The 245,066-nt window shown below is 37.9% G+C and overlaps 10 protein-coding genes, 1 long non-coding RNA gene and 1 other non-coding gene across 14 annotated transcripts; 5 read left to right on the top strand and 7 right to left on the bottom strand.

Moving 5' to 3' along the window:
* Positions 1-12,634: 12,634 nt before the first annotated feature.
* Positions 12,635-18,579, top strand: LOC134753489 (chitin deacetylase 7). Its single transcript, XM_063689367.1, has 6 exons — positions 12,635-12,824; positions 14,671-14,983; positions 16,508-16,775; positions 16,958-17,144; positions 18,049-18,189; positions 18,329-18,579. The coding sequence occupies exons 1-6, from the start codon at positions 12,663-12,665 to the stop codon at positions 18,401-18,403; spliced, it is 1,146 nt and encodes a 381-aa protein (XP_063545437.1). The 5' UTR covers positions 12,635-12,662; the 3' UTR covers positions 18,404-18,579.
* A 3,323-nt stretch (positions 18,580-21,902) lies between these two features.
* On the bottom strand, positions 21,903-94,740 carry LOC134754193 (protein Wnt-4-like). Its single transcript, XM_063690340.1, has 8 exons — positions 94,109-94,740; positions 30,603-30,741; positions 27,646-27,766; positions 27,277-27,434; positions 25,925-26,032; positions 24,432-24,578; positions 23,508-23,635; positions 21,903-22,239 (listed from the first exon to the last, which is right to left on the bottom strand). The coding sequence occupies exons 1-8, from the start codon at positions 94,171-94,173 to the stop codon at positions 22,038-22,040; spliced, it is 1,068 nt and encodes a 355-aa protein (XP_063546410.1). The 5' UTR covers positions 94,174-94,740; the 3' UTR covers positions 21,903-22,037.
* Positions 94,741-111,928: 17,188 nt separating this feature from the next.
* Positions 111,929-114,384, bottom strand: LOC134753496 (CDK-activating kinase assembly factor MAT1). Its single transcript, XM_063689381.1, has 5 exons — positions 114,133-114,384; positions 113,707-114,003; positions 113,343-113,581; positions 112,739-112,917; positions 111,929-112,105 (listed from the first exon to the last, which is right to left on the bottom strand). The coding sequence occupies exons 1-5, from the start codon at positions 114,254-114,256 to the stop codon at positions 112,006-112,008; spliced, it is 939 nt and encodes a 312-aa protein (XP_063545451.1). The 5' UTR covers positions 114,257-114,384; the 3' UTR covers positions 111,929-112,005.
* Positions 114,385-119,167: 4,783 nt separating this feature from the next.
* On the top strand, positions 119,168-121,146 carry LOC134753508 (uncharacterized). The gene is made up of 4 exons (XM_063689407.1): positions 119,168-119,605; positions 119,701-119,865; positions 120,328-120,446; positions 120,943-121,146. The coding sequence occupies exons 1-4, from the start codon at positions 119,297-119,299 to the stop codon at positions 121,076-121,078; spliced, it is 729 nt and encodes a 242-aa protein (XP_063545477.1). The 5' UTR covers positions 119,168-119,296; the 3' UTR covers positions 121,079-121,146.
* Positions 121,147-121,151: 5 nt separating this feature from the next.
* Positions 121,152-123,490, bottom strand: LOC134753501 (uncharacterized). The gene is made up of 6 exons (XM_063689395.1): positions 123,321-123,490; positions 122,878-123,218; positions 122,376-122,565; positions 121,879-122,153; positions 121,592-121,675; positions 121,152-121,516 (listed from the first exon to the last, which is right to left on the bottom strand). The coding sequence occupies exons 1-6, from the start codon at positions 123,419-123,421 to the stop codon at positions 121,443-121,445; spliced, it is 1,065 nt and encodes a 354-aa protein (XP_063545465.1). The 5' UTR covers positions 123,422-123,490; the 3' UTR covers positions 121,152-121,442.
* A 1,191-nt stretch (positions 123,491-124,681) lies between these two features.
* Positions 124,682-127,356, bottom strand: LOC134754323 (mediator of RNA polymerase II transcription subunit 20). The gene is made up of 4 exons (XM_063690590.1): positions 127,133-127,356; positions 126,859-127,001; positions 126,344-126,603; positions 124,682-125,922 (listed from the first exon to the last, which is right to left on the bottom strand). Exons 1-4 carry the CDS (start codon positions 127,144-127,146, stop codon positions 125,713-125,715), a joined length of 627 nt encoding a protein of 208 aa, XP_063546660.1. The 5' UTR covers positions 127,147-127,356; the 3' UTR covers positions 124,682-125,712.
* Positions 127,357-128,405: 1,049 nt separating this feature from the next.
* Positions 128,406-137,509, top strand: LOC134754155 (homocysteine-responsive endoplasmic reticulum-resident ubiquitin-like domain member 2 protein). 2 transcript variants are annotated; one of them, XR_010128876.1, is made up of 6 exons: positions 128,406-128,731; positions 131,066-131,499; positions 133,458-133,679; positions 135,249-135,450; positions 136,664-137,037; positions 137,072-137,509. XR_010128876.1 is itself a non-coding variant. In XM_063690267.1 (5 exons), exons 1-5 carry the CDS (start codon positions 128,597-128,599, stop codon positions 136,775-136,777), a joined length of 1,107 nt encoding a protein of 368 aa, XP_063546337.1. In that variant the 5' UTR covers positions 128,406-128,596; the 3' UTR covers positions 136,778-137,509. The 2 variants fall into 2 exon arrangements, 1 of the variants encoding a protein (XP_063546337.1); XM_063690267.1 differs by having other exon boundaries at positions 136,664-137,509.
* A 371-nt stretch (positions 137,510-137,880) lies between these two features.
* LOC134753525 (uncharacterized) lies at positions 137,881-141,389 on the top strand. The gene is made up of 2 exons (XR_010128827.1): positions 137,881-140,903; positions 141,112-141,389. It is a non-coding gene; the product is annotated as an uncharacterized LOC134753525 (long non-coding RNA).
* On the bottom strand, positions 141,209-145,225 carry LOC134753518 (uncharacterized). The gene is made up of 5 exons (XM_063689419.1): positions 144,874-145,225; positions 144,652-144,795; positions 144,384-144,520; positions 143,005-143,207; positions 141,209-142,257 (listed from the first exon to the last, which is right to left on the bottom strand). Exons 1-5 carry the CDS (start codon positions 145,013-145,015, stop codon positions 141,405-141,407), a joined length of 1,479 nt encoding a protein of 492 aa, XP_063545489.1. The 5' UTR covers positions 145,016-145,225; the 3' UTR covers positions 141,209-141,404.
* Positions 145,226-145,774: 549 nt separating this feature from the next.
* On the top strand, positions 145,775-186,982 carry LOC134748943 (protein lingerer-like). Its single transcript, XM_063683815.1, has 44 exons — positions 145,775-145,893; positions 151,191-151,351; positions 152,415-152,489; positions 153,186-153,308; positions 154,745-154,871; positions 155,260-155,376; positions 155,425-155,642; positions 155,678-156,073; positions 156,109-156,504; positions 156,553-156,669; positions 156,705-157,100; positions 157,149-157,265; positions 157,434-157,563; positions 158,303-158,439; positions 159,743-159,835; positions 160,134-160,307; positions 161,898-161,982; positions 162,380-162,471; positions 163,118-163,360; positions 163,795-163,908; positions 164,546-164,612; positions 165,296-165,387; positions 166,876-166,962; positions 167,523-167,624; positions 167,657-167,761; positions 168,855-168,953; positions 170,072-170,159; positions 170,567-170,727; positions 170,901-171,047; positions 171,221-171,367; positions 171,541-171,687; positions 171,861-172,007; positions 172,181-172,327; positions 172,501-172,647; positions 172,821-172,967; positions 173,141-173,287; positions 173,657-173,773; positions 174,520-174,600; positions 175,377-175,515; positions 176,734-176,837; positions 178,007-178,120; positions 181,137-181,172; positions 181,797-181,887; positions 186,557-186,982. Exons 2-43 carry the CDS (start codon positions 151,235-151,237, stop codon positions 181,878-181,880), a joined length of 5,919 nt encoding a protein of 1,972 aa, XP_063539885.1. The 5' UTR covers positions 145,775-145,893; positions 151,191-151,234; the 3' UTR covers positions 181,881-181,887; positions 186,557-186,982.
* Positions 186,983-188,107: 1,125 nt separating this feature from the next.
* On the bottom strand, positions 188,108-190,972 carry LOC134753528 (6-phosphogluconolactonase). Of its 2 annotated transcripts, XR_010128828.1 has the most exons (5): positions 190,751-190,972; positions 190,430-190,630; positions 189,943-190,223; positions 188,914-189,111; positions 188,108-188,851 (listed from the first exon to the last, which is right to left on the bottom strand). XR_010128828.1 is itself a non-coding variant. In XM_063689445.1 (4 exons), exons 1-4 carry the CDS (start codon positions 190,866-190,868, stop codon positions 189,013-189,015), a joined length of 699 nt encoding a protein of 232 aa, XP_063545515.1. In that variant the 5' UTR covers positions 190,869-190,972; the 3' UTR covers positions 188,108-189,012. The 2 variants fall into 2 exon arrangements, 1 of the variants encoding a protein (XP_063545515.1); XM_063689445.1 differs by having other exon boundaries at positions 188,108-189,111.
* Positions 190,973-191,492: 520 nt separating this feature from the next.
* Trnal-cag (transfer RNA leucine (anticodon CAG)) lies at positions 191,493-191,576 on the bottom strand. The gene has a single exon. It is a non-coding gene; the product is annotated as a tRNA-Leu (tRNA).
* Between the last annotated feature and the right edge of the window lie 53,490 nt (positions 191,577-245,066).

Consider the following 245,066-nt stretch of genomic DNA (forward strand, 5'->3'; position numbering starts at 1 on the left):
TTATCCATGACCATAATAACCATGTTGTTTTTATTTAATACGACATTGAATTTTGTCCAGATTTCACTACGCATAGGTACGTATTCATACAATATTATCCAACTGTTGTTTTTTTCATATTCTGACTTCTAGGCAAAGATCTACAAACCAATATTTACTTTGATTTTATTTCTAATTATAGGTGATTGCCGCTGTCTTAGAAAAAATATTGTGTGCAAACGGTTCATAATTAGGTCTTAAGATTCCCGGGCCTGTCCTTACAAAACTCAACTTCGTTTCGTTTTGTAACTTTGGTCCTTGAATTTTAAGAACCCTTATTATGTACCTGTTGCACAAAATACTATTACACTGGAGTAACTAAAGCGATTAGATCGATTAGGTTTGTGAATAGCTTGGTCCTGGTGTCGGTGTCTGGAAATCTCCCGAATATTTCAAGCTTCGAAAAATCGAGCATTTTACAGTATTCTGAGGCCAACATACCTATACCATATGTGAAATATTTTTAGCTCACAATACAATGGAAAATAGATATGTAACTGATATGTAAGGTATCTATCTACATTGTATTTGTAATAACATCCTGAACACCTCTCGTAAAAATACCTACCTAATTCGTGCGAAAGCGATTATAAACGCTACATTACCAACTATATAACTAAGCTAGTAAGTAAATATTCTTTATTGTGTGAGGTGCGAGGCATACGCTGACCGGCATGGTCTTAGGTACAATGCAGGAAAAAGTGAGGTCATGGTATTCAAGACACGGAAGTATAACCCGACCACTGTGCCTAGAATTGTGCTGGGAGGCGTACCCCTTAATGTCGTAAACAAATTTAAATATCTGGGTCATGTAATTAATAATGAACTAAGAGATGATTTAGACATAGAGAGAGAAAGGATGCCCTCCTTTCTCTCTGTCTATAAGAGGCAACATGCTTGCCCGCAGATTCGCACGGTGTAATAAGCAAGTAAAGCTGACGCTATTTAGAGCGTATTGTCAGACGTTTTACTCGTGCGGTCTGTGGGCAAGTTTTACACAAAGGGCCTACAACACGTTGCGAGTCCAGTACAATAATGTCCTTAGGATGCTGTTAAGGCTGCCGAGGCACTGTAGTGCGTCAGGCATGTTCGCCGAGGCGCGAACGGACGACTTCTATGCCATTAGACGGAAGAGAGTGGCCTCATTACTCCGACGTGTGCGCGGCAGCACTAACAGCATGCTAAGGGCGATAGCCGAGCGCCTTGACTGCCCGCTCATTAGGTACTGGACAGAAGTAGTCATTGGTAGGTCTAAGTAGATATAGGTTACTAACATAGTTTTAAGGCTAAAATGTTACTAACGAAATATGGATCGCTTTTGATCTGAAATAAATAATTTTTATTTTTTATTTTTTTATTTATTGTGCATCATAAAGAAAAAAACACACACAGGAAATGAAGGTAACAACAGGCGGCCTTCTCGCTAAAAAGCGTTGTCGGTGGTGGTAGCCGGATCTTTGCCGGAGATTCTTAGCATCCCTAACTCCGCCAGTGCCCTGACCGCTACCATATCCAGAGCACTGGGAGTCGCCGGAAACTCGGGGCCGTGGTTTGGTTGTGCTTATCATACTGGGGGGTAAATGCCATAATCGCCACGCTACCGCAATTTACCGTACTTAAGGGATGATGCTGCTGCTTATCCACCCGTGGACTTGGACGTAGTTTAAGGAAATACCCGAGTCCCTACATAACCTTTGGTTACTAAATACTAAATAGAGATTTTGTGAGGTACCTGCCTCAAATAAGAGCCGCCGTCTAACAAGGGCCACTCTTAAAAAATCACAAACCATCTCTAAAGAAAATCAGAACAATGACCGAGAAATCCCCGTTGGCTGGGTTCTCAAGTATTTTAGTGTCAGTTTCCAATCTTCATTTTCATCCTTCATGAAAAGTACATTTTCTCGAAATTCGTCAGTCGAAGGAAAATATGATAGAATCCTCACAGGGCTTGTGGTACCTATATTTGTGTCTAAGTTTCGCAAAATCATATTACTAGCTAGAAATTTCATCCGTTCAAAATTTGACCTTCATTCCTCTTTAATAAGGTTGAATTCGTAAATAGTAGCAATATGTTATTCCAGGGTGTGTCGTACCAGCTCGACGTAATTAAATCTTATCCTACATCAAGCCGCAGAAACGTGGTATGGCAGACGGGCAAATGTGGCATAGGTTGAAATTCAATCACGTCTCCATGATGAGGTATTTTTGGCACCTTCGGTTTTCTATCGTGAAAATCTAGGTAGATTCCTACGTAATCGTATAACTACTATTAACAATTATTTAGTAGATAGTGATTTCGACGAATTGCTATTAAAAAACCGTTAATGGATTACTTATATCAGTAAAAACCGAGATATAAAATTTTCCTTACAGATCACACGATAATTACTTACACGATTTTAATAGATTGCGTTGTAATGTAATTACGGTAGACCGAGGCAAATCGGATCGGATTATTAAAAAGATTTTTTAGTTAGATGCGATATGTCTCGGTTTACCCTAATATGGAATCAGAACACCTCTCAAACTATACCGCGCAATATTACAGAATTATATTAAATCATTCTCACGTTGCGTTCCACCCGGTATGCTACACAGTACATGCGGTGTAAAATACAGTACATACAGTAAGCCAATTCGCGAAACAAGTAAATCTGTGTTCCCCTAGGAAATTGCTTCATACAATGCTACGTTAGCTTAATAATATAAACTTCATAAATAAACAATATAAATACAAATTAATTATATAATATATATAAATATATTTTTGCATGTGCGGGGAAGGGGGGAGGGGGGGTCCCACTAGACTGTATCTATATAATTCTGTGTATATATACATATAATTATAGTTTCAGAAAAATGTTGCTTCAATTATAGCACGGCAGCGTCGAACTTCCCCCTAGTTACATAATAAAACCCCTTTAATTTGTATCAATGAGGGTTTAGAAACGAGCTGGTACTACATGTCTCATGATTGGTGCCGTTACCGTATTTAATTTTATTCGGAGGTTGGAAAGTGTATAAGTTGTCTACACTACATTTTGCTAAACCTATGCAGCTGTCACTGTTCGTTTGTTAACGAATTTTGCTACGTTCATTCCGACTTACCTTCAGCATACTAATATTATGTATGCGAAAGTAACTCTGCCTTTCTGTCTGTCTGTTACATCTTCACGCTTAAACCACCGAATCGATTATGATGAAATTTGCTATGGAGATAGTTTGGACACAGAATAAATAATAGTACTACCGTACAGAAAGGAAACTTCCTACAAAACCGAAGTTTGACAGCGGTTCAGGGACGAATCATGCTGTCCCTTTCTAATATATGGCACTATCCGTTTCGGCTATTTAGGGTTATCAACTTATCGATAGCTGAAAAGTCGATAAAATTCAACGTTCCAACTCTATTAACGTTTGATTTTTGCCATGTGCAATTCCGCCCTCTGACAATAAGTTTTAAACAAGCTTAATGAAAACTTACTTAAGCTTAAAAAAATTAAGCCAGTTAGAAACTTATAAAAATGAGTTTTACCATACCTTTCAATCCTTCCATACAACATATTTATCTGTGCCTTTATGTAAGTACCTAAAATGAATGTCAGACTGAGATAAGTCTGGAACGATTTTGATAATACACGCAGTGCAAGTGTTATTTTAAACGTCAAACTTTTATAAAATTATGACGTGTAAATATTTCATTTCATATTTCATTTATTGCTGCACTGTCATGATACATAAAATAAGGTGTTACAAATAAAGTTAGTAAATTCATGACACCCTGTTAGGGCACAACAACAATGTTTAACTTACTATCTAATACCTATTAAAACATTTCATTATAATATATCTACCGTAATTTGTGTAAAGAAATAAAATAAGATAATAATAATAATAATCATCGAATAATAACATTGTAAAAGTGATAAAAGATAAAAAATTAAATAACATTCCATACATTCAGATTTTGGCAATTGTAAAAGTAAAAGTAAAATAAAAAAATAAAATTAATCATAATTTGAATTCAATGTCACAATAAATAAATTAAAGTATTTTAAATTTTTATTATAAGTATTTGCGCTGTTTTACTTCGTCAGCTTTTCATCATTTAAAAATTCCTCAATTATAACTCTAAACTCCTCAAAATAACAATTGCACTGCGTGCGCTATCAAAATCGTTGCAGACTTACCTCGGTCTAACTAAGTATTGCGTCGAAATGGATCATTTATAATCTTTAGCGCGTTTTCGCAGAAGACTCGTAAGTCTCGTAACAGGCTTGATTTTATCATTAAAAACCACGTACAAGTACATGATTTAAATAATTGCCTTTATTGCTTTATCTAGGGTTTGTTAGGGCGACCTTGAATGCCGACTGGAATATTAAAAGATTATATTCGGATGGCGATGTCATATATAAAATATATTAAAAAGATTATTAAGTATATTAAAAGACCCTCTTCACTGCCAATTTCTTTAATAAATTGCGTTCCTGTCGTTACAGCTTGGCACGTTATTTTATCAAAAATATTGACAGTGACATCACCCACGTCAACTTTGCAGCAGTCGTCATTCGAATGTCATCTTTGCTTTCAAGTTAGGAACGCGCCTTAAGGGGCCCACTGACTATCAGTCCGCCGGACGATGACGGCCTGTCAGTTGTTCGGAACTTTACTGTCAAATTTTTGTCCTAACTGACAGGCCGATATCGTCCGGCAGACTGATAGTGACTGGGCCCCTTCACCATCTACGCCTTACCTGCTGTAAAAATGTTCTCCACGCAGTGTAGGTAATTAAATACTCAACATAATTGGCGTCCCCAGCGATTCTCCAGCAGTAAATGCGGCACGTGGGAGAGACCGGCGACGCCGAGATTGACCGTGAGATTGTAGCAACGGCCGGCCGCTCCTTGGGCTCCGTATCGTCCTTCAAAGACATACAGGGTGGTTTAGTTACTTACCATTACATTTCGCGACTTATCATCTAGCTGCGCCTCCTGTAACAACGTTCACCACTGAACGTGTAAGTAATTAAATACTTCACCTAAGTGGCTTCCCCAGTGATTCTCCAGCAGTAAATGCGGCACGTGGGAGAGACCGGCGACGCCGAGATTGACCGTAAGATTGTGGCAACCGCCGCTCCTGAAATAGACATGTAGATGATGTAGATGTAGTGTAGGGACGCCCGGCCGGAAGCAGGCGGGCTGTCGATCGCGTTTCGCGTTCATTCAGCCCAGTTCCCTGAAGTTGGAGCTGCAAGTTACTGTCCCGGCGGCATTCCCACACTATTCTCAAATCTTCTTATTTCTGAAATAGATATACCTACAAGCTAAGTTTCACGATGTGATCAGAAATATCAAGAAAAAAGATAACTTAAATATTAGGTACTTAATTGGTACTGTTCATCAATGTCGTAAGGACAAGATAGAACGTCCGTTTGTTGATATCGAGAGCCATCAAACCGTAACATACTATGTTACCATTGATATTCGCAAAACCTAAAAATACGGCCTGTTAGCCTACACAGTAGTAGACACACAAATAAATTAATTAATGTAATTACCGGGTCTAACGCGATAAAATTTCATTATTTTACCTTTTTTCACGTGCTCACGGTTATGGTCACGGAAGACTGACGTCCCAGCAAAATGTCAATTGAAATTAGTTTATATTACAACAAAAAATATTATAAAAATCGAAAATCAACAAATATTAAAAAAAAAAATGAAAATCGGTACAATTGATCTTAAGGCCATTGGAATCAATTTGACCAGTAGAACCAAAAAAAAATGGAGAGGAGTAATGACGCCATCTTTTTTTTGTAGGTATGCTTTTAACATAATTTGCAGCATTTTTGGGCGTACCGCTAGCACTATAGTAGGTTTTAAATGAAACCGCCATCACCGCTCTCTCAAAGAATGAATTATTAAATAAAAACCTGACAAGTGCGAGTCGGACTCGCCCACCGAGGGTTCCATACTTTTTAGTATTTCTTGTTATAGCGGCAACATAAATACACCATCTGTGAAAATTTCAACTCTCTAGCTATCACGGTTCATGAGATACAGCCTGGTGGCAGACAGACGGACAGACGGACAGCGGAGTCTTAGTAATAGGGTCCCGTTTTTACCCTTTGGGTACGGAACCCTAAAAATAAGAATATTTATTACAATATTTTTTTTACGAATCTTAAATGCTTGTGACAAAAATTCAAATATGACTAAAGGTCATCGCTCTAAACTCAAAGTACCCCAACAATCTTCATCCACGTTTGAAATTGCACGTTTCACAAAAACAGGGAATAATTTAAGGCGTGCGCACACAGCTTATCCTACCCTTGTCACGCGGCTGACGGCCGAGACAAAAACAGTGCTCGTGTGTACTCCGCCTTTTTGTATGCCCACCCTTTGCTTGTGTATAGGGCAGTGAGTATAAGCGCAAATGCTGTAGGTTAAAATGGTTATAATTTCTGCACCCTTGATATTTTTAGCCTTATACTGTCCAGCTGATACCTGTCAGCTCATAACGTAATATTTTTTACTTGAACCAATATTTAGATTATAACAGAAAAATCGTTTCCGTAAGGGGGCACAAAAGATAAAAAGCATGGGAGACTAATAAAACCGAGCAATACTTTGATAGGCTCAATTTTGGAGATTAGACATTTGAGCTGTAAATCGTTTCTTTGTTGTGACGCCCATATTTTATCATTGGACAGAGCATATTCGCCTACAGTAGTAACCCACCCTGCCTTTTCAGATCCCGTTTGTTCGGTGAAGCATTTTCGTTGTTCGCTATTTAGTACACGACTTTTTATTTATTTTCCTTTTAGAGCTTTTGTTTCAAAATTGTTTAGTTTTTTGAGATTTATGCTCTCATATGCTTGTTTTACATACCATATTTTTTAACATTTAATAATGAATTAATGTTACCTACTTATTTGTTTCCACACTTTCCACTCAAAACAAAACTCAAACCGGCCCGCGTGGGTCGGTCCGCCGGCGCCGTGTACCCGAACGGATCCGAGAACCGTGGCTCTCCGTTCCTGACGCACTACATGGACACGGATCTCGACGGGTTCCTGTAGTCCGGAGGCTTAGCACCGCCGGGGCTAAAAACACGGATACACGGGTTGGCGTGTAGCACGGATATCGGGAGCCCTATTTGGAACCAAAGGAATTCAAAACGCTACCCATGAGCTCTATCATCCGGCACATGAAGATGGCGGAATAGGCTCTTGAGTAGTTGACGGATCTTTCCTAAGGGGGTCATTGCACAAAGGATCCCTATAGGTCGAAGTGTATCCGCAAGGGCCCCCGAAAACCACAAGATAAAATAAGACAATTACATACATACTAAAGCTAGTCTAAGAGCAAGAATCGTATCCCTAGTTCCCATATGTTACCTGAAACCATACTGGTCAGGCCCTAAATATAGTATTCAGCTTTGGTCTTATTCTATTTTTTTATTTTTGTTTCTAAACTATTTATTTAATGTAGGTAATGTGCGCATGACATGTGCTTTAAACCCACTATTTTAGCGCCTTTCTATCGCCAACATAGTGTTTAATTTTAAGTTTATGAAATTTATATGTATGTTAGTCCATAAGGTATATGTAATATGGGCCTTGTTGCCTGAATTAAACTTTAAAATAAAATAAATAAATAAAGGTGACATTCGGGTGGCAACAACAGCTGTATTACTGTTGCGCCATTACTGCTGCGGCCATGACGCGGACGATGTCACTGTCAATTACTGTATTAAAATGAGTGACAGATTGAACGTTCTAATCGCGGCAACAAAGCGGCTACGAACGTTACCTACGTCTTGTGCTTTTTTAGGGTTCCGTACCCAAAGGGTAAAAACGGGACCCTATTACTAAGACGCCGCTGTCCGTCTGTCTGTCTGTCACTATGCAGGCTGTATCTCATGAACCGTGATTTTCACAGATGATGTATTTCTGTTGCCGCTATAACAACAAATATGTACTAAAAACAGAATAATATAAATATTTAAATGGGGCTTCCATACAACAAACGTGATTTTTTTGCTTTTTTTTTCGTAATGGTACGGAACCCTTCGTGCGCGAGTCCGACTCGCACTTGGCCGGTTTTTTCGCAATACGTACTATTTTCCCCGACACCCCTGAGAAAACCCTTATCAGAGCTTTAGGCCGGTTCGCCAATAAACTTAGGTGTGAATAGCAGTAAGTAATCTAATATGTAGGACATCGCGGTGCGAATAAAATGTAGAAAATATTAGGTCCGCACTTTCTGAGTCCTGTGACTGTCCCCAGTGTTACGCCGAAAACGGCACTAGATCTACGGATCTAACGGCAAAGAAAGTTCTATTTCATTATAAGAGAAGAAAACTGATTTCAGTGTTTTGAAAATGCTTCCCCCAAGGTGGTGAAAAAGGGGTTGAAAGTTTGTATTGAGATCAAATATTTTTGGAGTGCGGGATTTGAATCTTTGTAGTTTGTGGCATATTATTAGAATACAAGAAAAGTAATTTTAGAGATTTTTAAAATTCATCCCTTAAAAGGGTTAAAAAGGGGTTGAAAGTTTGTATAGGGTTCCAATTTAGGAATTTGAAACTTCGTAAAAAAGAAGACAATAATATTATCTTATCTTTTATCTTGAAAATCTCAGTCTGCTCTGCTGCCTAATAGCAAAAGATATTGACTGTGTTTTATATGTAGGTACATCATTTTCAAAGAATATATAGGAAACGAGTTAAAATGTGAAATCGAAGCTTTGGCGGCGCTAATCTATTTTATTAGCGCTGCTAAAGCTTCGATTTCACATTTTAACTCGTTTCCTATATATTCTTTGAGAATGATGTACCTACAATTAATAGTACTTTACTTAATTTATTAAAGTAGATTATTATGTACCTATAATAATCTACTTTAATTATTAATTATAGTAGATTACAATAAAATATAAAGAAATTAAACACATGGACATAATATACTAGTCAAAACTAGCTAATACTATAGCAATGAAATATTATATTTAACGCCATCTATTTTACACTTGCAGAACGACGGTACTAATATGACTGTATCCCGGAGTTTGGAGTTCCTGGAGGAAGACGAATAAACCCTTATACAGCCATCCAACGCTATTCGTTCGTTCTTTGGTTTATTGATAGATGGCAGTGGAGTGCATGACAAAGTACACATATCTACCATTTATCTACCTATAGTTGGTCAAGCAAATCTTGTCAGTAGAAAAAGGCGCGAAATTCTAATTTTCTATGGGACGATATCTCTTCGTGCCTACATTTTTTTAAATTTGCCGCCTTTTTCTACTGACAAGATATGCTTAACCAGCTACCTATAATTATATTTTATGCTAAAACTTACATTAATTAATTCACATAACTTATTGTTTTTTATGTGTTTATCATTCCTGACCTATAGGTATAAGTATTGTAGTAGAATATTGATATTAACTAGATAATCATTATAAAGATTTCTATCTTTGAAATTGATTTTACGATTAAGTATTATATTATCAAGCACAGATTGTTAACTAACAATCTACTTACATATAAATGCTATTTTAATTTCAACATAGTAGGCAACTATGAAAAAAAAGCTTACTTAATAAAACATAATGTTTTTTTCTTGTGTTCTAAAGATGAGTTTTTTGAAAATAATTTCAGTTAGTATTTATTTATTTTCAACATTACAAAATGGCACAGTTCTACTTCAATACCTATTTTAAGAGACTTATGGAACTGTACTGCAAATACGGTACATATTAATCATAAATTATACGTAATATCCATATATCCAACGGAAAATACCTATTTAACCCTTTAACTGCGCCTTTTCATCAAGTTGTTACAGTTTGTTTCGTTTTTGACACAAAATATCAAGGTTCCTTTTAGATACGATATACCCAACTGATTTTTTTTAGTACAATATACCACAAATGATACGCAATATCTTGATATCTAATCCCAAGAAAGCAATTTTTCAAATAATTTCTTTTGTTTTTTTTTATTTTGTTTTGCAATATTACAAAGTGAGTAAAGTGACACAGTTCTACTTCAATACCTATTTTACGAGACTTATGGAACTCTGTACTGCAGATACGGTACATATTAATCATAAAATGATAAGTTATATCCATATATCCAACGGTGAATACCTCTTTAACCCTTTAACTGCCTCTTGTTGTTTAGTTTTTTGGTAGAGAATTAGAGATAGTGACTGACTTAAAAAAGTGGCTGAAAGTTGAATAAAAGATGTTAGTCCTGTTGTATTTATCTTAATTTAATATTTTAAATATATTTTTCTTCTTTCGTTATATTTCTTCCTCTCCGTCTTTTATATATTGCTGCAAAATAAAAAACGGTAAGTTTAAATGAATTCACTCATCTACATAACAGGCGTAAATTGACAAAATAATAGCGCACCTCGTGTTTTGGCAATTGCCGTGGCAAATTTTGCAGGCTGGGGTGCAACGGAGGTTTTTTTTTTGTCATGAGCATCGGTTGGTTTCGCATCCAACTTTGCATCCACATCTCTAGCTCCTTAAGGCTGTTCCATTGGTTTGCCGCTATTACTGTCACATTTCGCAAGAAAGAACGGGAAAAATCATGTGCGCCAACGCCAAGTGTCAATTTAGATCGATTTTTATTTATTTTAAACGTTGCCTTACAATATCGAAATTCAAAAGCTGTCAAATTACTATTTAAGTTAAGATTGTTTTTAGGGTTCCGTACCCAAAGGGTAAAAACGGGACCCTATTACTAAGACTCCGCTGTCCGTCTGTCTGTCTGTCTGTCACCAGGCTGTATCTCTTGAACCGTGATAGCTAGACAGTTGAAATTTTCACAGATGATGTATTTCTGCTGCCGCTATAACAACAAATACTAAAACGTACGGAACCCTCGGTGCGCGAGTCCGACTCGCACTTGGCCGGTTTTTTCTTCTTTTTTTGTTTATAGTGTCACATAATAAATAACCGAGTAAACATAATTAATGTCTAATTACCAGGTCTAACGCGATTAAATTTCATTATTTTACCTTTTTTGCGACGTTTTAAGACGACTGTGTAAGATTGTCCCCTAATATTTATTTATATTATACATATACATATAAACACACTGCACTCTCGTCAAGATTTACATAAATCGCGAAAATTAGTAGCTATGAAGATCGCGTCCGGCACAAAAAATCAAAAACATATCAGAAAAAAATCACTTGAGTGGCCTTACCGCAGGACCTTTTTATTTATTTATAAGATTTATAATTTAGCCGACTAACCACTAAATAATGATCTACTTACTTATGAAAACATTTATTTACAATATATTATATCCTAACCAACAGGCACATTCTGTTCCTTTTTTTTTCTAAGTAGTCATATGAATTTCTTCTGTACGAATAATTACAGCTGTTTAAATTAAGGACAAACTGATATGCTACGGAGGTAGAATTCGCAAAATATAACAAAACCTGCGTCATTTCCGCTAAAACAACCATTGCACTAAACAATATTGACAAGGTATCAGCACAATCTTAGCGAAATCGCAGCTTTAATCACTTGTCATATCTTAATTAATAGACATGTTTGATAAATATGTGTAAGTATTTTCCGTAGGTACAATCGCTGATAATTTAGCCGCTATATGTACAGGATGATTTGTGGGTCGGGATCAAAAACCACTTTTTCTGACTGTAAATGATCCAAATTATCATATGGTATGGTATGGTATGGTATGGTATTTGATTAAAAGATAATTAGTTTCATATTTCTTCTTTTTCAAGTAAAATTAATCTTATATGCTAAGTAACCCTATGACTTTTGACATACCGTAAAATGGGGTGCATGCTGTATATAATAAGTGTTCCGGACGTTTGTATTTTAGTTTTTATTTTATTTTGGGTAGTTCCATTTCATAACTTTGACGATAAACAGGAAATCCCACCTCACCCCGTAGTCCCTCGTAATTGGGGTGAGATGGGATTTCATACAAAGGTGATTTTGGAAGATTGTTGGATCGATTTGTTTTAATTATGAGTACTTATTACTAAAGCTCCATTTTAAATTGGAATACTTACGTTATTTTTGTAGCAGTAGCCTTAAAATCCCATCTCGCCCCCCTTTCATCCCTTCTCTCCCCATTCATAACCCAACTCTCCCCGCGAACCCTACTCACCCCATTTTCAGTACGCTGTATGGAAAGCGACAAGACGTCACGGTGACCAAATCGTATGCAAAAATGATATCTCTCAATGACTGGATGCGATAAATTGTTGATATTTTGGGTACTCTCATCGAAAGAAGATTTTTTTCTAGAACTTTAATTGCGATGTCATTATTTACGTTACTGTGACTAGTCAAATACTATAAGTTACAAAACCTCGAATAAATATATTTTTTGCAACCCTCGTCATTACCGCTGAAACAGCCGCTACACTAACCAATATGAATACATAGATAATGGATATTATTGAGATATCAGCACAATCTAGCGGAATCACAGCATTAATCGTTGTTCATATCATAATTTTGATAAAAGTATTGTCATAAGGTGCACCAAGTGCTGATAATTTAGCTGCATTATATAAGTTTGAACACTAGTCATATAGTTAGTCAATCAAAATGAAGCAGCTGCTTCTTCTAGCGTTGTTGGCGGCTGCGTGGGCTGAAGAGGACGTGCTGCCTCTGGCCGAGCCTTGTAACCCCGAAGCTTGCCAGCCGCCCGCCTGCAGGTGTTCTGGCACAGATATTCCCGGTGGACTTAACGAGCGGGATACGCCACAAGTAAGTACAGTCAAAATAAGTACATAATTGCTCGACTACATTACCTTCAAATATATTTGCATTCCATTAGCTGACAAATAGATAGTAGGGATACGATATTTTTGGGCTAAATATGCGTCATCCTCAACCACTTTTCTCTCAGATCCAAGAATCTACAATGTTCCTCCTCCAATCATTTTGACCATTCACCTGTCCAATCAGCTGTCGAAGTTATAATAATAAGGTAACAATATTTGTTATAAAGTGTATATTCTAGAAGGCTCACATTATAAATAACGCTCAACGTTAAAAAAATTATTTGTTATTATTTGTATCTCCTTGGATTTCACGGGCCTATAAATCCCGGTCTTTTGATAGGCTTGCGTGGGGATATAGATCCAACGCGTAGAGCTTGGAGAGCTTTAATGTCATGTAGAACGCCTGCTTGAACCCGTTCACAGGCGCAACAATTTAATAGACACCCATGAACCCGTCGCAGCAGGCATTGTAGAAGTGAACAGTATACCGGTCTATGGATTGAAGTTTAGGTGGACAATGAGACTGGGCTATTGTAAAGAAGTCCGGACACCTGCTATAACAATGCTAACACACGCTATCGAGGCAGGTGGTGACTTGCCGCTGACTAGATAGGCCCCTGAAACTGCCGTCGTGAAGACGACCAGGAGCCACCGTTGTGAGCGACTCAGGGGTGACGAGAGGTGTGCGCCGCCTGTTAAGAGCCACTGTGCCAACTTGCGTCTTATATGCATCTCTCACTTCCACCCCTGGCTCTAACGACTCCTCTCTGGACAGCCAATGAAGGCAAGCCAGAGCCGAGAGTCCTGCCGACCGACGAAGACACGCCGGTGACGGATGCCCTGACCGACTCTCTGGAGCACTCGGGTCCGTGGGGTCGTTACTCCCCGACAGCTCGCCACAAGCTGCCCTGCCTATTCGTTATTATTATTATTATGAGCCCATATTGTCCCACTGTTGGGCAAAGGCCTCCCTCCTATTCTTCCACAAAGTCTCCGACGCCCGCCATCTCCGACGAGGTCTACCGTGACGCTGCCAATTTGTAAAAAAAAAAGCTAATGTAAATACAATTGATTCAATACTAAGTAAATAAATACAGATGAATCATGAATGTACATAAATATTGTGAGATGCGAAATTGTATGGATTAATTATGAACGAATTCATTGATAAAGTCGCCATGCACTTTTTCGGCTGATAGTACCTTTGGGCTTGAGCGCTGGTGGCCTAGCGGTCAGAGCGTGCGACTTGCAATCCGGAGGTCGCGGGTTCAAACCCCGGCTCGTACCAACGAGTTTCGGAACTTATGTACGAAATATCATTTGATATTTACCAGTCGCTTTTCGGTGAAGGAAAACATCGTGAGGAAACCGGACTAATCCCGACAAGGCCTAGTTTCCCCTCTGGGTTGGACGGTCAGATGGCAGTCGCTTTCGTAAAAACTAGTGCCTACGCCAATTCTTGGGATTAGTTGCCAAGCGGACCCCAGGCTCCCATGGAGCCGTGGCAAAATGCCGGGACAACGCGAGGAAGATGAGTACCTTTGGGCTTGAATATCTTTATAAATATAGACTTCGTTTTTCAAAACCGCTTCATCATTTTCATCATTTTGACCGTCGTGGCTGACAGATGGGACAGTGGCCTGATAAGACACTGGTCCTCTCTGCATTTATCTTTAGCACCTAAGATAGTTATTTAAGTTTATTTTTAAGTTAACCGTAGTTATAAGTTTTAATTAACAACTGACAAAAATATTATGGACCATGTTTGTCTGAAATAAATGAATTTTATTTTTATTTTATTTTTATTTATTTTTATTTTCATCTTTTAGTTTGTCCTGTTAACCTTTGATGACGGAGTGAACGTCGTCAACATCGAAACATATCGCGACCTCATTTTCGACCGTCACAACAGCAATGGCTGTCCCGTCGGTACTACCTTCTACATCAACCACGAATATACCGACTACTCTGTCGTGAACGAGCTGTATAACCATGGTCTTGAGATTGCACTCCACTCCATGAGCCACCAAACCCCTGACACCTATTGGAAGGAAGCTACCTACGATGTCATGAAGTTGGAATTTGCAGACCAAAAAGCTCAGATGTCTCATTTCGCCAATATTCCACTTGATTCGATTAAAGGTAAGCAGCTTAATTTTAATAATCTTTTTAAACAAAAACAAAAGAAATTATTTATAAAATATTTCAATTTTGGTCGTCCTAACAATTCCACCATTCCATCATCAATGCAGCCTCGAGCACGGCCTGGCCTTTCACTTTATGATTGGTAACTAAATGACAATTTTCAATTCATAATTACTTTTTACTTTTATTTAAGAGCCCGGTATCGATTTTAGTTGCAAAAATGTAAAATTGATAGATTGCGTCGGTGAAATTGTACACCTTTTGTTACGTAATAGAAATAACAAGTACTGGTTTCTATTAAAAACGTCTTCTCAGCTTGCCGTTTAATAGATAATTTTTTTGAATACAGACTCACTAAATTAGTAGGTAATGATGTTTTTCTGATGGACGTTTAGGTAACGCGCGTAAAGCACTGATTTTGTCGGTCTTATTTGTAAATTTTGTAAAGTTTGGACTGCTAAAAATGGTAATTTAGTATTACACATATCCTGCACTCCACTTTAAAAAATATATAATAATAATAAGAGACTACATTTTTGTTATTATGACTTTAAAGTAGTGTAAATGAAAGTTAGGTGAAATCAATTTTCTCCAGAAATAACTTTAAAACAAGTGACAATTTCTCTGAAAATCGACTTAATTTCAACGTAATTTTGATACATAAACAATCTACAACATTTGCTGTTCTTATACATCATTTTGTATAACCACCACCATATTTTTTTGATGAATTTTAAAAACTGGCCCTTCTCGTTATCGGTAACGCACGCTCGCGACCTCATTATTAAAAGGCAAGATGAGAAGACGTGTTAGCAGCGTTAGCACAATAACTAGTAGAAACCAATACTTGTGATTTAGATATTACGTAACAATTTCAACTACTAAATTTATCAATTTTAAATTTTTGCTCTAAATCCGTTACCGGGCTCTTAAGTATAGGTATACTAAAAAAATCCATACTAAATTGTTGCCATGTTTAAGCATTTTACGTCAAAACCTTAAAACGTTACGTAGGAAGTGGCACCTTCAATAATTTTCTACAATTTCTACTATACTCGGACTATACTTTTTTTCGTTTTTGCAGTCATATTTGTTTTCCTACAGAAAGCGTCGTATGTGTACTTGCGTAGGTCATAACTATCATACCTATACCTTATAACAGTTATAACTTACTACGCTCTCAGTCTTACCTTACACATAATTATATAATTTTATAAATTCAGTGTTCAATTCTTCAAAAACTGTTTTCTTGTTTATTGTCTAATTGTAAACTCGATTAGGACTCCTTGATAAGTGAATTGTAGCTTTATCGACTAAGGGTCGGTTGCACCAAACCGTCTGTCACCGTTAAAGCGTTCGCTAAATTTTATTGTATGGGAAGTTTCATTGATCTCTGCTGCGTGACGTTGATCAGTCTGTTAACTACGGATGGTGCAACTGGCCCTTATACTCGTAATTCTTATACGCGAACCTGACATTATGATTAATACATTGATACTAATATTGCTTCTCCGTTTCCAGGTATCCGCATCCCATTCCTGCAGATGAATGGCAATGCTTCCTTCCAAGTCATGGCCGACTACGGACTCGAGTACGATTGCTCTATGGCTACCGTCAACCAGATAAACCCTGGCCTGTGGCCGTACACCCTCGACTACGCCTCTACCCAGGATTGCGCTGTTCCCGAATGCCCCACTGCATCTATTCCTGGAGTATGGGTTCTGCCTATGGTCAGTTGGGTCGATTTGGACGGGTTCCCTTGCTCGATGGTTGATTCTTGCTTCAGTGTGTAAGTATTACTTGGTGATCTTTGACTATTTATTGATTGATTTGCACCCAACAAAAATCAATTATACCACATCCTAATAAGTAGTACCTAATTTGTTGCCGATGAGTGAATTTTTATAGCAAATTGCTATTATTCAGTAAAAATCTTGGAAATGATTGTAATTTAACATTTATCTCTAACAGGCCTGAGCTGACTGACGAAGAAGCCTGGTTCAAGTTCATAGTAGACAACTTCGAGAGGCACTACAAGGGCAACCGCTCGCCTTTTGGCTTCTACGTCCACCAGTGGTACCTCGCAAGTAACCCCGCCGTCTACAGGGCTTTAGAAAGATTCTTAGACACGGTCAACAACTTGCATGATTGTTTTGTGGTAAAGATCATTTGAGCGCTTTCACATTGCCCGATCTGATATCAGATGTAAAATCCGACAATGTAAAATGTAAGACTATTGTGTTTTTCTGTGGGGTCCCTTTGTTTAAAATAATTATTGAAAGTCATAATGTAATGATTGTCATATTATCATTAGTCATAATTCTGAAACCGTTAACTTTTCAGGATTTTTCTCGGGTTATCCTATAGATAGGTTAGGTTAGGTTTGTTTTAAGGCAATCCTGAAAAGTTACGCGTTTCTGAGAAAAACCAAATTATGACTAATGATAATATGACAATCATTACATTAAGACTTTCAATAATTATGTCAAACAATAGAGACCCGTTTTTCTGTATTTATTTATTCATTTAATAAATCATTATTACGAAAAACGATAGATAACGCAAAAAGGCGGACGTTTTTCTCATAAGCGCCTTCCGGCATCCGATATCGGAAGGGCGCTTGGCGCTTCCGATAATTTCAGCCATGTCGGACCACCCCGGCAGCTGTCGGACCAATAATATTTGTTTGTGTGCGTATAATGTATGCATAATGTTTGTTGTAGTGTACGTGACCACTAAAGCCGGCGCCTGCGCCCCCGCGGCCTGACTGCGCTGATGTAGGATCCTACATCCGATATCGGATCGCACAATGTGAAAGCGCTCTTACTTGTTAGAATAACCATTGCTCGTCCATTTGAATTTGTTCGATTACTGAATGTTTGTGATGTAGGGAAGCCAATATCCTCTCTCATATTGGAATTAGGTTGAGTGAGCCACTGTACCCGGCTATTTTTTCTGAGCCACTGTTCCCTCCTTGACCCTACTCGTATGTAACTCAGATTTGATTAGTTTAGACAACGAAATATCGTTTGTATATAATAATATCTTCCCGGTAATTCTAGGTAAACTCGGCTGAAATGATCGACTGGGTGAAGGATCCCGTACCACTTACTGAATACAGGAGCCGGCCCTGCCGGACATGGCAGTCCACCGCGTGCCCGCATCAGAGCTGTGGCCCTCTCACCTCCGACCACAACGAATGGGTGAGTAGCTTGCTTTCCATCTGAATGCACCAAGACGGATATTGGGATAATACCGAGCGCATCTTTTGAGATATAAATTCCCAAATAATTATGGCGGTTTTTGATTATGATTATTAATGGTTTTTGTTTTTGTTTTAAGGGTGCATACTGGATGCAGATCTGTAACGAGTGCCCAAATACGTACCCATGGTTGGGAAACCCTCTCGGTCAATAGTGAACTTGGAAGTTCTCTCGGAACAAGAAGAAGAGCAACAGCGTTAAAAAATAAAAGTTTACGAAACCACCTACAAGTAAAACTTTTGATCAAGCTCTGAAGTGATCAGTTATCCGGAAAATTATTTTTAAAGATTTTAAAAGTATTGAAATAAATAAGCACTGCTGCTCATTGAACCCTGTTATTTAATTTCTCTAACGTATATCTAAAGAACATATATGATATACTTATATATCGTCCACCAAGAAAGCATGAAACTTGGATTTGTTACATTGTTTTCGCATATTTTCCATGACGCTAATTTTCAAAATTTGGCATGTACAGTCAGCAGCAGAAGTTGCTAAGCGGGCGAGGTGTTCAAAATTACCTTGACACGCTCTTATTCTCTGAACAACAAAGTCGCTTCAAGATCATTTTGAACACCTGGCCCGCTTAACAACTTCTGCTTCTGACTGTACATAGCATGTGTAGGTAAGAAAACATAGAAATGGAAGCAACTTGTCAAGTCGATGCTGTTTGTCTGTTGGCAGCTTTGTTCAACATCAACCGTTTTGCTAATAGGTACCTAATAATGAACACTGCAAAATGGGACACAAAAGTGAGAAACAACCACTTAACAAGTCGTTTTCACTTTTATTGTTTTGAAAGAACCTACATAAGATATGCATGCCAAGTTTCATGTTTTCTTCCGGTTGGGACTGTACATTAAGCTTACGATTCGGTCTGTCTGTTATTTCGTTTGTTGAAATACGTAAGTAGATCTATTAAAACAAATACATGACATTATAAAGGCATTTGCTACTTCTGCACATATTTTTCTCTGCCTAGATGAAGGAAACCCGTTTTTGTAATCCTGAATTTCAGGCTAGCATAAAGATAAGATACCCTTTCTATCTATTTTAAAGCTTCTATGAATTATTTTTGTTAAAAATTTTGAGTTAGAAATAAATAGTAACATATATAAAATTTTTGACGACCGGTCTGGCCTAGTGGGTAGTGACCCTGCCTGTGAAGCCGATGGTCCTGGGTTCGAATCCCGGTAAGGGCATTTATTTGTGTGATGAGCACAGATATTTGTTCCTGAGTCATGGGTGTTTTCTATGTATTTAAGTATTTATATATTATATATATCGTTGTCTGAGTACCCATAACACAAGCCTCCTTGGGCTTACCGTGGGACTTACTCAATCTGTGTAAGAATGTCATATAATATTTATTTATTTATTTATTATAAAACCTACTAGGTATATCTTTAAAGAGATTCCCATTATCGAAAAGTAGAAGCAAAACCAAAAGCCCGATAAGGACTGTGATTTCTGTGCAGTAAACATAATTTAGGTATACACTGTATGATAACGACTAAAGATAACAATCTCAATTACTTCTAGGAAAGAAAGTTGTCAAAATTATTAAAGAAAAACAAAGACTTATTAGGTACGTTGTTTCTTGTTAAAGTGACATAATCGCAATTGAGATGCAACAGAAAGTCAAGATGATGAAAAATAAGTGTGTGTAAGTCTTTAAACGAGTAAAGATGACATTATTTCGTTCTTTAACTACATATTTAAATAACTGAAATGAAACCGCAGAAAACTTTTCTAATACATTTATTGTACGGCATTTACATCAAATAGTAACTATTCGCCTACCAATTGTGGGTATAATGTATACAAATGGTTACATCGAGTCTTTGCATTCATTGTTCTTTACCGCTAAACATTAAATTAAAATTACACATCTATGCCCCTTCATTGCACACTTACTACTAACGACAGATAATCACCTTTTAATTTGGAATCATCGAACTTTCCATATATTTGAATCAGGCATGAAACTGCTAAACATTTTCCTTATTTTTAAATTAATTAACTTTGATTTTTTTAAAGTTCAATGGCAAACAAATGTTTCGTGATATTAGATATGGTATTAAATTAAATAAATACCTATACCTGTGTATTGTTTAGCATTAGTTTGCTACTTATGAAGACAATAATGAGAAACAATGCCTAGTTTTTATATAAATTTGAAATTCTAAGAACAAATTAAATTATTAAGCTCGACACTGGAGGCTTCGGTCATTTTTTCCTTCGTATATGACATTTATTTCAGTTTATAAATTTGAAATTATGCCTTAGTTTCCAAACATAAATAAAATATTTCAGATCGGAGTTACTAGTTATATAATATCACGTATCATATATATAGTATGAGAGACAAACATACTTAAGACTATAAAGTACCTATTTACAAAATTGTGAAGTGAACAACATCAATGGATATTAAAATGAATTCGTAGGGAAACATGATAATTTATCGCTTATATTTACTGTAAAGACTGGTACAATAAAGCTTAATAAAGGTGTAATAAATTATTATCACTAACTTACACTCGCGTTATATGTACACAATAGTTACGAATTCCCTAGAAAGCGAAACAAAGTAACGCTACTAGAATAGGATTCAATGGCTCGATAAAATATTTCGATCATTTGAGGTAGAAAATAAAATTAAGTAATCATTACATTTTTCTAAAAGTACGATGACACTTAAACATATTATTTACAGTTTGATAAAATTAAAATAGTTATCAATATTATTGAAGTACTACTGGCTGGTCCTAAGTTACTACTATATTTTTAACAAAACATTATTTACAACTTTATACACCAATAACTTAAGTAAAATAAATTAAAAGTAATACTGTAAATAATTTTAAAGCTTAAGTTAAAAAATAAACAAATTTTATTCGCTTAAAATAAATCAGTCCATTCACAATAGGTATATGTATATCTTGAGAATCAAACTTTATTTAAGTACCTATACAAACAATGAAACATTCACCAGTTATCATATTTGGCTTGGCTCTATATTATTGATTGTATGATACTCATAAATGGCAAAATGCGGAAGATAAAACAGTCAGTCATACACCTATTTGGATTTGGATTGGACAATTAAATTGAAATTTTAGTTCACTGTTTTCCCATAAAACTCTTTCATTTACTATTACCGTTTCCAATTTTCAAGATATGTTTATAAAAAAGTTTAGGAATTATACCTACGAGTAACATATTTTAGACTCTCAGTTTATCAACCTGTCAGAGATATTGACTGGTAAATGTTTTCTTATCATTGTAATAAATAAAATACATTGAACCAAAGTCAGCTTTCATTACTTGAACCACCATGTGTAACGAAAACCTATGTAAGTTTGTGATCGTGCAATTTAAAGCCTCAATAACCTGGTCGGATATTAGAGCATTCTGAATATATTTTCCTGCAATACTTCTTCAATTGCAAGTTTTCATAAATTACATTGAAATCAAATGCAAGGTCAGTGAGTTTCAACAAAAACACACTGGATATCCTTGTATCACCTGCAGCACTACAAGAAATATATAGAAATTAAAAAATAACGACCTAACAGCGAACCACTTTGGTAACACAGTTGTCCTGTCACGACGATATTTTTTGTGAGATGCGTCAAACGTCAAATGTTAAACAGCAAACAAACGCACTGCGGCAGAATGAGATGAATGTAAGTAATGTTTGTATCACATGTTGCCTGTTGAAGCCTAGTGGCTAAATTTTCTTGTAGGACTGTAGTTGTAAACAAATGCGAAAACCGAGACGGTTAATTGCAGACATGATGATCGCGCTTGTAGCGGCAGAGCTCGCAGTGCACTCGGCAGCACCAGACGAAGCGGCAGCGGCACTTCTCCTCGTGGTCGCGGACGCGCGTCTGGTAGCCGCGCCCGCAGCACAGCAGGCGGCAGCCGTCCAGCCCGGCCGACGTGCGGTTGCACGAGCGCCCGCGCGTGCCGAGGATGCCGACCCTGAAATATACGGAACAAGTTTGTTCATATTTCTGGATCTTTCTCACATGAAGAAAAGTGATCATTTTATTGGTAGGTAGCTATTTTCGAAATACTTGCGATTTATTGATGTATGCGAATATTGGTAACGCTGAAGAGCGCTGGTAGAGAGGCTGTTTTAAGCTTGATGATAGAGGGCAATCTTTGATGAAAACGATAAGTATCGAAAGAAACAATCGAGATGATAAACCATCTCATATAACACAAAAGTCAGTTTGAAAACATTAAGAGAGGGCAAAATTGGTGACTACCTAAGTACTAAAGTTGCCTCCAGAATTAGGCGAACTAAGTTGACAAATCAATATGCACAAATAATACCACAGTTTCGCCAGTGGTGTTCATATCAATATTTTTAAAAAGTTTCAATTAGAGAATATCGCAAGAATTCACCGCTAGGGGCGCTAATGTTGCGCGGTCAGTTCAAACGTAAATTTAAGTATATTTTTTTATGTTATTTTACAAATGATTGTTGGTATTTAGCAAATTGTGCAATTTTATAGTAATAAAGAGATATTGTATGAATATTTTGTAATTAAATAAATGTTTTGGATTAAAATACAAAAAAGGTCAGCCCAGACTGGGGCAATTTTTCGCACAATCTGATTAATTTCTCAATTACATTGTGTGGTGTGGACGCAAAAATTAAATCGTCTCGGTGATCCTTATTGCTTCGATTGTAAAAACTAGTCCCCAAACTGGACAATTAAGTTGACAAATTTGGTCAGAATTTAAATAGACGTCAATCTCATCTACCGGCCACAAGTACAAAATTAAATCACCAATTTTAGGTTTATGGCGACAACCGAGCTCTCAAAATAAACAACTCGCCTCCAAAGCTGCATATTAACATAGAAATTTGGCATTTTCCTGTCCGCACCTCCTGATTAGATCGGTCACGTTACAATCTTACAATCGAATCAACCACTTTTCTTGTGACATTCATTAATCGAAATCGCCTGTGACCCCCTTATTATTATCACATGGGTAGTAATTGCAATATTTTACTTATCGATATCATTTTATCGACATATACCTACTCGTGACTATTTTTAATTTGTATCATTTTATCTGTCAATTTCATGTCAATTTAGTTCGCCTGATTCTGGAGGCAAGTTTAGTTCATCAAGAGAAGGATAGCTCTAAAAAAAAGTTTGCAAAAACAAGGGAAGAGTGTCGATTACTGTACCAACAAGAAATACTAGGAACTTAAGTTGTTGAACGAAACTCACTCATCATTAGGTTCGCAGTAGTCAGGAGAGTCTTCTAAATAAACCAGGTCGGTCTTGTTAGGTTTCTTCATGTCAGCATGAAGGGGTCGCAGTTTCCTTATGTTCTTTCCTCTTTTTCTTTCAACCACCTGGAAATCGTTAAATCCATTTTTTTATTACCGTCAAGTAGAAAATTGCCGGTTAGATATTACACATTTAACTCTAAATACTGATTTGTGTGAGAATCCGCCCGGGGCTGCCATGGTTCGCAGTAGTCAGGAGAGTCTTCTAAATGAACCAGGTTGGTCTTGTTAGGTCTTTTCATGTCAGCATGAAGGGGTCGCCGTTTGAAAATGGGTTTGGAAAATTTCGGCGCCCCCATGCCAAATGAGTCGGGCATAGCCCGATATATGCGGCGCTCTGCATGTATTTTATTGCTGTACTGAGGACGCCCACCCGAAAGCAATATACCTAAAGTGATTTCAAATAGGAATCACGACCTCAAAATCAAATAAATAAGTTCGAAACTAAAACCCAACTAAAAAATACAACGTAATATAATTTACCAACTTTTTTATATATTTACAGAGATTCAGAGGATAGCCATGGTCGTATGCCACTTTACATTAAAGGGCTTAAAGTTTATAATCGTTAGGCCTTAAATTAGCATACCGTGTGAAAACCAGTGCAACGAGCTGACTCAGAAAAAGGTCTGTGATACAGTAGATGAGAAGGAAGTACACATAAAAAAGTGGTGTGTTGCGAGACTTGCGAGTCATTAAAAATGTATCGTTTAATTATCAAAAGTCAAATGATTTAAATAGGTAAATATTTTACGAAAGATCTTAAAAGTGAAACCACACAAACAAACCAGTTCAGTCAATGAATTAAATTTTTTGACCCATTTCGTACCTTGTCAATGGACAAAGTACAAAATGACTGTACCTTAACATGTGACGCCCCTTCGTATCGAGTGGTGAGCGCGTCGCCGACGGCGCGAAGCTGCGGCAGGCGGCGCCAGCAAACACGCACCGAGCACGAGCCGGACATGCCGTGGCACTTGCACACGCGCTGCATGCGCCCTCGTACCGCCTGGAAACAGTACATTTTTGTCAAGTCTTTTTCTTTATAATTTCGAACTTTATAATCTGACACATCATATCCATAACCGTTTCATAACAAGATTATAAAGTTCGAATCGCCCTCACGGCATTTTTACTTTGAATAGTCAGTTTCCAGTATAGCTAAATCTAAAAATATAAATAAATGTAGTATTTTCTATAAAAAGGGACCTTATTGTCGATGGCGCTTACGCCATTATTAACGATGCTCCGATATAAATACAATGCCGCGCGACGCAGTGGCTGTGCGGCGTAAGCGCCATCGACAATAAGGTCCCTTTTCATAGAAAATGCCCCAAATATTAAACACAAAATAAATAAAAAAACAAACTAATGTATATCTCCTGAATCCTTATGAAAAACGGTCAAGTTGGTTTAGCTCGCGCACAGCGGGTTCCGTACAAACTCAATTATCTTATGCAATATAAACACAAAAGATTTTTGGCCTGAAGTATACAATAGTTATTTGTGCAACAGGAGGAAAGTTGGTTTTTCTTGCGAATGTTTATATTAAGTCCCGAGAAAGCGAAAGATTCTATAATTGAATCACGAGCGAAGCGAGTGATTCTAAGTTAGAATCTTGAGCGTAGCGAGGGACTCAAAAACACGAGATGTAAAATAACTTTGCTCTCGTGTTGCACATATAATTTTTCACCTCAGTAGTGAGAACATATTAAAGGCTAAAATGTATTTCGAACTACACGGAATAATACAGAGAAAAAAAAATTGTAATAGAAGTATGGAGTGGCAGTTCATGGCCTTCACTAAATTAAAAAGTTACTGTGTTTCACTCCCTGGAGTGAGGAAAGTCGCACTTTCCTCACTCCAGGGAGTGACGAAAGTAGGCTTGTTCGAGCTGCTGAGGTGAAAAAAATATTTTTGTACAGCGCCGTCTATCGAGTATCGGCAAATCGGCTAACTAATTTGCGCGAACTAATGTACCAATAGGTATATATGTCGCTTTTTCAGGGATATCCGGGATAGGGATTCCTTATCATGTGAACCGATTTCAAAAAATAGATGTACTTACAACCACGTCCCCTTCAATAATCTGGTTATAGCATGTATTACTGCTCTTTCAAATGACACCCCACTTGACCTAGTAACTAGACCTTGAAATTTTGCGTCCAAATTTCAAATCGATAGCGTATGTAGTTCTCGAGATATTTTGCGATGTTAGAGATGCGCACCATAAGTGTTCCTATTTACCGTTTTGGTACCTACAGAACCCTAAAAAGACAAGCTACTAATTCTATATTTTATCATCTTTATCTGCTATAAAGTTTTTTACTTTATGGTAAGTAAATGATTAAGTACCCGTCTTCCCGCTTCATTGTTATGCAGGTTCATCAGCCCCTCATCAGTGTTCTTGTCTTCTTTGGAGTCCACGAAGTCCCGGCTGTAAATCTCGCCATACCTTATATCCTGAAAATGAGAAAGGACAAAAATGAATACAAACATTTTGCAAAATAACACAGAATATAGATAAAAATCGCGATAAAGCTATTGATCTATAATAAGGTATTTATTGAATCATTAAATCAATGTGCGTATTAGATTAACCTGGATAGTATTCTGATAACATTTAATTGATTTTTTCCGTGAATTAAATGCAATTCGGATGTAAATACATAAGATAAGATAGAAAAATAATTTTATTGAAGTACTTAAGTATAAAGGTGACATTGCCAAGAATACCATTTGATTTAATTTATGCGCGAGATTATCAATTGTCGTTTATTTAATTTAATTTTTAACAAAGAGAACCGGTTTTACTACCCAGTTTTAAATGCCATCATTTTATGGCCTTCATCAGCAAGTTTATTTTGCGATACTTTTCGAGAATAAATGCACTTTTGGTGCTTTTAAAAATATTATAATTTTTCTGACGTGTTCAGATCCTGACTTGATGACAAAGGGGACTAACTAGAAAGGACCAAAAAACCGGAATGGATCAAATATTGCCTCCTTGTGTGTGTTCTACCGCCTGTACAATGGGCTGTGCTCCGAAGAATTGTTTGACATGATGCCAACGGCCGCTTTCTATCACCGCACCGCTCGCCATCGGCAGTTCGTTCATCCTCACACCCTAGCACCTAAATGGTCGCGTACTGTGCGGTTTAAGAGGAATTTCCTCCCGCGTATGCTTCGGCTGTGGAATGCGCTCCCTACCGAGGTTTTCCCGAGGGGCTACAGTATGGGGTTCTTCAAAAAAGGAGTGTACAGGTTTTTAAAGGGTCGGCAACGCGCATGTAATATCTCTGGTGTTGCAGGCGTCCATATGCTACGGTGACTGCTTACCATCAGGCGGGCCGTATGCTTGCTTGCCACCGTCGTGGTATTAAAAAAAATATAGTCTCCGAGTAATCAGTGAACATACTTACATAAAAATAATAAAAACAAGATTCCGACGAATTGAAAACCTCTTCCTTCGGTTATAAAGGAGAAACATCGGACTAATCCTAAGTAGTGTAATAACATCCGAAAAATTTGGCTAGGTATCTATTCCTAACATCTGCAGTGGCTCATCGAGAGGCCTAGTAATTTAGACGTGTGAATTTCTAATCGAATATCGCTGGTTCCAATCCTGGTTCGTATGCACGTGCGCGTAAGCTGCTGAACACTGCTTCACAAGACTTATTAAGTCAGCATCAGTACTCAACGCCTACCTCAGAGCATCCTCCCCACTGCCAGTGCCTTGGTGTACGCTTTCGCACCCTCGAGTCGCAGGAGCACTCGTTGAGCTCGCCTCGCGAGCAAGCGCGCGCCACGGCGTGCGCAAGCGCCGCTGAAGACAACGCGTGCACGAACGCCGCTTCACGCGATTCTGGAATCAAGTTACGAATTTTAGGTTATCACGATTCATCAAGAACAATATTTACTTGTTGAACCAGCAACACAAGGCGAATTTTCACTGTCAGACAATGGTCATCGTAGTAAAAAAGGGGCTCGGACGAAGGTAGACAAAAGTGAGGATGGTAGAAGTAAGTCAGAGGCCTAAGGTATCTCTTGAGCACACTTGGGCGTATAATACTTACTGTACTTGAGCACCCCTCCAAAGATGTCGGTGGAGTTCTGCACAGTGCTGCAGTTCCACCGGCTGTGTCGGAACTGGTGCTGGCACTCCTCAACCGCCTGCAGAGCGCCCGTTTGCAGCACCTGGAACAGGACAATAGGGTAGATGACAATTTTTTTATTGGTATCAGTCGATCAGGTTTGTTTTGAGGATCAAATGTGTGTATGGGACCCATTGTTTTAAAGCAATACAAAAGTCACAGGTGATGGTCAAAGTCTGGCATCGCCACTTTACTGAGCAAACGCTCTAACACAAATGGCAACACATCGTGACGTCACTTTGCTTAGAAGCCCCATTGCTTAAAAGCCGTTTCGATGCGCGACGAATGGAAAACAAGGAAATTGCGATTTTGTCGGTGAAATGTTGTGTTTATGTATATTGTTGCGGTACAATATTTTTTTTAGTAAAATGTCGAATCGAATGGTACCAATTTAAAAAAAAGTTTTATTTCGAAACTGAGGTCTTGTATTTTTTTATTATTCCCACATATTTTTTAAGTTTCCAAATTATTGTGATAAATTGCTCATTTTCGATTTATTTAACTAGATTTAGTTATAAAATTCAACATGTGTCAACTACCCTATTGTCATATACCATGTCATTAGGTACCATACAAATACAAATTTTATTTATTTCAGATAACCATTGATCCAATTTTGTTAGTAGGTAGGTACTATCATCTTTCTCCTTCGCGTTTTTGTTTTGTATTCACTTTTCTCTTAGAGTAAATCAAATGACGACTTCAGCAAGTTCAACACCGTTACTGTTGCAGCGTTTACGTCAATCTCTTTAATAAAATGTTGAGGAATTGAACGTTCTAATCGCGACGGTAATGCGACTACAACAGCAACGCGTTTCATCAAGGGATTGACAGGGACCTTTCTCAACAACAACACAGCAATAGTAACTGGTCACTGGTCAAGTGGTCACAGACCGAATGTAACCTTTACTTACTCGGTTTGGTAAATGTGCTGTATTGGTTGGTACCTTTTTCTCGTTTATGGTGTAATAAGTTTTTGGCAAAAAATTCAGTTTTGGTACTAGCTTTTATCGCTGACTGTATTTTTCTTTTCACAGACAACTAATACTCATCGAGACAATTCTAACAACCCCAAACAGAGTTCCCATGGCCATCTCCTGTCTCCTTCATCAGATCAGCTCCATGTCATCATAATATTGCATTGTCATCCGATTTAGAAATGTATGCAAAATTTCAGCTCAATCGAAATCGGAAAGTAGGTCAAATCTAGCTTCCAAGATTTGACCCACACTGACTAACTAACAGGGCAAGTTAATTAAAAGCTTTTAATAATATGGTAATCACGTAGCAGTATTAATGAATGTCGTACTGATTCCTCAGAGCCAAGTCAGGCTAGGGCCCAACATTCCCTAAAATAAATAGGTATACTCCAATGGTGTTATAATAAAACCAAATTACTTTTCCTCGTAAATTTATGAGCCGAGCCGTATTCAATACAACAATTCCACCTAGAAACGAGCTTTGCTTGTTCAATAACGTTGTTGCCTATTTTATGCCCGTGAGCATCCTATAACGTTAATACGCTATAAACGGAATTATCGTATCATTAACGTTAATTGCCTGCATCATATTGTGGAGTGGAATACACTTCACGATTCTCCGGTTTATGAAGTAATCGATGAAGTTCACGATCGGCACGAGACATTATATTATGTGTACTTAAGTAGGTATGTACATGTTTCATAAAAAGTTTACTTTTAAGGAATCTTCTTCGAAATTTATAAATAAGTATTTTTTTATATTTGCCTACTTTTGTTATAATTGCTATAAACACGTTATAAATGATGACGTCACCAACAAATTTTAAGATTCCCTATTTAAATAAATAAATAAATAAATATTATAGGGACATTCTTACACAAATTGGCTAAGTCCCACAGTAAGCTCAAGAAGGCTCGTGTTGTGGGTACTCAGACAACTATGTATATAATACTTATACAAACACTTAAATACATAGAAAACATCCATGACTCAGGAACAAATATCTGTTGTTCATCACACACATAAATGCCCTTACCGGGATTCGAACCCAGGACCATCGGGCTTCACAGGCAGGGTCACTACCCACTAGGCCAGACCGGTCGTCGTATTTATATGTATATGTACTGGCACTGGCTGTCTTATCCTGGATATAATTTTACACACAGATAACAGTAGTAGGTAAGTGAAATTTGAAAGTGCTATGAAGTGTGGTTTGCATTTATCGATTGGCCTAATATCAAATACCTATTAAAGTAAAGTTGTGTCTGCCAGCTGTAAATAACGATAACTGAATGCGCCTGCTGCTTTCAATAATTCATTGATTCATCTATTAAATATGTTCAGTATAAAGATATTTCTCTACTGGGTGGTCTCTACTTGGTCTCGAAATTAATATAAGGATGTGTTTTGGCATCGTATTTATGATTCTTGAATGACCCAATTAATCGCGTCCAGCCTAATAAAATATGTTCCTAATTTTTAGTACTACTTTATATATCACCTGACAACTGAAAAACGACAGAAAAAACTGTATGAATTTTTATGCATAAGAAAAATGTTAACATAATTAATGTCTTTAACGGGTCTAAAGCGATTTTATTATTTTACCTTTTTTCTGACATTTCAGCTAGGTTGCACAGCTGCAGCTGTGGTCACGGAAGACTGACGTCCCAGCAAAATGTCAATTGAGATATTGGTAAACATCACTAAACTACCCGACGTAAAGTTTTTAACTATAGTTTATAAATGTGACTGTACTTGTATTAATAATGCAAATGAGACTAGTCATACCTATCGACTGAAGCAACTATTAGTATAAGTTTAATTTTATTGTATTTTAATTGGACTTTTGTCTGAATTAGTGTTTTTTTTTAACCTTTATGTGTTATGTGTCTTACCTGAACCATCTTATCGGACAGTAAGCAGAGTTGTTTCTGCCGCTCGCCTAAGTAGTCTAGCCTCTGACAGTTATCTTTGTGCAACGTAATCGTCTCCAATGACGTGTTTCCTTGGACGGGGCTGGGCGCAGCTAAATTCCTGTAACAATAAAATGAATAAGTATTAATTTTATAACAATTTTACATGACTCTGCTCATTGCTGAAGTAAACAAGGCTGGATCCGTATAATAATGGAAGAAATATATTCGGCTGTTAAGGAATCCGGTGACGTCATGTTAGACGTTTGTCGAACGCAATGTACAATCTCTACGTTTTTTGTTGTGTACATACATACATTACTATGCATTTAAGGGTTAAGAAACGGCAGCAAAAGGAAATGGATTGATGTAGCTAACACTATTAGTCAGTGTTGCCAACTGAATGGAGGCGAAACACGCAACGTTCTTAATGGTATAATGTGACCAGAAAATTTTTTTTTTGCAATTTTACACTAGAATCATTAAAAGAAGTTTATAGTTAAAATATTTAATTTAAAAACTAGAAGAATATTAACATTTATTCAGTTACCTATCGTAATAGTCCATTAAACTGCATCACTATCACCCTAAACAAACATAACTTATAAATTTTAATTACATTATTTAAACACTAATTAATTGTCAAGCAATTGCCCGTAGCCTATTTATTTTCAATAAATCATCATACGTCATCAAGCCACTCCAGCCTCCACCCCATCACAACATGGATGACATAAGCAGGATTCCCTTCCCCATTCAAACAAGTTGAATGCGCTTGCTGCACGTGCAACACTCAAGGTCCTACCCCACATCCTCTCATGCTTGCAATTAAAACGAAAAACAGAGCAGAAACACAATATAAAACAACCACAAGCGCGAGCGGGAGGACACGTCTCATTTACCCAAGCACTTTTTATTTCCACTCGGAGGTCGTCGGCCAATCAACGGTCTCAGCCGAGCCCGCTTCGCATTGGCCGGTTTGAATAGAGAACATTTTTTCAAAAATGGAACAAAAGGGGGTAGGTAATAGCGAGTTTTGTTTCCTTCGAGTGCTATTTGAGTGGCAGCTCTCAGGCCGCGCGGACGACTCGCTAATAACCTTACTCCTTAGTAGATTCATTGTTTTGAGCGCTCTTAGGTTAAGCCTGCTTTTCTGTTATGTTTAACGTTGTTATTTATTACTCGTTCCCTTGTTTTTAAGAGGAAAATACCGGGCAGATTAGCGTTGTTTACTTCGCTGTAGCAATCATCCTACCCTAGCAGTCACTAGGAATTGAGTGAAGGGTTTGTTTAAAAGCAGAATGTGCTCAGTTTTAGGCAAAATTGTGCTTTATAACAACGAAGGTAAGTTTTATTTTAGGGTACATGATATATACGTAGCATCATCAAATTCATCAACAATAATGCAGGATTGTTTATAGCTACAATGAATTTGCTATACATGTATAATAGCAGCGGTAAATATAAGTAGGAACAACAATTAAAGGCCCACATATAACCTTTAACGTGTGCCAATTACATCTAACGTACCTAAACTGAAAACTGTATATTCAATTTATCTAAAGCCGAAGGTGTAGAATTGATTACTTAACTGTCTCGGCTCGTAATCAACTCGGCTTTGAGCTTTGAACTTCGTGGAAAAGCTCTTTAGCGGTAGAACAAATGGCTTTGAGATCTGAGTTTCTGAGAACGTTCACAGAAATAGAGGGCATAATACAATGTAACCTTAAAATGTTGTGTTGTTTCTATGAAGCGCACTTTTATACGATGAAGTGCGCCTAAATTGTTTTGTAGATAACTACTTACTGTGTAGGTTTTAAGACACTGGGCACATATCTAAACAGTACAATCGTTGTGAGAATACATCGAAGTCGATGTTCTAACATTATACTACCCATACTTTGGCAATTCGGGTACATGTCAGGCCATGCTCAGTGTAGGGGTTCCGTACCTTAGTTACCCTTCCGTCACAATAGACTAAACGGGAGCTAGTAGTATAGTAGTAGATTGTTAACCAAGGGATGAAATGGGCCCTTCACCCGAGTTAAAATCAGTTTACTTTTCATATCGAGGAATAAGCGAGGAAACCAAAGACAATGTAAATTTGCATAATTTGTAACAGGCCTATGACACAGATTTTTTCCTTAGGACTTACTTGCAATCGGAGACTGCATGTCTTCTGGAGATAAATAACAAAACAACCCATAGCGAAAAATATTTAGATTGCAACATTTATGAAAAACACTGCAAACTGCAGTAATTTTAAAGTAATTATGGCGAAACTATAAGGGTTCCTAGCTGACTACGGAACCCTAAAAACAAGTTTAAACGCATTTTTACTTTTTCAATTATTTTAAACTAAGCAAACAAATTTGGTACTAATTGCGTAACAACGTAAGACTCCCATAGAACCTATAGTATCAAATAGTGTCTTATAAGTAACAAATCATGTTGACTTTTTATAAAGAGTAGCTGATGTGGTTCGTGAGGAAAGTAGTCACTTACGAGGCGTTAGACTTTTTCATTTATCATGCTCCGAAAGTGGGTCATTGTTTATCTCTTTGATGCGGGCTGAAAGTATTTCAGCAAAGTAGGATTGAAAAGTGGTATTCCTCTGTCTCCTAGTCCCATGAGCATGAAGAGATGAAAACAAATGGAAAAATATTGTCCTACCAGGAAATTATTCTCATATTACTTATTAAATTGTTAAATTATTCTAATGGATCTATTTTGTCAAAAAATTATATATATATTTTTTGTTGTATCCACACTTATTTGTACTTAGAGATGCGGTTATACCAATAATATATCTAGGAGGCTTTGATTTCACATTATGTCATTGGAGATTTTAACATTAGTTAAGTTAAAATATATATACTTAGTGATGTGTTTATAATCGAGACTGAACCAAAATAGGTACTGAAAAAAAGTAAATGTTCTGAAAAAAATAATTTTCTTTTAACCGTATAACCACGTCTGTCTACTGACTGAAAACTGACTGATTATATTGTCAGTAAATACAAACAAGATGTTACAGTTTTGGGTTAATTAGCCTAAATACTGTTATCATGAGATGTCAACAGGAGAACAAACTGTTGACATGGGCGTCCGGTGTCGAAACTGCTGCGCACCTCTGCGATCTCCGTAGAATCCATGTACGAGTATAACGAAACTCATAAGATTGACCATGCTGCCCACCACGCATACACCACGCATAACATGCATAAGTTTAACTCGTCAATAAATTTTTTGGCCCGATTTTTATTTTGATGTCGTTTTTTTTAATACTACATCGGTGGCAAACAAGCGGCCCGCCTGATGTTAAGCAGCCTCCGTAGCCTATGAACGCCTGCAACTCCAAAAGGAGCTACATGCGCGTTGCCGACCCTGACACTCCGCACCTTCGTTGAGCACTAGGGTCTAGTGTTATTTGGCTGCGGTTCTCTGTAAGGTGGAGGTACTTCCCCAGTTGGACTCTGCTCTAGATCTGGAATGACATCCGCTGTCCTGTGCCCTACCACACAAAGCGAGATGTCATTCACAGTGCCCATACCTCTCCTTAGTTTAAGGACATACCCGGGTATTTTCGCCAGATTTCGATAAAGTTCGTGAATATAGATAGTTCCTTATTATGTACAATACATGTAAGCGCAATTTCACGTATTTAGTTACGAAAACGTATATAAATTTTGCAACCCAATTGAAAGTTACATAGGTAATTTTTTTTGGCCAAACAAGAGATTTCGTGTTTATTCCACTCAGAATGAGGAGCTCTTAAAGCTCATCCAAATTTATTAAAATCCACCCATTTACAGAAACTGGCAAAACTACTTTCTCTGATAAGCAATTGAATAATTGAGCTGTGAATGCACGTTTTTCCAACAAATAGGTACATCCTTATAAAATGTTTTAAAATATGACTCACGAACACCTAAACTTTCCCAGACCCATTTTCAAACCCACCACAACCATTTTCAACCACTAAACGATATAAACGACAAAGTGTAGTTAAAGCTAGGTGAACTGAAGTTTACTAGTTACTTTTTGAATTTCTGGCCACTTCTGTGGGAGCTTGTTTTAGATTTAGGTACATACTAGTATGCACTCCAGGGATGCATGCGCATTGCATCAGTCTGTTATGCATAAAACTAACTTGTAATGTTGTAATTTTGTAGCACAGTAATCAATAAGTACGTATTAGGTAAGATAAAACAATGATAAGAGCGCACCGCTAAAAAAATGTTACACAGTTTGGCGAAATTTTTGTAACTGTATGTATGTTTTCTTTATATAACAATAAATAAATAAAAAATATGACAGCTACGTTTTTTAGACCGATACACCGTATAGTCAAGTCAGGGTAGTCAGACCTATAATTGATTAACACCGCCGTGAAATATTAGCTCCAAGTAGGTATGACGTCATTATGTGAGTCATAAGTGCCCCTCAAGGCAGTTTATGGCAAATGAAACTTGCATTATTTACGGGCGATTGAAGAGTAGGTAACGTCGAATGCCCGAATATACTTCACTTCACTTCACAGGTTTTTCCGCAAACACGACTGTCATTTTCGTTTGCGATATTAAGTAAATAAAGATATGCAATGAGAACTTTTTGACAGATAAAGCCTAGTGCAATTAATTATGCCAGTTGAGTTATTTTGAAAGAAGTGCCCATAGCTAGTAATAAGGCGACTAGAAGCCGTAGCGACCTTGACCATAGATTTAGATTTATTTATTTCATAATATTAAATTGCAATATTAATTATCTAAGATAATCTATACTAATTTATAACATAGCATAAATCATAAATTAAACATATAGCCAGCGTAGGTACGCAAATTTAACATTCTTAAACATGTTTCAAAACTTTTAAATCTAAAAAAAGCCATTTAAGATAAATTAATAACCAAAGTTTTCCCGAGGAAGCAGTGATAACAGGTACTTACTTACCTATGATATTTAGGAGCGCCTACGCCTGTAGGTAACGAATTTGTGATTTGTGTCAGAGTGTCATATTCTTCTATATTGCTATTTATATTGTCGCTGAAAAATGCTGTAATAAAAGCTATCGTCTGATTACAATTTTGCGAGCAAATTTTACTACCCGTCCATGCTATTAAACGTGAAAGTGAAAACTGTCGTTACGTACTAACTAAATCTTTATTAACGCCGTTCGATATTGTCTTTTATGAAACAATAAAGTACGGCGAACATTTCACTCGCCATTTTATTCGTCAATTAACTGTTTATTGACGCAAATCTTTATTGACAGCTTAACTTGTCGCTCACTATAATTACACAGTAAAATCGTCGTTTTGAGTTATCTAGATAGAGTTATCATATTAAGACATTAAATAAAATACACCAAGATTGTAAACTCATCGTGTATACCAATCTTCAATATGTAAAAAAATACAAGTAGGTAGGTTGACCATTATTATTTGCGAGAATAACAGTCAGCCAAATAATCAAATTTTAATAAAATAACTTAAACACATACCTGACTTTCGATTTAAAATTCGATTTCAATTTAAACTAAGTATAGCACCGGCACATTATACGTCTGTCGTAATAACTAAAACACCTATCTTCATAACAAGACTTCCGTGAGACTCCGACATATTAAATAATAACAATTTTCCTAATAGCAATTTTCGACTGAAAATACGTGAGTGACTTGTTTTAATAAATTATTATATTATAATATAACACCTTTCGTCAACAGAAGCCTAGTGTGTCGACTTGCTATTTTGCCATGATTGTCATAAATTCAAGCTAATAATCCTATTTTAACAGTACATACGTAATAACATTAGCGTATATTTATCGCACGCAGAATTCCCAGTTTCACTGCATGTGTTGCTTTATTTATCGCACCAAAGTAAACAGCTAGTTTTGAGCTTGCGGCCGCATTTATGAGGTTAACTACCATCGTTGTCGTGACTATAATATTAAGGCTATTAACATAAACAGTATATATACAGGGTGATCAATTCAAATGGGTCAGTAGGGAGAAGTCAGTTCTTATTAATGACAATATTTTGCAAATTATTTAAATTGTGGGCATTTCAGTCTAATGTTACACACACGATTTCATAGCAAAATTTGTCCTTATACTTTCAGGATCAATTATACAAACAAATACTACACGCGATTTCATAAAAAATATTGACCAGGTTCGATTCCCGGTTATTTATGAGTTTAAAAAAAAGTTTGATTGCATTATTGTTAAATCTTAGAACAGATGGACAGATGGATCCTAGACAAGCCTAAGAACAGATTTTGCTAGCTCTCATGGTTTCTGATTTCTCTATACTGACCCATTTGGATTGATCGCCCTGTATATAGGTTCGTTTGTTTGTTGTACGTTTGTTTGATTCCACAGTCAGTAATTGAGAGCCTAAAATTTAAGAACTAAATTCCAATAAAAAAATATATATATTTAATAATATTTTATATATTTTTAACCTACTATGTATGTATATATATATATATATATATATATATACATATACCTTTGTCACTAAACACCTTTTTAAACATCTGTTTTTTTGTTAGTGTGATTCATCTTCTTCATTTCAGTACATTTTTTTCTGTAGTTAACGCGTAATTTACAATACATGTTGGATTGTATAGGTATACAAGGTAATTATTCTGTTGCCATTAAGGAAACGAACTGTGAATGCATTCTAGAACCCGTGATTATTATTAATGAATGATATAAAACTATGATCAATGACCAAAATAACCAGTTTTCTTACGGAAACGTCAATTTTCTAGACAACTTATCTTCGAAATGTTATGATTAAGAGATATTTTAAGCGTGTAATTATATGTGTCGGTTTTGATGAGAAAGCTACATGAGTAGGTACAACATTAAAATAAATAATCAACGCGGAATTTTAATTACTACTTTTACGTCTATTTTAATGCATTTCCGCTATTATATGTAGTAAGTAATTAACTAAGATTGACTTACTGGTTTTTTGTCACACTTATTGTGAACTTGAAACATAATGTTATGCATTTTATCTCTTTCATACAGACACACATTTTAGTGCAGCAGATAGGTAAAATTAATTTTAACTAAAACACTTAATGCAAGCTTGTTAAGCATGTCTCTGCTAGATAAATCAGCAAAGACCATGTATTGTTTATATTCATTTTTAACCAACTTCCAAATCTCAAAAGGAGGAAGTTATCAATTCGGTTGTGTTTTTTTAAATGTTTGTTACTCCATAACTCCGTAATTTATAGACCGATTTTTATTTTTATTTATTTTTATTGTAAGTATATACATACAGATTGGTCCCATTTTTGTAAAAACGCAGTTCTGATGATGGGATCCATGAGGAATCGAGGGAACTCCTCAAATGTTAAAGGCGTACATATAGTGATTTTAGTATTTTCATCAACAAATCAAGCATTTAGGTTTAAAAAGTGACATTTAATGAAGTAGAACTGCTCATGATGATCAGAATGGAACTCTTCAACGACGCATAGTTCATGTTTGGCGATGTGTCCTCTTCGTTATGTTTGTTAAGCAAGTTAAGTTTTTAAGACACATTTTTGTCAAGCTCTAGTTCTGATGATAGGATCCATGAGGAATCGATGGAACTCCTCAAATCTTAAAGGCATAAGTATAGAGATATTTGTATTTTCATCAGAAAATGAAGCATTTACATTAAAAACTGTCGCATTTGATTAAGTGGAACTGCTGATGATGATCAGAACGGAACTCTTCAACGACGCATAGTATACGTTTGGCGATTTCGATTTCGACTTAGACTGGGACCCGGACACGGACCCGGACTCGGACCCGGATTTGAACTCGTACCCGGAAAGTTATAACTGCGACCCTTACAGAAACGATATGCTACTAGATAAGTGGGTTAGGTTAGGTTTGAACTTCGGTCCTTACAGAACCGAACTGCTATCAGAGAAGTAGGTTAGATTACCTTGGAACTGCGACCCTTATATGTAGAAACGAAATGGATTAATTATACTATACCTGTTGATCAATTAAATACCAGCCAATAATTTATATGGTATTTCAAATTGTTTTGAGAGGTCGGTTTTTTCTATTAAAGATGATGAAGATGTTTAAAATATTCATGTTTAGTAGGAAAATTATCCACTAAAATAACACAGCAACCCCAAAAGCCTCTTTTTCTTACAAGACATTTCTCTCATAGGATTTAGGTATTAAAGCGGCTACTAATGGACTCGTCCGTCCAATTTTGTTCCGACCATCTGCATCTTGGGGATTAACTTGCTCTTTGTTTGCGCTTTGATATTTCTATTTTAATAGCTCTTGTTTGTTTTAGCGACCCGTCGTAAAAAAGAAATATACTCTAAGAAACTAGTTATACCACAATCAAAGCTAATAGTAAGTGATGATACTTACTTTACTATCATAATATACAAACGTAAAGTTTAATACCCTGTTACCCGCCCATTTTTGCTCGAATTTCTAGTTTAATAGCACACAGATTAGTTTTATATTTTATATTCTTACACAATCACATAGCAAAGCGCATTGTAATAGTTATTATGTTAAGTTGATATTTAAGTTTAAGTTTAGTTTATATTGTATTTTTAAGCCTTATCCTTTCACAAATTGTAGATTTTTTTCCTAAGGTGTGGCAATAAAGATTTTTTTTTTATTGTGTTAAAGTGTACCTAAATAAGATTTCTTAATGTTTAGTTATAGGTAGGTCACTTAAAGATAAAGTCAATAAGTTTTCATAAGCTTTCAACGTGGTAAAGGCACTCGTTATACTCGTTCTGTACCAACCAACTTGTATAGGTATAATAAAGCCACATTACAAGTTAATCACGGAAGTTCATTACCACAGGTAAACATTTATTGCAATTTGTTGTAAGAATTTTATACGAGTAAAGAAACATATTCGTCAAAGGAAAGAAGACATACCTACGGAAGACTTGTTTTGAGTAAAGGGCTTTTTACGCGAGTCTCAGGTTGGTGGCTATAATTCGCTCACCCCTCGCATCATATCGCGCGGATTGTAAAATGAAATGGATCGTAAAACAACCCCAGCCGTAACTTTACCCGGAGAACTTAATATGTCCGAGCTTTAGGTTTCTTTTGCAGACAGATTTTGTACTTAGCCCTATTTTTATAATTAGCTAGAGCATGATGAAACTATCGGGAACTTGAGATTATTATGTGACTTTATTTGAAAATACGATTTTTAACTCAAAATATTATTATTTTATTATTTTTATTAATAGTTACACTATTGTCTTAGGTTTACCTGTAAAAATAGTTGTAAGTGTGGAAAATAAATAAAAGTAAAAAATAAAATATTTACTTAATATTTAATGCTCTTTTATATTGATGACTTTCTTTGGCTATTGAAACTTAAATGATCAAGAATTTTGTAACAATCGAACCTATTCTAAATTTTTGCAATAAAATACAGGTACCAATTTGTAGTACGTTAATTTTTGGTGACAATATTTAACAAAAAAAAATATTTTTACGCAACAGCAACCGCAGACCAAAGTTAAGCTATTAAGTACCTACCTACATAAAACTTTCATCTCTCAGACCAATATTTCGTGTTACCTACCAGACGAAGGTGTAATTTGTGGCCCCCTCATTGAACCGTAGAAATGCAGCAAAAAAACCCACCTCTACCGGCGTGTCCAATTTGAGCTAGTGAAAAATGGACCTTTATTATCCTTACTAAATTATTGTAGGACTGCCCCTACTATGGTCAACGCATAGGTGTTCTAGAAAGTGAAATTGATTCATATTCAACTATGATACAAGTGAATTAAATTTCTTGAATCGAAACACAAGTGCATTCCTGGAAAAGAAAATCATGACGGCAGCTAGTTAAATAATAAATAACAATACCTGTAAGCGACAATGTGGTACCTTTGGTGTGGTAACGTCACATATAATATTTGCGTTGTGAAACCTTATCAATTTTATCATTCGACCCCGAAATAATACTTACAAATAATTACAAGCTTTTATACAGTTACAAACAAAGCTGGGGATCACTAGTATTAAAGAAAAGAATTGATAAGTAATTGAATTTATCGATATAGGAACTCCCTACCTGTCAATAAATGATGGCCTCTAGAATCGGAGGTCTCTGCGTTTGTTAATATTAATACGCGGGTGTAAACTCTTAAATTATTAATTAAAGAGATCTTTATTACCTACCAAATTAGCGACATATAACATGTAACTCAAAAACGAGAGAAAAGTTAATTACATTTTATAAAACGGGTGCAACAGTATATTTTTTATCGGCAATAATTGACCCTTGAAACCCGTGGTAAGGGTCGGGGGCAGACATCGTAACTTTACGATTTCAACTTTACTGCACCGTGCACCGTGTGGGGAAAAAATAAATTGGAAAGTGACGCCCTCTGATAGTGTAAGACGCATTTTATGACTGCCTAAGTCCTCGTGTAAAAAATTGAGCTTCTATACGTAGGTACGTACAGTTTGATACCCCACACGTCTATGTGCAATACCTCCCTCGATACTCGATTTTATACAAAAATAAAATATCTTATAACAACAACATAAGAAACATGAAGTATTGGCAACGAGGAAGGAGACATTTTGATAACGTCAGTACGCTGAAGTAGATGGCCTACACCGCTGCCTCCTGGCAATTTTGGGATCCCACCACCATACCCAACAACATACAAAAAAATTGGTAGCGGTTACAGACTGAACTATCGTTCGACCGTTTCCCATTAGGCATAAAACAAAATTCTATCTACAATCTACATACATAGGTACTTTCGAGGCTTTGACGCATTAGTCTGATACGCTGATTTTGATGCTGAGTGTACGAGCATTTATGAATTTATGGTGGATAGGTACCTATTATGAACTGAAATAATTTGATTTGTTCCCAAAGTTGTGTAGGTAGGTACCTATTGTTGAAATCCTCCATAAATTCAAAATAAGAAATTCAAATAAAATACTGAACACAGTGTGGTAGAGTTAGTTCTATATAGGTTGTAATGTTGTCTGCGACAAATAACATGTCAGAAATAATTATTTGCAGTTTGCAGTTCGTAAACATTTAAAAATAGGATAGGTTCTCATGTCCCATTAATAAATAATGTCCCATTTCTGTTAACGATTAAGGCACACAAGACAATTTAATTATTTCTTTCCCACATTGTCTAGATGGCAATCGAGTTTACAGATGGTGTACCTAAGTCGTGACAACTTGTATCAGACTCTAATGACCAACGTGGAACCAAAGTCCCATCATTTCAATCCCACGGGCCACCTGCCTTTCAACGGGCCCAAATATTAGTGTAAAAAACCAAATACCATCTAATGACGTGGGGAGATTGATGACAATTGTGGATGGTCACGCTCTCGAGTGGTTACGGATTTATGTGTTTTATATTGAACTAGCGACCCGCCCCGGCTTCGCACGGGTAGTGCAACTAATTTACACAGAACCTTTACAAATTATACATATAAACCTTCCTCTTGAATCACTATGAAGAGGTATATCTATTACAAAAAAAACCGCATCAAAATCCGTTGCCTAGTTTTAAAGATCTAAGAATACATTCTGGATCACATAAAGTATTAGATATCTAATGGAGGAGTTTAATAAACTGGCTTATTAAGCAACTTTGGGAACAAATCAAATTATTTTATTAAATATTTTGATTTGTGTTTTTTAAGTAGTCACACTACTGTATATATATTACTCGCATTACTCCTTTTTCTTTAATTATAAATATATGACATCTATTACAGTTTATGGCTTATTAAACTCAACTATACATTATACACTGAAGGACAAGTTTTCAAAGCTCGTATAAATAGTTGGTTAAGAAGTTCTTACGTCTATCAGATCACTGAAATCTAATCTACTCCATTGGACATGAGACACGACGATTCTGTCGCCGACTGTACGTCTCCATGTCACCCTATTGTAGCGCCTGACATTTGTGTAACCGCCATGTTGTTGTAAATAGGCAGACCTCCTGACTACTTACAATTCTTGATTGATCGACTTTTTTAAATATTTTAAACTTACGTTCATTACTAAGTAAAAGAGGTATAGGCTAGCTCGCGTATATTTGGATTGGAATTAACATATATAATATAGAGACGAATATTATAAATATTATTCATAGGGTAGATTGAAGGCAAGTAAACCACTTCTAAAGTAGGTAAGAGTAACAGCTTAAAAGCGTATAGGCTAAGGTTAACGTTAACATTTTTTTTTCTGTAAATATTAAATGTTCTTATCAGAAACCTCTTTTTTTATTTTGCGATTACTTTTATCCAGCAGGTATAATCCAAAATTAATATTTTGATTGCAGAGTAGGTAGGTATTTCATTCTTAATTTCTCTCACCTCTACCTACTGATGCACACCTAATTAATTAATTTCGTCACTTTCACATTTTTACACAATCCTCATACACATACATTTTCGCGGCTACTTGAAAAATAAACTATTAACTAACCTAACCGAAGTGACATTTACCTCACTGTCGCTGTTACCATTTACTGTTTTTATTACTACTTATTCCATATTCCGTAAACATTACTTATTACTAGTACTAAGCTGAAACCAGCCTAAAATTCAACGAAAATGGCAACCTGGAATTCCTAATGGCTTCATTTCAATTTGCGTAGGCGAATTGTAATTTTAATGCTACATTCAACAGCCAGCATTACGTGTTTCACCAAGTTTTACAACCAATTTAAAGCGGGCTCGTTTTAAAGCCCCCCATAAAAGTAATAGCGACTTATTAAAAGCTTAATTTTTATTGTGCTATCGATAGCATCCTGTAACGTCATTATCTTTACATAGTTAAGCTTTATCTTTAGTATAGTATAATATATAGTAGACGTAAGCTTCTTCTGATTTCTGGTATGTCTCCAGCTAATTAGAACAGGAACTTACAGACGTGTCGACTTTTTTGATTTTAAGTCTTTGTACAATGAAGAATACCTACGCGACTTAATGTCCACTTAATACCTTAGGTATTTTAATTAAGGTATATATATAGTAAATAGAATAACAGAACCCCACCCAAACAACAACGTGAGCCCACCACCCTTCTGACTGAAGCGACCATACGAAAACGGGGACGACTTTCGACCACGTTTCATAATTCTGTAAAACAAATTCTTACAAGTGACAAGGACTATTTTTTTAAGGTCGATTAACAACATGACAACGCTATGTTGTTATGTATGTCACCTTAGATATGTTATATGAATATTGAGATGCGTCAGTATTAAGACATTTCCGACATCTTAAATTCCATTCAATAGTTCAGTTTAAATGAACAAACAAAATTTAAAAAAGCTTGTGATTTTAAATTAACCAAATCTCAAATACATTGTCAAGATATGACGTAACTGAAAACGTTTAAGCCAATAAAAAGTAAAGTAATAAAAGACGAACTATTTAATCGAGCATACAATCAAATTGAGTTGAATGGATGCTAAACAAATTATGAAATCCGATACGTATAGAGCGATCCATCATATTTTTGACAGACGAGAAGTTCTGGCTACCTTTTGTGAGAGTTTTTGTTTGTTTAAGTACCGATATACCGTTCAACCGGTATTTTAAAGGTCTGATGATTTTAATAAAGCAATTTAATTGGTTAAATTGTTTTATATTGCTGTAAATTGAGTACCAATAATAGCGTTATTCATAAACGCGTTACTGGCCTGAATTAGCTATGAATCGTTTGTCCTTATCTGACATTTTGACATATGTATATGTAAGAAAGGGATAAAACATAATTTAACTAAATCAGACGGCCTAGCCAAAGTCACAATCGCTTGCGCTTTGCCATCGAATCGCTTTGTATCTCTCTTTCACTCTTTCATATTAGTGTGACAGGGACAGTTGCGTTTCGTTCCCTACGGAACGTTAGCGATTGGCATGTTATCTACGGGGCCGGGCCCGTAGTTTTATGAATAAGGGGGTAAATGTTTAATGAAAGCTAAGAAAATGAAGATGAAGTAGTATTAACCTATTGGACGCCAATGACGGATATATCGAATTAATCGGTCAAAGACCACAGAGCAACATAGACCTACGTGCATGTGCATAAAGTTCAATTTCAATCCGAGTGACAGGTTTTGTGTTTGACACGGCGTCGAAAAGGTTAAATAAATTAAGTCTATGAGTTATATGACTACCTAACCTGTAGTTATTCATTTCTCTACTAGCATGTTTTGTTTCATCGCGCGACGGGCCTAAATAGGCAAAATACTTGAACAATGAATTTATTGGATACAGCAAAAGAAACTTGTAATTTTCGCGGACGTCCCGTCATAAATATCAATTTGAGAGTGAGCAGGACAGCAAAATTACAGGTTTAGTGTTGCCACTAAAGTGATTTAGTGCTTTTCGGTGGGGCTAGGGCGACTCTCCATGGCACCTGATGAAATTGAAAGCGTTAAGACAGGGCTAGGTTGTTTTAAGTCAAGGACCAGCTTTAAGACATGGATATAATATATACTATGGGTATGAGTAAAATTTAGAAGTAAAAATAACCAGAGGTTTAGTGATGAGAGATGACTACAAATTTAAGCATTTGGTAAACGCGTGAATGTAGGTACCTATAGGCAGGTATGTAATATTATTTATTACAAGTATGTAGATTAGCTAATGTTCTCTTGGTATTATTGAATGATTATCATTAACTTATCACCCAAAAGCGCTGCTGGCACTGCTGGACAAAAGCTTCCATCAAGGATATAAACAACAACCGGCCTAGCCCGCTGCCCACTCCCTCACAACTAGCCCTCATCAAAAGTTCGCTGCGATTTGACCAGAGAAAATACTAACCTCAGTGAGATTTTGGTCCTCGGACAAACTTTGTGTAGTTTTGAACAGTGGATTTTATAGCATAACTAATAGCGTATTGAGCAGCATAAGCAGTGTGAACGCAGCACTACGCGCATATTAACAGAGGTATATCATTACATTATGCCATAGTCGCCGGTAAGGTTTATGCTTACGCCTCGGGATAAGTCGACGACGGCGGGTTAACTGGCTTATTGATTGCGATGTGTGAGGTGTAAACACTGCGTTTATCACTTCATATTAAAGATATACGCAAGTATATACACACACACTTTAAACTAAGGAAAACAACCCCCTTTCTACTCCGGCCTATAAGTAAAATGCCTATAGGAAAGACAGTGAGGTGATTCCATAACTAAGTATGAATCATAAATTTGGGTATGAAACATTACGACTGACATTGTCTTTGATTAAACAGCGACGATAGAAAGTGCATTATAGTCGATGTGCAATTTGATGTCCCTAAACTATTATGATATTTTCTTTTTGTTTGCACTTTTAATATTCTTAAAAACTTTTCACATGTAAAATTCTATACTTTTAGTAAGACTGTAGTATCCTCAACAGATAATGTTACCTTTGTTAAAATAAGATTTGTCACCCTCTAACACGAATCTGATGGACTACGAGTATTTGAAATAATATATGATGAAATTTAAAAAGAACATAATATCAGTTCTGTGTCAACACTTACATAAACAGGTAATTATTTACTTGGAAAGCAAGCTTTTTTTGGGCACTTGATATTTTCCAAAATGTTAAAGCTATGTTGCAAAACTCTCAAATAAATCAAAATGTATCGGAACCGGGGCGCTCAAAAACGGTTAAGGAAAACCGGATTTAGCCAAGTTGATGCCAAAAATGCACTAATTAACGTTTGCCTTTTGCACAATTTGTCAATTAAAGGTTAATTACCTGAGTTTGGGGTGAGATAAGAGATCTCAACGTAAGTGCCTAATTAAAGTTGAAAAATATTGTTAGTAATTTTATGTTTTACTTGCTTTAATATAAAATGCCTCGTGGTTATGATTATAGTTTCCAGATTCCGCACTCGCACTTGGTCCGTAAATATCGGGCTATTTAATTGTGCGATGACTTTGTCATGTGACAGTTTACAACACTTTCATAGTCTGAAAAACCTATTAAATATTAAGCCTAATGGCCTGGGTAGTTAATTAAACTCAGCCACTCAGCAAAAAAATTTGCTTATGTCTCAGCGTAATAACAAACATTATGAATCTTTTGCATGCTTTCACAAACCATTTCACAATCACAAACCATATACATAATACACATACGAATACCACTCTTACGTAATGCGCTTTAGCATCTTTTAATTCTCCTTAATTGACAAAAACAAACTTTTCACCCAAGGGATTTCAAAGTCGTGCTCGTCCATAACCTGTCCCTAAATGCAGCAAATAAATAGCTCTCTTAGCCAAAGGTATCAATTTGCTTTAAGTTAACGCGCATCGGAGTAATTTGCGTAACCTTTGCGTTTATTTAACTCCGTATCTGGCGTGCTTCCACGAACGTGAGAACTGTATGCAATCTGCTCGGCTAGTTACAAGACATCTACCAGTTTCGCTGCAGGCAAGCTAGTGTAATGAGACCTCCTCTTATGTATAGTTATTATAAATCTGAGGGCCATCATTGTGCAGGGGGTAAGCTAAGACACGTTGAAATGTTTTTTGAATAAATATTGCGCTTTAGATGTAGACACAGGACCTTTGCAGATAAAGCTCGAGAAAAAAGTATTTTTAGCTTTAAATGTTATTAAATGATTCTTTTAAATATGCAGGTAACAAAAAAATATAACCAGCAGTAGTATAATATGTAGGTAATCTTTGCATTATATTTATAAATATTACAAAACAATACAATACAAATACTCTTTATTGTACACCTCAAATATTCTTGAAAGTTCTAATTTATCTAATATTGAAGAAATTAAAATAAATTATCTTATGACTATCTAAGTATTTTGAAATGTGATCTTTACTCCTCTTCATTCACTACAATAAACATCAAGCAATATATCAGCAGCCAAGCGTACATGCCGTAAAATAATCTCCGTCACCAGGTTTCCAAACAAGCTTCGCAATGGGTCGCGATTTATCGCCGGGACCGACGTGATGCTAGTCACGAATAGAATTACAAACAAAATACGCATTATTAGTACATAATATTATTCGCTGTAATGTTAACTTCATTGTTTATTTTTTTTAAATTCTCCATCTTACATAGGTAATAGATACATACATACGACTGTAACAGTACGTGCGCTGCAACGGGGTAAGCGTAATTTGCGCCGTTTTCACTAAAAAGGTACCACATTGTCGCTTGCCCTAAGGACGCTCCGACAGGTTATTCGTATAAAGATACAAGCAAATTACGTAAGCGACAAAGTGGTACCTTTTGCTTGAAAACATCACATTTAGTAAGCATTCTTGTTACTGCAAAAATCTTACAATTATTACCCAAAATGGTTGACAACAAGGATTTTTCACTTTTCTACGTCGCCATCGAAAAATGAAAAACCTCTGTTTTCCCTTGCAAAGGCTGGCTCTGAACTGAAGTATGCTATAGGTAGGTACGAGTACATAGAAAGAGAACTATGTAGGTGTGTAATCAGTATTTTTATAATATCCCAGATACTAAAATTACAATTTTATTGTTTACTTGGTCTGTTTTTGTACTATAACGATTGTTACATTGAAGCGATTGTTCCTAACATACGGAGCTTAAGTACTTTTAAGAAGTCAGATAATTATATGAACCGATTAATGATGGCTTCATCGATCAACTCTTTAAAAATAAAAATGAAAAAACGAGTGCCACTTGCATTGTTTCAATACATGCAATCCTGATCTGAATACTAGTGCAGTATTAAGTAGTAGACGGACGGACGCCGTAGATGACTTTTTATATATAATTAGCCTCATTATAGTGATTATCTTCAGCAGATACTTTGTAATTCCTTCTACCCGTATGGCTAAACATGAACATACACAATGGCACTAACCGTTCCGTTATGCTAAGGCATTGTAAGTAAGTACATACACCACCGCGACAGCGAGAGGGGTTGATATTTAAAAAAATGCACAGCTGGTAATGTGGACTTAAGAGTAGGTCTCTACTCGTACGTACCTACATATGTCAATAAAAATGTTATGAACCATGATCGCATTACGCCGCGTTGTTGTAGCGTGCTCGCTTTTAACACTAAGTTTAAAACTAGGTTATATATTTTTATGTACGAAAATGGTGACGCGTTGACATATGACGTTATGACAATATGAAACGCAACTCTCATTGTGGCTTTAACTCTGACCCGGCAATACATTTAATGTAACGCGAATGTAGAGCGTGCAATATCGTACCTCCAGTCAGTAAGACATTGTACTATTCTACAAAAACTGCCTACCTATTACAGCATTATGCCGTTGAAACGAATCAATTTCAAATTTATCTTTCCCAGTCCGTGAATCTAACCGCACAAATTTTCGGACAAAAACTACCAGGTCGTTATGTAAACTACTTTGACAAAACCGCATTATTAACTGCTAATCGCCACCTAGCGGCAACAATAGCCGCCCTTAAAAGTTATGTTATACCTCACTTTGTCGGCACCCGCAGGTTTTGTTCAAGTTTTTTGTCTACATCATTTGTAGAAGTTGACCAGTGGGGTGAGATTTTGGGGACTTGATAGTTGAAATTCGGTAAGCAATGGCAATCAATTATGCGATAAGTAACAGTACTTTACTTACATAATTTTAGTGTTTGATTAAAACTTAAGTAGGTACTTAAGTATTTTGCAAACTTTTAAATCTATACGAGTTTGAGTTTACGTACTTTTAGGTAGGTAGATATTGAAGAATTTGTTATCAAAATTCTAATAATTGATGCCCTGTCGTTGTCAACACTGCGAATTTTACTTTAACCCTTTAACCAATATTTTTTTCAAAGTTTTACTAAAAAGTTTGCAAGCACGCACGATCTAGGTTATTTTTTTATATTAATTTTACGCGAGAAATCGAGAATTATTTATTCCTTATGTCGTCATTTCCAAGTCACAAGACGGCAATATATTTGCCATTGTCGGTCAATGAATGTCATAAAGTACCCATTGTAGTACTGCGACCGAAACTTTGTAGGCAATTTCAAATATTTTATAAAATAAGTTATTTTAATGATTAAAAGCATTAAGCATGTTTGAAATATGAGAATTATAATTATCAACAAAATCAAGCGTAACCGTAATCAATTTTATTCACAGATATTTTTGTTCAAAAGTATAGGCAATATCAATATATCTAAGATCTTGTTAAAGAATTGACATTTTACAAGACATGGAATAACTTTATCCGCTCTCCTTTTTTTCGTAGATTGGTTCGTGTTTTTCGATGCAATAACGATAAAATTTGGTTTTAATGTACTGTATGTGCTAAAAATGTTTACACGAATTTTACACACACGTTTATACTATATTCCAATAAGAACTCGCGGAACAAGTAAATATGAATCGGAAGTGCACAAATCACATACCTTTAATCCGAGGTTTGCTGAGAAGAAGGCTAGCTTTGGGCGGCTCTGGTGTCTAGGAATATCGTGCAGCTGTCTTACCGAATTACCCTCTACCTGGACCAGCCTACGAGCTTAGCTTTGTACTTTTCCACAACACACATGTGATTGGCACTGATTTTATATTGTTTTACACTTGGTTTAGGCTAAAGAGCGACTTTAAGGTAGTTTTCGACAACGGAGCACAGGACAACGTGAGTTCTCTCCGAAAGTAACGAGAACAAGTTATGGCTACCGGAAATGGACTATTAGTGTTGCCCTAAATATCACGGAAGTTGTAAGAAAATAGGGTTGCGATCCAAAACCGATACGAGAGTTAAACAGTACGAGTATATGCGGACTAAAACTTATATAATATAAATTTAAAATTTATATTCATGGTATGCATGGGCCAATAGTTACCTGAAAATAAATATTTTCATTCATATAAACTAACAACGCGTTCATTGAGATAAAAAACAAAATGTCTGAATTGTCTGACGGCAAATATCTTGCTGTTACCCACTAAAGGGTTAATCTTCCCACTCACCAAGTACCTAGGATAAAAATGTTATGCATAATCTTAATATATTTCCACGAAAAAAAAACACTTAAGTATCTATTTTAATGACGGAGTAAAATAATTGAAACTTGATTCCGAGTATCAAGATTGTGATATCGCGGCATTTCGTGTCACAATGAAGGGTTTTTTGTCCGGCCCACTGTGTCAAGTGAGAGCATAATGCCCGGCGGTGCTCCTCAGCAGGTACCTACCAAATATACGGCGGAACTGGAAAATCAAGTAAACTCATCCCGTCGTTGTATTTTTAATTGGAACAGTACCTTCATAGGCTTTGCTTAAAATAAAATTACATACTTAAAAAAACTAAAGATTAATGTTAAGTTTGGGGATTTCATCTTTAGCTTAGCTCTTCTTTAGGATATACACATCGCGACGTTTTTCTTTGCCGAGAAACTAACTGTACTTATCAAATGGTGTTACGTACACAATTAAAAAAAAATCAATGATCAGAATTCGAACCTAATTACAAATACTTGGCTTTGCAGTCCATAGAACAGAATAGAATAGAATAGATTTTATTGGTACTATTTACATCGTCATATTCAAAATTATTTATATCGCGCTTAACTGGTATAAAACTGGAATTTATCCTCTATACAGCCATAAGATTACCTTCTTAATACCGTGTTCACATCAAACCTGACTAGAAAGCATATTGATTGTACAAACTCAGTACTACTTATGACACCCATAAACGACTAATGTAGACCCATTCTTAGGGTCAAATAACTTACAAGAAAGCGAAAAAAGAGGTGCGAATGGAGACCACCATAAGGTCACTTAGCACGCTTGTGCAGTAATGTGCACCAATTGACACATGCCTTTATCAAAACGGGATTCTTTTTAATATTTCCTTTACTTGACGGGTCTTTGGAATGTTTCGAATTATGGCAGGTACGTGAGAAAGCTACTGGTTATTGTATTGGATAAAACGTTTTATTTTATTTGTTGACTTATTTGATCAGCACGGTGGGCTTAATGCAATAGCTACTTATATATTAATATCTTCTACAGGTCAATTGAACAAACATTTTTCATGATTATAGTAGTGGCTGCGAGTAATAGATACGTATCTACTAAGCCAAATAGTGCTCAAAATGACTATAAACCGCCCGGCCCATGATTGTAGGACCGCGACCTGACGCAGCCAAAACACGACATCCTGAAAAGGCCACCCCAACGTCGTAAATACAGACGTTAGTGGAAGACGAGAGTAGTCGTCCATACCCTACATACGTAACTACTAATGTCAGTTACGCCAGTAGCCTATAGCTTTACACACTATTTTAATGGCAAGAATCGGCTTAAAAATTCTTGTTATGGAAGCAGTGTCAATTCAACTCCGGGGAGAAACAAAGGTGGGTTGGGTTTACCTATTTTGGTTTCTTCGAGATGTTTTATTTCTTCGGTTGTGTTGTTTAATTATAAAAAAATTAAAAGTATAACTTTTGTAAACTAATTCGGTGTTCAAGAAAACTGAGAAAAAAGTGAGTGAAAAGAAGTGAGCTACAAGAATATAAATAGGCCTAAAATTGATAAATCATTCCATTTTACGTGCGCAAGTAGACGGACGTTAGTAAAGGTATTTATTAGCAAATGTGTCACAATACCTCACAACGTGATACACTGAGACAATGGGCTAGTCCCGTTACCGGGCATACGATCTGCGATCGCGATCGGTTTTGACACCAAGAATAAGATAGCGTTTATAAATACCAAACGATGTTTCTAGACTAGACTATTATGAGACATTTTTTTTTGTTTTCACGTGAAGGCAAACGGAAAGTTTATGATTTTAGTAAGTAGTCTATGTAGGCCAAAAGTATCTGCCACTCTCGAATACTTTTCCAAACAGTGATATATCTACTGACATTACGCGTTCAAAAGTATATTTGTAACAGTCACTGCAGGGGCCCACTGATTACCAGTCCGCCGGACGACATTGGCCTGTCAGTTGTTCGGAACTGTCAAATTTTTGTTCTAACTGACAAGCTGATATCGTCCGGTGGACTTATAATCATCGGGCCCCTTTATATACATTTACACATTGACACATATATCAGTATTCTTTTCGTTATTAGATAATGATGACGATTGTAGATAAATTTGGATGCATAGTCTGATCCGCTACTTGTGATGCTGACATTGCTGACTATACATAGACAAAAATTACCTATGTCCACATAGACAATAGTTATTTGTTTTACAAGGGGGGCCAAGGTTGTTGTTTAACCTCTCGTGCTAATATTGATACCCGAGCAAGCGAAAGATTCCAAAATGGAATCTTGAGCGTTGCGAGGGTTTCAAGGCACGAGGGTTAAACAAATTTTGCCACCGAGTGAAACACAAAATTTTTCACCACACCAACACAAGGAAAATACTACTTAATTGTAAAATATCAACCAAAATTAAAGCAAATCGATTCAAAATGAATGTTATTAAATATTTATCATTCAAAATCATCATTTAAAAGTCAATTTTACCAGCAAACATAAGAAAACTACTCAACATTTGCATTTGATTACTTTGCCTCACATGTGAATAAAATTTAACTTTCTTATCAGTTTTTAAACAATCAAGAGAGCCTTTACCAGCTGGTGTGGTGAAATAGCTATTTATGCAACAAGTGCGGAAAGCGTATGATTTCCGACGAGTGGAATTTTATTCACAAGCGAGCAAAGCGAGCGAGTGTATAAAGGAGTAAGAGTCGGAAATCATCTTTACGCACGTGTATCATACAATGTTTTACTATGCATTGTGCGAGTAAATAAAAAAACATATGATGGCAAATAAGTTTAATTATTAAAAAAGTGAAAACAAAAAACACTAGTGCGGAAAAGTGCTCTTTTCCGCACTAGTGCGAGAAAGTAGCACCATATGTACTGTAAAAAAAAATTGAAAACAAAAAGCACTAGTGCGGAAAAGTAGTACTTTCCGCATGATATGGCACCGTAGGAAACGCACTTTTCGAGCACATGCATTGTAAAGTAGTTTGTGCATATGGAGATGATTGTGAAATTCGTCAAAGTTAAGACAGCCACAAACTGTGGCCGTGGCACCGCTACACGAAACGTCAACATTTCTATGAAAATTTAACGTTTAGGGCCGATACAGACGGACTGCAACCCGACTGCAACTTGTATGGGAACTGCACGCCAACTGCAACGTAAGCGTGCAGTTCCTATACAAGTTGCAGTCGGGTTGCAGTCCGTCTGTACCGGTCCTTACGGTGGCGCTGGCACATTGTGGTCGCTGCAGATTTAACAAAGATGTACTTTGAACTTACGAGTAGATTGGTAGTTCCTCGGTATCTTATGAGGCAATCGAGTCGCGTTTAAGGCTGGCTGTGACATTTAATGTTTAATGAAATAAAATCATTAACCCAGATAACCCTAAAACTAAAAAATCTTACCCCTGGATTTTTTTATGATTTTTCGATATATAGATATCATCATCATCATCATCATGTCAGCCGATTGACGTCCACTGCTGGACATAGGCCTCCCCCAAGGCTCGCCACTCCGACCGATCCTGTGCCGCTCGCAACCACCGAATTCCCGCGACCTTCACCAGGTCGTCGCTCCATCTCGTTGGAGGCCTACCGGCAGTTCGTCTTCCGGTACGCGGACGCCACTCCAGAACTATATAGATATAGATAGTATCAATTTGCCACTACAAAAAACCAAAAAAATAAAGCGTTGTTATAACACCTGGTCGGGCTAAATGGGTTAACATATACTTGCTAGGCACTAAAAGATATTCTGAAAATCCTATTAATTCCTATCATTTAATTTTATCCTTTATGTACCTACCACATAAAATATAATGCATTCACTGAAGCTATCTGTGTATGCAAGAGCTTTGCCCGCCACATTAGTACGATCTTTGGTTAATCCGTCGAAGATCTCACCTCACCTTTAGCTAATTGAACCCTTGCTGTTCTGTTAACCCCAGTTTCATTAGTCATGGAATGTCTGTATCTTGATATTTAACAATGTACATTCTAGTATTCTTTATCGGTTTTTAGACTAGTACTATCATTTAATTTTATCCTTTATGTACCTACCACATAAAATATAATGCATACACTGAAGCTATCTGTGTATACAAGAGCTTTGCCCGCCACATTAGTACGATCTTTGGTTAATCCGTCGAAGATCTCACCTCACCTTTAGCTAATTGAACCCTTGCTGTTCTGTTAACCCCAGTTTCATTAGTCATGGAATGTCTGTATCTTGATATTTAACAATGTACATTCTAGTATTCTTTATCGGTTTTTTAGACTAGTACTATCATTTAATTTTATCCTTTATGTACCTACCACATAAAATATAATGCATACACTGAAGCTATCTGTGTATACAAGAGCTTTGCCCGCCACATTAGTACGATCTTTGGTTAATCCGTCGAAGATCTCACCTCACCTTTAGCTAATTGAACCCTTGCTGTTCTGTTAACCCCAGTTTCATTAGTCATGGAATGTCTGTATCTTGATATTTAACAATGTACATTCTAGTATTCTTTATCGGTTTTTTAGACTAGTACTATCATTTAATTTTATCCTTTATGTACCTACCACATAAAATATAATGCATTCACTGAAGCTATCTGTGTATGCAAGAGCTTTGCCCGCCACATTAGTACGATCTTTGGTTAATCCGTCGAAGATCTCACCTCACCTTTAGCTAATTGAACCCTTGCTGTTCTGTTAACCCCAGTTTCATTAGTCATGGAATGTCTGTATCTTGATATTTAACAATGTACATTCTAGTATTCTTTATCGGTTTTTTAGACTAGTACTATCATTTAATTTTATCCTTTATGTACCTACCACATAAAATATAATGCATACACTGAAGCTATCTGTATATACACGAGCTTTGCCCGCCACATTAGTACTATCTTTGGTTAATCCGTCGAAGATCTCACCTCACCTTTAGCTAATTGAACCCTTGCTGTTCTGTTAACCCTAGTTTCATTAGTCATGGAATGTCTGCGGCTATTATCTTGATATTTAACAATGTACATTCTAGTATTCTTTATCGGTTTTTTAGACTAGTACTATGATTTAGAAATCAACATACTTTTTCATTTCTTTCTTTTTAACCAACTTCATAATGTTTTTTTTTTAATTATTATTACCTCAAACCCAGTCATTTCTCAACAGAGCTGGAAAACTATTTATTTCATTGAACGTTTAGTTTGTCCCATTTTCATTAAAATCTAGTTCTGACGATGCGATTCATGAATATTGAAGGAACTCCTCAAGTCTTAGAGATAAACTGTCATCCGTCCGCTACTATATTCCTGTGTTTCGGTTATGGTCTCTCAAGTCTCAAGCATTTCTCTACCTATTCAATACATTTAATGATGACACAAAACAGTAAATAACATGAACAACCGCCACATGATTTCTACTCCGACGCGATGCATAAATTGAACGTAAAGACGCCATTTTCCAGTATTTGCATACATTATTATGAGTACTTAAACTGAAAGTGGACAATGAATTCCCACCTCACGCAATATTTTAAGTAATTATGTACGAGTAAATCTGTTTTTTATACGTATACCAAGCTAATAGAATTGTTAATTTGCTTACATTCATTTTGGTTAACGGTCGTTGGTAGTTCCCGCTATGCACTTTACATTTAAATCGCATTGTTTAGATCAAGTATCGGCTCCTACCGTACTAAAATGTATTAGTGTAAGACGAATTAAACTGCCTTAGTTAGACCAGATAAAACAGACAAAGTACATTTCAGCTGCAACTACACGAACAACTTTACTGTTCAGCAGCTGAGTCGCCATTATTTTTATCGGGTTCATATTATTTCAACACAAATCGCCAGGATGAATGATATTTAGATTTTTTTATCTACTCTGCCAAATGGTGAATCGGCGGAGATGATAATTTAAATTTATATGATATCAAAGAAAAATCACTCGTATTAGGTATGAATAACAAAGGTTTCCAATAGATACCCCTATCAAATATTTTATTACACCATTACACAACTTAACATACTATTCAGGGATGCTAACAATCATCTTTAACACTTACCAGCCCTTATTGAGCAGTTGGCAACAATTACTTACATCAAATATGACAATACGAACCAAGACCTATTCAAAAGCTTCAGTTCTTTCAATTACGAATTCAACTTTAACTCATTTCATTAGAGCTTAATTTTCGTAGTCGTCAACGATAAGCTATTCAGGTGTAATATCAATAACATAACAGTTTCGTATGATATCAGTGTAGATGGCCCATCAAATCAGCCCGACGTACCTGGCTCAAGGGTCATAGTCCCTTTAATACTGAGGTCGGAGGACGATGATGGTAATGCACAATTTCACGGGCCACCCTAGCCATATGGGCTGTGGTAAGAGAGAAAGCGAATCACAAAAACCACATCCTTTTTTCATCTTAGCCCAATGCTCCAATTCGTAACCCGTCAGCTCGTCTTTGTTTTCAGACCAAATCCAGGAAATGCTGTTTATAGGAGCATTAGCTGGATTTGGTCTGACTAGTACATTGCCAGTGCTTCCTTGTTTTGCTTTTTCTCTACTATTTTTCAGCAATTGTCTCCAAGAAATCAATAAACCATTTTAAGTAGGTACATGTAATTATGCTTTTTTCTTAATTTTGAGTACATCAATAAATTGCTCTGATATTTAGATTAAGGTAATATTTAAAACTTGACAATTTAAAAGTGCTTGTTGCTAGGCCTATTTGAATAAAGAATATATTGAATATTGTACTTTAAGAATCAAGATGTTAGTTTTAATCTGCGTAAAGAGCACAAAACCTTGAAACCTTGCTATAGCACCAACTATAAACATAGTGGTTTTAAATTCAATGGTCGCCCTTACTCTTTTGAAGATAATTATACTCATGTAACCTTCGGGGGTTACCTTCAACACCAACTATTCCGAATTCGTGTGTGACGAAACTCCTGTAACTTGTGCCGCGATCTGACATATGCGGCGTCACGAGCCGCCCGCTACCTCTCCCATAATTATGTGTTCCGAATGGCCCTAACAAAACTGCAGCCAACTCTAGCGTTCTTACTTGTAAAATTATGTGTTACGGACTCTGTAAGGCTGTATGACTATTTTGACGGGAATATTTTGCAGGCTCTACGTAATCTTCGGTGTACTATTAGTTATTCTGTGCTTCGGTACTTGGTACTTGGTGATGGCTTCAAATTGAACTACCTCTTCCTACAATATTTTTTTCTAGAAATATTTGTTTCCACATACATACAAATATGTCATAGGGTAAGCTGGTGTAGGAGGACGCACTTAAGGTTTAAAGTGTCATAAAAAATCACCAAATACATTTTACGAATCAGTTTTTGTTTTATTTGAGAGGGAATCTAATAATCTAATTAAATTTTAAGTTATAACCTTATAACCAGGTATTTCTATAAACTCTCGGAAACGAAACAAAGAATCAAAAAATTAGATTTGCAAAACATGCCATTTTTTACATAGTTATTTTATGTAAATAATTACTAGGGCATCGGTCCTCGTTAACAAGTAACTAAGCGTCTCGTCCTAATTTTGATGTATACGCTACTTAGCAGTAAACGTTTTTTTATACATTTAAAGAAAAAGTACTCAAGCCTAAACAAGGTCTGAGTTGCCCATGGATATACATATTGTCCTTGTAATTAATGAGATAAAGTAGTCATATGCCAAGCGTTTTTTTTTTTCACCTACATTTCGAAAACTGTAATCCATGGATGCTATGAGATTATTTAGTACAGAACGACTACTTGAATAAACTTATTGAAAGCTCTTCTAATTCACTTTGCCCCAGCCTTACTCGTACTTCATTAGAAAACCTGTAATCACCAGGTCATCAACAGAGAGCAATCATTCCAACAGAAATCTATTAGTTCTACTGTACAATCCCTCAGTTCTTCACTGTCAATTCCAGTCCTTATCCCTTTAGATATAAGGGGAACGGCAGGTGGACTTTTAAGGTTCGTTGTACGATGCTAGATTGCTGGCAGACTGTTGCGTTTCCGTGACTAATAATGTTGGTGTGTGATGGAAATACGAATGAATAATAATTACAGTGTAGGTTGAGGCTTAGATAAGCTGATCGGCATTTAAAGATCCTTCATAAAATAGAAAAGAAAATTTAGAAAATATCAAGGTGACACTCTCCAAAGATACCTATTTCGATGTGATATGTAATCTAAAGTTGAAAACATTTTATTATCATTGGCACATACTTCATGGCCGCTATCTTTTACTGTCACTAAACACCGTGAACGTATCAATTTAACTAAACTCTACTTTAGAACAGTGACACCCATTTTAAAATAATAAAAAGGTCAAAAAGTGTTATCAGCACTATTAATGACTTAGACAAAGATAGGAATAATATATTACAGCTTGATAAAATGTGCTTAAAGGTAGGCCTATATTTTGTCACCTTCAATTCCAATATTGGTCCGAACTTTAACATTTAAACTTATTATAAACCGTATGCAACACGGTTTAATGTTGTTTTTTAAACGGATGTTTATGTCGGAAATGTCTGTCGAACATTTGTCGTAAACATCAAACATTTCGAGTACAATTTGATGTGTTTGTAAAAGGTGTAGACGTTTTTAACAAACTACCATTTTAAAAAGACCCCGACTCACGTTAAATATTACCCGCAACATAGTTCAACATACTATGGTTGTTTTACTATTGTGTACTTTGTCATACAGACGGCTAATGTGTAAACAGATAAAAGGGTCATTTTAAAGGTGGGAATAAATCATAAGGATCTGGAATAGATCTAAGTAAGGCTTTTACTTTTAAAGTAGTAGTCATTCATCAATTTCGCTTTCCTGTTTGGAATGTGTATTTTTTTATTGAACTATTAACCATATAACAAGGGTTTAAGCTTGCTGCTCGTATGAGTCCGTTCTTGTTGCTTATGCTTAAGCCAAAAGTTCTAAAGTGTTGCACTTACCTGTAAAATGCAAGAAAAAAAATAATAAGTTAACTTAGAAGTCGATTACTAGTAACTAATGATTCTAATGAACGAAAAAGCAAAAGACTTAATTGGTGTAATAATCACGAGACATTTTTGATTAATACTATGTACTTGTGTGTGTATATTTAATAGAAGGTAGGTATTTATAGTTTTTTTTTGTTTCTCGTTCATTAGTTGCTAAGCAATGGAGTTTTAAGTTTTTTTCCTGCATTTTATAATTTTCGAAATAATCGCTACGAAAAGAAAAAATGTGGCGTCGTCCCCTTTTAACTTTTGAACCATGCGTCCAAAAATATGAAAAATATAATTGAAGTTTTTCGATTTTCTATAAATAGACGAATACTTACATAGGTACATCATCAGCTTTAAAATAATATGTAGTAACAGAATTCTCTTCCTCTCTCTAAGATGGCTATCTTTACCTTTTACATGTACCGCATGTACGTATTCACTTCTAACTTCAATGAGCTTTCGATTTACCCTTTTCTGTTCCTTCAATGCACTTTTGTAACAAACAAACCACCGACCTTTCGCTCTAAACTAAAGCTAACAAAACTGCCTAATGCGTTTTCGACAAGCTAACCGGCAATCTTGACACCACTTTGACGGACACAAACAAACAAAACCCAAAAAACGATCGGCATTGCAATAAGAATCGGCGCGTGCGCCGCGGGACTATCGACATCTGCATGTAGGTACGGTTGGCCAAAGAATGTCGTAGTAGACTTCAAATATGATAATCGAAAGCATTTCTTTTTATTGTTCATCCAAACTTAGCTCTGAAATCAGAATAACAAGAATATAGATGACATATTTATACTATATCCATTACAAGTAATCTATCATTCATATTATTTTTACTAGCCCAATATGCTGGAAGTAAGAATGTAAGCGAATACGACAAAATATATTTTAAACTTGAATATTAATCCTTTTATCATGACGCTGACAAACGTAAATGCAGGCTGTAACCTAGTTAATCTAGTTGACTCTCACTAACCCGGGGTTAACCGCTTAAGCCTGGAGTTACCATGGTTACCAGTACAATTTGACACTGGGTGCAAGTGGCCCTAAGTAAACGCACCCGAAGTATTTTGGTGGTAGAGCCTGAAAGATGAACCTGCAAAAACGCGGCAATTTCAATAAATCTTTAGCAAGCAACTCTTTGACTACAAGGATTGCATAATCTTGATACTTTTATCATTTCTATATTATTTTCAGTACTTAATATTTTCTCGGACTTACACTTTTGCTGGCCAAATTTAAAAATTGCCTAGTTTTTGCAGGTTCATCTTTCATTAGCCAGACTCAATCAAACTTAACATTGACTGAATTTCAAGGCATTATAATCTACTGTTATTTCCGTGATATGTAAGGTTTGAATCATAGTAATCGTATTTCAGGAAAATTATTATTAAAAATACACCAAGATGCATGGCGCAGCGTCCTTAAACCGTTGACAGCTATTTGCATGCCCACGCGCATCAGCGCGATCAAACGTTTGGCAAACACTTTTGTCTGTTTTATTTAGTTTTTGTCAAACATTGGCCAAACGCTTTATAGCGCAACTGGTTACATTAATTAATTTCATATTTTAACTACAATAAAAAAAAACTTATTTTGCCACGGTCGTAAGTTAACGTCACTTTGCAGACAATCTCGGCAGACAGCGCATCCGATGCATGAGTAAACAATGATTCAGAGTAAACCATTTACAGTGTCTTAAATTCCAAAGTCTCGGTTACTGAAATTCATATATTTTTAACTGACATTGGTACTTGCATATTTACTTTCATGAACTTTTAAACGAAGTCACAAATGCTTAATTTTGGATAGGTTATTTACATCATCAAAATTCGGGAGTGATTAATGTAATTTTCACCACACCAGCTGGTAAAGTCTCGCTTGATTGTTCAAAAACTGATAGGAAAGTTGCATTTTATTCATATGTAAGGCAAAGTAATCGAATGCAAATTTCGAGTTGTTTTCTTATGTTTGCTAGTAAGATTATTTTATTAATTCATAAAAACAAAGAAATAAATAAACATAATAAAACTTACTATTTTAGCAACTAGAGAACAAACTAATGAAATATTTTTTGATTTGTTTTTTTTAAGTAGTCACACTATGTATGTATAAATTATTAAGTATTTAAATTATTAGCCGTGGACATAGTCACTTTTTCTTTAGTGTATGTTATCTATTTCAGTTTACGTATAATTACTATTTAAGAACAAAAAAAAGAAAGATGGTAAGATTGACTTTTAATTGATGATATTTAATGATAAATATTTAATTACATTCACTTTGAATCGATTTGCTTTAATTTTGTTTGATATTTTACAGTTAGTATTTTCCTCGTGTTGGTGTGGTGAAAAATGTTGTGTTTCACTCGGTGGCAAAATTTGTTAACCCTCGTGCCTTGAAACCCTTGCTCGGGTATCAGTATTAACACGAAAGGTTAAACAACAACTTTGCCCCCTTGTAAAACAAATAACTATTTCCAACCCAAAATAAATATATATATATAATATTTATTCCAATATATGCAAAGTGTGAAAACAACGTCAACAACCAACTGATTTAAGAGAAGGTCTCCTCCTGATGTGACATTTTTTAGACATCTTGTACATGTAGTTATTATATGTACAGTCGCCATCAGATATATCGGAGCAGCCGAGGTGTTCACAATATCTGAACACGCACTCTAACGCCTTGACAATAGAGGCGTGTTCAGATATTTGTGAGCGCCTTGACCGCTCCGATATATCTGATGGAGACTGTACCATAATATATACGCATGCACAACCGCACAGTTAATGTGTGCTACGCTATTAATAGTCATAATTGCACGTCCGTCGCATACGCAAACTTTAAAAAGGCTTATGTTATTTCTGGCGTCTTGCGATGATAAGATGCTTTTGAAAGCAGATTCAGCAGAAGCTCGTTAAAGGTAGGAAACAGTATGTTCGTCTGTTGCTTTGATGTAGCATGGCGATAATAATTACTCTAAGTTACTCGGGTCATTGGCAAGTTGGTGAGAAGTCCCTTTGAAGAAATACTTTGAAATTTTAACACCTTAGCTGTTGAGCATTATTTTCAATAATGTAAATAGGGTGTGAGTAAACATTTATGTTTATAAACACAGTGAAATTATGTGAAGTGTTTTATTATTTTGTTTTTAAGTATTTTATTTTCACTTAGGGCCACCCCACACGGCCCACACTAACGTCTCCCGAGCGTGGGCGTCTAGCTAGAGCCAGCTCTATGGCTACTGCTCGACGCAACGTTGGCGCAACTGCGCAGCGACGCCTTTTTTCATAGCGCTGACTAGACGGCGACGCTCAAAAGACGCCAGTGATGCCTTTACGTGATATAACTGTTATTATGTTACAACTGCGCGGTCGAATGTAACAGGCATTCCAGAATCCCTTTCTTCATTCAGTATTACTCTTAGACTTACCGCCAGCAGTCATGGTTGACTGAACTTAATTTTTACCAATTCGCCATTCATACTACTCAACAATAGAAAAACTATGAAAAAATACAAACCGGCTAGCAATTGTTGGCAAAAGCGCTTTCTATATAAAAGGGATAACGCAATCCGACAAATCACTTCTAAAACCTCGTATTGCATCAGTTTGTTAACTAACATTAGCAACCCTGCTATATTGAGATATGGTTTAATTTTGAATGTATTAGTAAGAAGAGAGATGGGCTTGCGAAATATCTTTGTCGAATTCTATGAATGCATTGTGAGGATTACCTCCCATTCATAGGTAGTGAACAACACGAACAATGTCGGTTGAAGTAGACTGCGATTCTGCACTCGTGATAATCTTAATAACAAATATTTTTAAGTTTGCGAGTAATCATGATACCTACTTAGTTACTAGGTATTATTAGTGCACCACAGCAAATGCTGAGATCTTCCCTTTTGTCACACTATCTGGTTTTTTCTTGTTTAGTTTTAGAAAACCCTGTATTTTTTTTTTGCTTTATCTTCTAATACGTGTACGATTGTGAGTGACAATACATAATTATATATCATGTTCTATTCTATTCTACTTTCAACTGTAATGAACCCATGCTCTTCGTGTTTTGTTGAAATGTATAGACATAGACCAGGTACACACATTACAATATTTTATGGGAAGCGGCACACCTTAAAAACATAGATTCCTCTCGATTGACCATCACTGAGCCGAGGCAAGCTTAATTTGCCGTTCAAGTGTTAGGGAAAGTACCTACCTACGTTTGTATGGAGAAGCGGTCGTTCACTTTCCTCATAAACCATTTCTAAGACATAGCCAAGCCTATTGAACAACACAAAAGCGAATCCATATGCATTTCTATTCTAAAGGTGTGACAACCAAATGGCCTCCATAAAATTATTGAAAGATTAACCTCATTTGCGCACTACCTACGGTCTGGCTAAATCAGCTGAGACCTATATCTAAACGACCACCGGGACGTGAGAAACGGCTCACGTGTTATCTAAGAACAGACGGGAAGCAGGTACAGTTCACTTCCATTTATAACTCGGACAATTTTAATCGGAGTCTAGGACCTTAGATAAAAGAGTCGTATTTAGATTGCCCTATAATGGTGATTAGGTTGTCATTATTAATTTTGCGCCAGTGTCAATTAAATCTAAATTAGTCAGCTAAGATAACCAAGACCACAGACATAGCAATGCATATAGTGGTACCAACCTAGTACATGGTTTGGGCGACACTAAACATTATACAGGACGTCTCCTAAATAGCACGTCACAGTGACACTGTAGGTAGACCAACTCAATAAGAGGCACTAAACCAGCTTAACATTATCCCAGTAAAAGTTGCACGGCTTTCGAGCTAGGGCCAAATTAAAGTTTTTCATTAATTTTTAACTTTATTAACATTCTCAGTATTCAATGGGAAACCTTTTGCTAATAGTTTTTTTTATGTGAACGTACAGCATGATTAATAGTTAATTAACATGACAAAACTGTTATTTTACCAATAACTAATTAATACAAAATAACTTGAAAAAAAATGAGATAATCAAAACTTTTTTAATTACGAGTATGTTTTGTGAAGCAATAAAAGTGTTGTCACTCTTTAAAAAACATTATGGGCAATTTAGGCATCCTATCGTTGGTTTTCTACACGATCAATTTGAAACCCCGATTCACTATGCAATGAAATATCAAATGTAAAATAAAATTAGATATGTACAATTTATTACATTTTTAATACATTTTCAATATCAAAACTCAATACATTTTAGAAACGCAACGAAAACCGCCCCAATGAAAGCAAAACGGTTTTTATTAATTTTGTCGATGCTCCGTAAGAATAGGGACACAAAACAAAAACAGCAAAACTTCAAATCTCACCCTACATTTACCTCCGCGCGCGAACAACCCGTCTCGCTCGCGCAGTGGGCGTGGCTTTGTAAAGTATTTAATCATATTATGTGTATTATTATTATAATTATGGCCTGGCCTGTTGATGATTATCAAGGGTTCAAGCTTGTTTGAGACTGAGGAAGGTATGGCTTAAAATGTTGTTGAGATTGTAATTATAATGGAGTATTAAAGAAGTAGGAAGTAGTTAACTATGAGAAGAAAACAGCTGGCTATTTAATGGCAAGCTTAATTTTCAAGGATTTACTTTATTTTATAATAATTTTAAAACGTGAGTAGGTAAGTACCTCTATAAAACAAATCTAACTTTTATGAAATAATAAAAGCACTACAAAGTATGCATTTAGTCGGTACTTAAAATTTTCGATACCGTCAACCGGGGTGAATAAAGACAAAACTTAAAATGAAATACCTGACAATTTCCTAAAAAATACTTACACATATTGTATCATTCGATTGAAAATAATAGAAGGTTTTGTTTGGTACCGTTTATGTGGAATATGTGGGTAGTTATTAAAAACTTGTTAGGTAAAACACATTTTAAGTTTTGTCCCTATTCACCCCGATTGATGGTAGTACCTAAAGTACTTACTTACAATGATGGCCCCAGGTTTAATTTCGCGGGACTAATTCTGATGCCATGACCACATGACCACATGATGACTAGAGCCAGATACAAGTGCCGTCAATGTAATTATGAACCTACCTAGTAGAGTAGGTAAGTGCCTCAACTTAGGTACGGGTAGTTTTAGTTAAATGATTGTGAAGCCGAAGAAAAACAACAAAAACCCTACCTAAGGAAGAAATACATTCTCAAAAATTATTTGTCAACGTATATTTGGGCCACCCTGTAAATACCCATATAAAAGTGGATACTTACTTTAGGGCACATACTGTATCTATACTCGTAAAATAAGTAAGTAAATATTCTTTTTTTATATTATATTGAAACAAAATAACAAGGCACCTAAGTACATAATATTCATCAGTTGCAAGATAATATTCAAATATTTATATTATCAAAATATTAATAAACTACTCTTAATTATCACTAGGTCCTCCTTTAGTCAATGATCGGTTAAATATAACTCGTTAATTGAATTCTTTAATTAAACCTCCAGCGGGGGCGGCAACAATGACTGTTTAAGCATGTACCTACCGACTGCATCACAGCGGGATTGGAGTAAGAACAACCAATAAAATAAAATAAAAAAACCATTGTAAAAATATGCGTTCCCCGTTCCTCAAATTTCATCTTCCAAATCCTCATTATTTGTTGCCTTCCAAATCGGTCACCTCACAAGGTCGTCATATACCGCATAACCCAGATTAGTAAGTTATATCTGAGGTACCTATTCTCCAAATTCATTACTTACCACATTTTAAACTTTAAAAAAATTGACATCCCGCCTCGTCACGATTAAAGAGGATTCCGTGCCGACAGCGACTTCCTCAATAATTTCTTCTCCAGATTATGGTTGCCAACTGAATTATAGGTGTCCCAAGTTTTACTGGTATTTAGCCAAGCATCCCCAAGTCTTCCTGTCCCTGATACTTACTCCACATTAATCATCATATTTAAATTCGAATTATCCGAAACTCGTAAAATCTGGATTTTAGTAGGATTTTCAATCTTTCATATTTTGTACCCATTTCCATAGCGTCGCTTGCTGACGTTCCTGGCCGGAATGCGAGATGCGCCTCCAATGTCGAAAATGCCCGGCCGAGGTTCGCTCACTTTCCATTATAAACATGAGGTCCCTCGAAACTTGGCGTGCTGGGCTTACATGCTACATGCCCTAAGTTGGTTTTTGCTTCGAGTGGTTGAGTGTCAATTTTAAGTAGCGAGCAAATTAAATAAGCGAGCTGAAATAGATACCATACGCTAAAGAAAAAGTGACCAAGTCCACCGGTGGCCGAGGCGGGTATCGAACCCGCATCAGCAGCTTACGCAGCTAACGTCTTGACCACTAGACCACCCGGCCACAAACCGCCGCGGTTTTTTTTTCTTTAGTGTATGATATCTATTTCAGATTATAATTTACATATAAGTAGTGTGACTACTTAAAAAACACAAATCAAAATATTTCATAAAATAATTTGATTTGTTCCCAAGTTCCCAAGATTTTGTAAGTACCTCAATTGAAGGGACATTTCAGAAAAGTGTCGAGTAAGTACATAGATATGTGTCGGACGCTCGGACGTCGGTGCTTTTTTAACACTTTGGGTTAAAGCTAAGAAGCCGCCATTTTAATATCTTGCTTTTGGTACACTTTCTTATTAAAACAAAACCGCTTACCTTAAAACGTTTTTTAAATTTTTTTTTGTTTTTTTGACAGATTTTGATAAAAATTGGTAGGTATGAATGGCTGCTTATTCTGGTAGTATTTGTAGTAGGGGCAAAAAAAAGTATGTAAATTCCCATTGTACAACAGGTACAGAATAGGGAACTCTATTAATCTATCCAGCAAATTTTATCAAAATCGAAGAAAAATTAAAAAACGACTACAAAATAAAAATATGCCCTTTTTAGTTCAAATAATGTTGATTTTTTTTTCCAGTACTTAACTTTATCTCATGTAAACCTACACTACACATGGAGAATCACAAATATGCTCTTTGCTTAAAGAGTTACTTCACTTAGAATAATTTAATTGAAACCTAAATTGCACAAACTTTAACAAATTAAACTTTAGCGAATATCTTAATTACCATATACATAACTACATACCTATGTAGTTAATTTTCAACCCTAACATAAGCAGAATTGAAAACATTTTATTTTACATTTGATCGAGACTTAGTTACATACACGAGACATACATGGTATCGTGATAATCATGATTGTGGATATCTTTAGTTACAAAAGATATTTGTGAAGGCCGTTATAGGGCAAGAATTAACTCTTTTCTTTGTACCTATGCGTGTATCGCTCTGACACTTCGCTCCTTCTGTTCTGCCGACCGTCTGTACGTCGTGTCGTATGGAGTACGTGTACAAACAGAAGAGTTAAGGTACCGTTCGGATTCAGACTACACGACGCGACGTTACCTACTTACTGCAGCAGGAATGCTCGTGCATCCGAACTGTAGGTACCTTTAATGGAGACGAAAGGATTTGTCTTACCTTATACAGTTATAAACGGTCTTCTTCGTATTGACCTAAAATGCTTGGTTAACAACTTTTAACTGGCTGACGTAAGAATATGTATAATACTCAGTCGTAAGAATATGATAGTAATTACCTACACAAATCTAGCTAAAACCTCACTAAAAGGTTACGAAACTGACAAAACATTCTTGTCAATAGATCTTAATTATTAAACACCCAGTCTGATCTTTGTTAATCGCGGCGAGTTAAAATTAAACAGCCGGGTCTGAACCGACCGCACTGGATGAAACGTAAAATAAAGTATTTACCATCTATTTAACAAAGTTTGTGTTGCATTCGGTTAGGTAGTCAACTAAAAAATATTTTGTTTTATCCGAAGAGAGAAAAACGTTTTCTTTATTATTTAGTGTAGTATTGTAGTATATAATACCTACTTAACTAACTGTTTTCTGTTCTAAACAATGCAACAACAATTTTTTTGTTTTCATCTTTTTTTCTATTATTCGCCTTAAGTAAACCTACATATCAATGGTTTTGTTTTTGAATCCTATTTTTGATCGGTCCTTTACAAACTTATTTTTACATTTCTTATCACGCTGATGTAGATTGGCACGCCGTTCCAGTGTGTGAGAGAGGCAGGGCTCTGGTTTGTAAGCGGGACATATCATATAAGTATGGCATACGGATCCGAATCCAATGTGAAAACGGCCTAACCTCCACACAGACAGTCTAACCTCCTGACGACCGGCGCCATACTTTTTGTCAACTTGACAGAGTTAAATTTATATGCAGTCATCAGGAGGCTAAATCGGCAACATTTTCGCAAGCAGCGAGGTCGATGTGGACCCGACTGGTGGCGAGTTATTTAGACCATAATTAAACCTCTCAGCGGCTTAGCCTCGTTGCTCTTTTAATCGCGCTCAAATTGAAACGTTTTGTTCCGAGATTTCAATTACTAAGAGCTTAGGCGATATTTTGATTTATTTTCAGTATTTGGGCGATAAACGACATCTGCCACACGAGTAAAGCACTGGATGAGACTGGATGGACCTCTCGCGTGGAATAATGGATCATATGACAGTTCATTTATATATGAAGTGTCATGTAAAATAGTTGACTCATAATTTAAATATATTGACTGTACCTATCTTTACCATAGTAATCTATGGAGGGCATGAGTTTTTTACTTTTCCCGGGAATATGTCAAATTATATGTATACAGGTATCTACATATGTTTCCAATTAAAATTACACCGTTGTATTTGTAACCAAAATCACCCACATGGATGGGATGCAACGCAACTGATACTAAACTACAAACTAGAATGAAAAATTACCAGTTGCATTTCCACTTTCCACCTGACCCTGCTAACGCATCATAAAATACATCCATGTGCCCTTTTCCGAACAGGCGACAAAATCGTTCGACAACTGATGTCTACGGATCGACATTCGCGCTAAGTGCTTATGTTGGCGGCTGTCGCGGCGCGATAACACCAGACTTGCACTATTCTTAAACTAGGGTTGCCTCACATTTTTCACTTTTGGTATTCGTCATTTATTACAATAACAACCTTAAGTTACCTGGAGTTACCATGGTTACCAGTACAATTTGACACTGGGTTAACGGTTTAACGGTTAACGGTGGCGCAAGTAATATCGGAAAATCAGTTTGATTTGGAATAGGGTTGGCCGGCCGAAATATTTTACAGATGGCGCCAGCCTGCCAATCCCTAGAATTGTGTCAAATTCTAGTTATTTTTGGATTTTTTTGGCCTTTAAGCTAAATCTCGTAGAACAGTGACAGGTAAAACGTACACTGATATAAGAATGATATTAGAATCATGTTATTTAGTATATATTCTGTGACAGCAGTAAAGCCGCCAATACCGGCGTCGTAGTACAATTAGTGAAGTTCAATAGAAATAGCGAATAATGTAAACAAATATGGCAGATTTTGTTACCTTGATATTTTATAATTTATTTCTTACATCGAGACAGCCCTAGTTGAATCAGCGGCTGAGCTACGCGCGCCTTATTATTATTAAATATAAATATAACTTTGTGCATCGGAACTCATGTCAATTTTTAATATACTGACTCTTAAACGTTTAGAAACCAATGTTACGAAAATTTTAAAACTTTAAGGGAAAATTAAACATTATTGTATTCGCTACAAAACACTAGCTAAACCTGAAACTAGAAATATAATAGCATTCCTAACTGGTATTAGGTAAGCTTAGCGATTATCAAATCACAGTATAAACTAGAGTCAAAGTTTAATGGCTAAAACTTGCATTGAAACTAGTCGTGTATGGAAATTAGATGACTTTTACACGTAGGTAAACGACAGATAGAGACGTGTGCGCAATACGCACTAAAATTTGAATGCAAGCCGGCGCTATATGATAATTAAAAAAACCGGCCTAGTGCGAGTCGGACTCGCGCACGAAGGGTTCCATACCATTACGCAAAAAAAACCAGCCAAGTGCGAGTCGGACTCGCGCACCGAGGGTTCCGTACTTTTTAGTATTTGTTGTTATAGCGGCAACAGAAATACATCATCTGTGAAAATTTCAACTGTCTAGCTATCACGGTTCATGAGATACAGCCTGGTGACAGACAGACAGACGGACAGACACCGGAGTCTTAGTAATAGGGTTCCGTTTTTACCCTTTGGGTACGGAACCCTAAAAAAGAGGTATAAAAAAAGAATAAAATAAATATTTAAGTGGGGCCCCCATACAACAAACGTGATTTTTTTGCCGTTTTTGAGCGTAATGGTACGGAACCCTTCGTGCGCGAGTCTGACTCGCACTTGGCCGGTTTTTTAGCATTACCAAACATTTTAGTCAAGACTAAAAAAGGTATTACATTAAAAGTCAATGTAAATAATTGCTGTGAGCAATGCCTTACTTGTTAACATCTATAGCTGTCATATAAAATGCGAAATATATAACCCACCCACGATCGCGCCATGTAAAGGTATACGTATAAATTACAATCTGTGTTTATTTCTTACGTTTTAGACAAGATTGGGTATTAACGACAATCATTTTTCAAAAGATAGCTCTGACATCCTCTAAAATCTGCGTACTCGTATATCATCTTGCGTTTTCCCCATATATATTGCTGCGTAAACGGGGCGTTTTAAACGTATTTTACGCAGTAGTGTGGTCGGCCTTTTAACATACAAACACACATTTTACTGCGATGGTGGTATATAAAAGGAATAAGGTTGAGAGGAGTAAGCAGTGTGCACACCGCTCGATAACCAGTTAGACATAAGGCTCAAGTTTTAAGAGTATCGGCTCTTAACGACAGACCACTTACGGCTAAATGCACATATTTGCTTAACATAATACTAGAGGAGATGACACGTACAGTGGACTTCTTGATATTCTCATAAATCGGGTCATAATTTCCTCAACAAGTGACGAATATTATGCAAAATATTTATTTACATACATTTTACTATAAATTTTCATTAGTTACTACGGCTCCTTAGCATTATTTTTTACAAGATTTAAGAACGTAAATAAACTGCTTAAATTGCCACATTAAAATGACAGGTTAAAACAAGGAAAACGACGTATAGTATTGCCAAGGTATTTTTTTTTTCTAAAAATTTTTTTAAATTACTATGAACGGGTGCAAGAGTTGGATATTAACGATTTGCTAAAAAGTAAAAACGAAGTTTGCTGAAGGTCTGGTAGGTAGGTTAGAGAACTGCCTCGCATATTCGAGCGATAGAGATGCAGATAGCGAAATTTCGATTCATCAGTGTCAGCCATACTGTATCAATCTCCACTATGTCGTAACGGTGCACAGTTGGAAGCAAATGTCGACCAGTAGGCGAGACGAGCTTACGCGATTACGCCGACCACACTGTGTGCCGTGTGTGCCGACAGGTTTATTTACATTATTTCACTATAAACAAGGATATTTTTGTGTCAATGTGCTTTTTGTTAGTTCATTTATTTCATTTTTTCTGCGGTCATCGACAACTTTCATTTTATCTGTTGATTAAAGCTTTTACGATTTGTGCGAAAATCGTAAAAGCTTCATTTAACTGGACTGGATTTAATTTCAAATAAATAAAATTTACTTCCTAATTTCGACCGTGCCATAATAACCTCCTTTAGGAACCTAGTGGCCTTTAGGAATAGGGTATGAATAACTAAATAAGTCCTTAGTACCATGTAGAGAAATATGCTAGTACTAACTTTGTACTTCATTGCATTTCAATGTTACCTATTAACTATTCCTTCATGTAGTAACCAAAATGCATTTAAAATTAAAACAAAACACTACCATGTAAAGAAAGCCGACGCTCCGTCCATCTTCATTTTAATGTGCGCGCGCACACATCCATAACGTTTTCATAACCACACATAAAACCTGTAATGTTTCCATAATTACGCATAATCTTGCCGCGACGTAAAATCAAAAATATTTAACATCTTAATAGAGTTGCAATCCAGCCGGGCACAACCTTTTCTATAAGTCATAGTCTTAGAGTGGTCTTACGATTAATCGATTAAGGTAACATTCAATTTGCTTCCTAATGATAGAGTTTGCTTGGAAAGTTGCAAGTGAGGTGCGGTGCAAGTGAGGTCTATCCTGCAGATACCTTGCCTTCATGTTGGGTGTATTATAAAATGTATGATATGCGTTTAATAAAGAGGAAATTCATTAGTTAATGACATACAAATGTATGGTCAAAAATGTATAATTGAAATAAATCATATCGTTTATTTGATAAGTACAAAAGTACATGTCCAACAATTTACTTATATTGAATCAATACCTCACTAGCCGATTACGTATTTGTTTCGTACGGTTTCGAACTAATCTACCTAATTTTGAATGTTACGATTATTATTCCGCAATAATTTTCTTCCTTGCGCCACCCGCAGCGTGCCGCAGCCTCCGATAGGTGGGAGTTAAATTGAGTATTAAAATTCACAACAGTTCATCTTAATAGAGGATGTACAATAAATTGTTCTCCGATCGTATCGGTTTAATAACTTCTTTGGTAGCTTGAAAATCGATACAAAAACTTGATGGGTTCCTTTAATGTGCGCTTGGATCTTTGATAGTGAATGTTTTCGTTAATGTGTTTAGGATTTGTGACATAAATCACGTGATAAAGATCGTTGAGGTCCTTTAAATTGTAACCCCACATAACAATAAATTAATTTGTGTGAAAACATACCTACACTTACAATTTAGGTATGTTTTTTAAATTCATTTTGTATCGTAGACGTGATTCGTAATCAACAAGCCAATTACGATGCCAATCACCAATTACGGGCCAATTTGTTTTACAATAAGCTTACTTTAAACTACCAACCTACTTTAAACTACCTGGTGATGGAAACCAATCAGCATTTTTAATATAATTCCAAAATTTATAATCAAAACACATAAATCCTCTAAACTTATTGCCGAACATAAAAAAAGATATCAACCCAAAACTGTTGACAACCACTGACATCATTTAAAATTAATGACGGTCGTACATTTTACACGGCTACCAGAGTCAGAGGTGGTCTACCCTTTTACACGTTTTCGTTACAGGAGAAAAAAGAATGTTTAAGTATAGGTTCTTCGTAAACCGCGGGTTCTACAAAGTTAAGTATAATAGTTAAATTGTAATCCATAGAATAATTGTTTCTGCAGTTATAACTAAATTAAATGTATTATTTATGCAATAGCAACATCATATATCATATACATCTATATAGGTAGTTAAACCTTTGAAATGCAAGTTATTGTAGACTTTTAGTACTGTTTGACACACAAACCGCTATTTTATCTATACATAAACATTAAGTCTATGAAGCAATTATGAGGATATTAAATATTTGTAAGTGAAGTAACAAAAATTAGGAAACTTTTAAAAACAGACTTCCATAAATGCATCCTATCGTCCAGCGGACTATTAAATTTCAAAAGTTTCAACCGTGTGAAATATGCGCAATCTAACTGTGGAATTAAGGGCTGTATCCTTAATCCCTCGTAATGATATATTATACGAGTATCACGAGTGTTCGGGTCGGTTAAAAGGGTGATGTTATTTTTACAACCAGGACATGGTCCTGCTTTTCTTTTAAGGCAAATAAATCAAATTTCCTCTTTTGCCAGTTGAATATACATAGTAAATAAGTTTCACATATTAAACTAAAGTAAACAACCTATTATTTTTGCACCCAATTTTCTACTGTTTTCCAAAAATAATATGTTCACCAATTCATTTGTCAGTACCTACTTATTCTATGTATAAGTATAGTGTGTTTGTGTATACGAAGCCTATTTTAAATATATGTGCTTTCAACAATGCCTAAACTTTTTTGATCAGATCGTCCTAGTATATTTTTAGCAGATTGATTTAACAAAATAAACATGCGATTTTGCACCATGGCGGGCATCACATTGCTGTACTTAGCAAATCCGCCAAATGCATATTTGCATTTAATTACTCGTTTAATATGTATCTTATTGTATTGGACAAGGTATACTACTGGATAAGTTTTGAAATGCACATACGGTGGCTCTACTGAGCATCATGAATTTGGTTGCCGGTTGGGCCGCGATCACGCATCTCGCCATCTCGCCTACATCCCTATCTACACGCACACTCACGATACGTCTCAGTCTCTCAGTTTTAGTGTATTTGCTACCACTTACCGAGTCGAAGGCTAAAGCGAGCTCATCTATGGCCTTTGAGTCTAATACTACAAAAATAGTAGCTAGGGGTAGTTTACCCACAACGATCTGGTGACGAGCTGATCTCTAAGATTGCTTGTTTGTCTGTGAGTGTCTTTACTTTGAGGACTAAACGCCTCTCAAACGTCAGTTTCCGCCATGTGCCAATTATCTTTAAATCATATGAGGTACCAACGGTTTATCTGAAAACTTGGTTCGCTCGAAGTCTCGTAGGCAAAGGGAATGAACGGCCAGTTCAGCGGTGGTCTCATTGTTTAACATGGCCTTTACCTATACAGAACCAATCACTCCTGCGGTTAAGGTGAAACATTGTTTTATTTCACGTAGCCTTCGGTTGATGCGATTTAGTTTTAGTACGACGTCCGACTTATCGAATATACCTACTCGTAGAATCAAGTACCGTCAAACCACCCAACTATGGTGCATAATTTCAGTACGTCAATGATACCAATGTTCTTTTTGGTTTTGTCTGAGTTTATTTATTTATTTATGAGCTTATTTAGAAAATTAATTAGCTGGCTATTGAATACCGCAAAATCACAAATCAAATGAAATAATTTACAAAATCTAGTAACAATATGGTTAACTCATGTATAGATTTCTAATTAAAAATATGTTTAATAAAAGTAACAATAAATAAAGCCTTACAGTAAAAATTAAACTACAATTAACTAAACTAAAACTACTATAAAATCTAAATCTAAAATGGGCCCCCGTGGCATGGTGCCGAGGATGCTGGCAGCATTTCCTCCCTCCCTTTCCTCCTTCCTGGCTCCTTTCTTTGGGCGAGGAAGCTGCCAGCTCTCTTATCTATAATTATTTCTCTTATTTTATACATCGACATTTAAATAATAGTCACGAACGGAGATATTGGGGTTAATTTTGGTCCCTAGTTGGGAGCTTTTGGACTACCTATAGTTGAGTGGTTTTTAGTTAGGTGTAGAAAGAAGAGTAAAAGAGTAAACAAGCATCAGTAACTTTGTTATACGAAGATGCTCTCGCAGTCTTCTATTTAGAAGATAATAAATTAGATGGCGAGACAAAAGTATGAACGTACCTACAGTTCAAACATATTATAAAAACATCACATACGTATTTCAAACAACCTTTGAGTGGTAGAAACGTCATTTAAAACAACAAATAATATGAGTATGCCTAAAGCAAATCTAGCTAAAGCAAAGAAGGGCTATTATTTTAGCTACAACTAATTTCTTGTAAGTATCATTTTAACATCTTATTTAGAGTATAAACACTTACTTTGCGGTTTGACCGCAACAAATGGGGATGTTACTCATAACCGCATCCCATCACGGTTCATTTAAAAAGCGCCATGAAAACATATACCTACAGCGCTCCTATATATAAAGTTGCGGTTTCTAAATATCCATTCGTTTTAATATTTCAGAAATGAAATATGTACCCCTACGACTTATTATTAAAGCATTTCTTAATACAAACTCAAACCTTATATTAAACTGTGTTGCAGATAAATACTGATTCATGTAGGTAACTAAGAGCAAAGGCTAAAAAAGTAGGCCTTTGCAATAAAGTTTTAATCAAATCGTCTCCAAAATTTGTTTTGGTCGCCTCCAAACCGTTGCTTTTATGAGTTTTCGATAGCCATTGAAATCACAATTTGCAATTGAGAAGTATATGTTGCTTAAACATTATCGGGCCATCGACGATAAATGCAAGTGGACCCTGGGTCATGTCGGATGTTTTTGAAGCTCTCATTTGGATATTATGTCAACTCTGCAGGTTCATTTTATGTTGTAACTGTTAAAGCCTGCAATCAGTAAGTGTAGTAAGTAGGATCAGAAGTAGAACATGAAGTCCTAATAATAAGTACTTTTAGTATCAATACGCTACGCTAGAATAGTATCAACTTTTCGTAACTGTAAAGCTTCTAGCGTTTGCCAGTTGGTAGATGTTGTGCAACGAAAAGGCAAAAGCAAGCAAAAGGCGAAATGTCCCCTTACTCTCCAAATAATCTCTCTATAATATATATCAGTGTCTTAACCTGCTGCTAATCGTACCTACCTACTGTATAGTATGTAACATACCGGCGGTGTAAAATACAGGAAAAGCGTTCACGTCTGTCTAATTAAGAAAACGCTTGATTGCCCGAACTTTTATACTTTTGCTCGTACTCGTGTACGAGTATCTGTACTTACTGAGGTCCAATAATTGACCTTTTCAAGCTTACATATTTTAAGACAGCAGTGATGACTTGTCTACAAAAATAGGAGCCAATGACAGGGCCAATCATTGAGTAGTTTAACCTATTTATGATGTTGTCATTAGAAAAATATATGCTCATACGATGAACGGCAAAAGCAATCAGACACCACTACAATTCCCATTCCCACGTCTTTCTCGGAAACTGTGACTCTCATCGGACCCACATACCTACCTACTACCAACCGGGAACATTGACCTGCTGAACATAAAAGGAAATAAGTGTCTTTTAACGTAAAGAATGTAGGTCCTTTTAGGAACTCAGTAAAACATCGCTAATCAATATACATTTGATTTAAATATAAGGCCTTTTAAAAGTAAGCTGATTAAATGATCCAGATTCCTTGTATTTTATTCCTGACAAGCGTTTATCGGAAAGTCGTTCGAAGTATGCGATCTGGTTTTACCAGGAAATGAAATACAATTTAGGTAGTAATTATGTTTCTTCCTTCAACTAGGTTAAAAGTCAGAAGCATTCCACCCTACTGGACCCTGTCCTAAATTAGGTTGCATGCTCAAACAGCGTAACCATTTATTTCTAAAATCGACATTGTATTTCATTTAAATTTATGTAAAAGAGAAGCAAGCGTGAAAACAGTGGGGGTCGAAAGCGCATACAATTTTATGGCCCAATGGCGATAATGTTTATGAAATTAACGTGTTATTATATTTTAAAGCGGTAGCTAAATGAAACCAATTTTTGTGATATAGCAAATAAGTAGGTAGCTATCTATTTAGTAACTACCCACATCTCTACAGAAATAGTTAACTTCTGTTTCCGAAAGTTAAGGATAGGTACTGCATCCTGTATTGACCAAAACAAAACACTGTATAGTGTATAGTATAGCACAAAGGTTGAGGCACACCGGACAAAACCTTACACGAATACGGTAGGTTATTAAATCCTACTATTTACATTGCTAGTACAATATTTCTGTAATCAAAGATCTCGCTCCTAACCTCCCAATAGTTTTAGTTTAAGTTTATTTATCTCTCAATACAATGTTCACAGTTAATGTAAAAGAATACTTACATAAGCAATTATTTATCGTATAGTGATAGAGATAGAGGTCTTTATTTGCATCCAATGTACATTTTTATATAATATTGTCGTATACAAAGTGAAATTCAACAATTCAATTACAATTTAATATTATAGTTAAGGGGGTAGATATATACAATGATATATACATCTATTTATAACGAAATACTAGCCATGTCAACTTAATTAAATTTATAACTAAAACATCAACTCCCAAAACCTAGGGTTCATTTCGCCAGAATAAATGTTTTTTTTTTATATTTACAGTTAGACAAACTCAGTTCTTTGGCTAATATTTTCAGTCAAACGTCTTGTCGACTTCCCCTTTCAACAAATAAAAGGGTGTAGGTACTTTTCAAACTTCAGGAAAACACTGATTTCTGAAAACTTTATTACAGTTATGTTTAACTAAACGGGCTTTGTTTGCGTCACTTTAAACTCTCTTATTTTACTTTCTTACATTTCTGGTTTCATAGCAATGAATTAATTCGGTCATAAACTTTGCTTGGTTTACTTTCCTCATTGTCTATTGTCCGAACTTTACATAGAAGCTATTAGTTATTAGTTATCCCAGTTAGTTATTACTAACTGGGATAGTTTAATTATAATACAATAGAATGCCTAATAAAATTATTCTGTAATACATCTTTAACTTAGAATGATACTCATTTCTTACATTACACATTACATTACATTTACATGTTTTTAGCGATAAGACGGCCTGTTATTTGTCCAACCGACTGTCTTGCCGCTTTATAACTGTAGGTAAACTGTAAGTTCTTAGAAAAAAATGTTATTTATTGTATTTCGCACAATAGGTGGCGTAAGTATACATTCGTTTTAAATTGTTGTACTCTATAAAATATAAGACATTACTTCTCTTTATAAAACCGATTTTTCAAGATTATTCTGACATGCACTTAAAACCCGTCCACTCTCACACAACTCGTGTCAATTTTCTAAAACCCCTCCGTAGCGTCCCTAATGTCGCATCAAACAAAACTCAAACAACGTTCTATTTACATATAACCCTAGTACCTCATACGCCTGTGTCGCACCAAGGCACCGTAGGACACATGCTCTCGAACAGATTGCGTCCAATTCAATTTTCTAACACAATATTTCACACAAAACACACGGATAAAATCATTTATAAAGGCGTCACAAAACATTTACATTTTGCTTATATCAGGGTTGGCAGTCGACTTTTTTACAAGCTTATTATCTTGCAATGTTTCGCATTCGTTGTATTTAAATCTCTTTGTAACTGTGTTTTTCGTATTTGTTTTTCTATGTAAAATAAAGAATATACCTACAGACATACATACATACATACGGACATGTTTCTTTTAAGTTAAAAATTATGCAGTAAATAACATCTGTGATAGTGCCATGGTACCACCATGGTACAATCAAGCTGGTCTGATAATTTAGGCCGAAAATGTAATTTGAATTTAAATGCCTTTAATACTTTGCAATATTAGTTATACATAATAACAAACCTTGTCTAATCTAGGCATAAATTTAGTAATATTGTACATATAGAACACTTCCCTTTTAATTGCCAAAGCTATCCTTTCCATCTTGCTATCCTTGCTAAGATAATATTAAGCTAAGTGTACTCTACGCATACCTAATTAAAATAATACGAGTACAGCATGTTCACAACTCTAATCTTGTTTACCCAGTCACGTGGCAGAATACTAAAATAACAATGTTCATTGTGGCAGCCCTGTCGCCTAGGGCGAGTGCATATCGTTTGGCTAATTTGGTGATGTTATACAAGTCGCCTCACTCTTTAGCCTGCCTATTACGATATTGGACTGTCACAGTGATGGGCAAATTAATTTTTATCGATGTCGATGGTTTAAGAACTTCTTGTTGCAATTTTTTGCTGTTAGCTCTGAACAAATCCTTTTCAAGTTTTATAACTTTAAAATAAATATTACTAAGATACCGATCTCATGTTACGCACCAAGCTAAGAGAACTTATTTATTATTGGAGTGTTTAAGTTAGTAATAGATATTTAGTTTGAAAAGTGCAAACCTTCATTTCAAATAGTTATATTTATTATTTAAATATTATGCATTTTAAATGGTCGTTCTTACAATTTATTAAACTTTTTTCTGATATTGAGGCTAGGAACACTTTGAACCTACCAAACCGCTTTAAATTTAGAAAACCAATAAAGAGTCTGCTCAGTATCTTTCACGTAGATTATCGATCCCAACGTAAACAGTTCTGGGGAAAGAAATAAACTAGGACGGAAAAAGTACACAAGAGAAGCGTACATCATACTTTCACCATAGGAACTGTATAAATAACTTACGATATAAATACAGCTTTGATTAGGTTGTGTTTTATTTGCAAACTTATATTTTTATAGGAATTAAGCACTTTTAATGAAGCGAATCGCGAAAACCGAATACAGTAGTTAGTTAATCTACGGTAAGAATTAAAAATCGAATCCAAAATATTTTAATCTAATTTCGAAATTTGGAATTACATATATATGTTCATAATTTTTATAATTGATAAAATATTACCATCCGAAGTTGTGTTAAGCGAGAACCGCTTTTGCATTTTAAAATATCAATGATTCTGTAAATCGAATAACAATTTCTGGATATGATACGAGTATTTATCTCTATTTTCTTATTTTTAGAAGAACTCTGCAACATATAGTGTCCGTAAAGAACAGTGGAAGAATAGTGTTTATCGTAATGCCGATATGTGGAAGTTTCTAGACTGTCGACAACGACGGCCCATCACTAACCCCATATGAATATTTAATTTCACCCCTTTCGGCGTGTTTATTTATTGGCCGTATATTTCATGGCCGGGGGGCATTTGCATGTTACGCTGCGCCGCCGTATGATAGCGTGGGGCAGTGACGCTGACGAACCGAGTTACAGCTTAGACTACACTTGGATCTATAACACATTGGATTCAAGGTTTCAGATGAAGACAATACTGTACAATTGAAAAGTGAGAAAATTGACAAACAAGGTTTTTCAGGCAGTATACTTTAATCGCAAATTTCTTGTTCTAAGCGTTATAATGTAGTAGGTGCTTAATACTCTCCTCAAAGTAATAAGTAAACAATAATATTTTGCCTTGGTGAACAATACATCAATTATTTTCAATAAATAAGTTATCATCATGTGATCAAAAGGTAAAGGAAAGTGAAGAGTAGAATTGGTTAGCGAGGGTTCCCCTGACAAAACAGTCAATAATATAACTAAATTTGAATTCCTGTAAAATTAATTCAACATCTGTTAAATAAACTGCTATCAACAATGTCAAATTTGTTTGTCTTGTGCAGTGAAATGCATAACAGAATAAGTAGGGCTCACGACGAAAATACTTTTATTATTACTTATACTTGTTTTTATCACAAGTAAACAATACAACTTTTTGGATGAACTCTAAATGAATGAAGCCTCAACTAGACCCGACCCGATCAGCTATTTAATACGTATTACTAAAATTACCTGTCTCTTTCAAGCTAGCCACGCTAACGTAAAAAACGATAAGGACAACCATATACCGCAATAATGCTTAAATCTTGAGGAAATACTAAAGCATTAGTAAAGTAGTAAATACTTTGCCTTAGCCCCCTTGACATCCTATGAATGCATTATTTACTTGGGGTGATGTTGGCTCAAACATTGGCCAAGCACTCGAATACTAAAATGAACGCTTTGTCCGTATGTTGGGCCATTTTAGTTTTGTGACCAGACTCCACAATAGCTCATTGGCGCCGCTTTAACCCTTAAATGCATAATGATGTATATATGCATCGTATATTTGATGGTCCGTGGCTCAATATGCAGCTATCCAAAATATTATTCCCTCAATCTATACAACATGACACATCTATTTCAATTTATTAAAAAGTTATACAAAAAATCATGCATTTAAGGGTTAAGATGGATATGCTTTATGTCACAGTAATGTCAAAAATACAGTAGCATATTCTGTGATAGTTTTCAGTGAAAACAAAGCATGATTGATTCATTGACATGCTTCAATGTTTATTTTTACATGAATAATTGGCACCTACCGATAGTATGTAAAACATTCCTATAGTAGTGCAGTGTTGTGATAAAATAAAATTTATCGCAGTACGCACGTGCACGGTACGCAATATGATATCAATGAGGATATAATAAGATAGAGCGGTACTGTCATAGTAAATTTTGTAACCACTGTAAATTCACTGCCATCTATCGACATACTTTAAAACTAAAAATGAAGATTTATAAAAATAGGATAAAATGTATTTAAATATGGATAAATGATTTTTTTATTTACATTAATTATTTTTATATGATTTTGACCCATGTTCTTTCACTGGTATGCGGTAAAATTATAAATAACAAACGAAACAGTCAACGCCCTCTATACGAGAGTAGCCCAAAACTAGTGGCGCCATCTGATCGAGAATCAAATTTTCGTGATTATCGAGGCACGTTTTTTCCTTAGACTGTATCCATCTATTACGGAGTTATATCTATCTTTGATAATATGTATCTTTTTTAAATTCCTTTGCCAAAAACATATAATCAAGCTTTACACAAAACTTCGCTCTATTTTCTTTCCATAACAATTTTAAGCAACGAAAACTAGTACCAGACGTAGATATATGTTACTTGGTGGTGTTGGTTTTAATGTAATGATTGAATATATTTAGGTATAAGTTTTAATTTGTAAAATGGTTTCTATTTATTGTTAATTTGCCATGAAAAAAAATTGTTACTTGGATGATGTTAGTTCATGTAATATTTTATGTTGTAATTATCCGCCGAGATGTTTATCAAGCCCGTAGATATAATAAGCAATGTAGTTTACGATACCCGTCCCTTGGCTTGGATATTCGCAGACATTTGCATTAGAAATACGAGTATGCTCAGAAGACCACCGATTAGCCTAGCTGACAGTATTGCTGCCTGCGTAACTCCGCTATCGACAAATCGAAATTCTAAGATCCTATTATCTAAATTCTAAATTATAGTACGATTATCTTTGTCAGTATTAACAATGTGCAAGTTACAGAACTTAAAGTGCATTCTCAAAATTTCCGAAAATTTCTGGAAACTTTAATGAGAAAATTATCATGGTTTCCACTTAGAAAGTTCCCGTTCAGATTTGTGATTATGATTATTAGGCAATGTCCTTAACTGCTGGCGATTGTTTTTTTGCAAAAAAGGTAAATAAGGTATATAAGATATACCATAATTATAAATGCATATGTATATGGTAATGAAGATTATTTAGATTATAGACTTTAAAAAAAGGTAGGGGTCTAGTAAGGTAACCTGTTAGAGGTTATAGTGTTAAAGAAGTAGTAACTACTAACAGAAAACTGCACTGAGGATCGTAGTCTCTTTAGTCTCTTAGACTACGATCCTCAGTGCAGTTTTCTGTGATATAAAACAGAACAACGTTGCTGATAACTGATATCCTCGGACTTAAAGGTGGCTGTCGTTGTTTAGTCTAAACTGCTCTTCCCATCGCCTACCAAAGGTGCCCATCACGCTCGTTGCGTTTCCGCGTTAAACCGCAATGGACAACCTCTGCGCCAGGAACGACCCGGAGTGGGTCGGTGGGAACCTACTGGGTGGCCAAAAAGTACGTTGAGAAAAAATATTTTTTTTGGAACTAACACGTCTTTTAAATAGGTATGTAATTAGTACGTACCACGTACGTATCAATCATATTCGTGGTAACGCATCAAAAATATTCGTAAGGAAGCTGGAGCTGATTTGGCTTTTCTTTACGAGCCTTAGTACTCATCTCAAAGTTAGGCAAGCCGGTAGGAACCGAATTCTATGTACGCTCCGCCACTGATAAGTACGCTTAGGGAATAACAGACTTGCGGTACCTAGCAATAATTCTAAAGTTAAAACGATGTAAGAACCTATGGGTTTCTTATATAATTATCACATTTTTCCTTTGGGTAATGTGTAAATATCCAACTTCTGAGTAAAGTGATAACTCGACGCCGACGGTCCGTTTAGACTCAATGGCGCGTTATGGCCATCTGCGAACATTTGTCTTTGAACGTAATATACGACTGTTTACTATTTATAGATTTTGCCTTTATGTTGGAATGTAGTGCGTGTTAAATTAGCGTGAGGTTTTCGTTGAGGTTCATAAGGAGAGTCAAAGAGTTATCTTACATTCTGTGGATATCAATTAATTAGCAATTTAAAGAATTATGAGGGTTCCTCATAAAGTAAGTTCAAAATCCGTTTTTAATTTATTTTATTACTTGTTTGTTTATTTAATACATAGAAGGTATACGTAAATAGGGAGTCGATATTTATATTTGACGACATCATTTAAAAAGCTCTGACAAAATTAAGACAGTGCCATCCAGCGAGTTAAAATGCATCTAAACTCCGTTTTAACACATAGAAATAAAAAACGGGACTATAATCGGTTGGAAGCTGCGATGCTAGGATGCTACACTCAGTTACACGTATGTAAGAAACTTATGTATAACATCCTTTTACGTCAGAGCTCAGATGTTAAAATATCCAGCATAATGTAATTTTACTAAACCGAACAAATATTAAGATACTTAAGCAATTATCTAAGCAAAACACCGCCCTAACATTTGACATAAAATTCGCCACACGGTTTTCTGCGTGCAATAGTGCCTATCACGCTTACAGCCGTGGCATGTTGGTCCCCGATGGACAAGACGTCAAATTAAAAGGTGGTTAAATTAAATACTTATCATAATTTTGTAACATTTATTATAATTCGGACTTCGAAAAGCTTCGGAGAAAGTTTAGCAGAACTAAAAGTTGTAACTATGTATTATAATTGTACATGCAACACTGAGCTCTATTTTCAAAGGGCCAAAATCAAATTTCAAACTGCACATTACGGTAAGATTTGAGCATGAAAGTAAACTGAACTGAAGCGAACAATGACAATGGTCTGTCTCGTAACCTCCCAAACTAACAACCTCTTACAGAATTCACTTTATGAAATTGGTTGTAAATTTGTATGAAACGCTTCTGCGACCGTTTTGCTTTCCACCGTTGGCTTTGCGAAGGTTTGTAGATTAGCATATCAAGTAAACTAATAACTTAACTTCATACATACCTACAAAATATATACCTAATTATAATTAAATTCTAAGGTCTATAATAAATAATGCTTACGCTTAAAGATAATGGGAGTGTGCAGAAGGGAAGCCATTACGTATATGAACATTTCATGAGTGAGAAAGAGGCAAACTAAAAATGAAAAAACGTGACTACTTTTGAGCCTCATAGCGGCCGCCAGCGGCTGCGTGAATGTACTAAAACGTAACCATACAGGAATATAGAGAAGACCAGGGTGCGCATTAGCTTGGTTTTGGTTGCTTTGCTGATTCCTCCAACTTCCAATGATATTTGACAACATTCCGATTTTGATTATTGATATTTGACAGCTGACAGGCACCCTTGTACGTTGTAGATCTGTGTTAAATTCTAAGATCTTATATGTTTTACCAAGCTCGAAATTATAGAGAGAGAATGGAAAAAGATATAAAGTTTATTTAATTAATATTAAGTATTTTATCAGATCGTGATATCAAACCATCGAAATAAAACTGTAAGTACTCCCTTTAAAAGCGCCCATTACCAAACTTCAAATCCTAAATTACAAAGCGAAACATTTTGAAATTGAAATCTATTCATATGAAAAGCATGTGTTCTTATTAACTAAGATCAAAATAAAGTTAAATTCAATCAAGACTGCCTAGTTCCACAATTTTTTTTAGTTAACCTAAATTTCAAAGTAACGAATTGGTTGTAATTGTAATACAAACGGAGACCAAAACGAAAGAGAACAAGATATTTAGTCTTAGAAGAGTAAGATGTCGCTTAAGTGACATCTACGACAAACTAGAGATCGTCTTGTCGTACAAATTTTAAGTTTATGGTGAAACATACTTTGACATTGAAAAGTACTGTAGAGACGACTTGGTCTGACTTTATATCAGAGGGAGCGCCTATATAGATTAACAGAGCTTATTATTTATTTGTCTTTAGTAAAACCAATTCTATCGATGGTTATCTACTGGCTATTCAATTTGGGTGTTTAATTTATTCGCCACGGACAATGAAAGGTGTTAAACATAATTAGCATCCGAGTGAGTGATTACTTCCTCTGTGAATTAGGCGGTTGTTTTGTGAGCTAAGAACCGGTTAATGTCACACCAAATGCGTTTGTGTTGCGGTTTTACGGTGCAACGCTTTTAACAAGTGTTTTGTGTAAGTATCTAAAACTAAGAAAAAAGAAATCGTAGTAGGCCTTTTGTAACCTACAGCAAGTTCATCCATCATAACACAATCAGCATCAATAGTATTCAATAGTAGCGTATGAAACAACGCGTCAAAAGTATCTCCCACCCTCGAATACTCCTCCTCCTCCTCCTCTGAATTAAACGTTTTTTTATGTTTTTCTAAATGGAGATATATCTCGACAGTTAGCGTTCAAAAATATCTGCAACAGTTTAAATTGTTCTATATAGAGACATAACTCTTTTAGTTAAGCTATCAGAAAATGTCTGATACGCTACTTTTGACGCTGACTGTGACTAAGCTTCTTCGTGTTCTTCTTCTTCTAGAGTACGTGCGTAAAGAGAAGAGTCGTATAATGTATGGGGCCCAATACATTCCACGACTCTTCTCTTTCCGAAGACTCTATATGGATGTTTTTTTTATTGGAGGATTTTTGAAAGTACATAGATACATACTCTAGGCCGGTATTTCAAGTAATTTAAGCCACATGTGTGTTTTAAAATCAACCTACTGTTTGAAGCATCCTGTACTACTTCTAAGCAACACTAAAATCATTTTAAACTGCCATTAGTCATAAATGTTCCTGCCGACACTCACTTGATAAATGAATTCAATTAGCTGAAACCACTGAAAACAGAACTCCTAGAACTAATTCTGTCTGTATAAATACCTACACCACATTTATAAGATAGGGGGGCCAATTCTCATTCAACAATTTGTTACGGCTCTGATCTTGTTTTGATAAGACCTTGACGGTCGTCACTAGGCATTTGACGCTCACCAATAAGTGCTAGCGAGCGGACTGTAAACAGATAGAAGTACACAGGAGCAAATACCTAGGGAATCCGTGCACACTGAAGGAAGCAGTTAGCAACCTGAAGACCTTGCTAGGTTTCATGGACGAGCTGGGGTGGTTAAAATAGGCCTACCTCGTATTCAAGCAAAATAGGCACATTGGATGTCGACTTGCGGAAAATGCCCAGTAAAACTAACTAACTAACGAGATCTATTTAATAACACAACTTTCATTGCATACCTCATGCACCAATCAGCGTCAGCTATCGCCAAGGTCGTATCAAAACAAGACCAAAACCGTAACAAATTGTTAAATTAGAATTGGTCTCAGGATTACCTAGCCAACATTAATCAATCTATTTACTTATTTGTGTATTTACATAATCTACGATGTAGATTTAGTACATGGATTTGATATGAGTAAATGAATTTGAAGGTTTGAATTTCAGATTCATGTAAGCTTCCTAAATAATCCTATTGGAATTCCGAATTTAGTTTACTAAAATTCACGTTATTAATAAATTTTTGTAATATTGATATCTAAACTAAACGCAAGATAATTTACCGGTAACCAAGTAAGTATGTAGTTACTTACATAAGTTATAAATGACTAAAACATTTTTTACCACCACATATGCAAAATAAGAAAAGTTTCCATTAGCAATTTTGCATTAATTCTAAATAGTTAATGATGCGGCCAAGAAAGGAGATGTATAATTAAGTATGCAGCTAATGTCGCATAAAATCCCATACTTTATCATTCGTAGAAGTATCAAAACAGTAAACGACTTAAAAACAGTATACGTTAAAGAGCGGTAAGAAAAATTTACGACAGCTCGCGACGTAGCTACCTTAAAAATTCAGTACCTGCACAATTATAAGAGTAATTCGCCTTTCAGGCAATTTTTCGTCTTTGAATTCTTATTCCCAAGCAGAGACCAAATTCTCCTTCATATGTGGCACACACTTTAAGATTGATTGGAGTCGGACCTAGCTAAACTCTGCATGGTATTGGCAATGACGAAGTGTGGCGATTTCATCATCAATGTTAAATTTCTACGAAAATATGACGTTTATGTATAGTAACACCTCGCGATTTGTTGTTTTCAAGTCTTCGCAAAATTAGCTTAGACGGACTTTCTCTGTCAAAATATTTTTTTGTATTTGTATATGTAATAAAACAGTAGGTACGTCTATGATCCTAAGAGACCTAAGATCTTACGACCATAAACATCACGTGAAAACGAAAACATTTCCATAATTATACTGTTCATGGAGTTTCTACTGTGAATAAGGTGAAGGGACAAAATGTCGAGATAATTGCAATATGGTTTCGGATGCGTGGGAGTGCCGTAAGTACTACACGGCTTGAGAACTATGCTACATTTTTTATTGCACATTGTGTAATGTTTTTGTAGAAATGCAATTTAAATTGCATCCTTTTTGTTTAGTGGCTAATTATCTATAAACCTTTTTGGTGCTAATAGGCGTAGATGAATCTTTTATGGGTTACCTTTTATAAATTCTTGGTAATTTTAAGGCGGTTCCCTGAGCCAGAAGGCGAAAAATCTCCTTATATGATCCTGTTTTTCTAAGAGGCGTTGATATTCGTAGTAATAGTTCTTGACTATATTATCTTTAATATCATAGCTTCCGATACACGAATTATGACACTTCGCTCGATACAATTAATTCCCAAAGTAACCTCTAACTCGGACTTTTAATCCAACTTTACTCGGTTATTTATTATGTGGTACTATAAATAAAAAAAGAAGAAAAAACAATCTTAACTTAAATAATAATTTCATAGCTTTCGAATTTCGATATTGTAGGGTAACGTTTTTAAAATAAATAAAAATCGACAAAATTCGATCAAAATTGACACTTGGCGCGCATGATCTTTCCCGTTCTTTTTTGCGAAATGTGACAGAGACAGCGGCAAACCGATGGAACGGCCTTAACAGTATACCTACAACATTCAGTTAGTTATAATTAGGAATAATAAGTAAATAAAAACTACGCCCGATTTTTTTACTGCGTAAGATTAGGTGTATTTTTCCGTTGGGTATGGTTGCCTATTTGGTATCTACCTTTTTTACAATATGTGGGGTTTATTACCTACATTTTGTCAATGTAATGTCAGTTTTCAATGTGTTATAGTTATTTAGGCATAAGACTGTACGTTCATATTTACTAAAGGGGTTAACAAAGCAAAGTTATTTTGTGCCCGTAGGTACTTCTAGGCTGGGTTATAAATAAGTTTGACTGCCCGCTTACTGGCTGCTAAGAACGCAATGGACAAAAAACCTCGCTGAATAAATATAAATATTTACTGAATGCTACCTACATATAATGTATCTATTCACACTTATTTTAAATTTGGTAAATGCTAACAATCTCTGTAGCCTTACATGCTCAACCCAACACACACACACACACACACCAACTCACATACACACACACACACACACATACACACACACACACACACACATACACACACACACACACACTTTTTCTTTAATTTTTCTTTCTTTAAATTAGTTAATTTATTTAATTATTACTTCTATTAATGTCACCGAGTTTTTTACTTAACCTTTGGTTGTATATTGCGAATCCGGCTACCACGTGACAGGCATAGCCTAGTGTGGGGCCACAGGATAATATCTAATGTTATTAAGGTATTTTCTTTTAAATAAATATTCTTATTCTCTTAAATAAAATAAAAAACATATCGAGAATAAAACTATGAAAACGGATTATATCGCGTATATTGAATTTATAATACATCCCGACGTTTCGAACCCTTTACAGCGTTCGTGGTCAACGGATATAATCCGTTTTCATAGTTTTATTTCATGAGTAACTATGTATTTAAAACGCCTAGAAATATGGTGTATTTTCAGTTATTGAATACGCGCTCTGATTTTATAACTTGTTGGTTAAACCTAATTTATCTGCCAGTTGGCGTCAAAATTCCAGCCAAACCCGTACATAATTGGATCTATCTCGAATTTGCATCGAAATTGGTTTAGCCTTAGAGATCTGATAATCTGGTTTAAAGTTTAAACAGCGGTCTACGCAAGCCGAATAGAAAACTTACTTTTACAGTCAGAAAAACTATCAGATTACCATATTAGCTAAAAGCTTTGCTGACTGTACCTTTTAACGTTAAGGCACCTAGGACAGGTAAGGCCTTTTTTCATCCTATTAAGCATAAAATTTAAGTCATTTAGACCATTATCTATATATAACTATGTACTTATATACTAACATGACATGATATTTTAATCTTGACATAATTATTTATAATGTATTTTTAATTTACTGGACATAATGATTTATTGTAATTTTAATTCTAGACATAATTTGTTTTCATTATCAATTATGTGATGATAATAATTTATATTCTGATGTTTGACATGTAATATTTTAAGAATATTATGAATAAACGAGTATGAGTATGAGTATATAAACGTAAAAGTCCACTGACTGACTGACTGACTGACTCACTTAAATCAACGCTCAACCCAAACCGTTGAACCTAGAGAGCTGAATTTTTCACAATAGGTAGCTTTTATTACGTTAGTATCCACTAAGAAGGGGTTTTTCAAAATTCATACCCTAAGGTGGGGAAAAAGGGGTTGAAAGTTTGTATGGAGATCATAAACTTTTTTTGAGTGCGGGACTTGAAACTTCGTATAAAGGCATATTATTAAAATACAGGAAAAGTGATTTCAGCGTTTTTAAAAATTCATCCCCTAAATGGGTTAAAAAAGGGTTGAAAGTTTGAATCCATTACAAATACTTTGAAACTTCCTAGAAAGGCATAATAGCCGATTACAAAAAAAAGTAATATTGACGTGTTTGGAAATTCAACCCCTAAGGGGTTTAAAAAGGGGATGAAAGTTCGAAGTTCAAAGTTCATAATATAAATGTTTTTTAATTATAATAAAAAAAACAAGAAAACTCATTTCAGCGTTTTTAAAAATTCATCCCCCCAAGGTGGTGAAAAAGGGGTTGAAAGCTTGTATGGAGATCAAATATTTTTGTGAGTGTGGGAATTGAATCTTTGTATAAAGGCATATTATTAGAATACAAGAAAAGTAATTTCAGCCTTTTTAAATATTCATCCCCTAAAAGGGTTAAAAAGGGGTTGAAAGTGAATCTATTACAAATGCTTTGAAACTTCTTAGAAAGGCATTGTATAAGATTCCAAAAAAGTTATTTCAACGTTCTTAAAAATTCAACCCCTAAAAGGGTTAAAAAGGGGATGTAAGTTTATATGTGGTACAAATTTTCTTTAAACCTAGGAAATTGAAACTTGGTAAAAAGGGCATTATATTAAAATAGACGAAAACTAATTACTTACACCGTTTTTGAAAAGTTGGTATTAATAGTTTCGGGAGCAAATTTTTTTTTAAATAGTGGACTTGTAAGTCTTCTAAGAAGGTCGAGAGGAATTATATCGGGAACAATTTTTTTCAGTTAGGGTCTTGAAACTTCGTAGTTTGTGAAAGACAAATTTCATGCGTTGTATAATTTTTAACAAATGATTAACCGTCCCTACTGATATTTTTTGCTGCATAATGTTCTATATTATGCTCATGTAGAATATATAACCACCAACATACAAATCCACGCGTACGAAGTCGCGGGCAACAGCTAGTTAATACATAGTTAATCAAAAGGTTAACTTTAAAATGTTAAACAATAGGTTTAAACTAAGGTACTTACCTAAATAATTTGGGCTTGGACTGGAACTGGGTCTCTTTCAATCGAAAAGAACGCTTATTAAGGTTCCGTACCCAAAGGGTAAAAACGGGACCCTATTACTAAGACTCCTCTGTCCGCCTGTCCTTCTGTCCGTCTGTTCGTCTGTCCTTCGTCTGTCCGTCTGTCTGTTTGTCCGTCTGTCTGTCACCAGGCTGTATCTCATCAACCGTGATAGCTAGACAGTTGAAATTTTCACAGATGATGTATTTCTGTTGCCGCTATAACAACAAACACTAAAAAGTACGGAACCCTCGGTGGGCGAGTCCGACTCGCATTTGTCCGGTTTTTATTTAATAGATAACTGAATTTGGTATCCGTATTTATTTCAGATCCGCACTATTCCCAATATAAATACCTTACTAAACAATGCCGGTAGATAAAGCTACCTATTAAATGTTTAAAATAACTAGGTAGTTTACCAAATTTAAAATAAGTGTGAATAGATACATTATATGTAGGTAACATTCAGTAAATATTTATATTTAATGAAACTGTTTTAGAGAAATTTAATATTAAATAACAATTGAATGAAAAATAAACAATTTTTATCTAACATTTTACTTTATTTACATACATAATGCAAAATAACTTAAAAACCCATTTATGTCTTAATAACGTTAAACTGTCCTGTACGTCTTTTTATTATGAAGGGGAGACTTATTGCGATAACTCAAAAACGGCTGAACTGAACATGTTCGTTATAGTTTTCATTTAACTTTATAAAGTTTTATTTTTACAATTTTTTTCATAATTTTTGTACCCATGGTTCAAAAGTTAGAGGGGGTGGGGTGATTTATGTAGAGATGCCAAATTGCAGTTTTCTAGCACTAATGATCACGGAGCAAAGACTCGGACAGACAGACAGACAGACAGACTAGAAACTATAAGAGTTCCTAGTTAACTACGGAACCCTAAAAACATTCCTATGTGTTTATAACCCTTCCTCATTGAAACACTGTAATCCCTTGTGACAAATAGCCGGAAGACATAGAAATAACCAAAAGTATTCGGTTCCAAGACAAAACTTCGCAATTTAGGTAGATTGAAAATTCTGTGATTTGTTTGTTCTTGTATTGTAGCAACCTAATTGATTACAACAAATTTCGGTCTATGTATTAAAAAAAATTGGGACTAATCGTAATATTTAAAATCAGCAGATACGTCTGCGAGCGATAGGTAGGTACTATAAATTTTAAATAAATATTATAAATTTTTAAGTTTTAATTGTAAATCTTTAATAATAAGGTTTAGATATATGGAATCCGCTAAAGCTAACAGTGTGATTATTTTTAATTTTTTTATTATGTATTTTTTGTTTATAATCATCAAATTTGTATTAAAAAAAATTGTGATGATATGTTCACACTTTGTCACTTCACTGCAAATGCAATGCAGAGTTAGCTTGCTCTGACTCTAACTCGAAACCCAGTATTTTTTTATATTTTTTTCTCTTTAGTTTCAATGTATAATTGCCATTATCATCTTTATATTATATTCGATTGTTAAATACTAAGTTGAATTTATTAAAATTATTGTTATTTTACTTATTTTATTAGGTTTGGAAATTTAATAAAATAAATAATACAGAATAATAATTTTAAAAATCAAAATTATCAATTTACTTAATGCGTAACATTCCGGTTTACATAATTTCGTAATTAATTTCACCTTATTGCTCTTTTATAAAAAAAAATTTACTTGTCATCATACATAAATTACATAATCAATAAATACTACAACCACCAAATACTACTAAAAACAAATACTAACAATAAATACTATATCCATTATTGTTTTACCGCCATTCGATTTTCCACTTGCAAAAGGTAAGATAAGTATCCGTTTCTATAACTTTAAACTACGTTTATTTGTCAGATACGTATATGCAAATAATAATAATACCTCTAGTCTACGAAAAAAATGAAAACGCCTATTTTAAATTGTGAGCCGAAGAAGCCGTGAAGCAGTAAAATAAAGCGATTTATACCGTTTACAGCCAAGAGAGCGGCAATAAGAGTTTTTTACCTTTTTTATTCTAAGGCTACTTACCACCAGTTCGCCTGAGCCTGTGCTAATAATAGTTGAAAGCTCAGCACTTTCCAAAATAGCTCCATTGTGACAAACTACAATCCTCCTCAACAGTCAAACACTCACAAATCACCGCAAATGAACAAAACACTAATGAAAATTCAAAACATAACTGCAACAACACAACATAAAGCACAAAAACGATAACATAACAATGTAATCACTAAAACATTTCCAATCCTTGTAAAAAATAAAATAAAACTTTTAAAAACTTTCTGAAAAGTTCAAACCACTTTAAAATACAAAAGTAAACTTTCTTCGAAATCAGCGGCGATTAGAAAATAAAACCAGAAACAATGAGGGTTTGGTTTTCAAATTTCGAATTCGGAAATATTTTGGATAGTTGGCCAGTACGTGCGCGCCCGCGATCCGCGCGCATGGGAACACAAAACCAGACTGGCTTGCTCCAAGCGCTCGTAAGTATTCCATAGGATTCGCGTAAGGGGAAGGGTCGTATTGGAGGGCGAATGCATTGCTGCAAGCCCTTACCACGACAAACCACCGTGAAATGTCGTTGCAATCACGACTATAATGTCAAGGAATTATTTATATTCCCTCCTACACAATGGTAGGAGATAAAAAATAAATTTTATTTATGAACTCATCAATTGTAAGATTTGCGAGCTTGCGTCTGGTAAGGTAAATGCGCTAATATATGACGCGCTTGTTTACTGAATTGACTTTCTTGATCGAACGAATGGCCGTAAATGTGGTCTTTGGTGGTAACGTTGATTTAGTTTATTGCCAGTAAATATGTTGTTTATGTTAAGTCTACTCAGTATGATAGCTGAGATAAGTCTACAATGTAGAATAAGGTACAGAAGCTAGTACTACTGATACTTCAGATGCGGGTTGAGTCTTGAGTCTAAAAATACCTCTTCAAATGCTCACATTTGTATATTAATAATATGCGTTATTGCAATTACACAAGAAATCTTTTTTTTTTTATTTATAATAATTAAACCTAAGTTTCAAAAAACGTTCACTAACCGGTAATCAACGTCCATCACTATAGTTTAAAAAAATACTAATTAAAAAAACAATAAAGGGCTTGAAACCGCGGCAACAATGGGCATACCTGCGCCATTTTGTTCTGTGTTTACGATGCAGTAAAACTGTAATTGCAACGGATCAAACGCTCCGACGAGTTAAAGAAAAAAACGAGATGCCTTTAAAATTGAACCTTAAGTGCCGGTAATAAGGAAATGGTAACGGGCGTCTAATTTAAAGGTGCCGTTTTAGTCCAGTTATTTGCAAGTTTGAAACTAACTGTTGCCAATCTGCAGAATGCGTTGAATGTGATGGTTTCCTGTGCGCAGGATTTACTTAAATAAAAAGAGATGTTTTTTGGATGATCATGATCAAAACAATTTTTGTGGAAAGTATTTACCAAGGTATATTTTCAAATTTTTTTTTTCAATGTATTTACACTTCGAAAAAGTTAGAGTAGTGCGGCCACATTTTTTTCTTTACCTTCGAAACTATTATTTTCAAAAGTATTCACTTTATCAAAATACTTTTTTAATCGTCGTTAAACACGTCCATTTTTATAGATTTTCTTATTAGTTACATATGTATAATATACAGTGCCAACCATTTATTTAATGATAATTAATATCGAACGAACCATTATCATGAGCGTTTTACGTTTTGTTATCTGTCAAGCTACTTAAACACGCTCCATCCAAGGTCAAATTACTTTCCCCACTAGTGGATAAAACGCGTTTTTCCCCGCTTGTTTTGAAGGATAAAAGACAACTTTCCGAGCTAGTGAGGGGAAAAAATATATATTGATTCATCTACGAATAAATGGTAGCTTTGGATTAGAAAACAATATTTAATAATATAGTTTGTCAAAGGACTCTCTTATTTCAAACATAGACAGAGAGAATCATACTATCTTTATCTTACACTAGTACTAGCACCCAAAAGAAAAAGATGAGTATAGTTTTTTTTGTTCTTATTTACTGCCAATTTGGTTTGACCAACTATAACTGTAACCGTTTTTGTAAAGAGATTCTAATATTTAAAAAGTGGGCTTTGCTAGGCACTGGACCTCAGATACATGGGTCAAGTACCTTATTCTCTAACCAACTAACAAAGTTTTTACTTGTTACCACAATCAAACAAATTAACCAGGTCAGAAGTGTCGAATTAATCAAGGGGCTGATTCTGGTTTAACTATTTGATATAGTCTTCATTTCATTTTTATACCGCCTTGGGTGGTGTTATTATCGCGCATATATAAATGCCTTATTAGACGACTCCTGAATCTCCTTATTTCTTTTAGCCAACACCAAGCAGCTTGAGCAGCTAACTGTGACTGGTGCTCACAACCAAGGTCGTATCCTAATAAGATGAAAACTAAATCAACCTTTTAAAACAAAACCGGCATCTATGATTATTTTAAAGTTCAACAGACTGGCAAATAGCGGAATAGTGCCAATGCCAATTGGCGCGATCATCTCCAATCTAAAGAAAACTACATTTAAATTGATTTGCACCATTATTTCATTAAATGATTGTCGACTTGCTTTGCGTCATTGCGCTTTTGTTTGATAGTTACTTACTGAAAAATTTGATTGCCTTTCATATAGGTACTATTATATATTTTCTCTCGCTTGCCGCTTGATAGATAACGGTAGGAAACTGAGTAATAACGAGAAAATAATGACAACTTTTATGCAACGTATAGGTAAAAAAACCCATTAGTAAATCACTAAAGAGTTGAGCAAATGAGCTTTTCAGGTAGTTACATTTTTACAACAATAAACGAACAGAAGAAATTAAAATCCGGCTGTTTGATAAGATTTCAACGTAGCAAGTTGTTTAATGAAACTTATTATTACTAGTATATAGGTATAATATAACTAGTTGTTTTTTACTAACTTAAACTTTACCTACGTTACAACAATCTACATAAAGACAAATGATTCTGTACGAGTATATCAATAGTTTTAAATATGACTCACTGTACTGTACCCGACATTTAAAATTATGTTTTAATGTATAAAGGAATACATGAAATGAAATGATCCACACCTCAGTAATTAATCGGATCGGATACGTAAATAACGCACTAATTCAATCGCGTCCACAAAATTATTTATGTATATTTATGTATGAATACATATATTTTTTATGAAATAGGAGGCAAACGAGCAGACGGATCACCTGATGGTAAGCGATTACCGCCGCCCATGGACACCCGCAACACCAGAGTTGTAAGTGAGTTGCCGGCCTTTAAGATGGGAGTACGCTCTTTTCTTGAAGGTTTGAAGGTCGTATCGGTCCGGAAATACATGCATCTATAGGACAGTCTATACGAAATCTTTCGAAATATTATTACCTGATTGAAGTCCACGACAACCCTTCAGCGCGATTGGCACTGTTATTGCAAGTGAATTTATCGCATATAAGTTTGCAACAACAGTAGAACGTATGGAGAGGACAGAACGACGATATTGTCCCTATCGATGTCGGATACAAATGAGTAATCTATAAATGCCATAAAGAGTTTGTTAGGTTTGAGAATGTATAGACGCGGCAGAAGAAAATCTGAACTCATAATCATAACAACTCTGGATTTCCAATGACTTACCTGTTATGGCAGATTTGCTGCCATTTATGATTTCCGTAGTTTACATTCTTTCTAATCTTCTTAATAAATTGTGTCGTCAATGTTATTTTGACTTCAAGTAAATTGATGAAGTTTTTATTGTTTGTATAATTATTGTTATTACACATTTAGCAACAATTAATTGAAACTATTCAAACAAGCCTGAGCTCGATAAGGTTTCGTTTTTTAAGGGCATATCCTAACTCGATAGCGCTACAATATTGCAATGTCACCGAATTCATATAGGTTTGCCAAATTTTAAATTTAATTTAATATCAGGATCTCATTTCATAAAATCCGGAAGCCTGGTAAACTCCTCTTGTAAGAAAGATACTCATTCCCAACTTTCACAAGTGCATAAAAAGCTTATGATATGAAGCATATTATTTTTAACCAGCAAACTTTAAGTATATAAAAATTAAGAGTCAAATCTCCTATATTTTGTTTTCAGCTCTACCTTTCCCTTGCTCTACGCACGAAGTTAATACGATCCAGTTATTAGGAGAATAATAACTCGGCATATTCCGTACTCAGCCCGTTCCGGCGATATCATCTATGCTATTTTTATTTTATTCATAGAGCGCCATCTTTATTTCTTTGTTTACTCCTAAAGATCGTGTCAGTCCTCATACACATGTTGGATAAAATGGAGGTATTATGTTATTTTTCTTTACTACACGTGATGAAACCAAAATGCATAAAATACCCATGTTTTTAATACTATTATGGTGAAGAATAAGTTTATGTCCCACGTAAAAGTTGACACCATAGCTTAGGGAGTTGGGGGTGCCTGCATCTCTAGGTATGTCAATTTCGTGTTGACAACCCTTTATGATATACCAGTCGGCCCGTATTATAAAGGCGTGTAACCTTCTAATCTGTGTGTATTTTATTCTTTACAAAGATATATTCATTAGGAAGCGCATTGCTTTTATCCTAAAGGGACTACATAATATAGCTTCGTTTTCGCTTGTAAATTCTGCTATGTGATCTGTCAATTTTTAAGAAAAGAAAACAAAGTATAGTTTTCAGGGTTTCTTTTCAGTTTCCAAAACGCGAGTACATGTCGGAGATTACAAGCGCACCGATCACCGATGATAGGTTCTTCGCCGTCAACACAGTGCAATTTCGCAGCTCTTATAATCTTTACTCCCCTTTTCGTGTTAAACCTTGGAGGATATAACCAAACTTATTCTTCTTCTGCTACCATGCCCTAGCGGGCGTCGGTGGCCACCTTTGCAAAGTCTTTTCTACTCTTGGCCAGTCTTGTTAGCGTGGCCGCGTCCGTGATGTTTGTCCATTGTTTGATGTTATCGAGCCAGTTCATCCTCCTTCTTCCCCTTCCCCGTTTTCCTTCTATTTTTCCTTCTATTATAACTTTCAACAGATTATACTACACATTATACAACAGATTAACCAAACGGAGTAGCTATTAACATGTGTACCCCTCTGTCGAAACTCTATGACCAATGGTCATACACATTGTATGGACTAGCGTTTACCTGACATGGCTATTTTTACGTTACGTTAGGCCTATGGAACTCTTCGCGCGAGCTCAGATTTATACCTACGAATCGCCTCCCGTTCACGGTAGAAAAGCAAGCCAGTTGGTTGCCATACGTGCTCACGCACGCACGTCACCGCGCGCCGCACTTGCAATTTTTACGATATTTACAAGCTACGTAGGTACTTACTATTTAATTTCTTTCATTAAACATGTAGTGTTTTAAGTGTTTATTACGACAAATTTATACTTACAAAGTAAAACAGTTGTAAATGAATGACTAAAATACATAATTTAAGATTTAGATTTCATTTTATTTCACTCTGCTGTTAGAAATGATAAATACCTATAGGTATTTATCATTTCTAATGATTCCATGATAAATACCTATTGGTGTTTATCATTTCTAAGCGTCGGCAACCCCAGCGTTGTGCCGGTGCGCGCGGTGCGGGGAGCGGCCCGCCGAAGGTCACTACATTGTATTTTTGTGTAGGTATCAAAACGGTAGGTATTTGCGTTTTCTTTGAGAGATAAGTATCTGTTCGTAAGAACTATTATATAATCTGTGGTTACGTATACATTTGACGTGCCCCTCCCCCGCTAAAATCGTCAGACTGTTTTGTACATAAAATTACAGATAAGGCGTCTCCATTTGGTTATATCCTCCAAGGCTTAAACTGATTTCGATAATTTTATAATACCTATAGGGATCCGGAGAAGAACATAGGACAGTTAGTTACTTTTATCAGGTGAAACGAGGTAAAATGATACTAGGAAAAGTTCGTAGAATATTCATAGATACTTATGCATACGTATTTTAATATTATAATTACAAAATACATTTTCTAATATCCACGATCAATTGATCAGAATGATCAAAAATAAACTGTTGATATGATCCCATGTCACGCTTTCATTAAAAAAAACAGCATGAATACCCTAGTAGCGGGTTTAAGGCGAGGGCTTAAGCACAAGCATCTGTCCCTCCATGAAAAATTTAAGGGTCCCTACCTGAACCTACCCTCATTGTTTCCAAGCCCTTCCCAAACCAAAATCCTGTGTCCGCCACTAGGTACCTCTGATGGGCACTGAAATCCCTGAACACCACAATTCCATTCAACATTCCAGCATTCCTTCGAAACAGCCAAAATCCCGCGAATCTTTTTATTACGGCTGTAAATTGTCGGCGCTAATAGGCATACATAAACAAATTAATATGCAGTTAAAACGTACAATATATTCCGGTCAGTTTACACTGGGTTTTATAAAGACGGATGGTCTGGCCGTGGCCGGTGGCGAGTGATTTGAAAACACTCCGATGATTGAGCGCTGATACGAACCAGTATTTTGATAAATAAATAAAGTGTAAGGGACGGGCTTGAAAAAGTTATCGATAAACAAACTTACAGAAGTTTACAACATTGTTGTCTTAACACGGAATGATGTTGAATTGTCTACTGTTTTTAAGAGTAAGGGCCTTTGAGATTGGTAAGTATGCTTACTGTGTTATTATTACTGCCCGTTGAAGTAGCCTATTTTTTGTATGCTCAGGTTATATTTCAATTAAGACCAGCCATCCAAAAGGTTATTGTAAAGAGATTGAGACTACGTAAACTGATAATATTTATTATGATTTAAAGCATTTTAAGGCATTACACTCAATCATAGACAGGTATAGGTTTTTACAGAAAGTAACGAAAATGTGTTTAGTACTACCACCGGCGTACTTTTTATCGATACGACAGCACCCCTACCCGGGCTTACCCTCGAACATAAATAGGCACCTTGTTAAACGCCGCGTTTAAGTGGGCGCTGTTTTAGTTAGGCCAGCCTGTGCTGACGCACTGAGCTTGTTATCAGTTTAAAAAATAAAACACTAATGTACCTGTTTCCGCCAGCCGTGTTTAATTATCTTAAAATGACAATTTGTTGACAGTTACAGGTTCTAGCAGCTAACTGCTAAAAAGTTGATTCTGACATCTGACACGTTCCTTCAAGTCTCTTTTGGTTGGGCTTAATTAAAAAGATTATGACATATGTTTTTAACGTAATATATAATATACAAAAAATTACAGCTCTCTAGCATTGTCCAAGACGAAGCTACGAGGGTTCGAAAATACGGCGAAACGTGCCGAGAAAAGATATGCACTGCCTTTTGCCCTTTGTCTCGTCTTGGCGGGGGCACGGCCGTGCCCCCAGATTTAAATGTATATTTCTTAATAAATTAATGTGCTAAATTTCCAAAAAATTACTACTAACATTTAACGTGACAGCTACTCTGTACAAAAATGAACTGTCATAGGGACATTCGGCGCAAGAGATATAAATAAATCATATAAATAAAAATAACCTAAAGAAGCCTAATTTCTCCATTCTCATTTTAGCGCCTTCTCGATTGTATCCTATAAGAGCCCTGAGTCCGATTTAAGTACCTAGGTAAAAAATATTTTTTTCACCTCAGCAGCTCGAACAAGCCTACTTTCGTCACTCCCTGGAGTGAGGAAAGTGCGACTTTCCTCACTCCAGGGAGTGAAACAATGTAGCTTTTTAATTTAGTGAAGGCCATGAACTTCATACTTTTACGGTACGGTACGGTACGGTACGGTAGGGTACGGTACGGTACGGTACGGTACGGTACGGTACGGTCCGGTACGGTACGGTACGGTATGGTACGGTACGGTCCGGTCCGGGCCGGTCCGAGCCGGTCTCGTCTTGTCTCGTATCGTATCGTATCTTATCGTATCGTACATATTATAATACTTTTTTTTCTATTTATTCTGTGTAATTCGAAATACATTTGAACCTTTAATATGTTCTCACTACTGAGGTGAAAAATTATGTCTGCAACACGAGAGCAAAGTTATTTTACATCTCGTGTTTTTGAGTCCCTCGCTACGCTCAAGATTCTACCTTAGAATCACTCGCTTCGCTCGTGATTCAATTATAGAATCCTTCGCTTTCTCGGGACTCAAAATAAACACTCGCAAGAAAAACCAACTTTCCTCTCTTGTTGCACAAATAACTATTTAAAGCAGTTTTTTTTATACTATGTCGGTGGCAAACACGCCTGCAACTCCAGAGGAGCTACATGCGCGTTGCTGACCCTAACACTAACACTCCGCACCCTAGTTGAGCTCTCTGGCAACCTTAATCACCGACAGGAACACTATGAGTAAGGTCTAAGTGTTATTTGGCTGCGGTTTTCTGTAAAGTGGAGGTACTTCCCCATTTGGGCTTTACTCTAGATCTGGAATGACATCCGCTGTGCTGTGCTGCCCTGCCACACAAAGCGAGATGACATTCACAGTGCCCATATCTCTCTTTTGGACGTAGTTTAAGGACATACCCGGGTCCAAAATTCGTTATATAGGTACATATATATTTAATTGAAAAATGTTTTTCTTACCTGTACCATTTTGTATATAACGGCGTCCTAGGCTAGGCTCGGTAGAGTCGGACTAAAGCTAAATCTAAAATAAGTACGGAAGCTAAATCTGCATGGTATTTTCAATGACAAAGTGTGGTGATGACATCATTAATGTCAAATTTCTATGAAAATGTGACGTTTATAATGTGACACTGAAACACTGTGCAAAGTTATATACGTAGTCTAGTGACCCTGCCTATCCTATACCATTAATTTAGCGAAAATACACGTTTATGATACGCAACGGCAGAATTTAACATGAATATGCTTTGCAAATGGACTCGTTCTAAAATTGTCAATCAAAATTTCACCTTTCATCGCGCGCGCTTGGAACAATAACCGTTACAGCCGCCATGTTGCACCGGTGACGTTTAGCCGCCATCTTGGATCCAGTTGCGCCATTATTAAAACAAAGGACTCAATACAATAGCTGCGAATTTGATATGCAGGTTATTTGGCGAACCGTACGGGTTTGTTCCGTTTCGATATAGTTTATCGGAATTTTAGTCAACTCGCCCACTGGCTATGGCTGGTAATTTTGAAATTCTAGGTAGGTATCTACTTATTAAAAAAGTAAGCAAAATTTATTTAAGTGTCACTGTGTGGGGGTGTGGAATGGGTGTGGTGTGGAAGTATATTTGCTAGTATATAGAACCGAATTGTCGTGTAGTTAAGCCAAGTCCGCAGAACACCTTTGGACCAGACATCGCACGGTTATTGTGAAGATCCTTAAGGGGTACATTTGTTCGGTAGTTCCCGTGCCGTGTTTCGTGTTTCAATTAATAACTTATAATTTTAATAAACTTTTAGCCGATAAAAACTTCTCTCCTTCTCCAGCTCAGAACCGTCTGCGCATGCTAATTCCAAAAAGGGAGAATTAAAGTTGGTCCCATTTGTAGGTAAGTTAGGAAGCCCAAGAGGGGATTTTTGTAGTTACTCGTGCGCGTCAGATTAAGATATGAGTGATATCTTGCTACCCCGGGGAGTCTACCTTTACCACTTTTAGCCTTCTATGTTGAGCCTTTGGTTGGTTGGGGGTTCAACAAGTCGTTAAGCAGATTGTGGATTTGGTAATTTTAGTCCAAAATAGTACAATAATTTAAGCTGCTGTAATTTAAGCTTGTACGTACTACTGTTTTTTAATGTTTTTTTTTTGTATACTTACTGCGACAATAAATGACTTTTTATTATTTTTTTATTCTATAATTATGCTATTACTAAATCTGACAATTATTTGTACGCATTTCCCTAATCTGACGGTTACAGTTTCATATTAAATTATAGAAAAATTATAGCATTAACTTGGACTAAAACGACCAAATCCACAATCTACTTAACGATTTTTTAACCCTTCACCAACCCCCCGAAATTTAAAAAAATCTGTAGACGCCTGCTCGCTGGAAAACTTTTTATAACCTTTTTTTTCTTATCATCTAATCTTTCGATTCCAATAGGTCTCTACGACGTTCAAGTAACTACACATTTAGCATCGCCGGCTCCCCAGCTACAAGCTGAAACTTCCCTGCAACAATATGGCGACGGACATTACCTACCTGTTATCTGCGGACGCGACGCGGGAATCACAATATTATCCGAGCGCAGCGATACCGGCCCCGGACTTACAGTGTGTGGAAATGGCAGCCAACGTTTTGCTGTCTTCATATTGACAAATATTTTTTAAATCTTCATTAAAGAGCTTAATCGCTTAGCGATTATGTCGCTCCATATGATCAACATACAATCACACTCATTTACGATTACTAAGGCCTATACAGGGTGTTTGGCACATGGTTGGACAAACGAAAACAGCGAAGAGGGGCCATATGCTATTAGCCATATCGATCTGGCCTAGTGAAAAAAATTTTTTTTAATACAGTTGCTCAAAAAGTGCTACTTTACGTACTACGATAACGATTACGGATGCCTACGAAAGTACGAAAAGTCACGTGTGTTTCTATCGTCGATTGTCATCTTGGCTAGGCCTCTTGGACTGGTTATTCTGCTATTATCACGTTCTGCAATAAGCAATTTCTTGGGGCTATTTCTCAGTAAATCACCTTCCTGCGGGCCTGCCAGCCCGACTTACAGGTTAAATTTATACTGTATCAATACTGGAAAATTTTTATCCCTTCAGTTGGCATTTGGCACACATCATTTTGAGGTAAGTATTGGAATTTCAACTTTAAATTCATTAAAATTCAATTTCGCATTGCCCCTACGTTGATAGGTTGGGTAATTTTTTTAAAGATTATCTGTGAGGAAGTATAGTACAATTCGAATTCCATTTTTAGTCTCCCTCTGGCCTGCCTGAGGTACAACCCACTCTGCCCGCCCCGCGATTTTGGTTTTTACAGCGACGAAAATATATTCACTATAAATCCCGTCCAGCATCCTTACCTCTTGGTCGGATACAGCATGGTATCTGTGCGGTTAGCGCGCGGTAATAAGAAGTCAATATTAGCGCGCTAGTTGGGCGGATTTGTACACGCCAACCAACTATGGAGACCGCCCGTTGTTGTTTCCACGAAATAAAATAAGTAGAACGGCAAATAAAAGTGTGCCGTTCTCAAGCTCTTAGATCTTATAATGGTTAAACTTGTTGATATGGTAGGTTAATAATAATGTCATCACTAGTTCTGCCGGTGCTGGTCTCTCTTCGTTTAAAACATTAGGTATACGAATCGTTGTTTAAGAGTATAAATAAACAATAACTTAGTAGGTATTTCACATACATTTAGCCGTTTTTGCGTGATTAACTAGCAAACTTACAATCCATTTCCAACACCTAGTTAAATACACATGTCGGCAAAGACACGCGTTGCATGTAAGTTAAATATTCCAGTGTTGAGATTGAAAAATTCTACTTTCAGTTTTTAAAAGGTATTGTGAAAGCTGACATTAAAATATTCTGAAGTACCCCTCAATGTACTAGAAAAGGAAAGAAAAGATGAACCCAGATGATAGAAGCAATAAATATCTACGGATTTGCATATCTCCATTCCATCCACGTTGGTAACACTCGATCAATACCTATAGAAAAAGCAAATATCGACTATGAAGGTAAAGTAAACTTAACGTTATGCGTCTTTCCTGTAAACATCATAAAATAAACCAACGAGCCAAATTTCCTTACTTTATCCTTATAGACATTTTAAAACCTACTCAGTGGCGTAGCTAGGCGTGGGCGAAGTGGGCCTTCGCCCACGTCCTTGCGCCCGTATGGGCCTCGCGCGAGGCCCCTTTGGGCACATTGAAAGAAAAGGGCCTCGTAGATGCGACTTCGCCCATGGCTAGATTAGTACACGTTGTACGAGTACGATGAACGTTTTAGATAAATGTATACCTACAAATCGTTTAACTTTTCCACAGAAGACGCCAGTTTTAAAATATTAGAAAATACGTGAACCAAATAAAAGATAAGTAGTCGAAATGTGCTTATGGTGTTCAAAGTAAAATCCGGCGGTTTATGTGACCCACTGTCAATGCATACCGGTCTCAGTGCTAACAAAATAGATACCTAGCTCTCCAAAACATATCGCGCGTATAAACAATATTATACGTGAGTGAAACCATTAAGGTAAAATAAGCAAAAGCCGTCTCCATACAGCCAAGCTCACGGCAGCGCCCTCGGCACCCCGATAGCAGGGCGGGTTTACACAGGGCCAATTAGACTGGCCCCGCGGCGCCGAGCGTACATGCTAATTGTATCGAACATGTGAGACAAAGAGGAAAATACCCGACGGGTAATGGTAATGGAGGTAAGAAAATAAACGTAGTACTGAATTGCCGAGGAGTTTAAAACAAGGGGAGTCTGGTCTAACCTGTCTGTGTATACGGATGTCTGTCTGTGATGATTTTGGTAAGTACAAGGATGCGATAAAAGGTAGCGAAATGGCCAAGCCACATATTTTGACTTAGGTGTAGAGTTTGCGAAGTCAGGGCTTGTAGAGTTAGGGCGTTCAGAGTAAGAAGCTTGGCTCTACATAAGATCTGATACTTAAGTGAAAACTTTTTGACAGAGCGAGCCATCGCAGGGGGAGGGGTAAAAACGGGATCCTATTACTAAGACTTCGCTGTCTGTCTGTCTGTCCGTCTGTCACCACTTCACCAGGCTGTATCTCATGAACCGTAATAGCTAGACAGTTGAAATTTTCACAGATTTATTTCTGTTGCCGCTAAAACAACAAATACTTACTAAAAACAGATTAAAATGAATATTTAAGTGGGGCACCCATACAACAAACGTGATTATTTGGCATTATTTGCGTAATGGTACGGAACCCCCTCGTGCGCGAGTCCGACTCGCACTAGGCCGGTTTTTTCTCTAATGGTTTTAAATGTGACATGTTATTATTGTATTTGCATGGCTTAAGTCTATATTTGCAAATAAAGACCTACCTATCATACTTACTTACTTTACTCTGGTAAGAACTATAAACACCCCCTCCCTTGGTAAGAAAAAATAAGATATGTAGCCCCCCTAATCCCCTAAATCGTCTTACGTAATAAATGAATGGCGCCATACTGGAAACTTGGTTGCGGGAAAATATGCTAGTTTGTAAGCGCGATGAATTTTACGGCGCTTACGACGTTTTGGTCGCGTAGTACAGGTTTTGATTGCGACATTATCTTTGTTTGGAATGTGGTCTCTATAGTAATAATAACTCAATGTTTTCTAACGTTTCTAACAAGATTAGGGAGGTGACAATAAATGACACCAGAGTCCTTCAGTTCATCTTCAGTTATTGTTTAACTTCCGAATTGATACTAAACATTCTGACAACTTTACTAGGGAACAAATCTTAAATATCGATTTATACATTTTCTGACAATATAAATCATGTTGTAACTTAAGCTGGCTTAGTGTGTATACACTATATAGTACGCCTGCGCAGTTTTACCTGTACTGTAGGTAAGTAGGGTCAAGGAGGGAACAGTGGCTCGGTAGAAAAAGGCCGGGGACAGTGGTTCCGTCAACCTAATTTCAACACGAGAGGCGATATTTGGGCGACTGAGCCACTTTTTCCACCTTGACCCTACAGTTCAACTGCACAGGTAAAGCTAGTTAGAAAACTGCGCAGTCGAAGAGTCGAATACCAGTAGGTACATACGCTAAGTTTTACTGTGCAGTTGGCAAAACTGCGCAGGCATACCCTAGTGTGTATGTGTATGACCAGCTTTATAGTAGATTGTTAACCAAGGGATGAAAGGCACTCATTTCTGCCGAGGTATTTTGGGGCTCGAACGCAGTGAGAGCGCCAATAGTCCGAGGAAGAAATGATGCCTTTCACCCGAGTTAAACACTCTACTTTTCATTTCGAATACGAGGAAAGTAAAATGCATGTTTTTTTTTAAACATGACTAAGTATACATTTTTATAGTATTTCTGGAGGGTACTTTCAATTAACAATTCAGGCAAAAGTATCGTTATTTATGGAATGGAGAGTCAAATATCAGAATGGAAATTGTATAACAAACCCATTTAAACTCAAATTTCAATTGCTTATCTTAAAAAAAAAAAACGTACTTCGAACGTAAAATGCTCTAGTGCAGACACGTATCATTTTCTGCACACCTTTTAGAACAACAATGACCCGCTTTCAGAGCATGAGAAATGAAAAATATTATGTACACGTCGCGCGCTAGCATGAGACGTTGCTCGTGTCGAGGATCCTCAAAACGGATCAAAACATGACGAGCGGTTATAATTCCGTGAGAACATTTTAAAATTCGAATTTCACTGATAGAATCTGTCGATGGCGGATTATAAACAGGAATAGGAAGTAAATCACGGCTAAGTAAACCGGTATTACCTACTCGTATCTAATCCTCCAATAATTTAATCTATCCCTTCGGAATTGAGCAATACGCTTTCCTGTTCATTCAACAGAAATCACAAAAAGCGATAATGCATATTTTGTCCGCCTGTCCATGTCAGCCTATCAATTATTATGTACTACCTTCCAATAAGCTAAATTTTAAAAAGCTACCTTAAACTTTTAGAAATAAAGTTCTGTTTCGAAGAGTAATTAGTGGGGAGTTAGGATGAAATACGTATTGATATAGTGACATACCTACGAGCAAGGAGCAAATATTGGTCAAGCGATAAGGTGTAAAAGCGCCGCGTCATAAATACACAAACTAAATCCCTAAGGACCTTAAAAGAAAGCACTAAAGTGTAGTTTCGTTTGACATTGAATGCAGGTTCATTGCATTTAAGTACTACAAACATGGATGTTGACGTTGGAGTTATGTGCCGACAAAAGCCGGCTTAGGTTAAGCACGTGTCTTGGTTTCTATAACTTAATATTAACCAAATAAAAGTTTAGTGGTCAAAATTAACAGGTTGGTAGCACGGTAACGTTATGTCAATGGTAACGGCGAAGGTAGAAAAAACCGGCCAAGTGCGAGTCGGACTCGCGCACGAAGGGTTCCGTACATTGCGCAAAAAACGGCAAAAATAATCACGTTTGTTATATGGGAGCCCCACTTAAATGTTCATTTTATTCTGTTTTTAGTGTTTGTTGTTATAGCGGCAACAGAAATAAATCATCTGTGAAAATTTCAACTGTATAGCTAACACGGTGAGATACAGTCTGGTGACAGACAGACACACATCGGAGTCACTGTAATAGGGTCCCGTTTTTACATTTTGGGTACGGAACCCTAAAAAGTATGATAATTTATACATGTATCCTGATAAAAACACTCCTATGTCCTTCCTCGGACACTTAAACTATCTCCATACCAAAATTTATCTAAATCGGTTCAGCGTTCAGCGTGAGCGCGTTTAAAGAGTCTGCAGCAAGCTCGGCCGAATTTCACCTCCCCATGCAAACGGAGTTTCGCTCTCATTTGAAATTGCGTGTAGGATTGTAATGAAACTTTTCACATGCAATGACATGAGATATATCTAAGCCTGTAAGGGCCACTTGCACCATTCCAATAACCCGGGGTTAACCGGTTAAACCGTTAACCCAGTGTCAAATTGTACTGGTAACCATGGTAACTCCAGGTCTAACCAGTTAACCTCGGGTTAGTGGAATGGTGCAAGTGGGCCTAATTAGTTTATAAATAGCTCCAGCTTATAAAACAAACAAAATAGAGCAAAAACAAGTTTTGTATGAAAAACTTAAATTCGCTGTATTTTTTTACTATGGTATCTGAAGCTACATAAACCAATTACAGGCATAGTATACCTTATCCTATTGTAAGTACAAAGTTTCAGAGCAATCTAGTCGTTTTAAAATGAGAGTGTAACTACGTTTTTGTATGGAGAACCGAGCTTGCTGCAGACTCTTAAATAAGCGTGAAGAAGTAAGAGAGAGCTACAGTAGGTAGGGAATGTAGGGATTTGGCTCGTGGTATTGTGGGAAACGCCGGTGTGGGTTTAGTGGGTAGGCTCCTCCCCCTCTTTTCTCAATGGAAAGAGCTGGGAGGTGAGAGTCCCACATACCCCCCCAAACCCCCATAATGGGCCCACCTCAGGTCAGGGGAACGATGCGTAACCGTTCCCACTTCAAAAAAAAAAGCAGCGATTTGGGATTTATGCTGCAGCAATAATAAAATCAACGTTCAAATGCACTTAATTAGAGATGGGCCTTCGAGTATTCGGTAATTATTCGGTATATTTTTCAATGTTCGTATTCGGCCGAATAGTTCGGTTCGAACTGCCGAATATTTCACGAATATTAATATTAATTACTTTCATATGCATGTTGTATTTGCCTGTTATTGGCTGTACGAACTTGTTTTCAGAGTTTTAGGCAGTTTTAGCCCAACCGAATATTCGGCCCATCTCTATATTCAATATATTACCAAACAACAATAACAACAACACACAGTAATTAAATAGCTTAACTAAGTATTTACACTTCAATAAGCTAATTTAGTGTACACTTACAATAATTAATTTTTAACAAGCAGAAACGTCTGCGAACGATGCTATTAAGCTTAGAATAAATTTAAAAGTGGAAAAATTACTGCCTTACGTGAGACTTGAACTCACGGCCTCTGGATTGATACTCTACCGCTCTGCCAACTGAGCCACCAAGACCAAGACCTTCCCAGCAAATCTTCCCACTATATGGGTGTAGGGGACCCTAGCGACATCTATCGTAAGAGCGTTACACTTCTTAAACGGCCAACGGAGTTCCAAGTCGTCAAGTTACAAGTCGGAGGCCGTGAGTTCAAGTCTCACCCAAGGCAGTAATTTTTCCACTTTTAAACTTACAATAATAATGAAAAATATTGAGATGGGTAATTAGGTAATCACCTTGCAAAATTGTTATCCTTTTGAACGTCATCGTAAACCTTATCACAATGCACGAAGGTTGCTGTTGGACTGTAGCCGCGCCCGTCAGATGACGTCTTTGGCGGTAAAAGGGTTTTTGTTAGGATCGTAACATTGATATATTTTTACAACTCGTTAATCTCAAATAATTTAAACTTTAATGTTCCCTGTAATAAGATGAACAAGGGATTGGGCGCGTAATATTTACTTAAGGTAAGCTGTGACCGATGTTTCAAATTATAATTGGATTTTGTAAAAAACTTTTTTTATTAAACTTTTCGTAATCGAAATTAAACTCACTTTAAATCTCTTTCTGCAGGTAATTCAATTGAAAATAACTCAACAGCTGCTTTCAAGGGAATACAACAAAGGTCATATTTAAAATCTAGCTTACTCAATCAATACTTAATGCCCACACCCACAGAGTAGTTATGATTATTTCTACTTAGACAGTAGGAGTACTGTACAAAATACTGGTACTAGGTAGTAACAGTATTTTTTACAGAATTTAAACTGAATCCTGCTCAGTTTAAATAAATGTTTTCTCATGAACTAAAACTATGAAAATGGATTATATCGCGTATATTTAATTTTTAATACATCCCGACGTTTCGAACCCTTAACAGCGTTCGTGGTCAACGGGTGACTAAAGAAAAACTACAATGTGCAAAAATACCCACATACAAAAATAATGAACCATAATAAACTATAAACTTTAAGGCTGGCTGTATATGCAAAATGGGTTCATAAGGCTAGTTATACAATACAACTATTTTCAAGTAAAGATATACGCGATAAAGCTACGGCGGTTCTAACCCAACACCTCTGACCCCAAAAATATTTAATTCCCTCCTAAATTCAAAAACACCGCGATTTAATCCGTTTTCATAATTTTATTTCATAGAAGATAATATAAAATGTTTTCTCTTTTTTATATCTTTCAGTTTGTCCTCAGATGGAATGCAGCCGAAGATAGCTAGTCGAGTATGATGACAGCTTCGGTGGGGTCTCCGGGTCAGCTGGCATGGTAGAGGCCAGCCAGGGCGTCCTGAAGGGCGCGCAAACACGGCAGAGTCGATGAGTAACCACCAGCCTTCTCTGCTTCGTTCTCTGCTCTGTAAAAAAAACACATTTTACTTTGTGGTTGCAATAGGTTTTGAGCTGTACACCAGCATACTCCTCATCAACACCAGTGACACCCAGGAAATATATTACTTGTCTAAAAAGTCTTGAGTTCACATTTTTCAAAATATTTTTATGTTCATGTATTCATGTGTATTGTCTTTACATAGTGCCAATAACACTTAGAACTAGACAGCAGTGTAAAGCAAATGTGGGAAAAAAAGGCAAAATGAAACTGCAGTGTATTTGACTTAAACCTTTTCAAGGCCCATTTTCCAACCCACCCCTTTATTCACATATAGGCTCATTCAAAAAATTTATTATCCTAGAAAATAATTATTTTCAACTGTAACTTATATTAATACTGACATTTGTTGTGTTGGAGCCCCACTAAAATATTTATTTTATTATGTTTTAGTATTTGTTGTTATAGCGGCAGCATCACATCATATGTGAAAATTTCAACTGTTCATGGTTCATGAGATACAGCCTGGTGACAGACGGACGGACAGCGGAGTTTTAGCAATAGGGTAACGTTTTTACCCTTTGGGTACGAAACCCTAAATATGATTATTAAATCATAGCAATGTAATGCTTATGAAAAACTTAAATGCCCAACTACATACCTAACATGTTGCAAGTATCCACCAGTAACAATCTCCTGAATGGTTGGCGCATCCGGCCCACAGCCGTCTGGTATGACTGGAGCCTCGTACTTGTACAGAGGGCCCTCTTCGAAGGTTGGTAATGGTTGCTGGCCGCTGGCTCCTCTTGTGAACTTCACTCCAGAGGAGAAGTGAGATACCTAAAAATTTGTAGTATATTTACTATAGAGGCCGGGATATTAGTAATTAGTAACCAAGAACAACGTAAAAGTTTACAGTGCATGTAACATGTGGCTAAAGCCATGACAAGGTCTGTAATATTGTACAAAAATTTATTACAATATTAATATAATGCCGGGGCCACACTAACATTGATTATCACAATAACCCCAGTGTGGCCATATGCAAAACGTCGAATTAACACGTCTCCCGGCGTTTCCAGTTAGTGTGGCCCCAGCATCAGAAACACGATCTATTGACTTCCTAACATGACCTCCCGAGATCCAGAAGCATTTGCTTTGTTTTTGAATTTGGAACCTCAATAAAAGTTTAAAATAGATTATGGATTACGTACAGAGTCTTAGGAGGTTAAGCATTCCCACACACTTATGAACCAAATCCTCACCTTTGGCACAATAGGCACCACCTCAGCCTCCTGCTTATTGGCAATGACATTCTGAGCAAATGTGTTCAAGATGTCTTTGGCATCACCATCAGCAAACATTAACTCATCAATCAAAGCCTCCTTCTCCCGAATCTTGGCCTTTTTAGCCTCTTGTTCAAGACGGAGTATCTCTGATCGCTTGAGCTCTTCCATTTGTTTCTCAATTTCTAGGATTTCTTCAAGCTCTAATTCTTCCCGACCTGAAATAAGTAACAATTGCATTCTGATAATAGTGATAATTCGAAATTAATTTACATAAATAAATTGTAGCTCCTCTCCACTACACTGTTTATTAAATTTTGACTACAAAAGATTAAGAACTTACCAATCTTTGCTTTGTTCTTATTAATAAGTTCTTTGTTTTCCTTTTTATACTGCTCAATCCTCTTATTAGTACCAACTACATCTATATTATTAGTTAAATTAAATATAATCGTTTCTATCTCTTCCAAGTAATCATTGTATTCTCTTAGAGAAGCAAAATCTTCCTCTTTTTTGTTATAATCTTTCAATACTCGTTTTCTAATATCTATTTCTTTTTCAACCATGGAATCTTCAAATAATTGGACACGGAAGTTGCTTCGTCGTAGAGGCACGTTGCAATCGGGGCAGGAACCGGAGCCTTAAAACAAAATGAAAAAAAATTATACGTGCGCAAACGCTTTTAAGACTATCCAGAGAGAAACTTTAATAAATTGTGCCACAAGTATACATAAAATTGCTATTTATGAGTGAACTATTGATAAATTACCTTTTAAAAATAGTAGATCTACACAACTTTCGCATAAAGCATGGCCACAAACGTTTACCATCAATTTTAGCGATGGATTTCTATACTTAGTGGTTTTACAACGTGGACAAGCTTGGTCGTCCATAATGATGATCTCGTAAAGTTTATGAATTATATCACTTTTTTAAGTAAAAAACCGTACTCATACAATCAAACGAATTGCAATTCGGCGGCCCGAGAAAACAAAGCCAAAGCAAAAAGCAATTGCAAATATTGCAATTTTTATTATTTTTGACAGTTTTGACTTTGACAGATGCTATGGCGCGGCGCTTTTCTGTAGTGATGTGACCGATAGAAAATTTCTATTAGACATACAAAAGATGGACACAATCTAAAACCATAATTAGTTAGTTAGTTTTTATTGTATATAAGAATCAGGTTACATTGCAGGTCGAATATACAATTACACGTTCAGTTACACTGAGACTTTACCTTTTCAGGTGTACATACATTTGCAACACATATATTTACATATTTATCTAAATACTACACATACTTATGACTAACTTAAATAATCATTAACACAGTAAAAACATTTTTCTATAAGCCACATTTTTGTGTTTGACTTGAATAGTTTAAGATCCATGTCTTTAAAACGATCTGGTAACTTGTTATAAATTGTGATACACATAATACAGGCGTTTTTTGCAGTAAGTGACAAGTTTACTACATATGGCTTAGGCAATCTATGTTTGTATTTAGGTCTAGTTACGCGGGAACCCAATGTGTTATTATCCGTGAATAGGTATTTATATTTGTGGACAAAAACAGAAACTTCATAAATATAGAGACTGGGAAAAGTAAGAATGTTATGTTTTATAAAGTATGGACGGCATGAATCTCTAGGATGAACTGAAAATATATTATAGAATATATTATAGTTGGTCAAACCAAATTGGCAGTAAATAAGAACCAAAAAAACTATACTCATCCTTTTTTTTTTGGGTGCTGATACTAGTGTAAGACAAAGATAGTGTGATTCTCTCTGTCTATGTTTGAAATGAGACAGTCCTTTTACAAATTACAGTCTGGCAAAAAGAGTAGAAAGTAAAAAGTGGCAACACTGTAGTGTCGTCCCGTTTTTCTTAGATTGATTTGAAAGGGACGACACTACAGTGTTGCCACTTTTTAATTTCTGCTCTTTTTTGCCAGACTGTATAGTTGGTCAAACCAAATTGGCAGTAAATAAGAACCAAAAAAACTATACTCATCCTTTTTTGGGTGCTAGTACTAGTGTAAGTGTAAGACAAAGATATTATGATTCTCTCTGTCTATGTTTGAAATGAGACAGTCCTTTGACAAACTATACCTATATATAATAATATATCAAACGAGACACCTCTTAATAAAAAAATGTTTCAAGCTTTTTTGTTATTAAACCCCAGATACTAAAATGATAGCCCGATAGTTGGTTGAACAAATTGTCCCATTCACCAAGCGACAACGAAGGTCTCCGTTTAAGCTTGGACAACAATGTTTTAGTATGTCCGGATGTTCTCATTTTGTTTGCATTAGGCCGTTTCGAAAATAGAACCTCAGAATAATGACTAAAGCAAAGAAGCCGGGCAAAAATAAAAGCTTGGTAAAAGATATCGTATTCACAACACGTTATTACTTTTTGTCTATGAGTGAGTGAGACAACAATCCGCAAGTTCTTTCGTTTTTTTCAGTATTGTCATAAGATAAACTGAGGGAAATGTCAAATGGTCCTATGTGGTTCTATAATATAATCCAGCCAAATAAAATATATGTTCGTTATTTCACAGGTAGGTGTCAACTGTAACAACTTGACATGGTCGTATTATTTTAGTTGAAATATTTCGGGATGTTTCAGCGGTCATCTTGGTTTATTTTAATTATATTTTTGCTATTCCTGAAAGATTGTTGGAAAACGTGCTGAGTTTTTATTTGTAATGGTTTGAAGTTCCCTTTGTGATAATGTCTTGTGTGATCGAGGGCTGTAAATCGCATACAGGAAGAAAAGAAAATACGCACGAACCGATAACCTTTAATCGGTGAGTTTTGTTCAATTTTGAAGAAATTTATTTATAGGACCTGACCCTAAACATAGAAATCGATATGTTGTTTATGTAATTATTACTTGCATTCAAGTCTATATAGATTTTTGCATATATTTTCGAACTTTTCTGCTAAGTATGAAAGGTTATATTTTTGGCATAGTGATGTATCGACCTCAGATCAATAACCTATCGACATTTACAGCTTTCTTATAGTTTGGCCCAGGACTGTCTCATTTTAATTGATGAGTACAGTCAAGGGCATAAATATATATACATTCCCAAAGTCTCAAAAATATGTGTACGCTCAGACAATAAAATCGTGTTCACATATTTTTAAGCCATTTGTCTGGATCGATATTTTTGCCTTCGACTGTACCTATAGTTTTCTTTGTTCTTACTTACTGACAGATTGTGTTTGCCAGACTATAGTTTAATACTAAAAACCGGTCAAGTACCGGGTACAGGGACCGTACTTTTTAGTATTTGTTGTTATAGCGGCAACAGAAATACATCATCTGTGAAAATTTCAACTGTCTAGCTATCACGGTTCATGAGATACAGCCTGGTGACAGACAGACGGACAGCGAAGTATTAGTAGTAGGGTCCCGTTTTTACCCTTTGGGTACGGAACCCTAATAAAAAAGACATTAATGATCATTGATGAATGTTCCTTTTATTAATATTGTTGGTCACAAAACTCAACTTTTTATTTCAGATTTCCAAAGGACGAGGAATAGGGGATATTACTGCAATGTTCTGCCACCAGAGTGCAGCACTAGCTTTTTTTAGTGCACCGTAGAGTAACTTATTCATACTCTACCTTTAACAGGTTTTTGACAAGTTTTCAGGGGACCTACCGGAAAACTCGAATCCGAAATTTCGTTATCTAGCTGCCTCTTTATCGCTCGAATACGCAAGAGTGACAGAGATGTTAGATAACGAAAGTTCGATTTTCTTGTTTCGCGATAGACCCTCAGATTGTGATAGTGGCGCCACCTACGCCGAGTTTCGCGTAATATTCCCTATTATTAAATAAAAAAAAATATTACACGAACGTTTTTTTTTATTATTTCCTATTTGGTACAGTCAGCTGCAGAGAAAAGGTACCCCACGTCCATACTAATTTACAGAACTTTGTATGCAGGGGGGTGCCTTTTCTCTGCAGCTGACTGTACATGACTAGAAACTATACTTAGCCTTTTAGCATTAGAAAAAACGGTAAACCATTTCCACGTGTCTTTTTATTGACAAGTTTTTTTTATAAATACCTATATAACAATATTTTACTTATGAAAGCAAAAGTATGTAAATGATCGTATATTATATTTGTTGTGACTTATTTTCAAAGTGTTTTTCGATAAAACGACACGTTAAGATCGCTCGCCTTCTTTCTAATGATAGAAAAACGAGAGGTATAGTTAGACGGTTCTGAGTGGTAGACTGCAAATGAGATAAAAGCTATATTAGGTACATGCATTAATCCTCATATCAGGCGGCTCTTTGATTCCAAGGATTGCATAATTTTTATACTTTTTAATGATTTTTAGAATATGAAAATTATAAAAAGTGTAAAAGTTATGCAATCCTTGTATTCCACGCATTTCATTTCATTTCAACGAGCCGCCTGCTACAGATTTCTTGAAATTGCCGCGTTTTTTCAGGTTCAACTTTCATTAGCCAGACTATTATCAATTTGCCAATTTCGTGATTATTCTTTACACGGCACATAAACTTATGCATAATTTATCGATATAAAAAGTCGACACAGTTACATCCCTAGCAAATTATCAAACTTATGACACCGTACGTAAATGAGAAATAACAAGCATATATGCATCTCTTTTCGGCACATTATCTAATTCGTAAGGAAGTAAAGTACGGGTATACATATTTGCGAAGCATTTTTGCCTTACTTCTATGCTTTAGTCATTATTCTGAGAATAGAACAGAATTTTTTGTCGATTCTGTTATTGTTTTTTTCTTTCTTTTTTTATTGCGGAGCCATGGTAGAGCGCCTAAAAGAAGTAGCGGTTTCGATATCATTAATAACGATTTTAACTTAGAGATTCTTTTTTAGGCATGTATAGAGAGCAGGGTGCTTGCAAAAAATGCAGAAATTTTGAAACCCTGGTTTAGACGGCATTTAGATATATTAAATTCTTTCTCTAGATTATGTAGCCAAATTTCACCTACATAGCACATAGCTATGTTGTCCAAACGTGGAGGAGTCGGAAAACAGCCGCTTTCTAACAGGGACATCCCGGGTCGATCCCCGGGGTAAATATGCAGAAATACAACCAATCTCCTATATATTATATTATACTACTCTGAATACAACTTTTGTATTTTTTGCAATTTAGTATTTCGTTTGTTGAGGACATTTTTATCCGACTACGGCGAAGCAAATGAGGATGATTTTGACTGATGTATATGGGTATGTATGTATGTTTGTCAGTTCTGTTTAATCCTGATTATAGTAATTTGACAAAGTATTTAAATTACACCGTGCCTAATATAGAGCGTGGCACGACCATTTTCGAGAACAAAAGTACATATTGTTATTATATTTAGTAATTTAAATTATAATCGATCGATTGTATTTACGTTAGATAAAAGCTCAACACTAAAACTTTTTTAAATATACACTGCCAATTTGTGCACTAGAAATTAATGACGAACAGCCACAGGATTGTAAAAATCACATTTATAGTTGGTCAAGCAAATCTTGTCAGTAGAAAAAGGCGCGAAATTCAAATTTACTATGGGATGATAACCCTTCGCTCCTACATTTTTTAAATTTGCCGCCCTTTCCTACTGACAAGATTTGCTTGACCAACTATATAAGTTTTATTATTATATAAAATAATCAAATGTTTAGCTTTAATTGCTTTTAATAAAAGAGTATAATATTTGTATCAAAACAAAAACAGTAATTCCTTTGGACTGAGTTCCGTGAAATATCAGTCATTTAAGTCATTTTGACAGATCTAAGATCTAAAAGTTAAGTAATTTTTGTGTAAATACGTTAACTTTTATATTTTCATGTTTTGCTTCTTAAATACGCCTAAAAAAGTGCATTTTGTAGTTAAAAACGAATTAAAAATATGAATCTAGCTCTAAGGCAAGTCCTCACGAGGCAAACTTTTAGAATATGCGACAGACTTAGCTATAAATGTTTACCAAAACAACTCCCTATAACCTCAACAAGCCCTGTTATACAATTTCGAAACTATTGCGATAACAATGTACAAACGAGGAAATTGCCACAGCTGATGGACTTCCCTCCTGTAGTGTGGCCTTCTTTTATCAAATTCATCAAAAACTGGATGTTCGCGAATCTGATTATCAGACCGTATTTTGAACCAGAGTTCAGCCTTGCAGAATTCATAGAAGCCTCTAAACATGCAGTACAGGTACGTGCCATGCTGATTCTGGGTATAGTTGAAGTCTTATTTTCTATATTGTATGTTTTATGAGAATTTTATCAATTCATTAATCCAGTAGTCAGGTTGTTTCAGAGGCACTTCAAAAGAGTGACTTTAAGTCCTTGGAGGGCCTGGTGGACAAGGAGGCTATTGCAGCCTTAAAGACGGCTATCTCCGAACTGTCCGTCACACAACGGCAGTTGCTGTCTATTGACAAGGAAGACATCTTCTATGCTTTTCCATATCAGGTATATATATGTTTTATTATAGCCATTTATTTCCGATCCTTGGGTACAACAGTTATTAAATTGATAGTATCATTTATTTGTAAACTACTAAATGTCCCGCAGTTCAGTGTTCCTTTTGGCATAGGCCTCCTCCAACCTTCTCTACTGCACTCTGTCCTCCGCAACTCTGGACCAGTAAGACCCCAAAGGTTAAGTGGATATCACCTGCCCATTTTGTTTTTGGACGTCTTTGTTTTCTACTTCTGTCTCTTGGGTACCAAGGGTAACTTGTTTGCTCCATTTGTTTAATTTGCATCTCAGCATGTGTCCTGTGTATATGTACTTTACCATTAACTCTAATCATGAGATAGCACTTGTATTTGCTCATGCAAATGGATTATGACTAGTCATTTCATACCTAACATATTAATTGCTATTAGGAATTTCAGCAGTATTTGTATTAGAAGTCATTTGTTGTTTTAGGTTGGAGTTATGTTTGATGAGTCAGACAAGCGCTGGGTAGAAATCACAATGTGCTACCATGTGCTTCGGGGTCTTAAACAGATGCAGGAGAGTGGTGACTTGCCGCCAGTTTCATTAGGGTTAGTATATTAGTACTTATTGTCCCTAAAGTTTTCTGTGCACCAATGTGACCAATGTAATTAAATGTTGCATATAGCGTTTTTGTAAAACGGGCATTACATTTACTTAACCAAACAATTAAAAACTGTGACATATCAATGTCACGTCGTTTGAGATAGTACTTAATAGCAAATGTATGAACTTGTACTAAACACTAATCAATATGCAAACGGGCCCTAAGGCAAGTGTACACGCTCGTAGGGGCCTTATCAGAAAAAAAAATTGATTATCATTCATCTCTGAAATGGAATTAATGCCAGTGTCTTTGAGAAAGTTACTTGATTTAAGCTCAGGAATGCACCCTTGAAATTATCGGTACTACTATGTCACTTTCATTGCCAAGAAATCAAATCTCATATTTTTGTGCAAATGATTAACACAAGTCCATTTCAAACTTGTCTTATAAAATAAAGATGTTGCTTTTTTTAAAATTTTTGAACTATGTATTTCTTTCAGTATCCAGCCAGAATACCAAGACAAAATCTTCATCCTAAACTATAGATTCATCAGAGAATTCACGAAAGGTGTAGAAGATAGCTGGTGTGTTAACATAGTGAACCACTTCCAGCCCCAGTCTTTGATGAGAAAATAGTCACTTTACGTAATGTTCTCCTCAACTAAGTCATGTAAAAAAATTGGAATTAAATGCAGTCAAAGTTTGTTACAGCACTTTATTTGAATCATTTAAGGCACTTTAGTGTCTTCAATTCTCTTTATTATTATTTTTCAATTATATTATATTCTTCAATTATATATATATGATTTTTTTATTTTTGTTATTCAACAAATTACACAGTATGACAGTTAAAACCAATTCAGGTCAGGTTGTTTTCTCTTGTTTCTTCCATTTTTATGCAGGTTTTCCTTATCTTCTCCTCAGTTCTTGAGAATATCCTCATGTTCATATATTTTCTGATTTGTTGTTGCATAATTATATCAGAAACCAATTAATTTTTTCATAACAGTGTACAATGCTCTTCATAAACCTTGCAAAGTTCTTGAAGTTTATTGATTAATTCTGCATTATCACCTGTAAAGCAAATATACTTTATCATAAAAACATTTGTGGATGGACTATGTTTTTAATTTACTAAAGATAAGTTACCTGAAGCAGGATCATATAATGACCGTTTTACAACTCCACATTGAAGTTTAATAGGTCTTTGTTTCTTCATAGAAGTCTCAACATCTGAAATAATAAGATTAATTAATAAGTAATATAACCATTAGTATATTTGTTGCAACAGAGCACTTCGATAACAGTCCCCTCTCCCTAACACAGGATTTACCCCTTTTTAAGCAATTACGAATACAGTCAGTTGCAGAGACATAATAACTGTTTGTGTGCAGGGGCCTGATATCTGCCTTTGCAACTTGTCTTCTGACTCTTACCTTCATGAACTTTATCCAACAAGGCACTGACATCCAAACCATCTGCCAGTCTGTCACACAATGCATTAACATACTGGCTACCTTGTGGCACTATTTTCTCTGTGTCGCCTGGTTTCAATTCATATGTAACATTGTCTAAGCTTTGGGAGCATTCTATCTGTAGAACTTCATAAGCTGAATGAGCTGATTGAGTGGAGTAGGCAACAAGGGAGTTCTTATGGATGGTATATTCCTCGACATCTGATATGGCATTGAAGATTTCAGGGTTAGAATTCCTGAAAGATTTCTTTTATTAGAGCAGGAGGGTCAAGTTATTGAGAAGTGAGAACCAGTCAGTCATTAACCCTTTTCCAGGCCGCACCAATCTACAAGGTATTTCCGAACAAACCAAATTTATTCCAATCAATCCAGCTTAGATGATTCATTTGAAACTAAGTCACATTTTCCAAAAGTCCAATCTAATGATGAACCTTAAATTAAATGCCTGTGTTATTTACCTATTTAAACTAAGCCTGCACATATCCATGATCATGATGCTCAACTCCGGCTTACATTTGTTGACCTCTCGGAGCACAAAGTTCTCCGTCACACAGTGGCCCAACTGGATGTCTTCAGGGGGACAGTCCACACCAAGCATGCACTTTGTGTTGCAAAGTTCACAGCCATGGCCGGCATAGAAGACAAAGCCTGGAATATGAAGGCCAGAGTATAAACATGTAGATTTATATAATAATAATTAAATTGTTGGACAATGGACCTGAGGACCTGTAGTTGAAAATACAAAACAACAAGTTGGAAAAGATTTATTAAGATGCAAAAATGAGCCATAAAAGGAAGTGGATATATTAATTCATTCACTGCCTGTGGTTACTTGGTTTATAGTGCCTACAAACAGAGAACCCGCCAGCGGGATCCTGGCAATAAATGTCTTCATGAAAAAAAAAGTGTAAATAAAAGATTTATAAGAATATGTTTCTTACCCAACCACCAAATACTTACAATAACTATTCTCTGGTATCAAATGAAATAGTTCCGCCAGAACTCTTTTTAAATCTTTACTGATAGTATTTCTAATAGTTACTACAATAAAACCCATATCTTTAAAATGAGTAGCTAGCGAGTCACAATCTATAGATGGAGTAATTAACTTGGATAAATGCTGATATTTGTCATTGGCCATTAGAACGGCAACTTTAGCTTCCGGTTTGTAGTAAGTTTTGATGACTTTTCTGTTGAGTGCCGTTGTGAGGAGTTGTCTGTACTTTTGCAGGGAACAGCCATTTCTGTCTAGAGCTTTCAATATAACCTCACCAGGTGCAGCTGTTTGCGTAAAGCTTACCCTAAAAAAGATGTTAAATGCCTCCATGAGTTGATGAGATGTGTAAGTTACTCACAAATTAATTTTCCTTATACACAGATTGTAAATTTGAAAGTCAACTTACTCTACATTAGCTAAAGTTGCTATTACTTCACACTGCTCTGGTGTCAGTGCTCCGATTACTTTTGCATATTCCTTGTACGGAATTTGCTGTAATAACGACATAGTTTTTTTAAATTTTGTGCACTGAAATCAAAACAAAACTCAATTTATCAACTAAAACTTTAGTGACACTGACACTTGATCTGACAGTGATGTGCATTTTAAGACATCGCTTTTGCGTGCACATTGGTGAACATGGAGCATGAGTCGGGCATTGTTTAACTGTTAAGGGCTCTCCACACTCTTGCGCGAATCGCGGCGCGAAGCCGCGAACGCGAGTGTGGAGTCTAGTTCGCTAATCAGCGAAATCGACTCCACACTCGCGTTCGCGCCGCATCTGATCTGAGCAGGCTTTATATTTAAAGGATCCTTCAGACTATGTGCGTGAATCGCGGCGCGAGAACATGTCGTGACGTTGACGTAAGAGTCCACACTCGCAAACTTCACGGCGATTTCGCAGTTTGGTTCGCGCTAAGATGGCGGAAAAGCATCAGCTGATCGAGTTTAACTGCTACCAATCCACCAAGGTCGCGCTATATAATAAAAAAAAAAAAAAAAAAAAGCGGTGCAGCTCTAGTCTGTTACGACTTTTATTGTTTACACGCGCAAGTACACCACTTGCGCCGTATATGCAAAGCTCCCTCCACACTCGCGTTCGCGGCTTCGCGCCGCGTAGTCTGCAGCGAGCTCAAGAGAAACAACTTTTTAACGTATATGCTATGTCTATGTTTCTAGCAAACTAGTCTGTAAAACAAGTTTGTCAGTAGAAAAAGGCGCAAAATTAAAATTCTAGTGCCTATATTTTTTAAATGCCGCTTTATTCTACTGACGGAAATGGCTTGACAGACTATAATTTTAAGGATTTTAGGTACTTACTGTTCAAATAAGTCATAATTTTTAATACTTACTACATAATAGCAGATCAAGAATAAGTAACCATTTCCAGCCATATGCGCATGTAATCGATATATTATATCGATTACATGCGTGTCAATGGACTCTAAGATTTTTGAAATTTGAATCTTAGCAAATCAACTTAAGGTTCATTTTTCAGAAAAAGTAATTTTTGATAAGAAAAATCAGAATATTTCTTTTAGTTTTTTTTTTAATTCTGCTACAGATGTAGCATTACTATCGTATTTTTTCGGAAAGGTCTCGGAAACGTTCGTATTTATCATTCTACTCCAGTCACCTCGGTACTTTTTGTACTGAGACCGACTGAAATAGCATGACACGTTCGTACGTTTCCGTGAAAATACGATGGTAAAAGATTATGTCTACATAGACTGGTGCAATCTGGAAAAGAGAAAAAACCAAAAGAAAAACACATTATAAAAACTACTTTTTATTGATTGTATACTTATCTTATCAATCACTATTTTCGCATATTAGTCTAATCATGAGCAGTATGATCAATACTTAATTTAAAAAAAAACTCATTCTAGTACCTATGAATACAAAATTAGGTAAAGGTAGATCTTGTCTGGAAGAGAACGCTGTCTGCCTCTACCTCAAAAGGTTTGTTTTCCTCTAGGCGATGTATAATATATGCTTATTATATTATATTTTGATAAGTTCTCCTCTGATGATTACACACACAGACAATCATGTAAATATTAAAGACTACATTTTGAATGCCATCTGTTGGTGGTGAATAAACAATTCATATCATTTCTACTGTGGAGTATTATCATACTTTGGGGACACACATTCAGAGCTATCTTAAGTTGCCATTCTACAAGTTGGGGCGAATATGCAGGACGCAATTATATGTTGGAGCCAGATGCAACAACACCTCTTCCTCAAACCATAGAGTAACTTATACTAGAGCAGTACTGTCATAGTAAATTTTGTAACCCCAACCCCAGTAAATTCACTGCCATCTGTCAACACACTTTAAAACTAAAAATGAAGATTTATAAAAATACGATAAAATGTATTTAAATATGGATAAATGATTTTTTTTATTTGCATTAATTATTTTTATGATTTTGACGCATGTTCTTTCACTGATATGCGTTAAAATTGTTAAATAACAAACGAAACCGTCAGAGCCATCTATACGACAGTAGGCCAAAGCTAGTAGCCCCCTCTGAACGAGAATCAAATTTTCTTGATTTACGAGGCACGTTTTTTCCTTAGACTGTATCCATCTATTACGGAGTTATATCTATCTTTGCTCAAACACATACAGCTGTAAAATGACTGCTGTATTATGAGATAGCGACCGTTTTGCAAGATTGCGCTGGTTAAAATAGTACACATTAGGCTTTTTCAAACCAAACATCCTCTTCACATGCGAAAGATTGACTTGCTTAAAACAGCAAGTGCCAGTATTAAGAAAATCTACAGAACTAGGCATTTCGGAGGCCTGTGAGTTTCCTATACTGGCTAAAGTGTTCGAGGTACTGGTGAATAGTGTCAATGGGTGTGTATATCTCGTGCATGCGGCTTAGGAGGTGCTGCGGCGGGGTCACGGGCACTGAAGGGCCGAGCAGGCCCTGGAGGAATTCCCGTAAGAGGCCCCAGACGGCGTTCGCCATGACACAGGGCCTGTATTCAACCTGGAAGTTTTTTAAAATTATTAGTGACAAGACCTCAGGCCCCTCGTATGCTTAGACATGGATCCGTGCGTGTAAATTTAAATGTATTGTTTTAAAAGTCAAGGTCACTTTTTCAATATCAAATTGAACAGGCTGCATAGGAGGGGTTAATATCAAATATAGAATATAGCATTTTCTCTAAGTAGTTTAAAGTATGCAGAAATATACATTTCATGTAAATGAATTATTGCTCAACAGATGTTTGTTTGATTCTGTGCAAACAGCCAAGCACATTGACATATTTGTTAAATTTTGAATTATTTCATGTGTGACAGCATATATTAGAGTTGACAACAAACTTGCTTTGCAGACACAATAAGCAGTGTGAAACAATTATTAACCAGAAAGGGTTAAGCAAGTTTTTTTCAGATATTTGTTTTACCTCAATAAGGATCCCCTTAAAATTCTGATTCATCATAACAGATCCAAGTTTTACACAGAAATCTCCCAACTCAAACCTCGGTCCTTTGCTCTCAATCTTGGTCTGCTTTTTCGAAGTATAGTGTTGAGAGAGCTTCATCATTAGTAAATCGAACAGACCATCGGCAATAACATGGATGTTCTTTGTGCCACTCTCTAGGATGGAGAAGACAGAAGCGGGCTGTTCTGAGTTGTGGAGGATGTGGACTGTTTTTGTTGTGCCTGTTGATTAAAAAGAAAGATAATGTTATAAAACTATGAAAACGGATTATATCGCGTATATTAACCGAAGACAAAATTAAGAAAGATAATGTTGGACTGGTCAGTTCAAAATAAATGATAGCAGATAATTAAGAAGGTAGCAGAAGCAGACATCAGACATCTCTCGCACGGACGGACCTGATCTTCAGCAATTAAGAAAAAAGCGACAGAAAATAAGAAAAAGAATTATCCTACTAACAGTAATTTATGACTTACCCATTTGTGGATGAGACAGGTAGCTTTCACAGTCCACTAGGAACTGCCCTTGTTGCGTAGCTCCCAATGCCAGGAGGCGCCTTGTCAGGAGTTCTATTACAAACGTCCCCGTCTTATTCTCTGGCACCGGATACTGTTGTAATCTGTCAGATATCATCCAGGTCAGATAGAGTCATCTAAGTCAATAATTTAATTAAAACTGGAAAAATTATTTATTCAATCGATGTAATTTACTAATATAGTATAGATTGCAACAAAAGAACATATAACTTACACTGTTACACCCATGGTTATTGTAAATGTTGATAAAAATATGACCGGTTCAGGTTATATTAGTTCAGCTGGCATTTCAAAGCGAAACGATTAGTAATTAATAATATTGTGTATTGAAATCGCAACATTGACAACGGGACTAACACAACAACACATAAAATTTCTGCGAGTGATTTAGAAAACGAGCAAAAACAATAATATCTGACGATTAAAGATTCCACAGTGGAATTGGATAAATATTTTTTGACAGTCTTGACACTGACAGTACAGTCTCTATTTTCCATAGCTATTTTCATTTTTTGCAAACGTTCCATTATATGCATGACGGAATCACTTCATTATGTTTAAAGCTCTTGCTAGACGGTCGCCGACAAGCCCCTCGGACCGCGTGGCCTTGGTCTGGACAGACCGTGTACCGTGTAGACAGATGTTTCCAACAAAATTTCATACAAACATTACCAAGGTCAGACGGTCTGAAGGCTTGTCAGGGACCGTCTAGCACTCTATGAACATGTATTGTCAACAGTTGGTCAAGCAAATCTTGTCAGTAAATAAGAACAAAAAAAAACTATACTCATCCTTTTCTTTTGGGTGCTAGTACTAGTGTAAGACTAATATAGTATGATTTTCTCTGGCTATGTTTGAAATGAGGCAGTCCATTGACAAACTATATTTGCAAAATTTTGGCAACAAATTAATTGGCAATAGATTACTAAGGAAATAAATTATTCTTAGATAACTTTAGCGCATTACGACATGCGTGATGCGAAATAAAATATACCTAGATGGCCCTCCACACTCATGCGCGAATCACGGCGCGAAGCCGCGAACACGAGTGTGGTCTAGTTCGCTTATCAACGAAATCGACTCCACACTCAAGTTCGCGGCTTCGCGCCGCGTAGTCTGGAACGGGCTTAGGAATGTAAGAATAGCCTGTATTACCATACTGGGGAATATGAGTTATGGCAATACTGAAGCTCATTTGGCCTGTTCCCTTTGTCCAAATTTTTTAATCACCAAATTTGCCAACAAACCAATAAGAATCAGTCTTATGAAACTTAGGCATCGTGAGCCAATAACAGGACCAGAATCACCAAAACGGAAAACAACTTTCTGTTATCAACCGTGAGTCTACCGTCATTGCTGGACCAATGAAAAATCGACAGATATTTATAAGGTATGTATGACTATATAGGCAAATTGACAAGTGGATTGGAGGGCCCCGATATTACGGAGTATTTATTTACTAAAATTACCAAACCCATAAATTTGTTCATAATACTTCCTCCGTTCAAGTGGCTCGTAAGATATAGAAATTGACTATCCCGTTGCGTCGGCAGTATTTAAAATTTTGTGTGAAGTCTACATGTATAGCTCATTTTTTTGTGCAAGTATTATTTTTTGCTGTGATCAAATCACGCGAGGGTATATTATCTAACTAGCTGTCGTATTTGGATGGTTGAAAATGATCCCCGACAACGTAACGCTAATTGTTAAGGCCCCAAATCAGCAAATCGAGGACCAGAATATTGAGTGCCAATCTTCATGGACGGTGAAGCAACTGAAAGGCCACCTCTCGGAGGTCTACCCTAGTAAACCGGTAAGATTTACAATATTTTCGTCAGAAAATTTTATCGTTTCAATTTGGATCATAGTCGTGATAGTGTAGTCCTAGTTTGATTAGTCAATAATATAAGAATAGACTAATATAGACATGCTCATATGATAAAATCTCCTGTTTGCAGTTTAAATAGAAATTTTATAAGGATAATTATTGGTAAAAGAAAAACAACCTTATTCCTGCTAAATTGAAAGAAAACCCCTAATCTCATATCTCATTGATAAGATCATAGAACTATCACAAGATATAATTTGTGATGTAAAATACAGTGAAAATACAGATAGTAATTGGATTGACAAAATATGTCAAATTTATTGGATTGTGTATAAAAACACTTGTATACACAATCAATCTTTAAATGTAAGCAAATATGAATCATATTCGTACCTGTATAAGTACCAAGAAGTACATTATCATTTGATATGCCTGAATGATGATTAATTGATATTGTTGAATATATCTGTAATTATGTGCATGAAGGCCATGTTGTTGTATTATATAATTTCATTCATATTTCCTGCAATTTATGCAGTAAAATTACCTGTTACATATTGTTATTTTTAAATTTGACTTTTATTTATTTAAGTATTCTTTAGATTTACTATACTGCTGCAAGCCATAAACAAGATATGCAAGCTGCAATGAACAAGTATTAAAGCAGGGGTCTAATGCAAACAAAAAAAACCTACTGATTAAATGTATAATATCTGGGAGACCGAGCTTTGCTCGGAAAACGTATAAAAACTCAAAAATGCGCGTTTTCCCAGAGATAAGACCTAGTTAGATTGATAGCAAATTCAGCAAATATCATCAAAATCAAAATCATTGATCCATATAAAATAATAATACTTAAATACAATATGCCCATATAAGCAATGAAGATCATTATAATCCATTCAACATGTGACCTTGTAATTTCACATTGTAAATAAAGATCACAATTGATGTCATTGTGCCAAAATAGACTATCATGTGGATGTGGGAGTGTAGTAACATACTTACTGGTTAATATTTTTATATTTGGTAACAAAATTTGTTACTTCTATTTCGTTTTGATGTTTTATGATAAAACTTTCGATATTAATGCCTATTACTTCTACTTATTGATAATTAATTTTCTATCTTATCATGATCGGAAGTCGATGCTTAACAGAGGGCCTAGCCAAGATGACACTTGTTGAAGCCACATATTCACTGTAAACTTTTTAGAAACATGGTTTATAAACAATGTTTCGTAATGATAACCATACATTTTCTATTATTCATATTTTTTTTCTATTTGTTTGGCATTTGTCAATGTATGATTGTCGTCTTGATTAGGCCCAAAGCATGCCATTCAATAGTATGATGGTACTAATTACTAATAGACTCTACTTAATGAGGTAACACTGTTTCATTTCAATTGTGGTTACTCATAGAGTACGTCTGAATGTCTGCCAAATTAAACCAGTTTGACAGTACTGGCTTCCCTTGAATGCGTCTGACCCGAAAGAAGAAAGAGATAATTATTTTATTTGGAAAATAAGTAATTTTCTCACAATCTATGCCTATTTGCCCCATATCCTGCGTTCTATTTGTTATAAACGACGACTGGTTTGGCCTAGTGGGTAGTGACCCTGCCTGTGGCATTTATTTGTGTGATGAGCACAGATATTTGTTCCTAAGTCATGGGTGTTTTCTATGTATTTAAGTATTTATATATTATATATAGCGTTGCCTGAGTACCCATAACACAAGCCTCCTTAGGCTTACCGTGGGACTTAGTCAATCTGTGTAAGAATGTGCTATAATATTTATATTTATTTATTTATATTTATAAATGTTCTTCATGCATACACTAAAACCATTATTTCATACCTGGTAGCTTATCAGTAGCAATTATTTTCAAGTAGTTATTTGGGTCGCTGATAAGCATAGTTATTGTTTTAACAGCCAATCAAAATGCAGCATTTTGTTGTACTTGCTGGTTTTATGTAAATAACACAAAAGTAAATGGAATAAGTGTCTTGGATTGTATTACAAAAAAACAAGACATTCACATTACTAAGTCCTTACGGCTTAAGGACAATGGATTGAAGTCACACAAACCTGCCGTCAAAAACTCGCTCCCATAAAATTGAAGTTATTTCAGAATGTTGTTTTAAAATGAGAGTGTAACTTCGATTGTATGGTGACGGCTAGTTTCGTGTGACTCTTAATTCATTTTATTTAATTAAACCTTGTACATGCAATAATTTTTTCTTCAAGCTAACTTTTGGTGGCTTAGTTGGCTAGAGTTGCATTATATAACACCCCCTTTATTTTTCTTTTCAGGGTGCAGATGAACAAAAAATCATATACTCAGGCCAGTTGTTAGATGACAACACAGTGCTCAAAGATGTCCTACGAACATACGAAAGCCAGATAGCACACACTATGCACCTTGTGTGCACACCAAAAAGGAACATAGAACCTCCAGCACTAACTCTTGATGGACTTAGACAAAGAAATGTCGGTGACAGAGCAGAGCCTATCCAAGTATCAAGGCCAGAGACAAGACAGAATGACCAGAACCATACAGTGGAAATGCAGAACTATTTGAGTTCCTTTGTCAACAATTATGGTCGGGTACCACCTTACCCAAACAACTATAACAACTTTGGTGGAAGGTTTCTGCCGGTGAATCCTAATGATCACGCGTCATACGCAAATCATATGATGATGATGCAGCAAGCGTACTTGCAGTATATGCAGCAATATGCCAATATGTAAGTACTGTCATACTAGCCCATCGGCAAGAGATCTCAATTCTCTATAGGGTTAAGTTCACCTGTCAACCTGTATAGTCTATGCATGTTACGAAATAACAATATAGCCAAGTTAAGCAACATATTTTTATTTGTATCAACTAAGTAACATAGGTATAAAAAAAAACATAAGTTGTCATTAGAAAACCTCGAAATAGTTCATGTGGGGATTGAGAACGTGATAAGCCTTAAATCCTATTTACGCATTAGTCATCGATTATTTTCTTTTCGCGTAATAGGTAAACGCTATAGGTATAAAGCGGGTAAAATGTATCGTCTAGTGCAAAAAAGTAATGGTTACAAGTTACAATATGTTATACTTAACTTAAGTTTTGCACTCATTAAAGAAAACAACCTTATTATGGTCTAGTGTAGAGTTGTGCCGTTACCGGTAACATTCCCCATTTTGCATTCTCCATCCAGAAATTTCTCTATACAAAATGGGGAATGTTACCGGGAACGGCACAACTCTAGTCTAGTGGCATGCTTATGCATCACTGCAGTGACATCTGTAGTTTACTTTCCATGACTATAAAACTCCCGTGAGACTCGAACATATTAAATTATTTTAAAACGGTAGACGGTCCTCGTAAATTGGACCGAAACATGTCGAGCTATTCGACTTAATAATACGTGAGTGACCCGTTTTAAAATAATTGAATATACTTTCCATGACTCGGTCATTAGGCCGCTTCCCCATTTGTCGGCGCGGAATCGGTACGCAGTATTTTATACGTTACCGCGAGCTTACTGATGTCGACAAGATCGCCACACCTAAGCGGTATACTGTCAGTATGCTTTCGATAAAAAAAACTATAGAATCTTGCAGAAACGTGTGCGCTGTCGCGAGATAATGTCGTCGTCCGAGGAAGATACTTTAGCGTGTTATATGTATTTGCGATTGCGCAAAAAACGAAGAAAGCATTGGCACCCTACATTAGCAAAAATATTTATTGTACTTTTTGTTGCGGCACAACAACTCTCGCAAGATGATGCAAAATTTCAGGCGATGTACAAGATGTCAAAACAAACTTATCGTAAGCTACTTTTTCTGTCAGGTCCTTTCTCGAATACTCGGGTAATATATAATTATATAAAAGAGGCTATTTTTCGACCTCTGCCACTAACATTATGCACGTCGCTCTTTCCGCCGCCATCTTTCGCTTACAAAATTAACAAAATCGCACGCAGTGTGACTGTGCGGCATCCAAGCTTTTACTGGCTGACCGCGCTGCGAAGCAGTATAAGTATACCGCACGCTCACCGCCCCGCGCCCGCGCCAATTAGGAAGCGCCTATTCAAATGTAGGCACTCGGTAACGAATCGTTAAAAAAAAATACCGAGCGTACTTTACTGCACCGATTCCGCGCCGACAAATGGGGAAGCGGCCTTACTCTAAAGAGATAGAATCTTTCCTAGTTACTCTATTTGGCACATTAGAGTAATCCTTCGCAAAGGTTGACTGCTTTAAAAAAAGCATTATGACAACTATGTACACTTTTTCTAAAGATGCAATAAAGTTAATATAATCATAGAGTAACTTATACTAGAGCGGTACTGTCATAGTAAATTTTGTAACCCCAGTAAATTCACTGCCATCTGTCAACACACTTTAAAACTAAAAATGAAGATATATAAAAATACGATAAAATGTATTTAAATATGGATAAATGATTTTTTTTATTTGCATTAATTATTTTTATGATTTTGCCCCATGTTCTTTCACTGATATGCGTTTAAATTGTTAAATAACAAACGAAACCGTCAACGCCATCTATACGACAGTAAGTCAAAGCTAGTAGCGCCCTCTGAACGAGAATCAAATTTTCTTGATTTTCGAGGCACGTTTTTTCCTTAGACTGTATCCATCTATTACGGAGTTATATCTATCTTTGATATAATGAATCAATGACTCCCAGGTGGCAAGCAACCCACAACGCGGTCCCCGCAGCCCCGCCCGTACCGGAGATCCCCGCTGCGCCAGAGCCCGCGCCAGCGCCCGAGGACGACGAGGCGCCCCGCGACTGGCTCGACCATCTATACGCGGCATCGCGCATCGCTATACTGTTCTCGCTAGTGTACCTGTACGGGAGCCCGGCGAGGCTGCTCCTCGTGTTGCTGTTGGCCGTGGCTGGCTACTTGTGAGTATAAGACTGCGCTGTTTGTTAAGCGCTGGAATGACTTTACCACCTGTAGAGTAGATACGTGACGCGGTCTCGTACATCACCATTGCAACGATGGTATAGGTACTTCCCTTGTAGCCCTGACGGCCTCAAAGAACAATGTTGCACCTCTCAAACCGTTCGCGATACCCCGGTTGGAACTTTGCAGCGCCTTACTTAGTCAGGCCTCCTCCTCCTTCACTCGCACAAGGTCACGCGCTATATCCCTACCGCTCGGCGTATCGTCGACGATACAACCGACAGAGGGCCGCCGAGCGCCCGCCTGAGCGCTCGCACCGCACGTTTCCCGCGCCTACGCTTCGAAATGCCGAAACCACGTAATTATCGTGCAGTAGATGGGTGTAAAGGTCAAAAAACAAAGGAAAATTTGTTGTTTTTTTTTTTCATTTCCGAGAGTAGGTAAATCGTAAATTAAGGAGTTTTTTGAGTCAGGTATTATAAGTGTTGTTTTTAAATATTTGATTGACTAATAAAAAATATGGTTGATTCGCAACTCATAATTCATAATTTATTTATTGCATCCATGGTTTACATTTGGTGGTACATACATAGTGGGTTTCACATGGACCCTGGTAGGGCACAGCAATAGTCTTAAATCTAAAGTATGCTGGGTATTAGTATTAATGTAATCATTATATAAATTAGGTCTTATGACAATGGTTAAGAGATTGTAATTTAAAATTATATTGCAACAAATTGATTAATGTCTTGGAGATATTATTGACAATTAAATTTAACATTGAAAATGTAGGGTATATAATTAACATAAACATTCGTTTTATTACAATAATAGCATAAGTAACAGTACAACCCTAGCGCATTGTTACGATGACGCGTTGGCACGTGACTCGCACGGCGAGCAAGGCAGTCTCGACTCTTTGTGCGCGTACTTATGGTACATTTCTTCTCGTCCTGAGCAGTAGGTATTATTATTAAGATTTTGTAGGCTATTATAGCGTAGGTATTTTCGCTTTTGTATGGGAATGATGTATCTGTTACGTAGTAACACTAGTAACTTTTCATTAATCTGCGACTGAGTGATAATTCCGTTCTATCACTGAACGCGAAAGTTGATCATATTTACTTTTGGTCAGACATTATGATGTCCTCAAAGAACAATGTTGCACCTCTTAAACCGTTCGCGATACCTCAGTCGGAACTTTGCAGCGCCTTACTCTTACTGAGCGATAATTCCATTCAATCACTGAACGCGAACGTTGATCATATTTGCTTTTGGTCAGAATTTATGTTTGTGTGGGGCTGTCTCGTTAGCATATGTATGCGATCCAAGTTAACACTTGCGGACAAACGAGGACCAAGTTACTTTTTTTTAACATAAGTGGCTTAGTCTTTGGTAATTTGAGGTAACTATTATCAAACTTAAAAGTATCAGATCTAGTGAGTGTCACAAAAATAACAGCTGACCTCACGTAGATATACACATTGATATGATGAGCACTCCACGCTTATAGTAAGACCGTCGTATCATAAAGAAAAAATGGCAATGAATAATATTCTTTTTTGCAGGCACCAAATCGGCTTCTTCCGAGACCTCCACGTCAACCAGCCACCGAGACCGCAGCCGGCCCCGCGCCCGGCCAACGTTGGGCTCGACCAAGCTCAAGCCCCGGCCAACCAAGCCCCCGTTGACCAAGCACCCGTCAACCAAGCTCCAGTGAATGAACCAGCTGCCCCAGTCAACGCTGAAGCTGTTAACGCTGTCCCACAGGTAAAAATATACCCCATTATTCTTAAAACATAGCAAACATCTGTCAAATTTTGTATCTTAGCTTTCTCTGCTTCCTTGTTAAATTTTATTCCCCCATTTCTCGAACGGTATTTGTCTAATATTATTAGCGAGTTGCTATGGTAACCCATACGACTTGACAGTTCGTGGACTAATTAATATTAGTCTAATACCGTTCGAAAAATAGTGGGGTCTGCCTTCCTTCTCTTCTTCCACTTTGCCCTGTTTGATATGCTGGCTTCAGAGACATTGCAGCACTCAAAGATCTTCCTTGATTGAACCCATCCACGTCCCCTTCGGCCTTCACCTCGAGATTTTGAATTTCAGGGTGATATTCAGAACACGTTCAGGAAATTTCCTCTTTACATGTCCGTAGCTTCCGTAACCGTCTACTGTAGCTTATCGGCAACGTTACGTACTCCCTAGGCTTCCGCGAACGAACTCGTTGCATATTTTGTCGAGCCTCGTCACACGGCCTTCCCCTCTAACAAACACAAATTGGTACCAAAACGACGGACAAGGGCAAATGCTGCATAAAATTGCAAGACATCGCGTGTCATGAGCTCATGAGATAATATAGAATCGTGTCGGTATGATATTTTCCGCCTAATTAATACAGTGTGACTTAATCGTTTGAGCCTGATAATTGTAATTGTTGATTTTATTACTGCACATGTAACATACTAATGCACAGTAAAGCCACGTATTCACTATAAACAATTTTGTTTAGAAACAGTGTTGGTAAACAAAGTTTCTCGGAAAATGAAATGTGATGTTTACGTGGCTTAGGGTGGTATTTCACTTGTCCAGGATCTTTGTCCAATGTGCATTGCGTCTCACATTTTTTTAAGCAAAATGTAAGACGCAAATACACGTTGGACAAAGATCTTGCACGTGTGGAATACCACCTTTAAGCGTAGCCACTAGCTACACTCAACGTAAAAACAAACTTTATTACTATGAAAAGTAAACAATATTTTCTCTAAATATTTATCAGTACGGTTTTTACTCACTATTATTTTTAGTCGCTTTTGGCGACATGTTTCGGATTCTTTGGGAATCCATCCTCAGGCACGAGTGACTCAGAAACATGTCGCCAAAAGCGACTAAAAATAATAGTGAGTAAAAACCGTACTGATAAATATTTTTAAATATGTCTCACGATAGTTTAAGTGCGAATATTTTCTCTCTCCAGGTAAACCACGCCAGTGAAACCACCCCACCCGAAGACAACCAGCAGTCTCTGTTAGCGGCATCATGGATGATTTTCACCACGTTTTTCGCCTCCTTAATACCAGATACCAACTAGTGTTTCGTGAAACTAGTGTCAATATTTAGGATCGTCTGTAATTTATGGGTTACGTACGTTGAAATTGTAGTTTTTCGGCTGCCTTTATAAATTCTAAAATTTATGAAGGACGGAAAGCATTCGGTAGAAAAACTTGTTTAATCATTTCCCGAATTTATCATGTGATAAATATAACGTACGGGAATTTTGACAGATTGGATGATGTCGGCGCCATTTTTTTAAAGTAATCGGCTTATTAGATATCACTGATCTACAATGATGTTTACGCTTAAAGATAATTTAAGTGTGCAAAAGAGACGCCATCACGTATATGAACATTTCATAAGTGCGAAAGAGGCGAACTACAAATGGAAAAACGAGACCACATTTGAGCCTCATCAACGAAAAGCTTTATTTAGGATGACACTTAAACATCAATCCGAATTTGGTCGTACTTTTGATTTTTGTCAGGCAATTGAGGGAATCTTGTACACTGTAGATCTGTGTAAGATATTGCAAACTGCACTTACGGTGTGCCTTTGTCGATACAAGCCTCCTAGAAGGTGTTGTAGAGTCGAAGACATTAACTAAAATATATGTACCTATACATATAAGTACTAATAGACGAGTACAACTAACTAGTGAAATTATGAAATGAATTCATAAAATTTGCAAAATTATACTATTGAGTATTGAGACTACTTTCCAAAGTTATTTCACGGATGACTCCATAGCCTTTCAAGTGGCATATGTCATTTTTAGGGTTCCGTACCCAAAAACGGGACCCTATTACTAAGACTCCGCTGTCCGTCTGTCTGTCTGTCACCAGGCTGACAGTTGAAATTTTCACAGATGATGTATTTCTGTTGCCGCTATAACAACAAATACTAAAAAATACGGAACCCTCGGTGCGCGAGTCCGACTCGCACTTGGCCGGTTTTTGAGTTGTTAGCCGGGTCCACACAGAGCGAGCATACGCGCGAGGCATTTTCCTCGCGCACAAAACGGCCAGTGTAGACGTGCCTCGCGCGCGCCGCCACGGCCGAGGCACGTCTACCGTCACGTCTTGTCTTGGCCAAGGCGGCGCGCGCGGGGCACACTGGCCATTCTGTGTGCGAGGAAATTGCCTCGCGCCAAAGATAGATATAACTAGTCCGTAATAGATGGATACAGTCTAAGGAAAAAACGTGCCTCAAAAATCAATAAAATTTTATTCTCGATCAGATGGCGCCACTACCTTTGGCCTACTCTCGGATAGATGGCGTTGACGGTTTCGTTTGTTATTAAACAATTTTAACGCATATCAGTAAAAGAACATGGGTCAAAATGCGTTAAAATTATAAATAACAAACGAAACCGTCAACGCCCTCTATACGAGAGTAGGCCAAAACTAGTGGCGCCATCTGATTGAGAATCAAATTTTCGATATTTTCGAGGCACGTTTTTTCCTTAGACTGTATCCATCTATTACTGAGTTATATCTATCTTTGCTATGACAGTACCGCTCTATCCTATTATATCCTCTTTGCCTCGCGCGTATGCTCGCTCTGTGTGGACCCGGCTGTTGGAATTTCGATTTTATTTTAAGTAATTAAATTATATGACGAAAGTTCTCCAGGAGCCGGTTCCAGGGGTATAAATGTGCCGCTTGAAGTTTACCCTTTAAACGCCACGCCTATCGTGCGCGGCTCGTCATTGTGAACCTTGCCAGAATACACGAAGGTTGATATTGGGCTGTAGCCGTGCGCGTAAGTTGACATATTTGTTTGGCGGTCAAAGGGTTTAACCTTTTCGACGCAAAAGCTGTCATCCAGACGCCACGTCACCAGTGTCAAAAGTGAAATTGAACTTTATGCATATGCACGTAGGACGTAGGTCTATGTTGCTCTGTGGTCTATGACCAATTAATCGGTCTTGTATATATCGCGGTCATTGGCGTCCAAAAGGTTAAGGCCGGCTTGCATGCCGGAAAGAATAATAGATCGCAGAAGCGATTCAACCTCGCGACTTAGTCGCAATAATAAATTTCTATAGAAAGTAACATATGGGCCCTGTTTGAAGTTTAGTGTAAGTTCTGGTTGTTCAAATTCCTCGTACTGATATAAAACCAAATATTAAATGTGTATAATTTATCTTTTTCTAGTATTAGGTGGAGTTTTGCCACTGTGGATTTATAAATTTGTTTTAATTTTCTAGTAAATAGTTACAGAAAGCAGTTTTGTCCGTTTTGAACTTTAATTGCATTGAAATTGAGTTGAAGGGATAACAAATGCTTACTTTTTTAAATAACTGTTCTAAATCTAAGACAGATCATTTCTTGATATAAATATTTTATTCTCACTGTTTGGCAGCCCATGAAATTTGGAACTATTCACAAAAAAATCATTCAAACAAAATAATGACTTATGCAACATACGTACGTGTATATAGACTAGACTGTATGTTTAATAAAATATTTATAAACCACAATAATATAATAATCCACAGTGGGTAACTTGTTCGACGTAGGTTAAAAATGTATTTAATGTGATGAAAAAACATGAAATTAAAAAAAAAATAATTAGGGATTATATAGCTGGTCAAGCTAATCTTGTCAGTAGAAAAAGGCGGCAAATTTAAAAAATGTAGGCGCGAAAGGATATCGTCCCATAGAAAATTTGAATTTCGCGCCTTTTCCTACTGACAAGATTTGCTTGATCAACTATATTTATTAAATCTCGATAACGATTCATATAGCGTTTTTAAGCCTGTGGTTTTCGACCAGGAACACTTTTTGTTAGGAAAATTGGTGTTAATTACCTTTTGCACTATTCACATAGGTAGTCTCTTTTTACGTTGTCGCTATGCTAATAGGAAATAAGTTTTTGGCAAAAAAATATTTTTCTGTACAAGCTTTTATCGCTGACTGTACTTTTCTTTCCACAGGCAACTAATACTCATCGAGACAATTCTAACAACCCTTAACACGATTAGTTTGCGTTGTTTTATCATTATCAGAGTTCCCATGGCATGGCCACCACCTGTCTCCATCACCAGATCAGCTCCATGTCATCATAATATTGCATTGTCATCCGATTTACATTATGTATGCAAAATTTCAGCTTGATCGGAAATCGGGAAGTGAGTTAAATTTAGTTTCCAAGATTTGACTCACACTAACATACCTAACAGGGCAAGTTAAATAAAAGCTTGTTAAAAGTAATTAGGATTTCATTTAGAGAGGGATCAAACCCACAAGGATTCATCAAAAAATTTGAACATGTCTAAAACAAGATTACGATTTTAATGAATCTTCAATTTTGAAATCTTTTCGCTGAATATTCCCAATAAGTTCTAAATATTTCCAATTTGCGACTGAGTTGAAAGCGAACCATTAGCCCACGTGTTCACTATAAATAATTTTGTTTATAAAGAGTGTTGGTAAACAAAGTTTCTCAGAAATTGTTTGGTACGTATTACTTCATTACTACTAGTAAACGGTTGTGGTGTTTATGGGGAATACGTGTAGCTCTAGCATACCAGTATGACCATACAGTGACCAAGCAACATATTAGGAGCAAGTGAAGATATTTTTGGGCACCCTTTCCTGTTATGATAAGTGACGACGAAATATGCAGATATTATTGTCCTCACGTTAAACATAGGCATAGAAACGTTAATCTGAATTTAGTAATCATTGCATAGTTACTTTTCTTGCCCGGTAGTTTTCCAGTGTGTAAATAATGGATAGTTTTTATAGCAGATATATAATACTGGGTATAGCCACAATTTCTGTTACGAAGTCACATTCAGTGCCAGTTCGTGCTACGCGCTATGAGCGTAGCCGATAACATGATGGGAAAATGCGTATCATGCTACATACGCATACGAAAAGCGACTACGGACTGAAGCCCTGGCGGGTTGCTGGCAGTGAATGCGTTAACCATTGTCCATATCCCATATATTAATTAAACACTATTTTAATTAAATGGGAGGTCTGTCTAATTCACATTTCAACAAAACTTATGTCTAGATTGGGTAGAAAATTGCTGATTATTAGTTCGTGACTTTGCGGGTATGAAATGACGAGAATACGTAAGTTTCAACAATTGGTGAAAACATTCCCGAGTGAAGTATAGACACCAGTTAATTCTAAAGCCAGTTATTTGTTAACTCTTTGAACGTCAGACGGCGAAAGAATATGCCGTGCCCCGGACGCCAGGCGATCGCGATTATTTAAGCGAAATTTAACTTTACGGAGTCCCGCGTAAGTCCCTATTGCATTGGCGAAGCTGACGGCTGAAGCCGTCGTTGGCGCCCTTGGCAAGACTTTCCGATGACGTCCACAGCCGTCTGTGGCGGTCAAAGGCTGATAGAAAAGGATAAAATCAAAATTGTAAAATAAAATAATATGTAGTATTTAATTAAGGCTTTTTAGCAATATTCGGATTGTGAATTTTTGGATGCAAAATATGTTGGCATACTCAGCACTAAATTATACAAAGTTGTATTAACATGAATACAAAGATGAGCATTTTGTAATTAAGGTTTATGGATATTTATTTGATATTACAGCATGCATAGCGGATCGTTCGTACTGTGATATTCCATGGTTTGTTTAATTTTGAGCTAACAATAAATTTTTAAAACATAATGCTTTGATTTTTATTTAGAAATCATCAGTGAAATTGACATCCATTAACTCCTCTGTCAATGGATCACCATCTTTTTCCCCGTTTTCTGGTTCATTGATTATGTTTGGGGGTGTATCATTTTCTTTTACAATAATATTATCAGATACAACTTCTGTAATTTCAGAATTAGATTTATCTTTAGTGTTCATAGTATTGGATGAATTTATTTCACTCGCATCACTTTCTATCTCCTTATTGTTTTCATTAGAATCACAGTTATCAGTAGTAACATCTGCAGAAATTCCAATTTGATCAGATTTTAAAACTTCTTCAACTATATTCTGCTTATCACAATTATTTTCATCAGTATTTGCAACATCTTTTACAACTGGTGTATGGACATCAACTGCGATGGATTCATTTACTGCTAAAACGTTTTCATCATCAGAACTGTCACTGTCAATAACATTAGTCTCATCAGTATTTGCAACATCTTTTACAACTGGTGTATGGGCATCAACTGCGATGGATTCATTTACTGCTAAAACGTTTTCATCATCAGAACTGTCACTGTCAATAACATTAGTCCTATTATGTTTCTTTACCACAGGTTCAATGTCCATTTCATCATTGTTTTCTGTAACATCATTTTCTGTATTAACTTTTGATTTTTCTCCATTATTGACAGCAACATTACATGTATTTGGTTCCTCGGTTTTTTCTGGAATGGTTTCAGTAGAAAGGTTAGCATTCTGGTTAGAATTATTAGATTGATTGAGTCTAGCTAGTCGCCTTTCCTCGGCGAGTCTCCTGTTCCTCATCATTCGTTCCTTTTGTTCGTCGCTAATGGACGGTGATGATGTTACTTTAGGCAACATAAGGGGTGACCTGTAAATAATGAAATATTAGAGAATTATATTATGTGTAGTTAGCAGGACCGTCTTGTTACGTAATTTTACAAGGTTCAATCAGCTTTATCAAGTTGTCAGAAGTTGAGTTGTTAAAATATATCCTTCCAGAAATGTTTGCTATAGTTCACAAAGGAAATGGTTTGTCAAGTGGTTGGTTTTATTCAATATTAGTTTTATTAAAAGATGCTTGACCCAAAATGTTAAAGTGAGGAATATTTATTTTGTTTCTTCATGATGACGGTCATTTTCATGGTGACTTTCATTTTCGTTCATTTATAGCCCATACCCTTTATTGACCGAGCGTCAACAAAGCTCCATTTCAACTTGTGCAAAAATACTTTCGTATGTCCGGATGTTGTGAATATTTGTGAGCCGGCTGTATAGTTAAATAGAATTTTTCTGTTGTTTCGTTTTTAGAAAATTTCCAAAATGGCGGAAATTGGCATAAAGGACTTGGTCGTAAGCGCCATAGACCCAACTGGCGCTTACCACCATTGTGAGTTTGCTGTGATAATGACTCAATGAAGTAAGTATTTTTTATCCTAACATTTTTTATTAACACATTCGGTGCCAACGCGTGCTCGTCTACGAGCGTTGCCAATAACATGCAAAAACTCGTATATAAAAAACAGCGACTACGAATAAATAACCCGACTATTGGGTCACTGGCACTGAATGTGTTAAGCTTATCGCGAGGTCTACAGCTCACAGAGCGACTAGTTACCTATGGTCAGACATTGGAGTATGCATCTCCTTCCTAGCTGACCCTGGTGCAGGCGTGGAACGTGCCAGCTCTATCTGTTGCTGCAGTAAGCGGTCAAACTCATCTTCTTCTTGCGGTGGAGCTGCCTCATCTTCACTTGAATCCTGCTGCTGTACTGTCTCTTCGGAAAGGAACTGGTCCGTACGGATTTTGTGGAGGTGGACCTAAAAATTAGAATGATGGCATTGGTGCATCTAGAATGCCTAGATTATATTTAATATTATTTATTTTCATGTTTACATCTGTCAAATTATAGGTTAGTGACATACAGTTGTGGCTTTCCATGCTGGCTGGCTGGGTGACATTGCTGGTGGAAAGGTCCTTATGCACATGAAGCATAAGGACCCTTCTCTGATGGAAAGCCACAATTGTATGACACTTAATTAATTTGAGATTTGTTGTACCACTAGCTCTATATGGATCTACTGATTCAAAATAAATAAGTAAATTTAAATTGTAATTCAAATGTGGCTTTCCATACGAGAAGGGTCCTTATGCTTCATGTGCATTTTTTATTATTATTATTATTATAGCCTCTTTGTTTCCATACTCTTTTCCATTATTTAGTTTTTTTTTTTTTTTTTTATTTAAATTTGGTTAAAATATGTTTTTATGCTGTTGTTGTTTCTGTTATTTTTTCTTCTTTCTTGGGGTATGGATCCCGTTTGGGTAAAGGCCTCCTCCCATTTCTTCCATAAATATCTATGTTTGGCATTGCTTCATGTGCATAAGGACCCTTAAAGGACTAAGTACTTACTAAAGGTATAGTAAAAGCTTTTAGATTAACTTCTTATTTTATTGGAAAACAGGTAATGTATGTGCAGTGATGATAAGCAATTTTAGTTATATGGACCCTGATAAACCTAGTTTTGTTTTGAAGTAGCTTTAGGCCCACTTGCACCATTTCCGTTAACCGGTTAAACATGGAGTATTAGAGTATTAGTGGTTACCAGTACAATTTGACACTGGGTTAACCGTTTCACTGGTCAACCTGGGGTTAGTGGGATGGTGCAAGTGGCCCTTAATATAGAAATATAAAAAAAGTATGTGAAAAAGTTATAAGTAAAACACTAATTTCATGAAATATATTTTGTTGCTTTTTAGTGCCCTATCCTTGGTTGATCTCTACAAGGTTGTTGATCTTTGGCAAAAACAGAATTTATAGGTAAATAAAAATATTAGGGGTTGTATAAAATTCTATCTATTATATCTAGGAGAGCTAAATATTAGAAGGATAGTGGCACAGGATTTAACTATACCACTATGTAAAGAATGTGCCCACAGACCCATTAAAATTCTTCACCAATGGTTTTGCTATTAAATATTTGTAAATGACTTACCATGACTGGTCTCTTCTTCCCGAGAGTCTCAATCTTCTTGAGGCAGTCATCAAACTTGAACTTAGGGTACAGCCTGTAGGCCCAGTGCTCTAGTTTCTTGAGAATGAGGTCTAAATCTTCTCTCTCATTGCCTTTTCCTGTGAAATACAAGAAAATTTATTGCCAGAATTGCTTTCCTAGAGTAACTTACAACAACACTTAAGCAGACATCAAAAGTTTTTTGTGTACATGTATAAAATGGGACACTGTATTACATTTAGGTACATACCTTTAAATTTGAAATCTTTGAAATGTTCAGGTAATATCTGTATTCCCCTTGGGCCAGTAAGCCTTGCGGGGTTCAGAACAAAACGGGGATTCTTCACAACCTTTTTAGCTTTGGCTGTATGATCTACTACTCTCTTGTCTTCCTCTGTAAGAAAAAATAATAACAAAATATAAAAAATAACACACACACACACACACACAATAAAAAAAAAATATTACTAACCAGCCTCATCTTCCTTTTCGCTATTTTCATTACTGTCTGGAGACTGTGGTCTGTCATCCAGCTCGTCACCTTCGATCACCCGCTCAAGCTCTTGAGCTTCACCTGCCTCGTCCTCCAAGAACACATCCTCTAGCAGGGACATTATTTATATATACATGTACTTCAATACACTTTTTTACACATAACCTCTATGTCATTAAATTAACGAAGTCTTGAAAAACTATGTCACAGTTTATGATTCCTTTGAAGCAAAATATCATCGCACTTCCCTTTATTTTTTTATTTCACGGTTTCATTATTTTCATTTCTTATTTCATTGTAACTTGACATTGACCTACAGTGGCTCCAGTGGTGACAGTTTCACTGTTTCAGATTTAGGCGGGAAAAGTTTTTTTCTTATATCTCACTTTACGCAGTAAAAAATAAAACAACATTTTATATCACTCAGTTAAGATTTTTTAGAGCAATTTAATTTGCAACTTTGACTGTAAAATAATTAAGAATTCCATTATTTTACAAAGTAAATTAGAACCAGGGCGAGGGCTACACATATAACGATTAGCGTGTGTTACTAGACTGCAAGTGAAAAGGAACGTCCCACGTTCAAGGAAATTAGCGTGGACAGATAAATTAGGCATGTAAAACTTCCGCTTTATTTAAGTAATAAAAAAAAGGTTTTCAAATATTCAGGGAATTTGTAAAAAAATATGTAAAAAAATGAATTATTAATATAATTATATATTTCAAAATTTCACAGCGTAAAACTATTGTAATTTAAGTAATATCATACCGGTAATATACATATTTCGCTTTTATAGTGTATATATAAACATATTCGAATATTATTTGAACACCTATATTATGCTTTGAATTATAATATCGATTGTCTTCGATTATTACATAATCACAAGTTTTTTTGGCATTAAAAACTGGCCATTCTTCAAACCGTTACGTTAAACGTGAACATGGAACACCACTAGCAAGTCACGTGACCAGCTTGCGTTTGAGAGCGCATCACAGGTATGGAAATCAGGAAATTTTATTAAAAAATAAGTTGATTTTCGGATATTGCTTTAGAATTAAGGTAAACATAAAAGTTGAGATTTAATTGTGTGTTGATGTGCGTAAAACAATGTGTAAAAAAGGTGTTGTGTACGTAATTCCATCATAAAGGAGACTGTCTGTCATTTTGATACCAAGAAAGCTGCTTCAAGAATGGCGTCCCCCACATGTGCCGCTGGTATTTGGTTTCGCGCTGAACGGGATAGGATTCGATGACGCGTGTTCCTTGAATCGTGGAAAAGTGCTGCTTTCGCAATTCTGCGTGTTTCCGTAGGAAGCCGACGCGCATCCTCGTTTTTCGTGTATCGCCCTTGCGCTCCACTTGCAATGAATCATTGTCCCGATTTCTGCTTAAAGTTGAATATTTTTGTATTTCGTCGCTAGTGCTGATTCGGAAGTAGATGTTGTTGTTTGAATGAGTTTATTGCAGTGTTGTGATGGGTAAAAGTTGTAGTTTGTAGTAAATTTACACAAGTGTTTTGTTTATCAATTTGCCGCTCCTACACTGCCACGGACGGTAAGTGATGATGTCTTTGTGCTGATATAGTGCCTACGCATTTTGTTGATGGTCAAAGTTTATGGTAAATTGTTGGTGGATATGTGTATTTTGGCACTTCTGTGCAGTTAAAACTTGTTAACAAAGCTTTTAACAAAAGGATTAGGTTATGTGGGAGGGCATTCACTTTTTGGAGATACATGTCCTTGAAATTTGAATAGGGTTTTTTTTTTCTGATCAGAACAGAAGTGATACTTAATGGACTGCTTGGAATCATATTTTATTTAGCACAAGTTATTAATTACCAGTGAAAGTAATGTTTATTTGTATCTTGATAAAAACTATTGCATATTGAGAACATTCACAACATAACACTCCTTGGTTGATAATCCTAATTTATTCAGATACAAATGAAATGTAACAGCAATTACATCATCAGAAATGAAGTAAATAAAAAAATTACTTGCACCTATTGCTTAGAATTATTTCGGTTAGATAGTTGTGGGTTGAATATGCCTAGTGTACACCAGTGTAACTGTTAATGCCAATGTATTGTGCTATTTTACCCTGTTTTTGACATTGTATCTATAAAAGGTGCCCTAGTGTAGATTATAATTCTTGCCCATAGACCTTTTGGTTACTAAATATAACTTGAAGCCCTCACATTACAGTAGAATCCACTTATAATGACATCAAAGGGAAGTGACAAATACGTCATACTAAGTGATCATATGAAGCATAATTAATTAACTTCTTATTTTTGTTATTCTTTCCAAATTAATCTCAAATTCTTTTGTGAGATATGAGTTTTATTAACCTTACCAATTATTCAACTTATCACTGAGAATCAAAACTAAAGCAACTTACACGGCACACACACCCCAAATGTCCTCGCAGGGAAGATGTGGGGATGGCCATGAAAACCAGTGAAGTGTCAGTATAACCGGACATAATTTCATGAAAATAGGATTTATAGTTTATAGGTCAGTAAGCGATTTGTCACTATAAGTGAAGTCATCTTATCCGACTTTGTCACAAATAATTTTATATGAAAACCAAACTTCGCACAATAATTACGTCATAGTAGCGGTTGGTCAGTATAAGCGCAATGAAACAAATTTCACTGTACTTGTAATAATAAATTTGCCTCTCCATGGACCTGTGTTATAATTATAATATTAGAATTTTTCACAAATTGAACTGATTGTGATTAAGTTTGAAGATTGTGTCAGTTCACCACAATTAAATACAATTTTATTAATTTGCCTTATAGAAAACCTATTTGTAATACCTACATTTAAGCAATTATGGAATTATTGATATAATGTACCTACTTATTTATAAGCATCTGTGATTGCCACACCCGACATGGGTAGCATGTATTGAAATAATTGTTACTGGAAGACCTGATATGTATTGCCAAGACCCTGACCAAGTGTGGACATGTAAGCAATTATAATTAAATAAATAAAAATACTGCAGACACTTATAAAAATATAGTATGTAGGTACTTTGATTCCCTAAATGAAAAATCTTATGGTTTCGTTTGTTTCTAAAGTTCTCTTCTCCGCTCCTCTGTCGGTCTGTCTGTCCGTCCGTCTGTCACCAGGCTGTATCTCATGAACCGTGATAGCTAGACATTTGAAATTTTCACAGATGATGTATTTCTGTTGACGCTATAACAACAAATACTAAAACTAGAATAAAATAAATGAAGTGTCTCATACAATAAACGTGATTTTTCTGCCGTTTTTTGCATAATGGTACGGAACCCTTCATGCGCGAGTCCGACTCGCACTTGTAATATAGGTAGCTATTACTCACTCTTGCAAGAGTTGCAACACTCAGCATAATAGTGAGTTGCAGGTTTATGGTAACTAATCCAACACAGGTATTTTAGCAAATATAATATAGTTGGTCAAGCCAAAGTGTCAGTAAATAAGAACAAAAAAAACTACACTCCTTTTCTTTTGGGTGCTGGTACTAGTGTAAGACAAAGATAGTATGATTCTCTCTGTCTATGTTTGAAATGAGAGAGTCCTTTGACAAACTATAGATCCAAGTGAGTTAAGCTTCACCTGCTTTTGACACTGACCTTTGATGGGTGAATCATTAGCCTGTCGAAGTCGCTTACAAATTATTGATCGAAATCCTGTGTATAAAGCTTTATACAAAAGACAAAAGAAGTCATTGTACCACTAGGCAAATAGTTGCAAATGCAGACATGAAACTGATTTTAAGATTTTCTCAATGGCAATTCGTAGTTTACGACTGCCGTAAACACGCGTCGCAGTGGATAGTTATCGTTATCACACGCTTTTTATACTAAACTTAGTAGTATGCTATTTTTAACTGACAACTACAGGTGGCTTCCTATTTTTAACTTTATTATTGCGTGTAGGTGCGGTTTAAAATAAACACACAGTAACTTTTAACTAAAAATGTTATGTTATTCCTCATAGTTAAAGGAAAGATGCTAAGCACGAAGATTGACCCGCCTGTTCCTATCTCTATCGCACGAGCATAATTTTAATGCTGTCCCACCAATGATTCCGGCGGTCGATGACACTGTGCGAGCGGGACAGCCATATAATTATGCACGTGCGATGGATATAGGAACAGCCGGGTCAATGTACGAAATTATTCTTGCTTAGCGTCCTTACTTTAGAATAGTGAATGAAGTGAATCTGAACTCGATATACTTCAACCACACTATGCTTCTCGCGCTGCCGCGATGTCGCCCGCTACGGCCAGACACTGCCCTACTCGCGCGATTATTCGCGCTTCATATTACCGGTCCTTTGCGACTCGCGCCAAAAAAACCGACAAAATATGGAGCGGTGGGGGTGGGCATGACGAGTACTGCGGCCACACTACGTCTCTCACGTATCTGCCTATTTCCCTCGCTACTTTCCATGCCACACGTCGAGTATGTGGCCGGGGTAATATATGGTTTGGCGCACTACGTAATAAGAGCCGTGAAAGCGTGTTTACAGTCAAGGGCATAAATATATATACATTCCCGAAGTTACAAAAATATGTGTAAAGTCGTGTTCACATATTTTTGAGCCATTTGTCTGGAATTCTGGATCGATATTTTTGCCTTCGACTGTACTTGTGTACCTAGTATTTAAAACACATTTCATATTCGCGAATCGATTAGCCATTGTTCACATTACTCATACGGACTGTATGTTCTCGCCCTTAGTCACCCTTGTCAATAAAAAGTCGAGTCTAGTGTGCACGGAGCATAACACGTCAATAACCTTATCACCAGTAAAACGCGTTTGCGATTTCACGGCCAACGATCTTAGCATCCAACTCATCCAAGGCTTTAAAGTCAGGATAATTTAGGACTAAGTTATAATTATGTTTGCAATTTCGTTTTATTTCGATTGTGAGATACCTAGTGTCCATTTTACACAATAGGGCTATTAAAATATCTGGTCATGTAAATAATTTAGGCATTCAACGTTCAATTGGTCTTAATTAATAAGATAAAGGTTTTTAATTTAAGCAATTCTTGTTGAACTTGTAATTTTATAAAAGTTCAGAATACCAAGAATAAGTTTTTTTTTTTTAATTAGTACAGTCAGCGTCGACAGTAGCGGATGGGACTGCGCATCGAAAGTTAGATAGGTACTTTTGGCTTTACCATACCGAACCAGATACTTTTGAACTCAATCTCTAGAGATATATCGCTACGACGTTTACGATTGCGGAAAACTGTATGTAAACGCGCCTGTACAGTGTACACCATGGCCCTGTGTAGGCCAGTCCAAGGGACGCATTTATGCGTTAGAGGGAGCAAGTGATATCGCTATCTTATCCCACCGCATAGCTGCGTCCCTTAGATTGGCCTACGCTGGGCCATGGTGTACAGGAGCCTTTAGAGGATGGCAGATACTTTTGGCGTTTGGTTCTATCCTCTACTGTGACTAATATTTGACTAGTATTTGACTGTATTTAAAATAAATTATTTTACACCACGCAATTAATAAAGCACCAGAAGATTAATAGAGAAACGTAGACAGCAGTTATTTTTAGACACAATTTCTATTTTAAAACCCGTATAAAACTATAAAGAGTAGGTATTTTGATCGTGACGTCACATGTTAGTGTTTCATATAAATTCCATAGTAGCAAATCGTTTTAGCAGTTCGAAAAAAAAAAATGATTTGACTAGTAGTCAAATACCCTGTTGCTACTCTATATGCTCAGTGTCTGACCGAAGTTTCCGGCAGGGACCGGATTCCGGTATTTTTTGTATGGGAACAAAACCGGTATTTTTTCGTTCTTTGTTAATTATTTCATTTCTAATTGGGCGATCTAATAACACGAAGTTGTTACCTAAAACACAACTGAGTCCTACATTTATGGAGTATAAAATAATTCGAAATATATGGTTATTTCGAAGTTTTTGCAAAAAACCGGTTCCGATCCCTGGTTTCCGGTTTCGGCAGGTTTCGGCATAAAAATCATGCTACGACCGGAAGTTTCCGTTTCGGCTCAAAAACTGCTAAAACTTTCGGCCGCGCCGAAAACTGTATTGCCCGGTGGAAGTGTTGGTTTGGGTTTCGGTGTAAAAATCATGCTTCGGTCTGTGCTTCGGTTTCGGTTAGACACTACTATAAGCTAACTGTACAATCAAGGAGAAAAGTTAATGGGTAATAAAAAGGCTCTGTGTATTTACGGGTAAGTATAAAGTGCATTTGATATTTGTGTAAAATACTAATCGTATTTTGTTTTATTGTTACAGCTGCTTGTAAATAGAGGCTGTAAATATAATTATAGCAGATAAAGATGAGTTTGGGAGCACGCGCCACCAAGGGTGGTGCGAAGGGGAAGGACAAAGCCCAGGACAAGGCCAAGGGCGTCGACAAACCACCGGCCAAGGAGAAGGTCAAACAACAGCTACAGGTTAGTGGGGGCAGGGTCAGATTGCAAGTTAGCGGGGTCAAGGTCAAATTGTAAGTAATTAGGGTGTAGGTCAAGAGGATCTTATAAAGTTTCACACCCAGGGAAGAGTAAAGAGTTTTGTCAGTAAAACGTCGCAAAATTCAAATGCAGTGATCAAATCTACGCGCCTACTTTTGAAAAATTGTCAGACTATATGAAATGTTTTGTAGTGTGCCCAATGATGAGAAATCATAACGGAGGGGGGCCGTCGCGGGATCAGCACGGTCGACTTTTCGCCAAACTTGTCCGCCGGTCGGCGCGTGTCCGAGCTACTCCGCGGCGGGGTTGCCCTGTGACCATAGATTATGAGAGCTGAGGGCTATTTATAAGGCATAAGGGTGTCAGAAATTATGCAAAGTTAGTGGGGTCAGGGTCATATAAGTCATATTGCAAGTTAGCGGGGTCAAGGTCAAACTGTACGTAACTAAGGCCTAGGTCAGTGGCATCTTATGAAGTGAACACCAAGGAGAAAAATAAACACAAAGCCCAAGATTAGTAAGGACGTCGAATAATAATAACATCACCAGCTGAGAAGTTCAAACAACAGGGATTAGTAATTATAGCTTAATAAAACGTACGGAAAACTCTATAAACGGTTTGTTGATATAGGTCAGGCCCAGCGTAAATTAAGACTTTACTTCATTTCATACCTCGTCGGTCTTAACGACAATCAATAGCTTATGAATGGACATGGAACCTTATCATACCTCTACCTATTTCTCTTATCCATACTAATATTATAAATGCGAAAGTCTGTCTGTCTGTCTGTCTGTGTGTTACCTCTTCACGCTTAAACTGCTGAACCGATTTAGTTGAAATTTGGTATACAGATTACTAATTCCACGCAGACGAAGTCGCGGGCAAAAGCTAGTTGCCAATAAAGAGAAAGCTGGCCTCAGTGCGACAGGCGCTTAATTAAACCATTAACAATGATTGCGTGCATTTACACTCTTTGCCTATTTCACTAAAGACCTTTTTCCCTTGAAGCCCGTCTTCAAATATCAACTTATTGTTTATGTTCCAGGCAACCACAGAACAGATGCGTATGGCAAACATTATCGACCGCAAAAGCGACGACTCCACGGACGTCCGAAGAATGGTGAGATCACTTTCACACGCTATCTTCCCTTTTAGATCGAATCATTCGAAACTCGATTGGTATTGTGGGAAATACCCAACAATAGAAGGCAAATTCCTGTCATGCTTTGATAAAATCTCCTATTTAGTTAGCAATTTTTGGTACTTCGAATAATGAAAACAAAGCCACATGATTAATATTAGTTATTTGCCCAATAGTGAAATGACTGTATTGCCGCAGGATACGTCAAATTTGATGTTACCTTTGCTTACAACATGCAGTCTGTCGACATTGCAGCATTGATGCCAGGAAATGTCAATTTTGATGTTGATGTCCTGGATAATTGATATTTCTTGCGACCAGTCTGCAGCAATGCTGCGCTGCAAAAGCTGTTGCCATTGGAATTTATCTTTAGCTACTAGTATTTAACTGAGTTGTTGACTGATATAGTTTGACCATACCCTAGCTCAAGAGTCGCCAAATTTATGAAGAGAAGAGACAACCACAGGAGAAATGACGTTTTTAGAAATGTCAAACGCCACAAAAGTGATTTGACTGGTCTAAGTTCTCTAAGTATTAATTGTGTGGGCTCTTGAAGAACCGCAATGGCGGATATAAAGAGCCGCACGCGGCTCGCGAATTGCGGTTTGCCAACCCCTGCCCTAGGTAATATTTAAACCGTTTATTTGTATCAATAACTATTGTTAACGTCCACAGGTGCTAGAACTGATGGAGATGACATGTCGCACTGAGGAGGAGGTGTGTTCGGCGCTGCACGACTCTGACAACGACATGGTCGCCGCCTGTAACCTGCTGCTGGAGGAGAGTCAGCGAATACAGGTTAGAAGAACATACACAGGACAATACGATGAAAGAAATAAGATACTTAAAAAGAGAAAATAATAAGAACAGCAAAAACAAAAAAAAAAACAAAGGTAGAATTATTTACACATTAAAAACAGAAAAATTACACACGGGTCCAGCAATGTGTACAGTAGGGAAAAGGCCCTGTCTCAGCAACAGCATATTGTTGCAATTTGCAAATGGGGCAAATTCCAACGCTGTTATTCTGCCAAGGCCTTTATTAGTAATATATATAAATATATATATATATATATAAACAAAAAACATAATAAATGAATAGTTATTGGGTAATTAATGTTACAATATTTGGATGTTTTAAAGGTCATAAAAAAAAATAAAAAAAATGACTAACGTGCAGCGGGTCCGGATTTAATTTGAATGTCAAAGCAGTTTCACGCAGTTTCCGTTTCAAACCGAATTTGGAACCACAGTTTCACTTTACAGTTTCAGTTACACTTTTTTTCTGTGGATATTATTCCCACAGTCAGACTATCAATCAGTTATTGCCAGAATACGAATATCGTGGAAGCCTGCGTGTTAAAGCCGTGTTACATGACACGTTTTACTTATCGCGGACGCGCATATGGACAGATCACGCGATATACCTGAGTCAGTGAGACAGATATGGAACGTACGCAAATTTAAATTTATTACTTAAGAAATGTCTTGGATTGTGCCCAATGATGAGAACTCGTAACGGAGGGGGCCGTCGCGGAGTCAGCACGGTCGACTTGTCGTCAAACTTGTCCGCCGGTCGGCGCGTGTCCGTGCTTCTTCGTGGCGGGGTTGCCCTGTGACCATAGATTATGAGAGCTGAGGGCTTACTACACACTGGGCGTAAAACATCAGCGCGTTGCCATCGTTTTGAAAATTATCATGTTTTTACCCTCGTTTACTTTATGACTAGCGACCCGCCCCGGCTTCGCACAGGTAGTTCAACTAATTTACACAAAACCTTAACAAATTATACATATAAACCATCCTCTTAATCACTCGTATCTATTAAAAAAACCGCATCAAAATCCGTTGCGTAGTTTTAAAGATCTAAGCATACATAGGGACAGACGGACGGACAGACAGCGAAAAGTGACTATGTTTTATACTATGTAGTGATTATGATTCAAATTGTAACTTAAATTTGAACTACTTAGCGGTGTCTTATTGGAAATTTGACGTACTTCCGTAATTCAAATGACAAGCAATAATATGCTAACATGGAGCTGATCTGATAATACAGTCAGGAGGAAACCTAATCAAATCTTTGACAGATAAACGTAAACACATTTAGTTTGGCATTTGAAAGGTCTCGAGGAATACTTCATAGACAGGAAGGAGTAAGTGTTTCAAAAACAGTTTTTTTTATATCTGGTCACATTTTTATGTAATGTTTTTGAATGTTTGGTGTTTTCTAGGGCGAATGGCAGACAAGCGAAAAGAAGAAGAAAAAGCCACCAGCCGCCGCCGGAAACGGCGAGCCCGAGCCCCCTCGCGAGCGAGAGGCGCGAGAGCCGAGGGAACGATCTGGCCCGCCGCGTCCACGTGAGTGCATTTTTTTAATAATCCATCTGTATTGTGATCTTGTTTCATATGTAACAACCACACTATTACAAATAAACAAGTAAGAAACCTATCCCATGGTTCAGGTGTAATTAAACCTTAAGTCTAAATTGGGTAGACTAGAACTGTACCTGTAATCTGACGAGGGCCCAGTTTTCTGGTTACGACGATGCCGGTTGTAGAATCGCATATCATACACAGCCATACAAGTGAAAATACGGGTACGAGGAGACGATAGCTCGAGTGGGGGATGGGCTGTCACTGACGCAAATCGGAATTAATATCTTCATTAACTCGGCTCCTGTGTCCCTATCCCTACAGGTCACGCACGTTCTGTATACAAGTTTGTTTGCATCGTATATGTTAGCAGGTCGCGGACAAGCGGAGGCGCGCGGGCGGGGCCGCGGCGCAGCGCGGGGGCGCGCGCGCGGCGCCCGGCGCGGGCCGCCCGGCCGACCGCGGCCGCGCGCCGACCTGGGCGAGCACGGTCAGTACCTACTACTACACACTTCCTCACCTTAGAGCCCGGTAGCAGGTCGCGGACAAGCGGAGGCGCGCGCGCGGCGCCCGGCGCGGGCCGCCCGGCCGACCGCGGCCGCGCGCCGACCTGGGCGAGCACGGTCAGTACCTACTACTACACACTTCCTCACCTTAGAGCCCGGTAGCAGGTCGCGGACAAGCGGAGGCGCGCGCGCGGCGCCCGGCGCGGGCCGCCCGGCCGACCGCGGCCGCGCGCCGACCTGGGCGAGCACGGTCAGTACCTACTACTACACACTTCCTCACCTTAGAGCCCGGTAGCAGGTCGCGGACAAGCGGAGGCGCGCGCGCGGCGCCCGGCGCGGGCCGCCCGGCCGACCGCGGCCGCGCGCCGACCTGGGCGAGCACGGTCAGTACCTACTACTACACACTTCCTCACCTTAGAGCCCGGTAGCAGGTCGCGGACAAGCGGAGGCGCGCGGGCGGGGCCGCGGCGCGGCGCGGGGGCGCGCGCGCGGCGCCCGGCGCGGGCCGCCCGGCCGACCGCGGCCGCGCGCCGACCTGGGCGAGCACGGTCAGTACCTACTACTACACACTTCCTCACCTTAGAGCCCGGTAGCAGGTCGCGGACAAGCGGAGGCGCGCGCGCGGCGCCCGGCGCGGGCCGCCCGGCCGACCGCGGCCGCGCGCCGACCTGGGCGAGCACGGTCAGTACCTACTACTACACACTTCCTCACCTTAGAGCCCGGTAGCAGGTCGCGGACAAGCGGAGGCGCGCGCGCGGCGCCCGGCGCGGGCCGCCCGGCCGACCGCGGCCGCGCGCCGACCTGGGCGAGCACGGTCAGTACCTACTACTACACACTTCCTCACCTTAGAGCCCGGTAGCAGGTCGCGGACAAGCGGAGGCGCGCGGGCGGGGCCGCGGCGCGGCGCGGGGGCGCGCGCGCGGCGCCCGGCGCGGGCCGCCCGGCCGACCGCGGCCGCGCGCCGACCTGGGCGAGCACGGTCAGTACCTACTACTACACACTTCCTCACCTTAGAGCCCGGTAGCAGGTCGCGGACAAGCGGAGGCGCGCGCGCGGCGCCCGGCGCGGGCCGCCCGGCCGACCGCGGCCGCGCGCCGACCTGGGCGAGCACGGTCAGTACCTACTACTACACACTTCCTCACCTTAGAGCCCGGTAGCAGGTCGCGGACAAGCGGAGGCGCGCGGGCGGGGCCGCGGCGCAGCGCGGGGGCGCGCGCGCGGCGCCCGGCGCGGGCCGCCCGGCCGACCGCGGCCGCGCGCCGACCTGGGCGAGCACGGTCAGTACCTACTACTACACACTTCCTCACCTTAGAGCCCGGTAGCAGGTCGCGGACAAGCGGAGGCGCGCGCGCGGCGCCCGGCGCGGGCCGCCCGGCCGACCGCGGCCGCGCGCCGACCTGGGCGAGCACGGTCAGTACCTACTACTACACACTTCCTCACCTTAGAGCCCGGTAGCAGGTCGCGGACAAGCGGAGGCGCGCGGGCGGGGCCGCGGCGCGGCGCGGGGGCGCGCGCGCGGCGCCCGGCGCGGGCCGCCCGGCCGACCGCGGCCGCGCGCCGACCTGGGCGAGCACGGTCAGTACCTACTACTACACACTTCCTCACCTTAGAGCCCGGTAGCAGGTCGCGGACAAGCGGAGGCGCGCGCGCGGCGCCCGGCGCGGGCCGCCCGGCCGACCGCGGCCGCGCGCCGACCTGGGCGAGCACGGTCAGTACCTACTACTACACACTTCCTCACCTTAGAGCCCGGTAGCAGGTCGCGGACAAGCGGAGGCGCGCGGGCGGGGCCGCGGCGCAGCGCGGGGGCGCGCGCGCGGCGCCCGGCGCGGGCCGCCCGGCCGACCGCGGCCGCGCGCCGACCTGGGCGAGCACGGTCAGTACCTACTACTACACACTTCCTCACCTTAGAGCCCGGTAGCAGGTCGCGGACAAGCGGAGGCGCGCGCGCGGCGCCCGGCGCGGGCCGCCCGGCCGACCGCGGCCGCGCGCCGACCTGGGCGAGCACGGTCAGTACCTACTACTACACACTTCCTCACCTTAGAGCCCGGTAGCAGGTCGCGGACAAGCGGAGGTGCGCGGGCGGGGCCGCGGCGCAGCGCGGGGGCGCGCGCGCGGCGCCCGGCGCGGGCCGCCCGGCCGACCGCGGCCGCGCGCCGACCTGGGCGAGCACGGTCAGTACCTACTACTACACACTTCCTCACCTTAGAGCCCGGTAGCAGGTCGCGGACAAGCGGAGGCGCGCGGGCGGGGCAGTATTGTGGGTTACGGAATACTTAAGGCGGTTCCCTGAGCCAGAAGGCGAAAAATCTCCTTATATGATCCTGTTTTTCTAAGAGGCGTTGATATTTGTAGACGTGGAAAAAATATATGTAGTTCTTGACTATATTATCTTTAATATCATAGCTTCCGATACACGAATTATGACACTTCGCTCGATACAATTAATTCCCAAAGTAACCTCTAACTCGGACTTTTAATCCAACTTTACTCGGTTATTTATTATGTGATACTATAAATAAAAAAAGAAGAAAAAACAATCTTAACTTCAATAATAATTTCATAGCTTTCGAATTTCGATATTGTAGGGTAACGTTTTTAAAATAAATAAAAATCGTCCAAATTCGATCAAAATTGACACTTTGCGCGCATGATTTTTCCCGTTCTTTCTTGCGAAATGTGACAGAGACAGCGGCAAACCGACAGAACGGCCTTAACGTACCGTCAGCTTCAAAATTCACTATGTCGTTTACACACGTTGATGTAATTCTGAATAACACTGCTGTCAATTAATCGAAACTTCAGTATGAATTCTGCAAAACAGCAATCGCGTAGTAAAATATGGTAGTTTAAAAGCTGACATCACGTACATGCCCCCAATGCCACCCCTAATAACGGATGACTTACTTGCAGGCAACAACATAGCAGACTCATTCCCCAGCGCGGAAGACTGGGACAACGAGGAGTGGTCAGGATCTCTGTCGGACACCAAGGTGTTCACGCCCAGCACCGCGCCCGGCGGCGAGGACGCGCCCGCCCAAGTCACCACGGTAACTTTAAATTTTTAAACTCGCTCCTTAAGGCGTTTATCACACTGGTTGCAATCCGCAGGTCGCTCTGATATTTGAGCGAGACAACGCTAAGCGCTCGCACGTCGGAGCGATGTGCGAATCGCATTCAGTCAGATAACCGCCTAATACGAAGGCTATTTTCGTAATAAGTTGAGTTCCAGATTTACCAGAGTATGTACCTCTATTGCCCCCTTCGCGTATTGCACGCACATGTAGACCATGTAGTTAACCCTTTGAATGTCACGCCTCTCGTGCGCGGCGCTTCATCGTGAACGTTGTCTGAATGCACGAACGTTCTTTCATATTAAAATGTAGCAATTGGAATGTTGGCGTGTGTTGGAAGATACTTGCATAAACTTTGGACAAATCTTCCAACACACGTAACAGTATACTTGTGCAAGTCTAAACTTGCGTAAATAAATCGCTTCGTGTGTGGCTACCATTAAGAATATGTTGTCAAAGTGATATATGCCTTTTAAAGCGAGGTTTAGGGTCAGTTGCACCAAACTGTTTCATAGCAAACCGCCGCGGCGCGCCGGGTGACGTTGATCAGTCTGTCAAGTGCGGATGGTGCAACTGGCACTTAGACTAGCAAGAACTTGCCGACTACTAAAGTAAACTGTATTCAAAAGTTTGATCAGATACCGCAATGTAACGTAAATTGCATGCAAGTTCTTGCTAGTCTAAACCTCGCTTAAGATTTGTATTGTTTGCATAGATGGCACCATCATAGCTTGCCTCTTTCACTATGAGATTTGGCTTAAAGGGCTGGCATCCATGGCATAAATTCCATTAAAAAAACAAAAATCTTTATTCCATGTAAGCTTTTCTCGCAAGAACTATTCTAGACATACCTTTTTCAGACGAGTCCCCAGTTTCTATAATAAATATTTGTTCGATATTGATCCTTTTAATAATTCCTTGTCTAGTCTAAAAACGCTAGTAAGACGTAAACTCTTTTAGTAACTGTTAGTTAGTTATGTATTCTTAAACTAAATACTACGTTTTTCTTACCTACCTTTCTATTTTATTAATATTGTTTTTATGAACCTCCAAGTCTGTTTGTATCGCATCTCAATTCGTACATTGTGTACAACATATGTAACATGGATATTGTGACTGTTTGTGTTCTAAATAAATAAAAAATAAAAAAATTGACACAATTCTAGGAATTGACAGGGCAAGCTATGCTGGTGCCATCTGCTAAATACTTCGACCGGCCAACCCCATTGGCGAAGATGTAGTAAAAAATATGTGTATGTCAACGGCGTACAATTTGCAGCAGGAGGAGTGTTGGGACACGCCCGCGGCGAACGGCGCCGAGCACATTCCCAGCTACAGCTACAGTCGCCTGCCCGAGCCCAGGGCGCCCATTGTAAGTCTACTTACAAATACTCCTATTAGCGCCACTCGCACCATCCGACTAACCCGGGGTTAAACGGTTAAACCTGGAGTTACCATGGTTACCAGTACAATGTGACACTGGGTTAACGGTTTAACCGCTTTACCCCGGGTTAGTGGGATGGTGCAAGTGGCCTTATTAGTTTATATGTGACTGCTACATAATGAAAGGCATTAGACTGTGGGTTTATGAAACGAATGAAATGAGTTTCATAAAAGGATCACACGAGTGTTTTAATATGTAATATAATCTAATCCAAAGTGTTGATTAGTTGCAGCCTACGATCAGCCCGGCGACGCTCGCGGCGCCGCCCAGCGCCTCGCCCGCGCCCGCGCCCGCGCTCGCACCCGCGCTCGCACCCGCACCCGCGCTCGCACCCGCGCCCGCACCCGCGCTCGCACCCGCGCACGCGCAGCCCGCCGAGCCGCAGCCGCCCCGACACCAGGTCAGCACTCAGCGCGACACGCATACATTCATATTATTATTTTTACTTTATTTTTTTGGAGACCCAACAGCTGTGACATATGGCGCTATTCATTTATTACGTAAGGAGATTTAGGGGGAGGGGGGCCGACCATGTCTTATTAGGGTTCCGTACCCAAAGGGTAAAAACGGGACCCTATTACTAAGACTCCGCTGTCCGTCTGGCCGTCTGTCCGTCTGTCTGTCACCAGGCTGTATCTCATGAACCATGATAGCTAATAGACAGTTGAAATTTTCACAGATAATGTATTTCTGTTGCCGCTATAACAACAAATACTAAAAAGTACGGAACCCTCGGTGCGCGAGTCCGACTCGCACTTGGCCGGTTTTTTTTTTTCTTACAGGGAGGTGGGAGAGTCTTGATAGTTCTTACGTAAGATCACAAAAATGCGAAGATTAAGATTATGCTTTGAAAAATCACGTGCATCCGTGCTGTTATAAAAAAACTTTAAAATGAAATAATAGTTGATTATTACTCCAAATAATATTATTTTTATACCTCTGCAGGCACAAAATAAACATTCTAAAATATTTCCTTGAAAATAAAAATTAAAACAAACTCAATATGTATTATTTTTTCCTTCAGATGCTTACGTAATAAATGAATGGCACCTATACAGACAGACACACCTACAATACAAGAATACATCTGACACTGGCAGCCAGCGCTGGCTTGATATTGGCCTCGTATAACCAGTTTTTCAAGACAAGCCAGCGCTTGTCTATTCGCGCCAGTGCTGGCTTGGCTTGTCTGAAGAGTGGCGCCGGCGTCACTGGCTTAGTCTAAACCTGTAGACGCGGTTCTGCGGCAGCGGGGTGACGAGCGGCCGTTCAAACCACTGGATCGAGTTTAATATTTTTCATTTCTCATGCTCTGAAAGAGGGTAATTGTTGTTCTAAAAGGTGTGCAGAAAATTATACGTTTCTGCACTAGAGCATTTTACGTTCCAAGTACGATTTTTTTAATTTTTTACAGTAAACAATTGAAAATTGGGTTTAAAAGGATGTTATACAATTTCCATTCTGATATTTGACTCCCCGTTCCATAAAAAACGATACTTTTGCCTAAATTGTTAATTGAAAGTACTTACCCTCAAGAAATACTATAAAAAATTATACTGTCATGTTTATAAAAAAAACATGCGTTTTCCCTTTCCTCGTATTCGAAATGAAAAGTAGAGTGTTTAACTCGGGTGAAAGGCATCATTTCACCCTCGGAATATTGGCGCTCGAACGCAGTGAGAGCTCTAAACTACCTCGCCAGAAGTGAGTGCCTTTTATCCCCTTGGTTAACGATCTACTATGAACGCTCGGTCGACGCCCCGGTGCCCCCAGGCGTACAGACCGCGTGTGTATCGTATTTTGTTAAATATCCTACTTGTCCATATTCTGTGCTTTTTAGATCCGCCTTTCTACAAACTAGCACATTATAAAGACAACACCAATAAATAAACCTATGAAATATATCACCTTATCATTTATAAAGGTAAACATAATTTATTCAAAAACACGTATTGTATTGTATTCATCAAATTCCATTATTTGTCAACAGCCAATGGGTATGTCGGGGTCGCTCTCCGCGGCGCAGTCCCAGTACCTGTCGCAACTCACTCAGCAATCGCAACGGCATGATAACAGTATGTATTCATTACAAATTAAAACTTAGTTGTTTCATATTCAAAATCAACCATACCGAAGACTGCATAAGATCGTTTTTGGCGTGCACTTTCATGGTATGCGGTATTACTCTGTACAAAATTTTGATAATTGTTTTTTTTTTAAATTATGTATCTTGTAAATAGAAATAAGTCTTTTTCGCGTATACTATATTAACCGAAGTGACGTCAGTTGCTCGACATATGCCTACCGTAATGATCTCCGCTGGATACTTGGTCATTAGTCCGTTGACGTTGACGACCTTATCAAATATACACAAGCTGGAAGATTTTTCGTATTAATGCTAACTTCTATCTAGGGTTAAAAAAAATACCATGATGTTGTTCACATGTTTAATTAAATATATCATTGTTTCAGGTGTATATTCGTCAAATTATGGTGTATACGGTTCTTCTGACATGACTAGTCAAAGAAAACCACAGCGAGCGAGGGTGCCTCCTCCTTCCAAGGTATTTAAGCGTAACCGACTGCTAAATGTTGACGCCCGTTGAGTTCTTGTATTTTCGACTTTAATACATTTCATGGATATAGGTAGTTCATATAAACTGGCTGCTATATAACATTATAAGCTCATTCGTACACTGGAATTTCAATTATTAACTACCGGCGCGACAATGGTATGCCTAGTGGTCTCAGTTAAGGTGCAGTAGCTTCAACCAGCGGAGTTTTTGAAAAATTGTAGCTCTTTTTTATATTATAATATGGTTGGCAAAAATATGAATAGCAATCTTGAAGCCTTTCTCTAGTTACTTCATCGATTCGAATTCTGATTTTTTGGCTTTCGCTTGTTCACTTGCTTCCAAAAATGCGCAATTTTATTTTTGATCGAATTCGTGGATGACATTTTTTTTGTTATAACTTACTAATAATAACAATTCAAAAACATGATATCCGTGATTCCAGCGCAGCCGTCTCGCTCGCGTTTATGCTTAGCGAGAGGGCGAGAAGAACCTGAACCCGCGGGGCCTTAAATAAAAACATACGTGTTGCATATAAAAACCTACGAAACTAGGAAAGGTCCTGATAGAAAACTTGCTCTTTAGTCAAATTGCGATGTTATGTTTGAAGTGAGGCGCCTGTTTGTTGTTTGCGCAGATCCCGTCGTCAGCGGTGGAGATGCCGGGCGGCGAGGGCGGCGCCATGTTCCTGGACGTGCAGTTCGGCGCGCTGGAGCCCGACCTCACCGAGCCCGCGCCCGCGCCGCAGCCCGCCGTCGCCCAACCCCAGTCCCAACCCCAACCCCAGTCCCACCCCCAGTCCCACCCCCAACCCCAACCCCAACCCACCGTCGCCGCGCCCCAGCACCAGCCCGCTCAACCGCCCAAGCCGCTTCCTACGGTGAGCGTCATGCTACAAACATTCACAGTCGACAGTTCGCCTTCGGGACGTCTTCCTATCGATAAGCACCGCAACAACAAAAATAAGACTGCACTATGAAACTTACTTACGACAACTAGCACATTGTCATTATTGTGAGCCTGTCGTGTTTCACTGCCGGCCAAAGACCTCTCCTTCCCCCTCTTAATTTTGAGTGTTTGCCTTACCTTTTTCAAAGGAACCTAGCACATGATTGGCGCGACAGTATCTCGCCGCGAGATAGACTACCCATCCCTCTTTAATTAATAAAGTTAGAAAAAGATGGGTAGTCTACCTCGCGGCGTAATACTGTCGCGCCAATCATGTACCTACTTGGCTCTTTTTGCTATCTTCAAGGCAGGGTGTTCTGTCCATTTGGAATAGTCGTGATTCTAAACGGAATTGATTGTTTCCAGGCGGTGACGGCGGCGCCCGAGCCGGCGCCGGCGCCCGCGCACGCGCACACGCACGCGCACGTGCACGAGCCCGCCCCCGAGCCCAGCGCCACGTACGCCAACACCAACAGTATGGTGAGACGACCTTCTACTATGCCTTTCTATAACTTAAGGTCTACGTGGTTATAGTACTTAGAAAAAAGTTTCATGTATTTTGCAGTGTGCTGTGATTACTATATTTGGCGTCAATATCATCCATGGCCGCTCGTAGTGTTAGAAAGATGCAATTTGTTAAATTCAGATTTTTTTTATTTCCAATATGATAATAAAATTATGAATGAGCTTTAAAATTACATGTCAACACTTAAAATCTAAAACAAAAACGTATGTATGCACATAAAAGACAAAAAAAATAATACAAATCGCACCCTCTGTCACGTAGGCGCCGCTCCAAGTCTTTAACCAACTTTTTTGCCTCCGACACCACGGCCCAGCCTTTTCCACCGCGAGTACCGCGACTACACCGCGATTTGTTAAATAAATCGGTAATCAGTGCGCCTTCAGTGAACTCCTTTAAAAACAGACTCGACAAACATTTTACGAATGGACAAAACACAGGACATTGATATGCACGTATCAGCTATTTTAAGCTGCCTGTGCATTCGTATATAATAATAATAATAATAAATATCGTACCTCAATTTACCTCCTCTAGATGTAAAGTATTGTAAAGTGATCTAACTTATTGTTAAAGTTGTATGAATTTTCGCAGTTACCGGAGAGTTTAGCGCCAGAACCAGTCCCCGCACCGGTAGAACCTGCCCCGCCACAGCCTAACAGTAAGTCCTTTATATTTTCATTTCTTTCGTTACGCTTACTACTCACCTGTGTTGAAAATAAGTTTCGATTTCGAGGCGACAAAGAAGACTAATCCACAAATTGCTATTCCTGCTGAGGCAAATATAGTGTTTTTCTCCAAACATGCGAGGAGCTAAAATAATCATTATTATTTATTTAATTAATAATATTTATTTGTTAAAAGTTAAAGGCACAACTTATTCTGCCTTTCAGTACCGTTCAATATAATTGTGCAATGGAGCCTGTATGAGCACGCATGAGATCCTTAAAAAAAGTTATATAGGTAGTCTTTGATTTTATTAAACAGTATTCGCACGATCATACACGACGGTCTTGTAAGAACGAGATATGTAAGGTCGTTTATCTCCCTCTATCCTATAGATTGAAATACATAAGTAATAGCTGACCGGTTCATGTAGACGCGGCCTGCGGTTATAATAATTGGCTGTTTGCATTTTTCTTAGTTGATTCATATTTTTAAAAACAAAAAACAATACACTAATAACTTCCCATCCGCTGAAACAGGGCAATAAAGGTTTGATTTTTTTTATTTGAATTTGACCATAAAGAAGAACTTCCTGTACAATTTTTGCTACAATAAGGTGAACATTTCCGAGCATATTGGAGAAAAGTAAGTTTGTAATTAGTTGTTTGTCTGTGCCAGGTTTAGAGAAGCAGCTAACGGCAGCGATGAAGCAGCTGGCCGTGTCCGCGGGCGACGCGCCGCAGGCCGCGCCGCAGCTGCACCGACACAAGGTATATACATGTATACACATACACAACTACCCTCTTACAGTTATAGTTTGTCAAAGGACTGTCTCATTTCAAACATAGACAGAGATAATCATACTATTTTTGTCTTACACTAGTACTAGTACCCAAAAGAAAAGGATGAATATAGTTTGTTTTTGTTCTTATTTACTGACAATTTAGTTTGACCAACTATGTATGTGGCTTTCCATCAGATAATCCTTATGTTTCTATCAGAATTTCTGTTGGAATTTCAAACAAAAAAACCTTATTGCACTTGAAGCATGATAAGGACCCTTCTGTATGGAAAGCCACATATTCATTTGATGGAAATAAAAATAGACTATTTGATAACGGAAATAAAAAAAATGCATAATACAGTTATCATCGATAGAAATCGGAAAAAAAATATTGTAACATTTGTAACACGTACCGTACACTTGTGCCGAAAAAAATTACTGTAATCTTCAAATGAAAAAAAAAACCGGTCAAGTGTGATTCGGACTCGCGTACGATGGTTTCCGTACCATTATTCTTTTTACATTTCACTTTAATTTGCTTATTTTGTGTCTGTGGTGAGGCGTTTCCGGGTAATTCGGAATACGTCAGATACTCTTAATTTGATGGAATTAATGGGGATTTTCGGAATGACCCGAATTATAATCTTAGAAAGATTAAGAGGCCGGTGTCGATTTTAGTCGCAAAAATGTAAAATTGATAGATTTAGTCGGTGAAATTGTACACCTTTTGTTACCTAATTGAAATAACAAGTACTGGTTTCTATTAGCACGTCTTCTTATCTTACCTTTTATCAGATCAATTTTGTGAAAACAGACTCACTAAATTAGTAATGTTTGCTTTTCTGATGGACGTTTAGGTAAACGCGTGTAAAGTACTGATTTTGTCGCTCTTATTTGTAAATTTCGTAAAGTTTGGACGGCTAAACATGGTAATTTTGTATTACACATATCCTGTACTTGACGTTTATCAGACTACATTTTTATTATTATGACTTTGAAGTAGTGTAAATGAAAGTTAGACGAAATCAATTTTCTCCAGAAATTACTTCAAAACAAGTGACAATTTCTCTGAAAATCGACTTAATTTCAACGTAATTTTAATACTTACACAATCTACAACATTTGCTGAAACTATTCTTATACATCAATTTGTATAATTTACCACCATAAATTTTTGATGAATTTTTAAAAACAGCCCCTTCTTTTCATATATTACCAGTGACGCACGCTCGCGACCTCATTATTAAAAGGCAAGATGAGAAGACGTGCTAATAGAAACCAATACTTGTTATTTAGATATTACGTAACAAAACGTGTATAATTTCAACGACTAAATCTATAAATTTTAAATTTTTGCTCCAAAATCGACTACGGCCTCTTAAGCATCAGCCGTATTTATTACAAAAGTGAAATATGAACACAACCAATATGTTGAGTTTGACTAATGATCGCTAACCCGAACGTTTGTATTTAGGCTATGGGCCAGCAGAACGTGTACGCACACCACGCCGCGGCGGCGCACCACCCACCCGTATACGGAGCCAACGTCTACGCGCCACAGGTAACATTAGCATTTACACATTTTACATTTTCGAACACACCTCTGTTAAATCTGTGTTGGTTATCAATAATGCCTTATTAACCCTTAAATGCATGATTAAATTAATTAATGTAATATAATTAATTCATTAATTAAGCGTATTATAATTAATTATGCATCATTATTGCTTTGTATACATTTGGCAACAATATGCATTTAAGGGTTAACAGCCGAGAATGTGAATAAATGCCATTCGAATAAATAAAATAAACGTCCCTGCTCTAAATCGACGCAGTTTGGCGAAAAAGATGGATCTTTCAGAAATATTCTTTTTGACAGAAAATTAAATTTTATTGATAGATGCGTTAGGGGCCTTGGTCCTCTTCCCTAAATAACGTCAGAATGTGCATACCCCAAAACCACCATTATTGCTTCTTCATTCCTTCTAGTCGATTTTTAATTTAGGATGTCCTGAACTTATCCCTCGTCGCCCATCGCAAGAAAAGCTAATTTTGACATTCAAATGAATACATTGACAGAGGACGAACGAACCAATATGTACCTTCTATTTTGTACAGCAGGCAAGCTCAACAAACGCGTCGCTAACGACCGGCATGTCGGCGCCGGCGTACGGCTCCGCGGCCGCGCTCACGCAGTACCAGCCGATGATCAACTCCTACCAGGTGAATATACAGGCTTTGACTGTACAATACAGCAGGCAAGCTCAACAAACGCGTCGCTAACGACCGGCATGTCGGCGCCGGCGTACGGCTCCGCGGCCGCGCTCACGCAGTACCAGCCGATGATCAACTCCTACCAGGTGAATATACAGGCTTTGACTATACAATACAGCAGGCAAGCTCAACTAACGGTGCTTAAACATTCTGTGGGTAAATTTGTGTCGTAACTGCCTAATACCCCGCCTAATACTACCTAACTTATGCCCCGCCCTGTAATAAACGTATTACGTGTAGAAGTTTGTGGAGACACTCGAGCGAGCGTTCATTCATGTAAAACAAATGTAGACTTATGCGAGCGGCGTGAATGTTCGCCGGACAGAGCAATTCGACTCTTGTTGCTGCCCGCCCCACCGAACGCTCCTCTGGTCACTTGCCACTCAGGCGGTACTCTAGCGTGATAAATACGCGATCTTTACTCGACAAAATAAAATGAAATTCGCTGGAACGCTGGAGCTAATTAACCCTTAAATACATGATTTTTTGTTATTGGTTGGAAAAAATGTTTTAAAATAAAAACTTAAGCTTTTATCTGTTAAATCTGTGAGCTGTCCAATGCTTTGTATACATTTTGCAACAATAAAGTTTTAAGGGTTAAAACTTTAACCTGACCCTCGGTTGCACCACTGTTTTGTTAAATCTTTGCTGAATTTTTATATATGGAAAGTCTCATAGTTCACTGCTGATTGATTAATCTGTTGTGGTTGGTGCAACTTGCCCTTAGTCGTATCAAAGATAGATATAACTCCGTAATAGATGGATACAGTCTAAGGAAAAAACGTGCCTCGAAAATCAAGAAAATTTGATTCTCGTTCAGAGGGCGCTACTAGCTTTGGCTTACTGTCGTATAGATGGCGTTGACGGTTTCGTTTGTTATTTAACAATTTAAACGCATATCAGTGAAAGAACATGGGTCAAAATCATAAAAATAATTAATGCAAATAAAAAAAATCATTTATCCATATTTAAATACATTTTATCGTATTTTTATAAATCTTCATTTTTAGTTTTAAAGTGTGTCGACAGATGGCAGTGAATTTACTGGGATTACAAAATTTACTATGACAGTACCTCTCTAGTATAAGTTACTCTATGGTCGTATATATTTGGTGTTGTTTATATTTTGATTACTGTCCAATCAAACCTTTTAAATAACTAACAGACATTTTGTGTCAGCAGACGTCATCGTCAGCGGGAGTGTACGCGGGCAGTGCGCTATACACGTACCAGCCCAGTCAACAGGCCAAACTACCCACTAAGGACAACACGCCACAGGTGCGCTATTACTATTTTAATCTCGTGTTCTTTGCATGCTCGTGTTATGTGATAAACCACGTGATCAAGTCATCTACCACTTACCTTAGGCGGTTGGCACAGAAGTTGCTCGGTGCTTTTTTAGTAGTATAGTCAAGGTAGGAAGGAGATAAGTTTTGGGACTAAAACTAGTATTACTTACTTAACATAATACAAGGGAAAAGGGAAAAGTGTGGACTGAGCGAAGATGTAGTGACAAAAATTGAGAAAGGTATTTTGAGATGGCTTGGACACGTGGAAAGAATGAGTGAAAGAAGGCTAACAAAGAGAGTGTATAAGGGAGAGGTAGAAACGGGAGTTGGAAGGGGCAGACCTCGGCGGACTTTCTCTGATCAGATCGGGGAAATCCTGAAGAAAGGCCAGGTCAAGAGCACCCTAAACCGGCGATCGTGTATGAGGAATGTTATGAAAGTGAAGGAAGCGAAAGAGGTATGTCAGGATCGTAGCAAGTGGAAATCCGTGTTCTCTGCCTACCCCTCCGGGAAATAGGCGTGATTATATGTATGTATGTATGTGTGTATATACATAATACAAATTTGCTTCATGCAGCCAAGCCTTAATCCAGTCCGTAGGTGACCAGAATAACTTTTGACCAACCGCCTCAGTAGACCTATAATGTAGTCATAAACATCTGACGTGACATGACGTGACGTGAAGAGTCTAAGGGGAAAAAACAATGACAGTGAATTTTACGACATTATTTATGACTTAACAGATCATTGACTTTTTACATCCAAGTCATATCGTTTTGCCATTGGACACTTCAGAAGATGGATTTAAAGTTTTGGTAGATCTATTGTTAACCCTTTGAACGCCAAGAACCCCTAAAGGTGTTCCTAGTCGTGCCCACAGCCCCATAGACAACTATAGGTGTTATGGCGGACGCTGTTAAAGTAACGTTCACACTTTCAAGTTTACATTAGCGTTCAAAAGGTTAAGGAGGCATAATGGCCCTTTTCGTCATATTATGTGTATTTGCGTCTCACATTTTGCTTAATGAGAGAGTGAGACGCAATGACATTGGATCAAGAAATAGGAGCAGGTGGAATACCACCCTAATTTAAATTTGTTATTTTCAGTATGACAACTCGGTAGCATCTAATAGTAATAGTTTAACAAGCACGTCAACGACACAGAACTCAACCGCCAAAGTAGCCACAACCACAGGTAACTAAATAGTTGATTAATCTATACTGTAATCTTACAAGAAACTGTATTCAAATAACCTCCTACACTTGGCACAGATCGCTTTTTAGTGATTAGACCGCCTGTTGTTACCTAGTTATAAAAGTGTATAATTTTTTTCTGAGTATTTTTTGCTCAATAAAGACTACTTACAACTTAGTCTAAATGATCACATCGATTGGTGTAAGTTATAAGAAAATGTTAGTTAACACTAAAACAAATCGCAACTTTGTTGTTTGTTTGCGTGTTTAAATATAATTATGCTATACACGGTGGCTAAAAAAAAAGCATTCCCGTTGCCAAAAAAAATTTGGCTGTTTCATACAATTTGGCTGGTCCATTTTCTATGGGAGGGAAATTTTTTTTTATCCATTTGGTATGTATTGCAGTAAGCGCAGGCGCGAACGCGGGTGCCAACGCGGCGAACGCGGGCGTCACGGGTGCCGGTGCTAACGCGGGCTACGGCGCCGCGCTGTACGGCGGCGTGCAGCCCACCGGCTACCACTACGACGAGGCGCAGCTCATCACCAGGACGATGCCGCACCACATGGTATGTAGTGTAGACATGGACTACGAGTGCTACGAACGCGGGCGTCACGGGTGCCGGTGCTAACGCGGGCTACGGCGCCGCGCTGTACGGCGGCGTGCAGCCCACCGGCTACCACTACGACGAGGCGCAGCTCATCACCAGGACGATGCCGCACCACATGGTATGTAGTGTAGACATGGACTACGAGTGCTACGAACGCGGGCGTCACGGGTGCCGGTGCTAACGCGGGCTACGGCGCCGCGCTGTACGGCGGCGTGCAGCCCACCGGCTACCACTACGACGAGGCGCAGCTCATCACCAGGACGATGCCGCACCACATGGTATGTAGTGTAGACATGGACTACGAGTGCTACGAACGCGGGCGTCACGGGTGCCGGTGCTAACGCGGGCTACGGCGCCGCGCTGTACGGCGGCGTGCAGCCCACCGGCTACCACTACGACGAGGCGCAGCTCATCACCAGGACGATGCCGCACCACATGGTATGTAGTGTAGACATGGACTACGAGTGCTACGAACGCGGGCGTCACGGGTGCCGGTGCTAACGCGGGCTACGGCGCCGCGCTGTACGGCGGCGTGCAGCCCACCGGCTACCACTACGACGAGGCGCAGCTCATCACCAGGACGATGCCGCACCACATGGTATGTAGTGTAGACATGGACTACGAGTGCTACGAACGCGGGCGTCACGGGTGCCGGTGCTAACGCGGGCTACGGCGCCGCGCTGTACGGCGGCGTGCAGCCCACCGGCTACCACTACGACGAGGCGCAGCTCATCACCAGGACGATGCCGCACCACATGGTATGTAGTGTAGACATGGACTACGAGTGCTACGAACGCGGGCGTCACGGGTGCCGGTGCTAACGCGGGCTACGGCGCCGCGCTGTACGGCGGCGTGCAGCCCACCGGCTACCACTACGACGAGGCGCAGCTCATCACCAGGACGATGCCGCACCACATGGTATGTAGTGTAGACATGGACTACGAGTGCTACGAACGCGGGCGTCACGGGTGCCGGTGCTAACGCGGGCTACGGCGCCGCGCTGTACGGCGGCGTGCAGCCCACCGGCTACCACTACGACGAGGCGCAGCTCGTCACCAGGACGATGCCGCACCACATGGTATGTAGTGTAGACATGGACTACGAGTGCTACGAACGCGGGCGTCACGGGTGCCGGTGCTAACGCGGGCTACGGCGCCGCGCTGTACGGCGGCGTGCAGCCCACCGGCTACCACTACGACGAGGCGCAGCTCATCACCAGGACGATGCCGCACCACATGGTATGTAGTGTAGACATGGACTACGAGTGCTACGAACGCGGGCGTCACGGGTGCCGGTGCTAACGCGGGCTACGGCGCCGCGCTGTACGGCGGCGTGCAGCCCACCGGCTACCACTACGACGAGGCGCAGCTCATCACCAGGACGATGCCGCACCACATGGTATGTAGTGTAGACATGGACTACGAGTGCTACGAACGCGGGCGTCACGGGTGCCGGTGCTAACGCGGGCTACGGCGCCGCGCTGTACGGCGGCGTGCAGCCCACCGGCTACCACTACGACGAGGCGCAGCTCATCACCAGGACGATGCCGCACCACATGGTATGTAGTGTAGACATGGACTACGAGTGCTACGAACGCGGGCGTCACGGGTGCCGGTGCTAACGCGGGCTACGGCGCCGCGCTGTACGGCGGCGTGCAGCCCACCGGCTACCACTACGACGAGGCGCAGCTCATCACCAGGACGATGCCGCACCACATGGTATGTAGTGTAGACATGGACTACGAGTGCTACGAACGCGGGCGTCACGGGTGCCGGTGCTAACGCGGGCTACGGCGCCGCGCTGTACGGCGGCGTGCAGCCCACCGGCTACCACTACGACGAGGCGCAGCTCATCGCCAGGACGATGCCGCACCACATGGTATGTAGTGTAGACATGGACTACGAGTGCTACGAACGCGGGCGTCACGGGTGCCGGTGCTAACGCGGGCTACGGCGCCGCGCTGTACGGCGGCGTGCAGCCCACCGGCTACCACTACGACGAGGCGCAGCTCATCACCAGGACGATGCCGCACCACATGGTATGTAGTGTAGACATGGACTACGAGTGCTACGAACGCGGGCGTCACGGGTGCCGGTGCTAACGCGGGCTACGGCGCCGCGCTGTACGGCGGCGTGCAGCCCACCGGCTACCACTACGACGAGGCGCAGCTCATCACCAGGACGATGCCGCACCACATGGTATGTAGTGTAGACATGGACTACGAGTGCTACGAACGCGGGCGTCACGGGTGCCGGTGCTAACGCGGGCTACGGCGCCGCGCTGTACGGCGGCGTGCAGCCCACCGGCTACCACTACGACGAGGCGCAGCTCATCACCAGGACGATGCCGCACCACATGGTATGTAGTGTAGACATGGACTACGAGTGCTACGAACGCGGGCGTCACGGGTGCCGGTGCTAACGCGGGCTACGGCGCCGCGCTGTACGGCGGCGTGCAGTCCACCGGCTACCACTACGACGAGGCGCAGCTCATCACCAGGACGATGCCGCACCACATGGTATGTATAGGTAGTTGGGACATGGACTACGAGTGCTACGAACGCGGGCGTCACGGGTGCCGGTGCTAACGCGGGCTACGGCGCTGCACAGTCTGGCTCGCACACGATGGGTTCCGTACTATTACGCAAAAAACGGCAAAAAAATCACGTTCGTTGTATGGGAGCCCCACTTAAATATTTATTTCATTCTGTCTAGCTATACGGTTCATGAGATACAGCCCGGTGACAGACGGATAGACATTCAGACAGTCGGACAGAGAAGTCTTAGTAATCCTGTTTTTACCCTTTGGCCACGGAACCCTAAAAAAACACTTATTGTAAAAGTATCAATTGTATTTTGTGTAGTTGTTAACCTATGTTTGTTTGCAGGGCGGATACTACGAGGTGGGGTACGGCGTCGGCGGTGCTCGGGAGGGCACGTTCGGACTTGGACCTACAGACAGGTTCACGCGGACCGACGCTGCCTCGCCGCAACAAGTCAGCCAGGTACACGCAGGCATATATAGTTGGTCAAACCAAATTTTCAGTAAATAAGAACAAAAATAAATAGGTGCTAGTACTAGTGTAAGACAGAGACAGTATGATTCTCTCTGTCTATGTTTGAAATGAGACAGTCCTTTGACAAACTATAGTATAGGCGTAAGGCATAGACTATTCGAGCTTATAGAAAAACTCGATAAAGTTTTAGGCGTATAGTATTTGTTGTAAAAATGTTAGTCTTGTTCTTTTCTAGAAAACTCTCGTGTTCTTGCTTAAGTCTAAAACATACACGGCACTCGAGGAGGCATTGAGACAGGGACACACTTATCCCACGTACGCAACGTATGCAATGCATTATGACAATCTCAACCCTGAAATTTGTATGCTTAGAAACATACTTGTCATGCGTTGCGTTGCGTGTGACAAGTATGTTTCTAAGCATACAAATTTCAGGGTTCAGATGATATAATAAGATAAGATAAGATAAAATTTTCGAGTTGTCAGAGTATGGTAAGTACTTAGTGTTTGTAACGTGGTATTAAATCATAATCTGGCAGTCTGGGCATAGTATAAACAGGGCAAAGTATGATATCTTCATAGAAACGTACCGCGCGCGACTTGTATGAAGATAACTTACTTTGCCCTGTTTATACTATGGTCTGGGCTATCAAAATGGCTGCCAACTTAGCTTGGCCTAACTCTAATAATGTTGTACAATGACACCACGATCTAACGTTATTTTCGTCCACCAGGTCCCCGCAGCGTTACCGCCTGGCTATGCGTACTTCTACCAACCTCCCCCCACGACGTACCAATATGGAGTCTACCCCACGGTAAGTCTATATTAAAAATAGTTGTGCGTAACGAGATTTATTTATTTTTTTAATTAATAAAAAATGTAAGATTTTACCACTTTGAAGGAGACCGCGGTGAATTTTGTCATCACTTCCTTCTTAGTTTACACGCCTTAAGGGGCCCACTGATTATCAGTCCGCCGGACGATACCGGCCTATCAGTTGTCCGGAACTGTCAAATTTTTGTTTTAACTGACAGGCTGATATCGTCCGGCGGACTAATAATCAGTGGGCCCCTTTAGGCAGGCGCATACCGACATCTACACTAGGAGTATTTTGCTTCTTAACGACACCAAAGCACCAAGTATTAATTATTGTTATTGAATTTTTATACCAGTCGAAATTGGTTAATTTAGTATTAAAAAGACATGCGGCACCGACCTTAAGTGATGGGAAAAGGCAAGCGAATGATGCTGAATTGGTAATTCAGTGAAGATTAATGGGCACTAACTGTAATCTTTTTACAGTCTGGCAAAAAAGAGTAGATATTAAAAAGTTTCAACACTGTAGCGTCGTCCCTTTCAAATCAATCTAAGAAAAACGAGACTAATTTCTACTCTTTTTTGCCAGACTGTAATGCTATGAGCATGAAGGAAAGACTTCTGGTAAATCAATCTGTAGGTAAAATAAATCGCTCTAAGAACAAATTAAATTATTTTATATGAAAATATTTTGTGTTTTTTCAAGTAGACACACTACTATTTATTTGAGTTTAAAATAAATCGCTGTTATAATTATAATGAGTGGTGTTGCAGTACGGCGGCGGGTCTAACGTCGGTGGCGTCGGCGGCGTCGGCGGCGTGGGGTCCGTGTCCGGGGCCGTGACCGGCGCCGGCAAGGTGTCCAGCTACTCGCAGCAGCAGCCGCCGTACGACCAGGACTCTTACAAACCTGGTATGTAAACTAACATATTTTTCTCAAAAATGGACGGCAAAGTCGACGTTGCCGGTTAAAAATTAGGTCGCGAAGTGCGTAGTTTATGGTCAGTCAAAAAATTAAAAAGTTAAAAACATTGCAGTCTCGATTTCGGGACTGCAATGTTGTATACAAATTCCATTATTTGTCGAGTTCCAAACTTTTTAAAAGATGAAGTGGCCATATCAAATGAAGGCATAGGTCCATTAAACAGCCAAACAGATGATCAGTACTTATTATTATAATGTTGGTACTGCGAATATTTAGCTGTCTGAAATAGGTTGGCGTATTTTCGGCAGAAAAATGCACTTCTTTTTACAATTTAAAAAAATAAAAAGGCGGCAAAGCAAATCTTATCAATTGTTTTTACTTTTTTCTGTGAAAATATATACGTAAGAACGTTGCTTCTGTAAAATATTTCTATTATATTTGTATTTATTGCGCCATTTTTGAGAAAAGCACTATATATGACTCGGCAGGAAGGCTACTTGCTGGCTTCGGATTCAATTAAAACGAATCCTCAGCCAGCAAGTAGCTACTTCCGAGCCTCGACAATAATGTAATATTTTCAAACGATATTCTCTATTTTTAAGTGACAGCTCTTAACATGTTCTCTCTGTACGCCGCTGGCGGTCCATGTATCTTCCATTTAGACGAGGGCCTAACGACTCCCCGCATTTCGAAATCAACAGTACACACATTAATGCTGCGAATCGTTGGAGGGAAGAGAAACTTACTGAGGACCAAGGAGAATAGACGAGGCAAAATTATAGGTCACTTGATAAGACACCACACTTTATAACTATACTAGTAGGCAAGCTCGAAGTTAGAAGAGAAGAGGAAAAACACGAGCAAGCTATACACATCTAAAAGGAAAAGCAAATGTCGTGTCTTACGGGGACCTAAAAAACTTGGCCGAGGACCGCGAAAACTGTCGCAAACTCCACCGACAAGAGCCATGCTCTTTAATTATAATGATGACACAATTTAGCCCTTCGAACTCAAAAGCCGCTCAAACGTTTTAATTTTTCATATATTTCGTATGAAGTTGCTTGACGTGATTCGCGACGGTGAAGCGGAGATAATTTTTCTTTTGACGCGATGTGAGTTGCTCTAAGCTCTCATCGAACATTACTTCGATTTGATAGGACCTTAATGGCGGTCAATAGTAAATCTTAATAGATGTGATATTTGCAGGAGGCGGCTACAACGCGAGCGCGAACAAGGCGGCCGCGGGCGCGCCGCCCGAGCTGGCGTCCGCCATGTACGCCAAGCCTCACGTCGCGCTCAACAAGGTCAATGTGAGTACGAGTACGAGCACGAGTACAACAACATCAACATCAACATCCCTGCCCTGACAATCATATACAAGTAGTTATAGACATGAAACCGAGCGACCAGGGGTAAGAGAAAGACATATTCATCTATTGATAGTTTCATGTATGGCAGCATAATCCTTTTTCTCTTTCACTGTTATAAATTTCGGTATTTCGCCATCGCCTTCTTGCTATGATGCCATAACCCTACCACGAAAAAATGCCCGGTCGGTGCTAAAGACAAAGCATGGCACTATTTTCTCTTTCCTCTTATAGGAATCGCAATAAGACTATCTTTCTCTGTCAAACAGTGTCAGGCCCTTGCTGACAATATTAACCTTTACGACGCCGTGTCAAACACAAAAGCTGTCACTCGGACGTCACGTCACCGAAGTGTCAAAACTGAAATTGAACTTTATCCATATGCACATGGAGAATACATATGCACGTAGGACGTAGGTCTATGTTGCTCTGTGGTCTGTGACAGATTAATCCGTCTTTGGCCTACGGCGCGGATATATCCGACATTGGCGTCGAAAATGTTAATGCGCGGTGTTTTTTTACAGCACATGGCCACTGTCTGTAATTTGCATGATGACAGCAACAAAGACTCGTGGAAATAATTGTTTCATTTCAGTATAAACATTAGGATTATTTATATATTCAATAAAATAATAGAGCAAAATTCACCAATCGGCCATTTTGACTGAAACACCAATCAGAAGCGAGCCAAACCGTGACGTCATCATTCCATGACATATTTCTTTGAGCAGCATAGACAACCTCATTGACCGTAATCCGTACGTCCTCAGTATCCTCACCAAAGAGTCTGCATGTTCAATTTTTTTTTTATTTCTCCATTAAAAATGTATTTGTTATCCCTAGGTTTTGTTGCTAGACACATGAATTGTTAGATGTTAATTAGACAAACTGATGGATTATTTCCGTGTTCACTTACGTATCATAAGAAATTGATTATATCATTGGCTATGTGCGAAGTTGGTGGTGGGGAAAATACAGGCGACGCCAACGCACGACGTGGTGAAAATATGAACTTTCGTGGGACATGTCTGCTGCACATCCACTAGGGCGGCGCCACAGTCATGGACGAAACAAATTGGCACGTTGTAACAATAGTGTATAATGTGTTGCAGAGTTACGACAAGGCGGCGTTCCACAGCGGCACGCCGCCGCCCTTCGGCGCCGGCTCGCACCTCTACATCCCCGCGCCGCACAACGCGCACCATCCCCACCACCACCAGCACCAGGTACGACGCCACCCCCCACCCCCCACAACACACAAAACACACACAACGCCTGTAGCGCCAATATACTGCCAGACCGAAAAACTTATTACAACTATTCATTTTATGATAATTACACCCCGTTTTCAATATTGCAGTTAATTGAAAATTATGGTTGGCAAAACTATCTAACGTAGGGATCCCTCACTTCACCATTGGTGATCAACTTCGCCAAATAAAATAATAATTTTACCAAGAAATATATCAATTGAATTCACAATATAGTTGCTTAAAAATTATTGAAAGTAAAATGAAATCTAAAATTACCTAATTTCGCCTCCCGTCCGCAACTTAGCTTAATATTTTTTTATAATTGAAAAAACTATACTAAACCCTTTTCTAACCCCTACATGTTGAATTACTAACCGCCAATGATACAATTTATAGTGTAATTATGATTTAATACTAGTTTAGGCGAATTTAAGGTACGTAGTTTTACAAACCCTTATTTTCAATGAACTGCCATTGATAACTGGGTACGATGATAACTTACTGCCTTGACGACTGTACCCGTGTGCATCACTATTTCATTTGTGCCCCATCAGTACTGACACGCTTTAAAAAACGCTCAACCCATCTCTTTCCTATATCGAGAAAATTAGATGTACCTACATAAGTTACATAACACCTGAGTTGTTAAGTAACATGGACACGCCTGATTTGATACAATTTAACAAATGCGCCATGAGTCCTATACCTTGACTAGCATAAGTTTGATTGATTGAAAAGTTGAATAGCGTAGGAAGTTCTATTTTTTAATGTAGAAGCTGTTTGCACCAAAAAAAAAACAAAAGCTTGTATTTTCGAGATATAATAAACAATTTTTTATTTTATAAAAGTAGTTAAAGGCGTTATTTTCTTGATATCAAATTATATTGGTACAAACAGCTTGTAGTTATAGCATGCTTTCCGATATTATGATACGAAATATATATATATTTTTATGGAAGAACCACGAAAATAATTCGACTGTATCCTCTTGTTGGCTTCTAAATGTACATCAACGGTCGGTTAATTGTTTCAGCGAACTGCCGAAATTTTCCTTTTTATTTGACATTATAAACACCTTACTTAATTTAAATAAGGTTTATGTAAACAGTTAACTTTTTCTTTGATAGTTATCGTATGGCTCAGAGCTTTATTGTGTAACAACATGACATAAAAGTGCCATGCATGTCATTAATAAATGAGTGCATTAATAAATTATATATTTAGCTTAATTGTATTATACCTAAAATTTTGATTACACGAGTCTTATATGAACAATTTTTCTTGATTTCATTGGTTAATTGTGTGACAACACACACAACACACACAACGCCTGTAGCGCCAATATACTGCCAGACCGAAAAACTTATTACAACTATTCATTTTATGATAATTACACCCCGTTTTCAATATTGCAGTTAATTGAAAATTATGGTTGGCAAAACTATCTAACGTAGGGATCCCTCACTTCACCATTGGTGATCAACTTCGCCAAATAAAATAATAATTTTACCAAGAAATATATCAATTGAATTCACAATATAGTTGCTTAAAAATTATTGAAAGTAAAATGAAATCTAAAATTACCTAATTTCGCCTCCCGTCCGCAACTTAGCTTAATATTTTTTTATAATTGAAAAAACTATACTAAACCCTTTTCTAACCCCTACATGTTGAATTACTAACCGCCAATGATACAATTTATAGTGTAATTATGATTTAATACTAGTTTAGGCGAATTTAAGGTACGTAGTTTTACAAACCCTTATTTTCAATGAACTGCCATTGATAACTGGGTACGATGATAACTTACTGCCTTGACGACTGTACCCGTGTGCATCACTATTTCATTTGTGCCCCATCAGTACTGACACGCTTTAAAAAACGCTCAACCCATCTCTTTCCTATATCGAGAAAATTAGATGTACCTACATAAGTTACATAACACCTGAGTTGTTAAGTAACATGGACACGCCTGATTTGATACAATTTAACAAATGCGCCATGAGTCCTATACCTTGACTAGCATAAGTTTGATTGATTGAAAAGTTGAATAGCGTAGGAAGTTCTATTTTTTAATGTAGAAGCTGTTTGCACCAAAAAAAAAACAAAAGCTTGTATTTTCGAGATATAATAAACAATTTTTTATTTTATAAAAGTAGTTAAAGGCGTTATTTTCTTGATATCAAATTATATTGGTACAAACAGCTTGTAGTTATAGCATGCTTTCCGATATTATGATACGAAATATATATATATTTTTATGGAAGAACCACGAAAATAATTCGACTGTATCCTCTTGTTGGCTTCTAAATGTACATCAACGGTCGGTTAATTGTTTCAGCGAACTGCCGAAATTTTCCTTTTTATTTGACATTATAAACACCTTACTTAATTTAAATAAGGTTTATGTAAACAGTTAACTTTTTCTTTGATAGTTATCGTATGGCTCAGAGCTTTATTGTGTAACAACATGACATAAAAGTGCCATGCATGTAATTAATAAATGAGTGCATTAATAAATTATATATTTAGCTTAATTGTATTATACCTAAAATTTTGATTACACGAGTCTTATATGAACAATTTTTCTTGATTTCATTGGTTAATTGTGTAGTATAAAATAAACTACCATCATATGTGCCATTTTCAACCAAATGGGTACTTATTGTCGGTTGTCAATAAGGCGCTATTTCGATATAGGCTTAATTTGAAATCAACCTTATCGACAACCGACATCGTGATAACTTTTGGTTTAAAACGTCACATTAGGCTATTTAAATTCTCGAATTAGGCAATTTGGAATTCCATCATAAATAAGTTCTTCTATGTATAATTTAGCATGGCATGAATATAAAGCATTACCAATTTTACAGTAGATGAATATGTTTATTTTACGTAGCTAAAATTATTTTTGTGGTTCGCCCAAATGCATGTGTTAGAATATATTTTGAAATTTTGAAATATATTTTAGTTTTTATTTCGTTTGTAGATGGATGTACGGGTGAACAGTAGTCATAATAGGCGGGTAAGTTACACATATATATGTTTATGTACACTGCTATGTATACGCACCGTGCCGCTGCTAGCCCGCCTTCTGCATGCAATTTAATACATATATATGTTTACATATACTAATATTTTATGTAAATTATTGTATTTGTTTTGCTTTTTAAACACTAACGATACTGTTAGATTAAGATTGTGTATGTATTAGTGTATATTAATGCTCAATTATAACATTATCAGAAATCCAGATAGGTCACAAGATGATTACATTAAATAAAAATTAACATGACTGTGAGGGCGTTTGCATCAGTTTAAATATTCTTCTTATTCTTTCGCTAGTTTGAGTTATCGCATATTATACCAGTCTACCATAACTAGCAGCAGCTCCGCTATTTACATCAGAGTTGACCAGATAATTTGAGATATTTCCTAGTCGTTCAGTGTCCTTGACAAATGTCAAGCTATTAAATTCACAAGGCCTAACAACAGTGTGATTTTTATGGTCGGTTTCATAAGCATTGCATACATGTTTGTAGCAATGATCTAACTAAAATAAACACAGTTTGTAAAATGAGGTCACATTCGCTTATAATTGTTTCGGGTATAGTTTGTGCGTCGTCGGTAAAATGTAAATGTGTTTCAGGAGAGCGGAGCGGCGCGTGCGGCAGCGGCCAAGCCGGCCGCCAGCAAGCCCAGCTACTCGCAGTCCTACTGGGCGCCCAACTAGCTGCACGGTACGTACACCACACACAAGCCCAGCTACTCGCAGTCCTACTGGGCGCCCAACTAGCTGCACGGTACGTACACCACACACAAGCCCAGCTACTCGCAGTCCTACTGGGCGCCCAACTAGCTGCACGGTACGTACACCACACACAAGCCCAGCTACTCGCAGTCCTACTGGGCGCCCAACTAGCTGCACGGTACGTACACCACACACAAGCCCAGCTACTCGCAGTCCTACTGGGCGCCCAACTAGCTGCACGGTACGTACACCACACACAAGCCCAGCTACTCGCAGTCCTACTGGGCGCCCAACTAGCTGCACGGTACGTACACCACACACAAGCCCAGCTACTCGCAGTCCTACTGGGCGCCCAACTAGCTGCACGGTACGTACACCACACACAAGCCCAGCTACTCGCAGTCCTACTGGGCGCCCAACTAGCTGCACGGTACGTACACCACACACAAGCCCAGCTACTCGCAGTCCTACTGGGCGCCCAACTAGCTGCACGGTACGTACACCACACACAAGCCCAGCTACTCGCAGTCCTACTGGGCGCCCAACTAGCTGCACGGTACGTACACCACACACAAGCCCAGCTACTCGCAGTCCTACTGGGCGCCCAACTAGCTGCACGGTACGTACACCACACACAAGCCCAGCTACTCGCAGTCCTACTGGGCGCCCAACTAGCTGCACGGTACGTACACCACACACAAGCCCAGCTACTCGCAGTCCTACTGGGCGCCCAACTAGCTGCACGGTACGTACACCACACACAAGCCCAGCTACTCGCAGTCCTACTGGGCGCCCAACTAGCTGCACGGTACGTACACCACACACAAGCCCAGCTACTCGCAGTCCTACTGGGCGCCCAACTAGCTGCACGGTACGTACACCACACACAAGCCCAGCTACTCGCAGTCCTACTGGGCGCCCAACTAGCTGCACGGTACGTACACCACACACAAGCCCAGCTACTCGCAGTCCTACTGGGCGCCCAACTAGCTGCACGGTACGTACACCACACACAAGCCCAGCTACTCGCAGTCCTACTGGGCGCCCAACTAGCTGCACGGTACGTACACCACACACAAGCCCAGCTACTCGCAGTCCTACTGGGCGCCCAACTAGCTGCACGGTACGTACACCACACACAAGCCCAGCTACTCGCAGTCCTACTGGGCGCCCAACTAGCTGCACGGTACGTACACCACACACAAGCCCAGCTACTCGCAGTCCTACTGGGCGCCCAACTAGCTGCACGGTACGTACACCACACACAAGCCCAGCTACTCGCAGTCCTACTGGGCGCCCAACTAGCTGCACGGTACGTACACCACACACAAGCCCAGCTACTCGCAGTCCTACTGGGCGCCCAACTAGCTGCACGGTACGTACACCACACACAAGCCCAGCTACTCGCAGTCCTACTGGGCGCCCAACTAGCTGCACGGTACGTACACCACACACAAGCCCAGCTACTCGCAGTCCTACTGGGCGCCCAACTAGCTGCACGGTACGTACACCACACACAAGCCCAGCTACTCGCAGTCCTACTGGGCGCCCAACTAGCTGCACGGTACGTACACCACACACAAGCCCAGCTACTCGCAGTCCTACTGGGCGCCCAACTAGCTGCACGGTACGTACACCACACACAAGCCCAGCTACTCGCAGTCCTACTGGGCGCCCAACTAGCTGCACGGTACGTACACCACACACAAGCCCAGCTACTCGCAGTCCTACTGGGCGCCCAACTAGCTGCACGGTACGTACACCACACACAAGCCCAGCTACTCGCAGTCCTACTGGGCGCCCAACTAGCTGCACGGTACGTACACCACACACAAGCCCAGCTACTCGCAGTCCTACTGGGCGCCCAACTAGCTGCACGGTACGTACACCACACACAAGCCCAGCTACTCGCAGTCCTACTGGGCGCCCAACTAGCTGCACGGTACGTACACCACACACAAGCCCAGCTACTCGCAGTCCTACTGGGCGCCCAACTAGCTGCACGGTACGTACACCACACACAAGCCCAGCTACTCGCAGTCCTACTGGGCGCCCAACTAGCTGCACGGTACGTACACCACACACAAGCCCAGCTACTCGCAGTCCTACTGGGCGCCCAACTAGCTGCACGGTACGTACACCACACACAAGCCCAGCTACTCGCAGTCCTACTGGGCGCCCAACTAGCTGCACGGTACGTACACCACACACAAGCCCAGCTACTCGCAGTCCTACTGGGCGCCCAACTAGCTGCACGGTACGTACACCACACACAAGCCCAGCTACTCGCAGTCCTACTGGGCGCCCAACTAGCTGCACGGTACGTACACCACACACAAGTCCAGCTACTCGCAGTCCTACTGGGCGCCCAACTAGCTGCACGGTACGTACACCACACACAAGCCCAGCTACTCGCAGTCCTACTGGGCGCCCAACTAGCTGCACGGTACGTACACCACACACAAGCCCAGCTACTCGCAGTCCTACTGGGCGCCCAACTAGCTGCACGGTCCGTACACCACACACAAGCCCAGCTACTCGCAGTCCTACTGGGCGCCCAACTAGCTGCACGGTACGTACACCACACACAAGCCCAGCTACTCGCAGTCCTACTGGGCGCCCAACTGCTGCACGGTACGTACACCACACACAAGCCCAGCTACTCGCAGTCCTACTGGGCGCCCAACTAGCTGCACGGTACGTACACCACACACAAGCCCAGCTACTCGCAGTCCTACTGGGCGCCCAACTAGCTGCACGGTACGTACACCACACACAAGCCCAGCTACTCGCAGTCCTACTGGGCGCCCAACTAGCTGCACGGTACGTACACCACACACAAGCCCAGCTACTCGCAGTCCTACTGGGCGCCCAACTAGCTGCACGGTACGTACACCACACACAAGCCCAGCTACTCGCAGTCCTACTGGGCGCCCAACTAGCTGCACGGTACGTACACCACACACAAGTCCAGCTACTCGCAGTCCTACTGGGCGCCCAACTAGCTGCACGGTACGTACACCACACACAAGTCCAGCTACTCGCAGTCCTACTGGGCGCCCAACTAGCTGCACGGTACGTACACCACACACAAGTCCAGCTACTCGCAGTCCTACTGGGCGCCCAACTGCTGCACGGTACGTACACCACACACAAGCCCAGCTACTCGCAGTCCTACTGGGCGCCCAACTAGCTGCACGGTACGTACACCACACACAAGCCCAGCTACTCGCAGTCCTACTGGGCGCCCAACTAGCTGCACGGTACGTACACCACACACAAGTCCAGCTACTCGCAGTCCTACTGGGCGCCCAACTGCTGCACGGTACGTACACCACACACAAGCCCAGCTACTCGCAGTCCTACTGGGCGCCCAACTAGCTGCACGGTACGTACACCACACAGTGGTCACAGTGGACGACAAGTTTAGTCCTGTAGCTCAGAATAAGTAATAGTATTATACAGAACGGCCAATGCACGCACCGCCCCGCCCCGACTCGAATGACCTTGCCCCGCGACAGCAGATTGACGGCCGTTTGCCGACCGCTCAGTACTATTTTTAAGCAACTTACACAATGACGCATGCCGCGTGTACAGACGTGCCGTTCACGCATAGAAACGCAAGTGATTTTTGATGTATAGCGTGTCCGAGTGTCCGCCCTGTGCCTGTAGTGCCCTGCAAGGGTGACAAGAGTGCGCGCGACTTTTGTTGTTCTAATGGAGTATTCCATGAGCTGTCCCGTAGTCCCAATAAAAACGCATATTATTTCGTATGTTACCTACATTTTTTCAACGTTTCAAGTCGATAATTTTTTACATCCATTGTGGCAGAAAAAAACTCCTATGCCTGCAAATCTTCAGAAAACACGTATTTGTACGGGATAGGGAACGGTAGAAAATTTCGTGGATTGCTCCTATGTGCCACAAGGAGGCGGTAATTGACTATTGTACGACCAAAATCGACGTGTTTGTAGTAAATTATTTTAAAACGGGTCACTCGCGTATTATTAAGTCGAATAGCTCGACATGTTTCGATCCAATTTACGAGGACCGACCGACCGACCCGACCGTGACCGAGGATGTGACTGGCCCGTTTTAAAATAATTTAATATGTTTGAGTCTCACGGGAGTTTTATAGTGTTTGTAGTCTTAAATTATAAAGCCGACCGTTTCTCTTGCATTGCGATCTGCGATAACGTGTTCCAGCTTTCTCAGTTTTTTTTGCCGTACCGGCACGTGGCCGTACCGGCAGGGGGCCGGCGGCCTGCGTAGTACAACGTTTGACATGCATACTCTTAGGCACCGCGTAGAGCACGCAACACAAGCTATGCAGACCGCCATGACTCACGAGAAATCAAATCATAAATCTGATGGATCTTTACGCCAGTGTCGCTTACTCGTTTTATAGTTCTAAAAATGAGAGATCTATTAAGCCAATTTGTTGCCTTAAAAATGTATATTGTAAAATTCGATACTTGGCTTCCCATCATTGCTCAGAGCTACTAGGTGGTCTACCGCTTGCATCGAAATTTGAACCATCTATCTGCGTCCTTGTCACTCGGATAATGCTAATGCAATAGAGATAGACTTCAATTTTCGCGGTAGCTGCCCTGATTCTTGTGCGATTGTTATAGTAAATATGTGTGTTATTGTTTCAGCCCTAGCGACCGTGTCCCCGGGCACCTGTAAATAGTCGCCACGTCGTGGGCGCTCCTCCAAACAAAACTGATTAATGTAAAATACGCAAGGAATTTGAATGACCTATGTTAATATTTGGTTCACACCGGCGCCGGCCGCAGGTCATCGCTCGATAGGATATTGTTTAAATTTAACTGTAGAACTATGTATATCTTATCTTTGTAATATGTATATGTATGTAAGCGTTTGGTACGCTATGCGCGCCGAATCTTTTTGTATTTAGTTGACAGAGTTTTTGTAATTACATATTATAGTTGAATAAACGTTCAGCGATCTATAAAGTAACGTAACTACCGTAGTCGAGGTCTTTTTTATGTGAAAGAATGCAATGTGTTGATCTCGCGGGCATTTGAAAGTATGAGGGAATTACACGTATTGGAACTTGAGCTGTGGTTTTACTGAACTTAAGAGGCAACTGCGACGTGCTGGATTATTTTTCAGGATTAGAAGGAAATCGCCGAAGTAAGGTAAAATTAATTCTAATGCTAATAAAAACAAGTATGAGAGGCCTTTTTTTTACAAAGTCTAAACTACAGTTCGCGCATGGAGAAGAAGCGAACGAACAACGATGTACAGTCGAAGGCAAAAATAGTAGTCTAAGAGCGTACACATATTTTTGAAACTGGGAATGTATATATATTTATGCACTTGACTGTACATACTAGACCACGTTCCTGGTTATCGGCCACAGCCACCCGTCTCCTTAGTCCCCGGATCCACAATTTTAGTTAGCGAAGTGTGCCCCCGGAAGGAACAAATCCAGGTTTGAATTTAGGCCCTGGCCCCCATTAGTGCGTTGCGTCGCAGCGTCAACGCTGCGAATTGTACATATATTTTGATATGCCACATTAATGAGTTGCGACGACGCGACGCAAAGGCCACGCAGCGTACCAGCGGGGCCCCTCTTATGAGTACGCCCGACACGTAACTGACGTAACGTTAAAATCTGGGGAATAATGCGAATTGATATTTTTGTAAAACGAGCAATAGAAATTGGGAAATCTAGTGGTATTGACCACGTGTTTTCAATTCTATTTGTAGAATTTAAATTCCTAGTAGTGTATTGAAGGGACGGAAGTACTAGATATATTGAAGGGACCCAAACTAAATCGTGCGCTCGAAATTTAAAAATCGGCCTCCCTAGAGCGTGACCTATGACTAATCCAATCCCTTCTGAGGAATGTCCCTGATGTGGGATTATAGGACATCATCATAACTATAGTCCTGCTTTAACCTTTTCGCCGCCATTGACTTGATATAAAGTCAGTACATTTTGTGCCCCACACAGCCAGCAGAAGGTTGACTGGTAGAGAATGTCTTGTAGGATCAAGTCCGCCTTTTGTACGTTTGTATTTTCTTTTGTGCAATAAAGATTAAATAAATATGTTATATGGGTTGTCTACGTAAATTTTTGACATGGCGTTAATGACACTATTACTTCATTGACGTGGCGGCGAAAAGGTTAAGATGTTCAGCAATGAATTTTATTTTAATTAAGAAAACACAGGACAAACTGTTACCATTTCTATTTGAAAAACAATATTTAACAGGAATGTATAAAGCCCTAAAAATATGACAACGGTATAAAAAGTTCACAAACACCCTTCCACCACAAGTATTTAGTTTAACTACAATATTAAAAGATCAAAGGCAGAACACTGTAAACATAGTTGCTATCATAAGGTGGATAAGACGAGTAAATAAACAATTCAATTCAATTGAAACGTCTTAGGCTGCTTATTGTATTTACACACGATACTCAACGAAGATTAGTTTGCTGTATAGCTTTTTTTATTGAGAGAAATATATAGTCAGTCTATAAATTGTTTAACACTTGTTCATAAGATTTTTCTTGATTTTTCAGTTTCGGGCTATAAAATATTATCACATTATTTATCTCATCACAAACTCATCATTGTATCAAAATAAGAATGAGGTATTGCAATAAAAGCATATTAGAACAAAGTATGGTCAATAAATTTGATTTCTGTGCTTTTACGTACTTTGCTACAGTGACAATACTATGAGGAGAGAACCCTGTCGGCTTTCATATTGATCACTAGACATTATATAAAACAAAGTCCCCCGCCGCGTCTGTATGTTCGCGATAAATTCAAAAACTAAACGGATTTTCATGCAGTTTTCACCTATCAATACAATGATTCCTGAGGAAGGTTTGGGTGTATAATTTGTTAAGGTTTTGTGTAACCCGTGCGAAGCCAGGGCGGCGGGTCGCTAGTTGTGACTATGGCAAGGTACAAAGTGGTACAGAAAACTAATTTCTTTATGGCGGGTCGCTAGTTGTGACTATGGCAAGGTACAAAGTGGTACAGAAAACTAATTTCTTTATTTTGTAACCTAATGTCAATCTTATTGCAATGTCATCAAGCCTAGTATTGGTCAGCAACATTCATATTCATATGTGTGCGGCGGCGGCGTTGTCGACGATCCAGTACAGGGCGCCTTGCGGCTTCACGCGAGCTGAAGGCAGGTCTTCCTTATCCTTTAGGATACGCTGAAACACAACAATAAGTCAATAAATAAAGGTAACTACAAGGAAAATAATCATTGGTAAATAATTTGCGGCGTGCAACTTTAGCGGGTTCGAACACTGGCTGGTGTCAAAGGAAATTAAGAATATATCATATTTGATGAATATAAATGAATTTTTCAAGGAGGAGGAGGCCTGGATCCCTGCTCCGGATAATTCTTGGTGCAGAGGTTATTCATCGCGATTCAGCGCGGTAATGCGGCAAGCGTTTTGGGCACCTTTGCACCTGGGATGACGCCGGGTGGGATTTTTAAAATGAAATGAAATACATTTATTTGCTAGAATGCATGTCAAAAAAGGTACAAAAAGGGTAAATACAGTTCCAAATACATTCCGCCACATAATGGCATGCAAAATTACATTCTTAATTTAATTCTAGGAGCAGTTAAATATTAATTCAGTCAAGGTGTGCGTCAATTATAGTATTAAATTTAACAAATGTCAAAGAAAGAGAGAGAATTGACTGACTTCCGACTGCTTTGTTTTTGATTTGTGTATTTTTTTTTTAATATTATTTTTTTTGTTAAGTAATTTAATTTGTAGGAATGTAAGTAATTTTAAGCCTTTGGGTGCAAAGATCAGGTGGTATAGTTGTTAGTCACTTCTGGCTTCATCATGATTTAACTGGGAATATGATGAGAAAATGACAAAAAATATGGAGGAAGTTGTTTTCTAAATACAAAATATTTATTAATTAAGTTGTATCCTCCTATAGATTCTATATATTTGTACACAAGCAGTGATCACAAACAAAATAGACATGCTGATTAATAAAAACCTTAAAGGAATTCTTACCTTCACCATGGCTGCCTTCCCTGCCCCACTAATAGCAAAAATACAATTCCTTGCCGAGTTTATCACAGGGAAAGTCAATGTGATCCTTGCTGGAGGTGGTTTTGGAGAGTCTGTGATGGCTGCCACCTTCAAGCTGGTTTCTTCCAGTAGTGGATGACCCGGAAACAGGGAACAAGTGTGGCCATCGGGCCCCATGCCCAAGAGGAGCAAGTCAAATTTGAATTCTTCACTGTTAAAGGCTGATTTTAGTTTTTCTGTGTAGTCTTTTGCGGCTTCTTCGGCTGAAATATTAAACATTTACTTATATCTCTCTTGGTACACCCAGTTGCAAATACAGCTTGGTACAGCAGCTGCTTTATAAATGGAATTCATTTATAGTGGCCATGCAATAGCTCTCTGTACAGTTAAATGAGTCATTAAACTCATTAATATGAAAAAGCCCGAAAAATTTAAGCTTTACTTTTGCCACAATATCACAAAAACCTACCAGAGACACCCTGTTTCAACACAACAAATTGCTCCTCTTTTAATTCAGTCTTAGGTAAAAGTTCGGTCTTGTAAACTCCGAAAGTGGAGTCCTCGTTATCTTCTGGTACTACCCGCTCGTCGCAGAACGCCAGGGTCCATTTCGACCACACTGTGTTGACCTTCGGTAGTCCTTCACAGAGGAATTTTAGCACCGAACCACCTGCATAAAAATGAAGTACATTTAGCTAAACCTTAAACTTTAAACAACTGATTTAAACTTTCTATCCCACTTTCCAATTACAAATCCTTCTTTGGTATTAAAAGTTCACTAATTACTTACCTGATAACCCAATGTAAAACTTCCCTCGATTGTAAATAGCGTCGTTCGATATTTTCTCCACATACATACTTAGCTTACTGATCACCTCACTCTCATTTGCTACTTTTATGATCGTCATGATTTGTTATTTTGTGGAAAACAAGAAACTCGTGTGAACCGGGCAAATAATCTATCTATTAACTTGACCAAACTTGACGAACTTGTTGAAAGTGACATTTCGTAGGTTAATAGGTTAAGGTCATTGACATATTGTGTCAAATTTGATAAGAGTGTGGCCACACAAGAGGTAGGCAACACGTAACCAATCCGCTTCGCCGCTACGCTCCCATACAATCGAAGTTAAGCTCTCATAAAACGACAAGCTTAAATTACTTGAAACTTGGCATGAACATTTATGTTACATCTGCACATTATGCACATGTCTGGTATTTGTTTTGTTTTCGTTGCTAAAAATTGTTATAGGTACAGTCAGCATCAAAAGTAGCGGATGAAACAAACAACGTGTCAAAGTTACCTACCATTCTCTGATATCCTAACAAAGAGATCTCTGAATGTAGAACAATTTAGACTGTAGCAAATACTTTTGAGCTCGAACTGTAGATAATATATGTATCTTTATTTGGAAAAGAATTCCCGGGTGGCAGATACTTTTAAAGCGTTGTTTCATCAGCTAATATTGATACTGACTGTACAATGTACAAATACATACATACTAACAAAAAACGTTACCATGCAAAAAATCTGTCAGAAGTGGGATTCGAACCCACGCCCACAGAAGTGGACTGCGACCTGAACGCAGCGCCTTAGACCGCTCGGCCATCCTGACATTGAAAAGTTAGTTGAATTTATGAATCCAGTATTATAATGTCACTGTTACATTTAGTAATAGAACATTATATGGAATGTTTTTTTTTTTTTTTTTTTTTATAAAACTAAGTAGGTACGAATGTATTATCATAGTTAAGATCAATTCGCCTTATTTGTTCGATGTATTAAATTTATGCTATATTTTTTGACCATAAAGATACATTGCCTTTAAATATACCTAAAAGTTGCTTGAAAGGTAATAAATTGTTTTTGTGTTGTTGCGGAATGATAATTTTCTCTTTTTATTTTCACGCCATCTATTGCTTAATAAAAGTATCTCAAAGATGAAACAACAACACTAACTGCTACTCGACAATAGATGGCGGACACCGCCAGAACACATAAGTTTTACAACGTCTTGACTAGATGTCGCTACGTATCGTTTGTTTGTCTGCAAATAGGCGAGGCGGCGAAAAGTGAAAGTGGCAGCGACCGCTTAGTTGCGGTTGTTGACCGTCAAAATGTTCGCGGTCCGTGATGTAACAATAGTAACGGATAACAGCTTCCACCGTCGGCGCACAACTATAGCGGTAAGAAAGTCGCGTGCTAGAATAGTAGCGATTAGAATAAAGCATAGAGTAACTTATACTAGAGCGGTACTGTCATAGTAAATTTTGTAACCCCAGTAAATTCACTGCCATCTGTCGACACACTTTAAAACTAAAAATGAATATTTATAAAAATACGATAGAATGTATTTAAATATAGATAAATGATTTTTTTTATTTGCATTAATTATTTTTATGATTTTGACCCATGTTCTTTCACTGATATGCGTTAAAATTGTTAAATAACAAACGAAACCGTCAACGCCATCTATACGACTGTAGGCCAAAACTAGTAGCGCCCTCTGAACGAGAATCAAATTTTCTTGATTTTCGAGGCACGTTTTTTCCTTAGACTGTATCCATCTATTACGGAGTTATATCTATCTTTGAATAAAGGTAGACTTCCGAGCAAAGCGGCTCCGGGCGGCGTCACTAACGCAGACACTGACGCGGCGACAACAGAGCGATAGTATGTAATGGAAATGTACGAGCTTAGAGTAAATATAATTTGTCAAAGGACTGTCTCATTTCAAACATAGACAGAGAGAATCATATTATCTTTGTCTTACACTTATCTTACTGTCTTATAGTTTTTTTGTTCTTATTTACTGACAATTTAGTTTAACCAGCTAATAAGAATAACTTACTTCCGAGCGCAGCGTGACTGTCGCAGCGTCAGTGACGCCGCGTCAGTATCGCTCAGGGATAGCGGCCGCGCGATGTTTCCGCTTTCCGCAAACACTGTGCAAGTTCGCGCAGTCGCTACTCGCACGTAGTTTATTGATGTTTTTGGCGCAATTTCTTCATGTACAATTGATAAAATAAAATAAAACTGTATTTTATTAAACTGAAAAATGCCCCTGAATTTTCATTGTTCTCGTTTGAATGTTTTTTTTTATCAAGATGCTATAAGTGCCTTCAACTTTTGAAAATTGAGTTGGGTAGGCTTCGCTTCATACTTATAGTAGGTACTTACCAAATTTCAACAGCGGTTTACTAGTAAGCGTGAAGAGGTAGCAGACAGACAGAGACACATTTATAATATTAGTATGGATTCCAAACCTAAAACGACGTTAGCGCCATCTGCGCTTAGCTTTGCGCGTGTATCCACATTTGACATTCTTAGCATTCTTATTAGTATAACTTGGTATAACGATAGATGATGCGTGATGATGCTCACGACGGTGGTAAACAAGCATACCTACGTTCCGACTGATGATAAACATCGTAAACCACATCGTAAACAGTTTGTGTATGATATGAAAGACCACATTTTCAAATGCGATTGTCATTTATCACGAATGAAAACATTTATGTACAAAAGGCGGACTTAATACTCTTAAGTACCTTGTCTATCACTTATTCAATCTTAAGGGAAAGCAGAGAAGTTGTGGGCGTTGCTACTAATAGGTCGAGAACAAACATAGGAAGTTAACAGTGGTGTGCCTCTGGCCCGAGAGGGGCCGTAATTTGATCGAGAGGCCGTGATCACGGTCCCCTATTGCCCCCATTCGCCTCAACAATGAGGGCTATCGTTTTTTTGCTCACCAGTTGGCGCCTCTGTTGATGGTGGTCCAAAAGACTAAAGAACAGCTGTCAGTCATTGAAGTGACAAGTGACATTTGACATTTCGAACTATGGAAAAGACCACCATCTACACTAGCGCCCCTAGCGGCGAATTCATACGCGTTAGCCCTCATAGTTTGCCTCGGGCTTCTGATGATATAGTTACCTTACTTTTTTTTTTGACGGAGTGGGAATGCACTCACGCACGGTGTGTGGAACTCGCCGCTCCGTTTCCCTCTCTTGGCGAGAGGGGGGGGGGGGAGAGAATTTGGCCCTACCCACCATCTACCCACTAAACCCACTCCGGCGTTTCACCCTCTGCCACATTCCACCACGACGGCGCCCTCCGATAGTTAGTTACCCTGCTAGTTACCCTACCTAAACCACTCGTAAAATGCCAGAAATTAAACAGTTTAACCTAAGTGTAATTGAATCTTAATAATAAGTATATTATAATGCCACAATTCAATCAAGGAAAAACACGACCGGTATATCCGATTCGATCCATAAGGCCAAATATCTAGAGATTGGAAACATTACGATTTGGCGATTAACCTTCCCTGTACCCTCGGGCAGGATGTAGTATGACGTAACTATAATATACATAATATATTATAATCATATTTTATAGGTACTCGTCGATTCCTGCGGAGTGCGGACTGAGGTCGGCCACTTGGGGCCGCTGGCGGCGAGGCAATTGAGACTCGCAGCGTACTACGTACGTTGGCGAACAACACGCGAACGCGAAGCGAAGCGAGGCGCGGGCCCGCGGGGTGAATCCATCCTTTGATACCTATAGAAGTGTCCTACGTGGGCGATCTCGTTGCGGACGCGAACGCCGTGGGCCCGCCGCGCCGCTTCGCGTTCGCGAGTTGTTCGCTTACGTAAGACGCTGCCTGAAGTGGCGTTTCTAAAGATTCGGTAACGCACATGTCACACCCCTGGAGTTGCAGGCGTACCTACGGTAACCGCTTACTATTATGCGGGCCGTCAGCTTGTTTGCCACCGACTATTGTTAGAAAAAAAAAGTACGTTTATAAATTATGAATTATGGTCAAGATTTATTTTATAACACGTCGGTGGCAAACAATCATACGTAATATCACCGTAGCTTATGGACGCCTGCAATACCAGAAAACCGGCATGCGCGCAGAATGAAAACGTGTCGCTTTGTATAGATTATTTTATACATGTATTGTGACTCTTTTTTATTTGCTCTTGAGTGGAGTTGTCATTTTTTGGAATCACGCGTTCACGGATTGCAAAGACAGATCATCAGGTGATTGCCATCACCGTGGTATACTCATAAATAAAAAACCGTCCAAGTGCGAGTCGGACTCGCCCACCGAGGGTTCCGTACTTTTTAGAATTTGTTGTTATAGCGCCGCAACAGAAATAAATCATCTGTGAATTTTTTTACTGTCTAGCTATCACGGTTCATGAGATACAGCCTGGTGACAGACAGACGGACAGCGGAGTCTTAGTAATAGGGTCCCGTTTTTACCCCTTGGGTACGGAACCCTAAAAAGTAACCTCCTTCTTTTCGAAGTTGGATAAAAGGCCTCATGCCTCACGCTGCACATATGTTCATGTGTTCTTAAGAGACGTTGCACTTGACCGAGATTCGATACCGCTTTCTGTTCCATACCACGGATTACATAATGTGGGAACAGATACACCACTCTCATGAACAATGAACAAGTGATGAGAATGCTCATTGTTGTTCTTATTTTATGACCCTTTCCAAAACCCTTATTATTATCAAAGATAGATATAACTCCGTAATAGATGGATACTGTCTAAGGAAAAAACGTGCCTCGAAATTTAAGAAAATTTGATTCTCGTTCAGAGGGCGCTACTAGTTTTGGCCTACAGTCGTATAGATGGCGTTGACGGTTTCGTTTGTTATTTAACAATTTTAACGCATATCAGTGAAAGAACATGGGTCAAAATCATAAAAATAATTAATGCAAATAAAAAAATCATTTATCTATATTTAAATACATTCTATCGTATTTTTATAAATCTTCATTTTTAGTTTTAAAGTGTGTCGACAGATGGCAGTGAATTTACTGGGGTTACAAAATTTACTATGACAGTACCGCTCTAGTATAAGTTACTCTATGTTATTATGTTAGATCGTTAAGTAACTACTAAAATGGGTATTGTCTTTAAATAAGTAAAGTATGTAGGTAAGATACCTAAGAATAGTAAGAATTGCCGCCACTGACGCGTCTTGTAAAAGATCTCTGACAAGTGACAACGATCTCTGATAAATTTCGACTGACATACGTATATTCACGTACATTTGGAAATGTTGATTGCCCAACTTTAATATCGAATCAAATGCGCTAAAACAATGCGCTTACGCGAAAACGTTCGGATTGTTCGCAGTCGACTGCGCGGAAATAGAAATAGGTCACGCCAAACATCTTTACCCCGTTTTTAGGGTTCCGTACTATGCTTAAGACTCCGCTGTCCGTCTGTCTGTCTGTCACCAGGCTGTATCTCATGAACCGTGATATCTAGTTACCTTAAAAGTAGTGGTAATTAACTTTTTCTTCCAAAATGCTAGGGTTCTTATGATATTTAATACTGCGATACAATAATATGTAAACGAAACTATAATTCAGTGCATAAGTTACTCAGATTTAATTATGGAGGGAAAAAGTTACCACTACTTTTGAGGTTACGAAATTTCTAACCTGAAAAAAAAGGATATAGTTCAGTTGTTAGACGTTGACGTCATCTGGAACGCTTTGCTTTTGAGTGGTGTACCTACATAACTATATAGTCTGCGTCAATACACTCGCACAACCCATGCACTTTGTCATATGTGTGTGTGATTGATAATGTATGTGTATCACACGGACCACCGCCTACGTTGTTTAAAGGCCAGTCCTCTTTTCTAAACGACTATTTGTAAATAATGTTTATTTACCGAATATGCATAGGTAAATTCGTTATATATTGAGAATATCGCCCTCAGATAACATTTATAACATGACATATGATTGCAGTACCTACAAATTACACAGTGGCGTAGTGTGAACCAGGGACCGGCCCGCTATCCCTTATCGGGGTTTTATAAGGGTATTGCATAAGGCTTAACTCACCATACCCTTTGCCAGACGAAACCCTTTGTTTTGCTTTTAAAAACCCTTATATAAAGCTACCACATTTGAGTAATCGGTAGCCCAAATACCCTTACAAAACCCTTATCATCCGCTCACCAACACCTTGCATATTGCTTATAAGGGTTAGCCTTATAAAGGGCTTCACTTTTAGTATATAAGCGTGCTAATTTAAGTCGTCTACCTTGTTCATAAAGCACACATTACTTCGAATCCGTGCGATCGTCGGCGGCGACGGCGGCGTTCTTTGACTAGGCACGTATTTTCTTTCCTTTTCATACACTACCGTAGATATATACTAATCCTGTCTCTTTCACGCAAAGGGAAACCTTTATAAAAAGCGCTTAAAGATAAGGGTAACCTTAAGGATAAGGATAGGGATAAGGGCTAGCCTTATTTTTGGTTAGCTTTTCGGTAAGGGTTAGTCAAAGGTAGGGGTATGAATGGGCTTGCAGTTCAAAAGGGAAAGTCTTTCAATGTGTTAGCCGTGTTTAAGTGTCGCCCATTGAAAGGGTTTTATCGCGGAAAGGGTTGTCCGGTCCCTGGTGTGAACCCCGCGAACCAATCTAGCCGTGGGCGAAAACCATATATGCGAGGCCTTTTTCAATGTGTTTTCCCAAGGTAATAAAAAGGTTGGCAATGTGAGGCCTCCCTAAGTGCGAGGCCGTGGGCGAAGGCCCCATTCGCCCACGCCTAGCTACGCCACTGAAATTACATACATGTATATTTACAAAGTATAACCAACATTGAAATTATTAACAGAATTGAATTTTCATCAGACCATAGACTAGTGCGAGCAACATGGGTACTCAAACAGCCGAAAAAAAGCCTGCAGACAGATTTTGAAAAAAATGATTTCTTGAAATGCCTCGAAGAAGAAAGACAACCACTTATGACTTTGGCACCAGACGAATTAACACAATTTATCATGATAAGCTAACTAATTGCATCCAGACAAGTTTGAAGCATTCACAGAAGAATAGCCACAACACACAGAAAAGTATATTATCGGACACCACAAAGCAACTAATAGCGAAGCGAACGGAACTCCAAAATATAAGACCCAAAATAAAAGAAATAAAATCAAAGTTAAGTGACATCTACAAAAAAGTAAGTAAAAGTATAAAAGAAGACTATAAAAAGCACAGAGAGTCCAAAATTGAAAATCACCTCTACGCTGACGGAAGTGTGAAAAAAGCCTACAAAGAACTCAGAACACATAAAAACTGGATCCCCGAGTTGCAAATTTCAGATAACAATACTGCACAATCTCGAAATCAGATACTTGAAACTGCTACAACATATTACAGGAAGTTATACAGTAGTCAAGAGCAAGAACCACCAAAAGCAGACCTACCAAGAATAAGTGAAGTCCCAGTAATAGATGAAATAGTTATAATTTTGGTTATAATGAAACATATTAAAAACTTAAAAACTGGAAAAAGTCCTGGGCCGGATAACATTACAAATGAAATATTAAAAACCGCTGCTCCCTTATTAGTGACACCCTTAGCACATTTATTTAATCTCATCCTTAAATCAGGAACAGCACCCAAACAATGGACGCAGTCAAACATAATACTTTTGTATAAAAAAGGAAACCCAATGGACATAGGAAATTACAGGCCCATCAGTCTAATGTCATGCACATACAAAATATTTTCTTCAATAATACTATCCAGAATAAGCGAAGCAATTGACAGGCGCCAACCATGTAAACAAGCTGGATTTAGGAGTACCCACTCGACCATGGACCATATACACACTCTGGAACAGGTTATAGAAAAATATCAAGAATACCGAAGACCGTTGTACACAGCATTCATTGATTACGCTAAAGCGTTCGACACAATATCACATTCCTCTATATGGGACGCTCTGAACCAGTGCAAAGTAGATCCTACATACATAAGAATAATAAGACACATTTATGAAAATTGCACCAGTAGTTCAATTAGACAAACTAGGACCAGATATACCAATTGACAGAGGCGTTAGGCAAGGCCACCCGTTGTCTCCAAAATTATTTTTAGTGGTACTTGAATCAGTAATCGATAGTCTAAACTGGAACAATATAGGAATATACATCAATTGTAAATATATGTGTTGTCTCCCTGTCACGCTTACGTACAACTTTACAAGCGCAACAGAGAGGCAACACGTCGAATGTGGTTCGCGGTAGGCCCTCATTCCTCTTCTTCTTAATAAACTGCTGCAACAATCATGACATGATGATATTTATAAGAACCTATACAGGGTGGATTTTTTAAATGGGGAGCCGAGGGCAGGTACAGTCACCTACGTTACTCTTCGATGGCCGCAAACATATGTGATACGCTCTTATGGCTCTACAAAAAGATTGTGAGAGATATTTTTGCGGCCTTCTTTGTGTGACATATTATTGCTGGTGACTGTACCAGATCCAGAGTGCTGCATAGCCAATATGGTCTTTTTAGGGTTCCGTACCCAAAGGGTAAAAACTGTCCGTCTGTCTGTCTGTCACCAGGCTGTATCTCATGAACCGTGATAGCTAGACAGTTGAAATTTTCACAGATGATGTATTTCTGTTGCCGCTATAACAAAAAATACTAAAAACAGAATAATATAAATATTTAAATGGGGCTCCCATACAACAAACGTGATTTTTTTTGCTGTTTTTTCCGTAATGGTACGGAACCCTTCGTGCGCGAGTCCGACTCGCACTTGGTCGTTTTTTTTGTATAATTAGACATTTAGACTGGATATCTCTAACAAAGTATCTAATATTTTATTGATTCCATATTTGTAATTGTTTTTTGTAAATTTTGGTTTTGTATTGCTTGTAAAAATTGACATGTAAAAGTGCCCCTATGGCCTATTTGCTGAATAAATGTTTGATGTTTGATGTTAAAGGCGTAAAATTACATATACTTATTCCGTGACCATAGAGATTTTTCCATGCAAAAAGACAGGACCATTGACAATATCTGTATTTATAATAGAGATTCAGGCTCTAAATTTCTGACAGAAATCAACTACCTAATGTATAATGTGTATAAGAAGGCCAGCTTTAAGTCGTCCCTACAAATTGTCTGACTCGCGGCCACCAGCAAGGTGATGGCTGTATGACTTATGGCTCTCATGACTGGCCTCAACTCACAAGATTCTATCTCCTTAGAAACATCTACAGATTTACGCCGCTTTATCTATGGTGTCACGGCCCAAAGCTGATCTAGCTACGGGACGTGATTCATGAAGCTAGCTTGTCGCCTGTGGCAATCATCGTTTGACTAAATAAATACTCGACTAACCTATCTACATCTACTTACCTATGAGTACCAAGTATAACAGTAGGTAAATATGTATATTAGCTATATAAGAAACGAATTAAACAATAACATCCTATAGGTGCATATCTATAGGTATTTAAATACAAGAATCCATCAAATAATATTAAGATACGATAGATTCTAGTCCGTACCTACATTTGTAACATTGTTGGCCTGAAAGTAGCCTAAATTTGGCTGCATATTTAAAGCATTCTTTATTGATGTAAGGAAAGAAAAAAGAAATCCAACTATATATAATGAATTTTAATTAGCTATTATACTACTCTAGTGTCATCTTAGAGGAAATCTGTTACATTCAGAATTATTAATTATATATCGACCCAAAAAAGTCATAAATATGTAATACATACAATGATTGGCTGAAAGGAGTGAATATCACGATGATACTATAAATAAAAATTAAACACATACAACCTGCGACCTTGACCCACTGCGTCGCGGGCAAGTCGCGGGACTCGTGGAACGATCCCACAGATACAATATAAAAAAAAACATAACCATAAATAAGGAAGGGACCGACCATCGACCTCCAAAACTTGTTCATACCCGCAATGATTAATTTGGCAAAATAACAAACCATATAAATGCATAAATTGGTGTCATAAATATTATTTCAATGCCAAGTTTCATTATAATATTAGCCCGATAGTCCGATAGCTCATGTTTAGTGTAATAACAGGATGTTTGGTGATTTTAGGGTAATCTTCTTAATATGGCGGATACAGTTACATACCGGTGTAATGAATATCATGTGAATAGTAGTGTCAAAGAGGATATAATAGGATAGAGCGGTACTAAAATTTTGTAACCAATGGATACAGTCTAAGGAAAAAACGTGCCTCGAAAATCAAGAAAATTTGATTCTCGGTCAGAGGGCGCTACTAGCTTTGGCCTACTGTCGTATAGATGGCGTTGACGGTTTCGTTTGTTATTTAACAATTTTAACGCATATCAGTGAAAGAACATGGGTCAAAATCATAAAAATAATTAATGCAAATAATAAAAATCATTTATCCATATTTAAATACATTTTATCGTATTTTTATAAATCTTCATTTTTAGTTTTAAAGTGTGTCGACAGATGGCAGTGAATTTACTGGGGTTACAAAATTTCCTATGACAGTACCGCTCTAGTATAAGCTACTCTATGCCACAGTAAATTCACTGCCATCTATCGACACACTTTAAAACTAAAAATGAAGATTTATTAAAATACGATAAAATGTATTTAAATATGGATAAATGTTTTTTTTTATTAGCATTAATTATTACGGAGTTATATCTATCTTTGGTAGTGTCCAATCAACCTATTAACTTATTGGGTTTATCGTTTTTATTTATTGAGTATGAATGAAGTTTTCTTAACAATTTATTTTACAAAGTTTTTTTGAAAATGTGTGTGTAACTCGCTCTGGCCATTAGGTTTTTTCTTCACTTTGATTAGGTATTAACACCGGCCAAGTGCGAGTCGGACTCGCGCACGAAGGGTTCCGTACCATTACGCAAAAACGACAAAAAAATCACGTTTGTTGTATGGGAGCCCTATTCGGTGGCCAGACATCGACCGACTGACTGATTTACACATTTCAGAACGATTTTGAAATTCAAAATTGAAGAAACAAGATCAAAGGTTGGGTTTCACCACGCACAATCAATAACGAACTGATCGAACGATCTAAATGCAGTGTGTAAATCCAATACGGGCAATAAATTAAACCAGATATAGAATTTATCCGTCTAATCATTAATTAAGAAGTTTTTTAAGTTACACTTAATTATGACCCCGTAATTTTGTTTTTTTTTTTTTTTCAATTTACCGAGCAGCAATGTACTGCAAACATTAAGACACACGATGACATGACATTACGAGATAGATACAAGCTTTTTAATAGTAATTGCCAACAAGCATTGACATGACAGTTACTTTAAAAAGCTCGTATCCCGTAACGTGTGTTGTATAAAGACATTGCGGGCCGAATTATTTTGTATGGTTACGGTTAAAAATTTCATTGTATTTCTAACCAAAATCTATCTCAATATACTTCCTAGGTCCTATGCTAACCACCGTTTAAATATTCGCCCGTATTGAATTTAGGGTACACACTGTATATCGGCGGCAGCTGTCATCCAATAGAGTTGTTACTACGTTACATACTTACAAGATGATACAAGCAAATTGCGAACTACGAACACGTTGCATACGGTTTGGTGCAACGACTGTTACAACATGAATAAAATTTAAAAACAGATCGATTTTCCTCGTATACCCAAAAACAGTTTCTCCGAAATAAAAAATCCTACGTAGCGAATTGGCAAATTATTACAAAGGTAAACCACCTGTGCATATTTAATATAAGGTACTTAAATCAAGTCCACTTGTTGAAGTGCCTAGAAAAACTGCCTCAAGCTGATTGTTCCCCCAATGTCATCGGACTCACACGAGCTTTCTGCATATGTAGGTGAATGTCACCGGCGAGCTTACGGATCACGATCGATTTAGATGCGATACTCGATTTTTCTTCATTCATTTTTCTGTAAGGGCTTTTTTTAAGTTACCATTTAACTCGTCCGAACTATTTAGTTATGAAAATGACACATGACAATAATGTTATTATCAATGGAATAAATCCTATCCGTCTGTTTAATTGGGGACTGGAAAATCGGCTCTTAGAGAAACGTTTTAAACAGCGAATGTTTACGAATTTACCTACAGCACTAGGAGCGACATTCGAGTTTCAAAAATCTGGTCTTCATTTGACATTACCTACTCTAATGTCTGATAATATTTGGGTCCATCTTAGCTCACTCGATCTGCGCCGACTTGAGAGCGACAAAGTGCTGAAACGCCAATATATCTCATAGTTTCATATAAATTTGGTATTTATAATGGTGGCACTTCACACTCTGTTAATTCTCGCTTATTATTTTTTATTATTTGTTTATTTAATAAAATACAGAGTATTCATACAATAATCATAGCCCCGCAAAACTCAATAATGAGTTTGACTGTGGGGTCATCAGTCTCTAGTTACATATGTACTTAACTTAATTTTATAGTAGTGCAATTACTACAAAATATTGAGGTAGTGTATTTTTAACATAGATTTAAATTTAGACTTCTTATTTTCACATCTTATGGCTTCGGGCAAACTATTAAGCAAATATGGAATTCTTTTCCTAAGGGTTCTATCCCCGTAGTAGTTATTAATTCTAGGAACGCATAGTTTGCCTGAAGTCACAGCCTTTGTGATGTAAGTGTGATTAACTGGTGTTAATGCATCCTCTGAGTTAAGCTCCTGCCGGCCATGGTTATTGATCGCAAGTAGGTATTTATGTTTTAAACTGACAGGTAAGATGTTGCAAATTTTGAATAGAAGTCTGTAGTTACCTTTACATTTGTCAAATCATGGCCAGTGTTTTTTATAAAGCGTTTCTTTGGCATGAGAACATACTAATTAGTAGCGTAGCGTTACGCGCAGGGCCGGATCTAGGGTAGAGCGAGTGGAGCGGCCGCTCTAGGCGCCGGATGGCAAGGGGGGCGCCAAAATGGCAAATGAGAAAAAAAAAGTTTTATAAGACGCGAGTGTGACGGGCCCATAATACGGTTCGTTTTGCTTTTGGGTAAAAAGCTTCAACGAAGGGCGCCAAAACCCGATTTCGCTCTACCCTGATCAAGGACTCGGGCCGGCACTGGTTACGCGATGTCCTACGTGGGCGATGAAGACACGAACCCGAAGCGGCGCGGGCGCGGTGTGGTGCGGAAGGAAACCTTTGATTCCTATAGAAGTGTCCTATCTGGGCGATCGTGCTGCGCGCGCCAAAGAAACTAATATTATATACTACAGGTACTATCAGCGTTGACGCGGGCGATGTCGTTGTTAATTTCCTTGATAAATTGCGATGCTGTTATTGCCGCATTGCTGTTGCGATTAGAACGTTTAATCCAATAATTAATTTATCAAGGAAATTGACAGTGACATCTTCCATGTCCCTCTGCTGTAATGATATACCAGCATCGCTGCATCAGAAACGCTGCGGATGTTACAAACCGAATGTCACCTTTATGAATTGCGGGAATCAAATTGGGATGGTTGCTTTATATTCTTGATGATGTATACTGTTATTGTTATATTGTTTTAACGTATCTACGCATGAGTGGTGCCAAGGCATGGCGGGAGAAGCTCAGTCACGATCTTACCTTAGATCACATCGGAAAAGGCGTGAGGTTTAAGGTTAATAGAAGGTACCGACCCAGAAAGGTTCCGCTGCGCCTTTTAAGGCCTCCATAGAGGTGTATAACCAAAAAAGTACACCACTGAGAAGTCAGACCAAGCTTACTTTGCATAGACTTAATAAGCAATGACAGAGTGTGGCTGTGTCGCCAAAACCGTCAAATAAGCCTTCTAAGTGACCATGGAGACTATATAAAGGAGCAAAATCTCCATGTATGAAAAGTGTCCATAAAAAAACAGTAATTAGTCGGCGCCTCCATACACCGAAATAATACCAAAAACAACCTACGTAGTAATTTGGTCGCGTTATTTGTTGCCTTCTATGGTACATGTCATACTCATGTCCCAGAGCCTACCTAGCGCCACCTATTTACAGCAGCAATAGTTCTGTCATAACAGATTGTCGTCCTTTCTATACCGTCCATATATAGAAGTGACGTTTAAGCTTAATATTAATTAATGTTAATGGAATTTCAGACTTGGCTCTTCTAAGTAGGTATATTACTTTCATGTTACCGAATTATACTTAAAAAGGGGTTAAATTATGGTAAACCCAATGTACATTTAAGAACAAGCATAATGTTAGAAATACTTGGAAATACTTTGACCCGACAGTTTTTACGTGAAGAAACCTTATTTTTCAAAGTTCGATGTAGCCTGTGTCAACTGCTTCACAACAGAGAATCGATATTGTGTTAAGTGTTAAATTCTATAAAATTGTAGCATTATCTTAAGTACCTAACATAAAATAAAGAAAATTTGATTTATAGTTTTCACGAAGTAGTAATTTCTAAGCCACATTTTATTCCCAGACTCCTCTGCACCTATTTCGTATTAAAAGACAAGTTGAGCTGACTTATTTACCTCAGTCGATTGCCAAAGAGAGAAATGATCAGTCATTAATGTAATATCACACATGGCTAGCCTGTTTCATGCGTTACAGTATAGGTAATATAGACGGCCCAAAACGAACCACAGTGTAAGTACAGCTTCTCTAAGCAGTACCTAATCCAACTGCATAATCACAAATTTAATACGGAGCAACGCGATTTTTCTAATAATTTGTGTACCTACTAGTTCTGCTTCTACTTCAAGCGAATTCACGCGATATTGTACAAATCTTGTAGATCTTTTCTGCTTTCTCAATTCTTTTGAAGTCTGATTCTATTCGAACAGGTATTATTTACGTTTGTAGAGCAGAATTACTGTGATCTTGCATTGTGTTGAACGTCGGTCTGCAGTTGTAGCTGCTTTAGTGATGTTCTGCTATGATGAGATTCAATAGCAATACCTACCTACATCCAGTAGGTAGTAAATAAAAGAGTGCTGGTTATTCACTAAGTGGGATCAACACATAGGTACGGATCTGGCACTCAGAGACCATACTGTGACTAATCCCAGGTACCCAGTTGTACAACTGCTTTACTAGCGACATTATGTGCTGTGACTAGGTCCAATAGCAATAAACATAGTCGGCTGCTAGTCCAGTAGGTAGGGTCAGCACATACGGATCTCGCACGCAACGGCCGCGCCCCGCTATGTCGACACACATTCCGTGGAGCGACAGCAGCGCCAGCAATAAATTGAACTTAAAAGATTTATTAAAAAAAATCTTTTAAGCTTTGGTTTTAAGACACTTTGGTGTTAGAAGCGTCTGGATTTTTATTATTTAATTTACTCTTCCCAGCCTATTTGTTTACGTCCCAGTGCTGGCAACCAGGCTTCCTCTTATTTTATACTAACTTTTGCCCACGACTTCGTCTCCGTGGTATTAGTTCCAGAAGTTAGAGTAAGTATAGCGCCTGGACAAAATCTAATGGCAATAATTTTGAGCACAGTATGTTTAATTGCTTACACCAATTAACAGGCAATTCATGAATTTTCTCATTTCCACCAGGCCTCCTTCACTCGCTCAAGGCCACGCGCTATATGCCTACCGCTCGGCGTATCGTCGACGATACAACCGACAGAGGGCCGCCGAACGCCCGCCTGAGCGCTCGCACCGCACGTTTCCCGCGCCACGCTTCGAAATGCCGAAACCACGTAATTATTGTGCAGTAGATGGGTGTAAAAGTCAAAAAACAAAGGAAAATTTGTCGTTTTTTCATTTCCGAGAGACGAAGAAAGGTGAGTAGTGTTTTAAATCTATCTTTATGAATTTTGTCACCATTTATTTCTTTGAACATAAGTAGGTAAATCGTAAATTAAGGAGTTTTTTGAGTCAGGTTGTTTTTATATTTGATTGACTAATAAAAAATATGGTTGATTCGCAACATTCGTTTTATTACAACAATAACATAATTAACAGTACAACCCTAGCGCATTCTTACGATGACGCGTTGGCACGTGACTCGCACGGCGAGCAAGGCAGTCTCGACTCTTTGTGCACGTACTTATGATACATTTCTTCTCGTCCTGAGCAGCAGGTATTATTATTAAGATTTTGTAGGCTATTATAGCGTAGGTATTTTCGCTTTAGTATGGGAATGATGTATCTGTTACGTAGTAACTATTTATTAATCTGTGTTTCCACCCCCCTTTTCAGCCTCTTTAGGGATTACTTCCGACATAAATAAAATTTATCCTATGTCCTTCCCCGGGACTCAAACTATCTCTATGCCAACCTTAAACTAAATCCGTTCAGCGGTCTAAGCGTTAAGAGGTAACACAGACAGACAGAAAGACAGATAGACAGACACACTTTCGCATTTATGAAATTACTAGCTTTTGCCCGCGACTTCGTCTGCGTGGAATTAGTAACTTGGGTACCTTAATTTTTAAACAAATCTGCTTTTTAATCCAACCCTTTTTTCACCCCTAAATTAGTCCACTATAAATTTCCACCCCGTTTTTACACCCTTAAGGGATGATTTTGAAGATAAAAAATATTCTATATCCTTCCCCACAGCACAAACTATCCCCGTACGTCATCATCTAAATCGGTTCAGCGATTATTGATTCCCCATACAAATTTTCACCCCCCTTTTCACGCCCTTGAGGGATGAGTCCTGGGACAAAAAGTATCCTATGTCCTTCCCTGGGACTCAACCCACCTGTATACCAAATTTCAACTAAATCGGTTCAGCGGTTTAATCGTGAAGAGGTAACAGACAGACGGACAGACACACTTTCGCATTTATAATATTAGTATGCTTGATTGCCACCGACGTGGTATAAAAAAAAAATATGGATGGAATTCAACTAATTCGGTTTAGCGGTTTAAGCGTGAAGAGGTAACAGACAGACAGACAGACAGACTTTCGCATTTATAATATTAGTATAGATTATATAAAAGTATGGATTAGTATGGATGAGAGCTTGGGTCATGGGCGCCACGTTGTCAAACATTTTATTACAAGCATTTATTTATGGAATTACCAAGCCAAAATTTAATTAAGCTTAGAATAAATTTAAAAGCCTTGGGTGAGACTTGAACTCACGGCCTCTGGATTTATTCTAAGCTTAATAGCATCGATCGCAGACGTTTCTGCTTGTTAAAAATTAATTCAAAATTTAATTGTACTGATTTTAGAACTGAAATTGTACATAAAATATTAATGTCAAAGATAATGTCTAAATGAATGTTCATGTGTATGTAAATATATTTAATCTAATTTGTTTACAACAAGGTATTGACAAACTATATGAATATCTACATGGATATATTCTGTGATGTCCCCTATACATGTGTCCTATGTGTTATTTATTTTAAACATCGCGAAGAAACCTTCACACCACACGTGCAAAGGAATTTGAAGCTGTTTGTAATTCGTTAAAGTATCGGAACATGAAAGACCAACCCAAAAACCATTAAGGACAATGATAATTAACTTATTATATTTATTCTATCGCAGAAATACCGAAGTTTGTCAAAGAAAACGGCACGGCCTGCGCTGCTGACGGTGCCATTGCTAAATAGTCAGATTGATACCTCCGATAACTAGACATGTGGACTGCCGAGTCACTGACCGGCTCGAGGTTGGACAAGCATTCATCTAACATAACTATTTTAATAACGACGAATAACTAAGATAATACACTGATAAAATCAATAAATGCCATACCCAAAGAAAGCATACACCAGAGAATTTGGGACGGGTACCGCCGTGTGGGTGGTCTATTGGTTAGGCTCAGGACATTAGCCGCGTAAGCTGAAGACGCGGGTTCGATTCCCGCCTCGACCACCGGTGGACTTGGTCACTTTTTCTTTAGTGTATGATATCTATTTCAGTTTATAATTTATACAATATGTTGGAAGGCTGGAGGCTCATATTGGGTCGCTGAAATACGTGGAACCTCGATAACTCGAACCTCGATAAGGCGAAATCCTCGTTACCATCAAATAAAATGCCATTCCCTTCCCCTCAAAGCCCAAAACCTCCATAACTCGAAAAATTTAACCTCATTAAGACGAACTAACCAACAATTACCTTCACGAATATCTAGTATGTACAATTTTACCTCTATAACTCGAAGGTTAAAATTTGACCTATAAAAATCTAATAGGAACCTCACTTCGATGCCCTCTATAAGACGAAACCTCGTTAACACGAAGTTTTTGGCATTTCCCTTGAGATTCGTGTTACCGAGGTTCCACTGTATTAATGCCACAACAGACCAAGAGGTCCTTTAGGATGTAACCGGGAAAGTGCTAGGATAAGTATAAGGAAGGTTGGTATATACTAAACAGCTAAGTTTTGAAATACTCTATTTCCAACAAACAATTAACAGGAGGCTTATTCTGATCGTAATAACAGACTATGAATTTGATATGGATTTCAACAGTGACATTTTTTAAAGGAAACCTGGTCAAAAGTCTCTTGTTCTCCGAGATCGACTGTCGCCGGTGTGCATCAAATCAAAGTTTTTTGGTCCGTTTAGAAAACTGGCTTTTTGTCCCGGTCTTTGTCCACCCAAGAAAATTGCTACTGCCCAAGCCATGCTGCGAGCAAAGACTAAGTATTGAATAATCGTGTCAATTCGTGTGTTTAACTGATATGTTAAGTGACTCGTGATGTTATTTATGTGTTCGTTAATTGCCTTGAGGCACCTCTGATGTATCGTGCTGGTTACTGATTCTTTAGATATAAGTAGCTTAAGTACTCTACTAATCTAATGTGTAATTAATTTTGACTGTGAAAATTACATCTATATAGATAGAGACATACATTTCACTCTTTATTGCACGTCTCAATAAAAGATAAAGTACTATCAGAAAAATACTGTTAAAAGTATTAGAACAAATTAAATTATTTAAAAAAATAATTGTTTAATCATACTTGTAGCGGCTAACAACAGGTGGACTTAACACTAAAGAGCGGTCTCTTCCAGACGAGCTTTGGGTAACGGAATTATAAAATACTTACATTACCGGAATTAAGTTAGTAGTCATAACACTCATAACATAAATACTTAACAGTTTTCAGTTAGATAATCGAATACTAACCGAATTTTCTTTCACACCTTGTACACCCCGCTGCAAAATGCATGGCTTCTTTATGAATAAATTCCATTCATAATGTGTCTATGCCATGCACTTTTGCAGCTCGCTGTTCATCGCTCACAAGTCGTTAGTGTAGGTTCTATATATAATACTTTATGTTTTGCTACGTTTAATTCGCAAATTTAAACTAGGCACCCGTGGCCGTGTCCTAAGTGTCAGGGACGTTATTCCACAATGATGCGTTTGATAACAATTTAATAATTTAATAATGTTTGGATGACATCCAACGATATGCGAGCAGGACTATTAATACAATTCGTGGGTTCTTCACTCGCAAAAGAAAGTACACCTTATCGCAACGTGATAAGGTACACAATCGGCATACTAATCACCACTTATGTGTGCTTTGTTGTGTTAATATTAATAAAAGCGGATGTTTATATGATAAAACGAGAATAGTGCGGAAATCAAGGCCAGGACCAGTGGGGATATAATTGCATTGGAAATGCACATTTTTTTATGATTGACTCGGAAATATAAGATAGTTGCGTGTCTAGATAACTACCTACAGAACTTAGTAATAGATATTAATTGCATTGAGTTATTGGAAGGGAAAAGGTGAAATGCATTGGTACTATTACAATAACCTACAATGCATACATATCAATGACGGGTAAATTATGTATGTTTTTTTTAAAACTACGTCGGTGGCAAACAAGCATACGGCCCACCTGATGTTAAGCAGCCTCCGTAGCCTATGTACGCCTGCAACTCCAGAGGAGTTACATGCGCGTTGCCGACCTTAACACTCCGCACCCTCGTTGAACTCTGGTAACCTTACTCACCGGCAGGAACACAACACTATGAGTAGGGTTTAGTGTTATTTGGCTGCGGTTTTCTGTAAGGTGGAGAGGTACTTCCCCAGTTGAGCCCAAGTTGGGCTCTAGATCTGGAATGACATCCGCTGTCCTGTGCCGTACCACACAAAGCGAGATGTCATTTACAGTGACCATACCTCTCCTTCGGATGTAGTTTAAGGACATACCCGGGTCCAATATACATATATTTATATTTAAATAACACTTACTCCCTAAAAATATGCAGGTACGTTATGCACACCTAATGTGTAACATAATTCTTAAGCGGATACAAACTTTCAATCCCTTTATAGCCCCCTTACGGGATGAATTTTCAACTATTCATGTACGTAATAATTTTATTATACATTGACAATTTGATAGGTACCTACTAATTACTAACACCAACACAGAGGTAAGTACTGATTTCTTAAAAGATGTTAGATGTTAAAAAATGAGGGAGTGCTGCAACTCCCCGTTTTCCCCCTAGTTCTCAATGAGAGGGCCCTGGCCCGCTCGGCGCGCCGCCAGGTTCAAGATTAGTCTAAGTGCGTTAGTATGCACAATATGCGCAATGTCTTAGTTATTCATAAAATGTTCTGTTATTAATCTAAGTATGGACTTGGGCGAGTTTTTTAATGGGTCGTTTCATATGACCTTTAGCAAAGAGTTATTTATCACGGGATAACTTTGTTGGTGACAGAAAGGCCAAATTAGGTTAAGAAACGCGAATTGCTCATAATTTTATTCTTTTCAGTGGACGTACGTAAACAGAGAAAAACGAAAATTGATCGTAATCTGCCTCTCTGTCACTCTTCCATATTCGAGCGATGGAAAGGCAGATAACGAAATTTCGTTTTCATATTTCTTGAGAGGCAACAACATTTCAAACTAAATGTCTGTCATATCGGAAACAGATCGAATAACTAAAATTCGAATACGCCTGTGAGTAGAAAACTGAATAACAATACTACGGGCTACGGCGTAGCACTTTTATCACGATTGCGCACTGAAAGTGTTTACGTATATTATACCTATATGTATACATATATGAACTTCTATGTTAGCACAATGTAGGTAATCATGTTAGCCTGAAATCGCGTATGTAAGTAATAACTATAAGAGCATAGAGGTATGCTACCTACATATTTTTAAGAGGCTTCTAGAGATAGCATTTTTAATTTTACCGAATATTGTTTGACTTGTCTTAGGTTCACCATTTTAGTGGTTGTATTTATGTGCTTTTATTTAATTCTGAACGGAAATCTGTCTTCTGCTTTCCTAAATGTTTAAAGGTAAACAAATTTATATTTATATTTAAGGACTCAGGAGTTCAGTTATTATGTTCCTCTATCAACCTAACTTTCTAAATTGTAAAAGTACGAGTATGTATAGATATCATCGGTCTACCTCGTATGTGGGTAATTAATATAAGTTAGTATAAAGGCTAGAATAAACTTTTGTATAGCATTATGTATAGTAGGTAGGGGAGGTAGGGGACCATTGGGCAGTCGGGAGGTTCGGGCACCACCTCATAACTCGAGACGTGTTGTTGATACTTAATTTTGTATAATGTAGTAATTTAGCTTAGTAACTGGCAACACCACTCAGGCAAATATCATCTATCATTTTGTTTAGTTGTCAGCATCACATGCCGTTGACCGTTTTGCACGTGCAAATGTAACTATTTTGATGTGATTTCTAACGATAAAACAACGTCATCTGCGAAAAGATGAAAGTTTCTTTATTTATATCTAGTTATATGTTTTCGAAAGCTAACACTAACGTATTAATTAAGGTAAAATATTAGGCTACAAAAAAACTATTTTTAATCAATTAGTAAAGTGAGAAGATGGGGACCATTGGACACCCACTTTAAATACCCTATGATCTTATATTTAATGTGTACATTTTGTTTGTTGGCCCGTATTATGTGGAACCTTAATCCATTACAATTCACAACACCGCAAGTTTGTACAAAAATAAAAACATTCAAGTTCTCCATCAGGAAGTTGTTGTAATAAAGTTTGAACCTATTATCATTCATGCACTATGCAGTCGCACCCATTATGGCTTATGGTTTAAACCAGTGGACTGTTTCTCAATTTTATAGCAAGTTTTTATAGTTTTATTATTTACTATTGAAGTAATTTACCATGGTGCCCTAACCACCTAACCCATGGGGAGGTTTAGGCACATTTGACAGGCTTTAGAAAATCCCTTACAATGTTGAGACTGATTATAATTGTATAATTGTTCTGGGGTATAATTGTAGCTAAATATGTGTGCTAATGATATACGAAACAAAAAGTAGATTTTGTTAAAAAATAACCATTTTTTTACGACTTAACTAAAAAAGTTCCCAATGCTCCCCTACCTCCCCTACTAATGGTACAATGGTAAACAATGACTATAATATAGACCTACTTACATATATATATAAACACCCACCCGTTTTGCTCTTGATTATATTAAATTATTCGCACCGTAGATCGTAAGTATGTGACAAGCTCTGAGCAAGTAAGTGCCTATTTCTAGACTTGTTTTGCGTAGAAAACCTTCGCCACTAGCTGTCTTTAAAATAAAAACGTCATAAGGGATTACAATTTTGTATGCAAATACGCCATTTTGATGCAATTTTATTTTATTAGAGCTCCGACCTTTTGCCGTACATTAAAGTCGTTACAATTAATGTTATGTCACCCACATGGTAGCGTCAGCAGTGTCAGCAGCCTTGTGATGTGGTGGCATTCTCGGGTGTAACAACTTTTTCTGCCGTTTCTGCTGGCCGTACGAGCGAAGGCGAGCGACCGCGCCCTGGCTTCAGGCTCGCTAGGTTCGGGCGCGTGTGATCGGTGAAAGATATCGATAAAATGTCAACATTGAGCGTCGAATGCCTTTGTCCAGATCCTGTCGGATTTCGGCGATAATCGTGTAAAAAATACTCTAGTATTCGCCGTTCTAGAGAGGGTGGCGGCACTTAGGTAAGTATAGCAGTTAGTTAAAAAAACCCTGACACTCGCCAAGTCCTCGCCCGCATTCCTGTCAAAGGACCAAAAATCCTCACATTTTAATGTCATGGGAAATCTCTAACCTAGGGTACGGGTATGTCAACCCTAGTCGCGAGGTACTTCACTAGTTCACTAGCCCGTAATAGTATTTCATAGTGTCACTACACTATAGGTGACAATCGGTTGTTGCAACGTGTGTGTCTGTTGCGCCACGGGGCGCGGCTGCGATATGTTAATACTCTCGTATGTAAATGCTCGCCCTAAATTACATATAACTTTTAAGTACACCTTTGTGTTACTAAATGCAATATCTATTAGATATACATTGGAAGGATTCTGTAAAAATGGGAATCTCTGCATGAAAGGCATGCGTTAAATTTAAATTAAAGTCAGGTCCCACAGAAAACCAGCGCCACTGTTTGCCGCGGCATTATGCTGAGGGGATCCTATTTAGCGTCCAAATGTTTTTTTTATGTCTGCATGCCTTTCTTTTTTATATACTATGATGTGGCGTTAAATAAATATATTATCTTTCTTTCTTTTGAGCTTATATTGTACATAATATCAATCTATTCAACAAATTTTATCGAACTGACGAGAAAAACGACAATAAAATATAAATCGGCCCTCTTGGCTTAACTACGTTCTCGCTGAAGTAGGTAGGTACCTATTCAGGATAATACGGTTTATCAGGCTTTAACTGAAGAAATAATCCTATTATGTAACCGTCTCCGTCTGAAGAAAACTTATACTTACACACCAGTGTCAAGGCGTCAACTATTTATATGTATATGCGGAAGTTAGTCTGGCGTTCAGTTCAGTAACGCAGCGTCTTACGTAAGCGAACAACACGCGAAGCGAAGCGGCGCGACGCGGCGGGCCCACGGCGTTCGCGTTCGCAACGAGATCGCCCACGTAGGACACTTCTATATAGGTATCAAAGGATTGATTCACCCCGCGCCGCATCGCTTCGCTTCGCGTTCGCCTGTTGTTCGCCTACGTAGTACGCTGCGTTACGTAGCAATGTGCAAGTTGCAGAACATTCTCAAAAACATTTTCATGTAAAATGTTGCCAAGACGAAACCATAAGGTTCGCACTGTCAAAAAGTTATCATATCTCTTGTAGAGCCAAGCTTCTAACTCTGAAAGCCCTAACTTCACAAACTCTACACCTAGCTTAGTCAAAATAATGTGGCTTGGCCATTTCGTTACTACAAGAGTTATTGTATAATAAAAAATAATGAATATTGAATCAACTTTTCACCTTACTTCCTTGTAACGGTAGGGAAACGGCCAATCCACATATTTTGGCTAAGGTGTAGAGTTGTAGAGTTTGTGAAGTTAGAGCTTTCAGAGTTAGAAGCTTGGCTCTACAAGAGATCTGATAACTCTTTGACAGTGCGAACCTTATGGTTTCATGAAAATGTTTTTGGTGGGATCCTATTTTCATGAAATTATGTCTGGTTATACTGACACATTCACTGGTTTTCATGGGTTTCACTTCGCAATTTAAAAAAAATCTCTTCAGCAGTATTTACGTGTGGTGTGGTAAGTAGTAACAAAGATAGATATAACTTCGTAATAGATGGATACAGTCTAAGGAAAAAACGTGAATCACGAAAATTTCATCCTCGATCAGATGTCTCTACTACCTTTGGCCTACTCTCGTATAGAGGGCACTGACGGTTTCGTTTGTTATTTAACAATTATAACGCATATCAGTGAAAGAACATGGGCCAAAATAACAAAAATAATGAATGCAAATAAAAAAAATCATTTATCCATATTTAAATACATTTTATCGTATTTTTATAAATCTTCATTTTTAGTTTTAAAGTGTGTCGATAGATGGCAGTGAATTCACTGTGCTTACAAAATTTACTAAGTACCGCTCTATAATATTACATATATCCTCCTTGGTAGTAACAATGTATAATGTGTATATTTTTTGATCTATCTCGCATAGATTGGAAAAACCTTAAAATTAGTATAACATTGGATGTGTCTGAAAAGCCTATAATAAGTAATAAGTACGTTTTAAAAAGTAAACAAAGCCTACGAGTATCAATCACTCATTTTACTCGAACCTCGGCAAACAAGATTAAGTACAGTCAGTTGCGTAAGGAACGTGGCGCGAGTGCTGACCAGGAAGCCGTTTATTGGATTAACCGTTACCAGGCAATGGAAACAGAAGAAATGTAACTGGATTAAAGAGAATGCACGTAAATCATTATACATTGTGTCACGGAATAGGTAATAGTATTATCATACAGAACGGCCACGCACCGCCCCGCCCCGATTCGAATTACCTCGCCCCGCGACAGCAGATTGACGACCTTTTGACGGTCGCTCAGTACTGTTAAGCAACTTACTCACACAATGACGCATGCCGTGTGTACAGACGTGCCGTTCACACATAGAAACGCAAGTGATTTTTAGGATTCCGTACCCAAAGGGTAAAAACGGGACCCTACCACTGTCCGTCTGTCCGTCTATCCGTCTGTCCGTCTGTCTGTCTGTCCAGCTGTCTATCACTAGGCTGTATCTCATGAACCGTGATAGCTAGACAGTTGAAATTTTTACAGATGATGTATTTATGTTGCCGCTATAATAACAATAAATACTAAAGAGTACGGAACCCTCGGTGGGCGAGTCCGACTCGCATTTGTCCGGTTTTTTTAATGTATAGCAGCGTGCCCGCCCTGTGGTTGTGTGTTTCGTTGCGATATATTGCTTGTGGAATTGCTATTACTTACATATGTATTGTACGCAGTTGGACGAAGTGTGGTTGAGCACCTGAAAACTTTCTATTCAAAGTTTACAATAGGGATGATGACACATGTTGAATTTTATAACAAAATCTAGTAACATAGATAGCAAATGAGTAGGTAAGGAACAATAATGTAGCTATATTAAAATAATATATGGAAATAATACAAAAATACTGGACTTGAGTTTCAAAATTTAATTAATTTTTCAACTTCCATAAAGGAAAAAAGTAAGGGTACCATTCGATTCCTTACATTTTATCCAAAAAATATTGTACAGCAACTGTATAAACGCAATATTTCACCGACAAAAACGCAATTTTCTTATTTTGTCCATACATGCATTCACCTGACGTCACGTTCACTTTATTAGAAGCGTTATGCGAGTGAAGTACGACTGTCGGGCTTTATTTATCATTTCTGACTTTTGTATTGCTTTAATGAAATGGGTCCCATATAGACATTTGATCCTTAAAATAAACCTGATCGATTGATACCATTATATATTTGATCTCATTTAATTAACTTCACACACAGTGCACTCCTGTATTCTCCGTCTGCTTTACCTAGTTATTGGTGCAAGCGAGATGCACTAGTTGCTGGCGCTGTTGCTCCCATTAGGAAAGGCAGCGGACGGTCTTTTAGCAAGGCAATCATGCCTCATCCTATTACTTCCAATCAAAAAGTGCTAAAATAAGTTTTTTATGTTGCAATTACTATAAAAATAAATATTACTTACCTAAATGAGAAAATAAATCTATATATAAAAGAACTTTTCACACGACAATTAACCTTGAATTAAAAGAAATGCAATCTGGCTTCCGTTCCGTGTCATTGGCCTTCTCGAGAGGAAGACAGCTCATTGTCTTCCTTTCTCACAAAAGCGTGTAAAAGTCAATGCTGCCAACTAAAGCGAGCTAACATACGAGTATGACCCACACATGACAACGCACCGAAACCGTGTCAAGGCCGCCAACTGATTTTTAAATTTCGAATGATCTCTGTATCGTTACAGGTAATACCTTGTCGAAGTTAGCAACGCTATTAATCTCGTTTGTTTTTAAATGAGCAGTAATTTCGAAAAGGTTTTGGAATACGCGTGGAATTAAATAATCATGTATTGAACCTTTATAATTGAGTTTTTTTTACGATGGCGACAGGGTTAACTGGTTGGCGGGAAAACAGGACACCGGAAACCGGTAATGTCATTCCGTCCTGTTGTTTTCAATGAAGAAATTTAATGTGGTTTTTAACTCAATGTTATCGCGTACAAGTTACCTGCAATAATATGTTACTTCGAAGGCCGCAAAAATATATGACACGTGGTTCTACAAATAAGATCGTGGCAGATTATTTCGCAGCCTTCGTTGTGTAACAGAATATTGCAGGTGACTATACCTATGAAGATAGCTTCCAGGACTTACACACGATTACGTTTGTGATTGCATGGATAAGCTAAGACATAAAATACAGATTTGATTTTTGAGTTAAAATCGCAGTTATAATCTAACCAATTTTTCTGAGAAATGTCGCAGTTCTAACCTAACCTCTCCTATCCTTAGGGCCTGTTTATACATTGATATTAGTGTTTAGTTCGGGTTCTTAGATTTGCTACTTGCATTTAATATACTACCTACATTAGGTAGATTACTTGGATGTAGGTACTTGGCTGCCCTGCATGCAAATGTGTGTGCTAAGCTAATAGGTTTGCTGACTGTATACGTAGAAAGTTTTACCGTTATATCCAGAATCACATTATATTTTAGTTGAGCAATTTAATGGTAGATTCTTACCCATGGGATGAAAGGCACCCATTTCTGACGGTGATGAGATATTTTGGCGCTAGAACGAAGAGAGAGCGTCAATAGTTCGAGTCAGAATAGGTACGCGTCTTTCACCCGAGTTTATACACTTTTAATTTTGAATACGAGGAAAGTATAATATAATATAATGTATATGTGTATTTTAAAAATATGACTTAAGTATATCTTTGTACAGGGTCATTGTCCAGCTCTATAGTTTTTTCGTCCACTTGACGTGAATATAAACCAACATTGCTGCACAAGTTTGGACTTATTGCAATCCTTTATCTAAACAATATATCTATCTACATAAAAATTATATTTCGTAAGTAGCAAATTAAAAATGAAATATATTATTTGCTAATCCGTCAAGTGGACGAAAAATAGAGCATGCACGGAAGTATAAGTTAAGTAAAGTCTAAGGAAAAAACGTGCCTCGGAAATCAAGAAAAATCTCGAATAGATGGCGACAAAGTCATATGGCGTTTAAAGAAAACCTTTATCCATTATATACATATATGTATACTTACACATTTATTTATATCTTTATACATTTTAATTTTTAGTTTTAATCGTGTGTCGAAAGATGGCAGTAAATTTACTGTGACTACAAAATTTACTATGACAATAACCCTCCTATACACTCTATTTTCTTTGCTCCGCATTCTCTTTCGTGAAGGGATCGTTATTTATGGAATCAGGAGTTAAATATCAGAATGGAAATTATAATTACAACAAATTTACATACTTAGGACAGAATTTACATTGATCTATCGATAAACAAAATAAATCGGACTTTTAAGCATGTTTTAAATAATTACTTGCCCTGTTCCATTAAACTTGTTCTAAAAACCCTTTTCGCGTTAAGGAAATAGGAAGTTTTTCCAACATTTTTTATATCCTAAGAACAAATTAAATTATTTTCTATGAAAATATTTTAATTTGTGGTTTTTCAAGTAGACACACTACTATTTAAACGCTATTTAAGCGCGGGGTACGCTGGTTCGATTCCAGCTCTGGACACTGGAGGCTTTGGTCATTTTTTCCTTCGTATATGATATTTATTTCAGTTTATTTTTTATATCCATTTAATACCATAAAAATCCAGTTATGCGGTAGTCGTTAAAGTTTTGTTTTTGTGTAAAACCAAAGATATATGTAACTCAGTATAAGATAAGTTAAACCTAAGAAAAAACGTGCCTCGGTAAATTAAGAAAAAAATTTGCTCGAATGGCGCCATGGCTATACCTGTGGCCTATACTAGTGTAGATGGCGTTGGCGACACCGTTTGATGTTTAACAATTTTAACACATTATCAGTGAAAGAATACGGATTTCTAAACAAATATACATATATAAATATATATTTATGTGTATATATATATGTATATTTATATATATATATGAGAGATGGTAGTAAATTTACTGTTACTACAAAATTTACTATGACAATAACTCTCTATTTATACACTATTCTCTTTGGTAAAACTAATGGTATTTGGTAAACAGCCTACAAAAACACAAAAAGTCTGCAGTTTCGTATTCATAAGGTCGTAAGACTAACATGTTTAGATTAGACATTAGCATTCAGCAGGGGGTCATCAAAACAAGAGGTTTTTGCGACTCGGATTGTTTATTATATTTATTCTTAGGTTTCCGTTAATTATGAGGTGTCAAGTTATTTTATTATGTAATGGATGTGTATGGTTTACAATGAAGTCATTATATTATCTATTCACACAAAAAGGCCACTCAATAACGGTCCAGCATGTCTGCTCATAATAGGTAATGCACTAATGCATCCCAGGTAGCAAAATGACGTCAGCTACATCATAGTGACGGCATTATTGCGTCATAATGACGTCGCTGACGTCATTATGACGTATAAATGCTACTGGGGATATTGTCATCTGGTCGCTCGTTTTCACATTTTTAGATGCTTTTATGATTTTCTAATGTTTCTAACTCTTACTTATTATTCAAAATTAAGGCTACGTTTCCACCAGAGATGTGCGAAGATGCGTTGCGAGGAGTGTGTTGGTTAAGAACCAATATATAAAATTGCCGTCTCGTCTAGAGCTGCGCGAGCGAGGATAGGTAGGTAAATAAAGTGACTCTATTGTTTCTTAACAAACACATCCCTAGCTATAGTATGAATCTTCTCAAATGATTTTTACGCCTAAGACCCTAATCTGTAAAACAAAAGCCATTGTTTCTTTTGTGGGAGCAGTCGACCATTGTATTTGAGCGCGTGCCATTGTGTCTGAGCGCGTGGCATGCGCTCAGACACAACGGCCGACCGCTCACACATACAATGGCTTTTGTTTAACAGATTAGGCTCTTAGGCGTAAAATGATTTGAGAAGATTCATACAATACGCATCCTCGCACATCTCTGGATCGAAACTATACGTATCGAAATTGTAACTATACGTAGTATGGAAAGCGAGCAATCAACGTGCAGTCGTGCAGTTATCAAAGTTGCAGCTGGGATGCAGTCTATTTGCCGTTGAAACTTTGGCTACTAATTATGTTATTACCTGCACCTACGAGTAGAATGACACTTGCTGTTTCTGACATTCCCTTATTTAATTACAATCATAGTAATATAGACCCTATTGAGATGTAATATGACATGAAAGTGCTTGTCATCAGCTTCTAACAAAGGACCTTATAGTTTTGTGTTTGAGTGTGTTATGTATTTAGATCACAGAAAACGGATATACAGGACGACCTCTGAAGCCTTGGTATTTGAATCAAATGTATAGTATCACTACCAAAATTTTATTTACGTGTGGTAATAAAAATGTACACCATTAAGGTGCTGTTTTATGTCATGTACCGTAAGGTCGGGGTACTTTAGTGCTTACAAGGTTAATACTTTGCCCACCCGTGAAAACCTATTTATTGAATTAATAAATTCTTAAAAACGACACTAAACGCTTACACAAAAACAGATTAATCACGTAATATCGTTTTTTACAATTCATCAGTTAAATTAAATAGGTTTTCATGGGTGTGCAAAGTAACCTTGGAGGGCTAAAGTACCCCGACCTTACGGTATCCATAAGCGCTAACATATACGCCTGTCGAAATTTTTTGAATCACTTTCATGGCTATTTGTCCATATTCTTTGCTGTGCACAACAGCCATAACAGCGTAACACTTTAAAATCTTTCGTTTTGTACACATATTTAGTGAATGTAACGCGATATAATTTCATTATTTTTATCTTAAATCTGAAACGAATTCAATTGTTTCCACTCAAACTCGCATTTCAAACTAAGATGGTCGGTTTTTAACCGACTTCAATTTCATAGAAGGAGGAGGTTCTGTATTCGGTTGTGGCTATTTTTTTTAATCATCTGTCATCATGCCTGTCACGTTCTAACAAGTATGTAAGTGGGAAAGTGACGCATAACATGACAAGTGATAAAAATGCGACCGTGATACCGCCGCTGGTCTGCCAATGATTGTTACGGCTGTTATGGGCAGAATTTTTCGCTATTGTAAACATTTCTGGGTTTTGAATTTCTTTTTACTTCTTTTAAATAAATAAATAAATAAATATTATAGGGACATTCATACACAAATTGGCTAAGTCCCACGGTAAGCTCAAGAAGGCTTGTGTTGTGGGTACTCAGACAACGATATATATAATACTTATACAAATACTTAAATACATAGAAAACGTCCATGACTCAGGAACAAAATCTGTGTTCATCACACAAATAAATGCCCTTACCGGGATTCGAACCCAGGACCATCGGCTTCACAGGCAGGGTCACTACCCACTAGGCCAGACTGGTCGTCTTTTGGAACTATCTGCATTATAATGGACACCCTGTAACACGTTACGTGACGTTACTACATTATCATACAATGCTCATGAGGTCATAAGAAACAGACGAGCTTTAATTTTTTACGCCTATTTATTAGAGCAGTCTTAAAGGAGGAAAACAACTTTAATTGCCTCATTAAGCCTTGTCTAGTATTTTTAGACCAGTAGGTAATTTGAAGAGGCCAAAGACTGAAGCTTCTTTCCGGGTTGAAAAGTGGTTTACATTTAAATAATGATAAATTAATAACTGCAAAAAAAAAGTAGAGTGAAGGACATACAACTGCTAGCACATATTCGGTGGAAAGATTAATAGTAATATTAAATTAATACACATAGTTAAAGAGAAATTGAATAGATACTTCGATCAAGTAGGGAGCAATCCAGCTGGATGCAGCATACATTCGGTCTTTTGGATCTAACAATGTACCTACGCTCAATCCAGCAATGCGTTTTTTTTTGTTTTCTGGATCTAACACTGTACGCCGAATCCAGCACTGCGGATTCGTAATTAATTAATTTTCCATCTAATTAATGACGCAAAGAACTATGTTACCATGCCTACACCTTGGTAGATAAATTGTTGAATTTGCAGACGAGTCCGCACATATTAAAAGCTTAACACCTTCATCATCAACACTTACCTTATTTCGAATAAAACCTATTTTAAGATTCTTAACACGAGCAACCATGACAGTTCCACCAAGGTTACGACTAAGAAGTCCACTCCTTTCCTTTGTACCTAAATCACTGATGTCAATGTTTGTGTAGTGTGACAAACACTATGCCAGAGCTTACAACACACGCTTTCAGCTTTAATCCACTCTACTATTCTAAAAGGACGTATTTCTATGCTAGTTTAATCAGTAACATAACAGCCCTAGTTAACATTGAGGAGTTAACAAATGATTGTCCTAATTCACGAGTGTCGTCTTTGCATCACATTGTAATTTATTACATCCAAGAACTACGCATCAAAAGTAATGTTGCCGGAGCCCTGAGCTCTATTTTCAAACCAACCGCAATATTATTTTAATTTAGAGAGATAATATTTGATCTACTTTTTTTTTACACTGCAATAATATGGAAAATATTTTCTTTTAGTTCGTCTTTAAATAACTTTTGACCAGTGATAAGTACCTAAAGGATCGATTGTTATGACATAACGCGGAAAAAAGTCACTTTTTAATATTTAATATTCCCAGGTAGCAAAATGACGTAAAATGACGTCAGCGACGTCATAATGACGGCATTATTACGTCATTACGACGTCGCTGACGTCATTTGACGTCATTTTGCTACCTGGGTTATTATAGGACAATTATTACAGAGGTCGACCTAGTCCCACGGTAAGCTCAATATGGCTTGTGTTGTGGGTAACTGGTTACTAGACGACTATATATACAAACTATTGATCTAAATAAATTGGTTTTTGCTAGATAATCCACTCAATTCCATCCATTTCATTCTGCTGTTAACTTGTGTATTATTTTCTATTCATTCGATTTTGCTTCTTATTAAAGGAGTTATTGTCAATCTGCCCTCAGAATAATGACTAAAGCAAAGAAGCCGGGCAAAAATAAAAGCTTGGTAAAAGATATCGTATTCACAACACGTTATTACTTTTTGTCTATGAGTGAGTGAGACAACAATCCGCAAGTTCTTTCGTTTTTTTCAGTATTGTCATAAGATAAACTGAGGGAAATGTCAAATGGTCCTATGTGGTTCTATAATATAATCCAGCCAAATAAAATATATGTTCGTTATTTCACAGGTAGGTGACAACTGTAACAACTTGACATAGTCGTATTATTTTAGTTGAAATATTTCGGGATGTTTCAGCGGTCATCTTGGTTTATTTTAATTATATTGTTGCTATTCCTGAAAGATTGTTGGAAAACGTGCTGAGTTTTTATTTGTAATGGTTTGAAGTTCCCTTTGTGATAATGTCTTGTGTGATCGAGGGCTGTAAATCGCATACAGGAAGAAAAGAAAATACGCACGAACCGATAACCTTTAATCGGTGAGTTTTGTTCAATTTTGAAGAAATTAATTTATAGGACCTGACCCTAAACATAGAAATCGATATGTTGTTTATGTAATTATTACTTGCATTCAAGTCTATATGAATTTTTGCATATATTTTCTAACTTTTCTGCTAAGTATGAAAGGTTATATTTTTGGCATAGTGATGTATCGACCTCAGATCAATAACCTATCGACATTTACAGCTTTCTTATAGTTTGGCCCAGGACTGTCTCATTTTAATTGATGAGTACAGTCAAGGGCATAAATATATATACATTCCCAAAGTCTCAAAAATATGTGTACGCTCAGACAATAAAATCGTGTTCACATATTTTTAAGCCATTTGTCTGGATCGATATTTTTGCCTTCGACTGTACCTATAGTTTTCTTTGTTCTTACTTATTGACAGATTGTGTTTGCCAGACTATAGTTTAATACTAAAAACCGGTCAAGTGCGGGTCGGACGCGCGCACCAAGGGGACCGTACTTTTTAGTATTTGTTGTTATAGCGGCAACAGAAATACATCATCTGTAAAAATTTCAACTGTCTAGCTATCACGGTTCATGAGATACAGCCTGGTGACAGACAGACGGACAGCGAAGTATTAGTAATAGGGTCCCGTTTTTACCCTTTGGGTACGGAACCCTAATAAAAAAGACATTAATGATCATTGATGAATGTTCCTTTTATTAATATTGTTGGTCACAAAACTCAACTTTTTGTTTCAGATTTCCAAAGGACGAGGAATAGGGAATATTACTGCAATGTTCTGCCACCAGAGTGCAGCACTAGCTTTTTTAGTGCATCGTAGAGTAACTTATTCATACTGTACCTTTAACAGGTTTTTGACAAGTTTTCAGGGGACCTACCGGAAAACTCGAATCCGAAATTTCGTTAACTAGCTGCCTCTTTATCGCTCGAATACGCAAGAGTGACAGAGATGTTAGATAACGAAAGTTCGATTTTCTTGTTTCGCGATAGACCCTCAGATTGTGATAGTGGCGCCACCTACGCCGAGTTTCGCGTAATATTCCCTATTATTAAATAAAAAAAATATATTACACGAACGTTTTTTTTTTCATTTCCTATTTGGTACAGTCAGCTGCAGAGAAAAGGTACCCTACGTCCATACTAATTTACAGAACTTTGTATGCAGGGGGGTGCCTTTTCTCTGCAGCTGACTGTACATGACTAGAAACTATACTTAGTCTTTTAGCATTAGAAAAAACGGTAAACCATTTCCACGTGTCTTTTTATTGACAAGTTTTTTTATAAATATAGCAATATTTTACTTATGAAAGCAAAAGTATGTACCTATAAATGATCGTATATTATATTTGTTGTGACTTATTTTCAAAGTGTTTTTCGATAAAACGACACGTTAAGATCGCTCGCCTTCTTTCTAATGATAAAAAAACGAGAGGTATAGTTAGACGGTTCTGAGTGGTAGACTGCAAATGAGATAAAAGCTATATAAGGTACATGCATTAATCCTCATATCAGGCGGCTCTTTGATTCCAAGGATTGCATAATTTTTATACTTTTTAATGATTTTTAGAATATGAAAATGATAAAAAGTATAAAAGTTATGCAATCCTTGTATTCCACGCATTTCATTTCATTTCATTTCAACGAGCCGCCTGCTACAGATTTCTTGATATTGCCGCGTTTTTTCAGGTTCAAATTTCATTAGCCAGACTATTATCAATTTGCCAATTTCGTGATTATTCTTTTACACGGCACATAAACTTATGCATCATTTATCGATATAAAAAGTCGACACAGTTACATCCCTAGCAAATTATCAAACTTATGACACCGTACGTAAATGAGAAATAACAAGCATATATGCATCTCTTTTCGGCACATTATCTAATTCGTAAGGAAGTAAAGTACGGGTATACATATTTGCGAAGCATTTTTGCCCGACTTCTATGCTTTAGTCATTATTCTGAGAATCTGCCTTACTAAACTTTAAGAAAGAAAGTATCTCAATGGAATACAATAGTTATTTGTGCAACAAGAGAGGAAAGCTGGTTTTTCTTGCGAGTGTTTATTTTGAGTCCCGAGAAAGCAAAAGATTCTAAGGTAGAATCTTGAGCGTAGCGAGGGACTAAAAAACACGAGATGTAAAATAACTTTGCTCTCGTGTTGCACACATAATTTTTCACCTCAGTAGTGAGAACATATTAAAGGTTAAAATGTATTTCGAATTACACAGAATAAACAGAAAAAAAAGTATTATAATATGCACGATACGATAAGATTCGATAAGATACCGACCGTACCGTACCGGACCGGACCGGACCGGACCGGACCGGACCGTACCGTACCGTACCGTACCGTACCGCACCGTACCGCACCGTACCGCACCGTACCGCACCGCACCGCACCGCACCGCACCGCACCGCACCGCACCGTACCGTACCGTACCGTACCGCACCGTACCGTACCGCACCGCACCGCACCGCACCGCACCGCACCGCACCGTACCGTACCGTAGTATGAAGTTCATGGCCTTCACTTAATTAAAAACCTACATTGTTTCACCAACAAAAGACGACGAAAGTAGGCTTGTTCGAGCTGCTGAGGTGAAAAAGTGTATATAGAGTCCATTCGTAAAGGCAAGAGTCGTGGAATGTATTGCCCCCCCCCCCCCCCCCCCCCAATACATTCCACAACTCCTTCCGCACAGACTCTATCAAACGAAGTAGGTAAATTTTGTATATTTAAATACTTCAAATGTGACATGATCAGTTACGGAAAACTAGATGAAACGTGTTATTTCTCTGTCTTTTTACAATGGAACGCTTTTCCAGTTTCAGTTCCTTAAAGCAGGCCTGTGGCATAGCCTGAGGTTAATAAAAAACGAAAAATGGCACGTTTAAAAAACATTAGGGGTCACTGACCTGTCCCAATAAATGTAGGTAGTGTGCGAGAAGTATGTTGGTGAGTGTGAATGCGGTGGTGTGTGTAATGGGCTAATGGGGTAATTTGACGCCATCTAAAAATTTACCCTCTGATACAGACTTAATATTATTAATGGGTTTAATCGGATTTAATAAATCAGGTACCTACGTGGTAGATTAAAATTAAGTAGTATATAAATAGGTAGGTATAAATTTTATATTGCCATTACAAATAATACGAACGAATTAATAACCTGATTTCGTCAAGTGATTTAAATATTGACCTTACTTAATACAATACTGTTTGATCAAACCAAATGAGATGATTCAATTATAATTAATTTAATTTAACAAATAAACAGTGGCGTCCCACGCGATCATGAATAATTCAACTAAAATATTCGTAGTGATCTCGTATGATAAATATGCTAAACTGATAATATAAAAAAACATTTAATTCGGACGATAATACAATCCATATTTTGTTAGTTACAAATATACTTAAATTACTATGTTAGTACCTAAACTGAGATAATGTATCATTGTTTTTTTGCTATAAGCGATGGCACCTATGTTTTTAACAACAAAGTTTGTGGATTAGGTAATACTAGCGACCCGCCCCGGCTTCGCACGGGTGGTTCAACAAATTTACACAAAACCTTTACAAATTATACATATAAACCTTCCTCTTGAATCACTCTATCTATGAAAAAAACGCATCAAAATCCGTTGCCTAGTTTTAAAGATCTAAGCATAGGGACAGACATACATACAGAGCGGAAAGGGATATCTAGTACTTCTTACCTTACTATGATCTGAGTTTCTAGCAATAACGGTCACTGAGCTAAACCGCGGATGGAAAGACGGACAGACAGACACAGGAGGGAAGCGATACTATAACGGTTCCTAGTTGATTACGGGTGTTTAAAAAGATCGCGAAAAATTGAGAACCTCCCCTTTTTGAAGTCGGTTAAAAAAATTGCCCTTTCTACTATTTCTATACGACGCTGGAAATTAAATGTCAGACGATCACGTGTGGGAAGTCTTTCGCGGTAGTTTAATTTCCTTCTTTTCCTTTTAAGTACCTATTTGTAATGCAGCTGCAAAAAATTACACCACTATGACCAATGACTGTTAGTCACATGCGCGTGGGTGTGTCAATAATCGAATATACTGGTTTACTGGTCTAAAAGCTAAACCTGGCAAAAGCATGATGGCAGATGCTGATAAAAAACAATACCTACACATTCTAATATTTAATCAAGTAGGTATATAACCCTCCACTGTAACTTGGTCTTCAACTCTTGAGTATTTCTGTCTTTAAATTCGTATTACATTTAACACATTTAGTTCCTCGCGCTACGTAGCTGATAAGTTTAATTTTAGCAGTCAAATACACTATCAGCATATACATAGATGAATTTGATGATTTTTGACCCCCCCCCCCCCCTCCTTGTCACACCTGCGGTGTCAGCATGGTTGCATTTTTATCACCTGTCACTACGCCTGTCACTTTCGCACTTACATACTTGTTAGAACGTGACAGGCATGGTGACAGGCGATAAAAATGCTACCGTGCTAAGCCCGAGGTCACATTTGGCAACCCCCTCCCTCCTAGTGTGACGTCACATATTTGGCAATTTTATTCTTGACGAAATCAGCAATTCGAATGAAGTATTATTATTTTAATAAAAAACATATATTTAATAAAAACAATATTATAAATATGACACAAAACCGATTAGGAATTTTAATATCACGAGTAAAAACGATTTATCATTGCAACAACCTATTATTTAAGTAACTGTACAGCAAATACAAAAAAAATTAGGACAATGTTCCATTTATACAGGTGAAGTTAAAGTGACGTCACAAAGTTTGTGACCCCCCCCACCCTTGTCACATTTTCTTGACCTCCTCCCTCCCCCTAAACATGTCATGTAATTAATTGATGAGCCCATACATACAGTCTCTTTTTCGTTGTCTCCAGTCTTGAGCTTTTTGTTTTAATTCGCTTCAGCGTTTTCGCTTCTGAAACATTAGTCCACATTTGCCACATTTAGTCTACCTACCTTTTGCTTCGCTTAGGTAGAGGCATCGTACCGCAGATGTCGAAAATCCGTCTGTCTCCATCCCTGTCACTTCAATAATGAAAGTGTGAAAGATACGTTTAGAATTAGAAGCTCGCTGTAAGCTTCTAGGGTCCCTTTGGAGTCCAGCTTCACTTTCGGCGCTTTATTACAAGTACAACAATAACATAGTAACATAACTAGTTAATTTATTATTAAACAAATATAAGATTAAATTAGTAGATAATCCAAATATTCAATGCTCTTAGTAGCGATATAGTTTTAAGCTAAATTGAACTTTAAGTAATGGAGATAAGAGAGGTTTTGCGGGATGTGCAGTTTTGTTGTCAGACTGTGAAAGGCCTATTGTCGCGAGACATTGAGGAAGGTCAGTAGAGTAGTGTAGGGATAGTAAATAAGTTTACAAACTTTACAATTATAAAATACTCAACTTTATTTTAAGACAATTAATGGATATTTTTGGTGGTGGCGACATTGCCCGTATGCAGTGCGAGTCCGTCCCATTTTGTTCCTTTTTAACCGACTTCAATTTCATAGAAGGAGGAGGTTCTGTATTCGGTTGTGGCTATTTTTAAATATGTACTTTTATATTTCGCTTGATTCCAGCGGTCAATCGGGACCATCGGCTTAGTTCGTAACATTTTTCCAAATCCCACGTTTTTTTAAAATTCTGTGGACATCAATGTACAAATACAATTCTTTAGATTGATTTTTTTGTTTCAGCCGCATAGTATTCGGTGACCAGAGTGACCATTTTAAATGCCTGTTTTCAAGTTTTACATAACCATAAATTAGCCCTAAATTTTAATACTCGTATTTGCGTACTACATTCGGAAATACGAACAGAGTATTAATTTGCAGACGCTACGAACACCGGTAGCATTCCTGTGAGGTCAGCGCAGTAGTGGCCTGGCGCCTCACATAACATCTGTAATGTGTAGGTAACCTAGTGTCGCCTCAACACTCGTGTACAATTCGCGCGATTACTTCCTAAAAATACACGAAAATTATTTTTTTGCAGACTACGAACACCAGTAGCATTTCCGTGAGGTCAGCGCAGCAGCACGATGCCTGACATAACATCTGTAATCCAATGCAATCTCCAGACTGGCCTCAATTCGCGCGATTACTTCCTAAAAAATACAAGAAAATTATTTTTTTGCAGACTACGAACACTGGTGGCACTTCCGGGAGGTCTGCGCAGCAGCACGACGCCTAATACAACATCTGTAATCTAATGCCACCTCCACACTCGCTTCAATTCGCGCGATTACTTTCTAAAAATACACAAAAATTATTTTTTTGCAGACTACGAACACCGGTAGCTTTTCCGTGAGGTCCGCGCAGCAGCACCACAGAATAAGTAATAGTATGCAGCACGCACGACGCCCGACATAACATCTGTAATCTACATAAAGGATGACTCACGTTAGACCGGGCCGTGACCGGGCCGGAGCTTCCGGCGCTTCGTTTTCTATGGAAAGCATCACGTGATCACCTGTCATGTCTTAGAAAAGTAAGCGCCGGAAGCTCCGGCCCGGTCACGGCCCGGTCTAACGTCAGTCATCCTTAATGCTACCTTCTCACTCCCCTCAATTCGTGCGACTACTTCCGAAAATACACTGAAAGTATTATTTTGCAGACGCTACGAACACCGGTAGCATTTCACTGAGGTCAGCGCAGCAGGCCTGATGCCTGACATAATATCTGTAATCTAATGCCGCCACCGCACTCGCGCACAATTAGCGCGACTCTTAGGTCCTAAAAATAAAAACTAAATTATTATTAAATTTATTATAAATTATTATTAAATTATTATATGTCAAACGGTACGAACAGGCACCTAGCATTTCACTGAGATCAACGCAGCGCGGCCCGATGATGCCTGATCTGAATTTGCGCGAAAATAGCAAAGACATATGTAACTCGGGCTAACTCCGTATAATAAGAATTACCCTTGTAATTTCACACAAAATTTTAAGGACAGTAGACCTTATTAACCTTAAATACGATAAGGCTACTGCTAAAGTCAAATAAATTCTGTCAAAATACAGAACATAGATTTGAGATGGAAAAAAAACCATTGAACTCGCAACACTGTTACCGTTACCGTAACCGACAACCGAATACTCAAAATTCAAAAGTAAAAACTAAAAAAAAAAAAACTAAAAAAAAGTCAAAATTCAAAACTGTTCAAGATTTCAGTTCTTGCGGCACGGCAGTTAGATATTAAGTTATTGTTATTTTTTACGTGTTATCGTTTGTAAATATATTTTTTAGAGGCAGTATGTGTCTTGTAAATCATGTGACATGAACTCGATTCCGGCAGAATATGAGTGCTTTGCACAAAAGAGCGAAGCTTACAGAGTCGGACCACGTTAACTTTGCACAAACTTGGCAGTAAGAATGCATAATAACTAACTAACTTAACTTAACTTGTAATTAACTTTCATGGCGCATTAGTTTTACACTGTAATGTCATGTAAATGTGTTTTCAATAAATAAATAAATAATAGGTACATATCCTTATACGCTCCATAAGTATTTAACGTATAGCACTTGGCATGAAAGCGTAAGTAGCCCGATTCCAGCTGAGTTGGAACCCTTTTGTATTTGTTGCAACGCGCACAGCGTTCTGCAATTTTTTTTTGTGATCAATGTATTATGTTATTTTTATAATAATGTATTAGTATTAGTGTATGTTAGTTTGTCCTGTTTGTATATAACGTATATTTAAATTGTGTGTATTCGCTGCAACAATAAAGACTGTAAGCCAATATTTTGACGCATATTTAATTATTTAACATTTAATAATTCGATTTTTATTCAATTTATGTATTAATGATATTATTTTAATTAAGTACATATATTATGATTAGTACTAGAAATGTAAAAATACACCTAGATTTAAGAATGTTGCAGTGCCCTACCAGGGTGTCATGTACCTACAAATGTATTTATTGTAACACCTGTATTATGATCAACATGATAGCAATAAAGATATGAAATGAAAACCATATATATAAATAAACATCATGATCTTGTGAATTTAATAATAAATTAATCATGTACCTCGATTGGATTTAGAATACCTGGAAGCCTGGCTTTAAACAAAGGTATACTTAGAAACCATCACTTAGTATTCTTTTACTGAATCAAAAACAGGAAAACCCTTGCGACAGCCGTTGCCGAAGCATACGCAACACTGATAAACAACATGCCCAAGGCCCACACGACCTAGGTCTATAAATACATCAGGAAATGCATCGCGGAACACTCCCACAAGGGTATGTAATGTGTAATGCCCTTAATGCGAGTTTCCTGATGCGACGTAAGGTGGTTAGAAAACGGACGGCGTAGTTAGCAAAGCGACGCGTATATTTAAATACGCGATAGGACAGGTGACAATGAAGTGTCAAACTGATAACTATATTGCGATAAAATGATAATATTATTATTGTAAAGCCCCATTAAGACGGATCAAGGACTTGCATCACTTGCATACAATATGCGATACATTGCTAACTACAGACTGTACAGAGTACAATGAATTCAGTCGATCGACCAAACACCGCAATGTAACAAAAATCGCATGCAATAGAGGCGACGATGCTAAATGTGTAGGGAATCGAAAGATTAGATGATAGGAAGAAAAAAAAGGTTTTCTTTTTTAGCAAGCAGGAAAGCGTCTACAGATTTTGAAAATTTAAAAAAAAACAAATGGAGTTGCTCGAGCGCGTCAGATATTGGTAGTGTTAGTTTCGCAACATGTCTCTGATAATAAGGGTAATTATGTTAATCTGCCGGTTTAAATAGGCAGGGTGGCCATACGGAAGGTTCGAAATTACGAAAAAAAAACTTACTCGAACGCGTCAGATATTCAAAGGGGAAGTTAAGTGGACCCTACAAAAGTGTCTATTTCAATAATCTGACGACTTCAGTGATCCACAAGCAAATGGCGAGCCACAAAGTTGCAAAAAAACCCGCCATCTAGAAATATTCGAAGGGAAAAGAGCCGGGCGCATTAAACTTCATAAACGATTTTTGACACTTCTGCTTGCTCAAATCGGCAGATTTTTTTAATTAGTTATTCTTGCACTATTCCCTTAAAAAAATATCCAAAGCTTAATCTGACGCGCTCAAGTGACTCCAAAAATCACCTCTTAGGCTCCCCGACCACAAGTTCTTTATTCATCTAAATAGGGCTTAACGTCGCGTCGTCGCGGGCGTCTGTTACTTCAGTCAGGAAAACGTGTACATTTTAGGACAAGGCTTTAGTTTATAGTTCTTCAAAGGACTGTCTCATTTCAAACAAGAGAGAATCATACTATCTTTGTCTTACACCAGTACTAGCACCCAAAACAAAGAAATTGGTTTGACCAACTATAGTTACAAGCCGATGGTCAGTTAATATTGTTTGTCCTGTGAAGTAGCGTATCATCGTTGAAATCGTTGAAAATGCTTCCCGCTTCAAACGGATTTTTTGCTCATCATTTCAAAATCTCATTATTTATGGTTCATCAGTTTCGATAAAATTGCAAGTAGGACAGTTCGCCTGTGTCGGCTCTTACTGCCTATCTGACACAGCTTCACATCACAATACAAATCCTTTATCATGTCGTAAACACGTGATAAAATACTATAATCTGCGGCCATCACCCGTCGCTTATTTACACAATCATGTCTAGGAAGCAGGAAGGAACACAATGCAATTATGACACATTTACTACAATCTCAGTATATCTATTTATAGCCAACGTTTGCAGAGTAAAATAAAATATTGCGTAGGGCTCGGCTATATTGCTCATGGTGAGCATATGAGTCGAACGCTTCAAATGCTTGGCTGCACCTACAACCTACATTTGTCAGATGGTCGGGATTCTTTGGATCTCGAAATTTCTTATGATTCCCGACTTGTTCTTATAAAAATCTCTCGGCAAAATGCGTCTTGAGGAGCCAAAGCTTTATAAAATTAGGTACAGTTAAGGTCATAAATAATAATAATAATAATTGTCTAAGGTACACATATTTTTGAAACTTTGGGCTTATATATATATATATATATCGTGTTCACATATTTTTGAGCCATTTGTCTGGATCGATATTTTTGCCTTCGACTGTACTACTACTACTACTCCCGACATGAGCTTCAATCCCGACATTTTTTAATTTATCCAGATATTTTTGTTCTTCGATCTGCAAACCCTATGAGTACCAGTGAACTAGGTACATCTAGATCCTTAATCGAGCGCACTTACATTTAAAGCATCCATATCCAAAGGTCAAAGTTGTGAGACTTGTGAGCCATAACGCTGGATGATAAGCAAAACCAGCCGCTTATCATCGGGTAGGCTGTTTGTTTATTTACAACCAGTGTCGAAAATTATAATATTTTTTTTATATCAATTGGGTTCTTCAGGCGTTCGACTAGATTGTTTCTGCACGTGTAGCGATATGAATAGCGGCTTGCAGAATAAGATACAACGATTGTCGCGTGATAACTCGACAATTATATATTACAGATGTAGAGGAACGCGAGAAGAAACGGAGTTGTGACATGACCAGGTTTCCTTGATTTTCACAATATCACCTTGCGTATTCCCAGCAATTTAAAATAATGAACAATTCGAAGAAAAGTATCAAGAGCGAGCGAAGGCCGCGAGACCACATGTGTGTCAAACCGTCGGTTTGGCATAACCTTACTTTTATCAGATCGGATCGGATATATTTATTATAATTATTACACATTTTGTAACATTGTTTAACAAACAAATTTTATGTTTCTTTAACTTCACACTTGTTTGTAGTTTTTCGAGACTGATTGTAATCAAATTTAACAGCCATCTTTTTAATGGTTGTTTAAGTATCAACATATTAAAATTAGTTTTATTCTAATAATGTTTCAAATCGTGGCTGTATGCCTTGCCTTTGCCATATACATATGCCTCACACAAAAGGTTTGTTGTTCTAAGGTAATGTTTAAGTTAAGCTTCCATTGCATGAGTATAAGTTAAGCATGCATGCCGATTTGTTTTCCGAATGTAACTACATACTTTATGTTTTGTTGTTGATATTAGTGACAAACAACGTTCGGATATATCATGTAGGGTGACTGCTAGATATAAAGTTATTTTGGCCACTCCTAACAAATCAGAAAGAAACAAGCCAATGAAGCGTTTTATTATTAAGAGTAGCCAATTACTATTGTATGCAGTGGCTCATAACTATAGCAGTCTCCCTACTTTAAAACCTTTAAGTACAAGTTATGAGCAGCATAAACATATTTTAACAATGTAAGTACAAGTGATGACCTTTGATACGTAAGTTTGACAAATTGGCAACACCATCGATTGACCCTCGCTGCTCGGATATTGTCGATAATAAATTACTTTATCGATAAATCGGTGGACATGACTCCATACATTATTTTTATCGAAAGACTAACCTCGAGTAAATGTATCGTCATTTTTTTGTTGATAGTATATTTTTTAATTATTTTAATTAAAGTTTTCTCCTTTTTGTTTTATATACATGTCGTTTTTATTGCAGTTACATGCTATTTGATACCACAAACAATGTCAAAACTCCATGATATACCTACGCGAAGTTTATTGTAAAAACCCACCTACCTACCTAAATAGTCTACCTACTAACCGCGCCCATCGCCCATACCTAAACAAGAGGACATAGTACATTTGGAAGATAGCTACATTGCACGTACGTAAGTACTAGACTGATATAAAGTGATAGATACATAGATAATATAAATAGGTGCTAAATGTACTTTTCATTTATTCAACATTTTAGTCACACGAATCCGCCGCTAAAATGCCGCTTCGCTCCCATACAATCGAAGTTACGCTCCGATTTTAAAACACATACATTTTACATTTTACATAGACATTAACGTAACATATATCTATATCTGATACTAGTTTTCGTTGCTAAAAATTTTTATACAAAGAAAATAGAGCGTTAAAGCGAAATAGAGATTTTGTAATTATTAATAATTTCTTTGTACTTATTACAATTTCTGGCAACGAAAACTAGTACCAGACATAGATATATGTTGCTTGAACGTTCATGTCAAACTTCATCTTATTTCAGAATGCTGTTTTAAAATAAGAGCGTAATTTCGATTGTATGGCGGCGATTAAGGGTTCCCCCACATACGGCGTCGACGGCTTTTTCGCTCTTATTGTGCGGACATAAAGCTTTTTCCTATCGGCTTTTGCCGAATGCGCGTCGATATACAGGGTGGCTAAAAAATGAAGTGCATTCCCGTTGCCAGGGAGCTTTTGGGATTATACTGAACAAGTTTTACTATGGGACCAACCGCGAAATCGCAAAAAAAAAGTTACTCTCCCATAGAAAATGGACCAGCCAAAATGTATGAAATAGCCAAATTATTTTTCGCGATTTCGGGGTTGCTCCCATAGTAAAAGTTGCTCAGTATAATCCCAATATCTCTCTGGCAACGGGAATGCACTTAATTTTTAACCACCGTGTATAGGGGGCACCTACGAGCATAAAATGTCAAAGTCAAGTGCAAGTTTTAGATTTACGCCACAAGGCAGAAACTCCAACATGGAAACGTATAATACTTATAGCGAGGCTTCCAATTTATACAACAGCAAATCGCATTTATTAAATTACGTTAATATTTATAGATTCGTCCGGACATTTCCGACTTTTATTTATTTTTCTAATCTACCATTAGGTATTTGATGTTCAGCTATTAATTTTTTATCGAAATGTCAATATAAACAACGATTCAACATTCCTTACATCTGCGGCGCGTCAACTCCAAAGAAAAAATTATAAACAATCAATGAATAATAAACAGAGAACATCATGTTTTCAATTAGTAACTGCCAATTTGATGATTTAGTACACGAATCACTGGGGTCAAAAGATCGCACGCCAAAATTATTAGCGACGTAATTATTTACATAATCGGTTTAATTTTATGCTTCACTTCCGAACTATTCTTGGTATGGTAGTATGTTCTTTTTTTAAATTCCGAACACGTATTTGGTTTTGTTATGTTAAGTAGTTACAACTGCATGTGGCATCGCAAATTTTGTGTCATGACCGCCATCACGAAAGGAGAAGTGTTTTATCAACTTCCTATGAAAAAAAAACTTGTAACAAAGCCAATGTTTATAGAATGGCCATAACAGCTATCTCACAAACATAAGCTGCTCGAAATTTCTTCAGCCCTTCTACAGTACTAGGCATTATCAGCAATATGCTGTGTCATGCGTCTATGATTTTTTTAAATGTTTTGTAATAGGAACAATTTGCACCGGGCTACGGCGTAGCAGCGTAGCACTCCTGCGCACTGGAAAAGTTGTCGGAGTAATATAATTGATTATTGGCAGTTATGAATTAGTACTCGTATATTTTTTAAGTAGTGCTATAATTCTGTTTATAGCTCTTAAACTATACATATTTTTGTAAATAATAGTACATTGATATATAAAACATAGTATATTTAAGAAACCCGAAGGAGTCGACCCGAAATTTTAAATAATAAAAAAACTATGTTCTCACAAGGGTGAGCACTATACTTATACCGTTGTGTAAAGATAACTATAGGCATATAATTTTACGTGTTAGTCAACATTACACACACAGCACGGCAATTTTCAAAACGTTTATTAGCAAAGCAGTTAATCTATAACCATAAATTATTGAAAATATAAGGTTGATTGCTTATGCACGATGTTTTCTGGCCGATACCGCGGTGTTGGTATTAACTATTAAAATAAATTTGGTTTAAGGCATGAGATGTGAGCGTTTAATTATTATTCTCTCAGCAATCTTGCGACGGACGGTCAAGCCCGTCCGCTTACAGTGATAACTTAACACCTCTGTATCACAAAGTTTATTATACGTGAATGTATTGGACTATGAGTGTCATTTAACTCACCTCAGTGTGTAAATTTAATACAGGCAATTAATTAAACCAGTTATAGAACACTTAATTATGACCCCGTAATTAATATTTGAAAATTTACCGAGCGGCAATATATTGCAACTACGAGACATAACATGACATTACGAGATACGAGCTTTCTATAGTAACCGCCAACAAACGTTCAGTTACTTTTACTTTAAAAAGCTCGTATTTCGTAACTTGTGTGTTGCTTTGCGGGCCGAATTATTTTGTATGGTAAATATTTTCATTGTATTTCTAAGCAAAATTTATCTCAATATAAAGCCTGACCAGTAATATATGATCATTGTCAAGAGGGCGCTGTTGTTGTGCATGTACAGGGTGACAGTTCAGTATAGTATGAAAAAATTAGTTCCAATGAAATTCCGCAACATGGCGCGTGATCATATATTCCTGGTCAGGCTTTACTTCTTAGGTCCTATGCTAACCATCGTTTAATTATTCGCCCGTATTGGATTTACACACTGTATGTTTTCTCGTAAATCACCTCTTTTATCGAACTGTCAACACGATAATATGGAGATCAATAAAAAATACCCGCTTATAATGTCAAAACCTACAGTTTCTAATTGTGATATTTCTTACCTACACAAGTTCCGAAAACTAATGCCCCATGTAGACGGTTCAAGAAGTTGCATGCAATATTCGATACATTGCTAACTACAAAGTACATAGATACAATGAATTCAGTCGTTTGACCAAATGCCGCAATGTAACGAAATTTACATGCAAGTCCTTGATCCGTCTGAATGGGGCTTATAGGTACCGTCTGGGATTCGAAAACATGACCACCGGTTTGCTAAACACTCACCATCGCTGGACTATCATCGTTCAGACTCAGTTACCTTATTATTTACGTTTATCGCTACCGCTTCTGAATTGCGACCCGTAGTCCTTTAGGTAAGTACGCATGTGGTGTGGTCATGACCTTATTATATTTCGGCATTGAAAGTATCGCGAATGCTCGTGAGTGACATGTCAGGTCGTTTTTAGGGTTCAATCGGAAGTTGTGTAATATGATAATTAGGCAATGAAAATGTGATTTTGTTTGTTTTACTTTAACAAATGCTACTTATAAAATAAACTTACGTTTAAGTAAGTACTTTAAGAAATTGTAGTGCATTTTTTATACTACGTGGTAAATAAGCATACTTACGAGCTTACGACACGCCTGATAGCATTAATTGACTATTTTCTTAACTTTGGAATAACATAAGATGGACAAAAGAGCATTGTTATTCTTGGTAGAAAGATATTTAATATTGACACTTCTTCACGTGAAAAACGGGATCAAAACATATATTTTAAAATAATAATGCCGACCTAGTGAATGAAGAACAATATATATTGGGCAAATGTTCCTTAGTATAATTATATTACCTGCCGAAAAACAAGCTGCTTGGAGGACTCCCGTACAATAAGAACTAATTATGTCAGATAATTTATGTATGACCTTATTAAGGTAAGTAATGTGTACTTCTGTGGGTAGACAATGTCTTAGACATAGCCAGATGACACTAAAATATCAATGACCAAATTAATTATCTACTCAAAAGCTTTAAAAGGCGACAAACCTTCGAGAATCAAAAAGCCCGAACAATCTGGACCCAACCATTTATCTTTCAGACCTTGGCACGGATTTGGTTCGAGAACTTATTGATCCGAAAAATGTGCATGATAAGAACGTAAGCGACATACTTTTTCTATGAAAAACATGTCATTTTATTTAAGGTTAATCATAATGTTATATTAGTTTTGATAACTGACAAGTTTATCTATTAGCTTAACAAGTGTTTTGAGTCTAATTGGCCAATTAATGTACAATGTCAGAAGAGATTTTATCGTCAGATGAGATGACAATCAAAGTGGATAAACCTACATTTTAAGCAGATCTCAATATCAATTTAGCACTGAGATATGCAGTTTTAAAAATAAGGTTATAATAATATATAGACAACTAGGGAACAAATATAATTATTTTATGGTTTTTTTTATTTGTTTTTTTAAGTAGTTCCACTACTATATATAAATTATAAACTGAAATAGATATCAAGTGACCAAGTCCACCGGTGGCCGAGGCGGGAATCAAACCCGCGTCTTCAGCTTACGCGGCTAAAGTCCTTACCACTAATAGACCATTCGGCCGGCTAGTTGTAAGGACGTTAGCCGCGTAAGCTGAAGACGCGGGTTCGATTCCCGCCAAGGCCACCGGTAGGCTTGTTCAGTTTATAATAATATATATATAGCTTTATTATATAATTTTGTTTGACAATTCCTTTTTTAGGGTTCCGTACCCAAAGGGTAAAAACAGGACCCTATTACTAAGACTCCGCTGTCCGTCTGTCTGTCACCAGGCTGTATCTCATAAACCGTGATAGCTAGACAGTTGAAATTTTCACATATGATGTATTTCTATTGCCGCTATAACAACAAATACTAAAAAGTACGGAACCCTCGGTGGGCGAGTCCGACTCGCACTTATCCGGTTTTTTAGGGTTCCGTAGCCAAATGGCAAAAAACGGAACCCTTATAGATTCGTCATGTCTGTCTGTTCGTCCGTCCGTATGTCACAGCCACTTTTCTCTGAAACTATAAGAACTATACTGTTGAACCTTGGTAAGTACTCGTATTCTGTGAACCGCATTAAAATTTTCACACAAAAATAAAAAAAAAAAAACAATAAATTTTGGGGGTTCCCCATACTTGGAACTGAAACTCAAAAAATTTTTTTTTCATCAAACCCATACGTGTGGGGTCTATGGATATCTATGAAGATCTATAGGTCTTCAAAAATGATATTGAGGTTTCTAATATCATTTTTTTCTAAACTAAATAGTTTGCGAGAGAGACACTTCCAAAGTGGTAAAATGTGTCCCCCCCTGTAACTTCTAAAATAAGAGAATGATAAAACTGAAAAAAATATATAAAAAGATAAGATAAAGATAAAAAATGTTTTTATTGCACAGAACGTATACAATTGTAGTACATAGTACATATCACAAGTTACTAAACAGAGTTGGTGCATAACTGACTTGACATTCGGAGGTTCCGAGTCCCCGCACTAGGCTAGGCCTGTATCGCGGGAGACCTAATGTACATTTCTATGTCATGCGAGTTAACTAGAATGATATTTTTACAATTGAGGACAAAAATGACATTCAGGTTTATATACCTGGATTAAGATAAATGCAGTTTTTGGTATTACAACTATAAAGGTAACTATGTGTATCTGTTATTAGTTATTACATTATTGCTATTAAATTTGTTTCTAGGTTCAACTTTAGTTTCAATTATATTCCTATGATATTTAGTCTAATTTAGTTAGTTTTATATCTATTACAATTTTGTGTTAAACAATTTTATAAAGTTACAATATTTTAGTTTAATTTAGTTAGTTTTATATCTATTACAGTTTTGTATTAAACAATTTTATAAAGTTAATATATTTTAGTCTAATTTAGTTAGTTTTGTATTTATTACAGTTTTGTGTTAAACAATTTTTAAATGATGTACATTACCATGCAAACTTCCACCGAAAATTGGTTTGAACGAGATCTAGTAAGTAGTTTTTTTTAATACGTCATAAATCGTAAAGCGCAATTTACCTTTCACTCACGTTTCACATAAAAAATACATTGTTAAAATTATGTAATGTACGGAACCCTCGGTGCGCGAGTCCGACTCGCACTTGGCCGGTTTTTTTATTTATTACGGGACACTTATGACTGACACAGATTCGAAGATGTAATTTTAATTAAGACAAAAGGGGACGTCCGCGCGTAATCGTTTTCATCCAAATCCTAATTCTTTTAATAAAAAAATAAAAAAAGTCAAACGAAAGTACATATCTATAGTTAATATACATCAAATATTTTCCGTAATCTCAATATACCTAAGGAGAGGAAAATGGGGACTACGTTTGGAGAAGCTCTCGTCCCCTTTCCTCTTAATTTACTTGTAACATTTGTAATGAACAGCCGTTTAGCCGATTAACTTTTTAAAATTCTGCATCTGCTAGAATACGTCATTCTTGCCAAGGGACCCTAAACAAAATCTGCTGGATCGCCGTTTACATAATGTATAGAAACAGTCACGTGACTTTCCGCAGCATCTGTCATCCCGATACATTTTTTCTTTTCGTTTCGTGTTTGTAGATGATAGATTGTAATCTTGGCTAGCCCTCCTGTAACTTTAAAAAAACCGGCCAAGTACGAGTCGAACTCGCGCACGAAGGGTTCCGTACCATTACGAAAAAAAAAACAGCAAAAAAATCACGTTTGTTGTATGGGAGCCCCATTTAAATATTTATATTATTCTGTTTTTAGTATTTGTTGTTATAGCGGCAACAGAAATACATCATCTGTGAAAATTTCAACTGTCTAGCTATCACGGTTCATGAGATACAGCCTGGTGACAGACAGACAGACAGACGGACAGACGGACAGACGGACAGACGGACAGACGGACAGACGGACAGACGGACAGACGGACAGACGGACAGACGGACAGACGGACAGACGGACAGACGGACAGACGGACGGACAGACGGACAGCGGAGTCTTAGTAATAGGGTCCCGTTTTTACCCTTTGGGTACGGAACCCTAAAAACACCAAGTCGAACGAAACCACCCTGACCTACTCCGTAAATGACACAACAATCAAAACTTTCACATTATAAGTAATCCTTGGACGAAAGTTCAAGAAAACTTATTTAATAAAAACGGAAATATCATGAACTTTTTCACGATGTTTCGTCCTTTAGCATAATAACGCTTAATTACTTTGCCTTTTCAAAGTTCAATACATTTAATTAATAATGAATAATAATGATAGCAAGTAATCGCTTGACCTTACTTCCTTCCGTTCTCGACATTGGTTTAAAAATGGTGATGTTGGCTCCACTATTTCTTTTACAGTCCACACAAGTGAACCTAGTATGAACCATAATCTGATTGTTTTTAAGTTCAAATTTCCCTACCGGCTATATTTACAGATACAGACAGGACTGATTAAGGAGCCAATTTACTTCGAGCTAATAGAAACCTTATTTAACTACGATAAGGTTCATATTTCTAGAAACCTTTACTTGATGCGGTCGAGACACATATGGCATCTCTCTCAAAAATCACCATTCCAAAATCAATCGTATAAATACAATAATACGGTTGAGAATCAATTGGACACTTATGAAGGATCGATGTACTTTCCGGATTTGGTATGCTTCATTCAAGTTAGTAGCCATATAAGAAATCGAGTAGGTCAAGCTTCTGCCAACAAGAATAAACGATGTTTTTGTTGAATCATCGGCAACTTATGTATAAAACAATTATCATAATTATGTAGATTGCAGTAAATAATTTTCTGTTGTAAAACTTGTATCTATGTTTGTCTTTAACTTGAGGGTTAAAAAAACCGGCCAAGTGCGAGTCGGACTCGCGCACCGAGGGTTCCGTACTTTTTAGTATTTGTTGTTATACCGGCAACAGAAATACATTATCTTTGAAAATTTCAACTGTCTAGCTATCACGGTTCATGAGATACAGCCTGGTGACAGACAGATAGACGGACAGACGGACAGCGGAGTCTTAGTAGTATTAGAGTCCCGTTTTTACCCTTTGGGTACGGAACCCTAAAAATGAAATTTTTTCAGTAAAATTTATTCAGCATCAGCTCATTTTATAGGGCAGAAAATGCAACACGTGGCTTCGACGCGGTAGGTACTCGTACTAGTACGAGTATATGGCATGGGCACTCTATGTCAAAGTGACATGGCTTAACCATGGATTAACTTCGAGCTAAGAGGATTTTTCTTCATTCAAATTTAAGCCATGTCACTTTGACATAGAGTGCCCATGCCCATGCCATATAGGCCATATACTAGTACCACGTACCACTCGGACGTTTACCTTATATGTTATTTACCCATATTTACCATAACATTTTATTGACAACTAAGCAAGCAAGCTAATGTACTTAAGGTAATTTATTTTAGCTCATTCGGAGATCGATGATAACTTGATTAGTTCAATACTAGCTTGCAAGATTAACATAAACATACCAGCAAATAATATTGTCTTCGGTTACCGCGATAGTTACTCATGAAATAAAACTATGAAAACGGATTATATCCGCCGAGTTTGTTGCCGGTCCCATTTTGGGATACCCTCCTACAATTTAGGAGGGAATTAAATCTTCTTGGGTCCGAGGTGTAGGGTTGGAGCCGGCGTAGTTTTTTATCGCGTATATATATATATCTTTACTTGAAAATAATTGTAGTGTATAACTAGCCTTATGAACCGATTTTGCATGTACAACCAGCCTTAAAGTTTATAGTCTATGATGGTTCATTATTTTTAGTATGTGGGTATTTTTGCACTTTGTAGTTTTTCCTCAGTCACCCGTTAACCACGAACGCTGTAAAGGGTTCGAAACTTCGGGATGTATTATAAATTTAAAAGTCGGCTTGCAAAAAAAAAAAACTTTTGGCCACGATCTTAAAACATTTCGGGCGTTGAATTTAGTACAAATTCCATAGTCCGCATCTTTTAGTATCACCAACACAGCAACGCAACTTACCGAAAACTTAGCAACTTCTGAAGCCTAACCTTGCCACCTGGCAAATTTTACATAACCCAAAAAAAAAACATGCCAATTTTTCACATAGTCTAGCAACCTTTATAATATATCCATGTTGGTATCACTGGCTTGGCAAGGAACTCGACATGTCACGCATGTCAGACATGTAAATTTAGCATTTTATCCGCGGCCTAGACACACTACCAGCCGGAAATCGCCTTGACGAAGGATATGGAAAGGGATTGTCAACTTGTTTCATTAATCGACTATTAGGTTTTTTCAATGCCTTTGCAAAATTTACTCATTTCAGGTTTGAAAACTACATATAAACGATAAAGTATACTTATACCAAAGATA

The sequence above is a fragment of the Cydia strobilella genome, chromosome 2 (assembly GCF_947568885.1).
Source record: "Cydia strobilella chromosome 2, ilCydStro3.1, whole genome shotgun sequence".
In the NCBI taxonomy this organism is placed as follows: domain Eukaryota; kingdom Metazoa; phylum Arthropoda; class Insecta; order Lepidoptera; family Tortricidae; genus Cydia; species Cydia strobilella.

Bases quoted from the DNA above. Each gene is read 5' to 3' on its own strand.
- LOC134753508 (XM_063689407.1), top strand. From the start codon at position 119,297: ATGAATCTAGCTCTAAGGCAAGTCCTCACGAGGCAAACTTTTAGAATA. The intron at 119,606-119,700 runs GTACGTGCCATG...TCCAGTAGTCAG, and splicing joins CCTCTAAACATGCAGTACAG to GTTGTTTCAGAGGCACTTCA. The intron at 119,866-120,327 runs GTATATATATGT...TTGTTGTTTTAG, and splicing joins TCTATGCTTTTCCATATCAG to GTTGGAGTTATGTTTGATGA.
- LOC134754155 (XM_063690267.1), top strand. From the start codon at position 128,597: ATGATCCCCGACAACGTAACGCTAATTGTTAAGGCCCCAAATCAGCAA. The intron at 128,732-131,065 runs GTAAGATTTACA...TTTTCTTTTCAG, and splicing joins AGGTCTACCCTAGTAAACCG to GGTGCAGATGAACAAAAAAT. The intron at 131,500-133,457 runs GTAAGTACTGTC...AATGACTCCCAG, and splicing joins ATGCAGCAATATGCCAATAT to GTGGCAAGCAACCCACAACG.
- LOC134748943 (XM_063683815.1), top strand. From the start codon at position 151,235: ATGAGTTTGGGAGCACGCGCCACCAAGGGTGGTGCGAAGGGGAAGGAC. The intron at 165,388-166,875 runs GTATATACATGT...GTTTGTATTTAG, and splicing joins CGCAGCTGCACCGACACAAG to GCTATGGGCCAGCAGAACGT. The intron at 172,008-172,180 runs GTATGTAGTGTA...TATGTAGTGTAG, and splicing joins GGACGATGCCGCACCACATG to ACATGGACTACGAGTGCTAC.
- LOC134753501 (XM_063689395.1), bottom strand. From the start codon at position 123,421: ATGTCGTTATTACAGCAAATTCCGTACAAGGAATATGCAAAAGTAATC. The intron at 122,566-122,877 runs GTAAGTATTTGG...TTCATATTCCAG, and splicing joins GATACCAGAGAATAGTTATT to GCTTTGTCTTCTATGCCGGC. The intron at 121,517-121,591 runs GTAACTTATCTT...TTTGCTTTACAG, and splicing joins ATTATATGATCCTGCTTCAG to GTGATAATGCAGAATTAATC.
- LOC134753528 (XM_063689445.1), bottom strand. From the start codon at position 190,868: ATGACGATCATAAAAGTAGCAAATGAGAGTGAGGTGATCAGTAAGCTA. The intron at 190,631-190,750 runs GTAAGTAATTAG...ATTTTTATGCAG, and splicing joins GTTTTACATTGGGTTATCAG to GTGGTTCGGTGCTAAAATTC. The intron at 190,224-190,429 runs GTAGGTTTTTGT...TTAATATTTCAG, and splicing joins GTTGAAACAGGGTGTCTCTG to CCGAAGAAGCCGCAAAAGAC.
- LOC134753489 (XM_063689367.1), top strand. From the start codon at position 12,663: ATGAAGCAGCTGCTTCTTCTAGCGTTGTTGGCGGCTGCGTGGGCTGAA. The intron at 12,825-14,670 runs GTAAGTACAGTC...TTCATCTTTTAG, and splicing joins ACGAGCGGGATACGCCACAA to TTTGTCCTGTTAACCTTTGA. The intron at 14,984-16,507 runs GTAAGCAGCTTA...CTCCGTTTCCAG, and splicing joins TCCACTTGATTCGATTAAAG to GTATCCGCATCCCATTCCTG.
- LOC134753496 (XM_063689381.1), bottom strand. From the start codon at position 114,256: ATGGACGACCAAGCTTGTCCACGTTGTAAAACCACTAAGTATAGAAAT. The intron at 114,004-114,132 runs GTAATTTATCAA...TTTTGTTTTAAG, and splicing joins AGATCTACTATTTTTAAAAG to GCTCCGGTTCCTGCCCCGAT. The intron at 113,582-113,706 runs GTAAGTTCTTAA...TACTTATTTCAG, and splicing joins TAAGAACAAAGCAAAGATTG to GTCGGGAAGAATTAGAGCTT.
- LOC134753518 (XM_063689419.1), bottom strand. From the start codon at position 145,015: ATGTCCCTGCTAGAGGATGTGTTCTTGGAGGACGAGGCAGGTGAAGCT. The intron at 144,796-144,873 runs GTTAGTAATATT...TTTTTCTTACAG, and splicing joins CGAAAAGGAAGATGAGGCTG to AGGAAGACAAGAGAGTAGTA. The intron at 142,258-143,004 runs GTAACTAGTCGC...CATTATTTACAG, and splicing joins ACTCCAATGTCTGACCATAG to GTCACCCCTTATGTTGCCTA.
- LOC134754323 (XM_063690590.1), bottom strand. The intron at 126,604-126,858 runs GTAAGTCATAAA...TTTAATCAACAG, and splicing joins CCTGTCTCATCCACAAATGG to GCACAACAAAAACAGTCCAC. The intron at 125,923-126,343 runs GTAAAACAAATA...AAAAACTTCCAG, and splicing joins TTAAGGGGATCCTTATTGAG to GTTGAATACAGGCCCTGTGT.
- LOC134754193 (XM_063690340.1), bottom strand. From the start codon at position 94,173: ATGGAGCTATTTTGGAAAGTGCTGAGCTTTCAACTATTATTAGCACAG. The intron at 27,767-30,602 runs GTAAGACACATA...GTCCTGTTCCAG, and splicing joins TGTCCGATAAGATGGTTCAG to GTGCTGCAAACGGGCGCTCT. The intron at 24,579-25,924 runs GTACTTAATCAT...TACTGTTTCCAG, and splicing joins ACAATGAAGCGGGAAGACGG to GCGGTACGAGGGCGCATGCA.